This window comes from Phyllostomus discolor, chromosome 2, assembly GCF_004126475.2.
Source record: "Phyllostomus discolor isolate MPI-MPIP mPhyDis1 chromosome 2, mPhyDis1.pri.v3, whole genome shotgun sequence".
NCBI lineage: Eukaryota > Metazoa > Chordata > Mammalia > Chiroptera > Phyllostomidae > Phyllostomus > Phyllostomus discolor.
The window spans coordinates 5,412,388-5,698,441 of NC_040904.2; the positions used below are offsets into that span (position 1 = coordinate 5,412,388).

General features: G+C 55.0%; 1 protein-coding gene across 5 annotated transcripts; it reads right to left on the reverse strand.

The window, feature by feature from the left end:
* Positions 1-1,539: 1,539 nt before the first annotated feature.
* ERG (ETS transcription factor ERG) lies at positions 1,540-224,753 on the reverse strand. 5 transcript variants are annotated; one of them, XM_028504517.2, is made up of 11 exons: positions 160,116-160,215; positions 156,395-156,482; positions 53,857-54,074; positions 42,177-42,328; positions 21,964-22,167; positions 21,070-21,150; positions 19,014-19,085; positions 11,924-11,992; positions 10,693-10,749; positions 9,974-10,021; positions 1,540-3,198 (listed from the first exon to the last, which is right to left on the reverse strand). In XM_028504517.2, the coding sequence occupies exons 2-11, from the start codon at positions 156,431-156,433 to the stop codon at positions 2,678-2,680; spliced, it is 1,461 nt and encodes a 486-aa protein (XP_028360318.1). In that variant the 5' UTR covers positions 156,434-156,482; positions 160,116-160,215; the 3' UTR covers positions 1,540-2,677. The 5 variants fall into 5 exon arrangements, with proteins under 5 accessions (XP_028360318.1, XP_035873332.1, XP_035873331.1 ...); XM_036017436.1 differs by lacking the exon at positions 160,116-160,215 and adding an exon at positions 223,696-224,753 and having other exon boundaries at positions 2,404-3,198; XM_036017438.1 differs by lacking the exon at positions 19,014-19,085 and having other exon boundaries at positions 2,403-3,198; positions 160,116-160,214.
* Between the last annotated feature and the right edge of the window lie 61,301 nt (positions 224,754-286,054).

A 286,054-nucleotide genomic window follows, 5' to 3' on the forward strand; every position in this document is an offset into this window, starting at 1 on the left:
CATCTGGCGCGGCCGAACGCGGTCGTCACGTCTTGTTTCCATTATTCCCCTCGTGGCACAACCTGGGGAGAGTGGAACTGAGTGACGAGCCGAGTGCATTTGTGTTTCTGCGTGGCACGGAGGCGTGCCTCAACTTCGCATCCCCGAATAAAAATGACTGATCTTTTCCATTCGAGCAGCGTGGCTCGCCCCAGCTGCCCGCTTTGATGCTCTTATTTATCTATCTTTCCCCCAAGACACAGGAGCACATTGGGGGCCTTTCCCCAGCTGCTGGGAAATGATTGATGGGAGGGCTCCTCTGGCCCAAGTAACGCAGTGTCTGAAGCTTTGGGCGCTGGACGGCGCCGCCGCGAAAGGCCACTGACACAGAGCCATCATGCCGGGGTCTGGCAGCTTCCCCGAATCACAGCAAGAGGATGACACAGTGCAAAACAAGCCCCTCACTGGCTGTGAAATGGGCCCACTCAGAAACTGCCCCGGGCTGGTGGGGTTTGCTCTGTCTCGCTGGGGTTTGTGTTCTCTCTGCCTCTCAGACTGCCGTCGCCTTGGCCGAGGTTGGCGGCATGGGTGACGCGCACGAGGGAAAAGGCGTCGAGAGAAAAGTGACTTGAGAACAGAGAGACACCCAGCGTCTGGTAACATGTCAGCCCCGGGGCTGGCGACTCCCATGCCGCGGCAGCCAGAGGAGCCTGGGGCGGGGCGAGATCCTCGGAGAGAGGAGGCAAGTGGAACATTTTGAGGCTGCCGCTGGGTTCTTTAAGGGGAGGAGTCACGGCTATCATGACGCTTTATTTATCGACGGTCATACAGTTTGCACGGAGAGCTATGGCCTGTTCATTCCGCAGATGTTTTGTGATCACAGGAGCAAGGGTGCTCAGCATCCCAGGGCTAATCCCGAATGTCTCCATGACAACCTCGGCGTTAGAGGCCTCTTCTCATTCCAGGCATAAAAAGGAGGCCTCAGTGGGAGATGTTTGGTCCCTCTGCTCCAGAAGGGACTAGGAATAAAAGACAGGGGACAAGGGCGACCCTAGAGAGGCCAGTGATGCTGTCTGGGTGCCAGACCCCCTATCTGCTTGCTTCTCGCTTCCAGGAGCTCCGGGACCTAATAACATCGTAACAAAACCCACCACTTCCATCACAGGGCTCTCTTACGCAACTTCAGTCGCAGGAAAAAAAAGTGCAAATGCAGACTCCTGTGTCAATCGGATTTGCCGTGCTAGGCCAAGCTTATTTTATTACATACATTCTGCATCCTAAGAACTAATAACTTCATATTGTAAACATTAAGCATACAGAGTTAAATTTCAAGGCCACATTATAGCGTCGATTGTCTCTCTTGTCATGTATCTTTGGCTGGCCGAGATCAACTCGTAGTGTATAAATGCATAAGTTATATAATTATTATATAAAAAGGAGGGAAAAAAACACGTTGACTTGTATACTTCACTCTGACAAACGCACAGCGTTCGCGACTCAAAAGGAGCATTGGAGCCCGCCTCCCCCCATTGGGTGCCCCGGGGGGGTGGGGGGTGTCGGGTGCCCAGGGGGGGATGTCGGCGCACGGGGGCCGAGATGGCTTCTCTCACCTGACCCCGTGGAGAACGCGGCCCCCACGGGAGCCTGCTGTCCTGAATGATCATTGTAAATAGCAGTCAATTCCAGTTACAATTTTCTTTTGACAAACAAACAAAAACAAAAAAAAAAGAGATGCACGTTTCTGTGTCTGAATTCCACCACTTCGCCTCCCTCCCTCCACTGCGCCCTCCCTGCGACACCGGGTTTGGTGCCACCCAACCCCGAGTCCCCGAGTCACCGCCTCCACAGTCCCCGCACGGCCCCAAGTCCAGCCCGCACGGCTGGGGGAGCTCCTGCCCCTGGCCCGCCGCCTCCTGCTCAGCTGCCTCCTCCGCTGCCTCCTCTTCCTCTTGCACGTCCTCCAGCCCTCTGCCTCCGGCCACATGCCCTCCCTGCACGTCCTCCGTCCGTCCGTCCGCCCGCCGCTCGGCCCCTCGCCCCTGCAACACTGGAAAGGGGTTGGAGACCCCTGGGTCGTCTTCACAGTTTGGGAGAGCTGCCCGCCCTCCACCGCGTGGGATGAACCCGATTTCACCAGAAACAGCAAACGCCGATGAGTTCCGTATCGACGTCTGTCGCACAGCCTCTCTCTCTCTCTCTCTTTTTTTTCTTTTCTTCCCTTTTCTTCTTTTGATATGTTTCTATTTTTAAATACAGGTAGTTTTCCTTTAAATGGCGTTGTGAACGGTAGGCTGGGTCAAGACGGTGCTATCTGTATTGCTTCGGTTCAGCCCCGGTCGGCACCGTGAGCCGGACCCCGGACTCCACTCTAACGTGTGTTCACCCCCCAGCACCGCTCCCTTCCGCGCTCTGTCCTGGGACGTCGTGCGCCTACGTACAATGTCCTTTACCAGGTCGGGCCACAGATCGTCGGTCCATACGCGTGTCGTAGCTAGCATCCCCTCTACTCCTGTAGTAATACTTTGGCAGTCCCCTCCCGCTCAGAGTCCCTGGGTCTCGTCCACGGTGGCTTCCTTCCCCAGCTCCGCCAAGCCCCCCCGGTCCCCTCGAGGCCCGTGTCGACTCCTCTCCTCCAACCGGGTTTGTGGCTTTTGCTGGTGACCACGTCGTGGTGTCGGGAAGGGCCTCGCCCGGGTCTTTAGTAGTAAGTGCCCAGGTGGGAAGGCATGTGGCCGGCCGGAAGCCTCGTGTTCGGGTACAGGCCCCCCGTGGGCGAATTCCAGTAGGGGTTCGGGGCGGCGAAGAAGCTGGACGACGTCACGGGCAGGGCCGGAGGGTGGGGCGCCACGAAGTTCATCTTCTGCGGGTGGGCGTGGTAGGAGCCCATGTACGGCAGGTCCGAGGGGTACTTGTACAGGGCCGACTCCGGCGGGTGGGGCTGGAGGGCCTGGGCGATCCCGTGGAAGTCGAACTTGTAGGCGTAGCGCTTCCCGTGCACTTTGGTCATGATGTTCTTGTCGTAGTAGTAGCGGAGGGCGCGGCTGAGCTTGTCGTAGTTCATGTTGGGCTTGCTCTTGCGCTCCCCCCAGCGCCGGGCCACCTCGTCGGGGTCCGTCATCTTGAACTCCCCGTTGGTGCCCTCCCAGGTGATGCAGTTGGAGTTGGAGCTGTCGGACAGGAGCTCCAGGAGAAACTGCCACAGCTGGATCTGTCCGCTCCCTAAAGAGGACGGGCGGGAAACACAAGACCAGTGAGGACAGGTTCCACAGAAAGGCGTTCCTTCTTCGGTCACGGAGGTGGGCGCTGCAGGCACGCCCAGGCCCCTTGCCCAGGCCTGGGACCCTGTCCCTCAAGTGCAGGGGCCTCCCTTGTTCTCCAGGTCACTGCCCGTGGCTGGCCAGGGCCTGCCACCCCCACCCCAGCAGCCCATGGCCGGAGGCACACACAAGGGGTACTAGGGACGGGGCCCCCTTGCCTCTGGGAGGGACCAAGTGTGTGACACTGCTCATGCTCCAGAGGGTCCCTGCGGTCAGACTGAAGCAGGGGCCCTGCTACAGCCCCAGCGTCCTCAGCTTTCCCTGCCCTGCCCTGCTTCCTCAGGCCCTCCTTCCCTTCATTGGTCATACGCACAATATCCTTACCCCACACTCTGCACCCAGGGGACCTGACCTAGGGTGATGGCCCTTGGTAAGTGACCCTCAGGCAGGTCGATGGACCCAAGTCCTTTAGCAGAAGCAGAGACCTCCCATGGGGCCAGGCCTAGTGGGTGCCAAACCATGTCTGCCTGCCCAAGAGGAACAGCCGGGTCAACATGTTTTGGGGGATGGGAGGGCCTATTTTTCCTCTTTTTGTGAAGCAGAATGTGTCGTTATGTCGGTGGCAATAATGACTTCACACCATTTACACCGGCCAGGTCAAGTGAAATAATAAAAGTCAGGTTTAGGAAATGAACTTCTAAAAAGTTTATGGAAAAGAAGAGAGAATGGAAGTAAACACCCGTTATTTCTAACATAACATTGTGCTGGCTGGCACTCGGAAAGCCATTCTGTGAAAACTTTCCCCGGCACAGAATCCGCCCACTCAGAGCGAGGAAGTGCAGAAAAAAGTTGGCTCTCGGTCAGACCAGATCGCCCGTTTCCGGTCTCCGGGCAAATGCACCCTGACGGAAACCCACGCGCCGGGCCCCCCGCGCGGCAACACCCACTGCGCTTGGAAGCGTCCCCGATGGGACGAGGACGCCAGCGGGGGGCCGTGGGTCCAGGGGACCTGGTTTGACTGCGTGGGCACCGCCAGGGAGTCCCTGGTCCCCCTGGGGGCACGCGGAGGCAGCTTCTACGTCCCGAAAGATTCAGAGACAGATCTGGACAAGTCCTTTAGCCACGGAGGCCCGGGACTTCAGGATGACGCGTGGCCCCCTGAAGCAGGGACGTGCGTGAATCCTGACGGTGATCCTGAGTCCCAAGGGAGAGGCAGGGGCGCTTTGAGAATGGGTAAGAAGCCGTTCCTGCCTCCTAAACTCCAGTGACAGCGCTGCCCCGGGCTCATGGCCAAAACGTGACCGCTGATTGTAGTGTCCGTAAGAATCAGTGGACGTGACCAGGTGATTCAAGCCGCTGGCACTGGCCGCCGCTCCGGGCACAGACGTGATGTAGGAACCGATCATACATGTGTGCTCACTCCGCCTGTGTCTAACTTTGGCCTGGAGTGTGTGTTGTCCGCCTCATAAACCCCCACGCCCACGCCGGCTCCGTGGACATGGATGTGAGTCCGTCCACACGGCAGCGTCGTGAGAAAGGTCAGCCCTTCCCGCCTGCGTTCTGGAAGGTTATCGTTTTCAGTCGAGCAGCAGCACATTTGAAAGGTATTAGCAGCTTGCAGTCCGTCCCAATGGGAGCCTCGGCTGCTCCGGGACGACGTGTTCGAACTGGTCTCAATCAGGCGTCCTCGCCCCCCACGTCGCATTAATATGCATCAACAGCACAAAGAGCGGGATGAGAATGGCATATGGTTTTACTATACGCATTGTAACCCAAGGATTAATATTTGAAAAAAAAGATTCCATCGATGACCTGGGAATAGGAGAAAACATGGATTTTTTTTTTTTTTTTGATTTATGGGTCTACCATCTGCTTCCCTATACACAGGGAATGGTCTGGAAATCAATATTCGCCGTCAGCCTCCTCCCACGAAGAGAGCAGTCCCACACATTTCGCATAAGCACACAGATGTCCCCCCACAGCCGGAATGCTTGGTGTCTGTGCGCGCTCTGGCGCTGCCCCTCGGGAGTCTGTCCTTCACGAACGTGGAAGACGGGGGGACCCGTGGGCTGAGGTGGCCCCCGCCCCCGCTGCTCCTAAAGCACCGGGACGACGTCGGGGACCCAGGTCCCCCCGCTGGAAACGCAAAGTTCACGGGGACGGAGGAGCGAGGTTTACTCCCTGCTTTACCCCAAACGAGCCTTTAAGACGTGGGGCCGGGCCCCTGGGCATTTCCAGGGCCGTCGGCAGTGAGAGGTCTGCAGACAAAACCCACCAGCTTCCCCACCTGAGACGCGACCGTCAGCAACGCGGCGATGGGTGTTCGTGAGAGGGGGCACCACGTCCAGGTCACGAGCCGTTCAATCGAACACGCATCGCAAAACCAAGGGCACTCGAAGTGCACGCCAGACTTCATCCCAGGGTGGGGATTCTCCAGGACGCGCCGTGGGTGCCGAGAAATCACAGTCAGTGGTGAATTAAAAACCACTCACGGCCGGCCTGAGGGGACATGGAGGAGCCGTCTATTCTAGTCTTTTACTGTCAAAACAGTAACGCATCCTGTGCAATACAAATGCACGTGAGAGTGCTGGACGGGGTTCCGACACAGGAATGCCTACGGTTTGGGGGGCCAAAGACTGGCTAGGGGCTCACTGGCCAAACCCGCCAGTGGCAGGAGAAGCTCTTGTAAGACCCGGCCCTCCACCCCCACCAGCACCCCACCCACCTGCACCTCGTGCATCAAACACCTGTCGCACCTGTCTTCCCCCTCTCCCGTGACAACATCCTCCTGAACCCCGGGGAGGAGCAGGCACTTGAGTCCTGCTTTTGTCCAGGGCAGGACTGGGCGGCGGGGTGATGACCATGCGGGCGGCCCACCCACAGGAGAGGGAGCCCGGCGGGATGACCGCACCGGGCTCAGGAGAGGACGGAAGGCGACTCTTGCGGTTTTCAGAAGCAAGCGGCCTCCTCACGTGATGGAAAGAAGAGAAACTCGGTGGGAGGGAGGTACAGACGGAGCACAAAGAGGCGGGACGTCTGAGCAGAGCAGAGAGCGAGGCAGCAGCTGTGGGCACGCGGGACTGTCCCTGAGCAGGACACTGCGGGGACAGCTGACGGAGAAGCCCAGCAGGCGCCGGGTGGTGGCCGTGTGGGGCCACTTTCTACCACGGCTGGGGCACCACGGAAGAACCCTGGGAGCATGGAGGCGGCGGGCACGGCCCAGGGAAGGCACGGCCCAGGGAAGGCGCGGCCCAGGCCCGGCGGGGCTCAGCAAGGACTTCTTGGAGGGGCCACGGTGGTGTCGGCACTGCCCGGCCGAATCCCGGCTCTGCCGCACGGGGACCTCGGGCAGCTCACCCAGCTCTCTGCGCCTCGGTGGCGTCATCTGCAAAACCGGGTGACCATCACAGGACTATCTCCCAGGGTCACTGTGAGGAGGAACTCGGCAGGCAAACGTCCTCATCAGGATGGCTTCGGGCTGAAAACCCCCGTTTAAAGACAGACGCGCCCCTTGCCTGGAGCCTGGAGACGCCCACGTGAAGCCTGCAGCGCGCCAGGCTCTGTTCTGGACACTCTCTGTGAGTGTGTGTGTGGCAGACCCCTCGAGGGTCACGTGACCAGAGCCCAGAGAGGCGGGGGCGGGGGAGGGGGCAGTGCAAGGCTGGCTCAGGGCAGCAAGCATTGGAAGCCTGCCCCAGGCTGTGGCCCCGAATCACGGCACAGACTTGCCCGCGGGCCTGGCTTCAGGCTGTCCCCTCCCTGGGCCTGGGGCTTGTGAGTGTCCAGTGGTGGACCGGACTCCCCCACCTCCTAACAGACGTGGGAGCACCCCTGAACCGGGTCTCTGGTTTTGCACGGAGCCGGAGGCAGGTTCCCGCCCACTGTGAGAAACCACCTGGCTGTCATCGAGGCCGCTGAGCCTAACAGGACAAAGCCCTCTGGTGGAAAGGTGGTCTCCGTCCACTCAAGGGGCCACCTGAAATGCTCGGCCGGCCAGAGGGGACCTGGAGGAGCTGTGTGACCCACGACACAGCAGCACAGGGACAGGCGCGCTCGGCAGGAGAGACACAGCCGAAGCGCACACCAAGCGCGTATCTGGGATGGAGACGCCGCTGTCACCTGCGCATTCCCGCCAGGTGACACCATCTCTCTACTGAAAGTGCCGAAAGAGTTTGTGCCGCGTGGAGAGCCCGGGCAGCCGTGCGAGTGAGGAAGGAGTTATCTGCAGGGAACAGAACGACAGACCCAAACAGGAAGCAGCGTGAACAGGAAGATGAAAGAGACGCCGTGGCGTCGGGGGGAAGGCCACAGGTGCACAACTGAGATGGTTTGAGTGCGGGGGGAGGGGGGGCCGGTTCACGACAAGCTGAGTGACAGACGCCCTTCCATTCAGATCGGAAGCTGGAGGCCACCACCATCCATCCCCAGACCCACTGAGGAAGGTTTCCAGGGTAGAAGGGCGGCCCCTTGGTCTGGACACAAGAGGCTGCTGACATACTAGGTGCCCAGCTAGGAGCACCTACTAGGCGCTTCTACTAGGGGACGGGCGGCAGTCTCCTCCTGGCTCTGCCCTGGCGGGGACCCCACCTACAGTGGGCACCCCAGCAGCTGGGCACGGCTTGCCTCCGTGAGAGCTGACGCTCCGCGGAGGGGCCAGCCTCTCTCTGTGGCCCCCCGCCCACCCTCCCCAGCCACACCTTGGAGCTGCGACAGCACGGGCGTGAACATCGACTTCCTTTAGCCAGCTTGTGTGAGCCGAGAAGCCGGGGGGTGGCCTTCTTTGGCACCCGAGACCCGCCCCTCCCCTTCACCCCTGACCTTGGACCCCGCCTGTGCACCTCAACAGCTGTCCAACCGTGCGGCAACCCTTCCCCTGCCTTCCCTTGCCCCCCATTCGCCAAGCCCTCCCCTCTCCCCCGGGCTTGCACAGGGCAGCTTAGGGGAGGCACAGAGGAACAGGCTTTGCAGGCAGAGAGGGCCAGTTCAAGGCTGGCCTCGCTTCTCATTGGCTGCGTGACCCGGGGAAAGTCGCCTGACTTCTCTGGGCCTTGAGACCCTCTTATGTAGGGTGCAGATGATGCCCTCCCAGGGCTGCGAGGAGATGGGGCCACAGTCATAGGCACTGGCTTGAGCACATGGAGGGTGGAGCTACTAGAAAGTTCTCTCACATGATCACAGGAACATTCATTCCCAGAGCGCTCTGGCTTCCGTCTCTTCCACCTCGTTCTGACCTCTCCCGGACGCTGCTGCCCAATCGGTCTTCCCGAAGCACGGCTGATCATAATCATCTCAAACTATGGCCACCCTTCTTACCCAAAGGGCTACGGAGGCCGTCGAGAACAGAGAGTAGACCCCAGGCAGGAGGAGGGACCAGGGACCCAGGAGGCGTGGCCCCCACGTGGATGCTCATGTTTGAGGAACGAGCCCGGCACCCCCCCGCCCCCCCGGCTTGGACGTTGTTGGAGCTACCCGCGCCCACTTCTGCATTAGAGTGTACGCTCTCCTCGGGGCCAGGAGGAGAAGACCTTGTTGCCCTCCCCCTTCTTTATTCCACAAGTAATCACTGCGCACCTGCTCTCGGCCCGGGGTCACGGAGAGCAGTAAACAGGACCGTCCCTTCTAACCGGTCAGCTGCTTAATGAGTCTCTGTGGAATGAGTTAACCTGGACTAAAGTAAAACGCCAACCAGGGCAGACTCTCCACGGTGGTGTTTCCTGTTCCCAAAGCGTCCGTCCCCTTGAGAGGGCGTCTGCCGGCCGCACCTGACTTCCCCATCTCCGGCCCCCTGCTGGCCCCGTGTTGAGGGGACACACACTCAGGCATGTGCATGCAGGACGCCCGAGACATCTCGGCGCTGGAACCTGCCGTGGAGGAGGCGCGGCCTGCGCGGTGACTCTCCGAGCACAGCTGGCCCCGCTCTGAACGCGAGCGACGGAACTACGTGGTCGGCACTCGAACGGGATGCCAGGGGACAGTCCTTGGCAAGGTTACCAACAGGTTACCAATGAGCCAACTGTGAGTCTGTGCTTCCTTCTAGCATCTAAGCCGAGAAACAGACCATTCCCGGAAGAGAACCCTCAACTGGAAAACGTGTGGTTGTGATTAGCGGTCTCCTTTCTTCAACTACAATGTAACTGCTGGTGTAACAGGCTGGCTTGTGCCCCTCCCCAAATCCACACGCTGGAGTCCTCCGCACCCACCCTACCCCCTCCACAGAACCTCAGACTGTGACCTTATTTGGACGCGAGGTCTTTGCAGAGGCGACTGAGTTAAAGTGAGGCCATCGGAGACCCGAATCCGACAGCCCCAGTGCTGTTAGGACAAGGTGACTTCAGACAGAGAGACACACAGGGAGGGGAGACAGGGAAAGGGACACAGCAGAAGGCGGCCGTCTGCAAGCCAAGGACCGAGGTCTGGGGAGGACCCTCCCTTCATGGCCCTCAGAAGGAGCCACCCACTAACACCTTGACTTTGGACTTCACACTCCACACTGTGACCTGAGACCCGTCTGCTGTGCGAGCCTCCCCCACCCACCTGTGTTGCTCTGTTCTTGCGACCCCAGGAAACCCTGTCGTTTGGAAAAGGTAAGGGCGCTCTTCGCTGAGCCCCAAATCTTAATGTATCACCTGACCCATTTTTCCCCACTTGGGCCAATGACCCAGTGCCAGCGAACCCCAAAATCTGCCCGCTGCCACCCAGGTACCCCTGCCGGAGGAAAGCCACCGGCAGCACCTCACCTGGATTCGCGAGGCGGCTGCTCGTTGGCCCCAGGATCTGGTACGGATCTGCGGCACAAAGAGAAGAGGTCAGGCCCCAGGGACACGGCCGTGACCCGGGGAGACGCACCTGCAGGCCCTGGGCGGCCCCTCCTGTGCTTCCAGGTGTCAGGGCTGAGAGTGGCCCCCCCGCCGGCATCACCGAGCCCCACTTCCTGTCTCAGGTGTCGGGTGGGATCTGGGAGGAGTTTCCCACTCAGGGCCTCCTCGTTCGTCAGAGCTGAGAGTTGGCCTGGGACTCCCAACGCCCAGCCCCCTGTGCCCTCCGCCCCGGGCCGTAAACAGGGCATGTGGGTGGTAAGTCCCTAGTCGGCCCCCACTGACAGTGTCAACCTCCCACTGAGGCTCCGCGTGGGGTGTCACGCCGCTGATGGCTCTGCAGCACCTGGCCTGTCAGGTGAAACTAAAAGAATCCGAGGGTCAGAGGGCGGCAGCAGCAGCAGCCCGTGTGCACGCGGGATGTGTCCTTCCACATGTACTCTGCGGGTGCTGGGCACGATTTATCAGAGTCTCCAGCCACCCTGGCTGCGTAGGCTGATCACGGGTCCCCGTTTCGTGTGCAGAGTAGTTGTAAAGGAGACAGAGGGACGTGTTTTGTTTGGAAAAGGACACATTTTAGAAGTGCGCTAGGAAGCCTGCTTCTCCTCCGAGGGCCCCTGACAGGTCCCCCCGAACCATACCCAGCTGAGGCCGCGGGTCCTCGGTCTTGGGCGCCGTGGACGGCGACAGCTGAGCAGCTGGAAGACACAAACGCAGGGCGGTTAGCTGTGAGTAGCTGTGAGCTGTGGCTGGCCGCTGGGCGTGGACACCGCCGCGTCATCCTCCCAGCCGCTGTCTTAGGGACGTGCTACGGGCTTCCCTCTATAGTAAGGAACACCTGGCCAAGTGTACCCTTAAATCACTTAACACATGTATTTGTACCCCACTAGAGAAACAGAATTTGAAATGGCTCACAAAACAGATGCAAATGGATCACAGTTTAAAATGAATAAAAGGGAAACAGTCAGGGAAATGAAATAAAGCAAGGGATACTTTAAGCGTGGCCAAGATTAGGAAATCACTCAGTGTCGAATCTGTGCCCACACGTGCCATGACTCACATGTGTGTGTGTGCGTCTGTGTCCATGTGCATGTATGTGTGTGTGCATGTGTGTGTTGAAATCTGGGTGGGCCAAAAAGTTTGTTTGTTTTTTTCCGTACGACGGCTCTAGCAGCGCACAGCTGTCTTTAACTTCATCTGAAACAATTCTGTCAGGCTGTATTGTGACAGCTGTCATACCAACATGCACTTAAAAAAAACATCAGAATTGGTGAATTTTTGTGCAGCCATTTTAATACGGACGATGGGAGAAAATACACACCATTTCTGGCATCTGAAATGCAAAAAAAAAAAAAAGACTTGGGCAGTGTATGGAGAAGGTGCTCTGTGACCGACAAACGTGTCAGAAGTGGTCGTGAAGTTTCGTGCCGGAGATCTCTTTCTGGACGGTGCTCCGCCGTCACGGTCAAGAAGACCGGATGGAAACGACAGTGGTCACATCGGGACGTTACCCGAGAGCAATCAACGCTCCACCTCGCGGGAGACAACCGACACACCCAAAGTATCCAAATCAATGAAGGTACTGGTGGACATGAAAAATGTGTCTTTTATTTTACAGAAGACACTAAACAGGCTTTTGGGCCAACCCCATCCACGGCACCAGTCATCTTTCCTCTGACGGAAGTGGGCACATCCCCAGAGGAGGAAGGATCGTTGCACTTAAAGACCAGTTGTGCTTTTGTGGCCAATGGGCCAGCCACGTGCCGTGTCGAGAGGGCACAGGTGAGCTACAGGAAGCATTGTTTACCCCACCAAGAGTCACCCGCTCTCTTGTGACAGGCAGGTGCAAGGCCACGGGAGCCAACACTGTACCTTTTGACGGGGGGGTGGGGTGGCCATGACCGGTCCAGGCTGATCTCCTGGGTGGTTCATAAGGTAAATCTGTAAAGACAAGTACATTGACTAAAAGATCAATAATGCAATTTTATAGTACTTTTTTTGATTTGTGTTTCTTTGAATAAATATTGGGCAAGAAAATCCCGGAACCCAAAGAAATTTTCAACCTGGATTCCACTAGGTCTGGGTTTGGTTTACGAGTCATAATTTTGTGTGTTTTATCAATCTAACGCTTTCGCTCGTTTTCCTGAAAACTCCCATGGACAGGCTCTCTCAGAGCTTGCTGACTCTTCCAAGGTGACCTCCAGCAACCACAAGGCATGGCCGTGCTGGAAGGTTCTTCCAGTCTAACGTGTCCTGCATCCAAATGGGACCGACCTAGCTCCACCCCTCTTTGATCTGCACAGCCCAACCAGACCAGAGCCTGCCCTCTGACCAATCTCATCTGAGGGCTGCACCTCAATCCCCCAGACGATGGTCACGTTCCCTTCTCTTCCTTACAGACACGCACCCTCTTCTTACCCCTATTTTCCAGCCGCCGCTCTCAGCGACCCCTCCTTCTCTCTCCATCACCTCATCCATTCACGTTAAGTCCATCTTAACTGTCTTCTTACTGTTCTGTGGACACGTCTACTCTTTCTTCTACTCTAAATGAACTTAGAGTTTCTCTAAAATATAGCACATGAAATAAGTTGTGAGGCCGAGATCGTAGTGTGCCCACAACATGGCAGCAATGAGCGTGAGGGCTTAAGTGGAGGCCATTAGTTTCTCTGTATTGGTCACACGTTATCTCGTGTCCCGTGAATCTTGATGCACTTTGCATATGCAAATTTAGTAACTGCTTCTGCATCCTCAGTGCAAGTTCCGTTCATGGTTATGAAGGCCCTGAGTCATTTTAGGTTTCTTCCAAAAAGATAATATATTCCAGGAACATTATCACACATGCTCGAACCGTGTGGGCACAAAGCTGTTTCGACCTGCTGAACCATTTCAAAACCACATCTTCTTGGATCGAGGGGCCTCCGTTCAACGCTGTGTGTCATCCTGGACCAACTGAAAGAGCCACGGCCAGATATTCCGGCGCGTATCCGCTGCCAGACGCCTGCAGACGGCTACCAAATCGCACTTGGAGGGGGCAGCTCACCGTGCTTTGTTTTGAGCCTGTCTTTATGCAGATCATTTAGACCTCATTTAAACTTGCAAATTGGGTGGAGCAACCTTCAAAACGCTGCGCTCTGCTGCAGGAGAGGCGTCTCTTACGATTTTCACATCCCAAAGAGAAGAGCGGCGAAATGCAACGTGAAACGCAGCACAGAGTTGCTGTAATGTATTCGGTCTGCTTGGCTACACGTGCCTCCGCTGGCATGTGTGGCTGGTGAACCCTCCCCTCCGCAGCCCTGGTTGAGCTGGATGTTTCTCCTCTTTGAACTCTGCCGTGGCTCACCACAACCCGTCGGCTGGGGCTCTTGCGCCCTCAGACCTCCAGCCGTTCCCACCCAGCTCCTCCAAGTCTCACACTTTTTGGTGTTGGGGCTGCACGCGGGCATTTAAATTGGCGGCCGCTATCAATGTTCAAGGCCATTTCAACTGAAGTCTCCGGGAGCACTTTGTGTACAGATTCTCACCCAGCTCGCATCTTGTCTAAGGAACGGTTAGCCAGGGTTTCAGTCTGAGGATTGTCTCAGAACTAAAACAATCTACCAGCAAGGCGATCGCAGCAGCATCTAGCCCAATCCCGGAGCAGACACCCACACCAGCCAGGGGCTTCTGCCGACCACATGAGACAGCGGGACCACACAGAAAACACGTCCCAGCCCTTTGCTTCCCGAAGCGTGGTCCACAGACCAGCAACGCCGGCAGTGTCTGGGCGCTCGTCGGAGATGCGGACTCTCGCGTTCTCATGAGACCCCAGGTGGCCCGGGTACGCGCTGACATTGGAGAAAGCCTGTTCCAGACATTCCCGTCCCTCTCGTCTAGCACGCTGTGTTCCCACAGACAGTGATTTCAGAACACTGCCCGAGTGTGTTGATGCCAATAAATAAATGTGTGGGAGGAGTTCCAGACTGAGCGGTTTTACCCGAGATCTAAGAATTCCACACGAGTGGAATTGACAGCAAGTGTCAGCAGGTGAGCCGGCTACTATTTTAAACATATAAAAAAAAAACAGTAGTGCTCATGAAATGTGACTGGAAAAAATGAAACTCCCAACTGCTAATAGAAAGACATTTTGAAACTTTCCTTTTTTCGTGAAACCCTCTGTAGGGTGCACAACCGAGCCCTTCCTCCCTTGAACGTAAGTCACCCCGAACAGCAGTTCGGGTGAGCGTCAGCCAAGAATCCGAGATGTTTCCGTGAGCGATGACCGGCGTGCCCCTAAACACGCTGCCATGGGAGACACGCGGGCTCCTCTCTGGCTTCATGAGAGTCCGGGCCGGTGCTTCCTTCTCGGCTGCCGACCCCATGCCGTGGGCCCTGAGCCCCCTCCCGTGGGACGTGACATGCGAGGCGCTGAACTTGGCGTTGGGGAGATGAGACGCGGCCGGCGCTGGCCTCATCAGCAGCTTCACCCCTCAAAGCGGAGGCGCATTCTGCTCCAAACGCTCCTACTCCGGGTCCATCTGCGACGTGCCCCTTACTGGTAGCCGATCAGAGGACTCCTGATAAGGACGTATTTGACACTTCATTCTCAGTGGCCATTTCAATACACTCTCCACTTCTCGTCAACCTTGATCTTCAAGGTCATTAATGCAAACCCTTGGCAGAAGGTCCTGCTTTGGGGAAGGTAGATTTCTGGCATTGATCCAGCTGGTTTGTTTTTTTTTTTCTTTATAAAAATCATTTCATAGGCAACTCAGGGTCACATGGAAGTAAGCACATGGCATGATCCGAACCCATAACCACGAGGCTACATGTAGGCGGGGTTGATCCGTGTTGGTTCTTCCACATCCGCGCCTCTGTCGATTTACTGGGGACTGGATCAATCCGCTCCTGGTTCTGAAGGGGCTTCCTCCCCACACCCACCTCTCCCCGGATATCAGGTAATCAACACGACGCCCTCCCGGCCCTTCCTGCAGAGTTCATCTCGCCAAGTTTCCTGTTCTCTGCCCTCGAGCCTACTGAAGAACGGCTCCCTTGCCCTCTTGCTGGCCACCCGCCCACTTTATTTGCGAAAGGGCCGGAAGCTGGCTCGTGGGGGGCACGCTCGCTCCTTCTGCAGGACCTGCCCCACATCGCAAAGCTCCTCCGAGGTCCAGAGCGGGGCCGGACTGTAGAGAATGAGGCTGGCTGGCCCTCGGTGAACTTGGATGCCAGCGGCAAAGACAGAAGGACCGAGTGCTGCTGCCCAGGACCGATCTGTAAACACCAGTTTGATGGGAGGAAGATGAAGAGTCAACCCTAATGGTGTGGCTCAGTGGACTGAGTGCTGGCCTGGGAACCAAAGGGTCACCGGTTCAATTCCCAGTCAGGGCACAAGCCTGGATTTCGGCCTAGGTCCCCAGTAGGGGGATGTGTGAGAGGCAACCACACATTGATGTTTCTCTCCCTCGCTTTCTCCCTGCTCTTCCCTCTCTCTAAAAGTAAATAAATAAAACTTTTAAAAATAAAAAAGTCATTTGTGACTTAAAAAAAAAAGAGCCAACCCTAAGACAAGTTAGGTGTTCTCTCATTTTCCTCCATATCTTCCAAAATCCTCCATCAAAGGCTGGCGATCCGGGGGCATTTCACATGCCCCTCACATCGAGGTTTGCCGACCTCTGGTTACGTCACAGGTACAGAAACGGAGAGAACGGGTGCTCAGCCTCTGCTGAGATGCAGCTGCGCAGCCACCTGACGGCGGGGAAAGTGCGCAGCCGCCACACTGTCCGGCTCTGGCTGGTGCTGCCGAGCACCCTCGGCCGTGAGCCGAGACGGAGGAGCGATCCAGAATTCCCAGAAAGCCCTGACGAGCAGCAGCTGAGAGTGGAAGTCAAGGCTGCCCTTGCAGGCTCACCTCTCTGTTCTCTCCCGATAACTACCCAGACGGGTATCCCGATGCGTGGGTTGCCATGGTGACTGAGGAGGGGAGGCTGCAGTTACAGAACATCCTCCTAGGCACACACCAGAGCTGTCACATACACCGCTCCTAAGAGGCCAGGCGGGGTGGGGGGCGGCAGGACGGGCACATCCTGGGATCAGAACCCAGCCTGCAAGTGTCTGGGAGTCACAACTGTCTCCCAGACACTGTGCTTGTGCCACCCGAGACCCTCGAGGGGCCGTGACTCCCAAAGCACGTGTTCCGCTGAGGAAGAGGAGGGTCCTTACGAGGGAGGTGGGGAAAGGTTTCTGGCAGCAGCAACTGACAACCTGAGAAACACACGAAACACCTTAAAATACCGATCACAGAAACAGAGTGTAAAGTGATACGCCCGTGAGCTGACGCCGTGGGAGAGGAGAGGAGAGGAGAGGAGAGGAGAGGAGAGGAGAGGAGAGGAGAGGAGAGGAGAGGGTGCTCTGAATGCTAATCTACAACAAAGGGATCGGGGTGCATTCTGAATCAGGAACATTTGGGGAAAGTTCACAGAACAAGCACCGGGAGGGGATGGATGAGCGTGAACAAAGGGGTGACGTGTCCACATGTGGTTGTGTGCAGGGTCTCTGTGGCAGCCTCGGCCAATGACGGGGTGAAACTGAAATGACACAGCGACTTGCCAGGGTAAGCAGCAAGGGGGTTCCGGAGCCCAAGCAGCAAGGGATCCATCTGGGAGGTCCGACCGCAGCAAGGCGGACGGCGGGAGCAACCAGCCCGGGGATGGGCTGCTCGGGGCAGAGAGGAACGGAGGGGGGCTGGGAAGCAGGACTCGGATGGATGACACAGCGGGGTGAAGGGGTGCTCTGTGTGCATGGGGGTGGGAGTGGGGAACAAGGGTGGACCCAGAGATCACGGCACAGCCAGCTGAGCATGCAAGGGGACAGGAACTCAAGTGACTACCCCCAGGGTTCAAGGACCCCTCCCAGAGAGTCAGCTTTTCTGAGAGCAGAAAGACGCCCAGTGACCACAGGGGTGCAGCCGCACTCCCAGTGACTCCCTCTCCCCGCCCCCCCCCCCGGTGGCTTGTTAGGCCTCGGGCGTCAGCTGGGCAGCGCCCACACCCCCCGAGCCGCCGCGATGCTCTCCACGGACACTGCCGCCGGCTGCCCCACTCACGAGACCCCTCCTGTGACCCGACGCCTACACGTAACCCTCTTCCCTGAGGTCCAGCCCCTGCATCTGGCGCACCACGAAGTGTTCTCTGCCTGTTCAGTCTGGTCGCAACTCTTTCCAGCTCAGGTGCCACGGCTCGTCCCTCCTTTCAAAGCTGTAGGAGCTGCCATCGAAATGGCCTTTTTTTGACACAAACCGAGAGTCTCAGAAACATACTTTGCTGGTGACGGGAATAAGGGGGTGTGATCTCAAAGGACGGGCACCAGGAAGAGCACCTTCGGCGCTGCCGCCGGGGGGGGGGGGGGGGTGGGGGAATCTGCCGCCCCGGTCCTTCCCTCAGCTGCAGCCCAGGGAGGGTGGCCCGGCCGTCACCCTCCTGGCCGCTCCTCCGACCTGGCCAGGCTGTGTCTTCCAAACCCACCAGCCCCTCAAACAGGAAAAACACTAGCGCCAGGATCCACTGTCCTGTCTGTGTAGCGACCAGCAGCCACCAGGCTGCTCGGACCTCGGGGCTGTACCAGCCCACCTGGCCGGCGCCGTGGTCTCCTGATACAGCGCAACACCAGCTCACCATCCCTGGCTCTCGTAGCTCTGCCCGAGGCCTCCGTGAGATCGCTTCACACCAACCAACCAACCAACCAACCAACTTTGGCCAACTGTTTTACAGAGAGCGTTGACTTGTTTTTTTTTTTAAAGTAAGGAGGGAAGTGTTTTTAAATGCTCACAAAATCGCTGCAATGTTCCCACTCTCCCTAAGAGTTCCCAAGGACGCACTGGCCAGTAGTAAAGTCCGAACTCTCCGGGACCAGAGGGACACGGGCCTCCGTGCTTCCGTGCGCAGCGCATGGGGCGGTGTCCGGAACGCCACTCTGCTTTTCTCCGGACCCCGGGTCTAGCCCAGGAGTAAGTGGCCTGCACAACCCCTCCCACGACGGAGCTAAGGGAGCCCTCTGGCCAAGCCCGAGCCTTCCCACCACGCTCCTCGGGGAGAGGGGAGCACGTGTCTTCTCGGATGTTAAGGAGAAGACCGCCAGCCCGAACCCCTGGGGCCGTCCGGGCCAGCGCCCGGCGAGAGCAATGCCAAGGAGCTTCCTGACTCGCTTGTTCTCCTTAGCCTGCGCACCCCCGCAGCCTTTCTCACCGGAAGGAGACAGTGGCTGCAAACTTCGTGCCTCCCACCAGCTCCAGCTAAGGCGTGTGGAGCCGGACAGGAGACCAAGGGCCCAGGGCAACAACAGCCCGAGCCTGAGTGTGTGAATGTGGGAAAACCATCCTGGCGCCCTGAACCCCGATCTGCTCAGCTGTGCAGCCGGCACGACAGCAGCTAGTGCGTGTGGCACTACCATAAGCCTGGTAAGGGGACAGGTGCCTCAGGCAGGCCGCCCCTCACCTGGAGAGCCCCCTCCTTCCTCTGATGGAGAGGGGAACTCCCCCCACCCCTCGCCCCCCACGCTGACGGCTCTGCAGTCAGTCGGCCCTATTGGCTACATGTCACCGGTTTCCTGGGAGTGCCTCTCGCTCTGCCCCGTTCCCCTGAGGAGCAACGTTCACACTCCTGTCCTTCAGTGAACTCAAAAGCGGGCGGGCTCCCGATCGCCAGGCGCCCAGGACGCCGTCTCTGCCCGTCCGACTGCCCCGCATGCGGCCAGTCGAGGGGCTGACCCGCTGTGAACGCCGCCACGGGGGCTCCACGGGGGCTCCACGGGGCTGTGAGCGCGCGCTGTGAATGAACCGGCCGCCCTGCCCGGGCTCTGGACCACAGGGGCTGTTTGGGATGCACTCCCCCCCCCATCGCTCTCGGCCCTGTGTGACATAGGTCACGGACCCCGCGGGCCCTCCCGGGATGTCTCTCGCTGCACAGAGCGCGCGGGGGCGTGTCCGTACCTGGCCTAGTTGTGATTCTTTGCGTGGCTTCAGGATAGACTGGAGTATTGGGGAAGATAAAAGCTGCGCCCCCTGCGGACAAAAGGAGAGACAGAGCAGGTGAAGGTCTTCTGCAGTGGTCGCCTGGGTCCCTCTCAGCAGCAGCGCCCACCTGCCCTGCCCTGTGACCATGAGAAGGGAGGGGCCTGCGGGAACCTGGGGGCCGGGGACCGAGGGCAGCACCCGTGTCGGCGGCAGGTTCCAAAGAGGGAAGCAGACACGAGACTCCCCCCCAAGCCCCTCTGCTCAGCAGGCGTCCTGCCTGGGTTGGGACCGCACAGCCTCTTGCAGGAGCTTGTTCCGGTGTCCCCACCACACGCCCAGCCGTCTCCGTTGACGACAAAAGTCTGCGGTGCGTGTTTTCATTTCGACATTGCCCGCTCCCCTCCCCAAATCAACACCCTGTAGACCATTTCACGGAGCCCTTGGGACGTAGCACCAAAGAATTACAGGTACTTTGTGGAAGAATACATAGATCTTATTAAACATGAATCCGCATCTGCATTCCAGTGAATGGTCTCCCTTTCTGTCTCTCGACCAACAACACCATGCACGCATTAGCAGGAAATGATCCTTTTTTTTTTAGCTCAGTCCTTTTGGGGGTGGTTGTCCTGGTGGTGGACTGCTTCTGTGCTTAACAATAACAAAAATAATGAAATCAGAGATTTCTAGAAACTTTCACTCACTGTGTTTTTTTTTTTAAATGACCGTGAAATCACCAGACAATACATATAGCACAAAGGTGTTTCCTAAGAGGGGGAAATTACTTTATCTAAGTTGCTTGTTATTTCTGGCCACAAGGCCATTACTAGGCTAATGAGTATAACGGACATTGAAAAAGTATCCTACCCACTCAAAGCACTTTTTTTTTTACTTTAGATTAAAAGCACGATGTTTTTTTCGGAATGCTGAGGACCAAGATCAAGTAGCAATCTCATTGCAGTACTCAAACCTGGGCTCACGTGATACATTTTAAAACAAAACGGCAAATATCCAGCTGTGGGAGGGCTGACCCGGAGCTGGCTCACTGGCTCGCTGGCTCACGGCGGGTAACCTAAGGCTCGCTGGGCCCTGATGGCTGTGTCCCCAGCCCCATGGGTGGGGGCAGAGGGTCTGTGCAGGATGAGAAGTGGGGGAGCGGCCTGGGGCCACGCGTGTGTAGGTGTGCGGCTGCCCGCCGCAGGAGGGAGGAAGCAGAGGCCAGCCTCGGGCACACGCGGCCGTGGGAAGCTCAGCCTCCACTGTGACCCTCCGCTGGGAGAGGGGGCGGAGGTTGGCCTGGATGAAGCACTACCTTACACTCTGCTAGGCTCAGGCGAAAACTAAACAGTCAAGTAAAAGGTAGACTCTGTGGTTAGAGAGAGAGGAGCGGGTATCCGGTTAGTAACTCGGTGCACATCCTCCAAAACAGTAACACCGCTTCCCCCTCCGCACACGCTCCCAGAAAGTCCCGGCGTCCCCGCCGCCTGCCTTTCGCCAACGTGCAAAGTCTGTGCCCGAAGATTAAAGTCAAGACAAGTGGCCTAAAACTCGACCCACGAGGGAAAAAATAGAAGTTCTGCTGGTCCTAGTCAACACTCCTTGAAGGGTAAAAACGAAGGAGGAGGAGGAGGAAGGAGAAAAAGAAGAAGGTGGCTAAGGGCCCCTTTCTATCGAACAGGCTCTTAGCGTCTGCGGTCAGCATGGTGCGCACCTGGGGGCCAACGGGAGCAGGCTGGAACCCAGCCAATGAGAGCTCAGGCTGCGGCGGAGGGCCACTCCTGCACAACCTCCCGGTTAAAAGCTCTCGGTGGTCAAGGAAAGTGGGGAGTGCGCAGGAACCAAAGGGCGCCCCCTGCCGCTCGGCCGTGGTACCTCCAGCACCGAGCCTCCTACCTGTCACAACCCCTCAAGCGCCCACCCGAGCCGTCTGCCTTCCCGCTGCACTGACCGTCCCACGCGCCACCTCGACAGCAGCACGCAACTTGTGGGCGGGGCCCTACACTGGTCCTGGGGGGAGGGGCAGGGCCAGCATTACCTGTGTTTCTGGCATGCATTAGCCGTGGAGAGTTTTGTAAGGCTTTATCAACATCGTCTGAAGTCAAATGTGGAAGAGGAGCTACAAAACAAAACAGCAACATCAAAATGAAAAAAAAAAAGAGAAAGAATTACCTTCCTTAAAAAAAAAAGAAAGAAGAAAGAAAAACACGCCCCCAACCCCCGCTAACATCATGGGCTGCATGGAAATCTCTCCGTGGCCCTGCCACCTGTTAGCGTGTTAAAACCTCGAGGGGCACCCACGGGCGACTCAGGGAGCGCGTGGTGGGGACGCCAGGCAAAGCATTGACGCCGGAGCTTCCGCCACCCCACGCTCGCCCCGCGCCCACCTCTCCCGGACCCTGCTTGACGTCTGGCACACCACAGCGTGCGGCAGCCTCGGGGGGTCCATGCCTCTAGGTGCCACTGTGCCGTGCCCATCCGGCGAGGCTTGGCCGCGTCTCGTGTGACCAGGTGGAGACGCCCCTCATTGCGTGTTCACGTGGGGCCCCGGTTTAGCTTTAGGGAAGGTGGACCCCTACTCCCCATCCTGTGGGAGCCTTTCCATACGTCTCTAGTGCCTCTGGGGCGCCGGGGAGACTAAATAACAGGTGACCGGGTAAAGCCTCCTTTCCCTCTGACCTGCTCGTCCAGGGGGCCCTGGGGGAGAAAGCAGGAGGCTAAGGCGGCTTTCTGGCCCCTTGTGCTGCTGCTGCTGCTGCCCACTCTGCAGCGTGCGTTCACTAGGTTCTCGCCTGCTAAGCAACCGGCTCTCTCAGACCCAGGGTGGGGGTTGGGGTAGGGAGGGTAGGGTGGAAAGGCGCCGCCGCCGGACGGTGGGACGGAGCCCCGCGGCGGCAGTGACCTCGGCCCTGAGGGGGGGGGGCCGCCTTACTCTCTCTGAGGTAGTGGAGGTGGGAGAGGAGGATGTCGGCGTTGTAGCTGGGCGTGAGCCTCTGGAAGTCGTCTTTGGTCATCTTGCACAGCTCCTTGCCGTCGATGTTCTGGAAGAGCACGACGTCCACGTCCGGGAGCCCGTACTCTTTCACCGCCCACTCCAGCCACTGCCGCACGTGGTCCGTGCTCCACAGCGTGGGATCTGCAAGGGGAGGGGCACGGACCGGGTCAGCTCCGGGAGGCCAGTGTCCAGGGCAGGGGCAGGTCTCCACTGGGTGTCCCGCCGGCCACAGCCCCCCGCGGCTGTGCCCAGGGCGGGTCCTGGAGCCAGGCTCCGGGAAGCCACAGTGGGGGTGGCGGGGGTGGGGGGGGAGCCCCAGAGCAGGTCTGTCCTTGGAGGAACTGCTCCGCGGGCTTCAGCTCATTCACCCGACCTGCCCCTCTGCGGCTCATACACTCTCAGGTTTTCTGTAGAGATGGGGGTCGGGTATTCTTTTTTTTTCCCGTTTATTTTCATTTTAATTCATTCACTTAAAATCAATACCTACAAATCGAAAACTCCCTTAGAAAACCACCGGCATCTTTCTATGAGATCATGAGCTAGCAACACGTATCAGGCAGATGCTAATGACAGATTCCAAAAAAACCCTAACCGGTATTTATACCAAACACTGAAAAACACTGACCACGGAACTGGGAAGAAAGTGTCGGTTTAGTCACACCCAAACCCCAGCACCGGCCGGGGTTTACGTTTCTGAAAGGGAGCTGTCAGTTACCCGCCCGTCCCGCAGAGAACTCGTCCCGCCGCCGCCAGCTCACACCTGCAGGGGCGGGGCTGGCCGGGACTCCCATTCCACAGCTGTGCGCCCGGGCGCCCACAGGATGCAGGCCGCGTCTCATCACGCTCCGCTGCCGGGGCAGGGAGGGGGCCCCGGGAGGGTCTCGAGGCAGGGCCCTGGGGAGAAGGAGCCGGCGGTGCCCAACAGAATCGCCAACGGCCTGGGGGCTGGGCACGCAGGGCGCTCCCTGGCAGGTGGGCTCCTCCCTCGGGCCCCTGAGCTCTGAGACACTGGGCGGGCGCAGGAGCCCAGCGCTGGGAGCCCGGCGTCTGCCAGCTGGCGGCGGCCTCCCGAGGCTGCTTCTGTTTATCCTGTGTGTTCCACATGGAAAGTGAGAGCCCCAGCCTCGGCCCGCAGGGGTCATGCAGGCCAGGGCATTCCGGCCGCAGGGAGTGAAAGATCCTGGTGTGGGAATCAATCATCCCTTTAAACCACGTTTTAGCTCATCGAACCCGCTTGGAGTTGCTCACGTGCCAGGCTCCCGAGTGGGACGTGTCGTGTGCGGTGGATTTTACGTTCCCCGAAGGGAGCAGCGGCAGCGATGGGAAACCGGCAGTCACAGCACCGCGGTCCTCTCCCTTCCCTCCCTTCTGTCACTCACTCCTTCCCTTTCACACCTTTCCCTAAATTAAATGCATGGGGCCGGGTTGGTTGAGAACATTATTTAAGTTTCACATGCACGATTGTATGACGCATCGCCTGTGTGTTCTACTGAGCCCCCCACCCCCCAGACCCGACGCCCAGTCTCCTCCCGTCACTGCGCACTTGACCCCCTGGGCCCGCCTCCCCCTCCCCGTCCATCCCCTCTGGCAACCGCCACGCCGTTGTCTGCGTCTGAGAGTCTGCTTGTTTGTCTTGTCTGCTGCTTCTGTCTGATAGTCCGCATGCGTGAAATCACATGGCTCTTGTTCCTTATCTTTTTTTTTCCTAAGATTTATTTATTTATTTATTTTTAAAGAGGGAAGGGAGGGAGAAAGAGAGAGAGACATCAATGTGCAGTTGCTGGGGGCCGTGGCCTGCAACCCAGGCATGTGCCCTGACTGGGAATCGAACCTGCGATGCTTTGGTTCGCAGCCCTCACTCAATCCACTGAGCTACGCCAGCCAGGGCTTTGTTCCTTATCTTTTTTAAGAGAAAGAAACCATTCGAATCCAGAACCACCTGCCGCATCGCACGCCATCCCACGCGCCGCAGAGCGACCGCCGCAGTGGGGGCTGGCGTCGCGCCCACACGGGCTTGCGCATGTTTACCGAATCAGCTGGATACTCTGTTTTGTGTCCTCACAGCGAACACGAGTGCTGTCTGACTGGCTGTGGCTCTCAGCACTGTGCTTTCACGATGTGTCCCCATTCATGCACAGAGGTACAGCCGGCCATTTAAGCAGCTCTTGGGCACTCCCCATAGGAACGCGTCCGATTGGCTGATTGGCGGACACCCCCAGGTCTACCCCCAGTGCACACGTGGAGGAACCCCCACGGGGCCGCAGCCTGGGGTCCACGCTGGAGGAGTCACGGGGAGATGGGAAACCTGCTGCCGCCACCGGGCTCACCTGCGGATGTGAGCAGCCCGGACATGAGGGCTGCGGAACGCTCCCGGCCATTCTGACGCACAGCCCAGGTTCACACCCCCTCCTCCAGGGCCTCACCACTCAGAGGCTCAGGGGCATCGCCATAGCCTGGGAGCTAACTGGAAATGCAGAGTCCCGGGTGCCACCCCAAACCTGCAGAATCAGGGCCTGCATCTTCACACACCCCTCAGATGACCCATGTGCACACCATGCTCTGGAAGCTCTGGCCCGGGGCGTGTACCTGGGTGTGCAACTGCCGGCTCCCAGGGCACATGCATCGTCAGCTTTACCAGTTGTACTGGATTTCAGCCTCCATTCTAGCATGCACGCCCTGGCCAGCAACCAGTGCACGGCGTCTGGAGGCCGAGGGGGACCTGGCTCCCTGCACAGACAACAGCATGGGCAGAAACTCCAGGGGCCGTGCAGATGGGAAGGTGTGCCTGCCCTCCTGTGACTGCCTGTGACTCCCCAACGTGGGGACACTTGGTCAGTCTGAAAACCAACGTGGGCATGGAAGTGCGGCTTTCTCCTGCCCGGTGGAGTTCCGGTGGTGCCGGGTCCCTGGATCAAGGCTCTGCTTCCCGGGACAACATGTTCGAAACCCCAGACTCTTCTCATGGGTCTTTTTTCTACTTTTTTCCTCACGACAATCACGAGTCCTCCGAGAGAAACGCGTGGCACGGTGGCCTCGGACGCCCTCTCCTCAGGCCGCCCCCGCCCTCGGCTCTGGGCAGAGGGGGCAGCTGCAACCTCTCGGACGGAGCCTCCCGCTGGCCGGCCGGCCCCAAGGCGCCCCCTCTGGACTCCACCACGAGGCCCCAGCCCAGCTCTGCTTCTCTCTGCCCTGTGCTGCTTTGCCCTTACCCGCCCAGGAGGGCCAGGTCCTGGGGGGCTGCGGCCTAGAAATCCGTCCTTCCCGGGAACCCATTCTCTCCTCTCAGTGGCAGAACCGGGTGCTGTAAGAACGATACACATAAGCCCCGGCTGGTGTAGCTCAGTGGATTGAGTGTGGGCTGTGAACCAAAGTGTCGCAGGTTTAATTCCCAGTCAGGGTACATGCCTGGGTTGCAGGCCATGGCCCCCAGCAACCGCACACTGATGTTTCTCTCTCTCTCTCTCTCTTTCTCCCTCCCTTCCCTCTCTAAAAATAAATAAACAAAATCTTTAAAAAACACACGATACACAAACAGCCCCCTGACAGTCACCGGGTTCGAGTTAGAATGGTAAAGGGACATCGCTCCCCTCTGTCGATGTGCCTGTTCCTTGCTGCCCCTCCCCAAGCCAGGCTGTCCTGGCTCGTTCCATTTTCCTTTAAGAAAGTCACGTGCAGGACCCTGGGGACCGGTTCCTCAATCGGTTTTGCTGGTGTCTCTGCAACTCTCACGTGGAGCCGCCGGCGAGTTCGCCGGAGCTGCCGGAGGGAGAAGCATTGGGCCACACATCTCCAATGGCTTCTTTAAAAAAAAAAAAAATAGGCGCATAGAGCCTGAACCAAAAACCCCTCTTCTAGAAGTTTATCCTAAGGAAATAATAAAGGATGTGGGAAATGATTTATTTTCGAGGATGTGGACAACACTGGAAACACCCGAAAAGTCCAGCAGAAACAGAACTGGCTGGGTCGTGGTGCCTTCAGGAATGTTCCGGGGACATTCAGGAACTAACGCTCCCGCTGCTGAGTGGACTTCCTGACCCGCACGAATGTCCGAAGTAGAGTAAACTTAAAAAGTCTGAGAACCCGGCGGCAGAATCATGACGTTTTGCAAAGACACATACGGACACCCAGGGAAAGCCTGTGTGTGTCGGAGGGGGTGGGGGGCGGGTGGGCAAGGGGCGATGGGTGTTTCTGCGGAAAAGGTGATGGAGATTTTCAGGGGTTTTTTTCCTTTTTCACTAAACGATATCTTCTACTTTTTTTCCAAACAAAAAGCAGATAACACTTAGGTTAAAATTTATTTACAAAAAGAGTATTCTTCTCTGCGTTTCCAAGTCAAAATCAGGTCTCACAGAGGATTAAGTACACATTTATGGGTGTACTTACGAGTCACAGTGTTTTTATGTGAAACTTCCTTCTCGGAATAGAACTGCAGTCTCGCTTTCCTACACAGTTCGGTGATGGGAAGGGCTTCCCTGGGGAAGGAGAAGGTCGCACAAAGCCGGGCTGTTTCCGGGTCCGCCCGGGCTCTGGTCCCCATGCCCCTGCCCTGCAGGTTCACGATCCACGACCGAAGAGGAGACAGGGCCGCTCCAGGGGGTGAATGAGGACGCTTGTTTCCCACCCGCCCACAGGCCCCTTGTCCCAGGGCTGCTCTCTGCAGACGCCGTAACCGAGAACAGTTTGCAAGGGGCAGGCCCACGCTCCTCAGCGTGGAGCACCTGGCCCTGAGTTCCATGGTCCCTACTGTCCTCCTAGTCCCTCCCCAACCCCGCTGTCCACAGCCACACGCCATCGGCTGCCACCCTGAGCCGACACCCCACGCCTACGCCCACGGCACCCACTGCTCCTTCCTCCTCCTCCCTTCACCTAGACTCGCCCTCTCCTTTGGGGGTCTGTCCCTCTTGGCTCTTGAGCTGGAAGCAGCACCTACAGTGAACCTCTGGGTGGGGGAGCAGTAGCAAGACCGGAGGCCCAGGCATCGCCCCGTGACAGCCCCCGCTGAGTTCCGCCCCCTCCCTGGGCCAGGCACGGGTGCCGCGGCTGTGCACAGAGGGTTTTTTAGGGCTCGGGTCAATGTGCTGGGGATCAGCTCACCCTTCAGCTCCACGGAGAGCCCAGCAGAGTCTCTGGGTCTCCTCCAAGACCCCTGGTGCGTCAGCCACGCTTGCCTCTGTCCCCCTGCCCTCACAGGGGGGAGCTCCCGAGGCCCCCCGAGATCCCACAGGCCTGGCTTCCTTCCCTGACCCACCCTCTGCAGGTGAACAAGGGCGGGCAGGAGGCAGCAGCAGGAGCCCCAGCGACGCAGCACCCTCGCCCAGGCTCAGACGTGCCAACCACACTGGCTGCCGCCTGGCGGCAGTGACACGGGGAACACGTCACCTCACCTCACGACCTACGGCTGAGCCCAGCCTCCCTTCGCACGGAGAACTCGATACTCTGATAGGAAAAGGACCGAGCTGAACTGAACTCGGGTGAGAGCCACCGGGCACCTCCCTCCCACGGGCACAAGCACTCCAGGGATTCAGAGGCGGCCGAGGAGAGGACACGCTGGGAACCTGCCCGGGGAGGTGGCTGTGGCGAGCACCACCCTCGGAGCAGAGCGAGGTCTGTGTCTCCGAGCGAGCGGTGTGTGCGGAGAGGGCGGGCCCCGCAGCCCCCAGCCAGGGGGACAGGAGGAGGTTTCGCCAGGGGTGTGTGGCGCAAGGCTGCACCAACGAAAAGGACTGTGGCCGGGAGCAGGACAGAGAAGCCTGTCAGTTTAGGGGAGCAGCCGGAGCCCAGCTTCACCCCCACAGAGGCGTGGGGGGTACCTGATGTGCTGAGGGAGATGTGAGGAAGTGGGCCTGGCTGCAGGGGGGGGTGCGGATTTACAAGGGCTCCCCGCCACAGATATGGGGATGGAGATAGAAGTTGGGGTCCGACCAAGGGGAGCCTTCAGTGTCTTGCTAATAAGGCTGGACTTCATGGTCTAGGAATTTCAGAGTCACTGAAAAATACGTGAGGAATCAAAGAACGCTTTACATGGCATCAGGCACCACAAACGGGGTGAGCAAATGAATGGCTTCACCGGGAGCCGGAACACCGGGATTTGGGTCTGACTGGCCCATTCACCAGGTGTCAACGAGCACCTCTCCGGATCGCGTTTTCTTTGCCGGCGGGTAACGAGGCGGTGCACTGCTAGGGAAATGGAAACGTGACCGGGAGAGATACCGCGTGTGAAAGCACTCTGCCAACAAGACGTATTGCAGGGAAACGGCGCACCCTCACGCCGGGCTCCACAGTGCAGACTCGGCTAAAAGGAAACAATCTATTACCACGGGGCAGCCTCTGCCGTCTACACACAAACATCTGATTTATCCTCGCTTTATTTTGGGACGCGTTTGGAGGTGCCTCTGTCAGGTGCATCATGAGCCCCTGCAGGGGAGTCGGACTGTTCTCAGCCCCGCGGTCCGATTGTTCTGAGAACCTGTGTGTCATCATCACCCCACGCTCGTGGGCGTCCCCGTGGCGAACCCCCGGGTACCGGGGGCGGGGAAGGAATCCATCTCTCCCTGAAGCCTCTGAGTTGTGTCTTAGGTTACATGGTGAACAGCCCAGCGTTGTAGGAAGGCCATGCCAGTGAGCGGGAATTGAAAAAACAAACAAGAGTGCAGCACAGAGTTTCTGGAGTTGCGCTATTCCGTGTACGAGGGGCTACGGAGGGGGCAGGGATTCCCGGCCGCTGGACTCTGACCTCATAGAGTGCTGCTGTTGCCGGGAGGATCTGAAGTAGGTATTTAAATTAGCTGAAGGACACTGCGTGGCTGAAGGCGCGGTAAACCTTCACGGAACAAAAGCCCTCACACAGACCGTCGCCTGGTTTCAGAGACTCCCCGGGGGAAGGGACGGCAGGGAGCATGAGCAACAGCTGGGCTGGTGATGATGAGGGCCCTGGGTGTCCTTTTCCCTGAACACCGTCATTGCAAAGTACTGGCTTCCAGACAGAGAAATCACCCTTGATCCTGAAAAAACAAACACCTTAAAATAAAACGTGTCTCTAAGACGCACCACCACCCTGCGAGGTCCTTGTTTGTAAAACCGGGCGCCTGACGAGCCTGCCAACCTGCTGTCCCAGACGCTCAGGAGTCTGCAAAACGTTCCCATTTCGCCTCCGCCTGGGGACGGACGGACTGCACGTCTGGAAGGCGGGTCCTGCAGAGAGAACCGGCTTGGGTTTGAGCGTCAGCCCACCCGAGAGCGAAACGTGGTCTCTGCACAGCCCACCCTCAAGGCTGCTTCTGCAAGTCTCGGCTTCCACACGTACGGGGGGTGGGGAATGTTACCATTCCAATCACTATCGATTTCTAGTTTCATCACACTTCGGCCAGTGAAGGCGGTCACAAAACTCTGCTTATTGTTCACATCGGTGGTTTCTTTGTGAGGTTTCTGGAAATGCATCTCGAGTGTTTAAGAAACTGCAGGGTCTCTAACGGTTGGGTGCAGGTTTCTCTAAATAACCACTGCACCGAAATTGGTAACGTATATATGATGTTTGTGTGATCGACTTAGCAATGACCGAGAGAGGCGAATGAAAACCTCTCACTCATGTGGACTTGCCCACCTCTCTTTCCAGTTCTCTGTGTGTTGGGAGGCTGTGTGACTAGCCACATGCAAGTCCCTCACCGTTACGCATTTTTGTGAATGTGATCTTTTTTCATCATGTGATTATCCTCACTTATCTCCAGGAATGCTTTCTATTTCCACGACTGTCAGCTCTGTTTTGATTAGAATTTGACGAGTGTGTCTCACGCCGTCCGCTTGCCGTTACACGTTTTTGTGAATGGCACGTGACAGACTTGAGGGTGTTTTTAGGAAATCCTTCACTTTCTGTCTCTAGTAGCAAGTTTGCTCTACTTGAGTTTGTTGTTACTGGTTTATCTGGTTTCTATGCTTTATTTTGTGCTTTCCATTTACCTGGCTTTGTCTGCTCTTTATTTCGCCTTTCCAAACGTCTGAATAGATTGGTCTACTTTTTTTCATTTCTTTTTTTTCTTTCTCCACTGCCTGGGCTGTTTAACATTCTGGCTCTATTTCTTTACTTGTTAATCTTGAAGCAAAATACCTGTAATCATCAAATACACCCTGTTCCACCCCAAAATGCAAGGAATGTAGAAATCTCGAACCCCTGCCATCCATCCCTAATCATGCATGATAATGGTGTCCAGGGTTTTCATCCACATTCTTGCTGTGCTCCCCAGCGAGGAGCTCAGGGTGGTCCTGTTACTGCCATTTCTCTTTAATTTGCCCGAGGATTAGCCAATTCCATCACTCTCACTTCCTTCTTCTTCCTCACCCCTTTCCTCTAGGACCCCTTTTCTTTCCCTGCTTATTAATTCTTTTCTCATTTCCTGAACTGGGAGTAAGTTAGCAACAGACTCTTTGTCTTTGAAAGAATCTTTACTTCACCCTCGATTTACACAGTGGATGAGACTGCACGCTGATAAACTTGCTTCCTTGGTATTCTCGTGAAGTTTATTTGACTCACCTAGAGGCGAGTTTTCTGCTGTATCCTACAGAGCCCACTGGCTTCACGCAGCTACTAAACGGGTCTCTGGCAGGCAATAAAAAGGTCAGGAGCCCAGGAGAGAGCTAGAATTATGTCCGTCTCTCCCAGGTCACCGGGGATTTCCTTCCGCCGCCCTCTGGGCCCTGCGTTGTGGTTGGGGAGGGCGCTGCCCCGAGAACCGTCACTGTTTTCAGAAAGTCCGTCTTTTCTCTTTCGTCGGCCTGAGCGCCCTGGGTCTCTGCTCTTCTGCGGCCTCACCAGAGGGTGAGCGCTGTGGACTGATTCTTATTCCTCCTCCCCTGGCTGGTGCTTCCCCACGTGGAAAATGGTCTTGCTCGTCAATTCTGGAAAAGTCGGCTTTCATCTCGTCAAATGTTTCATCTCTCTCATTATCGATTTCCTCCTTTCTGGAACTTCTATCAGGTCAGCGCAGGACACGGTCATGAGTCCTTCCTACTCTTGACATTTTCTTGTATTTTCCATCCCTTTTGTCACTGAGCCGTTCTCTGAGGACAGTGTCAACTCTTTAATTCCCTCGTCAGCTTTTTCAGATCCACTGTTTAACTCATCCGAGTTTCTGATAATCTGTGAATCTTTTTGTGTTTCTAGGAGTCCTGTTTCTCCTTCGAAATTATTTGCTTGTTTCCATATTGCCTTGTTTCTCTCCTTTTTTGCTTCCTTTTTCTATGTATCTCATCATTTTAAAATCTACTTGCTTAAGCCCTGGCTGGCGTAGCTCAGTGGATTGAGCGCGGGCTGCGAACCAAAGCATTGCAGGTTCGATTCCCAGTCAGGGCACATGCCTGGGTTGCAGGCCATGGCCCCCAGCAACCACACATTGATGTTTCTCTCTCTCTCTCTTTCTCCCTCCCTTCCCTCTCTAAAAATAAATAAATAGAATCTTAAAAAAAAAGAAACTAAAGTGTTAAAAAATCTACTTGCTTAATAGTCTCTATCCTATACTTCAATTATCCAACGTTCCTGAGAGTTTAATCACGTCAAGTGTTGTTTTTGCTGAATCTTGGTCTGGGTAGACCATTCCCCCCTATTTTTGTATCTGGGGTTACAGAGGCGTCCTCCAGTCTTTATCTGCAGGAAACGTGTGAGGCTCGGAGAGAAGACACGTCTCTCCAGGAAGATTCTGTACGTCCTTCCGTCAGGTGTCCAAGGTCATCATGAGCCATGGCCACTTTGCCCTGGTTCATCTCTCAGCCCCGGGGGTGGCTCGAACTCACTCTGGGTGCACATTGTGTCTGAGGGCTGGGGAGGGACTTGGGCTCAACTCCTTGCTGTGTGCGAGGCCAAGGCCTTGTCTCCTGCCCTTAGCTGACCTTTAAACCCCAATCTCGGTGTGCCACAGGCACGGGCTCCCCGCCCCCACGCACGCCACCAAAGATGCCCCGGCACCAGCGTGAGAATGGGCCGCTCTGTTCTCAGCACCCTCCTTGTCTTCTGTCTCTAAGGAATTCATTTCTTCCCAGTTTGGCTTTGCATGAACGGGACGTTCGATTCTACGTAGCACTTCCAGGTGCTCTGCACAGAGAATGTCTCTGGTTCCTTCTAAGTTCAGTATTCCACTAGAGGCAAGAGCCTTTTCTGCCCATTTTTTCTACCTATTACTGTAGAACTTTTCTACTTTTGAAGCAGTCACCAACCTAGGTCAAGTTATACTCTGTTTTGTTCATTTGTTAATTAATCGATTACCAGTGACAAAGTACACATGTGAACGTGTGTAAGACCCTACAAGAGAGTCACCAGCTCCGAGGAGGCGTGCCTGCCCTCCACGGGCTTGAGGAACCACCGTTCCGTTGTGCGTTTTCTTCAGAAAGGACACGACCAGGTGGCACTCGGTGGGCCCCGCACAGGTCCTGGCCATTCCGAGGCGCCACCGTGTCTTCCCGGAGGGGGCCGCCCTCCACTCTTGCTGCGCGCTCCTCTGGGTTCCGGGTTTTATGTTTCTTCGTCCGTTTCCCCTGCTGCCTGCCCTCCGGTGCTCGTGGACAGCCCTGCACGTGCGCACCCTGTTTTCCATGCGGAGGGACCTGTTCCACGTCAAAGCTTCTCCCTGCGGGGTCTTCTTTCTCTGTCCCTGAAATGGTGGCGTCCCCGGAGTTCTGTCCTCGGTCCCTCCCCTCCCCTGACTCCGGAGGTGACCCTGGGCATTCTGTCACCTGCCCACGTGCGTGCCCCATCCATCGTCCTGAGTCTGCCGGAACTGAGCTCCGTGGCTTAAAGCAACAGACAGGTCAATACCTGTCTCACAGTTCGGGGGGCTGGACGCCTGAGACCCCGGTGCTGGCAGGGCCACGCTCTCTCCGAGACTCTGGGTAGGGTCCCTCCCGCCTCTCCTGGCTGCTGCCGGTGGTGACAACCATCCTCGGCACCCCTGGTCCTGCAGCCCCGTTCCCCCCTCCCCACCCCAGATCTCTGCCTCTGCTGTTCCATGGCCGTCTCCCTGTGTGTTCTCCTCATTTTGCCCCTGTGTGTCTGTGTCCAAATTTCCCTTTGGAAATGGACACTCGTCACTTTATGGAACCCACCCTAAGGACCTCATCTTGACTTGATTAACGCTGAATATACTCTAGTTCCAAGTAAGGGCGTGTTCAGAGGCACTGGGCGGGGGGTAAGGCTGCACATGTCTTTTTGTGGGGGCACCCTTCCACGTGTGCCGCGTGCCTGTGCCTGTTGATCCCGCTCTGGCACCCAGGGCTCTGCCCCTCTGTCCCCAGCGCCTAAGCAAACGGGAAGGAAGAGCAGCGACTGTCTGAGGAATCCCCACCCCCCAGGCACTGTTAGTGACCCTCCCGTGTATTGTCTTACTGAATCCATTCAGCACTGTATATAGTAGGCGTCACCGCCACCCTTATTGTGGTGCCAAGAAAACAAAGAACAGTGTGACTGAGTGACTGCCCAGATCCCAGAGCCAGAAACCAGCAGCGTCTGGAGCTCACGGGTATGACTCCTGATAAAGGGCGCTCACCCTGAGCTCCCAGCGGGCTGCTGGGCTGGGCTGTGGGTCTCTCGGGTTTCTTAAACACACAGGGAACCAAACCAAAATCACCAACCTCAAACTTTCTTTTCTGCATCCATCAACATCCCCCTGGCCAGCCATGCCCAATCTAAGCTCCTTTCAGTTCCCCTCTTCCCTTTGGGTTTTAAGCAGAACAGGTCAACCACGGCCATCACAGAGACGTAAAGGCGCTGAGCAACACGGAGACGATTCTGAACTTCTCATCTACCCCCTCCTTGTTCCCTTCGGCGTCCCTGGAAAAGGCCACTCCGGCATCTCTGTGACACCACCGCCACACTCTCGTTCCACCGCCCCACCGCCCTGCGGCCATCCCTAGGTGCTTCCGAGAGTCCAGACGGGGACTCGAACTCGGACTCTGGGGGCGGACAGACCGGGCCAGACCCTGGCTCGCCAACGGCTGGGACGTCCTGCCCTCAGTGTCCCGGGGTTTGGTCTCTCCACCTGCAGAGAGAACGAGCAGCACCTGAGAGACGGGGGCCGTGGGGGTTAATGAGGTGACACCTGCTTCACACACACAGGCGGCCAGAGGCTGATGGCAGCGCACACTCACGACAGACGGGAGCTGCCGCCGTCTCGGTCTGTGGGACTTGGGTCACATGTGAGTCCCCAAGGAGTCCCCTCGGGCGCTATTCAGCTGATAGTTTAAAACTACAACTGACCCTGATGTTAGGGTTTAAGTTTTAGCTGCTTTGCTTGTGTAGTTACTTGAGTTACGTGGAAGGGATTTAACCAGAAGCTTCCAGAATCACGAACTATGATGCAGAGAGAGCAGGACAGACCCTCAGGAGTGTTCAGTGGCACAACAAAGGACAAGAGAGAAATGTGTAGTTTTTGACGTCAGAGTCTTCCAGCACGAACACACAAGGCCCGGGAGTGGCTCTGCCCTCACCCGCCTGCTCGCGTGTCCCTGGGAAACCCGTGCCTCCTCCGGAGGGCTCGGCTCCTCGAGTGTAAAGGCAGAGGCCCCTGAAGTAGCTGTCCACCTGACTGGGTCGGGAAGCCAGACATTCAGTGAACATCATCCTTAGCATTTACACTGGTAGCCTGAGAAAGCAGCGGGCCTGCCCCTCAGTGGGGGGAGTCCCGGGGTTCCCTGGGACCCCCCTGCAAGAGATCAAAAAGGTGGGGGAAGAGAGGACCGGAGCTGTCTGCCATCTGTCCATCCTCTGCCGGCTCTCCTGCCTCGGGGCTCGGCGGAGCATCACACGGTCGGTGCTCCCGGCTCGGGTTCGCAGACAGCAGACGGTGGGCTGCCAGACTCCTCGGCCGCCCTAACCGCACGGGCCATGCCCCGAGATAGATAGACAGACAGATAGATAGATAGATGATAGATATTGTGTGTGTGTGTGTGTGTGTGTGTGTGCGCTCTCGTATATATAGACAGTGGGCGGGGGAGACTGGCTTTGTTTCTGTGAAGAACGCTGACTAACGGACAAAGTTGAGCAAAGACCATCCAGAATCTTGCGACTCCAGCTCCCGTGATTCCGGGATTCCCAGTAACTAAGTCTGGATTAGCATCAGTAAATGCCCATTCACCGAACTCCGCTTGCCGCTTTGCCTGGTGACTAAGGAAGCAAAGGACGCGATCACCAGCCCATGAAGCTTATCATGGTCTAAGGGAACAGACAGGCTTATAGGTCACCAACTCTACCAGGATGAAAACACGAGGTGCTGGCCGCCTGGGCGTGGTCAGGGGGGTGGGGTGGTACTCTTCTATGATTCGCCAGTTGTCGTGTTCACACCACAGCTGGAGGTGCCACATGCGGGCAGGGTCCGGGGAAAGCGACTCGGGCCCTCTACCTGGGTGGGGACTCGAGACCCTGACCGCACAACCGCCAGACGGCAAAGGCTCGCGCTGGGCACCAGGTGTCTGTCCGCGCCGGGCGCTTCTCCACTGCAACCCACTCTCTTTGTGGAGGGCGTGACGGGCGGCAGGCTGGTGAAATGCGGTGTCGCAACGGCGGCAGGAAGACACATGTGGCAGGAAGGCCCTGTCCCCAGCCTCGGCGGGACCTGAGGGTCAAGTCCAGGGATTCTTCTCGGAGAAGACCATGGCCTTCCCCGTGGCACTTCTATATGCAAACAGGAATTGCTGCCCCGATGACTCTTTCTAGCGCGGCTGCCAGGAAACCCAAAGCCGCGCTGGAGGCTTAGCGGCAGCACCGTGGCCAAGCTGTGGTCAGAGCGGCTGCGTCCTCCCTTCCCGTGACCTTGGCTTTCCACTGACCTTTAACTGCCTTAACGCTGACCCCTCATTTCTTTCTTTCTTTTTTTTTTAAAGATTATTTATTTATTTATTTTTAAAGAGGGAAGGGAGGGAGAAAGAGAGAGAAACATCAATGTGCGGTTGCTGGGGGTCATGGCCTGCAACCCAGGCATGTACCCTGGCTGGGAATCAAACCTGCGACACTTTGGTTCGCAGCCCGAGCTCAATCCACTGAGCTATGCCAGCCAAGCGCTGACCCCTAATTTCTACTTGAACGGTCATCTGGTTCATGTGTTTACCACTAGTCTAGTTCACAGGGCTTCTCCCCTCCTTCGTGGTCTTAGATGGGGCACCCGATTTAAATAAGGAGACAGACGCAGTATAGAATATAATTCTACAGTCTACAATTTAGAAACAAAATAAAGTGCTGTCATAAAAGACTTGGTACGATGTAAAAGAAGCGATTAAGTTCCCAAGAGATCAGGGACGGCTTCCCAGACAGGGTGGATTTCAGAGCCGCCCTGAAGGATGTGAGAAGGATTTGTGGGCGCAGAAAGGAGGAGGGGCGTCCGCTCGGTGGCGGGGACAGTGCGCACGCAGGAAGACACTGGGCTGCGGCCACGCCCCGCAGCAGCGCTGGAACCCAGCGACGTGCCCGGAGGGCAGGGTGTGGCGCCGGAAAGCGGGGAGGTGCAGAGGGGTTTAGGGGTCAGATCAGGAGGGGCGCAGAGGAAGCCCTCCTGGACTAGTCACGGTTGCACTCATCTCGCCCCCCAGCTGTCTTGAGTCACCGGCCTGAATCATGCGCCGGAGCTCAATCACACACCCCCCAGTCGTGAGCCGCATTGTGTGGACGGGTCTTATCTGCCTCGGACAGCCGTGGGTCATTTCCTCTGTGACGGGCGTGAGCGACAAGTGCTCGCTGAGCACTTCTTGATTTGAGCAGAAGTTCCCCAGCGTGGAGGGTCTGAGGAAGACACCGCACGCATGGCTTCGCCCATGTGTGTCTGGGGGCCAAGAAGAGGGCGTTTGCAGTTGCATAAAAGTTTTAATTCATGGCGACTGGAACACGGAAAGCGCTCGGTGCATGAGTGAGTGAATGAATGAATGAATGAATGGAGTAAACCAATGAGGACATGTTCGCGGCAACTCTATCTCCTCCATCTCCGAGATTTCAGATTACCACAAGGGCTTGTGCTCAAGGTGGATATTTAGAAAACAAGTAGAATCTTTGAAAAGCTCAATGCTTTACCACCCATCGGAGGGAATAAAAGCAGAGAAAAAGAAAAATCTTTCCAAATAATGTCAGCTGCTAAAACCAGAGGCCCCATTGCCTTTGGGGCAGCGTTTTGCAACTTCGGAGAAGACCGTGCCTTCCTCTTTGGGAGCGCCACCAGTTAGCACATCACCGAGCACGCCGTCCGTGCCGGGGAGCCGACAGCGGCTGCCCGAGGCCCGCCCGGCACATGCAGGGGCGGCACCGCTGATGGCAGACGCTCCACGAGACACGAGACTTACGTCCCTGAGAACATACTGGTGCTGTCGTGTAACACAGGGACCCGCCGTTTCTAAACACGGACCCATTCCGCAGCCTTGGCGAGGCAGGACTGGACACACCCGGATGTCAGATTCCAGCCCTGCACCCATGTCGTCTCGGCCGTGCATGAGGACACAGCCAAATGCGCTCGGGCCCGGTCGTGTGCTCGCCCCCAGGGGCCTGAAGGGAGCTCAGCGTCGGTGCCGAGGGACGCGGTGGAGGTGCTTCCTAGGCTCTTGTACTGCGTTCACCCCGTGTCTCCGACGGTCCCGGATGCCCCCGTGCACCCCTTGACCCACGGCCTCCACCAGATTTACTGTGCCAGCCAAGGACAAGCCCCAAAACACATCTTCAGGGAGGAGCTTTAGGAAGACAAAGCTCCTTCCTACCAAATGGCTGATGATGATGGTGATGATGATGATGATGATGATGATTCTTCTCATTCTTCTTCAAACATCGATGGGAAGCTGTTATTTCCTATTCTTCCTTTTGCCATTCCCTCTTCTAAAAGGGACATAGCCTACCTTTATTCAGAATAAGGAACATATGTTAAGTAGAATTTATTTAGCGTCTTCTTGCCACATTAGAGCTTCTCCCACCTTATGATGCACGAGAACTACCAAAGAGAATGCCAACGACACAGAGCCCTCCCCTTCACACCGAGTGCAGCCAGTCTGGGGGTGTGTGTGTTTAAATCATGGGTCCCCCGGGTGCTCCTGACAGCAACAGGCCTGATCGTACCGGAGAAACGTGTCCCAGTCAGGCTGTACATTAACCTGAGCCAACAAAGAGCCGCTTAACGAGGTCATAGGTCCCGGGTCCCTATGATTAAGGCTGATGTCACTGAATGACACTGATGTACAGCTGTGTAAGAAAGAGCCAACCCCGAGAGATGCAGACCTAGACATACGGACGTGCACACCAGAGAGGTGACAAATGGACAGGATGGATGGACAGATAGACAGACAGTAGACGGTATAGATCAGGGTGTCAAACTCACTTTCACCGGGGGCCACACCAGCCTCACGGTTGCCTTCAAAGGACTGAATGTAATTTGAACTCCTTAACAGTTAAGGAGGACGTACATTGATACAGTCCTAAAATTATTTTGGCCCTCTGAAGGCAACCACAAAGCTGATGTGGCCCCTGGTGAAAATGAGTTTGACACCCCTGATCTAGATAGATAGATAGATAAGACAAAGGCAGATTAAAAGTACAGACGTGATTTGTTGTCTAACCAGCACACTTTGAGAGAGAGAGGCACCATCCAACAATTTTGCCAAGACAACGGGCATAAGCCAGAGCCTCCCAGCATGCCCGGTGGCCCCACCGATAAGCGCTTTTCTCATGACCTCCCTGTAATCTCACTACAGCAACTCAAGGAACATGTTTCTCTTGACTCAGGGTCCAGAGCCGGGCTACCTTCCCTGCATGAGTGTTCTTTTGTCCTGTGGGACACCGAGTCATGGGTCCCCTTCACACTGCCCACTGACACCTTGGAGCCAAATAACACCTACTTTCTGCAATCATGCAAGATTTAAAAGTTTGCATTTATACATATGTAAAAAACCTCCCTCCTGACTCCGCTGTCTCTGTTCTTACTTTAGTCCACGGTCCCCATCCATTTCTGTTTTAAGTTGGCTCTGGCTTGCTCTTTTGTGTATATTTGTGTGAACTTTCTAAAATCCGTTCTGCAATAAGGAGGCAGAGTAAATATATTAGATTCTGGAATATATATTTATTCATGAGAGATACTTTATGAGTTTCTTTGTAGCTCTGGAGTTAAAGATAGTGTCAACACTAGAGACTTTGAGAAGTGAGGAGTCCAAGTTCAAGAGCCCCATCTGAGCACAGACAATGCCCCAGGTCCTGCCTTCTCACCTCTCACCTCTCACCCTAACCACCGACTCTCTGGCCAGTGTGCATTGGAGCTGCTTTTAGGTCTAGAATATGAATACCGGTGGGTAGTTGATTGCTGGTACAAATACTTAGAAATAATGACTTTTTCAGCTGTCTTTATGATGAGCACTCCTGAGCATTATCCAAGGCCTCTAACTAGTAGAAGCTACATGAACCGTTTGGAACCAGGTCTGCAGAACCCTCTCTCTGTATACAGAGCACCCTGTGCCCAAAACGTGCCCGAGGGAGGCCTGGGTCCTGGAGCGAGGGCGCGGGTGCAGCAGCTGAGGCGGCTGCCCCAGGTCCTGCAGCCTCTTGGCCATGCTGGGGGACGATCGGATTGTGCAATGCGGCCATGTGTGGGCATGCACATGTATTCATCTGTGTGTCTATGTATGAGCACACACACATGAAGCTTGACCAATAACTGAAAGACACAACTTGCAAAATCAGCCACAGTGGACTCTTACAAACGCTACCAACTGAATAACTGCCTGCGTTCGTGTGAGGCAACCCGAGGCGGGAGCCGCCGAAGGAGGGCTTTCTGCAGGAGCTGAAACCCGGCTTTGCACAAACGCGGCCGTGAGCCAATCTGCGCGGCCAACCCGCCCCCGCCCGCAGGCGCCGCACGAGAGCACCTCCCGTGGACCCGAAATGCTGGCGGCTCGGACTCGGCTGACTTGGCCCTTTGCTATTTCCCCGTGTGAATCTCTCTCCTGTTTTCCAAACATTTGACTTAGCACAGAGAGCCTCAAGCCTGGCCCTATTGGAAAGGACATCGGTGACAGCGAAACATACTGATGGCGTGACGGAATTATGATCTCACTGGTTGAAGGATATAAGTGGCACCAGGCATTACCTCGTGGGTCCGCGATTCCCTTAGGAACCGACACAAGAATTTCCAATGCAGGCCTCTCGGCAGACCGATTCTCTCATCTTAGAAAACCAAACACGTTGCTTTGCCTAAACTGAGGAAATGACGTAATCCTTCAGGGGGACGGCAAAGGGTGAGTGGGCTTGGGTGGGCGTCTTCTGGGTTCTACCGCATCCTGTTTACACCTGGCCAGTCTCCCCTCGCGTGTCCCCAAGCACATCCCTGATCTCAAGCCTCATTGAGGTGCCACGCACCCAGGATAGGCATCTCGGACCTTTCATTTCTGCACCTTCCCCCATCCGACAGGAAATGCCTCTTGCTCTCAGCACAGTGACAAGGGACACATCTTGGGTATGTATCCTGGTTGCCACCATCAAACCAAATAGACATATGGCTCCTGGAAAAGTGTTGAACACCAAAACCGGTTTTGTCCCTCACACGAGTCACACGTGAGACTCTATCCCCGTGGTGTCCTACAAAAGCCCTACAAGGTGCTCCAAGGTCAGGGGTGGCCGCAGAGGCTGAGCCTCCCCATGCCCAGCTGTGTCGAACCAGCGTCACACAGTTTGCTGAAAGCCGCACTGTGACGGCCCCGCAGAGAAACCCAGGCCGAGAATCCGGGTCAGGCGCTCTGCCCAGGGCACTGCCCTCTCAGCCCTCCTGTTCGGAAGGTGACAGAATCCTGCTGGATGGGAGCTGATGGCAGCATAAGAGGGAGGAGTCACGCTGCAGAGAGAGGATTTGAAACTGCCTGCCATCACTCTCCCCGGGGGAAGGGACCATCAAGTTCACACACATGTCGCCCATACGTGCCTTTTATGACCACCGCCACGAGGGATGACCTATGCATGCAGCCCAGTGGCTAGGCTTCACCCCATCGCCCCTCCCTCCCTCAGTGCTCACGGGGCACCCACTCCCTGCCAGGCGAGGCACTTAGCCTTGAGCCACAGGTGAGGCCTTCATGGGGTGCACCCCCCCATGGAGGCAGGGAGATGATCGGCGAGCGTTCACATGAAGGTGCACTGCACTGACAGACGGGAGGGGTGCAGTAAAGAAAGATGGGGTGGGGGGGGGAGTCACTGGGTGCAGTGGGGAGCGACCCTAGACAGGGGTGGTCGGGAAGGGCTGCTCTGCAGAGGTGTTCGCACAGAGCCTAGAGCAGGACAGGACCACCTGGGATGGAGGCGTGCAGGCCCCTGGGTGGAACGGCAGGGTGACCAGATGGCCGGAACGAGCAATGGGAGGGACCCATGGGGGCTCCTGTCGGGAGCTGAGGTGTAATCCACCACCCCAAGAGAGAGCATGAAGGGTTCGGGGAGATCTTTTCAAACTCTAACTTGGCCTCTAATCAGCTGTCTGTCTCTGGAAAAGTGAGTTGACCTCGAGGATCTCCCTTTCCCTCCTGGGAGCACCGCGGGGATGAGCCCACCTGTGTCTCAGGACTGCGTGAGATTATGTCTCAGGACCGCAGCCTGAGACACCCGATTCCGAGCCAGGCTCACCGTGGTGGTGTTTCAGATTCACGCCGTGCATCTCCTCTCAGGAGCTCTAAGCTCGAGTTTTGCCAAGTGAATACGGACCTGCTATTTCCCTCTGAGCCCCTGCTCCGGGCTGGGTTTAGGATTAATTCTGGGGTGAACCACAGCTCTGGTTCTCGGAATCGGCGCTCCAGGCCAGGGACGGCTGGAATGCTGGAGTCTAAGGACAAGCAGTGGGCGGTTCCCAACTTGTTATTTTCCCAGATAAGGAAAAAAAAATTTTAGGAAAAACCAACAAGGCCATCGTCTATTATGAATAGCATTTCATAAAAGAAAAGATACTTGGCACCAAATGATCTCAGAGGAAGGGTACTTCCTGCCTCTAGGGCATTTTCGTGGGCATCCTCTCTCTCTCTCTCACACACACATGCACACGCGCGCACACACCAGTGAACACCTCCCCACACGTGCACCCGCTCCTGCTGGCTCCCACGCACAACCACCGCTCTGGACCACGGAGGGGGGCGGAAGCCACAGGCGGGACGGGACCGCCCGGGGACGCCTCCCACAGGCACCTGACCTGCCGGGACGATGACTCGGCGCTCGTTCGTGGTCATGTTGGGGGGCGGCAGGTGCTTCTCCTCCATGTAGCTGCCGTAGCTCATCCCGACCGAGTCCGGGCTGCCCACCATCTTCCCGCCTTTGGCCACGCTGCACTCATCGGGGGAGTTTCTGGTGGAGGAAAAGACACAGTCCCCTATTACTGTGGCAACTGGAAAGCATGCCTCCCTGGTCTTGCGGTGATCCAGAGAGAGGGGCAAGGAAGGCGAGAGGAAGGCAAGGCGGAGGAGACGGAGGGAGGAGGCAGGAGAGGGAAGCGAGATGAGGCATCGAGGTGTCTGTTAGGGACTGAGCACGTGTCCCCCCAAAGCCCGTGCGTGGGAGTCCTCATCCCCGACGTGATGGCGTTTGCAAAGGGGGCTCTTTGGAGGTAAAAGTCTAGATGAAGTCGGGAGGGTGAGGCCAACATACTGGATTCGCATGGCCTGGTAAGAAGGGGAAGCGACCCAAGAGCGACCCGAGAGCTCTCTCCAGCCGCCCTGCGAGAACACAGCGAGAACTAGCCCCCCGAAACTCAAGGAGAGGGCCCTGGCCCGACGCCACCCCAGCCGGCACCTTGGCCTTGCACGCCCGGTCTCCGGAACTGTGAGAACCAAATGCCTGCTGTGTGAGCCCCTCGGTCTATGGGATTTTGTTACTGGCTGCCCGAGCTGACGATGACAGTGGCCAGGCTCGGTCCCAGCGCAGAGCAGGCACGTGGGGAGCAAAGCCGCCACCTGGCTTCCATTTCCTCAGCCGGCTCCTCCTGAGACTGTCGTGTCAAAGCTCCATCTGCGACAACTGATTGGAAACATGTGCAGAGAGCGGCGAACTGCCGTTTGTTCTCCCCGCGTGACAGTCAACAGGCCACGCACCCAGATGCCGGGAGGCGACCCCGGGCGCGCCCAGCGAGGCTTATCCTGCGACGGGGTTCCTCTTTTTCAGAACCTTAGGGCGAAATCCTCGTGTGGGATTTCCCATCCCAGTTCCAAGCCCGTCTGCCGTTGGGGGACTTGGAGACTCACGAGGTCCCAAGCTTGGGTGCCAGCAGGTGGGCGGGGGGGCGGGGCGGCGCAGGGGGCATCCTGGGAGGTGGCTGAGAGCGCACTCCCGCGCCCTGGGCGGGGGTGTGCAGTGCCCGGGGGCCCCCCGGAAGGGCTCAGCCACCGGGTCCCTGGGGCACAGTTGGCAGGGCCGCTATTAACAAGGCAGCCGCAGCTGTCAGGAGAAAGGCAAACCTGCCTTTCTGCAAAAAGGAAGAAGGGAATATTTTGTTTTTGAAAAATTTGTTTGAGACTGGGAAGTTATAGGACATGGTAACATCCTGTCTAATGAGAAAACTCCCAATAGAAAGTCCGGCTTACTGAGGAAACAGAAAAATACGTCAAAACCTTCTTCGATGGTTCACCCAGGCTTACCGTAGCAGAGGGGCCTTGATCTGGGCCACATCTCCTAAGGCGGATTTCTAGGTATTGCCTCTCAAACTCTACCCACACGTGACTGTTCATTTTCCAGGGAACCACGAGTCTCCACCGGATTTTGGATTTCCATCCCCAAGTCCAAGGCCTGAGCATGGGGGGGATCTCCTCCACACTTTGTTAGTGGGAGCTCTGCAGCCTCCTCACAGAATCATGGGACGATAGCCCTGGCGTGGACGGACTTGACCTTCAAGCCTGAGAAGGCCACGGCCACCCAGGGCAGCGGGGCGCTCTGTGGGCGGCACGGAGCTGAGGCGCGACGAAGGTCATTCCAGACCCGAAGGCCAGGGCAGGGGTGTGGGCAGGAGGGGCCGCCCGGGGCCGCACAGCTCCAGAGGGGATTCCTTCGGCACCTGGGACCTTGACAAACACAGGTGTGTCCTCAGCATCACTTGTGCTCAGGCGCCCGGGGCTGCGGGCTGACCACGGGGGAGGGGCAGTTGTTAGCTCCGTCTGTGGACGGTGGGTGACCGCCGGGGCTGCCCAGGACCAAGGCCTGACTGGGGGCCTGGAAACACACCGCCCTGCCCCGCGGCGTGCTCACAGCTGCACCAACATGACGGAAACCTAAACATAACCACCGCCCGAGTTCCCATGGTGCGGGCCCGCCACATTTCCAGCGCTGCCCACACAGGCGCTGCTTCCCCCTGATGCAGTTTTTCCTGGCTGCGAACGTTGATCTCTCAGAGACCCATCCTGGTATCAAAACACTGAGTGTCTTTGCTCGAGCCTTAGTTTCCTGGCCTTTGGAAAATTCCGTCCGGGGAGTGGAGTGTGTGTGTGTTGGTCTATTCGTCTCAAGGAGGGGAGTTACCAGGGCAGAGGGCAAAAGGGATCTGGTTCTTTAGGAAAGAGACGAGACACAGCCGGTGATGGGCGTAACTCACGTTAACGGCTCTCACGTCCGGGGTGAGCCCTGCTCAGGGTCACTCACTCACGCGCCCAGGTGGGCCATTGTTGTCGCGTGCCTGCTGTGTGCCAGGCGGCCTCTATTCTTCCTTCTGCAGCACGACAGGTAACCATCGAACACGTGACAGGTCGAAGAGACGTAGAGAATGGATGCCCAGAAATAGGGGGATCTGGGAACTGTGGACCCTTCAGACCGTTTCGTGCATTTTCTTCATTTGCCACGGCTTAATTTCCGTATCTGTGGCCACGCACTGCAGACACGGGTCACCACGGTTTTCCTGTGGTGTTAGGGCCAGACCCCCATCTGACCCGGGGAGGGGGAGAGGGCGGGGTGCTTACCTGTGCTGCCAAGAGCTTCCCAAAGCTGTGTGTCAGCACGCGCTCAGAGTGGGGCCCTTTTCGGGGGGGGGGGCTGCTTTGTTTTCAGGTTGTAACCACCAGACCTAACCCAGCGCATCCAGCTTCCCCACCCCTGCATCCACCATAACAGCAGACCATCAGACCTGAATTTCACAAGTTGCGCCTTTGGGATGATAAAAAAAATAATCTTTTTCCCATTGTGCTTTGTTTTAGCTTCTGAGGGAGACAGAACGGAACCGTGCTGTGGGGATCATTTCAAATAGTTGCTATAACAGATCTAAGGGGACTCCAGCCCAGGGGCAGGGAGAGGGCCGCCCACGGGTCCGCGCACACTGGACTCGAGGTCAGCTGTCGACAAGTATCGGACGAAGGGGCCCGAGGCGCTCCACTCTCACTTTCCGGTCATTTCCCTGGTCATTTCCCCAGTCATTTCACTCTTGGACATCTCAACAGAGAAAGAGGGCATCCTTGTGGGTCCCCGTTCTGGGAGCTAATCAGTCCGCCTGGTGGGGCAGGCGGGAGACACAATCAGGATGTGTATAGAAAAACCTAAGAAACGGAGGCAATTCCTGGAGAAGAAGATTTCTCAGGGCCGTCTACTGGGCACCGCTTTAAGAAAACGAAACCTTAACGTGACTCAGGGAGCCGGACGAACGTGTGTAAAAGTCTCACCACAAGCCCGCTCTCCGCCCGGGACTGGCGAGAAAGGACGCAGGCTGCGGAGTCTGCCCCCTCGCCGAGGGCGCTGTGCTGCGCCGTCACGGTGCACCCCGAGACTCGCCATGTCATTGGGGGACTTCCCCCAGATGGCGTGGGGCGCCCCCTGCACGGAGCCCGGCCTGGTGGGGACAGTCACGTGCTCTCAGCTCCGCCAGCCAGCACGTGAGGACTTGGACACTCAGTGCATTGCCTCTGAAGTGCACCCACACGGCGAAGGGCACTCCTTTAAATGCTGCACGCTCGGATGCTCCTACAGGTGTCTTCCAGCGGTTTCCGTGGAAACCCTACAGCGACTCGTCAGATGCTTGCTAAGCGGACAGTCATTTGGCAAATAGGAAGGGCCTCTGTCTTCCTGTTTGGGACATGAATTTCTTTTTGCCAATAAGCATGGTTCCACATATTTCCCTCAGACCCTCTTAAGAGCGTAGGGAAGTTATTATGCAAATCGCACCACGGGGAGCTGTCACCTCACACCTGTCAGGGAGGCCACCCCAACCAAACAAACAGCAGCAGGCACCAGCGAGGAAGGAGGCGGAGCCCCCGGAGCCCCCGGAACCCCCGCAGCACCAGGGGTGGGAGTGCGAAACGGCGCAGCTGCGAGGCCAGCAGTCTGAGCGGCCCGAGAAAAGCTTTAAGAAACGAGTGACCACGCGACCCAGCCGCCCCCCTTACACACATTCATCTGAAACTGGGATCGGGGTCTCGGAGAGACATGGGTCCTCCTTTGCTCATCCAGCACTTACTTCTCACAAGGGTCGAGGTGCGGACCAGCCCATGGGTCCACTGATGGACGAGCGGATCGGGAACACGGGGTGTGTGGGCACAGAGAATGCTGTTCTACCTCCAAAGGAGGGGGGAGCTCTCCAACACATGACAACATGGGTTCGCCCTGAGGACACTGTGCTGAGTGCAATGAGCCAGTCGCAGAAAGACGAATATTAGGCAATTCCATTCATGAGAGCTACCTAAGTCACATTCAGAGATTCAAGCTGTGAAATGGTGGTTGTGGGGTGGGGGAGGGGGAGAGACAAAGGAGGGAGGCTGGGCACAGAGCGGGTGCCCCCGGCACACAGCTCTCGGCTGCGTCAGCAACAGACCTCGAGAGACAGCATGTCCCCCGCCAGCCCTCCAAAGGGGCCGCTGCTTGCTTTTGAGAAGAACTGGCCCACCAGAGAGAGGTGGGCAGGAACAGAAAAAAAATAAATAAGTAAATGATTTAAAAAAAATGAAAAGATCTTAAGAGATGCAACGCTATATAGTCCAGTGTCCACAATCTTCTGATTCCTATGTTTTAATATCGAATTTGCCTCTGAGAGCACCCGAGGACTGAAACATGGAGTCACAGACCTCATTGGGTTGCCCTTCTGTCCAGGATCGGACTTGTGCTAGGGGCAGCTCCAAACTCTTTCCATGGATTAACGCTGTAACCCATGTGTGGCTAAAGCATTTCAAATGCCGTCCCGCACATGATAAGTGCTATGGGTCAGCTGTTACTATTCTTTCCATCAGCACAGCCCCATGAGGTCAATACCTGTAGGAGGGATGTTACAGGGGACGCACAGAGAAGCTGATACAGGTTGGGCCCGAGGTCCCTGGGGTCCTGAGTCCAAATACTTGACCGCCACACCCCAGGCCCCTGCTCGGGGAGGGGGGTATTTTCCACAGATGCACAGCATATAGCTGGCACGAAACTGACCTCAGTAGACTGGGTGCCGGCATCCCGATGGGGTGTTTCCAACGAGTGACCTGGGAGTGGCCCTGAGGACAGTCACGGGGAAGGTGCAGGGGTGAGCTCAACCGGGCATCCCTGTGCAGGCAAGGGCAGAGCCTCCTGGGAGACGCAATGTTATCTGGATATACAGGGGGATTTGGATGTCTGACCGCCTCAGGGTACAGTTGGATGTCACGTGCTCCTCCCCGAGACTTCCTCGAGGGGCTCAGCGTGGTACACACCCTGTACAGGATGGGCCGACATCCGTGAGTGTAGGAGGAAACGGGAGAAGGGCCTGTGCTGAGAGGGCAGAGCAGGGACGAGTCTGAGTTAGATCGTGGGCCCCAGGAGAGAGAGAGTCGAGGGCCAGGACAGAAGCTGGCCCACCGGGGGGAGCAGCCCACCTGATTCTGTAAGATTAGTGGGGGCCCAGCCCACCACAAAAGCTGCCTTTAATTGTATCCATATATAATACCTTTCCTCTTTTTAAAAAAATATTTATTTTTAGAGAGAGGGGAAGGGAGGGAGGAAGAGAGGGAGAGAATCATCGCTGTGTGGTTGCCTCTTGCGCTCCCCCTACTGGGGACCTGGCCTACAACCCAGGCATGTGCCCTGACTGCGAACTGAACCAGTGACCCTTTGGTTTGCAGGCCGGCACTCAATCCACTGAGCCACACCAGCCAGGGCACCTTTTTTTTTCCCCTTGTAAAAGAGTAATGTGCCTATAAAAATGTACCGAGACATGAAAGCTTTGATTTTTGGAAAAGGAAAATAAACTTGGTGTCTCACACTGGTTTTTCCCACATCAGAGTCTACCTAGAGCAGCAGGGCAGAGTCCACTACAGAAAACACCCACGGGGACAAGGCACCGACGTGGCCGCGGCTCGACAAGGGGGGAGCCTCGGCCCCGTGCTGTCATCCGGGCCGAGTGTGACCAGCCCTCATTTATCCAGGAGTGTCACGGAAGGCAGCCCCGAGCGACGGCCCCACACTCGCTAGTGCATCGCATCTGCGGCCCACCCCCCAGGGGAGAAGTCAGCACAGGCTCTCTGGCCTTGCAAAAAGTCCCAGGTGAGTTGACATTGAATTTAGGAAATCGATGTAACTCCTTCTGGTGGACAGAGGCACACCCGGGAATCCTCTAGAAAAGCTACCCTTCCTTCAAGACCCACCCTCCTTCCTACTTCTGAAGTCCCCTTCCACTTGCAGACAGAACTCTGCTGCCTTGGTCTCCATCACGCGCTGGTGGCGGAGTTCTGGGCTTCAGGCCCACGGCGACCTTCCCCAAACACAAACGCCCGCTGGCCACGTGCCACCCAGCTCTTCCTGCACCCAGAGTGCCTTTGGGTGAATCCTCATTCCCTGGGAGGCTCCTCGACCACCTGGCCCTGGACCATCGCAATTCATTTCTCATTTAACGAGTATTTACAGAGCAAGTCCCTATGCCGGGCACTGTCCCAGCTGCCGGGGGTACACGGGTGCCCCTGTTGTCCCAGCGCCTGTGGTTGTGTGGCTAAAGCCCCTCCCCCTGACTCCCCACACTCCGCCCCTCCCCGAATTCCCCAGTCCATGTTCCATACCCCCCCACCCCCACCCCCAACTCTCTCAAGGGCAGATGAGCTTCCTGCCAACTCCCATGCAGTCTCCAGCCCCTCGCTGTTGACTGGAATGCCACCGTCTTTGCGAATGCTCACTAGTTTATTAGGTGATTTCATGGGATGGAGCTACAGGGGAGCAGCAATACAAAGGTTTTCTTTGGCCCCTCTCCCCGGAGAGCCCCAGGGGGTCAGTTCTGCCCGAGGGAGGGCCGGCTCCCCAGGAGGCCGGCAGGCAGAACCCAGCACCAAGCGTTCCTTCCGCACGTGGCTTTCTCCCCGAGGACCCCGAAAGCACGTGCTCCGCCCTCATCGGCCGGACAAGCCCCTCATCGAGTTTTATGGCGTGAATTGAGGTGAGTCACCACAGAAGGTATTTTTAGGGCCTGAGCCCGAGACAAGGAGGGGATTGTCTGCAGAGCTCTGGGGTGATTGGCGGGTCTGTTTCACTTCTGAATCCGAGGTGATGGAAAAGCTGCTTCAGGCCCCCGTGGCCCGAGCAGTGGGTGGAGCTGGGCAGCGATTCCTGGGGAACTCCCAGCTTGGCCCAAAACTGTAGACGTCTGTCCTCCCAGCCGAGTGCGACTTTTGCCCTTACCAAATATCCTCCCTCACACCTGGGCTTGCAGTCTCTTCCCACCAGCCCCGCCCCTCCCCCTTCCCCGCCCCCGTCCTCCAAAGCAGCTGAAGACTAAATTAATTAAAAAGTCACCACCGACGTACCCACAGTGAGCTCTTTGTCCCTGGGAGGGATTGGAAGTTTCCCTGGGAAAGTCTCATTATTTGAGTGCATATTTAGAAAGTTCTCGCCCTGGCTGGCGTAGCTCAGTGGATTGAGCGCGGGCTGCGAACCAAAAGTGTTGCAGGTTCGATTCCCAGTTAGGGCACATGCCTGGGTTGCAGGCCATGACCCCCGGCAACCGCACATTGATGCTTGTCTCTCTCTCTTTCTCCCTCCCTTCCCTCTCTAAAAATAAATAAATAAAATCTTAAAAAATATATTAAAAAAAAGAAAGTTCCCTTCGCAGCAGAAAACGGGTATTGGCGAGCCCACCGGACGTGCACCTCTCGAAGGCACCCTTCTGGGTTTCATCATCTGGAAATAAAATGTTCTATAAATTGAGGCCTCTACAAATCGTTACACGACCTCTTTTCTGCCCTGTGAGGGTTCTTGTTCTCTCTTTTTTTTTGTTTTGGTTTTGTTCTGTTCTCTCTCTTTTTTTTTTTCTTTTGCTTGCTATACTTTCATTTCTCAGGGAGGGAAGACTTAAGCCCAATAGCCATTTCAGGTGCCTCGGGCTTTTTATTTTCCTAATAGGCTATGTAACTTCTGGTTAACCGAAATGACTTCCCCTCTGAGACAAAAAAAAACGCCAGAGCCGGCCCCCACCTGCCGCCTGCCCTCAGAGACTGCAGCGACCCCGCCCGTGGAGCTCGCCGGCATCCTGGTGCAGCGCTCGGCCCCCGGCTCTCTTCTCCGACCAAATGGGGGCTGTCGTTTCCCGTGGGAGGGGGCAGCCAGGATGGGCGGACGGACGGACAGACGGGGAGCCTCGGCCCCCCTGCCTCCCTTTCCCCTGACGGAGGTCTCTCCACCCACGTCTCAGCTCTGCAGCCCAGCAAGCCGACATCCGCAAAGACACAAGGCCCCTCACAAGTGGGACGCGCCAACTCACTGACCTCACCACCACGGCTTGGAAAAACCAGCCGGGTGCCAGTCCCCAGCCCTGCGGCCCCCACGGCCTGGACGGCGGCCGAGCTCAACCAGGAAGCTGTTCATGCCGGTCCCCTTCGGGACCCTGCGGCGGAGAGGAGCAGGCACGGCCGGAGCTGCGCACTTCGCGGCCCTGCAGTGATACGGAGAGTCGTATAGAAAAGTCGAGGCTCGGGGAGTCAGAGCAGGAAGGCGTGGACAGAGGCTGGCCCCCCGGTGGAGGGAGGCCGGTCCCCAGGCCATGCACACAGTGAGAGCCACCTGACCGGAAACGACCTCCAGCCACGACCCTCTTCTGTAGGCGGTGGTCGGGCAAAGCCTCTTCCCACACAGCGCTGGAGAGGGCACGTGAATGGCTGTCATCCTGGACTCGGGGGTTTCTGTCTTTCACTCCAGCCCGGCGAGGGTTTAAGGGGCCACTGGGGCGCGCAGACCGCGGGGCTCCGCTTCACACCTGCTGTTTTCCAGAGGCGGCTGGGTCCGCGGACGCCTCGGGAAGGCAGTGCGAGGGGAGAGCAGGTGGATCGGCCTGCGGCAGTGAAATAACGTTTGCTTTCAGAACGAAGCCTTCCTACGTGGAACCACGCACACACTGCACACATTCGGTGAAATGCAGCGTTCGCAGGCGACGCCTCTCGGAAGACAGAACGCAGAGCTTGTCTGTCGCCCGGAGAGACCCGCTGCGCGGCTGTCTCGGGCGGCACAGACACGGTGCCCAGCCTCAGGGGGGGCCCCCCCGAGGGAGTGGGGAGGGGCACGGGCCTGTGGTCGAATGGCCTACGTACGACAGGTGCTCTTGAGCAAAGGAACCGAAACTTTTGGAAACTCAATGGTCTTCATCTGGAAAATGGGGATGGTCCCAACGCCATCTTGCAGATTTGAGGAGGAAATGGAATGATACATTGCATCTAATAAATCACAGAGGTGTTGTAGAAATAACGTTTAGGATGACTCCTCATGATTCTCGTTCCTGCCCAGGTGGTGGGAGTCACACCTCCCTCCAGGGATGACTGGGCCCTCTGTCCTTGTACTTGTCAATCTATTGCATAGAATCTTGCTCACCGCTGCTGGACCGTGAGCTTCTCTCAACCCGTCCTCCCCGCAGCCAACCCCGTACATGACGCAGAGGCAACACCAGGCGCGAGCCAGCTCTGCGCAGGGCTTCTCACCTTGGACAGCCCTGGCATTCGGGGCCAGGTCATTCCCTGGGAGGGGGATGCTACCCGGTGTTTAGGACATGGAGCATCATCTCTGGCCTCCACCCACTGGATGCCGGGAATGTCCCCTCCCCTGAGTTGTGACAATAAAAACATCTGCAGAAGCCCTGGCTGGCATAGCTCAGTGGATTGAGCGTGGGCTGCGAACCAAAGCATCGCAGGTTCGATTCCCAGTCAGGGCACATGCCTGGGTTGCAGACCATGGCCCCCAGCAACTGCACATTGATGTTTCTCTCTTTCTCCCTCCCTTCCCTCTCTAAAAAAATAAATAAGTAAAATCTTTAAAAAAAAAAAGTCCGCAGACATCACCAGCTGTCCCCTGGAGGCACAGTCACTGCGGAGGAGAACCACTGATCTAATGAATGGAGACCCTCTGAACTCAGGCGAGGAGGCCAGAGGGGTCTGCCCAACCCCTCCCACTCGCTCTGCGGTTATCCAAGTGAAGCGCCTGTGCCCAGGGTCCGAGCCAGGCGCACAGGGGCCTGGGCTCCAGGCTCAGAAGGATCCCCAGTTGTGGTCCATCCAAACCTCCCCTGGGGGACGGCAGCATGCCCCCCAAACCAGGGGGGTTCATCCTCGCTTCCCTCTTCCTCATTCCACAGAGCCAACCCACCAGCAAGCCACACAATTCTGCCTTTAAAACAGCCACAACAGCCCCTGGCTGGGTAGCTCGGGTAGCTCAGTTGGTTAGAGCATCATCCTGATGTGCCAAGGTTGCAGGTTCCATGCCTGGTCAGGGCACATAAAGAATCAACGGGAGCCCTGGCTGGCATAGCTCAGTGGATTGGGCACGGGCTGGGAACCAAAGTGTCCCAGGTTCGATTCCCAGCCAGGGTACATTCCTGGGTTGCAGGCCAGAACCGCCAGCAACCACACATTGATGTTTCTCCCTCTCTCTCTATCTCCCTCCCTTCCCTCTCTAAAAACAAAACAAAACAAAAACACAAAATCTTAAAAAAAAAAAAACACCACAAACCAGAAAGGGCCTACGACAGCGGTGACAGAGAGGAAAAGGCCCTGGGTTTGAATCCAGATTTGGAGTCCGTCCCCCTGGCAGCCTGGAGTCAGCCGGGGAAAGCCTGAGCCTCCGTCTCTTCCTCCACCAGGCAGGGACGAGCGCCCCTCACCGGGCTGCTTGGGGGAGGGCCGGGACACGGGGGTAAAAGGGCTCTGTACACAGGGAAGTGCTAGAGAGCTTGGGCTGTTCTTACGGCTCCGGCCGTGCGACATGTTTAAAAATCACCCTTTCTTTGCCCTGAGGATTTTATCTTCTTCTCCCTGAATGTATACAGGGTACGACACCATAATTGAAACCCACTTGACTGTTCAGAACGGCATCCGATGAAATGCTCTCGAGGGCCAGGGGTCACTCTGCACTCGGTCAGACGCCCCGCCTGGCAGCACAGAGAAGTTCATGATCACGGGCGAAAGGAGGGCTCGGCTTTCAGGGTAGCGGAGATGAGCAGAGGCAGCAGGCGTGAAGAGAGGGGGACGGAGGAGAGAGGAGGGGTGGGGGGTCGGGGGAAGGACACATGACTAGGAAGACCCAGCAGCCGTGGCGTGCGGCTTGGACACGGGCGGTGCCGCCTGGCCACTAGCTGCCACTCGCCCTCCATAAAAACATAACGTGGCATTATTTTCCGGACAATAAAACCTCAGAGATGAGCTCCGCCACATGTGTTCACACCCCCCACCGCCCCCCCAGAGCCCTCACGCCTGGAAAATGGAATGGAACACCACATCGTCAAAGCGCACTCTCGGTACACACACCACCGGTTTTACCGCCTCTGTCCTCAATGCTAAACTGCGGGAGAACGCCCTTTCTCAGTGTTGGCCAAGGCGGCCGCTCGGCGGCCTTGCTCCGGAAAGGATGCTTGGAGAAGCGCCCCTGACCTCCACTTGGCCTTGACGAGGGGGCAGGGGACCCAGGAGGACGAGAGCCGGCGGTCTCCTTACCTCGAGCCGTTCACCTGGTTAGGGTTACACTCCATCTTGATGGTGACCCTGGCCGAGGGTGGCGACAGCCAGTCCTGCTGGGGGACGCGCGGGCTCATCTTGGACGTCTGCCCATAGTCGCTGGAGGAGGACGCGGTCATGTCCGTCTTCGCCAGGTGCGGCGTCCCGTAGGCGCACTCGAACAACGACTGGTCCTCGCTCACCACTGACAATGCCTCCTGCGGGCCCAGAGAAACGCAGAGTCAGGACGCGCGGGACGACAGGCAGGGCTCAGGGGGTTGCCGACTCTACCCTCGTGTCTCACTGGGACCACCTTGGAGCTGGTTTTATGGGCTCCCTTTCAGGAGGAAGAAAAAAGGAGCTGGTTTCCTTCCTTTGCGGCCCCTGGGAGCGGGAGCCGGAGCGGGAGCGGCCCGGCCCCGGGGGAAACTTGCACACCGGTCTCCCACACAGCCCGGGACTGCGTGCGGCAGTGTGGAGAGGACCCACTTTAATCTCAACTCAAGGAAGTTGAATTTCAAAGATCTTAGAAGACATCCAATTGCATGTGTCATTATTTGACAAATGCAATCTGTAATTCAAGCAGACGGGAGACAGGATGGCCGCGGAGATTAAAAAAAGAAAAGTGACGGCTCACACCTAAGCATCTGGCAAAATCGCCGCGTTCCCAGGGGAGCTGAAGGAAGAGGTCCTTAGGAGGAGAGTGAGAGAAAACAGAGCACCAAAGGACAAGCACACACAGATATGAATTTTTCCACTTCGGAGTTATTAGCTGCAATAGGCTTGCAAGTGGTGCGTCCATGATGGCGAACATCTGGATGGTAAATGAACCAAAAAAAAAAAAAAAGCTGTGAATTATCCAGATGCCTTCAAATACCAGGATGTTCAAAATATCTGGATCACCAATGGACTCTTTTTGATTTCCTTCCTCCCTATTGACATCTTTGCCCTTTTGCATGATTTGGTGAGAAGAAATAGACACTTGTGGGTGCCAGATCATTCCTGCGTGGTTTTAAGGCAAACAGGTGTCCGGCCTGTGGCTGGGCAGACAGTCCACCTACCGGCAGGTCAGCAGAGGGAGACCTGGTGTGGGAAGTTCACCCGCGCCAACGATACACGGAGCAGCAGCAGCTACGCGGAGTAACCGGGAGACCATCCAGTGTCCGGTTCCGTCACACACACACAGAGACCCACGTGGCAGCTCACTGTTATTCCAGCCTGCGCTGGCAAACGCCATACTGCCCCCAACGAGGGAGGTGGGAATGCTGTTGGGTCCCCCCTTCTTTAAAAGTGGCAGCTCTGGAGCCGGGGCGGAGGGTGGGAGGGGGCACTGAGGAGACTGTCGTGTCCAAACTTCTCCTCCCCACATGAGGAAATCTGAGCTCTAGGAAGATCCGGCCCTGGATGTGAACTGTCTAAGGTCAACAGGGCACTGGTGATGAAGTCGCCTTGTGATGGGTCATCTGCATCTCCCGCCCCATAGCCCACGGTGCCCCCCTTTTTATGTTTCCCGGTTTGGGGGGTGTGTTTATACTGCACTCCCTTCTTATTCTCTGGGTTGGTGCTAAAATGCCCAAGGGTGCTCCCCGCTAGTAGCCGAGCCTTACGAAGCAGCCCCGCTGAGATACATGCCTCCCTCTCCACCCAGAAGCCTCAGAACCTTTATGGAGCACCTGCCATTTCACAAGCCCAGCCCAGCATGCGCTCTGCCACTCTGGACCAACCTCGCTCACAGCTTCCCACGTGCATGGGCTTCGTGCTGTGGACCAGTGAGGAGGGAAGAAGGGCGAAAAGCAAGTTCGGTGCTTTGGGTCTCCCACGGGTGGCCGGGTGCCTGCGCGTAGGCACCACCAGCCACCTCCGACTCCTTTAAGTGTCCTGGAACCACAGCCCTGTGACCCTTTGGGAAAGGGTGAGCTAAGGGTTTGAACAGGAACACAAAACGAACAGGAGGACAGGTTGTGCCGGCCAGAGAGCCAGACTCAGGCCCAAGAAAGGAAGAAGAAAAAAGGGCAGGCATGTCAGACACATTGCAGCAGCGTCCAAGACACCAACAGACAGAGAGAAGCAGAACGAGGCAGCAGCCCGGCTCGGGGCGCAGAAACGGGCAGGTCGATGGCGGGGCCCCTGGGTGGCAGGTCTCTCTCTTCCGGCCCCACACGGAGTGAATGGAGTTAAGGAATCTGAACTCACAGATGTGGGTCAAAGTCACATTGGCACCATGGAGTTGGGCACTTGTGCTCAGGAGGCAAGACAAAAACGATAGCTTCTTAAATAATTTCTGCAAAGTAGACTCCCTTCCCACAGCAGCACTAAGAGAGCGGTTCATACGCTCAGAACGGGAACAAGGCCGGAGCTGCCCCTTCTCCTACCCGGCCCCGCAGACCCCGCCACGGCTCAGAGTGGAGAAACGTACCGCGGAACCTCGGCCTTGGCTCACCGGCGAAGAGAAACACGAACAGATGTGTGGTTCGTATCAGAAACTGGCAGACGCAGGTTAGATACAAGAAACAGGTTCATTGCAAAACTACAAGCAAAAAAGTGGCTTTCACAACAAAGAGTGACGATGTTACAATACTAGCATGACCTCCCGAGAGAAATTAGGAAGTTCCTGCAAACGCATCTAATGACCAAATCCACGTAGTGTGAGATTTTGGGAAAAGGGACCAAAACATCAGAGCTCAGACAAGGCTGCAGCGTGCGCTCAGAGCGGGAGGAGTCTGCTCCCACATCTGGCAGAGCATTACTTCAGCACATGGTTTTTGAAAGAAAGGAATCAAAGTTCATTGAGATCGATTTAGGAAAAAAAAAAAAACACTTAGGAGAGCCAGAGATAAGGGAGACGCACGTTTTCCCTCTGCATCTCCGAGGTCTCCTCCAAGTCCATCTCGCGTAAAGATGAGAATGGCGATGAGACTCGGAATATCAAAAGGTGTGTTGGCTCACGGCAGGAGAAACAGTCCAAAAAAAAAAAAAAACCATGTAGCTGCAGGGTAAACATTTCAGAAGGAGCGCAACCCAGTCCACATCCTGCAAAGACGGAGCAGTCAGAGAGAGAGAGAGAGAGCCGCCCCAGGGCGATTCGAACGGAACCAGGACGGCCAGACACTTGGATTCAAGTCCAGGTCAGGAGAGGAAACACACGGATGCACAGAATCACACACACTTGCACACACATGTGGCCGCATGCCCGTGCAGCCCATTTTAACAGCGGGCAGCAGGGAGGAGCTGCGGGGGCATCTTCAGAGACCCCCTCCGGCAGGGGCATCCACCGCCAGCACACACACATGCTGCGCTCCCACGGCCTCTCCCTGCTCGCCCCCTCGACTGCGCCCCATTCCGAACCGGCTTCGCCATCCCTTTGCGCACAGCCTGGGTGACGAGAGCTGACGCAGAGGATCCTCCCGCTGGCTCGGCAGCCCTGGGACTTCAAAGCTGGGACAGGCTCTCGCCCCGCCCCACAGGATTAAAACCAGAACGAAGGGCGCTCTGAGCTCAGGCTGGTAACCAGGAGCACGTGAGTGAGTCCCTGCACCCCGGCTCTGCGAGGGGCCGTCCGGGGCCTCGACAGCCACACGCTGCCCCTGTCTCCCTGCCTGCCTGCCGCCTGCCTGGCTTCGCTCCTCTGCAGCGCCAGCTCACCTACCTGCCTGCCCACCCACCAGAGGGGTAGCCTTAGCGAACATGCGTCGGGTATTTCTCCCAGGACGTCCGGCCGGCCGGCCGCAGGACGCGGGCACTGCTGTGGTTGCTTTACAACACAGGAGTCAGCAGAGCCAAAACCTGGCAGAAACGCGGCATAACGACTTCATGCGCCTGCCTCTGCGTTACTATAAAAAGACCTGAACTTTAGATTGGTGTGTGCGCGAGAGTGCGTGGGGGTGTCTCCCGGCCGCTCCAGGAAAGTTGGGATAGTCTGATGTGGCCGGTGGCAGGCGACCAAGGCCGTTTCTTATGAACTCGGGAGAAACACATGAACTCTCGGCAAACCGCCCCCAGACAAAAGGGCCCGCTGTGTTAGTGCACGGTGTTTACAGTTTCATTTGGACGCTGAGTGCGCACAACATGCGAAAACCATTCCTCTGGGGTTCCGTCACGGGGTAGCCGTTGACCTCGGGTCCCAGAACGTGGAGAGGACTCAACCACATTGCACTTGCTCGATACAGTAGGACTGAAATATGTTTTTATTTTTAAATAACTAGATTGGGGTCTGACAAAGGATCTAACATGCTTAGATTAAAAACTAAAAAAAAAAAAAGGAGGAGGTCAGATGCACTTGACACGCAAGAGGCCCCGATGCCGTTCTGCCACAGATGGGTACTTTGAGAGGCTCCTTTCATGCAAGTAAAAGAATTTGGAAATAAGCCCCGGCTGGCGTAGCTCAGTGGATTGAGTGCGGGCTGCGAACCTAAGTGTCGCAGGTTCAATTCCCAGCCAGGGTACATGCTTGGGTTGCAGGCCATGGCCCCCAGCAACTGCACATTGATGTTTCTCTCTCTCTCTTTCTCTCTCTCTGTCTCCCTCCCTTCCCTCTCTAAAAGTGAATAAATACAAAATCTTTTAAAAAAAAAGAATTGGGAAATAAGGGTCTGGGCTCACATTTGCTTCCAACGCGAGCCCCACGGCTCATAGAAACACTGTGATGTTGTTAACCCACAGGACGCAGCATGCTTCAGGTCTCAGGACGGGCCAGGCGCGGCCGAGTGCTGAAAGCGAGAACATCCGAGAGAGTGATGAGCCCTCCTCCCCGGCCGGACCACGTGACGCACACAGAGGGAGGCGACCCCTCCGTGCTGTTCAGAAACTCGGAAGACGGCCAGGCCCCGCTGTGCAAGGAGGGCACTGGACTCCCCAGTGGCCCTCCGGTCTCCTCGAGCCTGCGTGCCTCAGAGGCTTACGGAAAACGGACGGGAACACGGAGAGCGACAGGCACGCTGAGTTTGCGGTCACGCTTCCGAAACCAACGCCGTTCAGGGTCCTTGCTGTCACGACACCGTGTCCACTTCGGGACGCCAGGGGCATCTTACGCCAACGGCCCACCTCTCCTGACACGCCCGTGCAAAACTCCTTCTGCACTTATTCTTGCACTCGACCAGGAGGAATCTGGAGTGTCACACAGCTCCATGCACTGCATGCTGAGATCCTGTAGCCACGTTCTGTCAACTCCTAAACAGCGGACCCACCACACAATAAACCAGGTCCCCTCGGTAAGTGCTTGGCACGCAACGCCTTTCTAACGTCTGCTTGGCCGGCCCCGTCTCCCAGGTTTGCGCAGCTCTGCAACCTGGGTGCCTCTTGCGGCCAGGGGCGGGCCACCGGTTAGCGGCAGCTTTCCTTCCTCCCTCCTGGCAGACAAAGGGATCAATTCATTTTATCACCAGCAGCACCTCACGTTTTATGAACCGCCACAGTCACTCAGTCCTGACCACAGCCCTGTGAGCTCAGTGGTCACTCCTGCCCATGGATGAGGACGCAGGACTGGGGGGCAGATCGGCAGCGAGGAGGAGGAGGAGGCAGAAGCAGGGGCTGTGGCTCTGAGGGGGTCACTTCCCGAGCTCCGCCCCCGCACTGTCTGGGTGTTTGTGAGGAGAAAGAAGAGCCTGGCTAATGGCGGTCACAGGGAGACTGAGTGTCCACCCTGTCCCTCGATGGCTGTGGGAAGAGCGGAGTTGTTATCGCAGATGACAAATGGGACCACCTAGAAAGGTAGAGAGGTTGGCAGCCGGAAGAGGTGGGGGAAGGTAAGGGGATGAAGGCCCAGATTCCCAGGGTTTCCGATAGGACTGAAGGAACAGGAGGGGAAAGGGAAGTCCTCTGGGGACCAGCAGGTGACCTTCTAAGCATGACCCGTGCTCCTATGAGCCTAAAAGCATGACAGCAACGGGTCCCAGATATAACCCATGATCTCTCACTCAGTGGTTGAAGTCAACAAACCTGTTCTTTTCTTTGGTTAGTTGGATCATTCAGACCCAAATCGGTAGCCCCATATTGGGGTGCATTCACTGTGGGTGATGCCCGACCTCCCTTAGCAGATAACACACGGGGAAAGTAGGGCAGGTAGGACTGCCGTGTATAAACAGGCCACAGCCCCTGCCGCTGGGCGGCCTTAAGTGGATGTCTGCAGACCGCATGACACCGGAGAGCTGTCTACGCGGCTGTCTCAAGCCCGGGTGTGTACAGCTCCTCTTCAAGGCAGGGCGCATGCCGGAGATGCTTCTGGAAGGTCTACTCCTGATCACATTCGGAGGAGAGAGAAACAGCGCAAACACAACAGACAACACACCCAGGGAAGCCCCTGTCACCGTTCACCTAATAGCCATCCGCCAATCAGCCTCTTGGGAGTTTCCATCCTAAATAACCAGGCACGGCCAGCATCTCCCGTGACGGGAAGCCTCATCTGACCGGTGTGCCTTTTCACTGTGACACCAAACAGCCAAACACTGCGCGTTGCAGATGCCTTGTCCAACTGGATGGGAAGCATTCCGCCCCACGGACATTATTTTCTTCTCTTCGGCGGAGGAGACATTAAAACCATACACTACAGGCAGCATCTAGCCGCGGGCTCACGTTTTTCTCATTTAACACGCTGCTATTTTCGTCCCTCGAAAATATAAAAAACCTTGGATGGACCTCAAAGGAAAAATGTACATAGGCAAATGATGTCTGTCTAAGGAGCGTATTTCTCCAATGTGGTATCACTTCGGCATCAAACAAGTTTACAACTCGCCATCGGGGCCAGGCGCTAGGAGGAGGAGACCCAGGGCTGGTGGGAAGGTACGTACGTGCATGACATGCACGCACACACACACGCACTCGCACACGTGTATATATGCACATATATGTAGACGTGCATGCACCTATACATGCACATATATACATGCACACACACCTACCTCTCTACCCATCCTTACCATCCGTACTAATACAGCGCCTTAGAGGACCTTCCCACAAGCCTGTCTTCCAGCGTCTCCCCTAGGGCAGCTGTTGCCTAAATGATGGCGAGAACCCGAATTCTTCCCTTTTCGCCCTTACTTGTCCCTTCCCCTCCTGTCCTAGATGGTGCCTTCCCTCCCCTCAGCACACCCCTTCAGAAGAGAACAAGCTGGAGGCGGCCCCCTGGTGACCCTGAGCCGAGGTGCCCTGCTCTGACCTCCCCGGGTCTCTGCTGGGCCCCGGGCAGGTGCGTAGACACCCCTGGAGTTCTCTTTCGCAGGTGCGTCTCCCCCACCCCCGCCTTTATCCACATAGAAGCATTTGGGGGGGCCGGACCCTTTGCGTACGTGTTCCTAGCATCCGAATAGAGTATTGACATCACACGGGTGTTGATGCTCACATTAACCACGAACTAAGTCAAGGGGGCTATGTGCTTGGGAGACACTCGGGGTGCACAGCCGGTGACTGGGATAGGTGGCTCGTTGCTGCTGGCTCGGTGTCCACAGCCCTAGCACCACGGAGCGAGGTCCTGCAGGCTGCCCCTGAGACCCACAGAGGCTGGGACTAGGGCCTCTACGTAGCTAGGGGGCACACATAAAAGAAATAAGGCTTATGTCCCACACAAGGCAAACCAGGTCTAAATGAGCCCTGAGGAATCAGAAGCCCAACAAACCTAACTTTCAAACGACCCTGGTTTACTTTCTCAACACCACGCAGGATGCTCTTTGGAGCATCTGGAAGGAGGATGAGCGGGGACTGTGGAGCCTGGCGTCCAAGGGCCCCAGGGGCCAGATGCACAAGAGGAGCACGCCCCAGAGCCCGCCGGCTCAGCAGGGTGCTGCGGGGAACAGCACTGTATCGTGAACCCAAAAACTGGCCAAGAGGTTAAATCGTGTGCGAAGTGCCCTTATCACAAAAACAAAGTAAATACAGAGAGCGGAAGTAAACCCTCGGAGGATGTCTTTGTGGTGTCGATTGTGGTGACGGTGTCGCGGGTGAGGGCTTATCTCCAGACTCCCTGGGCTGTGTGCACTCGGCATGTTTAAAAGCAACGAGAACCTTGTGTAAGGGATGTGAACAGCATCTTTGTTCCCCTGCAGAGGGACGCACTCTTTCCTTCCCCACGGGCGTCTTTCCTCCTGCAGGGACGAACAGGGAGGGTGGACGTGCGCGGAAATACCCGGCTTGTAGGTGCGAAGCTGAGTGAGTGCGAAGGGTGAGCCGCTGCGCCCGTGGGTCCCTCCGCACCCTCCCGGGCTGGGGTGGGGCTGACCATCCGCACTTACTCTGGCTTTTCCCGTCATGCCCATCATGTGACACTCAGAGGACAGTCACCAAAGCCCTCAGCTTCTTTACACCCAGTTGTAAGCATGGGGGCGCCCGGGCACTCACCGTTAGTCCGTCCCAGAGCTCTCGACAGGCGCTGAAACCCTCGCGCACCGGAGGATGAAGCGTTTCCTCCCCCGGGCTGGCCACTGTGAGTCCCACGCATTCTAGCAAGCGAGGGGAGTCCCAGGCAAGCGCCGAGTGCTGAAACACCTCTCTCTCTCATCAGAATGTGACGAGGACAGGGTTTGACGAGTTCTGAAGCTACCGCGTGCCGAGGTGTGACTGTGATTCGCTCAATAGGCACAGGTCATTTTCATTTCCCTTTTTACAGCCAAACGCAGGGTAAGTGCGAAGACAGATGCACCCCCGTGCGGGGGACAGCAGGGCTGAACAGAGCAGCCCTGAACTTGGGATCAGCAAACCTGAGTGTGAAGCTCAGGTCTGCCCTTGCTCCCTGCATGCCCTGGGGAACCTTCTGGTACCCCTAAATCCGCCTTATAACCACACCCCCCCCTGGAAAGGGGGCAGGACGGTGCACACCTGTGTCTTCAAGCTGCCGCAGGGCTGCCTCATTCTTGTTTGAGGCTCAGTCTCCTTAGTGATCAAGGTGATGTTGACCACAGCTGTCCAGACCCCACTCGGGGTCGTTAGATGGACCCAATGAGCTTGTGTATAGAAGAGGCTTTTATCAACCTTCTGCATGTACTTTATTGAGGGTCACGTGACAGGAAGTTGATGCGACCACCCCCAGTTCTCCACGTGGTTGGAGGCAGCAGTCCGGACCGTCCATTTCGACTCATATTGTTCTAACACGCCAGGTGCCAGGGAAAAGCACCGTCTCTCACGGGCAGCAAGTCACTCACTCTTCGTAAGCACTGGGTGTGACAACCACGTGTCCTTATCTGGCGTGGGGAGAGGGGTGAGCAAGCATCTTTGATTGTGACGAGCGCCTCTGACACCTGAGCTTCGAGTGACATGGCCTTCTGGGCCCCTGGTCCAGTTCCACCAGAGTTTTGGGTTGGAATTCTTTATTAGCGTGTTGGATGCCAATTAAATAGGAGTTTTCTGGGGAAAGGAACCTGGATCCCCAGCTCAAAGGTGTAGCCCGAACAGCTGCTCCATTCCCCGATGCTCTTATGGGTGTTCCCATAACAGGCGAATGAATGGGGTGGGGAGGGAGGGAATGAAGGGAGGGAGGACTTCTTACAGCATGAGCCCCACTGCTGGCCCTAAGAGGGCATGGCGCACAACTGCTATTCCTCGAACTCTCCCCCAAAAGTCTCTTCCAGGATGTGGGATCCATGCAGCTTTGTATTTGGAATGTCCCCTACAATCGAATGGGGTTTCTAATAAACTCGTCCAAGGACGTCTCCCGGCGGCAGCCGCCTTCCTAAGAAGCTCACAGGACTGCTCTGCCTTCCTGGTCTTTGGCGCTCACTTGCCTCTGCCTGGCGCAGAGGATCCCCGGGACAGGGCCCCCAGGGTGACAAAGTCCCTGCTGTTCCCTCTTTAACGAGACAGTCCTTCCGTGAGGGCCGGGGCGGGGGTGGCACGCCGCCCCTCTCTCTCATCCGCAGCTCCCCGAGCGCGTGGCCTCTTCAAAACAGGGTGCGTCCATCTGCTGCGGGGACAGGGCTCTGGGCATCTGGAACGCGTCTCCCCGTGGATCTCTGCCACACGGACCCGCTGCGCTCGACACAATTCCAGGAATGTTATGCACGCGGAAACCCTGGCCCCGGGGAGACCCCTGGCGAGCAGGGGCAGGCACCCTTGCCCCGCCCACACCCCTGCCGAGCGCGGCAGGTCCCACTGGGTTTCACCGGGTGTGTATGTCGTGCCATCCGACTTTCAATGCAGAATTTCCCCTAAGCGGCGGGGGGCATTATAACAGCCTTTGTTTAAAAAAAAATACTGGAGGCAGTTCCCACCCAGCCGAACGGGCACGCCACGCCAGATTCAACCTGCGAGAGTCGGGATCCGCACACGCGAGTGTCCGAGGGCTGCGGGGACACAGCAGATTCGGGACCCGCCTGCTCGCTCAGCTGGGCCGCGCACGCCCTGGGGCCATGGCCTCCCCCCTGTGCAGGGAGGGAGGGTGTGGTCTACTGGCACTCTCTCAGGTCCCTTCTTGCACCAAACAAAACACAGTTTCCTTAGCTGTGACAATCCCTCCGGCCACGGCCACACCGCAAGCTCTGCAGTCTTTGTCTTGAAGCAGGTGTGTGGCTGAGGCAGAAAGCTATCGCCTGTGGGGTGGCCAGAAAGGTTAACGTCCCACGTCCCCTGGGTATCTTCTTCCTGGTGGGGACAAGAGGTGGCCAGGTCCCCGAGAGCTCATTCCGCGCCTTCCAGCGCAGTTGGGACTCATCTGCCGGGGGACACGGGGCTGTTCGCACAGAAAACCCACAGCAGCAGTGAAATACAGTTCGAGGGACCGAGGGCCTTACATAAACTGGGGCTCTCAGACCAGGACAGGAGCCCTGCACAGAACCCCTGCAATTCTCGGGGTGCTCCAGGGACCCCCTTCTTTTCCTTCCCATCCCCGTTGTCCCCAAGTATTTGCTGGTGCAGGCCACACACTATATGAAACAGAGGGAAACGGGGGCACTTTCTTTTTCTTGGACGCCAGCTCCCGCTGCGGGAGGAGCCAAGCGCTCACCCGCTGCGAGGGTCGCCTCCCTGCCAAGCTCTGGCCTCGGCTCCGCGAGTGACGGCGCCTCCCTCCCCCAGGCCGGGAGGCTAAGTCAGTGCGCGGCAGACTTTCCAGCCCGTAAATCTGCCGCGGTTGCACAACGGGAAGGAGGATCAGGAGCCAGGGTATCAGACCTCCATTCGCCCTCCGCGCTGAGCTCATTTCTCTCCCATGAGGCAGCGTGGGGCTCTGGGAACGCCCCCTCGCCAGAACACTCTGCCGCACCAACGAGCTGGGCGCCGGTGAGACTTGGTTGTTTGCACAATGACGGTGGGGACCGTTGATCTGAATTATTCATTGCAAATGCGTCCAGCGACTTCAGACGACACATCGGTAGAGCCTACCAGCAGCACCCCCCGGCACAGGGCTGCAGCCCCTCTGCAAATCGGTCTACTTGGGAAACCACAGTCCCCCTGGAAACCACAGTCCCCCTGGGCATCTGTGGACCCACTCATCCCCCCACCCATCCCACCTCCGGTGGGCTCGGCGGCCCGCGGGTGCTAGCGCTGCCTCCGCAGGGGCCCGCCCCTCGGTGCTTGGACTGCCTCCTTCTTCAGAACCTCTGTATTTGTCACACAGAACCCCCCCGGAGGAAGCGGGGCCGGGGGCATCCGTGTCTACACATCTTTTCCATGAGAAAGAGGCGGTTCCCAGGGCGACGGTCCATGCGCACCACTGAAGAGCCCCGTGCCGCACAAAGACACCCAAGGGACCGGCGAGGGCGGGCCCCTGCCTGCCAGGCCCTGTGGCCTGGGCAGAGCTATGTCTGTTCAGAGGGCCAGGGCTTTCTGAGTCGCACCGACCCCGCCCCCCCCCTCTCTAATTTAAATGACGGCCTTTGTGAGGATGTGCCACGAGGCTACGTCTACTTAAAGGGGCAACGTATTCAGAACAAAAGATGACTTGTCAGCCTCCCCGTCGTCCAGGCCCCCTGTCGTCACAGGCACTGACCACTGTGGTAAGCACAGGCGCACTTTAGGTTAACTTACAACGAACACGGCGCAGAGAACCGGGCAACCGGAGGCCAGGGAGCCGCGCTGCCACCGCCACCCAACCTTCAGCCGCCAGCTCCTCCTCTGGAAGCAGGCGGGCAGGGGCCCCCCAGAGTCCTGGCCAGTGGGGGTCAGACAGCTTCCCAGGGGCCCTGACAGATGAGGGGGACTTGCCCCTCAAGGTCCCCCAGGTGTGGGTGGGGCCAGTACCTTCCGAGGGCCACGAGGGAAGGACACAGGCCGCAGGCCACTCCCCCTGGCTGGCAGACGGCCGCCTTCCCCCACTGTCTGCATGCCATCTCCCTCCGCACACACGGGTGCCCCGCCCCTCTGCATCAGGATGCCGGTCATGTGGGCGTGGGGCCCGCCCTGACGACCCAGTCCTAGCCACCTCTGGAAAAGCCCCATCTCCGAAGAAGGTCCCATTCTCTGGTTTTGGGGTGAGGACTCCAACACAAGCGTGGGGGGAGAGACACTCTGAGCCCGCCACAGTCTGTGCGCTCCAGGAGAGCAGAGGGTGCGCCCGCTGTGTCCACTACTGGACCCCCGTGCCCAGCACCATGCCAGCCACCGGGCCAAGCGCAGCAGGTCAGCAGTTCCCAAAGTGTGTTCCGGGAACCCCCAGGGCCCCCAAGACCCTTCCCGGGCGTCTGCTGCTCAGGCCTGTCTCCGTGATAAACTCCTGTCTGCCTTTTCTGCTCATGTCCTCCCACAGGTGTGCAGTGAGGTTTCCCAGGGGCCGTGTGACACCCGGTAGCCTGGCCGAGCAGGCAGCAGCGGCGGGTCTGAGAGTCCAGTGGACCCTGTCCAGCCAGACCCCCAAACACGTGCGCTCAATGTGAGAGACCGGGACTCTTCCCATGCAATGTCTTTTTGGAAAATGTCGTTATTCTTCAAAACATGTATGTCACTTAAATGAATATACAATGAGTTTATTATCGTCATGCTCGAATGAACTCATAAATCAGTGTTTCAGTAACATCTCGGTTCTCATTTCTAACTCAGTGACCATCAGTCGATGAGAGCCATCTAAGCGAGGGCTCTTCTGCGTCCTCACTGACCAGTCTCTTGGAGTGTGAGGGGTCCTGAGACCGCGCGTCCACGGCCCACTGCCGTGAAGAGGTGCCTAAGGCAGTGTGGCCTCTCTGATGTAACCCTAACCCTTGCAGCGATAAGGGGTTTTATGAAGAGCATATTTTTAGTGGCGAAGTGTCACAAAAAAGGAAGCTTGTTGGCCAACTCCGTAAGTCGACAGCACAGAGTTCTCATTAAAAAAAAAAAATCTCAGCTCTCCCAAGATAGCACTTAGTGGCGTGTTAACTTTAGAACTTACATATGATGCGACCAAGGATCGGGGGACTAGAGTTTTTCTACGTCCCAACTGCGGAGGGCCGGCCCCCAACCTGCATCACTGGACCAAATCACCTAAGGGTCAGGCTGCCCACACCCTCCTCGCTACAAACTACCCACAAGTCTCCATTTCCAGCTGAGCCTTCCTGAGGGCGCTGTGTCCATGGCAACAGAGGAGGCGGTCTGCGGGAGGGACCCCAGACCAGCAGAGAATGAGGGAGGCTGCAGACCACCCACCTGCTGCCAAGCTTGGGGAACAGGCCCCAGGGCCCAGGGCTGGGGAGCCCAGGTGCAGACCCCCTGCCCATCCCCCAGCACGCCCACCTCGCGACATTTGCTGCATCTCTGCACCAACAGGTGGCACTCTCCAATGAGTGGTAGGGTCCACTCTTTGTCTTTTTTAACGACCGGGTTGTTTTCATTTTTAAACTTGTCTCCTAGACGGGGACTGGGAAGAATCTCCCCATATTTATCCTTGCTAGGAATTGCACGAAGGTGTCTCATTTTAAGGTAAGTCTCGAAGGGGGCCTGTCTCCCTTCGAGATCAAACAACAAGTAGTCGGGCACCTGCCCCACGCAAAGCGGCGACGACGGGCACTGGCGGCGGGGCTATGGAGCTGGACTGTTCTCAGGGTCCATCACTCTAGACGGACTGTCATTATTTGAACAGGGGGACGAGACACACCGGGAGTAAAGGAGCTGCCTCGGGGCCGGGAGAGTCCGCTCCGGGAGGTTTGACTGGGGCCTGGAGGAGCTGCCACGGGTGACGCGCACATGGTGAACACCTGCCGTGTGAATTCCTACTGTGCAGGTGCTCACCGAGGTGCTGAGTTTGCCCACTGCTTAGAGGGTAGAGGAGGGGGGAGGGAGGGGGACGGGAGGAGAAAAAGACCTTGGTGTACATTGACCTTGAAGAGCAAGACCAACTGGGCAAGCGCATGTGGTGAGGAGCATTTTCTGACGGAGACCCTGAGGGGAAAAGCCCCAGGGGAAGACCACCCTCGGTGAGGCAGGGGGCGGGCGGGGGGGGCGGTGCTCAGGGCAGGGTGGGCGGGCTGTGGAAGCTCAAACCGGAGGCACTGCCTGGCCCTGGTGTCGGAGGCCCACCCAGAGTCTGTCTGTCATTCCATGCAAAACTCGGGCTTGTCATTCCCATGCTTCTGTTCCTTCTCACTCCTGGCCTCCCTTGTCCCACCCTTTCCACATCCGTGATGGTAGTGTCTCATCCGGCTTGGGGTCACATCGCTCCTAGTTAAGTAAGGCCCACACCTGAGTATGACTTAGATGAACTTAAACATGGATTTGCTTTACATCAGCAGGAATGGTCTAATCTCCCACACAGTGTCCCTAAGGAGGTCTCTTGGGCCTCCCACTGCTCCTGGGAGACGCACTGGCCGGTGGGAGGGGCTGTATTTTGGAAGCAAAAGTGAAAGTCAGCGATTTGCAAGAAGTCACATTTGAGGAACCCTGCCCATGGGTGTGGCCAAGCCCAGATGATAAAACGGCGTGGGCAGCCCGAAGAGGCACAGCGTCTGTGTAGGACCGAGTCTCGTGGGTCCGGGCCGTGATCTGCACCAACCAGCCTCACAGGTAACGGACCCCATGGAGCCGGGGCACCTTCCAGGTGTGGAACAAGCTGCAGCACAGTAGGGCGTCAGGCGAGGTGATGTGCAAACAAACAGCAGGGCTTTTCTCCAGGAATGCCATCCCACCACATCACCCTTCTGCCCTCAAATAAAATCCAACCCCCCAGCGTGTTCTGGCCCCCGGAGACACTCGGGTCCTGCCGAGAGGGGTGCTGAGCTTGCACCTCTCATTACCCCCTCGTGCGGTGACTCACCGGGGACCTGAACCCTGAAGACAGCCCCTGGTCAGCCAGAAGAGGTGGGCGCCCTTGGCAGCGGCCTGCACGGCGTGGGCACTGCCGGAAGGCCCTCCCGTGGGACCGATTCTAGACACACCTGGACGTGTGGCTGGGCATCCGGGTCCCACCGTGGGAATCCGGCCACTGAGTGGAGCAGCTTGTTCTTTACCTGGATGAGGTCCCGCCTCGTCGTTCAGGGAAAGAGCCACAAAGGAAAGCAGAAACCACAAGCCACAGACACCCAAGGCAAGAGGCGCCTCGGTGTCAACTTCTCGTGCGGCCAAGGCTTCCAGGAAAACACGCCAACTCCGAAGCATGCGCTCGCCGTTGCCCCAGACGCACCTCTCCCCTCCGAGCTGGCCCTGCGCCTCCTGCACGCTCCCCGGTTCCCAAACCGGCCAGACGCCGGAGTGTGAAACCAGAAACACACATCTACACAGGACCAGGGAAACGCGGTGTCCGCCCAGTGAGGTGTGGCGGGGGCAGGCGTGTCTGTGGGGTGGGAGGGAGGGAGAGGGGGGTGGTCAGGGGGACGTGTCGGGATCTGAGACAGGAAACTAAGACACGACTTCACAGACAGACCGAGAAGGCTCTGTGAGAGTAGAGGGGCCCTCCTCCAATCGCCAGTTTCAGAGGACTTGGATCTGCGGCCAGAGAGAAGTCTAGCGATTTGCACCTTGACTTTGGGGCTGCCGAGAACGGGTCAGTTGTTTTATATATACCTCAGGGCCCACGCCGCAGAAAAACAACACGTGTTCAAGTCACGCCATCAGTGGGTGAATTCTAAGTCAAGTCTGCATACCGAAAAAACGAAGTACACTTTTCTGGCATGTGGCGTGGATATCGGCCTAATTCACGAAGTGCACAAGCCCATACTCAGCGTGTGTGTGCGCACACACACACACACACACACACACGGCATCCACCTACAGGGGCTCCTGCACACCCAAGCCGTGCCCGCTCCTGCCGCCGCCTGTCTCCCCCTCCGGGAGCTCCTCAGCCTCGGTCTCTCTCCCTCCAGCTTCCTGCCGTCTTCAAACATTGCACGGGCCACCAGCCAGCGAGCCAGAGCTGGCACAGAAAGGGAGGAGAGGGGACAGTCCTCTGAGGGCACACGGGGACTCGTCAGCACTTCGGGGGGAAAGGGTGCTGGGGGAGAGCGGGGGAAATCAGGTGTGTGGCTGGTGGTGAGCAGCACCTGCCCTGCACCCCCTCCCCCGCCCCCGCCCCAGGCTGGCTCACCAGCTGGCAGAGCCGATCTCCCGACCTAACGCACACATGCCCGCCGGACTGCTCGTCCTCTCCCGCTGGCCTGAAACCGTGCAAAGGGAGGACCTCACGCTTCTCTGCCCTTGGGGACAGGCAGGGGGGTTGGGGGTTAGCACGGACGGGATACGGTGAACTCCATCGTTTCCTAAAGGCACAAATTAAACTCGAGAGAAGCAAAGATTTTCCAAATGCCCGCAGCACCGACCTTGGTTCCTGAATAAGAATAATGGGGCGACCTGGAGGGCCTGGCCGTCCCAGCGACCACACATCACAGCAGAGGCAGGAACGGGACACGGGAAACTCCCCTTTGGCAGCGGCTACCCAAAAGGAGCCGTGGAGGGCCTTTGGGGCGCCCCACACCCCTCAACCCACCCCAGCACGCCCTCACCATGACCATGAGACTGGAAGACCAGCTCCCAAGCCCTCGTCCATCCGGCACGAGCCCCTGGTGGGACCGCAGGTGCCTTTGGCTCATGTGACCAGTGTCCGGGGCAGCAGCATTGCTAACAGAACCAGCTCTGGTCAGAGAATCCAGGCAGCCTGCGCTCAAGTTCAACGTCTTCATCAGACCTGGGGCACTCTTGTGTTTCACAGGATAGCTATGAATCCTGAACTCCTTCAATCACGTGTCAAATATTTATTGACTCATTTCTCTGCGCCGTGCACTGCAGTGCAACCCCAATACTTCTTACAAGACGACCCGGGGCCCTAGCCACCTGCCATTTGTATGCCGTGATCTTAAGAACTCTCATCCCTCTCGATGGGCATTTCATAGAAATGCAGCCACAAACGCTCCTAAGCCTCATCCCCCTGGGCTGGACTCCAGTGCTTCCAAAGATCCTGCTTCCTGAGAAAATGAATGAATAATTACACCTGCGGGTACAATTAGCTGCATAATGTTTTTTCCCTGAAATCGTTTTATGTATGGCTTTGGGCTATTCTCTTTTTTTTTCTTTTAGGAAATATCATGAAACATTTCCCGTTAGGCGAAATTAATTTGTAAGAAACACGTTTTACGACAACATAAATGAGTTTCCATTTTTATTTGCAAATAAACCGAGAGGTTAAAAACAGCACTTCAAGGCAGCCTGGAAGCGAGTCTCGCTAATTCCTGGTAAGGAAGGAAGAGTGAAGGCTTTGTCCCTGCTGGTGGCGTCCCGCGGGAGCAGGGGTCACAGCCCTGCGCGGCCCCTCGCGTGCACTCAGCAACCTCGTCTGGATCCTGTGTAATCTTTACACAGCACTGGTAGGAACACTGGTCATTTGGCCACAATGATCTCCCCACTAATCTGGCTTTTTAATTGTTTGCATCGCACATAGATGTTCACAGCTTCTGTGAGCGTTACTGCGCCCTCACGGTTTATGTGTCTGTCTCGGACCATTGTTACACTGTCGGCTCTGGGAGGGCAGGGGGCACGGGTCCCTCCGTCTGCCCGCGGGGCCGAGCGCACGGCCGGGAAGACGCTCGCAGCCTCACTCCGCAACTTCCTCCCGTGTCCTTCCTCGCCTGGTCTCTGGTTTTCACGTGTCCACTGAGCACTAATCTTTCCACGTGCAATCAGAATTCTTTTCATCGTTAACCAAGTAGATGAAGTCCCGAATCGTGTTTCCATTTTTTGGCCAAAGAATTCCCAGACTTATAATCTTCATGTTCAAGTTCAGGAAAGAGGGAAATTAAATAAAATGAAACGATGATGTTAAACTAACTTTTTTTTTTTACTTTTAGAAAGGTAATTAGGGTTTGATCTTTGAGCAATTTTATCCTTTGATTAGGATCTTTTTTTTTTAAGATTTTATTTATTTTATTTTTAGAGAGGGAAGGGAGGGAGAGAGAGACAGAGAGAGACAGACAGACAGACAGACAGACAGATAGAGAGAGACATCAATGTGCGGTTGCTGGGGGTTATGGCCTGCAACCCAGGCATGTACCCTGACTGGGAATCGAACCTGGGACACTTTGATTCCCAGCCTGCACTCAATCCACTGAGCTACGCCAGCCAGGGCAATAAGGATCTTTAATTAAATTAGGTTTGACACTCCCTAGGGGCCGTGTGACGGATTTACCTGGACACGCAGAGATGGGATAAAACATCCGTGTTTAACGCAGCTGGGTGTGTCCAGAAAGGAGGAGACTGCGGTCCCGGCTGTTCCGGCAATCCGACGTTCCTTGCAGGCATCGCCCTTCCCAACAGGAGGCACTGTTGGAATTTGGGGCAGATCCTCTTCCTCAATTATGTGGAACCAGCCCACACTGTGAAGGTGCCCTTGGCTGTGCCCGCGGATTGATGGCCAGAGCGCTCCCCCCCACCGTGACCCTGCCAACCCGCAACGCCCACGAGTTCCCAAACGCCCTCCTGCGGGAGAGACCCGAGCCGTGTGCACCCAGCTGAGAACCACGATGCTGTCCTCTCCGCTGAGAGCGCTCCTTGCCTTTCCTTATTTTAATATTCAAACCAAGCGGCAGAACCGTTTACCCGCTCTCACCACGGAACTCCATAATCTAATTTTAGTCCTCACGCAACTTGACGTTTTTGTTTAAAAATCTGATGTTTATGGATCATCCGCTGGCTCCCACTACGAGGAACACAGAAGCTATCACGAGTATGTAAACCAGAAGGCGGATGCAGCAGAGACTGCCTGGGGCAGAGGCAAGCCCAGCCACGGCGTCTGCGGGCTGCCGGAGGCACCGAGTCACCTTGACCTTCTCCAGCTCACAGTCTAGTCTCGTGAATGTACACAGATGTTAGTGATAGCATGCAGGGCTGGTGTGTATGCACGTTTGTTTGTCTGGTTATTATCTGAAGCTCTAGACAGAGCGGAAAGTGAATCCCATGAGGGCAGAGACCGTTTCCCCAGGGCATGTACAACCCTGGGCACACACGGGGGCAGGTACTGTTGTCAAATGAAGAATGAGTGAAATGATGCCCTATTACGTGCTGCCTGAAGCGCTCATGTATTTTGAGCTAGGGCTTTAAGAAATGGATGTTAGGGGCCCTGGCTGGCATAGCTCAGTGGATTGAGCTCGGGCTGTAAACCAAAGTGTTGCAGGTTCGATTCCCAGTCAGGGTACGTGCCTGGGTTGTAGGCCACATCCCCCAGCAACCGCACATTGATGTTTCTCTCTCTCTCTCTCTTTCTCCCTCCCTTCCCTCTCTAAAAAATAAGTAAATAAAATCTTTTTAAAAAAAGAACTGATGTTAGACTGCTCATTTACTATGCAGAGTCATTTACTAGACTGCATGTTGAGTATTTCACAGTTTAATAAACACCTTTCGCCACTATCTCCTGTGATCCTTCCAGCCACTCCGTGGAGACCTGGGATAAATTTTACAAACTCCAGCTCACAAAGACATGGACCGTGTTCGCAAAGTTTGCGCGTGGGCCTGTTTTTGGCGACTTCTCACGCTCTGACTCCTGCAGACACACGTTGCGTGAGTGGCGCAGGTGGTGGGCCGCCCTCAAAAAGTGCCATGTCTGTCCCCCGCCCCCACCCCGAGCTAAGCGGACTGCGCAGGGCTCCTCGGAGACCCTGCGTCCTGAGATGTGGGACACGGAGCTCCGAGAGTCAAGAGGGAAAGGAAAGAAAATGAACATTTTGAAAAAGGCATTCCTAAATCCCAGTGTTCCGGGAAAGAAAGAAGTCGCAGCAGCCCTGGCTGGCGTAGCTCAGTGAATTGAGTGCAGGCTGTGAACCAAAGTGTTGCAGGTTCGATTCCCAGTCAGGGCACATGCCTGGGCTGCAGGCCACGGCCCCCAGCAACCGCACATTGATGTCTCTCTCTCTCTCTCTCTCTCTTTCTTTCTCCCTCCCCTCTCTAAAAAATAAATAAATAAAATCTTAAAAAAAAGAAAGAAGTCGCAGCTACTAAGTTATTTCTCTTTTTCGTGACCTTAGAACAATGATTTTTCAACCAGTGTGCTTCGAGAATCTTTAAAGCACGCAGTACCTGACTGTTTAGTCAGGGACACTGACCTCTTTTCCCCTGGATTGTCAAGTTAAAAAATGGTGACAGCCAACACAGCAATAGCTGTCCGGTGTGAGCAAATCAAAACTATGCCTATTTTTTTCTGTCAGATTGGCAAAAAAATATATTTTTTGGTGTGCGACAGAAGTCTAGTCATTAGTTCCTATGTGCCATGAGGTGAAAATGGCTAAAAACCACTACCTGTGTACGTGGAAATGTCAGTGACCACACTGACAAAGTATGGCTGCCACGTCTCGGTGTTCTGGGTTCTCCGTATGGAGGAGCCCCCCAGGACCCAGGGAAAATGGGGTCTGCAGCCCCGTTGCCACCCTCGAGCTGGGCTCCTGCCGCTGACCCTCAGCTCCCCGCCTGCACGTCCAGAGTGGGGCCGGCGGTGGCAGGGCGGGGCTGCCGATGACCCGGAGACCTGCCTCTTTCCTTCTGAGCTGGGACTTCGAAGTAGAGCATGTTTTCGGAATATAAAACAGTCTGCAAAAATGTGCTCCCAAAGGCAATGGAAGAAGTGCTCAAAAAGGAAGAGGAGGCAGAGACAAGGTCAAAGGACACAGGAACCAACCCGAGAGAGAGAGAGAGCTCCCAACGGCCAACAGTGGGACCAGCTGAGCGGCAGAGTAAATACTGAGAGCCTTGGTGGTACCCAAAGAGTAAGATAAATACCCAAATGCCCATATACTGATCTAGATAAAGGATGGAATTAAAGCAATAAGCAGGGGGAGGGGTGCATGGGGAGAGAATTCTTCTTTTTTTTTAAGATTTTATTTATTTATTTTTAGAGAGGGAAGGGAGGGAGATAGAGAGAGAAAGAGAGAGAGAGAGAGAGAGAAACATCAATGTGCAGTTGCTGGGGGTTCTGGCCTGCAACCCAGGCATGTGCCCTGACTGGGAATTGAACCTGTGACACTTTGGTTCACAGCCCGCGCTCAATCCACTGAGCTACACCAGCCAGGGCAGAATTCTTCTTTACAGAAGAGTCCCCAATAGTAAGCACAGAAGGAACTCTGGGGCCCTAACTGCTGTCAGCAAGGTGCTCAAATCAGTGGGTGACACTAAGGGAGATGGTTTGAGGGAGGAAACAGACTATGTGAACACCCTCAAACTGTCTCCCTTAAAATATTGATCAATTACTGTTGGGATGTTAACCTCCGTCCACAATCTCTCAGATAACTGCCCCTCCAGGAGATGGCGTTAGTGCCCCTCCCCTTGGGCAGGGGCCGCACCTAGCGCCTCACTTCTAAGGCATACAGTGCGGAGAGGGAGACGCAGTCACTTGGGAGTGGGCAGAACGGGCAGATGCCACCTTAGCCAGGCCTTCCAGGCCACCACCACCAGCAAGAAGACAGAGTGACGGACACATCACGTCCCGGGGTCCTCTTGGAAGCACCTGTGACCTCTACTTAGACGTGACAGCACCCACACGGTGGGGGGGGGATGCCCCACCAGATCCCTGAGCAGTGCCCTTCAAAGATGTCGTGGCATGAAAGACGAGGGAAGAACACGACGCTGTCACAGTTGGAGGGGACGGATGCAAGGCAGTATCCTGGACAAAAAAAAAAAGGACACTGGGGGAATCTGAATAACGTGTGTCGTTTCCTGAAATGGAGGGGGTGGCGATTTTTTTTCTCTGTCATGAGCCAACTATTTCACGGTAAAATGTTTGGCTTGGTAAGCCACGTGGTCTCCTCTGACATGACTTACGCCGGTCCCTGCAGCTCGGACGCAAGGACAACATGTAAATGAGTGGGGGTGGCCGCATTCCCATAAAACCGTAGACACGAAAACGGGCAGCGGGCTGGCTCTGGCCTGGGAGCCGGGTTCCCTGACCCCCGGCCAACGGCAGGGGCCCGACGCCGGTCTCTTCGCGTTGATCGTCGTGCCTGGTTCTGTGAAAGGGTGACACAGGGGGAAGCGAAGGTGCCGGGGCCGGGGGACTCTCGGTGCTGCCTTTACAATTCTTTCAGGAATTGAAAATCATTTCAAAAAAAAGTTGTCCAATGAAGTAGAAATCGTTTGGGGACCGTGGGCCATTTTCGGGTGGTCTTGGCCACCCCCAGACCTCGCCCTCTTCCCCCCTATTGGAGCACATCCTGCCAGCGTGGCCAATCCGTGAACCATCGTCCGTGTCTGTTCTGCACAGAATGGGGGGTGCAGGCTCGAGACATCCCGCAAGTGTTGAAGGCAACAGTGGGGCATACTTCCTGAAAACGAGGGGGCCCTAGCCCTCAGAATGAGTCCCCAAAGGGGTGACTTGGGACATCGGTAGCCCCACTGCTCCTCTGCTCATAAAAATGGCTGGGCGGAGCCCAGCGAAACCCAGCTCACGGCGCCATGTGCAAAAGCCAGGATAGCAACGTGGGAAGTGCCCTCCGTCTTCTGCAAACTCCTCCTAATGAAGTCGACAACTGCTTCCCCACAGCGAAGGCCTAGAGCGACCGGAACCAGGACCCACACCTCGGGGCACCCAGCCTCTGATAACAAGGGCATTAAACCCGCCCACCATCACGGAACCCTTCCTCCAGGCGAGGTCCTGGGCGGGAGTTCAGTGTACGAAGCAAGCAGCCTCAGGGAGAAGGGACACTGGGGCTGGGCCTTGGACGGTAAGAGGGCTTTGCCATCACCGGAACAGAGCCCCCGCCATGTTGGGGACCCTGACTGTGGTCCCAGGGTGGCAGGTGACGGGATGCAGAGGGTCTTTGGTGTCACCCGAATGGACCCGCCTGCTGCGCTGAGCAGCTTGGTCTGCCCCATGGGAACTGGCAGAGGGTTTTGTGCAGGTGAGCAGCCCAGCCAGGTTCGTGTTTTGGAACGATGACACCAAAAGTGGCGGCAGGTCACTGGGAGGAGGCTGATGGGCCTGAGAACGAAGGGGCCAGCTGGCCGGGCCCCGTGGGCTCCGCAGCCCTGAGCCCGAGATCCCAGAAGTCTGGCCGGGGGCAGGCAGCTCTCTCTTTCTCAGCCCAGGGGACAGTGTGGGTCTTGACCCTTCTTAGTGGGAAGGACCAAGGTCTTGACCCCTGGCTTTCGCTGCAGCCATTCCATCTGGAGCTCTGCACCCCAAGTCTGACCCTCCAGGAAGCTGCGTTGTCTTCTTGATGTGCACCCCCAGCTGCTCAGGTTGAGGGAAGGCGGCACTAATTACCTCTGAAATGTAAATTTATGACTCAGTTTGTAAGTCGGAGGCATAGCCAAGTACACTCTGTGCTGACTGAGCCTCGTCGAGCCATTTACGTCGAGCCACTTCCTGAATTAGATTTCCAGTGGCCTCAGCCCCATCTCGAGGGCATGCACACTCACCCAATCTGGGCGGGGGGTTCCATGAGGTCATCTGGCCTTGGCGAAGCCCTTCCTCTCGCTTGCTCAGCTCTTTGCTTTTCTGTTGAGTCTATTTTTTAAAATATTCACATGACCCTACACTGAATTCCATCTATGAAACTGTTCTCTGTGTGTGTGCGTGTATATATGTGTGTGTGTGTGAAACAAATCCTTTTTAAATAAGACAACAATTACCTTAGCCACCAGAAAGTGACGCTGAAATAGTCATGATTCAAACTGAGTCCTATCTCGACGTATGGGGAAACTAACTCAGTCTGGGAGTGTGAAAAGTTAAGCAGCACTGACCAATGCCTAGAAGCAAAGAGCCTGCACTTTGCGGCCCAGGAAGAGCAGCCGCGGCGGGGGAAGGAAGGCAGGCAGTCTGGCGACGCTGCTGTGTTGTGAAATGAAGCTGCACTGACGTGTGCAGTGCACACGCCGTCTGAAAGCTTACGGAAGCGCCACCTGGGTAAGACGGGTGAGGTTGGAGCATACTTACACAGGCATAAATACATTTTAAAATGTTTTATATATACTAAATAGCATATAAGAACATGCAATAGATATGTAAATAACTATATAATAAATAAGCACGGATACACGACACCGAAAGAGGAAGCCGAAAGACTAGGCCTAAGCTTTGCCCCCTCCGATGGCCGGAGACCCCCAGGAGCCGGCCACGAGCAGGTCTCCCTTCGAAGGAGCACTTCCTCCCACCGGCCGCGCCGAGGCTGGGAGGGGCGTGCTCGGCCCCCTCTGAGTCACCCCTGGAGTCACTGTAAGAGGTGAGGCCCGTCCTCGGTCCTGGAACCCACTGGCAAAAGTGGTCACGCCTGAGAATTTCCTGTTCCTGTCGCTGCCCTCCCCCCGCCCTCAACCCCACCCTCCTGCCGCCACCCCAGCATCCCCCGCTGCCCCGAGGCACCTTCCTCAGAAGACCTCCAGGACGCGGGATGCAGGTGGCGGATTTCTCAGTAGGAACGCGGGGAAGTGAGAAAGCTCGTGCCGGCGGGCTCCCACTCGGCGGCGCGGCCTCCGCAGGTGTTCGGGGACGAGGCAGAGCCTGCGTGGTGGCCGGGCATCGTCTGCGGGACAGGTGGCCTCAGGCGGCAGAGCCCTGATGGGCCACCAGGGGGGCCTGTGCCCTGTCCTCGGTGTCCCAGTCTGTCAGAGGCTCCTGAGAGACCCTGCCCAGCCACACACCCCATCCTCTCTTCTCTTCCTCAGCTCTTTGCCCCGAGAACCACGCCCTTCCTGCGCGTTTAAGAATCTCTTTAAGCTGCGTGATGGCGGAGGGGCCAGAGAAAGGGCCGGGTCCTGCCTGGCTTGGGGGGGGGGGGGTCCTGAGAATACAGAATCCGGGTCAAATGAAAGACTCGGCTCTATCTCCTCTTTTCTCTTTTGGAGAAAACTCTGTGATACAACCAACAAACATGCCCCCGGGCTCTAGGATCATTTACCCGTCCTTTTCCCTCGGGGAAATCAAAGGCTGGAAGCAAGGGGAACACAGACAGCACAGGCTCCTCGTGACAACAACGGCGAGCCTTAAAGACACAATCACAGCGTGATCAATGACACAGTGACAACGTGGCGGGCTCTGCTCTAACTGCCAGGGTGAATTCACACATCTAGCCGTTGTGCCCATTTTAAAGATGCAGAAACCGAGGCTTGGCAAGTGAAACTGGGGCATAAGGCTAGCAAGCATCAGGACCCTAACCCGGATGCCTCACTGCACAGAACACACTGCTCTGAATGGCTGGGGCTGACGCGGCCGCAAGGCACGTTGACACCGAGGAAACTGGAGAATTCTGCGAACCAGCCCGGCCCAGGAAAGGAGGACACGTGAGGAGCCGGGAGGAAAGGAGGAGGGAAGATGACCTGAATCGTTCAGGTTTCCCTCCGGGTCTTCCACTCTGCGCTCCTGAAAAGGGCACCTCATTCAACCGGCCCCCACGGCCAGGTTCTTCTCCAGTCTCCAGGTCTGCCCTTGACTGCAGCAAAGGCAGACGGACCCCTTTATCAGCGTAGAACTGTTCTTCCCATGGCCTCCTCTGAGGACTCAGGCTCCCCAGAGCCATGGCGCCCACCGCCTGGGCACAGCACCCCGCCCTCCCGCTGCCCGAGTGCAGCCACTGTTCTGAGACAGCCCAGCCTGCCTCGGCCCGGGCCCTGGCCCACGGCACTGTTCCCCAGGGTAGCCAAGCCCTGTTCTCGCATTTCCTTCGGGGTGTCCTTCCCCGACCACTCAATCTACCCTGGGGCCCCTGTCCGCTGCCACCACGCTGTCATGCTGGCTGCCCGCCTCCTGCCAGAGTCTACCGTCACTGCTCCACTGTGTCCCGTTCGTCACGCCCTCCCCATTCCCACAGAACTGAAAATGCCCCGTGAGCTCCAGGCCCGTGGCCACACTGGGTGCCCAGGAGGAGATCGTAAGTGAATAAATAAGTGAGCTGATTCGCACACGCCAAATCCCAAAGGAATAAAAAGGCCCCTGGCCATGATTGTGGAATAACTTCTTGAGACAAGCCAAAGGAGTGAAGCTACCAGTTACTGAAGAGAGAAACACGTGGCCACAGTGTTTAGGCAGACACCCGATGACGGGGTCCCGGAAACCCCTGCCGTGAAAGCAGGGGCCTGACACGCGAACAGTGATTCAGTGGAGGGGTCTTGGGAGAGGGGCCCCCTGCCACCAAATTCAGTGTGGTGGCTGCCCGAAGCTCCTCACCAAGCGGGGCTGGGGGTGGGGGTGCCTTAGGAGGGAAGGGCTGATCAGAGGATCCTTGTTTTGAAACCTTCAGAAGCGAACACGGGCCAGTCTGCGTGCGCAGGCCCCGCACAGAGCAGGTGGCTGCTCGTGAGCCCCAGCCTTCGCGACACCCCGGGGCTGTGTTCCTTCTCCCGACGCTGTTCGCCGAGAGAGGACGCGGCTGCGCATTGTCTCGCTGCGCCCCAGCGCCCCTATCCCAGAGTGATCCACCCTTCTCTCAACGGCTGGTGGCAGCTCCGAGAGCTGGGCGAAAATCAGTTGAAGGAAAGGGAAGTCTTGTCGGAAATGAGATTAATCTTGTAACGAGTGTTCAGCCCTGATAACCCATCTGGGCGCACAACTGCTCAAACTGGAGGGCAATTAACCTTCACCCGACAAGCTCTGTCCAACCGTTATAAACATTAAAGAGACAGAATCCTTCCCCAACTCCTTGCAGACTAAACAACCAGATTTGAATTCCACGTCAACGGCCGCCTCTCTCTGCAGATGTGCGGAGGTGACAGAGTCCAGGGGGGAAAGGTGGGACGGGGCCCTGCAGTCACTCAGGTGGCCCGGGCCCCCGTGTGAACAAGCGGCAGCGATCGCGTGAGCAATGGCTCAGGGTGTGCTGAAATAAAATCACTAGCGTTGGGGGTGTTGCACGGAGTTGGTTTCACGGGGAGCCCATGTCTGCTGATGGGGACCCACTGGAAGGGGGTGTTTTTTTTTTCCTTTTCTTCTTCTGTTTGCCCAACAGGAGGGACATTTGCATGGAGCCAGCCCCTCCCTGGACTCAAGCCCTCTTCTTCCAAGCACGGCAGGCATTTGTAGGCGCGACGCAGCTTGTGGTCACAGAAGGGAGATGTTTTGTTTTGTTTTGTTTTATCTCTAAGGAGTTGCTCCCCTTCGTGGGGAGCAAACCTGTGCTCTCGTGTTATCTGTGGGTGCTGCGCCCGGCAGGGCAGAAAGAGCTGGCCCGTGCGAGTGCCAGAGAGGCTGGAGAGTCTGCTAGGAGCCCCAGGGCTAAAAATAGCTTTCCCAACACCGAAGAGAAATCTCTGAGGTCACTTCACTTAGCGCTCGGGCAACCGCGGGCTCTGGCACTTGTTGACCCTGAGCCACTGGGCGGCCTCTGGGGCCTCGGAGGTGGACACAAGCCGCCCGGAGCACGGAGACCGCGGGGATGTTCACGGACACACACGAAGCACCACGGTGGGGGGGGGGAGGGGGAGGAGCAGACGCTCGGGGCAGCCAGCCTATCTGCAGTGACGGCCCCCGGATTTTTAAAAACCAATAAAATGGTAAAAAGGAAAATATGGAAAGTTCATTTAGCGTATTCTAGACACATTTCTCTCTCCCAGGGTTTTAGTCCAGCCTTCGGGATGGCTCAAGACAGCTCTCAAAGCTGTCAAGACAGCCCCCCTCCACCACGCCCACCTGGATCCTCAGAGTGTGCCTTTATTGGAAAATAAGGTCTTTAGCCCTGGCTGGCGTAGCTCAGTGGGCCATCTGCACATTGGCCCTTCCGCCTCCCTGGAGCCCTGTTTCGGTTTCCCAGGGGCCGGGTCGGGAAGGTCAAGGCCTCAGGGGTGTCGGCCCACCAAAGGCTAAGTTTCCATGGCCTATCTCTCTCCCTCACGCTGGTCTCCAGACTGGCCTCTAAGAACAGTACCAGAGCGACAAGATAGAGGTTATCTTGCCACCTGGGACAAGGAGCCTGAGCCACAGGATCTCAGCTGCCTTGCTACGCCTCTCACGGCGCCCCTTCCTGCCATTAGCGGGTAGGACTGTCCCCACCCTCCAGAACAGGAGCAGTGACGAGAGAGCCAGCGGGACCGTGTCCCGCGTCGCACTGTACATACACATGCCCACACTGGCAGCCAAGTGACACACAGGCAGAGGATGCCCTGACATGGCTGCCCCAGCCACACTGGGGGCGTCCTGGTGCCTTCGCCCAGGTGAGCTGGGGATGCTCTACGGGCACCTGAGCTGGCCAACCTGCGTCCCCAAAGGACCACCAGGTGTTCTCAGAGTGGACAAGAGCCCACGCAAACGGCACGGCAAGAGCCCCGATCCGGCTGTCACGTTCAGTGCACAGGCTGACGCTCAGTCCATGAGCCACACCAGCCAGGGCTTGGCTGTCACATTTCAACGTGCATTTCTTTCCTGAGAAAACACGCGGCACCTTCGATGGCTTGGCGTCAGGTGCGTTTCACAACGCCTCACACCAGGATGTCTGGGGGCAGGTCACGTTCACGTCCCCCGTGTCTCCGCCTTCAGCAGCTGCCAGAGATGGGAGACGAAGAGGAAATCCCAGCGTCTGGACAGGAGCCCCGTGTACACCGCCTTTTCGTCAGTTCTGTCTCAGAAGCCTGTGCTCCGCTTGCAGACTTGAGGGAGGAAAGACACGGGAATAATTTTTATGAGACAGAACCCAGCACGTTGACTCGGGCAGGGAGCCTGAGGGCGGCGGGCTGCCCGAGGAGCACATCGCCCCCCGAGTGGCAGAGCGACCGAGCGGCCGAGCGGCTGGGGGCTGCCCTCACCCTGGCGCACGTCTCGCCGTTGACCAAGGGACACGATGAGATAAGAGAAACCGCAGCTTCGAACTCGGCGGCTTGTGAAACCGAGACAGTTGCAGAGTCAACACGATGTCGGGCAGTGATTTTCAGCTTGATCGCCGTGCTTGATGCAGCGACGGAGGGGGTGCACATCGGTGCCGTGAAGCCGAGTGTTCTTCTCAATGGAACGCATTCTACTTTCCCATTCCGAAGCGGCAGCTGCCCAGAGGCGACTCAGGCACAAGTCGGGAGGCAGCTGGGAGGCCCCGCCAGTGAGTGGGGTGTCCGGCTCTTCTAACAGGACAGCGCTGTCCAGGGGAGAGGCTGCCACCCCTGACACCCGCCCGGAGAGGGTTACGCAGTGCCCCCTCCACCATGTCCACCTGGATCCTCAGAGTGTGCCTTTATTGGAAAATAAGGTCTTTAGCCCTGGCTGGCGTAGCTCAGTGGATGGAGCGCGGGCTGCAAACCAAAGCATCGCAGGTTCGATTCCCAGTCAGGGCACATGCCTGGGTTGCAGGCCATGGCCCCCAGCAACTGCACATTGATGTTTCTCTCTCTCTCTCTCCCTCCCCTTCCCGCTCTAAAAATAAATAAATAAAATCTTAAAAAAAAAAGAAAGAAAATAAGGTCTTTGCAGATGTAATTCGGTTAAGGATGGAGAACAGATCACACTAGATGAGGGTGGTCCCTAAATCCAAGGAGAGCCCCCTTATGAGAGAGCCGGAAGGACAAAGACTCAGAGAAAGGGGAGGCATGAAGGCAGGCTGGAGTGATGCACCCACACTCCCAGGGGCGCCAGGGCTGTGGAGGCCACCAGAAGCCAGCTTGCTTCCCAAACACGGCTTGCGGCAGACCCCCTCGGAGCTCCGGGCAGGGCCAGCCCGCCAACCACGCCTGGATCTGGGTTTGGGCTGCCTGCCGACCTCTGGAACGGCCAGAGAGTGGACTTCTGTGGTTTGCAGCCACCCGGTCGTGGCCGTCTGTTATGGCGACCCTAGGAAAGTGATATACTGCGGTGGGTGGGGTTCTTAACAAAAATCTTGCCATTTTAGGGCAGTCTGCAGCCCACTATTTGATTTATAGAGTCAGTACAGCTTCTGAAAGGGCTTCAGACTATGCCAAGAATTAGGTAACTTCCTGGTGACAGCAGCCACCAGATAGCCTTCATTTTGCAGAATAACGGTGGTTTTGTAAAACCTCCCCAGGTAAACTCCTCTGTCAGACCGGGCCCTGGTTTCTGTGCTTAGGAAAGTCTGGCTCTGGTGCCACTGGGTGGAAAATGTCTAGTTCAAGTTCACGTGAAAGTCATGGGGGGACGTGGCTTGACAAGTATCTTTAAATCTGTCAAAGTTTTGTTTGAAAATAACACTAGAAGTTTCTGAAAATGGAAATTAAAATATAATTTCTTTAGCATGTTTTTCCAACCAACGTTTGTGGGCAAATTAGTCAAATTTAGCCCTGGCTGGTATAGCTCAGTGGATTGAACTCGGGCCTATGAACCCAAGGGTCACTGGTTTGATTCCCAGTCAGGGCACATGCCTGGGTTGCAGGCCAGGTTCCCAACATGGAGTCATGTGAAAGGCAACCACACATTGATGTTTCTCTCCCTCTCTTTCTCCCTCCTTTCTCCTCTCTCTAAAAATAAATAAATAAACTTCAAAGAAATTAGTCAAATTTAGACTGCTTCATGTATACTCCCCAGCAAAATCCTAGTTCTCTTAGTTCCTTTTATTTATCCTAAAAACAGTAAGAGCATGGTGATCCAAAGTATAATTGGGTTGGGAAACACTGGAACCCGAGATGACTGACCAATCAGGTTTCTTTCCAAACTTTTGACTTCCAAATCAAAGTCGCTTCCTTTTCTTCAACTCCTTACCAACTAGATTACAGTTTTGCTGCGAGAGGGACCAACTCAGATTTCTTTTAGTCACCTACCCCGCCTAAGACACGCCTCACTCAGGGAAAGATCTCGCTACACATTTGGTCATTTATTCACGTGTTCGTTCATTCATCTGGCGAGTATTTACGGAGAAGCACATTATATACTGAGTGCTGTGCTGGGCACTGGAGAAGCAGTGATGGGGCAGATTCTGAAATTACTAGACCGAAAATCAGTTCATTAAAAAAAATCTCACCGCGATAAGAGGTTTTACAGTTTTATGAAAGACCACATTTTCTTTGGCTTATATATATATATGGAATATATATATTATATATATAAAATACTTTGACCAGTAAGGCCCACTGAGTTAAATAATATGTTGGCTAGCCCTAAAGTTTCAGGAGGGAATTCCACTTTATCTGGCTTGGCTAAATGGACCGTTAACAGCTATTGAAGTTGATGGTTATTACGGAGCAGGTTACCTTGCAGTGAAATACGGGGAACTGAGCTACCTATGAAGATGGTCTAGCACGCCGTACCCACTGCAGATGTCACTGGTGTAATCATGACAGTGCTGCACGGGCTGCCGGGTTCACCCACGACCGTGGAAGCCCCTGTGGGTGCCACGCTGGAGGACGATGTTGAGGAGATGGAGTGACAGCCCCACTGAAATGTCAAAGCGGGGGCCACAGTAGCGGAAGAAGAAGGACACGCAGTGCCCATCGGAGCCCATGAGTACACCTGGAGGGCTGTGGAGCGGTCGCACGTTCAGCTGACCCACAGCAGGCCCCGGATGTGTGAGCGCTGTGAGGTGTGGCCGGTCAGGAGAGGCACGAAGGCTGCTGGGTGTTTTGGCCCCTCCCGACAGCTGTCACGTGATGAAACGCAGGCTTCGAGAACTGCATCCTGGCTCCCAGGCGTCAAGTGGGAAGCATCTCCAGCTTGATGCCCCGGCCCAGCACAGGCAGCGGGAGCTCCTCCGTCGCGTGCTCACGCCCGTTCGAAACCCTGTTCGATTCTGGGCGGCGGCCCCATCACCCCCGACCTTCCCAAACACAGGCAGGCTCCGAGGTCCCACACTCGCTCACGTCTTGCGCTGGTCCCCAACATGGTCCTGCTCCTCTCCTGATCAAGAGGCACAACTTCTCTCCCAATTCTCGGGGTGCAGCGTGGGGGGCAGGGACACAATGCTTTTACTATAAGACGTCAGTCACTGCTCACTGGATTAAATGAGCTAATTCTCTAGGGCAGGTTGTCAGGAACCACCGCACTAACTAATGCCCTCCCCCATGCATTTCTCATCCGGGCAAACAGACAGTCACTCCCTTCTCAGACATGTATCCACTAGACACTCTTGCCGGGCACAATACGACACAAGACTACACAACAGCAGCGTGTAACCTAAGGCACAGAGAACGGGACTTCAACGCCCAGTGTTTCGGGAATTCCCAGTATTCTCTGAGGTTCCACGGATTCTAAGTGATGGGCAGGAACCAGCACAGTGGTAGTTCAGCCCCTGCCTGCTCCCCATTTGTACAGAGCTTGCCGCTCGCTGGCACCGGACTCGGAACACGCCGAGGCACAGACAAGGGACACCTCGCAGCCCAGCGTCCCGGCCTTGCCTTGGAGCCTCCCAACTCTCGGTGTCCTGAGCTCATGAACATGCAGCTGAGCTCGGCTGCTGGGAGTCCGGCTGACACGCTGCTTGGTCCCGTAAATGGGCCCCCAATGGCAACCTGACTCCGTTCTCTCCACCATTCTCCAAGGCATGGATGGTGTGAGACGGAGACCAATCACGTAGGCGGGATTGCTCCCACCTCTCTAGGAGGAGCTACAAAGGCCCAAAGTGTACCAAGGAGTCCTTCTAAAAGACAGACATGGGAAGCGAACACGGCCACCAGTGGGTCACTTCAGGAACGGCAAGTAAGAGGGTGCGGTAAACAGCAGGGGACGAGACTGGGATTCGGCACCAAGCCCCGAACAGGGAGCTCCTTTTGCTCTCTAAAGCACAAAGCGGTTCAAAGCCCACCCACGCACCCACCTCTTCTATCCCGGCACAGCCCCTTGCAAGTGGAGTCACGATCATCACGGGGTCTGTCCTACAGACGAGGAAACCGGGGCCCGGACGAGGGGCGTCGCCCTGCCAGGGCAGCGGGACGCGGACCTGCCCCAGGCCGGCCGGCTCTGCTCCACAATGCGAACCTGGGGGGTCCGCTGGAGGATACAAGGGCCTTCACCGCCAAAGGGGTCGCATCCAGTTCAGCCCTGACTCCTCTGTTCTTCAGGCCCCTGGAGAAAGGCAAGCGAGTGGAAAAGGACTATCCAAAATGAGTTTAGAGCCTGGCTGGCGTAGCTCAGTGGATTGAGCGTGGGCTGTGAACCAAAAGTGTCGCAGGTTCGATTCCCAGTCAGGGCACATGCCTGGGTTGCAGGCCATGGCCCCCAGCAACTACACATTGATGTTTCTCTCTCTCTCTCTCTCTTTCTCCCTCCCTTCCCTCTCTAAAAACTAAATAAATAAATAAAATATTTTTTTAAAAAAACGAGTTTAGTCTCTCGTCTTCTGTCACTCACTCTGGAGAACAGGTCTGTGTGCCTGGGAAAACAGAGCCCCGCCCCCAATCTGAAGGAATACAGTCTCAAAACACTCCTGATGGTGGAATGCCAATTATTTAAATTTCCACTACTAAGCTTTTATTTTCTAATCTCCTACGACAGCTGCTTCTCAAATGGGGGAAGGGAACTCGGTCTGATTGTAGTTGTTTGACCAACATGCTTTTCAGTGGACACACTGGACCCATAGTCACTTCGGACTCAGGGAAGCAAAACAAACAAAATGACCCCAACCCCCAGGCGGACGGCGGCGATTTCCAGGGAGAAGGCCCACGGGCCGGCCACTCCCTCTGGCATCAAGGGGGAGTCTCAGCCGGACGGTCCTGCATCGCACGGCGGTGATCCCAGCGGCTCCAGCTCAGGAAGCCCCAGCAGCCGCCCTGCACAGCGGCAGGGGCGAGGGGGCACCTGGAGGCTCACGGGGGGACTTGGGGGACACTGCCCAGAGCCGCCCTGACAGCTGAGGAAGCCATGCACCCCCGAGGCACAGGGGGACCAAGACAGACGGGGGCAGGCATCTTCGCTCACGCAGGAGGACCCTGAGGTCTTACAGTCAGTGAGGACATATCACCGGAGGCGTCCCCCGAAGGGAATATTGCTTTGGGTAAGTTCACGTCGGCTCAAGCGAAACTTGAGCCTCGAGTAGGTGGAGGGAATGGGCAGGGCGCCTTCTCGAACCGGCTCCTTCCGGCGAGACAGGACTGCACCGCACCACACCGGGCGGCTGCTCGGGGTCCAGCGCAGTCTCCAGGCCTCCCCACCTGCCGGTCAGCACACCTGCGGACCACCTGCCGGATGACGAGTCCTACCGGACAGTCCTCCTGTCCGTCGTCATGTGAAGCTCACAGGCGCTCGCCCGCCATCGAAGGAGGAGTTTCACCGAGACCGGAGCCAGCCATTAAGGGGCGCTCCCTCTTCCGAGGCTTTCAGGGACCTCCGGGCCATCTGGGCGGAGCCCCGGGGTCCCTGGCCCGCCCGGAGAAGGCACACAGCAGCCTTCAGCGTTTTGCCAGTCGGTCGGTTGTGTGGCTTTCGGGTGCTATTTATTTTATTTGGTTTATTGTTCAGTGTTGCTGTTTGTTGACTTGACGTATTTTTTTTCCCCTACAAAGCGGCCAGTCAGTAAGGACACATCCTGTGGATGGATAATTGATGATTCCCTATTGTTCGGTGTTTGCGTGTGTTGTGGTTTTCTGTGCTGTGGTTCAAAGGACCTAAACAATGCATCCGCTGGAAGTTACCAGCTGGTGCAAAATCAGCACAGGGGACAATGTGTGCGCCGAGATTTGGGGGCCCAGCTCTGGTGACCCCTGCTTGGCTAAAGAGAGTGAAATCGAAAATGACCGTTACACTAAATACATGTGAAAAAAAAAACCTACCAACCCTTCACCTGAGTCTCTAAGTGGCTTATGTCCCAACGAATACGAAAGCAGACTCACGTATCCGTCTCTGGGATAACACAGAGACCGAGGGACCTGTGGGGCACCCTGTTACTCACAGGTACATCTGGTCTAGCTGCACTCATTAGAAACCTCACCTGGTTACTACCCGCTTCAAGACGGGGAATTCTGCCTGGACGTCTCCAGCAACAGGCTGCTCCCCCCGGAGAGGGGCTGACGAGGAACCAGGCCTGCGCGGGCAGAGGAAGTTTCCACCGGGGGGCCCCACCCCGCACCCCCGCATCTCTGGTTGGGCTGGCTATCTGTGTAGGAAGTGAGCGCAGGAAGTATCTGTCTACAAACCCTTTATCCTCAAGGTAATTGCTACAGCAGCATTTTGCTGTTTACCAAAGCAGTAAACATGTGATCTAAAAAAAGATGTTTTCCATCTCCGGAGAACAGGGCTTAAAAAACACGCACGTGCACTCAGTTCGGAACGGGCTCCTTATCAGAGCTGTTTGCAACCCGATGTGCTTCCCATGGCGAGGGGGTCGCTGCGGCCAGCTCTCGGGGCGGGACGGGGGTCCTCTCTCCGGTGCCTGAGAAACCATGGGCGGCTTTCTTCACCGGGATGTTACTCTAGCACAGTAAATGGTATTTCCCTTCTATGCTTAACACGGGCTCGCCGAGTTCCCGGTCTGTGGCTTCATAGATAAAATCAGTGAGCTCATCCACGTTAACTCACATGGTGGGGAGGATAATTCAGAAGTCAACGGGTTTACAGTGTCACTGGTAGTTGATCTTGGACCATATTCCTACTTTACATGTGAGCAGAAACATGCTTCTAATTCCAGGGCTCCACGCGAGATGAAGTGCAGGGATAGAACACAGAGGCGGGGGCGTGGCTGCCGCTGTGGATGACGTGGACCTCACCTCACACAGGTACAGCCTCCTGGTCAGTCTCTATTTCTTTGCTGAGATTGAAGGCTCGCCACCTAACTGCCCCGGATGTCCTGGGGCGAGACTAGTGACCCAGTAGCTGTGACAGGCAGCGTGCCATGGACCGAAGCAGGGACCTCAGGGGTCCAAGAGGGACCCCTGAGCACGCGAGATGTTGAAGAAGGCCCTCCTCATCATCATCGCTGGCCTTGACATTGCAAAACTCCCCGGTCGGCTTGTTACCCATTGCAAAGCAGGAGAGGAGGGAGGGAGCGTGAGAGTGGGGGGTGCAGAAGAAGCAGAGGGAGAGGGAGATGTGGTGGGGGGGGCCCAGGCGTTTCCTGGCACAGGTTTAAGTCACTCCCAATGCACAGGAGGGGCTCGGAGTAGCGAGCACCCCCTGTTCTGTGAGAGCTTCTGTTTTGTAATAAAGGGAAAAGAACGTGCTACAGGGAAGTTGGGTGTCTGGGAGAAAAAAAAAATTCAATCCACAAACTATTATAGGAATAGAGAGAAAGAAAAGTAAAGCTTTCTTCGATTTCCTGATTCTTATCCTGGAAGGAACATGTATTTAACTCGAATGAAGAACGACGTCAGCTAACGTGGGTTCAGGACCTCCCGTGGGCGCCAACTCGACTCATCTCCACACTCGCCCCACGAAGCGGAAACTGCGGTTACAGACGGACAGACCCGGATGCTGTGAGCTCAGGGGCCTGTCCCTGGCGGACAGCTTCCCCGTCCCCGAGAAGCAACTGAGGGAGGCCCGGTCAGGCGAATTCGCCTGCTCGGGTCCCACCGCATCGAGCTGAAGCTCCGGCCCCCAGCTCCCGGGACAGAGGTCTCTCTCCTCCCTGCACCGGCACCACTCCCCGCCACCCCTGCCCCTGCACCCACGCCTCCCTTTCCTTGTGGGCAAGATAAGCCCAAGCCCTTCCCCGCAGAGGCTATTTTAAGGATGCCCTGAAGAAAGAGGGCACCCGGGCCCCCCCTGGGCCCGAGATAAACTCCGCCGCGTGTGCTCGGTTTACCCTGCACGCTCCCGACACCCCCCGCGCGTCAGGTGGCGCACACGGACAGCAGATCCCAAGAGGACTTCGCAATATAAAACCACATAGTTTTTTTTTCCTTGCTCTTTTCACTTGGAGCAACGTCTTGGGAAATCTACCTCAGATTGAGACACAAACTAATTGTGTTGACAAATGCTGCAGTGTGGTTTCAACAGTTTCCTCTTCCCCAAAGGTGAGCCTCACGTGCACACGGGGTTAACTTGAAAAAAAAAAAAAACCCGGCAAGACCCCATGGGACCCACAGGGAGAGGCTGATGATTTGAATTCATGGCCTTGGGGGGATGGGTGCAAGTGGAGGCAGGGCGAGGGGTGGGCTCGGAGAAGCTAAATCATCAAGGTGGAACCCGTGAAAGGTGTGTCCGCCTGTGTTCCGTTCAGGAGCACAGGTCCTTGGCCTATGTCCTTAAGGTCCTCTATTCTGTTTTCCAGAGCCTGACATGCGCCGTCCTGGGCAAACGCTTTTGAAGTGGCAGCCCTGAGGTTAATGTTATGATTGGACTATGATGTGGCTTTAAAAATAAATAATTTTCCTTGGCCTCGGCTTTTTCTTTTTCTCCCGCCTCCATGCCTCCGCACTTATCTGCGCACGGCAGCAGGTGACCGTCCTGCCCGGGCCGACTTCCACGGGCGCCCCTCAAAGGCTCGGGAAGCCCCCCGGTGGAAAACTCTGAACCGTGCTTTCACACGCGCGGCCAAGTCGAGAGAGAGCGAGGAAGTTGATGCTTGGAATGAGGAAACTTAAATCAGCGGCTGACCTGGAACCGAGAGCCGCTGCCCCTTGGAAATGGCCAAATATGGAAAGAATTCTGGTCACCGGGCAAATACAGCATCTGGTGCTGGGGCTTTGGCTCTCGGACTTTCTGGCACTTTTTCTTTCTTTCTTTCTCCTTCCATGTTTCCCCATTCTCTTATTTATTGACAGTTGGTTGCTGACACTATTCCAGGTGCCCTCCACTGTCACCCCTTCGGCACGTTTTTCTTGGTTAGCCACCTAGAGTATGATCATTGTTGCCCAAGGGGTTTTTCACACAAAAGCAAGTGGCACACATAAACTGGTTATCGTATGTTTCATTATTCGATGAAATGTATCACTACATCAGTGAGTTCATCACTTTTTTCTGCACAGGAATTTGACATTTGGCACTAGGGCAGAGAGCAGGGAGACAGATCGTGGGATGATACACGGAGGGGAAACCGAGAGATTTGTGTGACTTTGGCCACAGTCCCGGCCTGCTGAACCTCCGTCTTTATTGGTACGAACGGCGGCAGCACCCCCGGGTGTGAGAGGGACGCCCGAGGTGACGTGAGCACCCAGCGGAGCCCGCCTGCCGGGCGACCAGCCGTGCTGAGGGTGCTGACACCTGGGATTAGGAATTCAGGCTACAACAGCCACTGCCTCTTGAAAACATTTCTCTGTGCTCTTTTCAACATCCGCGTACTGCTGTGTAATTCACTTTCACTCAGCTAGGGCGAATATCTCTCTAAAGAAACAGGACTTCTGCCTAATATCCCCAAGCACGATTGTGTTGCTCTGTGTTCAGAGCTTCGGAACAAAGGTCCCTCTTTGGTGTGGGGGGGGGGTCTTTTCATGCTTCTCTTTAGGACTTCAAGGGATCTTCATTAAAATTTAAGTTTTCAACAGATTTGTATTGAAGCCCCGCAGTCTGCTGGCCGCTGCGGGGGGGACGCCACAGAGACGGACCAGCTGCCCTGACGGCAGCTTCCACGGCTCACGCGGGCAGACACAGAGCCCCGGAGAGGGCTCGCAGACGCGGGGGAGCCAGGAGGGTGCGCGGCCGGGAGGGGAGATCTCACGTGGGAGAGCGTGGGCAGAAGGAGGAGTAACCCCGAATGCTGTAAAGCTCGCCTCGGCCAAGTTCAATGCAGGGAGTCAGTCTGACGGGACAAGGGACCAAAGTGAGAACAAGAAAAGGACCCGGAGGTCACAGTGGCCACCTAGCCGAAATAGGCTCCCAGACCAAAGACGCAATGAAATGCTATGATTAGAATGAGGTTCCCATCTTTTCCCGTGAGAACGGCAAAAATTCAGAGAGTGAAATATTCAGAGCTGCGAGGGGTGCAGAGAAACCAGCCTCATCAGCAGCTAAAAGAAGTGGAAACACAGGTATAACCACCCTTCTAGAGAGTGAGTGGGCCAATTTTCCTCTAACCGGCCAATATTTAAATTTGGCACAGACTTTCATACATCTACCCTTTGGTCCAATCATTACTTTCCCCGGCACCAGTAGGGATGAAGAGAATTTTAAAAATTAGACAGAGGGTGCATGGCAATGTAGTTAGTGAGAAGCTGAAGGGACCCTGGCTGGCGTGGCCCAGTGGGTGGGGTGTCGTCCTGCACAGTGACAGGGGCTGCGGGGTTCGATTCCCGGCCAGGACCCACGGCTGGGTTTCCGGTTCGGTCCCCGGTCGGGGCACACACAAGAGGCAGCGGATCGGTGTTTCTCTCTCACATGCACAGTCTCTCTCCCTCTCTCTTTCCCCCTCCCTTCCTCATCTCTAAAAATAGATAAATAAAGTATTTCTTAAAAAACGAACTGAAAGCAATAGTATTTCCTACCACAGGATTTGGTTACATACATTATAGTATTATCTTAGGTGGGATATGACGACGCACAAAAATTCCGCTTATCACACATTTTGAGTGACACGTGGACATGTGTGTGAAACAGCGCTGGCCGAGAAAGGCAAGGCAGCCAGGGAGAGAGGCGGATGGAAACACACAGGGGCAGACCCGCCAAACGTCCGTAATTTTCTCTGGCTGGCTGGGATTAGAAGCAACTTGTATGGATTTTGTCATTTTTTTTTTTTCATTTTCTCTATAGCGAGAATGTGTTATTAGCATCGTCTGTACGAGACAACAAAACACAGTTTTCACAACTGACGAGGAGACGCACGAGAAGAGTGGAGGTCTCCCCGGGGCCCCAGCCTCGGACCGCAGAGTCCACCGCCTGCCCTCGGGTCAGGGGCCTGACTTCTCACCCCGTGCAAGGTCACTGCGGGCCGCCCGCTCCGGACCTGCCCTGGCCACGGCCTCGCAGGCCCGCCTTGCCAGGTGCAGGAGCCCACAGTCCTGACGTGCACGTGGGGGCCTGTTACTCTGGAGCCTCTTCCGAAGCATTAGAAGAAACCCCAGGTGGCCCTGGACCTCACCACTCGGGCTGGGCCATGGAAAGCACAGAGGATGCAGAGCCGGGCCAGGAGCCGGGGCCCTTTCTGGGGGCAGCTGCTGGGGCCTGAGCGCCTGCCAGAGGCTCTCCCACCCTCCACTGGCACAGGACAGGAGGGCCACTGTGATCCCATTTCACAGGCGAGGCAGCGGAGGCCTGACGGCTTACAACCCCCCCCACACACACACCCCCAGGGTCATGTGACTCCTAGGAATTCAAATGCAAGTGTGCCTGTGGCCACATAAGATAAGAAATCTCACGGGCTGAAAAAAAAAAGTCTTCCATCCTGTCCTAATAAAAGGAGGGGGTGGGTCCCCTGGAGCATCCGAGGGGTCCCCTAACCCTAGAGCAAAGATCCTGCCCCGGCAGAGGGTGCCACCAGCCCCGGGAGGCCCTGGGCACTGGCACCGCGGCGCTTCTCTGAGCTCTCACACCCAGAGGAGCTCTCTCGTCCCGGTTTCCCATGCCCATGGTCCCAGGGCGCGTGCTTCCCAGTGAGTGCCCCCAACGCCAAATCAGCCCATCTGCCCAGGCCCTGGGGGGCGGGGGGGGGGCGGGGAAGCCTTCTGCTGTGGGTCTGCACGCCCGCCCGCCCGCCCAGGGGCGCTTGTCCTGAAGCTCTGAACCCAGGAGTGACGCCTGCCCGAAGGCATCAGGAATGCTTCCCGCCCTTGTGTATCTTATTTTGATGTGTGCTTTCTCAAGAGACCGATGCATGAGTGTGTTTGTGGGGGTTTTAAATAAAGGTCCGTTTTGAAAAAACAAACAAAAAAAAACAACTTTAAAGAAAACATCACTAAGGAAAGGCTCAGATGTTCAGAACATCCTCTGAGAGCCTGGCAGTTTCGTGTACGTATTTAACGGGCATTCAGTGGGAAAGAATACCTTGGGCCGTTCCCAGAGCTGCTGCAGGGTCCCTGAGTCGGGGGCCCAGGAGCAAGGCGCACACAGATGCAGAGAGCTGGGGGGCGGGAGCAGGGTGGGGGGCCACCCGGGAATGTGAGCACCAAGCCGTTGTCAGACACTGGCCCGAAATCCCACTTTCAGGCCAGGACAGAGGCCAGCGCTTCCTGTGCGCACACGGTGTTTGCAGACCGAACAGCAGCACCTCACACTTTACGCCCCTCCGCTGCCCCCGAGCCCCTCCCCGCCCCCAGGGGACGAGGGATGAAACAATTCTCACTTCACGTAAGCCGATGGGCTCACGGAAACCGTACATTAAACTCATTCACCTTGTCCATCAAAATCCAGCGGGATGAATTGTCTTCATACGACCTTTAGAGTTTTCACAAGTTTCTGTGTTCGCACAAAACAGCAAAGGCCCAGCGAGCATCTGCTGGGTGCAAGGCGTGTGTGTGTGTGTGTGTGTGTGTGTGAGAAATGAGCTCTGTGTTTTTCAATGAACACTTCACGACCACCCTCCACCCCTCCGACCCCTGTGAAATCGAAGAGAGTAACTTACTTGTTGAAACAACTACCTGAAACAGTAAGAGCTGCCTCGTTTGTTGGTAACTTTCCATATCCTGTGGGGCCCTTGGAGGCCGAGGGTGCCGGGCCTCCTCTCCCCCTCCTCCGACCTCAGACCTCTGGGATAAAGGAAAATGCCCACACACTCGTTTTTTTTTAAAAACACTCAAGACCACTGTACTCTAGCCTCAGGGGCTGCTGTTCCCCCGGGGTCCCTGGACCACCCTCAGAGCCCTGGAGGAGCCCTGGTTTTCCTAGAATTAGCTTCTCTCATCCCTCTAGGCATTGCAACAGATGCACTGGTGGCATTTGGCGCTGAGAAGCATTATTCTGAGACGGGGCTGCAGGCTCCCCTGGACTTCCCAAGTGCCCCGCTGCTTAACAAAAGGATCAAGGAAGTCTTGGGGGCTTGGGTTAAAAATCCTCACGGAAGCACAGCCACGTTCCAGGGCTGCCGGGGTCTGTAGGAAAACGGAGGTGCCGTTTTTTCTGGGGCAGCGGGGGGAGGGGTGTTGGCCGCCCCTTGGTGCCCTGCCTTGGCACAGCCCCAACACTGACCCGTGAGCTGCATACGGGACCTCACCCTCAATGCTTATGTGTTTTGTGAAAACCCATGATCTGATCTTCAAATCCAGGGGCCCTTAGAGATACGTGGGCACTCCCGTGTAAGCTGCTAAAATTCCTTTACTTCTTCCAACGGTAACATTTTGTTTCCAATTCCAAACTACCAAGGGAATATAATGGTGAGAATCACACACACACACACACACACACACACACACACACAGAGACAAACAGGATAAAAACATTGAGCTTTTCCTAGTTCCTCAGAGGGTCTTATATTAATGCAAAAAAAAAAAGCCCCACTCAGGTGTGGAATACCAACTTCACACATCAGCCCATCTGAAACTTAATTGATTAATTGGTGTCTGCTGCAAACACAAACGGAGTGTGTCTGAGACTGGAAATTGCCTGAAGGAAGGACTGACCGTCTCTCCCAGCTCCAAGGAACAGCCCCGGCTTCCCCCCGTGCTCATTTGAGCTTTGCACTCCCGTAATCGAAACCGTGGTCCGAGGTGGTTTCTATAAACAAGTCCATAAAATCATCGCATGCCTTTACCCAGGAAGGCCACCGGAAACGTGTCTTGAGGGAAGTCACCTATAAAGAGGGGCTACTTTGTTTTCACAGGGGATGCAAAATAATTCACTTGGTGTCATTTCGAAAGTTCACTTGAGGCGGAGACAGCACACAGACCGCGAGTGTGGTAAGACGTGAGCGCGAGCACGGCGTCCGAGGCAAGTGCAAACTATTTCCCAAAATTTATTCTGAAAGTCCCAAAGCATTCCAGCTTCAAGAAAGAATGTCTTCAGATCTTCAGAAATGTAAAGCGTGCATGTTTTGCAAAACACACCCCACGTTCCGAAGGATGAGCTTTTATTTTAATGTCCTTTCATAAACTGCTCTTTTTTTTTTTTGAAACAGAAGACTGTACTGGAGCTATTCAAGATTTACAAAGAATATCTGATTTAATGGCTATGAAGTATGGACTTAATTAAGGGTGAAAATAAGGATAAAAAGGATACCATTTGGGGTTCTAAAATCAAATAATTCTGCTCATGTAACTGGAACGAAGCACATCAAACTCCCAATTTCACAATCCCTGTCTCTGAGAGCTGACATTTCAGCCGACCCCATCCTGGAAGCCAAAGAAGGAAAATCTATAGAAGGCAAAAAGCCTTTGATGCCTGGATTTTTAAGCTATTATTGAACACACCTTTGCAAAGTAAAACTGAACAGAGCTTCTGAAACAGTGTATACAGTGCGTGCTAATCCCATCCTCTAATGCACACATTTCAGATTCACACGCAGACCCCACCAAGAAGGACTTCTGACAATGTCTCGGGCCCAGTTCCGGGCAAACTCCCATTTTCCCCGAGATTTCAGAGGAGCGAACACCGTCGATGAAAACACAGCCCAAGGCTTCTCCCCTCCCTGCCGCCACGCAAAAGGCACGCAGCCCCCGAAAATATCTTTCTCCTCCTTTTAGCGTTCTCGGCTGCCTTTTCTCATTTCTGCCAAGGGCACCGAGGCACGGTGGCCTTGAGAACACTGCGACAGACAGGCACACCAGCACGGCACGGACGCCATGCCGCCGGCTCGCACAGACCATCATGCCAGTTTCACTTCCAGGCGTGAGGCCACACTCGGGTCTCCCCCTTTACAGATCTGTGCCCACGTTCCTCCCTGCACACACCACGCACGAGACACACTGGTGAGAAAAGCTCAGCGGACCCCACACCACCCCCCTCTCCCAGAGCCCAGAGAACCGAAAGGCCATTCCTGCCCGGCGCCCACCGCCCCACATCACCGAGAAGAAGGCTTACTCACAGCGCACAGGAAAGTAGGCACTTTATTAAAGACAAATCCACAGCCCCACAGACCGAGTTACCGCCATCGGAGTTAGGAAAACGCTCCCCTCTCAGCACGAAGGATCCGAGAGCCAAGTCAACGTGTGCGTGTCCCGTGACCCCCAGCCACTCGCCAGGTACCTCTTCACCTCCACTGGGGGCTGGCGGGCACCCCTGACGCTAACGGGCATCCCAGAGCGTCCGAGAGAGAGAGCGCGACAGTTACAGGCCCGTCCTCGTCTTCCACCCTGCCCTCCGACCTCTCCGAGGGTGCTGCCTGCCGTCCGGCACGGACCCGTCCAGCCCGGCGGGGACGGTTCAAGAACACAAACGTGCAGACCCGCGCCGAAAAGCCTTTGCCAAAGCCGTCCACCGCACTCCACGGTGAATTTAGAAACCCCCATTTTTTTCCTGAGTTTGAAGTTTTTAAGCCTTGCGGATGGTTGGAGTAGGAAAAAGGAAATTTACTAGGCAGCACAGAGGAAATCTTGTTGTCCTCTATTGTGGCGGTGGGGGTGTTGCCCAACCCTGACTTATCTGCCTTGATAAAGGAAACCGAGAAAAGGGCCAGGGGCGCGCGAGACGCGGTCAAACGGAAAGAAAAATAAACCCCTCTCCTTACCTTGATCGTGCTGGCCATAATGCAATCAAGTGTATTGATCGTTAATAAATGTTAATAATAATTATTGCTTCTCTCTGACCAGAAAGCAGTTTTGATGAGGTTGTTTAGAGCGGATGAGATTGTGCTAAGTCTGGGAAATGAAGTCAGCCAATGGCAGGAAGAGGTTTCTATTGGTCCTGGCTGCCCAGCCCGAAGAAACAGGATATTTGGGAGTGGAGAGATAAGAGACCCTGAAAACAATGTTGTTTTTCTTGATGATATGCAGCCAGGAGATTTTTTTTTTTTAATTACAAAAAAAAAAAAAAAAAAAAAAAGCACGCACCGCCCGGGACGGGGGCCTGCTGGAGCAGGTGTGACCCGGTGTGCGCGGCGGGACGCGGCGCGAGGAGGCAGGATGCAGATGTGGCAAGGCTCTCCCGGCTTCACATGGGGCTGCCTGCGGCTGGGGACCCAAGGGTGCCCCGCCACCGGGGCTGGGGCCGGGGCCGGGCCTGCTCAGCCCCCACCCCTGGACCTGCCACACGCTGGCTCCCCCGGGGCACGGGGTCGGGGCCCAGCCTCTGCTCCCTTCTTCTCCCGAAAGGGACCTTCTCGGGGGAGAACTTAGTTGGAGACAATGTGTAGTAGCAGCCACTGGCTCGCCGGTTTTGAACGGTTTTCATTTATTCAATGTCTCCGCGGGCAGGAGGCGTCCCGGAAGGGTTTCACTGTGCTCCCTCCAGACTCGCCATTTTTATTTGCTCCCCAATAAACCCATGTGGAACACCAAGCCTCGAGAATTAACGTGTAAGCAAGGAAAGCAAACGTGTCAAATCCTTGCTCTCAAACACTGATTTAAAATCTGCATTAACTAGGCGCTGGCTGGCGTAGCTCAGTGGATTGAGTGTGGGCTGCGAACCAAAGCGTCGCAGGTTCGATTCCCAGTCAGGGCACATGCCTGGGTTGTGGGCCACGACCCCCAGCAACCGCACATTGATGTTTCTCTCTCTCTCTCTCTATCTCCCTCCCTTCCCTCTCTAAAGAAAATAATAAAAAATAAAATAAAAAATTAATTAATTAATTAAACATCTGCACTAACTAAGATTACTAGGAAGGCTTTAAAACGTTGGCGAGCTGGGCCCCCCCCCCTCCCGCCGCACCCTGTGACAGACCTCGGGCGGCGGACCCGACGGGACGGACCCCAGGGCGCAGGGACGTGCCGGGCGAAGAGGAGGCCTAATCAAGGGCCTCCAACCTGAACTGGAAGTTCATGGCCACACGTCTGTTTTCCACCCACAGGAAGTGCAGCTCGTAGGCCTGAACATTCCTCAGAGGGTTTCAGGCCTTTAATTACTCATTGTCAGGAAATTACTTGTTCTCTGGAAGAAACAACATTTTGCTTTGAATCCGGCGACATGAAAGTTGGACCAGAGAAGGGGTGTGGTCTCAACGGGGGACCCGCCGAGCACAATGGCCCGAGTCCTGAGTCACCGGGCCGCTCTGGGCCCAGAGCCGCGGCCCAGTGGGTTGATCTCCCTCCGGCTTCAGGCTGCGTGTGTCTCGGGGCCATAGAGTGGCCCGAGTCGGTATGACTTTTACTGTCCTGAGATTTCCCCACTTGAGTAGTGATGGAAGGAGGAGGGGAGGAAGAGAAAGGAAGAGAGGGGGAAGGGGAGGAAGAAGATGGAGAGCAGGAAAGAGAGAGAGGGGGAAAGAGAGGGAGAAAGAAAGAGAGAGAGAGAGAGAGAGAGAGAGAGAGAGAGAGGGAGAGAGAGAGAAAGAAAGAAAGAAAGAAAGAAAGGAAGAAAGAAAGAAAAGAAAGAAAGGGAGAAGCAAAAAGAAGAAAGGCCGAAAGGCAGAAAGACACAAAGAAAAATGAAATAAAGAGAAAATAAAAGAAATCTCGCTCTGTGTAAGAACCAGACCCCGACAAGTTCTCAGCACCCACAGTTTGCAGGGATGTTGATTTCCGCTCTTTTCATCTCCGAACAATGAAGGAGAGGGCGGCGGGCTGATTAAAAATTTGTTTCCCCTAAAATTTCAAAGTACTGAGTTGTTTTATCTCAGTGGCAGCTTCCACTGGGATTCAGGAGCACTGAGAAAAAACACTGTCCACTACCCCGAGTCCTTGTGTTCCGCTCCCCTAAGAAGCATCCACTGAAAACAGTCACTGCGGTACCCGAAGAAGCAGCAGGGCCCCACCACGGGTTTCCCAGAAGGCCGTCTTTCTCGAGTGGGATGACCCCCGACGACCCCGATGCTGACGGAGTTGGCACGGGAGGAAAGTTCCGCAGGGTCCGTGCTGACCACTGCCGGGTTCCGAGCCCTGGTCCCGCAGCTGCAGCGGCATGGCTGGCGTCCTCGGGAAGAATTACTTCTTCTCTGAGGGTCTGCCCTTCCCTCCTCGCTCCTTGCTGAACTCAAGTCAGCTGACAGGTGACGCTCTGTTCGGACATGATTTCAAACGCGCAGCAAAGCGGTGCGGTGATGCGAAGGGTTAGCGTCCTTCTCCTGGTTTCTCCCGCGCCGGTGGTCTGCGTCACGTGCTCCACGCCTCCCCTCCCTCATGTATGTGAAATGCACGTGTGCATGCATGCACGTATGTGTTTTATGCCTTGGTAATAAGAATAAAGAAGAAACGTAACACTAGACGCCGCATTCGATCTATTTCCTGAAGTCCACCAAGACACTTCGCTATGTCTGGTTTTAAAAATGTCCACAAATTTAAGCCCTGGCTGGCATAGCTCAGTGGATTGAGCGCAGGCTGCGAACCAAAGCATCGCAGGTTCGATTCCCAGTCAGGGCACATGCCTGGGTTGCAGGCCACGGCCCCCAGTAACCGCACATTGATATTTCTCTCTCTCTCTCCCTCCCTTCCCTCTCTAAAAATAAATAAATAAAATCTTTTTTTAAAAGTCTATAAATTTAAAAAGTGATCTGATAAAAAACTAATTTTGAGATAACAAATTGTAAAAAAAAAAAAAAAAAAGCAACCCTTCATGTCTAGTGACGCAGCGTCGGGTTGACACGACCGTCCTCAGAGACGACAGTTCCCGGCCGCCTAAGGGCATCCAAGCCCGGGCTCTCCGGACGTTGACCGCAAAGTTCTTGAAAACAAACAGAACTGCACTGGCCGTCGACAGAAGTCGTATCTGTTCATTCAGACACAGCCGTGTGCGTTATTCTGGGAGAAAGCCTCCTGGGGATGCAGATGCCCTGTCACTCTCCCCGCCCCCACCCCGGGCCCCTGCTGTCGGACGGCCTCGGGGCCGGCCCACTCGGCCAAGGAAGGACCCAGCTTCCCTTCCAACCCGACACCCCCGTCCTTGGAGGCCACCCTCCGGGCCACCAGGCAGACCCGGTGCATCCTGCCCTGAGTAATCTGTCAGGACCGGGCGGGCCCTCGTCCACCCTCCTCGGGACACGCAAACACCACGCCGGCCGGGGGGCCCTCCTGGCACCGGCAGGAACAAACTGCACGTTTCCACCCGGCACCTACCCACCGCGGACCCATTACCACGGATGTACCAAAGCCCTTCGTTAAGTCGGTGCACGTCTTACCCCGAATGAAAAGGAGGGAATCGTGGAGAAGAAAGAGCCCACACATTTTTACCGTCACTGCTTTGTCCTAAAACCGCGTCTTCCCCCTTTCCAAAGACTCAACACACTCTCACCCCGGCTCTCTCTGCCCTGCTCCTCGTGGGACCCACGGCGGGCGGTCAAGAGGTGGGCAGGCCGGGTCAGGGTGACAGAGTTTGGAGACAAGGTGTGAGCATGGCCAGGAGACAAGGGCCGTCAGTGCACCTGGGACACGCCAGGAGGTTCGTGCGCAATCCGCCCCCCCCCCCCCCGCCCCGGGCCCTGCACGGAGCATGCGTATGATGGACTGCTCTCATGGGTGAGGATATTGCAGCAAAGTGACGCGGTGGGTGAATACTGCGTGATTTGGACAACTGCTCCGGTATAATGCCTCATAAGTTAGAAATCAGGGTATTGCCCTGGCTGGCATAGCTAAGTGGATTGAGCGCGAGCTGCGAACCAAAGTGTCGCAGGTTCAATTCCCAGTCAGGGTATATGCCTGGGTTGCAGACCATGACCACCAGCAACCACACATTGATGTTTCTCTCTCTCTCTTTCTCCCTCCCTTTTCCCTCTCTAAAAATAAATAAATAAAACCTTAAAAAAATCAGGGTATAGAAGAGAATTACATCACAGACCCACATGTGAGGAATAATTTAAAACCAAGAAACGTCATAGGCCGTGCCCTACGACACTGACGGGAGAAAGACCCGTCTTCTCGTGTCTGTCCCTCCCACCCCATCCCCTCGGGTGCATCCACGTCAGGGGTGTGGCCCAGCACCCAGCACAGCTCTGCACGCAGCCCAGCGCAAAATCGTCAGTTTACTGAAAACATGATGAGATTTTCTTTGTGATTACATGTCACAATGTATTTAACGTGCGGGCCGAGACAACTCTTCTTCTTCCAGGGTGGCCCAGAGACGCCAAAAGGTCGGCCACCCCTGCAAACATTTACGATCAACACACATCACACTGTCATGTAAGCGCTATGCAGGTAACGTGCAATATTCTATGTCTTCTGTAAATATCTGCATCGCAGGTCACACACGATCCCTGGAGCTGTTCGACCTCGGTACGTGAGCACATCGAAATGCACACTCCTTTCTGACTGTCTGTCACAAGAACAGAGTGGCTCACTTTTACTGATTGTGTGAGGGCACCCAGGAGACACAAGCAGCCCGTGGTGGCCGTCCACCCAGCACCAACCCGGCCAGTCAATGAGGACGAGGGCCTTTTTCCACACCAGGCGCTCCGGCCGGCCACTAGGAAGCTGGGGTGACAGGGCTGGGTCCAGCCACTGGGCGTCTCAGCGTGCAGGAAGTCTGTTAGTCAGCTTCGTTCCACACACACGTAACGCCACACGGCCTGGGACCGACCCGGGAAACCCAGACTTTTTAAGGGCAACACAATGGGACAAAAGTGCTGCACATTGTTCTTAAGATGACACATGAGTCTTAAAAATGTATACTGTGCGGATTATTCATGAGATTCCTGCAAGGAGGACGACGTCCCAAGGATGCTTGCCAGGGCCACGCCTGAGGCTGCAGATAAGGATCAAGCATCTGGACCGGCCCCGGGCCCCGCAGTGGAAAACTCCACGGCTCCTGGAACTTTTCCATCCCCATCCTGGAGGGTTTGCCTGAGGACAGACGCAGCCGGGGAAGGCGCTCCCGGCCCCCAAAGCCCCCACGTCACACTGGTCACGGACACTTCTCTATTCCATGCCGACTCCAGGAGCGCAGTTTCCCGCCACTGGGTAGGACACAGGTATCCGTGTGTCAGCACAGGTATGTGTGTGTGCGTGTGTGTGCATGAGCTTGCACAGGTGCGTGTGTGGCATATCCTCCAGCACCGCGTTAAGAAATAATCCAGTTACAATTTAAAATAACTATCGTTTCAACACTTTCTCTAGGGGGTTCATGGACTCCTTCGGCGTCTAGGCTGGTTTGCACTCACCTACACCGAGGAAATTATCACACAGTGAATCCCCCGCTTCCCAACACCCCGATGCAATTTCCTTCATTGTGCAGCACGTGCCGGCCCGGCTCCAGAGGCCCCCGTGGGGCAATGGCTCCGATGGGCACAGTTTCACAAGCCTCGCCCACGCGCTCAGATGTTGCCAGCTCTGCTCTTGCCCCACTCCACATGCCTGCAAACACGCAGGCCTATTAGAGCCAGTATCAGGGATTCCGAATGTGTCAACGCGTTACTCAAGACTTAAGAGAGAAAAAAAAACCCAAGAGCAGAGTAATTACTTTGTCACAATAAATTAGTTTAAAGGAACTTATACATTTCCTGTTTCAAGTATTATGTTTTTTATATACGTGGTGCGCAAAAGCGGAGTTATACAGTTGTGAGTATGCAAAATACAGTTTATTCCCGCATGACTAATTAATTGCCGAATGCGTTTCCATGCAAACAGCTGTTTTGCCCACCCCATAGTCTACGTGAACCTTTGAATGCGCGGGCAGGGCTTCTGCCGTGCAGCTGGGCACACGGACCCGCAGAAGCAGCCATCATCATCGGAGGGCCACAGGTCACCAGCAGGCTTGCCCGGCCCCCACGCCAGGCCATTGGAGGGCGCGTGGGGGCAGGCCGCTGCCCTGCCGGGAGGTGGCCCTGCGCCTCCGTCCCCTGCTCAGGTCTGGAGTGCTGTGTCCAGGTGCGGTCCCCAGCCCCACCCTGCCACCCTGAGAAGATATCTCGGGGTGTTCAAGGTAACTCACATTTTGACCACTAGTCAGACTTTTAATGTTTTTTTTTTAGGTGTATTGATTTCATTGAAAAGATACTAGGTACTAATATTTATTTTGACTTGTTCCATAAATATTTTATAAATTAGTTTTTAAGAACACACACACAGCGTCTTAAAGGAAGATAATAAATGGCACCATGTGGTCAGCAGCGGGAGACACCGGCAGAGAAGCCGGAGGGAAAAGTCGCTCCGGCCTCACACAGGCTGCTGGCCGTCTGAGGTGGCCCCGCCCCTCCCGGTACAGCGGGCACGGTTCGTCGTTGGTGTCACAGAGGAAGTCAGAGAGGGGGACCAGGAACAAATGTCCTCAATGCATTTACATCTGCAGGAGTGTCCCCAGGCGTCTGCAGCCTCACAGGGTCAGCCCTAGAGACAGTCCCCACTGGGGGGGCTGCCACAATGAGTGCCCTGCCCTGCCCCCCCTCTGCCCTGCCCCCTCCCTGCGCTGCCCCCTCTCTCTGCCCTGCCCCCTCCCTGCCCTGCCCCCTCCCTGCTCTAACTCCTCTCTGCTCTGCACCTTCAGTGTTCTGCCCCCTTTCTGCTCTGCCCTGCCCCCTCCCTGCCCTGCACCCTCCCTGCCCTGCCCCCTCTCTGCCCTGCACCCTCCCTGCTCTAACTCCTCTCTGTCCTGCCCCCTCTCTGCCCTGTGCCCCCCTGCCCTGTGCCCCCTCTGCCCTGGGCTCCTGTGGCCTGCACCCTCTCTCGGTTGTACCCTCTCCCTCCGCACAGTGAGGCCGAGGGTCTTTCCCTCTTGGAGGGTGAGGTACAGTTCAAGCCAAGGCCGACCCAGTCTCTTCCTGCTCAGCCTCTCAAACCCGGTTCCATCCCTCGCAGAGGCACGGAGGGGCTGAAGCTCTGACGCAGAGTAACCCATGGGGCTTCCTCTAGCCCCAGTCCCGGTCTCAGCGCACACTCTGGGACACCCGCGGTCGCCGGGGCAAGAGGCCTGGGGACAAGCCAAGGTTTGCCTGGCACATACGGCTTTTCCCTTGTCTCCCTGCTACGAAGACCACCCTGCCTCTAGAGTCTGAGGGAACAACCACCTCCTGGCCACAGAAGGACGCTGCGGACGCCTCTGCCAGGGAGAAACCCGCAGTCCTGGGGCAAGGTCCCCTCTGGGCTGTGAGAACTGCTGTCACTAGAGGGTGCTCCTCGTCCCTCTAAAGGCCCTGAGAGGGACTGCGGGTGCGCTCAGGGCTTGCCTTTGGGCTTCTGCAATTCTGTCATTACCCTACAAAGGAGTCTCACTTCGATCCACTGAAATGAGCGCGCGGCATTCATAATGCGGCAGGTGACTGTGGAAAATGCCCACTGCCCGCCACCAGGGAGCACAAGGGGATACACGTGTGTAAGGGGACACCTTCAGCTCAGCCGGTGGCACGGGGGGCACTGAGGGCGCCGTGGTTCCGGGCCAGGTTTGACCGTGGAGATTGTGTGAGTGCCCACGCCACGGCCAACGATTCCAAAGCCCGAGAAATTATTCTACTCCACGATAATTCTAGATGGTTCGGTCTCTCCTCTGGACAAGTTTCCTCAAACGGACGGGTACGTTTCAAGTGTGTCTGTGTTCTCTGTAGACGACATGGGTGTCCGCGCCAGCCCTTGTCGCCTCAACCCAGCCCATTAGTGAGTGGGTGCTTCCCCGCAGTGAGCCTGGGGGGGGGGGGGACCACGGGCTACACAACACACGGTGTGCGACAGAGCCTTTGTGGTGCCTTCCGTTCTTTAAAAGAGTGTGTACTTGGGGACATGCTTATGGTGCATCGCTTACATATATACGAACTACAATGAGCTTTGAGACTAAATAGGAGGGCTTTCTCGGAAATGATTTTGCAGTCACACTGACTTGACATGGTCAGCATGTTAAAACAGAGCGAACGGCAGTGCCGTGGAAATACCTGCAAACCACAAAAAGTTACCTGACTTTGCAGCTTTCCTCTGTGCGCCCTCACCTGTACTTACAAATATCTGGAGTGTTTCCTTTGTGCTCCTTTGCACCCTGGTTCATACACTGAGGAAGAAAGGAGTTGGTGGAGGACAGCTGTCTGTCTGTGTTCTTGGCTGTCCGGCGGGACTGCAGGGGCGAGGCTCCCACCAGCTTGCAAGGAGGCTCCAGCCCCTGCTGTGGGAGGCGGATGCGTTTTCCTGCGGGGGAGGGGGGTGGTTGCAGGCAGAGCCGCAGCCAGCGGCTCAGTCTCAGTGTGCCCTCCAGTGGGGTCATTGAGACGCTGTTCCATCTGCGGGTCTGCGATTTTTAAAGGGAAACAGACTTGACTTTCCCACGTGTCCAGGGCCGAGCGAGGCGCTGTGGGTCCCACCCAGCCTGCCCCGCCCACCGCAGCTCCCGATCAGGGGTGTTGGCGGAAGGGAAGGGCCACGCCAGGCTCAGCACACCCGGCACCCACGGCAACAATCAGCTGGCTCAGGTGGAGACTGAGGATGGGGACGCAGAGCTAACTCCCGGGTCAGCAAGTGAAGGACACAGACGCCCCGGGGGGCAGGAAGCTGAATGAACGAACACGTGCATGAATGCATGAATGCATGAATGAATGAATGAATGAATGAAGAGTCTATGCCCTTTATTTTGTCTGCATCGTGATGCATTTATAGCAAACTTATCAGAATTTCAAAATAAAATAGCTCCCATTTGTGTATTCCCTAGCCCTTTACAATGTCCCAACGTAACTTCAACTAAAATGATTTCCAGCTAAACTATTTCAGCAGGCGGGTTGATTTCACATGCACTTACTGGAACCCGTCAGGATGGCAGAGTCCCTGCACTTCCACACGCTCGCCACAGCGCCCCCATCAGGATGGCAGAGTCCCTGCACTTCCAGACACTTGCCACAGAGCCCCCGTCAGGATGGCAGAGTCCCTGCACTTCCACACGCTCGCCACAGCGCCCCCATCAGGATGGCAGAGTCCCTGCACTTCCAGACACTCGCCACAGCGCCCCCGTCAGGATGGCAGAGTCCCTGCACCTCCAGACACTCGCCATAGCGCCCGTGGCGAATGCAGTTGCCAGCGTGGCCCAGTCTGACTTCCGGTCACACGTTCCCTTCTCACGAGGTGACTCGGACCCTGCTTCCACCAAAAGGTGGGGTCCCTGTCCCCGCTCCTCAGAGCCGACGGGCCTGTGGCTCCCGTAGAAATTGAGCTACGTGACTCCCAAGGCTACCTGGACAGGGGACACAGCTGCCACCTGGTGTTCTTGCAAACAGCACGCTTCCACCCCACCCGCCGCACTGGAGGGAGCACAAGACGCGGGCAGGTGCCCCAGTGTTCCAGCCGTCTGTCCAAGGCAAGGGCCGGCCGGCACCCACCGCCAGAAGGGGGGCGCAGAAACCTTCTCCCCGTGACTCAGGCTCCAACCGCCCCTGGGCTGCAACTGTCTAAGGGACCCCGAGTGAAACACGCCGAGGCAGCCTAGGCGACCCCAGAACCACGAGGGACAAGGGAAAAAAACACTGTCATCATGACTTTCGACGGGAGTGGTGTGTTATGCAGCGGAAGGCGACCGGAACGCCATCAGAGGTCTCCTTACTCAAGAGCGGACTTCTGCAGCGTGGCTGTAGCAGGAAAAAACAGTCTCCCCGTGCGAGGAGCCATCCACCCACCGGATCCTTGCTGGCCTCAAACGCGTGCACGGCTCTGTGTCGAGCGCGGAAGAGGCAGGAGAGGAGGAAGCAGCCCTGGGCCGAACAAACGCAAACCTCACGTATTCGCTGCAGAAACGAAAATACGCCCGAGTCGCCACAGCACTTGGGCTCGGGAGACAGGGCGAAAGTCACGAACGTCCACAGCTCTTCCCTCTCCGCTCACTGAACGTGTGCGTGCCCCTCCGAGGGGAAAAGCCCCCCCACTCCCACTCCTGACTCCCCTCAGCCCCCACCCAATAGCCAGTAGCCCTACCCCCAATTTCCCCCGGCATTCCTATTGCTGGTGCCCCATACCTATTTTCTAGAAACATCTCTGCCCCTCGACCCCAGATTCCGTTCCCAAGGAGGCGTGGGAAAACGCCACTTCCCCCCTCCGGGACCCCCACCGAAACGGGGGTGGTGGATGTGCAGCCGGCCGAGGGGCTTCTTTACCCCGAGTCACTAAAAAGAAAGCCCTAGTGTCTAGAAAGTGGTTTTATTATTATTTTCCCTGAAACACTAGCTCCCAGAAACCAGGGGCTCCGCCCCCAGTGTGCTCACGCGGAGGGTTCCATGATGCCAGCGGGGGCAGGGGGCGGGGGCTTCCACCGGTCAGTCCTGCCGATAATGAGAGCCATCTGGAGGGCCGCACTGGCGGTTGTGGCCGGCCCCTGGACGCGCGTGCATGGTCCCGTGGGCACAGGGACACACAGTGGGTCTCACCGTCCTGTGCGGCCCTCCCCCCACAAGAACATGCTCTGCACAGCCGTCCCCAGGGGCACTCTCCCCGAAGGTCAGCGAGGCTTCTGGAAGGAGGGCGAGGTATCTCGCTTTGCGTCTCACGTGTCGAATTCCTGCAGCAGCAGCTCCGCGGCTCTGACCCCAGAGGGCCGGAGCACCCCGGCGCACCCCCCCTGGCCGAGCTGAGGTCGGCGCTGGGTGATCCCGTCCTCCTTCAAGGGGCTTCGGGCTTTCCGCCGCGCATGGAAACCATCCGTGCGTCTCAGGGGCCACTCTCTGTTTTATGGAATGCTTGCACCAGGGAGCTCTTTTTATTTTATGATTTTCTTTTTAACAGCCAGAAAATGGGGAAGTTCACAAAGGCATTTTTCAGCTGCCTGAAGTGACCCTTGGCTGAGCAGATTTTGCCTAATCTGTAAATTGGAGTTGAGAGTTTTCCAGTTCCTTTGGAGCGGGAGCCCTTTGTCTTGAACGGGCCAGCGAGACCGCCAACAATGGGGCTACACAGGCCCTGCGCCTCTTTGTTAGCGGCGGCGGCAAACCAGAAACACATGTGCGGTGTCGGCGGCTACCTCGGCCTGACCCGTGGGAGCTGCGGCTAATCCGGATCAGCCCTAATAACGCAGAGCTGCCACCATGTAACCATCTCATTCTTTTGTTCGCTGACAAACGCACAGGGGACTCAGCAGAACACGTTCAAGTCCATTTCCCTCCGAAGGCGGACTCTTGCTGGTGGGACCCAGGCACGGAAGCTTCCTCCACCGAGCCGCGCGGCTGGCATCTGTGTTTGGTTTAGGTGGTCGTTGGCTTTAACGACCCGAGACCTGGAAGGGGAGGGGTCGCCCCCGAAAGGTGTTCCTGTTGTTACCTTGCCCCACGATGCCTATCGGCGTAGGAAAACCCAGAGGTTTAGCGTGAAGAATCTGGCATCCCAAAACACTTCCGTAACGTGGCCACCCTTTTCATTTTCCCGCATTTAAAGGAATGAATGTAAATGAAGAAAAAAAAAACTCGATAGATACGGGGATGATTCATAGCCTCCCAAATGAAGAAATCCACCATTCTGCCCCAAATCTGAACATTCCGTCAATAGTATGTCTATTTTACCAGATCTGAGAAGAACTGTTTTAACGTAAAATCAAATACAACGTTGTCTCAGACGCTGGATATTGTTTTGTATCTTAAAGCAGGCACAAGGTTGGAACGGCTGCAGAGGCAGAGCTAGGCACTGACGGATCCCGAGCTCTCGCAGACACGGTGGTCACGCCCTCGCGCTGCTGCGCGGGACTTCCTGGCCCCGCCCCGAAGTGGCTGATGTGTGCGCAGGGGGACGGGGCGGGGTGAGAACAGTCGCATCACCGCACTGCACCACCGCAAGGCTGTGCTGGGTGAGCTGTGAAGCCCACCATGACTTCGAGTAGTGCTAGGAAAGAAAAAATAGTTCTGCCAAATAGAATCAGCCGCAGCACGTGCGCACTCACTCGCCAGCCACGAGGCACGTGGAATTTCTGAAAGCAAGCAGTGGGTGGGGTCTCCCCCTTCCCCAGGAAAGAGCAGATGCAGGCAGTGCTGACCTGTCCTTGGGAACCGGCTGCAGGGTTTCTCAGCCTGGGCACTACCGACACGGTGGGCTGCCTCATTCTTTGTTGGGGGGAGGGGTCTGACCTGTGCCCTAGCATCCCTGGCTCCCGCATGCCAGTGACCCCTCCCGCACGCCCGGTATGACAATCAGAACTGTCCTTGGACGTCGTCAGAGGTCCCCGGGCGGAGAAGGAGAAGCGGCCCAGCTGAGACACACGGCGCAGCGCATTCAACGTCGCCGTGCAGTTCGTCTCTGAGTAGACGACGGACTGTCCGCCAACCGGAGACCACGTTGCCGGGCGTGACGCGCTGACCTAAAAACGCCAGGTCGGCGCAGAGCTGGTGCGCGTCCTCGCCGATCACCGGGGAATGCAAATCAAAGCCACAAGGAGCTGCTGCTCACACCTGTCAGAATGGCTGTTTGCAGAGCAGAACAAACAGTGAGTGTCGGTGAGGGTGGGGAGAAAGGGAACCCCCGTGTGCCGTCGGTGGGAGTGTGAGTCAGTGCGCCCGCCGTGGAAAGCAGTTACGGAGGCTCCTCAAACAACCAAACACAGAACCACCGTGCGATCCAGCTGCTCCACTCAGGGCATGGACCACCGTAAGGAAACACACTGAGCATCTGGAGAAGGCACCTGCACTCCCGTGTTCGCGGCAGCATTATGCACGGCGGCCGAGTCACGGAAACGACCTCAGTGTCCGTCGACAGCTGAGTAGAGAGAGGAAACGCGGTGTGTGCATACACTGGAATATTCATTAGCCGTGAAAAGAAGGAAATCCTACCATTTGTGGCAACACGGATGTACCTCGAGGGCACTGTAAGAAGTGAAATAAGTCAGACAGAGAAAGTTAAACACTGTATGATCGCACTTAGATGTGGAATCTAAAGACAAACAGCTCTGGCTGGTATGGCTCAGTTGGTTGGCGCATCGCCCTGTAACCAGAAGGCTGCAGGTTCGACTCCCTGTCAGGTCACATACCCAGGCTTCAGGTTTGGTCCTAGCTCCGGGCACACACAGTCCCGGGTCAGGGCATGTATGATACCCAGTCTGAGCACATATGGGAGGCAAGCAACCGATGCTTCTCTCTCACATCAATGTTTCTCTCTTTCCCTTCCTCTCTAAAAAGCAAAGAAAAAACCGTCCTCGAGTGAGGATAAAAAAAAAAACCCATAGACACAGAGAACAGACTGGGGGCTGCCGGAGGCGGGAGGAGAGGGGGGGGACAAAATGGGTGGGTAGGGGTGGTCAGAGGTACAAACATCCAGTCATGAGTCGGTCCGTCTGGGCTGGCAGTGCTGCACTGTCTAGCTGAAAGGTCCTGAGAGAGTAACTTGTGAAACTTCTTATCACAAGAAATAAAGTCGTCGCTGTGTGTGGTGACGGGATTTTAACTAAATGGATTGTGGTGATCATTTCATACTATAGACACGTGTCAGATCACTAGGTTGCACACCTACAACCCACGGGACATTGTACGTCAATGATAGCTCATAAAAATAAATAAATAGAAGACACTGGATGAGAGCAAGTCACTATTGTGAGATTTCACAGTTTGTAAACTATCGTGGTAAACATGAAAGATATTAAAGACAATCAAAGGAAGGAAGCTAGAATGCCATGTTTCAGGCCTCGTCATAGGGCAGCGGTGAGAAGTTTGATTTTTGTAGCACGAGCCAGAAGGTGGGGCGAAGGACTCCCACTCGTGCCGGTTAGGAACACGGATCAATGCCTCGTCGGCAATCTCTCTTAAAAATAATCTGTAACTATTAAGGACATGGAGTAATTCACCTAAATCCTCTTAAAGGAAACTCCAGAAAAGTGAAGAAGAAAAAATCCAGGCCCCGAATGATTCACCAGCAAACTCTAACATGATTAAAGAAGAATCATGCCAGCCTCATCCAAATTTTTCCAGATAACATAAAAAAAGGAGAGCCTGACATCAGAGTGACACCTGTGCGTCGTGAGAAGGGAAGGTTCTGGGCTGATCTCAAGAGTAAGCACAAGTGCAGAAACCTGAACGAAACCCCGGAAAACCAACTCTAACAGCACGCACAGCAGCGTGGTGGACACCTCATCGGCGGGCTTCATTCGAAGAACGCCAAGTTATTTCAATCGATGTAAATGATCAGTTTACACTGTAAAAACGAAAAATCGTGTGATCATCTCGCAGAAGCAAGGGAAAAGCACGTGATGAAATTCGGTGACCATTCTCGATGAACGTTCTTAGTGAATCAGAAATGAAGGGGAACTGACTTGCTCTCATCAAGGGCATCCGGTGGACCCTGCAGCCAGCTACACACCATGACGGCAGAATGCTGAGGTCCACCCTTGCCCCCTGGGAGAAAGGAGGAGGCGGCTCGCTGTCCCCACATCCGTCACACAGTGCACGGGAGGCCCTTGTCAGCACGTGAGGCAAGAAAATGAATAAAATGCCAAGGACTTGGGGGGAAATAGATAGAACCTTATTAACAGATGGCATAGGGTTTTTTAGATTAAAAAGCCAAGAAAACTTAGAAATGAACCATTAGATCAATGGGTTTAAGAAGTCTGCTAGCTACGGGTCCTTAGAGAAAAATTTCATTTTATTTCTATATGTCAGCAGCTGTAGAAAATGAAACTTTAAAGTGATACTATTCTCATTGGCATCAAAAATACCTTAAGAAATGGGAATAAATAGAATACCAAATGTGCAGGACCCACACACAGGAAGTTACAAAACACTCCTGGAGGAAGACCTAAACAGATGCACAGCCCTTCACGCACTGGAAGACTGAACACTGCAATGATGTCGATTCTCCCCAAACTGACGGACAAATCCCATGCAGCGCCTGTCAAAACCACAACGAGATGTTTGTACAACTTGACAGATGGACTCTGAAGTTCATACAGAAATGCACAGGGTCGAAGACAGGGTCAGGACGCTCTTCCAGGGGACTGCGGGAGGGCATCCGCTCTGCCAGGCACTGTCACAAAGGCACCGTGAGTAGGTCACAGCGGGCTCACGCGTGTGCAAAAAAAAACAAGGGGAAAGAAAAGAGAGCCCACACACACATGGGCTCCCATGATTTTTGGCCAAGGTCACATGTAAAGCGATGAAGAAAGAGGGGAAATCTCAGAAAAATGATGCCAGGGAAATGGGATATCCATGTGGAAAACAGAAACTTGACAACAAAGGCAATCCACCCCCAAAAATTGGGTCCAGGAAGCTACAGACATAAATGTGAGAGGCAAAGCAGTAACACTTCTGGAATGTGACACAGAAGAATAGCTTCGTGACTTGGGGGTAAAGACGAGTTTGTGAATAAGATAAAACACTATAAACAGAGAGACTGATAAATAGAACCACATTATAACTTAGAAAAAGTTTAAGAACTTCTTTTCATCCAAAGACACTATTAAGAGAATAAAAATGCAAGCCACGGAAGGGAAGGGGATATTCTTAACCCATCGAGCCTACTGCTCATATCCAGAACAGGTGAGGAACCCTTAGAAATCAGTAGGATACATGACCCAATGGACATAGAGCAGGGCAAGAAGGATAATTTTGCCTCATGTAATGTATCGAGTCCCCTTTCTCCAGCTGGGAGGAAGTAGAGAACAATAACATGAAGCATCACAAATACTCATCATGACCCTCATTACTCCTCAGTGAGGGTCACCTCCTCGGCGAGGGGGCAGGAAGTGGAGGGAGTGACCCTCAGGGACAAGTCACCCTCACCAGGGAGGGGGCATTACACAACAAATAGAATCCCCTGACAGAGGCAGGGAAGCAGCCCTCCGGGTGAGGGACCAGCTAGTGCAGTACTCCTGAGCCAGGCCTGCGCCGGGCGCACCAGAGAACCAGATAATCCCCGAGCGCCACGTGCCAGGGCTGTGTAACTTCATCCGGCGTCTGCAAGGGGGGCGAGGCCCACACCGCACTGAGGAGCTTGGACTTATTCCCGAGGCGGAAAGCCACCGGGCCAGAGACCACGAGGAGATTGTGGGGTCCGACCGACATGCTCCGAGGGCGCTCCGGCGGCTGCGTGAAGGAAAGGCTCGTCGGCACGCACAGAGGGAAGCTAGGAGAACCCGGCTAAGATGCTGCTGCACCGCTGCAGGTGAGGGGTGATGGACTGGGAGCCGCGGGAGGAAGAGCCGACAAGACCGGCTGGTGCACTGCAGAGCAGAGCAAAGAGACTCAGAGGCGGTTTGTGGTTTTGTGGTTTCTGGCTGTCGTTCGGTTTGATTGTCTGGCCTTGGATAGCATTTCTACTGCACGGAGACGGGGGAGACTGGGAGGACACAAGCGTGAGGGAATGCATCAGGATTTGTACTTAAAATAGAAGGCGCTTACAGATACCAATTCAGGGATGGTTAAAAACAGGGAGGTAAGATTGAGAATCGCTGAGATTTGCGTGGATTTTGAGCCATGCTATTTGGGGGAGAAGGGGAGGAGAGTGTGGATTAACAAAGCAAAGGTGATTAAAGCTGAGCCTTGAGCCTGCCCACCACATAGGAGCTGAGCAGAGAAGGAAGAGCCAGCCGACGGTTCAGGTGGGGCAGAAGGGTTTCCACGCAGCGCCGAGTGCCCATCGGAGGCCTGTGGTCATGAACTTGGAGGGAGACTGGCCAGCCGAGCCCTGCATGTTTTTTCAGGCAACATTCAGCTCCTCAAAGTGCAGCTGCTACCTATGGAGCTAAGCGTGCTGGGCCAATCATCATGAATCCTAGTCGGGAGGCTCGTTATTAGCCAAACTTTACAGCCGAAGGACAGAGGCACAGAGAAGCTAAGGAACTCGCCCACGGTCACAGTGAGTTGCAACATCAATCAGGAGCCAGTCGTACCCAGGGAGGTAAGGGTGGGAACTACTGACTTCGAGGCAAAGCCTTTCTTTTTTTTTATAATTTTTTAAAGATTTTATTTATTATTTTTAGAGAGGGAAGGGAGGGAGAAAGAGAGAGAAACATCAATGTGTGGTTGCTGGGGGTCATGGCCTGCAACCCAGGCATGTGCCCTGACTGGGAATCGAACCTGCGACGCTTTGGTTCGCAGCCCGAGCTCAATCCACTGAGCTATGCCAGCCAGGCCTGAGGCAAAGCCTTTCTACCTCCCTATTTCACACCCTTCCACGAGGCTGTGATGCCGCCCCCAAAGTGGCAAGACAAAGGTGCCCTGGAACAAAAGAAACTCACAAAAAGGACACTTACAAAAATAGACGATGGAACTCAAGTGAAGAACAACACCACCAGGGTTATGGGGAAGGGTGCCCTGCGTATAAACACGATATGGTTCAGCCCAGAGTGACGGGTACAAACAGACAAAAAGGTTTTAAAATTTGGAAGCTAAAACAAAGTTGTAAACAACTTAAGAAGTGTTTTAGGAATCTGCAGTCAAAATCAGACACTGCGATGACAGCGTTCCTCTGCGCAGGCAAGAGTCAGAATCTCGCAAGTCCAAGCGCGTGGACTTTGGCCATTAGGATCACAGTAAGTTTTTTTTTAAGATTTTACTTATTTACTTTTAGAGAGGGAAGGGAGGGAGAAAGAGAGAGAGAGAGAAACATCGATGTGCGGTTGCTGGGGGCCGTGGCCTGCAACCCAGGCATGTGCCCTGACTGGGAATCAAACCTGCGACACTTTGGTTCGCAGCCCACGCTCAATCCACTGAGCTACGCCAGCCAGGGCTCGATCACAGTAAGTTTGACCACACGGGCATTAAAGGGGCCCCGGGGTACACGTGCGGCTCCAGTTGCCCTTATGGGTAAAATCCTTGATCATCACTGCAGTTGGTGACCTGAATGTTAAAAATATGATGTGCAAGAAGTTCAGCTGTCTGTGGGCATGTGATCATCGGTCCCATTGGCAGTCAAAGCTCTCAGTACACAGGGTTGTAATCCGTGTGACAACAACGACTAACAGCACCAGAGGAAAATGAAGAACTTTCTATTACGGAGTTGTTTAAATATAAACCTGGAGGAGCGGTAACAATTTGTCATCATATGTGGTCCCCCTCTATAAATAACCTGCAAAAAAAGCAAGGTTTCTTTTTTAAGAAGTAGTATAAGCATGGCCTGTTTTCATATGTAAATGATGGCAAAATACAATGAAATTAAAACAGATAAAATAAGCTTTGTACTTTTTTCCCTAATGTAAGGAAAGATTTACTGGTGAAGTCATGGTTTTTACAAAATACACATTTTCAGTTTCCTTTTTCTTATGGCATCCATAAATTTGCTAATAAAAGGTTCCGTCTTGATTTACTAACATATGAAATAATGGATTATATTGGTATTGCAAGAAAGAGATATTATAAATTAAAAATCCATACGTAAACGGCATTCTCTTATTTGCAATGTGACAAATGATGGTGTAAAGTCACGATCAATAAAAGCCATTTGAAAGTGATAAAATGGATTTGGCCACAGCAGCTCGACTAGCCACGTGAAAACATTCCACCTATTTTTAATTATCAGTTTATAGCCCAGATCCGGCAGGTCCAAATATTTAATTTTCATCAAGCAATTATCTACATGTGGCTTCATATGACAATGTGAAAGTTCGATCAAATATTTCCAAGGTATTTATCAAAGCTCAATACGGGTTCTGTCTCATAAATCAGTTTTAGACTAGACAAAAGGAATAAGCCAGTTCTTGTTTATTTCAGTATTTCCCAAGCCAACCCCCGAGACAAAGCTGCTACTCTCATGTGAGTTTTCAGTGGGAGTCCGAGCAGTCCTGCTCTGACGATCTGTTTAGATACGACGGGGTGGCAACAGAACAAAGGAAAGTATACGCTCTGTTAAACCGTTTCTCCTTGGACGCGAAATACATGTTTGGGGAAGAACTGAGTTGTTCCGTATGAGCTACGGCGGTTGTTTCTCGTGCGGGGGTGACTCCGGCCCGCGGCGCGGTTTCTCAAAGGAGGCTTTGTGTCCGGGCGAGACCAGTTTTCCACTCAGACCCTCTCGCTGAATTCCACTGGATCCCACGCTTCCAGGGCCCCTCCCTGGAGCACGGCCTGCAGTTCTCAATAAACGGTCAGGGGTGGCAGAGAGGGCGCGCTAAAAATAACGTGGCTTCGTGTTTACATCCTGTCTGTGGCAGCTCCGACCTGAGTATGCGACACTTTTTTTTTGACACGCTATCAGAGAGTCGCTTGTCTATCGCAGATCAGCCAGCCACTATGGGCCCATGATTAGTATTAGTGCCTTGTCACAGGATGCAGAGGGTAGTGTGACGGTTGCTCGTAGCTTACAGTACACCGAGTGCGTATTTACAGCAAACGCTCCAGGGAGTAGCTGTCCCTGATACCACCTCCAAAAACACTCCGAAAGGAAAAATTCCCGGGGGAACACCTGCTCTGTTCTGCCACATCTAGAGAGGGGCACCGGTTCGGGCAATGACGACCGCCATCACGCACTCATCACATGCCGCGAGCCACACGAAACGCTTTCTGTGCGTGAATCAGCTGAGCTCGTTCTTGCCACCGCCCTGTGAATGGCGTGCAATTCTTCCCACTTTCCAGGTAAAGAGACGGAGGCTCAGACAGGCCCTCGGTCCCATACCCAAGATCAGAAAGGAGGAGGCGGGACCAGGGTGGCCACGAAACGGGTGGTCGTCCGGAGCGTCTCCACGGAGCTTCCGCCCCGGCTCATGTGCTGTGTCTCGTTCTCACTCCATTCGTCACCGCACTTCTCACCGAAACCCCAGCCGCCCACGTGGAATACTCATCTACGTCCAGCCTGACCTGCTACTGGGTGTCGGTGTTATTTCATATGAAAACAATCAATAACAGAGAGGGCCTGGATCGGGTTTCGAAAAACATAATTTGAAAGGAATTTCACCCTGAAAGCGGCAAACGGCCCGGCGATCTCCGGCCGGCCCCCTGGAAGGGCTCCTCGGCTCCCTCCACGCTCCTCTCCTCCGGGCGCCTCCTTCCATCTGCACACACACACGCGTGTCTGGCCGCTCCCGCTCGTAAACGGGCACAGAGAGGCCCAGTGTCCGACGGCAAGGCTGCGCTTCTAAGAGGCACTTTGTTTTTGTAGGTGTTCAAGGGCTTGGAATCAAAGCAACAGAATTATTAAAATTAATCCAATTTTCTCTCATTTATTTTGTTAGCTCATACCTCTCAAAGATATATTTTGGGAGGCACCGTTCGACCCAACCGTTTACAAATCAAAGCTTTCTTTGGAATCCCGGGGACCTAACCCGAGCTAGACCGCGACACCCTGCCAGGCCAGGCCCTCTCCCCTGGAAGGAATATGGAATGCGCTCACATTTAATTACAGTGTCAAACGTCTAACTTGAATGGCTTTAATCGACGGCCAAAACTGTGAGTCTTTCTGGCTCGGATTTCCACAAACACAGGATAAATTCAAACGTGTCACAAAGCAGCGGCAACGCGGTGACCGCTGCTGGACTGGGAGTTGTGCCGCAGCTCCTCGCTGGGACGAAACTCGGTGCCTCCGTGTGCAGGACTCTGGGGGTCGCTGCAGATGGCTGATCTATGGCACCCGCCCCGAGCTAACGCCCTCCCCGCCCTGCAGTCCCTGGCCCTCCGCCCTGCTCACGCCGCAGGGCCCGAAGCTGGCGCTGACCTCCCCGCCCTGTTTCTGAGCACTGCAGAAGCGTGACGGCGTGTTCAAAACATGCCGGGCAAGAGGGTCCCTGATGGTCGTCAGAAGCTCCGAAAGACGGGAGAGGCAGTAACAGATTAGGGTGTCTGCACCGAGGTGGAGAAGGCAGACACCGCCTGACTGTGCAAGTCCCCCAAAGCCAAGAATGAAGCGTCCTTTATTCTGGAAACATTAAAAAAAAAAAGTCTGTAAGCAGAGATGTCCCGGTTCAACCTGAGCACTTCTGAAAATAAATTCTGAAATGCTCCTTGCGAGAGAATTCTCCAGCCTCCTCTGTTTGAAATTCTTCCTCAAGAAAGTACAGAGCCAAAAAAAAATAAATAACCCCACCAAAAAAAAAAAAAAAAAACCCAAACAAACAAAATCAAAACACACCAAAAAAAACGGCATTGGACCAACAGGAGAGAAAGCAAGCACAGAGCCGGTGCAAACACAAGCGCCCACGCTCATTCCACGCCAGGAGCCCCTCGCTCGCAACTCAGAACCCAGCGGGAAGGCAGGCCCTTCGCTCCCGACACTCGCCACCCAGTAAGGACCAGAGGCTGGTGCGGAATTAGCAGCACTCACGACTACAGACAGAGGTCAGGAAATTAGTTTCAAAAACCGAAAAGGAAACTTATTTCAGATCATCCAAGAAAGGGCTGAGACGACCTTGGAAGGCTCCGAAGACCCGTCTTCTCCGGTGGGACGTGAAGGTCACAGGGACGGAGCGGACAGCTGCCAAGGAGTTAAGCACCCTTCGAAGGTTTGAGGCCAACCCGTTAAAAGATGGCTTAAAAGTTCTGAATTGAAAAAATCCTTCCAGGGCTCTTTCCCGGCTCAGTACAATTAATCACGCATCGCATGGAGGCATGACTGGGTCACAGAATCCCGCGGTGAGGGACACTCTGTTCATCGGCCGCTGCAGGCGGACTGCTGTGGGGCACTGGCCTCCATCGCCCTCGGAGTGGGGAGTCACAGGGAAATCTTCCGTCGCTCACGTGTGTACGTGTCTGTTCAGGGAGTAGGCCACTTGCAAGAAGTTACTGAGAAATTCATCATGCTTAAAATTTTTAATGAATTTTGCCCTGGCTGGCGTAGCTCAGTGGATTGAGCTCAGGCTGCAAACCAAAGCGTCACAGGTTCGATTCCCAGTCAGGGTACATGTCTGGGTTGCAGGCCACGGTCCTCAGCAACCGCACATTGATGTTTCTCTCTCTCTCTTTCTCCCTCCTTTCCTTCTCTAAAAATAAATAAATAAAATCTTAAAAAAAAGAACACACCATCTAAAAATCTTTTAAATAAATTTCTAAGTAACCTTTTATCTATTTATTTGTTTATTTTAAAAGCACTTTAAGCTCAGTCAGTTTCTTAATAATTTTTTTCATTGTTTGTTACTACTTTGTTTTTGAATCCTCACCAAGCATACGTTTATTGATTTTAGAGAGAGAGGAAGCAGGTAGAGAGAAAGAGAGAGAGAGAGAGACATCAATTGGTTGCCTCCCGCATGCACCCAGACCGGGGATTGAACCCACAACCTAGGCATGTGCCCTGACCTGGAATCCTACCCACAACTTTTTGGTGCACGGGCCAATACTCCCACCCAATGAGCCACCTGGCCAGGGCTGTTACTATTACCTTTTGAAAAAGTTTTTAAGCTTAATGAATTTCTTAGTAACCTCCTGGACACTCTGGAAGATTCTCAGCCCTTGCAGTCATGGGAAACCACACGATAGGCCAGTGAGGAAAAAAGAGTAAAAGATGCCCCTAAGGTCCCGGGTCACACATACAGCAGGGGAGCTCTCCACGCTCTTCCCTCCCTCGCTGGGGTGGCCCCCGAGGCCGTGTGTTGGCACAAGGGGGTCCCCCCTAAGACAGGGGCCCTCCCGTCAGCCCGAGGGGCTGTGGGCGGTACGTGAAGCCAACCCCTGCTGAGTTAAGCCACTGGGATTTAGAGTTAATTTGTCACCCCAGCGTGACTTCGATGACACCGTTCCTCGGAGCCCCACTAATGGGGCTGCTGGTTTCACCAGGTTTTCTCACGTTCCTGGTGGGATGGACCAAACCGGGAACCCATCTGTCCTCTTCTCACTCCTCGGGACCAGAGTGGGGCGCGTCTCCCGTGGGAGGACCACCTGTGGGTGCAGGTGTGCACATCGGGGGGAAAGAGCAGAAAGGGAAATTCCCAAACCACCGAAAGCTGCCTCAGAAGCTTAAGTGGCTCCTGCCCCTTCTCCCTGTCATTCACCAGTTGCGCTGGGAACAGACTCAGACGCCAGGCCTGTAACGCTGCCCCTGGGGAGGAGTCCAGGGAGAAACCATCACTACCTGCAGTAGTAATGTCACAGATGAAGGTATTTTGCAAAGAGTAAAAACTCCCTCGGGGTGAGAAACCGCTCCTTTTGGACAAAGTGGTCGAGGCCGGGCTCTCTGGGGTGACTCCCAGGCAGAGCGCTGGCTCCCGTGACGGAGAAAGCCGTGACGGTTTAGGGGAAGTGTTCTGGGCAGGGGGAGCAGTGAACACAGGGGCCCCAGGGGGGAAACGAGCTTGGAACATTCCAGAACCAGCCAGAGCCAGTGTGTCTGCCGCCGAGCGGGCTGGTGGCACTGGGAGGCAGGCCTCATCGGGTAGGGCCGTGGGAACAGGGGAAGAGTCTGGATTTTATACAAATCGTCTAGGCGTACGCGGTGACGGTTCGCAGGGGAGCGACATCAACTGACTTGCAGTTTGAGGAACACACCCTGCCTTCTGCGTGGACAGGAGCCCAGAGGGGCCGGGAGTGGGGGGCCCTTGTTTCACTACCCGAGAGGACGACCTGGCGACTGGAATCCAGGTGCCGCTGGTGCGGGAGGCGGGGGTGGGCACCGGGGGATAGATTTCAAAGGCAGAGCCTGCAGGACCCGTTGATGGGGTGGGCGAGACGTCCGGGGCCTAAACGCCCGGGTGAATGGTCACCCCTTCCCGAGACGGGCAACACCAGGGAGGGGGGCCAACCACGTGAGCTCAACAGAAGGTCAAACGGGAATCCACGTGTAATGCACTGGGGGGCCTCTTCGTCCCCTCCGTCAAGGCGCACTTCGCCGCATTAGGCACCGGGTCCTCGAGACAGTCTCGCTACAGACACAGGCACGCGGAGCCGGAGCACGGAGACACAGCGCGTTCTCCTTACAAGAAGTCAGGTCACCGTCAGCACTCTGGCGCCCATCCTTTCCTAACACGCTCTAAACGTAAGGAGGTGTGCACGGGTTGTGTCGCAGCTATGGGTCCTACACCACACATGAAACTGCTGTTTTCATTTTAGGCGGCGTGTGCTATCAGTCTTATTTCTGGAGGGCTGGGTCCCAGACTGGTGTTTAACTCGATTCCCTGCGTTTTTGTGAATTGTTGACACTTTTTAAGTGAGCAAATAATGATCCAGATTACCGCACACAGACAAAAGACAGAGGTTCTCCGGTAAAGCTCTTCTCATGGCGGATAAAAAAGAGATGAGTAAAATCAGACTGGGGGGCACTGGGCTCTCGTCAGACATGCACCTCAGGGAGCAATCCCTTCCCCCTCCCCACCACCCCCCCACTCCCCGCAGTATGAGAAACCTGCACCCTGTCGCTTGGATCCGATCTGAAATATCCCGTGTGCTTTTAGTGGTAGTCTGACCAGCCCAGAATGAAATGACAGCGTTTGTTTTATTTTTCAATTTTCTTCTTCTCTCCACTCCAGGACATTTTTTCTCCCATTGCTTTTAGAGAGACAGGAAGCCTAGAGACACATCGATGTGAAAGAGAAGCATCGACTGGTGGCCTCCCACAAGCGCTCACACCGGGGGCCGGACCTAGGTACGGGCCCTGAACGGGGATCAAACCTGTGACCGTCCGGTTACGGGACGACGTTCCAGCCCACAGAGGCACACGGGCCAGGAGGAAACGAGAGCACCCTAAACGGTGATGGGAGCCTTGGGATGACACCCACAGGAAGACAGCCGGCACGGCAGCGGCACCAGAAACGAAAACCCTGGGCAGACCAGCAGAGCAGGCAGAGGGGGGACAGCCTCGGACAGAAGAGAGCGAGGGTGAGGGAGGCACGAAGGGGCCGTCCCCAAACACCTGAAAGGTCCCATTTGGGAAAGGCATGTCCTTGTTGTCTGTGGTTTGAACAGTTCCGGAGGGTCTGTCTAAGACCAGAAAGGCCCAAGGCTCCTGAAGGGGAGGAAGGTGGCAAGGGAAGGCCGTGCCACCACCTGCCAGGAATCTGTGCATGGGGCTCACTAACTACCTGGGAGAGGGACCAGCAGGCAGAGCTCTCCATGCCTCTCAGCCTGCGCTCTCCGCTGTCCGGTGTCCAGGGGTAGGAGGAGACGGCTGGCAGCCCCTGAAGCTCTAACACGTGGACAATCGTGTGCCCGGCTGGTATGTGGCTGGAAACAGGGACGGCAGGCTGAAGAGCAAACCTTTTCTCAGCAGCGAACTTGACCTCCATAGGCCCATTTTATAGGTAGCAAGAGTCTAAAAGGAAAGTTGAACATGGAGAGACTCGCAAGATCGAATGACCTTCCAAGTCCCTTCAAGGTCCCTCCTCTAGGATTTTGTAGTCATGCTCATCTCAGAAAAGTCTCGTGGCATTAAGTAGATCCACAGAGGTCGCCTGGGGGAGCGGCGGAAGGACAGCCCTCGCCAAACACTCATGCCCAGAGAACCACTACCGGCCCGCTGACGTGAATATTAACATCAAACCGCCGTAAACCCAAACTCGGCGTCGCCGGGCGGTGGGCAGGGAGCGTGGGCTTCCGGCGCGGCCTCCCTTCCTCCACGACAAGCACAGGTGGCGGGATCTGAGCGCGCCCAGCTCACGGGACCGGCGGGCAGCCGGCGGCGCCTGCCTCCGCACATCTGGAGACCAGTGGTGTGGCTCCCCCATGAAAGAGATGTCAAGGCGTCATTATTCAAAGTGACCCTCCCTCGGCTGGGCTAATCAGAAACAGCTCACAGATAAATTAAGCTTCTTCGTCTTCGCTAGGTAGCCTCCCACGCCTGGTGACATCACCCGACATGTGGCGACACAATTTTTCCAGGGCTTTTTTTTTTTTTTTCCAAAATTAGAATCTGGCTGCAGGCTAAGATTACTACTTACAACAAGGATCGACCCCTCCTTGATACTTTGAAGAGGGTCCATGTGTGAACAGCCACCCTCGCCCCTCAGACTTGCGTGGCTTTGGTAAAATATGCCCGTCCTCACCTGGCAAGGACCTTTCAGACGACCTAACTGGATCAAGAAATGCAATGTTTGATTGTTGTCCAAATCTGACTTGGATGTGTTAAGTGAATCACTGGTTTATATGGAGAACAGGAGCAAACACATCTCAAGAGGTCAGAATTCGTGTTCTTAAAATTAGTTGCAAATTTGAACCCAATTAGGAGCATCACCGCACACAAAGTGAGAGCCAGCAAAGCTGGGGAAAACGTCACCGAGTTCTTGAGGGCGCAGTGCCACGGCCGTGAGGGGGTGTGGTTCCGATTACGCACCATCTCCGTGAGCTCTGGAGACATCGGTCACGGAACCGGCCCAGAGCGCGCTGCGCAGTCTTTCCATCGATGGGAACAACCGTGCGGACAAGCTGGCTCATTTCAAGGAGGAAAACCTCATGTGAGAAAGAGTATGACAGGGTATCTTTTTTGCCTCTCAGCACAAAGCCGAGTTGTGTCCGTGTAAGACGTAAGACTTTGTGTTCTCTTGGTTGCTTTCAGAGCAAGAGTGGGCCACAGAGAGAAGAGAGAGAGGAAGAAAGCTCAGGCAATCTGAAATGACAAAGGGGGAAGACCGTCTCCCCATTATTCACAGATACAGACGGAAAACCCACGATAATTGGACCCATGGAAGTTTTGACAGGATAAGCCATTAATAGTGCTCATTTCTGGCTTTGTTGGAGCTGCAGGGGAAAAAAAAACACGGATTTTCCCCCCATAATAAAGACACAATAGCTAGAGATGAAGAGTGCATTTACGTGGAAAGTGTGTGTAGGCTTCCATTTCAGCTGATGGAAAATAATTTCCCAAGTCGCTGCTGGAGGTGACTTTATAAAACCAAAAGAAGCCTCCGCACCTTGGGTCACTCCTTTATGGGGAACAGGCGACTCTTTGTGCAGGATTCTAAAAGGGACCGTCACGTGAAAGGTGGCGTCTGGAGAGAGAACTGGGGAGGGCGGCCAGCGGCAAAGACTCCCGGTGTCCGTCCCAGGCTGGGAGTGTTCCAGCTGGGGGCAGACCACCCCCCCCCCCCGGCCGGCTGAAGTGTGCAAAAGCCACACAGCTCTGAGCGCACTGCCCACAGCGCACACGCTCAGCTCCCTCCCAGCCCGAGCACCTGGCCCCCGGGCACCTCTGTGGACCCCAAGCACCAAAGCACCTCTAGAGAGAACCGCCACCCGATGTTCTCACTGGAGGGTGACGCGTGAGGCAGACTCACAAGAAATACGACGATACCAAATACTAAAATTACACCAATGGACCCAATGAGCCTCTCAGTGCTGGCTGCATCAGTTGTCAACTTTATAGAGAGTTTTGGGTAAAAATTAACTACTGAGTGAACTAACTGCAGAGTTTCCCTGAGGGCACGATCTCTTTTTCATCTCTGGCTTCCCAGAACCTGGAAGTCAGCAAAATAAATGCTTGTGGAACTAAGACGAACTGCTTTGAGGTTTCACGTTTCCAAACTAAAGGACACACACGCACAGAGAAAAGTGCTCTTTTTGAACCCAGGGCACAGTCTCACTCAAGTCAGGGCCCAGAACACCGTCTCCTAGAAACGTCTCCAGACGAGATCACCAGGACTCCGACTCGGTGATTTGAATTCAGGTCCTTGCGCGGCCAAGGCGAGAGGGGCGGACCGGCGGGGCCCCGGGCGTCCTCAGCCTGGAATTCCCGAGTGCGTCTCTGCCATCCTGCGATCAACCTGCCCTGCCCTGGCGTAAACACGAAGCGGTCGACCTGTTTAAAAAACACACCTCTTCCCCTTTTCGCTTCTTTGTGCAAATTCAAAGACGCCTCCCATAAATGATCAAAGACTTCTCGGGGGCTGTTCCAAACGCACATACCGGCCGGCAAGGGCTGCCACATGCCAGCGCTTTTCAGTGAAGCTCCTCAGAGGAAGGTTTTGAAGATGCTTGCCAGTGGAATGTCCTGCCTCACAGCTATAATATTTTTTTTAAAGGCATTCAGTTTAAATGAATATATTTGGCCAGACAACTGCATTAAAATTCTTGTTATTTTTTTTCCTGTTATGAGGGTAGCCTGTGGTATGACTAGTCTTCTTCAAAAAATCTGCAGAGTTATTGCTTCTCTCGCGCCCGGGGTCCCTCATGTGTTTCTCATTTGCCTGCGCTGCCCTGCACCAGCTCATTAAAGCAAACAGGCTCAACGAAAAGTCCTCACATCCAGCCACAAAGGGCGTAAACTCACTTAGAGAGTTTCAGAGCCTCATAACTCACGGCAAAGCGCTCTTGCCCCAGCTGCTCGGTGATACTTAACCCTGCCGGGTGATGTCACAGCGCCCCAGCTCCGAAACAACATGCCTGCCTTCCGCCAGGGTACGAGGGCACTTTTTCTCAAGCGGGAAGCAAGGGGAGTTCCAGCAGGAAACAGAGCCATTTTTTTTCCCTCCGTGAGACGCATGACCCCACCGCACACACAGGCACACGCACCAAACACTTCACTCCTGCTTGTGCTGCAACGGAGAGTCCTGGTGCACGATGTGCAAATGAACCCCTGGTAACTTGCCTCTCTCCTGCTGGACAGCTCCGCGCAAGCGCAACGTTCCCCAGGACGGATGAGCCCGCCTGCGTGCCCCGGATCCTCATTCTCTGCACACGGTCTTTGGATGGCCCCCCTGCCAGTCTCAACCTCTGCGCAGGCCTCTCCGTCACGGTGGACAGAAGACCAATTTGTAATTTTTTTAATGACAATTTGGACTATTTTTCTTTTCAGGTTTAGGAGAGGAGGTGGTTTGGGGGTGTCTCGTCCAAGGTGCTATTTTCAAGACGGATTCAGAGAGTTCTCCAGAGTCACACCTGGGAAGCCTTCGACATCAAAATATAGTCTGTGTCCAAGAATGAGTTCTTGAAAGTCGCCGACCGGCTGAGGACAAGCCAGTGGCACGCAAGAGCTTTGTTCATTCATCTTGGAGAGGGTTTGGCGCCTCACAGCCGCACGGATGGCTGCCACGAAAACAAAACACAGGCAGAAAGAAGTGCCCAGCCCTGGTGAGGACGTGGAGAAGCGACCCCTTGTGCGCTGTTGGAGAGAAAGCAGAAGGGCGCGGTTGCTGTGCAAAAACAGTTCCTCAAAAAAAATTAAAACTAGAATTAGCCTCTAACCCAGCAGTTCCACTTCTGGGCACACAACACCCTCAACGGAAAGCTAGGTTCTTGAAGAGACCTTTGCACACCCATGCACCACTGTTCACAACCGCCGAGAGATGGGAGCTTCCCAAGAGTCCATCAGCCGGTGCATGGATGCACAAAACGTGGTCTGCATGGACCACGGAGTATCGTTCCGCCTGGAAAAAGGAAGGCGAGTCTGCTGCAGCACGGACAAACCTCGAGGACATTAGGCTGAGCAAAGTAAGCCAGGCACAGAAAAGACAAATGCAGCTCTGGTCCCACTTACACGAGGCACCTGGAACAGCCGAGGTCACGGAGACAGAAAGGAGAAAGGTGGTTGCTAGGGGCTGGGGGAGGAGGGAATGTAACGGTATCGACTGGTGGGCAGAGTCTCACTTTTATAAGATGGACAAGCGACGGAGGGTGAGGGTGCAACAATGCACAGCTATTTTAACATTACTGATGTGTGCACTTACAAATGGTGAAGACGATCCATGTTATATGATGTGTATTTTACCACAATTAAAAGTAGAGATTAGCCCTGCCTGGCGTAGCTCAGTGGATTGAGTGCGGGCTACAAACCAAAGCATCGCAGGTTCGATTCCCAGCCAGGGCACATGCCTGGGTTGCAGGCCACGGCCCCCAGCAACCGCACATTGATGTTTCTCTCTCTCTCTCTCTCTCTCTCTCTCTTTCTCCCTCCCTTCCCTCTCTAAAAATAAATAAATAAAATCTTAAAAACAAAAGTAGAGATTAAAGTTTGTTAGCACCTATGACAGACAAACAACACTTGATATCTCACACTGGTGACTATTTCATGACTTTCAAAGCGCCTTTTCCTCACTCCCTCATTCACTCCTTCAGGCAGCAGGCATTCACAGACAACCCACAACGCGTAAACCTATGAGCCGGGCAACGGGGAAGGTCGAAACGAAGGTGAACCATGTAGAGACCCTGCAGCGACGTAACTACTGGGAATAAAAGCAGGAGGCGTTCCCTGCTGAAAGCTGCTATGTTTCCTCGACTTTTCAATTCCATCACAGTTTCGGATCTTCCGCTGCGTTGGCCGCATAAATTCACTTGTGTTTATAAGTTCCAGTGCCTGATTTTGGGGTCAGCCTCAGTTTTCGTAGGCGAGAGACACACAGACAAATGGCCATGGAATTCCAGGGCTGGAAGGGACATCCTGTTAGACCCCCATCTTTAACCACTAGCAAAATGCAATTTTTTAGATCTACATTATCTCCCTGGTGCACGTTCCCCTCTCACCCCCTCTGCTTCTCCGCCCTGCCCAAGCAAGCTGTCTCTGGACGCAGCCCCAGGTTCTCACGCGTGATGACAGGCATTACTCAGCCGTGATGGATGGAGCTCACAGGGGGACCTCCATCAGCCTGGGACTGGATACGTGGCCGCTGTGTCAGCTCTGAAAGTGCACTCTCCAGGGAGAGAGCGGGGCTGTCTCCAACCAGAGCTGACCTCCACACACTGGGGCTCTGGGGGCCGCCCGAGCCGCCCCGCAGCAGTGCCGTCCACGGCCCCAGCTGGAAAGCTGGTCCGTAGCACCCAGGGTGAGCCCTTCGGAGCAGCAGCCCGTGTGACAATGACTGTGGCTTCCAGAACAGTCCTTCCCTCCCAGGCCTGAGCGCTCCCCTTTCTTCTTACCTTCCTTGAGACCTCCTCCCCATCCTTCCAGACCAGATCATGCCTTACCTCCTCAGGGAAGCCTTCCCCTGGCCTGTCACCCTTCTTCTATGTCCCCTGGCCTGTCACCTTGTCTTCTGTGTCCCCTAGTGTCACCCCTTCTTCTGCGTCCCCTAGCATTCTGTGCGTCTGTTTGTGCAGCTGTGTCCAGTATTTGCGCAGCTGTGTCCAGTATTACACGCAGAGGCAAGGGGCCACAGTTTTGAATGTTCAGAACCGAACCCGGAGCCTGGGGGACTGTGTGCCATGGGTGGAAGAACCCACGGCAGACCAGACGATGGGGGTCTCCTTTCAAAATGCTTGAGAAAAATTGCCTGGCTGGTGTAGCTCACTGGATTGAGCTCGGGCTATGAGCCAAAGGGTCGCCGGTTTGAATCCCAGTCAGGGCACATGCCTGGGTTGCGGGCCAGGTCCCCAGTATGGGGTGCGTGGGAAGCAACCACACACTGATATTTCTCTCCCTTTCTTTCTCCTTCTCCTCCCCTCCCTTTAAAAAAATGAATAAAATCTTTAAACAAAAAAATGCTTGAAAAAAATTGTGCGATGAGCCGTGACCAATCTATACTCACAAATGCCAGATTGATTTGGTTGAAATGATCTCAATCTTGAGATTTCCTTTTGAAAGTTCCATCTTCGCTGAACAGTAACAAGAACAAGATGCATTGATAAATTTAACATGTGCACTTTTTGGGGGTCAATAAAAATCTATTCAGTGCTATAGGAAGAAAACAGAAGTAAAGAATTCAAAGCACACTCGAGTAGTCCTGGGACTAGTCGGTCCTCTTCCTTCCTTGGACTGTGGAGACAGAGTCTGTGCCCCCAGTGGCTAGTGAGCACAGGGGACATGGGCCCCGCCCTGTCGCCACTCCCCTTCTGCCCGAGCTGCAGCGGGACGGGCACCGCTGGGGCAGCTCCAGGGGTCTGGAACTGGGGTCTGGCCAGGGCTCGCCCCAGGACTCACTGGCTAAGGACGTGACCCGGTCTGTCTGCTTCCATGGTTTCCACGTTGTCACACAAATTCACCACATGCCACGTGGCCACGTACCGGCCTGGAGACAGGGGGACGGGAGGTGTCCTGGGTGCGAGGTGGAGACCGGGAAGTCGAAGACGCTCCCGGGCGTCTCCTGTATGAGCCCCGCTGTGGACTGTCAGGTGCCCGCCGGGACAGCGGCTGTAGCTCCCCCAGATTCATTTTCTGTGCTGGAAGATGGGACCGGACTCCTCTCAGCTGCCTGAACCCTTTCCCCCGGGAACAGAGACCGGCCAGTCCACCCGGGACAGCGGGGAAGCCAGGCAGCAGTGCGCCCTCTGAGGCAGGAGGGAGTGAGCTCACCTGCGCCCTGGGAATCTCAGCCTCCCACTCAGGACTGGGACAGGGATGCGCCCCTCCCACTCACCCCCAGGGCTGCTCGGCCAGAAGCGGCCCTGGGTGTTACTTGTGCGGGCAGTTCAATGGCACTGAGGCCGAGCCTCTTTCCTAACATGCTGATGAGGATTCCTGGTCTCCACCCACATGTCAGCTCACTGAGCATCCCCAGGGCCCACGGGGGACTCAGCGGAAACAGGAGCACCCCGACCTGCGCTGCCCCTACGGCGGCCACGGGCCTCACGGGGCTGCCGACCCCAGGAGAGGTGGCTGCTCCAAGCCGGGGCGCGGTACATGTGAAACGCACGCTGGATTGAAGGCGGTACAAAAAAAGAGAAAGTAAAATGTCTCACTAGTCATTTTCCTACTGATTACGTACGGAAGAGATTCTATTTGGGATGCCATGGACCTTCCAGGCAGAAACTGAGGTGGTATCCAAAGGACATAATTAGAGAAAAATATGTGATTAAAATTAATTTCATCTAGTTTTTTTTTTTACTTTCACTTTTTTTCATGTGGCTACTAGAAAATGTAAACTTGCTTATGTGGCTGACACGCTATTTCCACTGGATAATGCTGCTTCTGGAAATAACTTCTGAGTGATTTTTACGGGGGGAGAACAGAAAGAAGAGGTCAATGAACCAAGACAACAAGTTAAACATTAGAGATGTCTAGACATCGTTACCGAGTTTTCTGGTGAGTTTGATGGCGAGATACCCTGGAGACCTATTCCTGACCCTCGGGCACTCCCTGCCCAACCCCCGCTAATCCTCCCGTCTCCTTTCCACTGCCGCGCTGCCCCTGGTCACCATCAGGCCGGGGCGGCCCAGGCAGGCTGCCCACACGGTGCGCGTGCCCGGACACCTGGGAGCGTGGGCACCTCCCCTGATCCCAGGAGAGCATCCGAGGAAGCGATGGTCCCCAGCTCTCCTCAGGCCCTAAGCCTAACATGCAGTAAGACCACCTGCGTCACCTGGTTTTTATACATTGTTCGGAAACACTTAGTTTTGAAATTCGCGTCACACAGCCTGAACCGTTTTCGAGGGAACAGCCCAGAGGCACGCAGCACGTTCAGAGCACTGCGCGACCACGCCTCGGTCTGGTTCCCAAACTTGCTCATCCCCCCGAGAGGAGCCCCGAACCCCTTCCCCTGACCGCCAGCCCTGCCTTTGGTGCATAGCTGAGCCGCCCTTAGCAGTCAGTTACACTTTAAATAAAGTTATCTGTAAACTCTGAGCCCAAGGTGGGTGCATTATTGGATCTCTCTCAATGCCCCGACACAGAGAATGCAAAGGTGGACACTGGCGAGACCACCGCCCCCCGCTTCCCCACTTTCAGGGCGGGAGACGCCCTGCACGGGGCGCGGCCCGGCCAGGCTGGATGCAGGTCCCATGAGCGTCACTTCGGCTCCGCTGCCCTGACACCCCGACACACTAGCAGACCCCGCCTTCCAGAGCTTTCCAGCGGCCCCCGTCATCTCGATCTGACCCTTCTAGGGACCAGGCACTGCTCCTGGGTGTGGGACTCCTCAGTCGGCCCCCACAAAGTGGGTGCCACACGTCCGCTGCCGGACCGACCTCCAAGCTGTAGGTGCGAAGACGTTTTGGTGAGGACAGAGGTGGGTGGCTCCCTGGCGAGGAGGAAGGGGGCGGCCAAAGAGGGCGGGGCCGGGGGGCCATGGCGTAGGCCCATGTCGCCGATGCAGCGGGCTTCCCACGGGAGCAGCCGGCCACCCGGGCTCCGTGCTGCAGCACCTTCCCCGAGCTCCCCCTCCAGCACCTCCGGGGTGGGGAGAGGGCCGGGGGGTGGGGGGGGGCAGGGCAGGGGCCTTGCACACTCCGCATCGCACTTACCCGGACGCAACTGCGCATGGAGAGCGCACGGCAGGTCCGCCTGCCGGCCCACTGGGCGAGGCTCCTGAAGGCCACGGAGCCCATCTGGATGAAAGATGCCATCCAATTAGAAAGCCTTATTACTGTTTTTTATTGCCTCGTAAGAGTTCTGATGCTGGCTTTTACACGCCCATCTGTTTCTGTTTAAGGTGCTTCATTCAAATCAAATTTGAAGAAAGGTCCAGATCGCCCAACCACAGGGACCCGCAGGAAAGCCCCCCTCCGTCGTGCCGGTGATCCACATGAATGAACGCGGGGCACAAAGGGGGGCTGCCCGGCTGGCCCTGCGGGAACAGTGCCCGGCCACCCGTGTCCCCTCACAACGCGGTCACGCACGCCACCGCCCTGCGAGTGACCACGGGGAGGCCCGGGGCAGGCCACGGGCTGCCCCCGGCTGTGCTCTAAAGCACGCCCAGCGTGGCTTGCATCTCCCGGATGTGATCTGAGAGAGACCAATCGTGACGTGGGTTTCCAGGCCTTAAGTCGGGCTGAAACACAACCATGAACGATTTAAAAGGTTTTTGGGTGAATCGCTGAAATGAAAACACCATCTGACTTACTCCCCAAGAAAAGTTTTACTTCAAACTGTTTTAAAGTCTATGCTGAAGAAAATATGTCACCTGTGGCATACTTAGAATCAAAAAAATTTTAGCAACTCAAGTAGAACTCATGTCACACTTGCTGCTTAAAGATGCATGATCCGAAAACAGGGAGAGCTTCGAAGTGCAAACACTGCACACTCCGGGCTCTGCCTCCCCCGTCCTGAGCCATCGAGGCGCCCTGGGATCCTTCAGCACACGGCACTCACGTGGCCGGCTTTCCTCTGTAGGTATTTCCTAACGGCCTGTTTACGGATTCTACCGCCGGGGCTGCTGCGCGTCTCCAAAGGCTCCACGATGTTTACGGGACAGATGACATCATCACCGTGACTGACGGACTGTGTTTATACCAATGGGGTTTAGAGGGTCTTCAAAACACGGCTTTAAAATCTTAGTGATTATGTAGCTTAATGCGTTCCTGATGTCTCTGGAGGAACGCATGGCTAAAAATAGAGAAGTCACTCTGTTAAGAGAAAATGAACTACTTGTCTGATCTATATCACACGTGTTCCCATTCCTCCCTGACAGAGTGACACCTGGACGGTGAGCACCGGGGGAGTGATAAAAACAGGAAAAAAAAAGAAAACACGGAGTGGGTAGTCCACACAAGTCATTACTACATAAGAAATAAAAGAATATTTTATAGAAAGGAAAGAATAGCCACAGCAGTAGAAGAAATTTCTTTCCTATTGTAGCAAATCTACTGTTCTCCCTCTAAAACTGGTCAAAGTTGTTTACATGTGTGTTTGCCACCTGAGGTTCTTCTCGTGAGGGTCCTCAAGGAGAACCCACCCGGCTGGTGGCTGGAGAGACTCCACCAGAACGCACGGTGGCGCAAACTCTGTCCTAAAACCTTGGTCTCCCCAAGGTGGGGAGACCACCTCTTCTCCCACCTGGGTGGGTGCCCAGCCAGGGAGAAGAGATTTTCCAAGGAGCTGAAATCGCCCTTCCTGTAGCCCACCGCCCCCTATTACTGCGGGCTCCGCCCCAGGCTGGATTCATGTAGAACAAGGATAGTGTGTCTCAGACACCAGGATCGCTGAGCTGTTTCCCATGCTACCTGAACCTCCTAGTCCCCAGACCCAACACCCCTCCAAACGTCCTTCGGGCGGCGTGACTTCAGACCCTCGCCCCGGGTCATGTGCCTGCAATCACCTCCCATTCACCCACGCCCGCTCTGGATAGCCAGACACTTCACTATGCACTCATTCATCAGGAATGCAGCACCCGCCCTGTGCCGGGACCTGCGGGGTGAAGCGGGAGACGCTGCAGCCACGGACCAGGGAGAGGAAAGCCCCGCCCCCGTGAACCTCCCTTCCTGTTGGAGGAGACGTGGGGGTCGGGGGGAGAGTCCACTCAGTGGCACGTGAGAAGGGGACATAAGACTGAGGAGGGCAGTGAACAGGGGTGCAGCGCTGGGCAGCAGTGCTCATTAGAGGGGACGGGGAAGGCCTCACTACGAATGGGGTAAAGACCCAAAGGGAGCGAGGTTACAGCCATGTCACTATTGAGCAGAACATTCCAGGCGAAGGAACAGCACCTGCAAAGGCCCCGCAGCAGGAACACGCCTGGGATGCGTAAGACATGCAAAGAAAGCCTGTGTGTGTGTGGGGGGGGGGGGAGGACCAAGGGCTAGGCTGTAGGAGATGAGGTCAAAGAAGCCACAGGGTCAGATGGTGCAGGGCCCCACGGGCCACTGGGAGGCCTTGAGCCTTTGCTCTCCATGAGGCGGAAGGCGCTGGAAGGCACGCAGCCGCCGAGTGGCATGGTCTAACGGTGTTTGAATCGGTCACTGCAGGAGCCTGTGGAGAGCAGACCCACGAGAGGTCAGAGCTGGAGACAGCAGACTGGTAGGAACAGAGTCACAGTCCATGCACGGGACGATGGTGGCCCCGGGCCCGCTGCAGCGGAGGGCCACATGCTGGGTTTCCAGGGCTCGGCCAACGGGGTTTACGGAGAAAGCGTCGTTAAAAAAAAAAAAAAAAAAAACATGCCTGGAGCTACACGCAGGGCTCCGAATGTGGTCTCAGCCAAGGCCGGAGAGCGACCCGTTTTCACACTTCCTTTCCCAGGGTATCCTGTTCTAACAGACGCAGAAGCCTCCAGACGAGCCAAACAAACACGCTGAGAACGACTCGAGGAGGTACATGGCCCCCGCGGGAGGCGACCTGACCAGGGGCAGAAAACCGCTCCCCGACATTCCTCCCACTAACCGCAGCCTTCTCTCCTTCCAGCCCGCCCTGCCCTCGCTCCTGCCGCGACTCCCTGCACCCTAGTGAAGGCCCCTCTCCCGCCACTAGGCTCTCTTTCCCCAGGTCCTTTGTCGGCTCACAGCTTCCCTCACCTCCCGCGGTCAGCTCCTCACCCGCCTTCTCCACCCTGAAGTCTCCCTCTCCCTACTAGCCAGAAGGCTGGGCAACCCCCCCCCACACACACACACACACACTGCCTGTCCTTGCCCCAATCCCAGAGACGAAGCGTCGCTGGGAAAATCACACAACCATATTAGTTGGGTCTACCACGCACCCCGTGATTTTTAAAACTCATTCAGAAGGGATCACGCTAAAGAACATGTATGTATAACCCGCAGACACGGGCAGGCGGTGAAAGCTGGAGGGAATGGGGAGCGGGGGGGCTGGAGGGATGGGGGAGAAGTCCAGAGGGGGGAGTGGGGACATCTGCAATAGTGTCAACAATAAAAATAAAATGAAATGAAATGAAATAATAGAATAAAACTCATTTGGAATATACTTCCACTCGTTGACTTTCTTTGGTTCTAATTCACGTTCTATGTATGTGTTTTCTGAAACATGTATGTAATAACCAACACGGCTATGGGAAATCTGGTTTCCTGCTTCTTAACCCACACCTACTCTCAGAAGAGGGATGGTATTATTTTTTATTTTGTCCAGGAGAGTCAAGCCGCAGAACTTATGTTCTTTCCAACGTGAATGTTTCACTTTCGAGAATTCTCAACAGCTTCACCACGCCCTCCCCTTTTCTCTTGACTCAGAGGTGCGTCTTTCCAAATTCAACCCCCCACTGGCACCCTTGAACCAGACCCTGCCACGCTTCCCAGCCCGCTGCCCCGCCCACCGTCCTCTCCCCGTCAGCACCTCGCGTGGTTCTTTCCGCAGTGGGTGTTCCTCTGGGCTAGAGAAACCCCTTTTGTCCTAGAACGAATAATCCAAAACATCCCTTAACCCCACTTATGCCAGCGGTCAATCACTCACTTTCCCTTGTGCCGCCAAAAGCCGACTGAGCCGGGAAGGCAGGACAGTTCTTGACACAAAGACACAGAACACTCCTGCCCTTCACCACCGTGTTTCTCCAGGGAACAGTCAACACATCTTATCACCTGCCCGCTTTCTCTTCAGTCACTGTATTTTCAGGACTATAAGATGCACCAGACCATAAGACGCACCTAGGTTTTAGAGGAGGCAAATGGGAAAAAAAAATTTGAAGCAAAAAAATGTGGTACAATATTTAATAACTTGTGGCCCTGCTCCACCACCACCCCCCTCCCCACAGTGAGCCAGGTAAGCTACATTCGGACTGTAAGACGCACCTCCCCTTTTCCTCCCAAATTTGGGGGGGAGTGGGTCTTATAGTCCGAAAAATACGGTACTTGCAAGCTGACTTCCGGCGAAGCCCACTGGGGGAGCTTTCCTGGTGTGACCACAGCCACACCGGAGTGAAAGTCTCCCTTTGATGGGTGATCTTCCCACCCCCAGCTCCCCACGGCCTCCTTTGCTCCAGCCCACTTCCTGTCCGACATCTCCGCTCAACCCTTCAAAGCCGGATTCCCCAACCTGCTCCTCCTTTCTCTTTCCATCCAACTCCATCCTTCTCTCCCAGATCCTTCTTAGTCCTAGAAGTGGCTCCCCGGTCTTCCAGGCCTCCAGGTCCTCCCTTTCCCTGGCCCCCTAGACCCAAGGCAGATTCAACGGCATCTTCTCTGCATGTAGCTCCTTACTGCCACCGCCCGGCTCCGCCTTCCATGCCCAGGCCTTGTCCCTTTGCAAAGGGATCTTACCCCAGATGTGAGTGGCCACCCCTTCCTCAGAATCCCATCAATGTTTTGATTTTTTTCTCCTGTTGGCACACTTACAGGAGAGCTTTCTGTGCGGTGGCCGGCCTGCCCCTCCTCACGCAGAGGGGCTCCGGTGACAGGGCCCCTGCCCCGCTCCTTTCTCCGTCTGCCGCAGAGCCGCACACACCACGCAGTAAGGGCCGTCCCACGCTCCCTTCGGTCCCGTCACGGACGAGAATGGCGTCCTAGTCCAAACACCCCCAGTGCCTGGCAGAAGGAATCGATGATGGCCTACTTCTTGTTTGTGGGTGGCCCTGCGAAGGGGTTCTCAACCCAGCTGACAACCATTAAGAATAATGTTCCTCTTTTCGGCCCAGAGGTGATTTCGCCTGTCTGCAGGCGTTCTGCCTGTCTGTAGAATTGCTTCTCGGAATTTTCCTTTGAGTTCCTAGGGTACCGGAGGAAGAAGGAGTCTAAGGAGTGGCGCATAGGGACTGGGACTGTCCCGCCGCCATCGGCCTAGGCTGCCCTGGCTACCTTCTGAGCCGATCCCCAGGGTGGAATGAAGGTCACGGATCTTCTGCCGTCTCTGGACCGCAAACGTCCTGATTTGGCATTCCCGCCCAGCTTCCCGAGCACGCGGCCAGGGGCTTGTTCTTGCCAAAATATCTGAAATTGCGTTAGCGATGGAAGAGGCCGCATTTGTGCCGCACAATAATATCTGTTTGGATACCAATCAACACATTTGTGTGTGATATTTCCAACCACCCACCAATTCACCCGATTGAAGAGGGCAGCAAATTTATCCCCGCAAGACAGCAGGGAATGCTGCTGCCTCCACGGGGGAAAGACGCCACACCCAGGGCACCTGGGAGAGACTCCCAAACAGAAACCAAAAGAAAAGCAAGGGTGAGCTTTTCGCCGTCACCGAGGGCAGCCGGAGCCTCGCCACGTCCACCAGGAGCGCCAAAATTCCGTTCCAAACGTGGCCGCCTCGTGGATGCTCTTCGTTGCATTGTTTTCTGTTGTGCCGTTTACTTTGTGGAAACTCATTCGCCTTCCGTAGGCGAAAGAGAAGGAAAACGAAGCCCTCGGCCCATTCAGCCGCACCCTGGCCACCGAAACACTTCCCTGAATCTGACAGGCCGAGAATGCGCCAGCTCCAGCACCAGACCCTCGGTTACTGCAGCCAGAAGTCGTCAGATGGTGCCGTTGCTCATTTGAGGCCACTTTTGATGTATAAGGTGTTAATACGTGTATCAAAGGCACGAAATGAGCACAACATTACATAACCCTTTACTTCCTGTCTACTTAAATAAAAATACACAGACACTGAGCAGGACCACAGCTGAAATTATGGAGTCACAATCGTTCTACATCAGAAGCGCTGTGGCGAGAGGTCCGATACTATTTTTCCCCCGTCCCTTCCCCAGTCCTGCCCCCAGGCCTTGGTCTAGGAAAGGGGGCCACCACAGGGGGGTACACGCAGCCCTGGGCAGGCCGGTGCCAGTAAGGACCTGCAGGACACCCCACTCCACGCCACCCGGAGACCCACAACAGCTTTTCCTGTTTTAATTGTCACACCGTATACAGGTTAACAGTAACTCATTATTGGTTTAATTTTTTCAATTACATTCCAAAAATAATGCTCCTTACACTAACAGAGGCAACCATTCCAAGATGCTTCAACTTTGCTTCCCTCCGAGAGAAGCCATTCTCATGACTGTTAAAAGAACCAAAAGGTACTTTTTGGAAGCTCGACAATGCATGACTTTGGAGCAATCATTTGTTTATCTTTTATATGTATTTTTTATAGTTGATAGACAAGCTCCTATTGGTTGTATCGGTTTCAGGTGTGCAATACACTGGCTTGACATTCTTCCAACCTCACTATGTGATCACCCCACTAGTTCTAGCCACCATCTGCCATCATGTAAACTCATCACAGTGTCACTGACTATATTCCTCGTCCCTTTCCGCCCATCCGCACAGCTCCTCCCTTCCAGTGACCATCGCTCGGCCTCTGGTGCTGTGAGTCTGCTTTTGCTTCAGATCCCCCCAGTAAGTGAAACCATACAGAATTTGTCTTTCGCTGACTTATTTCACTTAGCATACTACCCTCTCAATCCACTGATGTTGTCACAAATGGCAAGATTTTGCTTTTATTGCTGCGTAATAGTCCATTGTTTGAGGTCTGTCCAGAAAAAGTCCAGCCATTGTTAATATAACAAGAATGGTTGGGCGACATGGATGTAACCTGGCAGCCAAGGAGAGTGGACTGGAATGCGCATGCGTGAACTGTGACGACTTCACTGTGCCAGTCAGTGGGGGCGGTAGACACTGTTGAGTGAGCATGTGCACTGTGTGACCGTCTCATTCAAAGTGACTGAGTGAATACAGCAATGAATCTATGTCAAAATCTGTGTTAAGCTTGAACATTCCTCCAGGGAAACTATTGGGATGATTCAGGAGGCCTCAGCTCTGGGCAACTGGTGACTGGCAGCTTCATCACGACAATATGCTCACTCATGTGTCACATCTCGTGCAGAGGTTTTTGGTGAATCATCAAATCACCCAGGTGACTCAGCCCCCCTACAGCCCAGCTTTGGTGCCCTGTGACTTCCGGATTTTCCCTAAACTAAAATCACCTTTGAAAGGGAAGAGATTTCAGACCATTGATGAGATTCAGGAAAATAGGACAGGACAGCTGATGGCGACTGGGAGAACTGTGTGAGGTCCCAAGGTGCCTACTTTGAAGGGGACTGAGGTGTCACTGTCCTGGGTACAATGTTTCTTGTATCTCATATCTTCTTCAGTAAGCATCTCTGTTTTTCATAGTACGTGGCTGGATACCTTCTGGACAGACCTCATATATCTACACCACATCTTCCTTACTCCTTCATCTATTGATGGACACCTACGTTGCTTCCATTTTTTAGACTGTTGTTCAGAACAGTGGTGTGTAAACCCTAGGCAGCACATCAGAATCTAAACTACAGCCACGCCCAAGCCTGCCCCTGACCAATATTTAAATTAGAACCTCTGGGGGTGGGGCCAGGCATAGGTATTTTTTTAATGCTCCGAGGATGATCCCCATGCACCTGGGACAGTAACCCAGGCTGTTAAAAGTGTTATCTGGGGCTCCTCACAGTATCAGAGAACTTCCGACCTGGGGTCCTGCTCCATCGCACATCCTGACACCCACCAGCTGTGCACCCGAGACAGGGACCTATCTAAGCAGCAGCTTGAGCTGCTTCACAGAATCTGCTACTGAACACGTCTTTCCATCTATCATCGCAGCTTCGCTCCCCCCGCCTAGACAGTCAGCGTGCATTTCTGTGGTCTGCTGTCGAGAACGTCACACACATACACACACACACACACACACACGGCAGTGCCCAGTGCGCCGACTGTGGAGGTTACTCCTTTTGCATTTATGACGTCTTTAGCTGTGGAACAGGACAACGCCCTGGGAGGCGAGTCTTTGAATACGGATGCTTGTCTGCGTGCACATGCTCATTTGCACGAGAAAGGGAAAGCACAGAGGACAAATGCCCACAGTAACATGGAAGGGAGCACCTTCGTTCATGGAAAGAGTTTCAGCCCTGGCTTCTCGGTCTTCGGAGGGAAGCAAGGCCGAGTGCCCTGCTCCCACCCGGGGGCGGTGCACGTGGGGTGGTGAGAGGGAGGGAGCAGGGGCGAGCAGGGGACCCAAGGGGTGACGTGAGGTCATGCGTCCCTGCTGGCTCCAGGACCAGCCCTTGAAACTGGGAAACACTGAGAAACGTGGGACTGTCTCTATCTTTAGTTGTTAACATATGTGGTCCTTAAAACGTCATTTAAAGCCAAAAACACATTTCCATGTTGAATTTCAGCAGTGCAGCACGCTGTTGTAGAAGAAAACGCAAGCATCCAGTGCCCAAAGCCCTCCCGAGTTACCCCATCGGGGTACACCGGCTTCACTCACACGGTGCGCCCCCAGGTTCCCAGCCTTCAGTGGGTTAGAACGGCTTCGTACAGGGTGCTGCCAGGAGAGCCCCCCCAGCCAGGTGGTGGGGGTCCCTGAAGATCAGTGACTGAAGACACATGGGACTAAAAAAGAAGCTAATGTGTCTAAATAAAATGGTTCGACATTCCACAACTCAGAAGTCCTGGGACTTTGACCAGAGGACAACAGAGCGCTCGTGTAGATGTGAACGCTCTTAAGAGTGCAGATTAATGCCCTGGCTGGCGTAGCTCAGTGGATTGAGCGCAGGCTGTGAACCAAAGCATCTCAGGTTCGATTCCCAGTCAGGGCACATGCCTAGGTTGCAGGCCACGGCCCCCAGCAACCACACATTGATGTTTCTGTCTCTCTCTCTCTTTCTCCCTCCCTTCCCTCTCTACAAATAAATAAATAAATAAATAAATAAAATCTTTTTAAGAAGTGCAGATTAAATCCTAACCATGTGGGGGAACCAAGGTGTTTCAGGGGCCATCGCCCCGGGCCCCTCAGAAGACCCCCAGGACGCTCCGAGTCTGCCTTTGGGGGGGCCGGTCCGTGAAGCCGAGTGTCCCCCCACCGCCACGCACACATCTCTCCTCTCTGCTCCTGCAGACGGGTGCGACCTGGGGCTGGGGAGAGGGACACAGTCACCGCCTGGGTGACCACAGAACTGTCACAAGTTAGGTGTCGTTCGGAACCGGTTATCATTTGACGCGGGCTCTCGGCGACCGGCACCCCGTACTTCCTTTCACCACTTTGTCTATTTGAGCTGAGGGAGGGCATTAAGCTTCAGAGTGTTGGTGGCAGACTCTCGGCAGAAGCCCTCATTCTGAGAGAGGCACCAGGCTGCCGGGGCAGGAGAGGCGGGGGGTGGCCCCAAACCTGGCCTGGGGGACTCAGCCCGCACTGACTCCCCGGGTCCAGGGGCAGGGAGGGGCTGGCACCGGAGGGGTGAGCGAGTAAGGTGGGGAAAGGGGGGGCACTCCATGCCCAACAGACCACACCCTTCCTCCCCACGGAGCCTCCCCAGCCCGACACAGGTCGGAACCCAGAGAGGCGCAAAGCCTCACATTGAACAGGAGGCTGAAGTCTGTGTGAAGAATTAACTGGACTTCTCGATACCTGGAAGTAAACTGTGAGTGACCGCACGAACAACGGTAAGTGAGCACCGTGCTGAGATACCGCTCGAGTGGCAGGCTGTTCTCCCGGGAGCAGCGGGGAAGGAGCGGAAGGGAGAAAATGACGAAGGTTTCATATGCACGTGGCTGAGTCCAGCTCAGTCCATAAAATGGTTACACGCACACGTGCCGAGCAGATCATTTGTAAAAATCACGCTGGTAGCAGTTTTAAATTTCATTCTTCAGGAAGGAGTGAACCATAATGCCTTCCAGCCAGGCCCTGTTAGGCATTCTATTTTTGGAAAGGCATTCCGAAGCGACCAGTCTGAAGGCCAAGGTTACGGTGGGCATGCCTCCGAGAAGGAACGGTTTTCTGTGTCCCGCTCAGTGCCCCGACCGTACAAGGTGAGCGTGCGGAGACAGGGCAGCATCTGACGCTTGCACAGGTCTGGGAGGGGTCATCCCTGGGAACGGCTTTATGCCCCATCACACGTCTGTGAGGACGGTGGCTTCATGTGAGCCAGCAGGAAGCAGAGGAGAAACCTCCGGGATTACCTTGACCGCAGGCAGAGGGGACAAAAGTGACGCCACGCAACGCGGGGAAGGTGAGCGGTTCCAGCCTCCGCACCCGGAGCACGGAGGCACCTGTGGAAGAAATGACGTCACGATGGTGACGTTTGTAAACCGTTCAACCATCGACACGGAGAAAGGCGTGACACGTGTGAGGCCTGCCGTGGGGATGAAGGGAAACACGACAACAGCGTCAGAACGACTGACTGCACGGGCGGAACACAAAGAGAGCACCGAGGAGCTAAGGGAGGGCACAGCGTGCGAGGTCCGGCTTCCTGCGGGTCCCCCTGGCAGCCCGAGCAGGGGCCGCAGCACGAGGGACGTGTGGGTGAGTGCCCCGCCCGGCACGGGGGCCACACACCCGGCCCCCAGAAGCCCCGGAGGTGGCCTCTGGCGAGAGCATCAGGAGCAGCACCAGGAACCCACGTGCGTGTCCTCCCTCAGTTTCTTCCGGCCCCCAAATTCCAAAACCTGGTAGAAGCCCAAGGGCCTGAGCAGGAGCACGGGGGGATGTGGGCAAGGCGGGCTCCTGGCAGCCGACACAGGAGGGGACCTGTCTGCTTCCGGCACAGTACGCAGTGGGAAATGGGTTCTTCTGCCCGGATCCCGTCCCCTACAAGCGCTGAAGGTCACCGTGGCGGGACCCAGGCCTGGCCTGGGTGGCATAGGAGGAGAGCCCAGACGCGGGACTCAAGTGCTGGGAGGGCGAGGGCGGATGGACGATGAACGTGACCGGAGCGCTCAGACCCGGGGTCTGACTAATCAATAACAGACCTCACCCACAGGCCTACGAGAAATCTAATGTCGACCTTCAAGACCACGAGAATTAGACGATGTAATGAATAGAGTAAAACAATTATGTATCCACAGGCCTAACTATAAGAAACGTTCCAACAATGGAATGAGTAGGGTTTTTGAAAGAGTCACCTGTTTCTTGCCTGAGGGTGCCAGGTTTCCACGGTGGCGCCCGCTAGTGGTGGGCCTGGGGCAGCGACGTGCCTGGTCCCCACACCACCGGTAAGAGGCTGCAAAGGGCACATGCACTTCACGCACAACAGCATTAACTGCCAAGGAGGACAGTCCTTCAAATGGCCATGTTGCCCCACCGAAGGATGGACGACAATGCCAAGCAAGTAGTGACCCTGCCGGACTTTTCAAAGGCGCCAGCAACATCCCGTCCTTGCTTCTGCAGATGCCCACGGCGGCCGGGAGGGGCGCCCCTCCGATCTCCCTTCAGAAGGAACCCAGGACTCACCTGAACAGCCTCCAGGGGCTCGGGGCTCAGGCCCTGCCTGTCCTCCCGGACAGCGGGAGCCAACAACTGAGCTCAGTGGGGAAGAGGGGGGAACCTCAGAGGAGCCCGGGCATCGCCCCCAGTGCTGGACCCTTGGACAGCCCGCTCCGCTCCAGAGCGCCCTGGGGGCTGCTCCAACTGTCCAATCGGTACCCACTGGGGCTCTCCCTGCCCACTCACTCCTGCTTCACCCCCACCTGAACCTCGGTCACGGGCGCACCCCCAGCCCCTCCAGTAAACGTCATGCGTCCCGAGTTCTGCCCGAGCATCTGCTTCCCGGGGAACCCAACCGACACAACGCTCCCAAACCCGGCGCCGGAGGAAAGGGACGCCCCACGCCCGATGGGAAGACTGACTTTCTGGGAAATAAAGTTCCCCTGAAGTCCAATCACACGCCACGTCACTGGCCATTATGAAGGAAAGGAGCAGGCAGCGTAAGACTCACTCTCTCGTTAGTCGGGGACGAAAATGCCATTTTTTGTCCTGACGACACAGGGCAGGGTTGTACGTGACATGTCAGTTTCACATTTTCAGGTTAGTCTAAAACATACTTGACGTAAAAATAATAGGAGACAATAAATCCTTCAACTGATTTATATCATAAATCCACATGGATCGAGAGGTTTTCTAAAACATGTTTAATACTGTAAAGGGGATTTAAAAAGGGGAAAGCCTGTGGGACATAGAGCCGAGTGGCACAAGTCAGGCACACACTGTGCAGTCTCACTGATATGTGGACTCTAGAACAACAGATCCGTGAAAACAGGGAGTGCAACAGAGGAGGTGCAGGGAACGGGGAGAGTCTGGCCCGAGGGCATGGACTTCAGGGATGGGACGAGCCCTGGCCGGACGGCTGGACTAGAGCATCGTCCCATGTGCCGAAAGGCTGAAGGTTCGGTTCCCTGTCAGGGCACACACGCACACAGGCCGTGGGTTCAGTCCCCGGTTGGGGCACGTCCCAGGAGGCGATCGATGGATGTGTCTCTCTCACATCTCTCCCCCCACCCTCTCTCTCTAAAATCAGTTAAACAATATGAAAGTAAGGTAAGTTCTGGGACATGACGTACAGCATGGTGACTACGGTTAACAGTTTACCGTATTGTGACAGTGGCACTGCTAAAAGAGTCAATGTTTTCACTGCCAAAAAACACTGAAAGTTAATGCAAAGTGGTGGAGGTGTTAACTCACCCTGCTGGGGTAATCATTTCCCAAAACACGTGTGTCAAGTCACGCGCACCGTGCACGTTCACAGCGTTCAGTATCAATGATGTCTCAATAAACCCGGGCGGGGAAGCAAACAAAAACCCCGCGTGTGATTTTTTCTAATTCGTAGCCCCATTTCCTCGCCACGTAAATCTTACGTCACGTAAGATTTGTTTTTGTTTCTTTGTTTTTAATTTCGGTTTTGGGGAGTCAAGTAACGGGTCTTTTAAAATCTTTGTATTGGATGTATGTGAATTTTCCAGTCCTAAAGACTAAGAAATAAGAACAGGAGTATATCGTTTAAATGATTCATGAGATAAAAAAAGTATCTTCTCCCTTTGGGTCTGCTTCCTTTCCTGATGTCTTTGTGCACTGCTAGGACCGCCTATCTTATGAACAATTCCTCCAGGACGACCTCCCCTGACGGCCACAGAGGAAACCTGCCGTGACCTCCAGGAGTCCCACCTGTCGTGACCTCCAGCTCCCTCCCGCCTCGGGCGAGGAAACAGGTGAGTTTCCACAACCTCTTCTTCAAGCGATCATGAAACGCTGGGACTGGGGGCTTTTCCAAACAGCGTACGTCATGAAAAATCTGATTTTGACTTTTACACCAGGCACGGACTTTTGGTTGGCGACAATTAATCTTAACCACGAGGATTTCAAACACGACCCATTTTAAACCTGGGCTTGACCACAAAGGACAGGCGCATCACGTGGCCACAGCTGCCTGCTGTGCCAGCCTCGAGCTCGACCCGCTCCACGCCCCCGCCGCTGTGGAACTTTACGGGACTAATTCGGGGGTCCATGTAAATCAGTGGCATTGTTTATTTTTGGGTATCGATAATAGCAGCCTATTGGCAGTAAATGTATAATGCAAACAAATAGCACTTTTCAGAAAATCCACAAAGAATCCCTCAAAAAAATTAACAGCCACGCTTCGGTTAAATCTGTTGACTTTTTTTTTAGAAGTACATGTACTCAGAAGTAACATGTACTCTCAGTTGAGCAGAACGCAACTGGGATTTTCATTTAACCCTGGAATTCGATCTTTAAAATTAGCCAAAGAAAGAAAGAAAGAACTTTCTCTGCTATTTACAGTTCCCGCTTTGGACACCTCCCACCATCTGGATACCAGAGTCGGCGAAGCAAAACCCGCGGAGACACATGTGGGATTCTGTGCTGCGCGCCCACCGTTCCTTAGGGTGAAACCACCGCGGTGCCCTCCCCGCCGTCCCTGCCTCCACAGAAGTCACAAGCCGTGTTTGCTCAGTGTGTCCGGAGCCAGAAATAGTGCATGGTGTATCCAACCCGGTGTACACACACACACACACACACGCACAGGCACAGGCACAACTAGAACGAGTTTTCCGAAGTCGGACTCTCCCGTCCCGCATATAGATGCACGCACTTCATCCCACCTCCTTTGGTTCACATCAGCCTTGCCTCCCTTCTTCCACAAGTGGGGCGTGGCCTCCGGTTCGAAAACCGTGGCTTTAAAGTCTCGGGGCAAAAGGATGGGTCTTCAGGCCAGATGTGCATGGGCCTCTCGACCGCAGTGCGGACTCTGAAGGCCCCCCGGCCCCCGGGGACGCGGTGCACACCGACAGTGGAGGGGAGTGCTCTCGGCGACAAGCCTGCAGAGAGAGTGCCTGTCACCCCAACTGAACTGAGATCAAGAATGCGCCTCTGTTCAAAGGAGCTCTGTCCACCGACCTCGGGAGGCCACGCGCTCTCTGGCAGGAGAGCTGGTGCAAGTTTTCTTTCCGGTCTCACCAGCTGCGTCCAACGGGGCGCCTGTCACCGGCACAGGGTTCCACCCGGGGACCCCTGGGCCTGGGCGGGCAAGGAAGGGGAGTCCGTGGGGGCGGGGGGTGCTGAGTCGGCTGCAGTAGATCTGTGAGCATGTAAGAGAGTGGGGGTTGCTTATTCTGGGGGGGAAATATGTGACATTCATCCGACTTTTTAAAAGTCCCATGATCTGAAAAAGTCAAGAGGAGCTACCAAGCTATGAGAAGACGCAGCGGAAGCTCGCCTGCACAGGACTGGGCGGAAGAGGCCACTCCGAAAAGGCTGCCCGCCGCGTGATTCCAAGTCCTCGACCTTCTGCAGAAGGCAGAACGGGGGAGGGAGGCAAGAAAGAGACCAGCGGCTGCCAGGGGCTGGGGAGGGGAGGGGGGACGCACGGTGGGAGCACAGAGGGTGCCCGGGGAGGTGCGGCTGCTCCACATGATGCTTTGGTGAGAGATGCAGGCCACTGCTCATCAGCCTAAACCCACAGCGCACACGGCTCAGAGAGTGAGCTTGCTATGAGCTGTCGGCTCTGGGCGATGACCGTGGGCCAGTGCGGACTCACCGGTGGTTCACAAATGCACCGTCCTGGGCGGGGGTGTGGGCAGTGGGGGAGGCTGTGGGTGAGCGGGGACGGCGGGAGTGTGGGAGCTCTATGATCTTCTGTTCAGCTGTGCTGTGAACTTAAGGCTGCTCCAGAAAAATAATAAAACCACACATATGCACGCACATGCATGTACACACACATACACACATATAGACACACATATACACATATACACACATGCACACACATATATACGCACATACATGTACACACATATATACGCGCACACACGCACACACACACACACACACATAAATTAGGACTCAGTGCCCCCAAGAACTCATGCTCTGTTGCCAGTCGGCCGTGCGGTCACCAGCACGTCCACACGGGAGGGGAGGAACGAACATGTGAAGAGCCCGGGAAGAGGGAAAGGGGTCATCCGCCCCGGAACAGAGCCAAGGCCCTGGGTCCCTGCCACCTCACTGGGGCCACCGCTTATTTAGTTCAATCGGTGCCGCTACGCTGAACACCCACCAGGCCCGGGGTACAGTAAGAGAAACAGAAATGACTGTGTGGTCGCGTTTAGTAACGTATCGTCCAACAAGCGGAGAAAACGCGCACAGAGAGCACCACGCTACGGTGAGCGCCCGCTCCCCTGTCCACACGGCAAGGACCCAAGTGCCGCGGTGCGGAGGGCGGCAAACCCAAGCAAGGGGCCAGCGGGCAGGGAGCAAGGGTCCCGGCGCCCCAGCAAGTGAGCAGTGGGAGGGAACACACGAGCACTCGGTCGGGGGGGCGGCCGTGCCTGCGTGTGACCTCCTCCGGCTGCTCTGTGCCCCGCGTGGGCTGGTGTGCTGTGCTCACCGTCACACACTCTGGCTGTCCAACCTCTGGGCGGGGGGGGGGGGGGGGGGGGGGCGCACATGCAGGAGACGCCCTGCCACGTTGTGCTGGGTTCGTTCTGCACAGAAGGCAGAACTCCGGGGGAAAACCTGGGCCGTGTGCTCTACGCAATTCTGCACGTCTTCTGGGCACACTGGTGACGTTGTCGGTGGTTTCCAGTGTGAAACATATTTTCTCCTACTTCTGTTAACGAAGTCATAGAGTTAAAAAAAAAACACAGAAAAATAGTTAAGAACCTTCTAAGCTTAACAGCTCAGAAAGATCACAAAGGAAAGCATAGGTGCAAACAAGTAAAAACACTTATCTTGTGGGGTAACAGTAAAAATTAAAAAGGCCGAACCAACGCCAAAAGCAATCCATATGATTGCCCTGGCTGGTGGCTTAAATGACCGGAGCATCGTCCTGTAGACCAGAAGTTGCAGGTTCAACCCCCCATCGGGGCACATACTGGAGGCAACCAATTGAGGTCTCTCTCTCTAAAAATCAACAAACGTGTCCTCAGGTGAAGATTAAAAAAAACCGTATGACAAACACGACAGCTCGGGCTTAACACCATTAAAGCACAACCGGCACCAGCGGCTGGGAAAAGCAGCCGACCTTTAAACCCGGCGGTGACGAGGGCCACCTGCACGCGCACTGTCTCCATGTCTCCTCCCCTCACGTTCGAAGCCGCTGCCACGTGCCAGGTCTCTGCTCCACGCACAGCACTCTTCCCGAGGCCACCACGACCTCCACGCTGCCCAGCTGACAGCGCTCACCTCTGCCCGCCCTCCCGGCACCCTCCAGCTCCTTCTCCCCCCACCGGCTCCTCCTCTCAGCCCCCTGTGGGCTCCCCCTGCTCTTCCCAACCCCCACGTGCTGCAAGGACTCAACGCTCAGCCTCACAGCCGCTCAGTATCTCATCTCCCCCCACCCCACCCCGGCCTCGAATCAACGCCTGTGACTCCCAGCGGTAAATGGCACGACCAATAGTATAAATACGCTTCCGTGGCACCGCTGGAAAGTTTCAGTCAGGCCACGTCACCCATTCTGCTTAAAACTCAATGGCTTCCCAACACGCAGGATGAAATGTAAGTCCTTGTCCCTGCGCATCGGAACCTCCCCCGTGACCTCAGGATTTCCCCTCCGACCCCACATCCTGCAGCTTCGCCCTCACCCCGCGCCTTTCCCTAAACGTGCCCAGCGAGCTCCCGCCTCACAGCCTCGGCACCCGCTGCCCCCTCCCCCGTCCCGCCGGGCACACTTCCCCCGGTAGACCACACAGCCCTCGCACCCACTGCCTGCCCGCCTGTCTGATCTTCACATCCCCCCAATGACCCTCCCCAGCCTCCTCCCTCCCTTCGCTCCAGGTCACCTCTTGCTTCCCTTGTGTTTTGTTCTAGACAATACCAGCCCGCATTAATGTATGCATACACACACACATATCGGTTGCAATGCTGACTTTATCTATTCAAACATATCCTGTTTCAGCCCCTAGAAGGTAAGCTTCGTGTAAGCAGGGACCTTTTCTGTTTGGCTCATGCTACCCCCCCATCCCCGGTGACATTGAATGATTTCACGGGAAGGAGCAGGAAAGGGAGCTGTACAAGACCCAGAACTTGCTGGTCAGTGTATGAGGAGACAGACGATCACCCGCTCAAGGTTCCGAATGAAATGACACCTGTAACCCTCCGTTTCCCACCCTTCAGATCAGCAAAGGCTAAAACTCGCAATAGGATGTGATGAGAGGGTGGTTTCATGCACTCCTTGGAGAAGCGCAGACAGCACAACCGGGTGGGTGACACTGGTGTCCAAAGCCTCTTCAAAGCGTCCGTGTTCCTTGAACGAACCAAGGTTTCTGATCAGAGGAGCGCTGGCGCAAGCTGTCTCCCGGGCGGGCTAGCCTGGCCTGGCCGTGCGTGAGAACGTAAGGACCGGGGTGGGGACAGCGGCCACAGGAGAACAGAGACCCCTGTCCCGGGTCAAGAGGGAGACGACATAGACCCACATTTGTGCCACAAAGAGAGGGCTCGATGAACAAGACAGGAGGGGAAGGGTCAAAGAGAGACAAGAGTTAAAGATGCGTCTTCAGTGCTAAGCCTGAGCCTCCGGGAGAAGTGGCCGGAAGTCTGGCTTCACAGCCTGCCTGCTCCCATCTCCTCCACAGCCGCCGTGTCCCGGAGGGGAGCGGTGCTAAAAATGAGGCAGCTCAGTAGAGTGCATGAACCTGGGCTCTCGGTGAGCTGCACAAACGACGTACGCCCTGGGTTAAGCGCACCAGAGTATGGGAAGCAGCTCTGAGGACTGGAAGCGTCGCACAAACGGATGTGTGGTTCCTCCGGCTGGCTGCTGAGGTGAGGGCGCCTGCCCCCACGTCCAGGCGGGGCATCTAGCAGGCACCTGGTGCTGTGAGGCTGCAGCTCAGAGCCAGGTAAGAAGACACGGGGGTCTGAGATTGGAGGTGAAGAAGGTGCAAAAGGACGAGGAGGAGGTGGGGACCAAACCACAGAGAACCCGTGAGGAGGACGTGCACCACGCATTAGTAAGAATAGGAAGAAGCTGAGCATTCTCCTCGGAAAACCCACACGCAGCGCCCCGAACCCGGAGCACCCTGAGCTGGCCCCCAGCTTGCGCCTGCCCCACATCCGAGGCCCCGACGCCGAGTCTGGCAGCAGGACATCGACGCGCGAACCCCAGCTGCACGCAGGGCGCGGTGCACGCCACAGGGGTCAGGCACGTGGACATCTCCCACGCACCCGGCCGCTGGGCTGACCTGAGGAACTCCTGAGTCAATTCCCCTAATAAGAAGCGAGGGACCCTTCTCTCCTGGACTCTGTCACACTCGGTCGTGCGCCCAAGGCACAGGCTGACGTTCTGAAACCCAAGTCCAAACGGCGTTCCCCAGACCCTTCCGGGTGCGACTGGGAGGTCCTGCCATCCGGAGCAGCGCAGCCTCCATGGTAGACGGGGAGAAAACATCAGTAGCCCTGATACACATCTACCATCTGATGACCTCAGGCCAGCTTAATCATTAATAATGTTATTCATTATCTGAGTAAGGGCCACAGAAACGCCTCGGCACTCGTTAAGATGCAATCCCTCCGGTCAGGTTCGGCCCAAGCTTCCTGAAGCAGCCGCTTTGGGGGGAACCCGTGACTCTGCACTGGGAGCAGCTCTCTGGGACACCATCGGAGAACCGCCCCTGGAGGAAAGCTGCCCCCAAGGGTCCTGGGCCAGCCACGTGCAACTCACCGCCATGCCCCTGGGCGGTGGGGTCTGACTCTCCTCCAACCCCGGCCCACACCTCCTGTTTACACCAGCACCCTCCCTGAACGAGTCAGCACCACTGAGTCTCGATGAGGAGGCCCCGGTTTGGGGGACTGTGGGCATGCCTGGGCGAGCACACCACTGAACCCCATTGCAGGCACCCTGAGAGCGGCCCCGAGGGACAGAAGGCACAGCCCAGTTCCAGCAAACTCCATGTAACATATGAGCGGGGCCCACAAAATGGAATTACTACCTGGAGGGCAGGCCCCTAGTAGCACAGGCTTCCCCTGCTAGGTGCGTGTCCCAGGAACCCATCTGGATCAGTGCACCAGCTGGGGTTGTTGTGAGAGGCTGCGTTTGGCTGCAGTGAATTTTCTTTTTGAGGATTCTTTCACCACGTTTGCCCATTTCACCATGGGTGATCTACGAGCACTCCTGTCCCCCCACCCCCCGCACTGAGTGTTCCACAGTCTCTGACCACAAACGGCATGACCCCCGTGCCCCACCCTCCCTAGTCACCCGATCTCACCCCGAGTGACATGTTTTTGTTTCCCTGGGTGAAAAAAAGTCCTCAAAGGGAAGTGTTTTGCCGATGTGGAGGAGGTGAAGCAAACAACAGCAGGAGCACGAAAACACACCGAAACCCACAAGTTCAGAAACTGCTTTGAGCAGGGGAGCAGTGTCCCGACAGGGGCAGTGCACTCTGCACAGGGAGAGCACTCTGAAGGCGACTGAAGCTTCCACGTGCAAGAATAAATACACAATTTTCCATAAATAAATTCCGGGTTTGGGGCGTCCCCCTCGTATCTGTAGGCAGGGCCGTCCGATGTTAGAAGTCTCCACTACGGTGCTGTCATCAAATATCTTGCCGCTTCTAGACGACGTCACTTTTCTGACCATAAAAGTGATACGCACTCGTTGCAGGAACGTTAGCAAGTTTGCGCTTCTCTGTCTCACCAGGTGCCCCCGTCCTTCCTGCAGAGGCGCGGACACGCCGCCGTCCACAGCCGCCGATCTGCCCGGCGGGCCGAGACGCGCGAACCCCGCTGGAGTCCGATCAAAGCCCGAGTTATTCGGGAAAAATTAGGCAGCGTATCAAAGGCTTACATCATCTTCACGGCGCACAGACTTTGGGGGGTGGGGGAAACTCCGGCCTCTGGTCTCTGTTGAGTGTATCCTCAAAGGATACACTTTCTAATTTCCTGTGAAGCAAAGTGACTATAAATCAGGTTTGCAAACACGTGTGAAGTGCACACGAGTTAATGGGTCTTTTGTCAGCCAGGTAGAGCTGGGGAGTGAGGCCCACCCTTCTCCAACAAGTCAAGATGGGCCCAGAGAATAGGTCCGACCCCTTTCTCGGGTGCAGGGATGCAGGGATGCAGGGATGCAAGGATGCAGATCAGGGCATCCACTCCGTGTTACTTTCAGAGTCCGGCTCATGGCTGGATCCTCAGGCCCCCCAGTGGACTTGCGGTCACTGCTGGCTGCTTCCAGTACCTTTTCAAACCCTTCCCTCTATGGACCGCAAACAGCACTTAAGTTCAACAGCTTTTAGAGTCAGAAACACGAAGCGTTACTTCCAGAGCAGCAGCTACAGAATCACATGGGAAAGAAGCTCAGCAGTTGACTGCTTGCTACCGTATTTTTTGGACTATAAGGCACACCCCCAAGTTTGGAAGGAAAATGGGGGTGCATCTTATAGTCTGAATGTAGCTCACCTGGTTCGCTGTGGTGGGGGGGCAACAGCCTATGTTATTTATGTTACTAAATATTTTACATTTTTTGTTTCTAAATTTTTTTTCCTATTTTCCTCCTCTAAAACCTAGGTGTGTCTCATGGTCCGGTGCATCTCATAGTCCTAAAAATATAGTAAGTAACTATCCAGTTCCTTCCAGAATATTCCTTCTTCTTCCTTTGCCCCTTCTACTGATATCACATAAGTGCATGCTAATGACTTATATTAATACTCTAACCATATATGATGCATTTGCTACAACATTTAATATTTGTTTTGGCAGCAAAGCGCTACAGTAAATTATGTAGAATAAATTCCTCTAACACAAAATGCTTCTTTCCCCGGATCGGCCTGTGGACTGGAGTGTGAAGGACACACAGTCTCCGTGGCTCACCTGTGTGGCTCACCTGTGTGGCTCACCTGCAGCGTCAGGTCACCTCTGAGGAGAACTGAAGTCCTTTCGGCAGCAGTGAGCCAAAGACAAAGTCGTCCACTATTTACATCAATGCATCGCGGGGAGCCATTCGCGTGCCCTTTGCCAGAGCCCCCCTCCCGGAAGTGCAGGCCGGCCACCTGCCGCACCCCGGAGCCAAGCCAGGAACCGCTCCGCACGGAACAGCCTGCCCAACCGGGTCCCCACATCAGGTGTGTTAAGGAAATACAGAAACTCGATCAACCTTCCTAACTTTGTTGTTGAGGACACTGACTTCATGCACCAAAAGAAGGAAGTCCAGGAATAAGTATTTAAGTTCTAACAGGTAGAATCTGATACATTCACCCAGGAAACAAATGTCTTTAATATAATTCTTGCCACCTCGGGGACAACACCAGCTCTTAGTAACGTGGTGCTCACTGGCCAGTTCATCTTCAAAACACACAGGAGCGATCTGAGTTGAAATTCACTTAAACAAAATTCTCAGGGTTTCCATTTTTCAAAATTATCCTTGGCTTATATTTGTGCTAACGAATATGATGATAATATGATAAATCAGAATTGAAAACACGGTTGTGAAATCAAATCCAGGACAGTTCCCCTAAACACACTTCCGGAGGTCATCGTCCTTCGATTTGTCTAAAACTGTGTGCGCTTCATGAATCCCCTTTTTTAAATTCGGCAATAACTTCTTGCTGACTTCCTCCTTTCCTTCTGGTTGGTTGGGAACAAAATGCCAATCAAAATGGATTTCGGTCGTTAGCCCGCCTACTCTGAACCGTAACAAGTATTTCTTGCATCATCTTCCCCAAGACCTTTCATCTGCACCTTGTAGCTTCATGGTCAACAGAGTCCAAAAAAAAAAAAAGGTTCCACCCCCACCATCCGCACGTAGCATGAACACACTTACCGGATATGTTCCAGGTACCTCTGAAGAAAATGTACACCCACGAGAGGTTTCCCACTGCACCTCTGTAGACATTAACCGCCATGCCCCCATAAAATACCACACAGAAATCAAACCACAGCGTCCCCAGTAGGGACCCACTCCTCTCCCCCGCTGCATCAAATTCAGCATCCTCAACACGCCTGGGATACTCCTTATTTCTGAAATTTCACGAGCACCCGCAAAGCTAAAGAATGCACTGGAGCGCCTGTTACTTCCAACCCCATTTCCCAAGACACGGATGCAAACTGCACGAGGTCCAGGTCCATGACCCTCCCGGATGCGTTACTTTTGAGATGTGTGCGCGTGTGACACTTTGGAGGGCACCGTGTGTGGTAAGCCGAAAAAGGTCAATTTTTCAGTACCATGAACTTTCCTTTCAATGATAATCCACTTTCCGTCTTTAATAACTGTTTCAGGCAAAGGACGTACATTAGTCGAGTATACTAGGCCGCTCGGGGGAAGGGAGGAATGTGGGGAACATGGAGAACTGGCAGACGGTGAGTGATCTGGCCCAGTGTAGACAGTGGAACTGAACAGCCCAGGAGTGGACAGCCTATCTGGGTAATGCAGCTCTGGCCCCAGTCTTTTCTGCAACGTTATCGGGTCAAGTCTATTGAAACCATCGCTTCATTTCCGCCCTGTGGCTCTACCCACATGTCCCTGTGGTATGGAAATGAACCGGCCGGATTCCTCCCCAGGACTTGCCTTGCTCTCTCACCTCCAGAGCGGCAGGGAAGGGCTGCCAGTGAGCAGCAGGGACGGGCGTGGCCTGACAGTCCACCAAAGTGTCCGCATGCCCAGGGAAAACGATGTCCAAGCACTAGAGACCCAAGCGGTGACCCTCTAGTCTTTGCCTAGGTGACCCCAGGCAGTGTAAAGGAGGAGAAATTAAACAGAAGTCAGGAGGACTCAGATGTGTTGTCCTACGTTCGCTCAGAGCTCTGCAGCCTTCGTCTGCAAAGGGTCGGACAGTGAGCACGTCCGGCGTGCAGGCCGTGTGGTCTTGTGGTAGCTACTCAATGCCGCCCTGGACGGAATGGACACGCCCGACCATGCCCGAGTCCCAGAAAACTGCCGTGACACTCAATGAAATCTATGCTTCATGTAATTCACGCGTGTTGTGAGATATTCTTCTCTCCATTTTTCCCAATCGCATTTCAAAATGTGAAACCCAGGCGCTCAGCTCGCAAGCTGTAGGAGATTGGCTGTGAAGTGGGCGGGGCCTGCAGGCCTGGTGGGCGGGCCCGGTGTGGCCGGTGCAGGGGCAGGCACCCACTGCGCCAACCCAGCCGGGGAGGAAGCCCGCAGCTTCCCAGCCCACGAGGAACCTACCTTGATGTGAGCTGCTGGGTCCGGGACAGTCTGAATCATGTCCTTCAGCAGGCCAGCTCGTTCAGCGTCCAGGTAGAACCGGGGACAGCTAGGGGACAAAAGGGGACGGTGCGAACCATGATCAGTGACCAGGTTTCAGTGTTCCGTTATCCCAAAGGACTGAACAAAAGCAATAAAGCAAGGCTTAAAAAAACAATGCCCAGCTTGGCAGGAAATGTGTCGGCCCAAAAGCGTCCCGAAAGCTGGGTCCTACGGGGACCCCTCCCCTCCTCGGACCCTCCTCCAGGGCTCCAGGCCCCAGCCTTTGGGTGGCTGTAGATTTCAGCCATCAGTCGGCACTGAAAATACCTTTTCTAATATATAATTTTAGGTAGCATCAGTTTGTTTTCGTCAACTGTCATTTTTTTTGTTGTTTTTCTTCTCCTTCATAAATCGGGCCCATGACTCTAAGTAGCAGTTAACCCCAAAATGAAAAGGAACAGCTCACGACGCCAGGACCTCAGACACAGAGCTGCCCTCGAGGTTCGCTGGTGAGCACACGACACCAGAGATGTGCCCAAGATGCACTGCAGCCCCAGTGACGTCTCTGCTCCTCCCTTTGGGACCCCTCTGGGGCACAGCATCCACTTCCAACGTGGTCGGGCTGCTCACGGGCAGCCCTCGCCCTCACGTCTGCATGTGCTGGGCCTGTCCCCCAGAAGGGCTCCACGGGGGTCCTGCAAGCCCCTGGCACGCTCAGAAATCCAGGCACTGTTTTTACTATAGCCAGTTTTCTTGATCTTGGAAAGTATGTAACTTTTTCCCCTTACATCTGTAGAGAGTAACACCTTCTTTAAGAATGCACAAGGAGGGGCACGCTGTCTGGAGATTGGACTGGGTAGCCGTTGAAGGTCACCGGGCTCCTGGCGCACCGAGGAGAGTGAGGCTGGGGTGGGGGGGTGGACACCTGGCCCAAGGCCTCTCGGCTCAGGGATTCTTTGACTCCCCCAAGGAGGCCTCTGCAGGAAAGCAGCAGACGCCCCAGGGAAACGGAAGACGCCCCCCAGCTCCTAGGGTCGCGCAGCTCAGCGGTCCTCACAGGGGACGGGCTCCCTCTGCACCCCCCCCCCACCCACCGCACTCAGGAACAGACTGTCCTTCCTACACAGCTCAGCATCTCTCTGGGCAGCTCGCCCCACACGACCCCTCCCTCCCGCACACATGCTGGTGCTCACACCACCAGCAGAGCTGGTCCCCGCCCCTCCGCTCCCGGCTGATTTACAGCCGCCTTTGATCCGGAGAACACGGTGGAAGGGATGTTTCGGGGTCTCTGAGGCCAGGCCTGCAAAGAACCAGAAGCTCCCTCCGCTTCCTGCCTCTGGGAACTCAGGCTCCACGCCTGCTGGCAGCGCAGTGGCGGGGCCGCAGCCCGAGGCGGGTACCCGGCGGACAGCCAGCACCACATGCCGGGCCTGCGAGGAAGCCCACCTGGACTTTCGGAATGGCCACCTTGCAGATGACCACAGTCCCTGCAGGGGTCGGGGGAGCAGGGTTCCGGCTGAGCCCCGTCGGCCCACAGAACCGTGAGGAAAAGCACCTGGGACAATGTTTTCAGCTGCTAGGTTGGGACAGTTCATGACACGACGTGACGGCCCCTGAGCCGCCCTGGGAGTGTGTTACACCGAGGGGACAGGGATGCACCAGCCTGTATCCCAGCGATGGGTACCACTCTCGGCTCCTCCCCGCGCCCCCGCCTTTGGCCAGGTACTGCGGTTGCTCTCCCTACAGAGGCGGAGAGTGTTTGCCCAGCCCTCATCTCTGGGGGTGGGGGGGGGTTGTCCACATGACCTGCTTCACCCCACAGGACGCAGCCCAAGGACAGTGCGCCCGCTCCCAGGCCAGGTCTCAAGAGACGTGAAGTCCTTCCACCTGCGGCTTCGCTCTGTCGTGGGTACATGCCCAGGCCGGAACACCACTCCCTCTCAGCCTCGTGATGTGCCTCTTCGGGATGTTGATTTCATGTTAAACTGACATTTTTTTTTTTTACAGAATGAGCCATTTTATTTATTTATTTATTTAATATTTTATTTTTTATGTATTTTCAGACAGAGGGGAAGGGAGAGAGAAAGGGGGAAAGAAACATCGATGTGTGGTTGTGTCTCATGCACCCCCCCCCCATTGGGGACCAGGCCTGCAACCCAGGCACGTGCCCTGGCTGGGAACTGAACCTGTGACCCTTTGGTTCTCAGGCCAGTGCTCAATCCACTGGGCCACACCGGCCAGGGCAAACTGCTTATTTTTAAGACACAAGAGACTCGGGAAGAACTTTTGATCTTCCCCCTTACCTGTCTAAAGGAATTCAGATTAAAAAAAAAAATGCTTAAAGGAAGGGGGCGTCACCTGGGCACCAGGTGTGGCAGACGGGGGCGGCCCGCAGAGTCTTCTGGGCACACTCCGCCCGCCCTGTGTCCCGTTACCGCCGGGGGGCGCCCGGCAGGGGCTTGGTTCTCGGTTGTTCGCTCCCTCCCCTCCCCCTGCGGATCGCCCACCTCCCCTTGAGGGTCCGAACCACGCCCCACGCTGCCCCTTCACTGACGTGGCCCGAGGGCCCCAAACGCCCACATTGTCCTCGGCCCTACGGGCTCACAGAGTACATATGTGTGGACACACGTGATCAGTGTGCTTATTCTCTCCTGCTCGTCTGTTTCACGTCCGTGGGGAAAGAGGGGAAGCATTTCCCTCTCCTCGACCTCAGGCCTCTGTTCTCTGCAGCCAGGGCAGGGGTCTCCCAGAACACGCGTCACCGAACCCCGCCCCCACCCAAGTCTGCGGCGCTTCGTCACAGCAGCCCAGGCTAACTAACACGCACTCACCCAGGGATGCGCCGGGATGTGCTAACTAGCAAAGAGTAACCAACGGCCCTGGTGGGAAAGGGCCCTGGGAAAGGCGTCTGATTCGCCGCGCCGTTTCCCTGGACACCGCCTCTGCCCAAGGGATGTCCCCGGCCCTGTGCACTGTTGCCCCGTCTACTCCTGATGACTCCTGGCTCAGTTCTGGCCAAGGGCAGACTCTCTTCCATCCGACGGCCTAAGCAAGCGTGCCAGGGGCCCACCCACACCTCTCCCACCCGCCGCGGTGCTCTTCTGAGGGCAGTCCCGGCGTGCCAGGGGGCGTGGTGTGTGCACAAAGCGCTGAAATCTTCCACCTCATTTCTTTCATAGTTAACGAATGCAGAGACTCAGTCTGTGTGTGTGTGGGGGGGGGGGGGGGGGTGCGCCTCTTGGAATGAGGCTTCAGTGGAATGCAGGTAAAATAACTACAAAAATAACCACAGGTCCAATTCAGCAGCCTGGCAGAGATGACAAACGTCATTGAAGCCCAGGGCTGCAGACACTGTCCTTGGCCTTCGGTCCTTCTGGACGGAGCAGTGGAGAGCAGGAGGAGGCGGAGACGGGAGGAGCCGTGAGGACGACGACACTCACAGCGCCGGGACTTACAACCTCGGCGGTGCAGTGCCGGGCAGGAGCGGCAGGGGGCGCTGGGCGCGAGGCGGCGAGTTTGGGAGAGAGAACCAGCGGGGGCCGGCGGGGCCCGGCCAGGGACACCCCACGGTCCGGGGAAGGGGGTTTGCAAGTGTGCGGCCACAAATACCAACTATGGATGACACGGAATATCTACATAATCACATATTTTTTTAAAACCCTAACTGGGAAGGGGAGGATCGCCCAGCTCTCTGCTTTACCTCCAGGTGCCTTTGGCGCCGCCATCTTTTTTCTCTGCGAGTCATTTGTTTCGAGTCGGTCAACACGGCTTTCAGACCTCGGGCCTTCAGGGGTCTTGGGACGACCTGAAACAGAACGTAAATACAGTCAACCCTGGTTTTGTTTTTTCCCCAGATATTAATACCGAGGACCAACTAGATGTGTCGTGACCAGCCCTATTCCTTACACGTGATTTTTCAATATCCTTTGAAAAAGGGGGGGTACAGAGTGAAAATGCTCCCCTTAAAAGGGGAGGTGGTGGTGGTGGTAGTGGGGAAGGGCGGGGACATTCCTCGGAGGGGAGCTCAGCCTCAGGAAGCAGACATCAGGAGTGAGAAAGAGGCCAGGCCCCGGGCTGGCGGGCTGGAGCCCACGCACACGTTTGCAAAGGAAATATTTCGAAAATGTTTTCCTTCCCCCACAGCCCCCGGCTCCGGTAATAATGGTTTTCCCAGATCATCCTTTCAGCGCTTGTCTCTGCCCAGAGCAAAGAGTAATGGGGTTTATTAAACGTCCCGGAGCCTGCAATTAAACAATTGTTTTCGTCCCGGCAAAGAAACCATCCTTTTAATGTGTGGATGCTGGGAGGAACCCATATTTTTTTAAAAGGTTAGAACAGCACCAGACGAAGAAAGAAAAAAAAAAGAGAAAGAAAATAAATCTTTCCTAGAATAGGCCTGTCGGCGCAGCTCTCAAACCCGATCTGTTTTCTGGGAGATAGGAGAATTTCCGTGCCCGTGCGGCTTTCCAAGGAAAATATCCAACCCCAGAATATTGCCCTTAATAGAACCCTCACAACGCGACAAATTGCAAGTGACAACGGTTCCAGCTGAAAATATTTTCACATTAGAAAACGTCTTGAGCGTTGCATCAAAATCAATATTTGCCGTGGGCAGTGTTTCAGCCTTTACAAACGGACCACAGCCGGCTGACCCTCCCACGCCGCCTCAAGGCTGTGAGCCGTGAATAGAGACATTTCATCCAAACGGCCCAACGGCCACCGCGAAGCATCTATTATGACATGGAAAACACAAATTCTTGGGAACTACATGTTAGGATACAGAACCGTATATGTAGCATGATTCCAGCCTTGTAAAAAACAAACAAACAAAAAAACACAAAACGGATGGCAGACAAAAGCGGAGGCAGAAAGAGAAGGAGGGTGACCAAAGGAAGAACATGGAGTCGCCAACAGAAACGACCTTTGTGTTTCCAAGGTGAATTACAGGGGTGTCTTGTTTTTTCCTTTATAGGTTTGGCTCCTTTCCAAGTTTTAAGACCCAAGAATACTCATCTTGATCGTCAGGAAAAAAAAATGAAGCAATAGCCAACACATGGAAACAAACCCCTATCCACAGATGAATGGATAAAGAGGATACACACACATACAGACACAAGAGAATAGTATGCAGCCGTAAAAAAGAAGGACATCTTGCTGCCTGCAAGAACATGGATGGACCCTGAGGGCATTATGCTGAGTGAATAAGTCAGACAAAGGTAAATACCCTCTGATCTCACTTGGGTATGGAATCCAAAAAATAAAATAAAGTGAAAACCCTTAGAGATGCAGAGAACAGATCTGTGGCAGCCAGAGATGGGGGTGGGGTGGCGGGGGAGTGAAATTTCCGCTTGCAAATAAACAGGCCGTGGGGAGTAACGGCCGGCACGGTGGCTCCAGGTAATGGCACTGCGCCGTGCATCTCAAGGCTGTTAAAGAGAATAGATGTCAAGAGTTCTCGGCCCTAGCTGGCCTAGCTCAGTGGATTGGGTGCGGGCTGAGAACCAAAGTGTTGCAGGTTCGATTCCCAGTCAGGGTACATGCATGGTTGCAGGCCACGGCCCCCAGCAACCGCACATTGATGTTTCTCTCTCTCTCTCTTTCTCCCTCCCTTCCCTCTCTAAAAAATAAATAAATAAAATCTTTAAAAACAAAAGAGTTCTCATCACGGGAAAAAAATAAAGTCTGTAACTCTCTGTGTGGTGATGGGTGTTAACTAGACTCGCGGTGATCATCGAGCAATATTCGCCATATCGGATCGTGACGTTGTACAGCTGCAACTAATATACAACAGTCCCCCTTACCCGTGGTTCCCCTTCCCAAGGTTTCAGTTACCCACGGTCAACCACAGCCCAAAATTGTTAAGTGGAAAATTCCAGAAAGGAAAAAGGAACAACTCATGAGTTTTAAATTGCTCCCCATTCTGTGTGTGGTGGTGATCTCCCCCGCCATCCAGCTCCGGTGCCCCTCCCCGGGCTGCGAAGCACCCCTTTGTGGAGCTGCGTGTGCGCCCCCCTCCCCGCCGCCAGCGCTGGCTCCGGACCCGGGATACCTGGGTTATCAGATCGGTTATCAGAGAGAGAGACCATGTTCACACCACTTCTGTGACAGTACCTTGTTGTCGCTGCTCTACTTTATTATGAGCTATTGTTGCTAATCACTTCCTGCACCTAACTTAGAAATGAAGCTTTGTCATTGGTGGCTGTGACAGGAAAACACACAGTCGGTCCAGGCTTCGGTCCTACCTGTGGTTTCAGGCATCAGCTGGGGGCAGCCCAGGGGATGATGCTATATGTCAATCATACCTCAATAAGAACAGGAGAAAACTACGCAATAACCACTGAGTCCCCTACACACATTTTCCTGACAGCCACGGTGCCTTGTCCTGTCCGGCCTCTGGGGCAGCGCTGTCCCGTACCCAGTGACGGGGCGCAGCGGGGAAGGGAAGGGCCACGGTGGGTTAGATCATGCTCTGCGCGGCTGCTCAGGTGCTGAGCTAACGACGTGCTCCCCAACTTCTTCCCCTCTAAGTCAGAGGCCATGCCGATCGCCACTTAGCCACGTGCTCTCCATGAACAAGTGGTTTAAATGCTTCTGAGTCTCCAACTGCTGCAAAAGGAGTCAGAGTTCCCAAAGCCTGGGCTCAGATTTCCCATCCGATGTCATTCCAAGGTATATTTTTGTGCCAAAACCTCCACTAGGCCAAACGAATAATCTGATATATGACTGCATTGTTGGACTTGACTTAAAGACAGGAGTAAAGCCCAGAGAAGATTTTATTAAATAGGTGCAAGGGGTATTTTTAAATGAGCATTAGAGCATTATTAATATTTTATTTGTCCAGAGGGCATTTATCTGACAACATAAATTATCCGTAACACAGCCAAGGAGCCACAAAGGTCCAAAACGATGTCACAAAGTCCAGGGGGGAAGCTTTGCCAGACACAGGCACGCCACCGGCCCACAAGGTACCCGCTGGCCCAATCAGAGCAAATGGTCAGAACACGATGCAAACCAGAGTCAACAACTCAGAAAAACTCAAGCATCTGAAAATTTTGGTATGAGAGCAAACTGCCCAGCCCAGCCCCAAAGCCCCTGCTCCCCCAAAAAGCAGAGGTCAAAAAGCCAAGTGACCCGTGAGAGACCCCAGCCCTGTCCCAGCTGAGGGCCGCAAACCCCCCACCCCGGGACCCCAAGAGCCTCCGTGTTCTGCACGGTGAGAGGCAGAAGGGCCATGTGATCATCGGAACGCTGTCGGGGGAAACGGCAAGACGCGCCTGAGGGGCGAGCGTGACGTGCCGCAGTGGCCGTGGTGCGGCAGACAGGCCCTGGGCTCGCAGCCACATCCAGGTGGCCCAGCAGTAGCCCGCTGTGCTCCCTGCCCGGCTTCGGTGTGCTCCCCCATGGGCTGTGGGTGACAGATGGGCAACGCCGGCCCTGTGAGATGCTGTGGTGACCGTTCCCAGGGCACACAGGGAGAGATGCGAGGCATCACCATGTGCAGGGCCTGAGGACCTCCTTGTCCCCCAAACACACTGGCCGGGGCGCTGCTCCTGGCACACAGGTGCTCCTGACCACCTTCGTGGGCAACGGCGGTGACCCCGTCAGTGAGGTCGGCTCCTGGAAGTTGGATGGGTAGGTGCCTTGAAGAGCTGCCTCCATGATGGGGACCAGCCCGGGTCTCGGATGAACAAGAGCAGCCTGTGGTGAGAGGCTCCCTTCCCACCAGACATGGACGGAGGGGGCGCCAGGGGCAGAGGGGCGGCAGCCGTCCCCAGGGTCATGGTCAACACGGTCACAAAGGAACGAACCGGTTTGTCCTTTCATAGCCCCCCATAGCTGGCAACGCCAACAGACAGAACCGGCTGGCCCCTTCTACCTTACAGAGCGAACCCCAATTTTGTTCCAGGGTGCAGCCCCCCCACCCCAAAGTGCCCGGGGGAAATCTGACCCTGCCCTGACCTCAGGGGTAAATTCTACCATGGGGCACCCTTTCTTCTTGCCACCAGTTGGGTTAGGGATGGGCATGCGAAGAATCCTGGCCCATCCAACCCTGGGGGAGTGAGCAGGAGGGCTTTCTGGGAGAGGTCTCTGGGCCGACAAGGAACGGTCCTGTGACACCGTCCCGGGCGGCACGTGGGACTGTGCCCGCCGTCTCCGGTCCGTGGGCGGGGGCAGCCCGAGGACGGAGCCCACGTCCTGTGGGAGTCTGGGAATGCACGGAGGAAGCCCTCCGCCCGGGGTGGGGGAGGGCATGCGCACATCCAGTCTCTATGGTGAAAAGAGTCACTCCCGGCTCTTGGCCACCTGCAGCCCAACTCCGGCAGCCGTGCTGACGATGCTCTTCAGGTCTAAATATAAAATAACATGATCTGCCGGAAATTAGTCCAGCCCATAAATCCTCCTGCTTATGACACTGTATCGGAGACTTAGGAAACAAACAACTATTATCGAGATGTGTGACCTGCCTCAATCTGGACAGGTATTCAGTGGAGCATCCCGCACTCACGGGGACATCGGATCTGCCACCGATAAACAAAGGGCTTGACAGGGGATCCCACTTCTAGTTCAATAGCTGACTGGGGGCAGAATTCGGGGGAAGGGGGGTAGTAAGAGAGGCACGGGAGAGGCAGCAGTTGCACCCAGCACCAGGGAACAGCCAAGCCCCCCCTCCCCCCACCGGGGGCATTAGCAGGTGATGGGCACTTCATACTCAGTAGGTGGCAGTGGGGAGGGACATGAGTGAGCCACGGTGTGAGGGTGAGAGAGTGCACTCGGAAAGGGCGCGCTGTAGGGAGAGTGGCTTTCGTCCTTATGGCCGCACAGGGCCCAGAGTGCGAGCTCAGAGTTGGGAAGTGACTCATCTCTATCATTAAGAAGGGGTTCCGCTGGTACTGGGCTCCTTCGATCTCCTTCGGTGATCGAAACCCAAACTGTCCTTCGACCCCATTTGTTTCCTTCCATGACCTACACCTAACTAACTTGTCCTTCAAATCCAACCAGCCAGCCACCCTCCATTCATCCGTCCATCCATCCATCCATCCATCCATCACCCACCCATTCACCCATCCTCCATCCATCCCATCCATTACCCATCCATCCATCCTCCATCCATCCATCATCCATCCATCCATCCTCCATCCACCCTCCATCCTCAATCCATCTGTCATCCATCCATGTTTCCATCATCTGCCCATCCAACACCTATCCATCCATCCACCCTCCATCCATCCTCCATCCATCCATCCACCATCCATCACCCACCCATCCTCCATCCATCCATCCACCATCCATCCATCCATCCATCCTCAATCCATCCATCCATCCTCCATCTATCCATCCATCCATCACCCACCCATTCACCTATCCTCCATCCATCCCATCCATCCACCCTCCATCCATGCATCCATCAATCCCCCATCCACTCTCCATCCATGCATCCATCACCCATATATCATCCACCCATCCATCCTCAATCCATCCATCCTCAATCCATCCACCCATCATCCATCCATCCATCACCCATCCATCATCCATCCATATATCCATCATCCATCCACCACCCACCCATCCACCCACCCATCCATCCATCCATCCACCCTCCTTACATCCTCCATCCATCCATCCATCCATCCTCAATCCATCCATCCATCACCCATCCATCCATCTGTCCAGCTGACTGGGGACCTTCCATGTGCCAATTACTAAGTTAAGCACTAACTAGGGGTGGGCTTTGCTCATGATTTCAGAGCTGAGTGGGAGAGACAGAGTTAAAGAACTAATCACAAATACCAACCCAACGCCACCTCGTTTGCCCACCAGCTGCTGCAGAACAATTCCCATGAGGGAGCCATGCGGGCAGAAGGCAACTGAGGACAGCGCCTGCACTCTTCAGGAGGCTGAAGGAGAAAACAGGACAGCCCTGGACCTGAGGAAGAGCAGTAAGAGAGTTAGGAAGGGCTAGGAAAGGTCCAAGTCCCGGACGCCCGGCAAGGACAGGACATGCGGGGGGACAGAAATGGTTCACAGAACCTGATCTGCAGAGAGACGAACGCGCCTGAGAGCTGCACCCAGTAACCGCACACACTGAGAACCGGCACCGGATCTGGCAAGTCACCACTTCTTGGTGGCCTCCAACAACGTGGCCGCACCATGGCCAGAGTAGGCCAGTTTCCAAGGGGCTCAGCAGTCCATGGCTGGGAGGCTGTGTGACCGACCGTCGGTGCAGGCAGGCCACGTGTGCAAGGAGCTAAGCAGCAAAGAGCGGGGAGGGGAGCGTCGTTCAAGGGAAAAGCACCGACGCGTTCTCCCGCCCACCGCCTGTTGTATGTCTGCTGCTCTCCGACAGTGCTGGCAGCTGGGGGTGCTGCAGGGCCCTCGCTGCCCCCCAACCGTCTGCCGTCCAGTTAGAACGAGGCTCGCCTTACTTGTTTGTTACGGACGGGAAGAGCAGGTGTGTTTACAGGTCGGCGAGAGGGCACCGGCACAGCGGAAGACGTACAGATTCTAGAGACAGAGGAAGCGGAACAGTCCCGTCTGGAGGAGACGGAGGGAAGGGCATGATGACAGCCCGTTGGCGGGGCTGGTGCTGGCGCTGGCACGTGGGAGGGACCCCCGTGCCACAAGCAGAGGGGGGGTGCTGATGGATGTTCAACAACCAGCTCTCCGCAGAGAAACCGACTGCAAGCACTCAGCAATTTCTGCGGAGTCACAGTTCCCATCACGGCCAATTTCCAGGAACCAGCTGCAGCCCCTGAAGGCACAACGGGATGGAGATGCTCGGAGGGGGCTGACACGTCGCAGAGGGAAGGCGTGTGACGGCAGAGGACCTGGGGAGACCGGCCGGAGGAGCAGCTGCTCCCCTGGGAGCTGGGTCCCTGTGACGAGTCTCTTCTGGGAGAGGCGAGAACTAGAAAAGAGGGGAGGCCCGGGTGCTCTTAAATCACTTCCACAGAAGCCGTCCGCTCCCTGAACCTGGTCGGCAGCCCAGAACGGGGGTTGTTTATCGCTATCTCCCTTCCATCTGACACCGCGGTGTGCTCGCAGGTATGTTTCCACTTGTAAATCACCGCGCCACCGCCTCCTCCTCCGCCGTAACTCAGGAAACTCGGCGAGGCGGCCCCTGGAACCTTGCAGGACTTCCCAGAGGGTCTGGTTTTGCTCTTGGCCATAGAGAAACGTTGCAAAAAAATAAACGAGAGCCGTTTTTTGCTGGAGGAAAACGGCAAGCGTCTCCGTGAATCATGTCCGAGCCACGTGCTGGCTGTTTGACGGGGGGGTGGGGGGGGCTTCCTGTCCGTTTTGTTGTGTTGTTGTTTGCTGTCATTTCTTTTTTTAAATGAAATTCATTTGGGGTGACATTAGATAATAAGATCACACAGGTTTCAAAGTGCACATTCCCGTGAGACATCATCTGCATGTGGCACTGTGCACCCACCTCCCAAGGTCAAATCATCTTCCATCACCATATACTTGACCGGCTGTACCCTTTACCACCCCCTCCCCCTTCCCCTCTGGTAGCCGCCATACTGTTGTCTGTGTCTCTGTGTTTTTGTTTGTTTTTCTGGTTTGTTCATTTATTACTTTCAGTTTTATGTCCCGCAGAAGCAAAATCATATGGTTCTTGACTTTTTCTGACTTATTTTGCTTAGCAAGATATTCTCAACATCCACTGCACAGCCAAAGAAACCACCGACAACAAAAAAAATGGCCACCCACCCAGTGGGAGAAGATGCTGGTCAACGACAGCTCTGATGAGGGGTTACTATTGAAAATACATAACGAAGTCACACAACTCAATACCAAACAAAGACACTGCTGTCCATTTTTTAAAACAATTTTTTAAATAATTTTAAAAATGGGCAGAGGACCTGGACAGACACCTCTCCCAAGAAGACATACAAATGGCCATCAGATACATGAAAAGATGCTCAGCTTCACTAGCTATTAGGACAACACAAGTCAAAACTACAATGCAATACTGCCCTGGTCAGTGTGGCTCACTGGATTGAGTTCCAGCCTGCAATCCAAAAGGTTGCTGGTTCGAATCCCAGTCAAGGCACATGCCTGGGTTGTGGGCCAGGTACCCAGCAGGCGGCATGCAAGAGTCAAGCACACATTGATGTTTCTCTTCCTCTCTTTCTCCTTCCTTTCCCCTCTCTAAAAATAAATAAACTCTTTTTTTAAGAGCTTTAAAAAAAACAACGAGATACCATTTCATCTTGTTTTTGAGGGTCAATCTCTTTGCCTTCAACACACGAAGTCAACCTCCATCCACAACGCCTCTTCCTGCTCCTTCTCCCCTGGCACGAGGGCCGACACTCATTCACCTCCTCCGGGCACCAGCGTAGGGAGGCCACGATGCTGGTGCGGGACCATCACCCCGGGTCCCTCTCCCATCCCGGCTCGGGGTCTGCAGGTGGAAGCACTCGGGCTCGGCCCTGAGTGCCAAGGCGGGGGGGGGCCCACTTCTACCAGGACAGAACACACGGCAGCCAGCGGCTCCGCGGCCCCTCGGCCGGGCCCACGGTCGGCCTGGCGGTCCCCGGCGGAAACGGAAACGAGACATCAGAAGGAAAACAGGCTGCGTCTGAAAGGCTGGTGACATCGAGAAAGAGAAAAACAACTATAAATACCCCTTGACACTGCGCCTTCTGTTACAAGAAACACATCAGCCAGAGGGCTTTTTTTCCCCCAAGTTGAACTGGAAAAACATAAATATTTAGTCGTTTCATAACTGCAGAAGACTGACAAGCCGGCCGCAGGTTAAAGGGACATTGTGCATTTCTAAGAACGTCTATCAAACAAATACCGTATTTTGCCACGTATAGTGCACACCCATGGTTCTGGCCCAGGCTTTCAGGAAAAAAATCCTTCGTTTTAATTTTTTAATTCAATTACTTATTTACTTATAACAAGATATTTGCTTTTGGTATTATTTTGCCTGCAAATATCATGATTGTTTTCTAGAGTTATGCTTTCGATGCATACACATACGTAAAAGAATTGAAAACATTTATATAGATACGGAATTAGTACTGCTCGTGTATAATGCACATCCTTATTCTCCCCTCAAAAAATTTGGGCAAAAAAAGTGTGCATTACACATGGCAAAATATGGTCTATCTTTAAAGACAGAATACTGAAGTCTGTTCTGGAAACAAATTTGACCTTCCCACCCACTCTGCCTCGACGTGATCCTGTGATCAAATCTGCAAGACAGCAAATGCATCAACAACCATCCTGGCAAACACGGAGGTCCGTTTGACATTTTTAAATTGACAGCGCCAGTCAGGAAAAAATTAAGTCATTGTTAATAAGACATCGTTGCTTTTGAGGTTGTCAATTAAAATAGCTGATTGTCAAGCCCTGGCTGGCATAGCTCAGTGGATTGAGCACGGGCTGCGAACCAAAGTGTCACGGGTTTGATTCCCAGTCAGGGTACATTCCTGGGATGCAGGCCACGGCCCCCAGCAACCACACATTGATGTTTCTCTCTCTCTCTACTTCTCCCTTCCTTCCCTCTCTAAAAAAATAATAAATAAAATCTTTTAAAAAATACTAAATTAGTAATTAAAGATCTAAATAGATATTTGGATATAAAAAATTAAAAATAAAATAAAATAGCTGATTGTCAGTGAAGCTCATCACTAGCGTATTAATACCTTAATATCATAAACGAGAAACTCGAAATTCCTGAGTGGCAACATGATCCACAACATGACGAAAATGACAACCTACGTGGATGGCAAGACCACGGGTGGGGGCTCGGTGACCAGAGATCATCATTTTCAGGAGAACTTCCTTCTCTCAACCTCACTCTGCTGCTTGTAGGAGGCAGATGTCTTTACTTTTCTAATACAGTGTGCAGAGGCAGCTGGGGAGAGTTAGAAGGTTTCCTAGGGGAAGAAAATCTACCAGCGTAAAGGCAGAAAGAAAAAAATACTTGAGACTCTCTAATAATGCAGATACATCTCAACATTATCTGCCATTAATGCTGTTGTTCAAAAAAAAAAACCTGCAAAAAAGATTTATAGAACACCAGCCAGGAAAGGTTTCCCTATGCTCTTGGGCGAGAAATTTCAGAGGACCTTGAACTCGTCAGGAGGGTCATTCTCTGCCCGCCAGCTTTCCATCTCCATGGACGTTTGACTACGCAGAGACCTGCGCAGGGCGCGCCTCATGGTCACGGGACACACTTCCGACATGGAGACCCAGTCTCGCTCCTCTGCACTGTCAGTAAAGGCCATGAGCCTCGCCACAGCGGCCCTCTGCCGACACTCAGGACGCAAGCATTAAAGCACGCCCCTGGCTGCCCGGCTCTGCATCCCGTCCGTCCAGAATTCTCTATCCACCCCGTCTTGGCTGAGTATCAACTGGTCGACCCCTGCAGAGAGCTGTGTCCAGGGGTGGTGGACGACGAAGAAGTTCGAGCCTGTGGCTCTGGCTCCCAAAGAGCCTGCAGGGCCTGCAGGAAAGTACGCCTGTGGCCCGGGGTTTTCCGATCTCGAATAAGGGACACGTGGCAGCTCCAACGTGAGGAAGCAAGGGGGTTGGTCCGGGGGACGGGAAAAGGCAGCGCTGGCCCTCGTAAAAAGCAGGGAGAACACAAGCGCACACGGGAGAGGGGGCGGGAAGAGGGGCGTTGCTACAGGCAGAAGACGTGCCGACCAACCAGCACAGGGCCGTCCCCTCCGCGTGGGAGGCTGCCACGAACGAGACAGTAGGGTGAGACCCCGGTCTGCATCGGCATGGCCACCTCCCCGCCCCGGGGGGAGCCTCTGTCCATTCCATGAACCACACCGTCCCCTGGGGCAGCAAACGTCGCACGCTGGCCCAGTGGCAGGGGACACAACCAGGAGGCCAGCTCCCCTGAGCCCTTCCACGGGTCCCTCCCACTGGGGGCCTCTCCCGAGGTCCACAATTCTCTTCGGTTGAAACCCACGGAAAGGGACATGAAGCGGTTTACGGAGACGTCAACAAGTTTGGGGGCATTGTTTGCGAATTTTAAATACTTTGTCCGCTGGAGGCGCACTAATAATGACCCGTTAGAAGTCCCTGAGAGGGGAGGGGCTCCCGTGGGCATGAGTGACGCCCCCGGGGTGTCGTGAACACAGGGCGAGAGGTGACAGCCCACCAGTCTAGGTACCGTCGGCGTGGTGTTCTCGGAGGTGTGGCTGGCACCTGCCATCAGGGAACTGTAAGTAAAGCAGGTTACCCTCCCCCCCAACACACCGGGATCTTGCTGAATCACTTGAAGAGTGTAACAGAAAAAAATACAAAAGCCTGAGACTGCGGGGGGGAGAATGAATCCCGCCTCCAGACCGTGACGCAGAAACCCCGTCCGAAGCCCAGGCTGCCTGCCCTGGGCCCCACGCACTTGGGAATCAAGACCGCAGCAGCACCTCTTGCCTGAGTGTCCGACCTGCTGGCCAGGCCCCAGCAATTGCATGGACCGAACCCTTGAAATAAAATCATTACAACAGACACGGAGATGAGTGATTAGATCAGAGAAGGAGGTGAGGGTAGATGTCTACACACACATGCCTGTACCCTCCCCCCGGACCTGCCTCTCGGGAGAACCTGACTGGTCCCCTGCCTGGATGGGTCACTGGCAGCCCAGGGGAGGAGCACGACCTTGGCAGGACAGCTGGCCCCCCGCAACCAGGGCTGACGGCTGAGGCGTCTCCCAGCCACGCTCTCGGAGCCCAAGAGAGTGCGTCCCCTGCTCCTGAGGGGGCATGGGTGGCACATCCCAGAGTCCACGCCAACTGGGCAAGCTGAGTGGACACAGATCATGTCACCAGAGCGATGAAGGAAAACCCAGGATAATCAAATCATGTGGTCGGGCAAGAACTTAGACCACATGAAGTCTTGGAGGCCCCGGAGAGCAGGCGACCCAGGACCTCCACACGCAGTCGGACATGGGTGGGAGCCGACCCTTCCCTATCTCGGGACAGAGCTGGCTGGCAGGCTCTGCTGCTGACTTCTGGGTGGTACCTGCCTCCCCCACCTCCACCTACAGCTGGGGGAATTCGGGGGCGAGGCTCCAGGGCACCCACAGCTCTCGCGGCCCCAACTCTGAAAGGGGACCCCGACAGGCAGGTCAGGGAGACTGGCCTTCCCTCAGGGGGAGTGTTGTTGCTGGGCGCTGACCGGGTGGTGGCTCTCCCCACCCCAAGGCGGGAGGGAAAGGGACTTAAATGGAGAAGCTGCATGAGGGCTCGCTCACGCGCACACTGAGGTCACAGTGGGCGGCGGGGGCTGCAGGAGAAGCATCTGGGGAGCTTCCCGGGGTCCCCCAGAGCTCTAAGCCACCAGGGCACAGAGACTGGTGCCTGACTCCCAGGCGAAGAATCCCAGGGGCAGCCCAGAGCCACCTGAGAGCAGGTGAGCAGGAAGGGCCCTGGGGTGGGAGGAAGCTGGGCTGCCTTCAATGACCTGAGCATCGTCGAGTGCCATGATGGACGGTGGCCAGACCCCCCTGGGGGCAAGTCAACCCTGAGAGAAAGGGGCTGGAGGTAAACCAGGGTGCAGATGCTGGGAGAGGGTGTCTCAAGCGGATCAACAGGGCAGGAACCCTGTTGGGCCAACATGGGACACCGCCGTGCCAAGGACAGCCAGAGTGGGGCACCCCTCCGAGAGCCTCCAGGAACCCTGGGGCAGGCACCCCGTGAGGGAGAGCCAATGCCGGAAGCTCAGCCCCACAAATCACAGCGCGGGGGCCAGGAGCCTGTCAGGGGCCCCTGCCGTCCTCTCCCGTCCTGCTCTGGCCCTGGAGGGCGGGGGACAACAGTCAGTGAGGACGGAGGAGGGGAAGGGTGAGGCGAGGACACAGGGAGCCAGCCCTGGACCCAGAGGAGCTTGCAATTCTGAGAAAGGCTCACAAAGCAAAGGATCTTTTTTTTTTAAAAAGATTTTATTTATTTTTAGAGAGAGAAGGGAGGGAGAAAGAAAGAGACAGAGAGAAACATCAATGTGCAGTTGCTGGGGGCCGTGACCTGCAACCCATGCATGTGCCCTGACTGGGAATCGAACCTGCGATGCTTTGGTTCACAGGCTGGCGTTCAATCCACTGAGCTACGCCAGCCAGGCTAAAGCAAAGGATCTTCACACAGCCTGGTGAACAACAGACTTCCATGCATTGGACTTACCTGGACGTCTCAACAACACTCGAAAATCCGACTGTGACTTAGTGTCTGGCAGTGACAGGGAGCGTCTGGCACCCGACGGGGCTCGGAACGGAGGCGGGGAAGGGCTCGGGCTTGAGCAGTGAGCTGGGGAAACGAAGCTACACCGCGCGCTGCTCCCCACCGCGTCCAGCTCGCTCCAAAAACAGACACCCGGTGTCTCTCGTGCCCAGATGCCACGGCGGGAAAACCGGGAGCTGAGCCAGGTGGGAGTAGGTGGGGGTGTCAGGAGCCATCGGGCCAAGAGTCAGCCTCAGCCCCCCTGGTCTCCGCCAGGTGTGGGGAAACGAGGGAGGCAAGGCGGTAAGCGGGGGGCGGGGGCCAAGGCCAGGGTCAGAGCCAGGAAGGCTGCAGGAGTGAGAAGCACCTGGCAGACCAGCACCGAGAGTCCTGGCTTCCGTTCGCCGGCGACTGCAGAAATGGTGCGTGGGAACGCCTCGCTGGCAGCGCGGCTGGGCGTGAAGGCAGTCCCAGCAACCTCAGCACCAGGGGCCGGAAGGAATGTCCCTCTGTATAGGGAGTTTAAGTTCACACCGGGGCTCCCACCGCCCCTCAGGAGAGGGCCAGTGAGACAGAAAACGTCCCCTGTTGGGCAGGACGCAGCACAGCTCAAGTGCAGTCTCACGGGGTCCCCACCTGCCCCACGGGAGGCAGCCCCCCAGTGCAAAGAAGGGGCGCACAGGGGCCCCGGGAGGACCCCACCCCGTGCTGCCGCCTGTCTCGGGCCAGCGCTGCAGGACCTCTTCAGTCCCACTGGCCACCCTGCCCGCTCCTGGGAGGAACCCCCACATGTGCCGTGAGGACATCGCTGGGGAAGAGACCGCAGCACCGACTCGGAGGACCCGGCCCACAACAACGTAGCAGCCGTGTCAGGCAGGAATCTGGCTCGGCATTGAGGCGGCGGCACCCCTGAGGGAACCCTGACCGCAGGGTCAGCGGGAAAGGGGTCGCAGCCCCAAAGTAGTGCAAAGTCTTGGAAAGCCTAAAGGACACCTAGGTGAACCTCTTCGGGGACAAGGACAAGGTACTAAGCTAACTTGTGAAGAAGCACTCCAACACCAAATGATTAAATGTGACAGACACGCTCAGCAGAAAACAATCAGAAGGACAGAGGATGGATGGACAGACGGATGGATGGATGCAGGAGAGAGAGAGAGAGGGTCAGACTGATTTTACTGAGTTTTCGCTGCCAAAGGCTCCGCAGAGAAGCAGGACAGATACAGAGGGGTGAGAATCAGAACTAAGGCTGTCCCCGCCCACGTGTCAAGCTCCCCCGTTCGGACCCCTAGATCGCTGATCCCCGAGCTCCCCACTCCCTGGACAGACGTGGTCTGTGAGCGTCTCCCGTCCCCCCAGCCTCACGCCGGCCGCCGCACTGACCCCTCCTTGCCCGCCCTCCCCTTTCCTCGCACAGCGCTTCAGACACCACGATGAGGAGGAGACTGGAGGAGTTTTCTCCTCGAGCCGTAACAGAAACCACCCTGAAATCACTTCACAGGCATTTGAAAACTCAACATGAGCGGAAGTCGGAGCTGAACAAGCCCTTTTTCGAAAGGACGTGCTCATACGGGGGACGTTTGGAGCCGGCGAGGACTTTGAAGGCCCCCCCCCACCCCCGGGGGGCTGTTTCTGGTGTCTCTCCGGGCGCTTTTCATCCCGCTCCTTGGCGCTGGGCACAAACCTCCCGCTTCTTGATTTCATTTGGTTTTAACTTTTGACACTTGCATTACAAATATAGGAGCTTTTAAAAAATAAACCAAAACAGCTGTACAAATACCAGACATTCAAAATCAAATGATTTTAATAAATATTGACTTTAAGTGTGTGTGGGGGGGGGGGGCGTGAGGCATGGAAGAGCAAATCGGTGGTATTTGCGGCAATGGGAGCCCACCCTTCACAAGAAAAACGCTTCTCCACTTCCTAAGTATCGACACGGAGCAAGAGCATTGTGGGGGTAACACCTAATAAACGCAGTGATGTGGGGGCTCTGTGAGTTCTTCTTCCTTCTCTCGGGCCCTTTTGAAGAGTATCTTTGAACCCCCTCCCGGCGACCTGATGCTTAACGTGTAACTCCTTCACGCAGCTGGAGGTTTCCTGCGCGGAACACATGAGCCTTTCATTCCCAGCACTCCGAAATCTGCCGAAAGCCCTCAAAAAAATTACGATTCCAGTTGGAATGAATTTCCTCCTGAGAAGTGAAAGATAAACCACATCAAAAAAGTGATTGAAGAGCTTTCTGCCCCCACGGAGCAGGGGTTCATCTCGCCGCGGCCGGGGCCGGGGCACAACTGTGCCATTGAGGCAGGGTGCATGCAGACAGATCTGGGGGGGTCGCTCAGGGCGGGGGGGGGGGGTGCACGCCGGGAAGGGGCCATTCGAAACCCTGCCCAGCCCACAGCAGCTCCGCGAACACTCGCGGATGGAGAACTGAGCCAGCTCGAAATGTTCACCCTCTAACTCGTGCCATTGTCCCCGAGATCACTTCGCTTTGCACAGACTCTGCCACGTGGAGAGGCCTGAAATGCGTCCCCATCAGATCCTTTCCCACGCAGACGCCGGCGGGGAAAGGCGTCCAGGTCCCCGGCCGCGGGCCTCATCTGAGCATCTTCCAGGACTTTCGGGCAGCATTTCATTGAGACACACAGATGACCTCGGAGCCACCCTCTGAGGTCCCTCCCACTGGGACTGTGTGGTGGTGGGGGGGGCTCCCCCTGTGTGGAGAAGTGGTGTTGGGGGGGCCGCCGCCATCGGAACCCCCAGCTTTCTCTCTGGCACTAGTGGATTCATCGGCCGCTGTGCCGGCCCGGTCACACACCCAGAGAGCAGGGGGTCCCCACGGGCAGCGCCGGTTCGGGGCTCGCGGCCTGCTCTCCGATCATGCGAGGCCCTGGGGCCGGCTTCCAATCATCCGTGCAGAAATATGGCAGGAGTGGCAGAACAGTCATTTTATTCATAAAAATAATTCAAGTCACTGAAGACATGTTCCTTTTTTTTTTGAGGTGACATCCTTCTTTTTCTTTTTTTTTTTTTTGTAGAGGCGTTGGGTGCGAAAATGTCCTTCATTCGTTGACGTGCTATGAAATTTCAGAATAGGGACTGTTTTTGTTTTTCACGTCCTTACTGGACACAGCAGGGTGGGCAATCCCAATGTCCTCCCTTCTTTATTTTATCGGTTTCGTGTCTTAACAGTGGACCCCCACCCTGAAGTGTCTGCAAAATTATGAGAACCGGATCAGATACAGGAAAACACGTATTATAAAATAAATAGAAAATGCAAAATATTATATACAGCCACAGGACCAGGAAAGCTAACACACGAGTGTGAAATGAAACGCAAAGTGAGGTCAGTTGCATAAGGAGGGTATAATTCGAACAATGTGTAATCTGTTTAAAGTTCTTTCAGATATTCCTACAGAATTATCTTCTAGATTAAAAGAAGCATCTTTTACATTCAATTAAAATGAAAAGAACAAGAAAGTAGGATATCAAAAGCCAAAAAATAAATAAAAGTTCCCTATCCAAGCACACACATTTCTCTCCAGAGCCAATGGAATGTGTTTTTCCAAAAATGCTCACATAAATGTCGGCTCTTCCATCACTTTTATCATTTATACATCAGTATTCTTTATTGTATCCGATCTCAGCACCAACCCAACCCAAGTGTCCGTGTAGGGTTCTGAAGGACAGTCCCCACCACCTTCAAAGACTCCCCACCCCCCTCCGACCCCTGCCCCGGGCAGCTGGACCAGCAGCACCTCGGAACTCCCCGGGCCATTTCCGTCAGCCTCGGGCTACTGCCACGGTCACCGGCCATTTGCTCTCGCACTGGGGCCCTGACACAGCAACTAGAGAGCGTTCTTATGAGAGAAGCTACCTCACCTCTTCCCGCACCGAGTCTAACTGCAGACACTGCCTGGGCTCCCCTGGAAACGGCGCTGGCGTGGCTCTCACGGTGCGTGGGTGCAGCAGTGCACAGCACCGCGCAGACTCTGGGCCAGTGGCTGGGAGGGCAGGGCTCCTGGGCGGTGTCCTCCAATGGTGGCAGCAGCAGCAGCGGCAGTGACAATAATGCTACCGTCTCCAGTGCTGAGCGGAGGAAATCATGTTCTCCCTCTGTGCGCCCCTCCAGCTTGCCCCCTCCCACAGTGGGTGGGAGGGCTGCTCTCTCGCTGGATCCTCAGTGTTCCCACCAGATGGAAGGCCTGATTTTATTTCCTTCCTCCCTGCTTCTGCCCGCTTCTTAAACTATCGCAAAGCTGTCTACCCGATCCCAATGCTTGCAACAGCAATAGTACACAATTATAGAAAGAAAATCCTCTTCCAGTGGGAGAGTCCCCGTTGTCATCCAATGAGCTTTAAGTGACTTCTCGTATCGAGTATCCATGCTGCTAGAAGCACAAACAATATTCTTCCCAGAAAAGCGACCCCAGGTCACCACGTGGCAGACTCACCTGGGACGCTCCATCAGGCCTTGCTCCCATTACAAACGCAAGGACGCACTATAGCAAATATAGCCACCCACACCCACCACCCAGAAAAGGGACTTGTACAGTAGCCAAGAGCAAAAGAAAGAAAAAGGAATCACCAAGGCCCAGGATCCGAGTGAGACGTTCAAGCAACAGTGGTCCGCTGAAATCCCAGGAGCCGACAAGAACATGGGTCCCCAACACAGGCCCGGAGGACAGTGGCTGGGGTTCTGAGGCCCCAGCAGGGACCAGAGGCCTGGCTGTGTGTGGCCCGGGGAAGCAGGAGTGGTGGAACTGGACCCTCCACTGGAGAAAACCTTGCCACATGCCTGAGGCCGTGTGAGGATTAAAAAGCCACCTGTGAGCCATCCACACCACGTCTCTATTATCTATTATCTATAGTTTGTACCAGGATAGATCCGGATAAATTACCCCCACTAGACGTGAGCTCATAAGCAAATGTTACAAAGTACATGAAGAAAAAACTAAGACAAATACATTTTAGTAGATGCCAAGAGAAGGTGGATTGGCACCCCCAACATCCTGAATTAAAACAAACCAAAAAAAAAAGATCAAACCCAAAAAGTCTATGAAATGAACTTAACATGACTTTTTCAAGAAGTAATGAAAACCATCGCAAAAGCAGGACGGTGTACACCAGTCACAGGCAGAGCTGAAATAACTGAGGACAACTTCCGGAAGAGAAACATGTATCAGACAAGCTGAAAAACAAATGGCGTATAAATGCCAGGAAGAAGCCGTGAGCCACCTGGAAAGAAAAATGGTCCTGGGGGCAGGGCGGATCTGTTAGGAAGCATGAAGGCCAGGATGCGCTCTCTGGAGCTTATCATGGTTTTTCCTGAGTGAACAGTGAACACAGAAGATAAAAAATATTCCAGGTACATGGGGAAAAAAATAACAAGCAATTTGACGACATCGATGAGACTTCAGGATAAAAAAAAAATAAAAAGAAACCCTGTGCAAAATAAATGTAATTAAATCCACATCTAGTCATATCACAATGAAACATCAAAGACAACGAGAAAGTATTAAAAGCAACCAGAGGACAAAAGAGATTATCTACAAAGGAGCCCGTGTGATGGATACAAGATTTCTCAGCAGCAGCAGCAGATGCCAGGAGGCAATAAAATAACCTCTTCAAAGTGCGCAGGGGAGCACTGGCAACCTCCAGAGCTGCCTGGCCAAGCGAGCACCGGCGGGGGAGGGTCAACTCAAGAAATGCTGAGGGCAAGACAGTAAGAGTTTACTACTCATAGACATTTAATTAAAGAACGACAAGGAAATTAAGCCCAGAAGGGGCAAAAAATTAAATTCAAGAAGCAAAGGCACATGAGTTTGTAAGCAGCTGATAAATCTGGATAAACGTTGACACAATTAAAGATGATAATAAGGATGAATTTTAGAAGGATTTTTAAAGCACAGGAAAACTAAGCAACCACCCCCTAAGAGACGGGACAGCTTAGTAATGTGTGGGAAGAGGGCATCTTCCCCCATGTTCCTGCGTGGAAAGCAGAGGTACCACTCAACTTTCCACGTGGCACGGTGAAGAGTGACCGTCAAATCGTAGGCGGAGCCCGAGCTGGCTAAAATTAGAATGTGCCCACGCCCCAGACCGCAGGTACGGGAGGAGGAGTCAGTAATTGGATACGGGCAGAAAAGCAATGAAAACGGGAAGCGCAAACTGAGTTAAACAGGAACAGATACAAACGTCTATGGTAGCTGCATTATAGATGTGCGTGAGGCAGATGAAGCGCACGTGTCACACACTCTCACTGTGGGTGGTTGTTAAAACCCAAGGTACCCTCTGCTGATGAGAGACGTACCCGAAACACAGATGCACAGGGAAGTGTCACAGAAACGTGGCAGAAAAGGCATCCCTGACGCACCACCCGAGCTGCTCCACCCCTAACAAACAGAAAGCTGCAGGAGTGATATTTTTAATATCAGGAAAAAAAACAGGTATTAAGACAAAATTCGTTATGAGGGTGGGTAATGCTTAATGACAAAAAGGAATACTTCACCAAGAAAAACATAAGAATCCAGACGCCGTATGTACCAAACAACAGGCCTCAAATTAACATAAGCCCAAATTAGCAGCATTATGAAGAGAAACAGAAAGGTATATGTCATATGTTACAGAAAGAAATTGCCACTTTCTCCAAATGGCTAGATCCAGTGCGGGGGGGGGGGGGGGGGGGGGGGCGGGGCTGGGGGGAGTGTGAATGGTCCTCAGAGGATGCTCGGAGGGACTCCTGAGATTCGGTGCTGAGGACACAAAGCCAGGACTGTGGAGAAGTCTGGTGCCCACATTCTGAAGAGAGACGTGAGTCAGTGGGGGTCTGCGCACGTTAACGGGAGACTGCGGTGGCCCCCGCCAGTTTACACAGGGGACAGGGGCCACCAGGTCAAGGACCTGTCTCCCACGCATGCCATGGCGTCCCGAAACCTCTCGCTGACGCAGAGTGGGCCTGGGAATCAGTGAGGGCTGCCTCTCCGCGGCGGGGGCGGGGAGCTGAGGGGGGCCACGGGGCCTCCACTCCTGGGAACCTCGCACGCAGGTCTCCCGCAGGCGCTCACACGTGGGCTGCCGTCCGGAGGGCCGTGGTGGGATAGACAAGGGCAGCCAAGCTCCTGCCGGTGCAGCCTGCCAATACGGGTCACCCTCAGTAGACCCGCCCACACGCTGGGGAGCCGGAACCGGGTGTGGGGGGAGGGACGGATAATGGAACAGGCGTGCCCCCCTCCATGTCCCCATGGCCCGTCCCTCAGGCCCCGGAGGGCAGTTCAGGGAGAAAGGAGGAGTAAAAGAGTGGAAGCGTCTTTTCTTAGACGAGCCCCGACTGCTCAACGTCGGATAGGGAGAGACCGCAAAGCTCTGCCCTCGACCCGAGAGAGCAGTCAGGGATGGGAGAGGCAGGCTCGTCTGCTCCGGGATGCAGGCGGGGTGGAAAAATGTGAATTCGCCAGTTACACGGAGATTTGAAAACAGGCTGACCCAGCCAGCCCCAGCAGGTGTTGTTAAGGGATTCCTGCGACTAACGGAAAAGAACTCCTTCCACGCCCGAGGGGAAGGTGTGTAAAAACGGACTGGGCAGCAAGTCCCTAAGACACAATCCACCGGCCACACAACCCATCACACCACCACGGCACAGGACCAGAAGTCACAAAACACCTCTCACACACACAAAAAAAAATTCAAAATAATTATGAGTCCAATAAAATTATGAAATCATTAGGGCGGAGCCACCACGAAGTTCGGCACGTGGACTCGATCTGCTCGCCCTGACACCGATCAATCTTAAAGCAGGATGCTGAGTGCACACGGACACTGCAGGCGGACATGCACGAACCAACGCTACTCGTGTAGCATGTCAGTGCGTTTACAGAATACGCATGCATGCACGTGCACGTGTGTGTGATGTGTGGCACACGCACGCACGCAAAGAGAGACCCGTGAGCAGGAAGGATTCACACCCCTCTCTGGGCCTGAGTGGAGAAGGGGAGGGGGGACTGGAAGGCATGAAAGCGAACCCCCGAAGCAACACAGATACTTGTTTATGTTTGCCTCGTCACGGGGGGGGGGGGGGGCTGTGTCTGTGCCAACTGTGCAGACTCGGACACAAGAAAAGCCACGGGACGGCTCGCAGCTTCTGCCCCTCTGAGCAGGGGCTCTGGCGGCCCTTCTGGGTGCGGACAGACTGGAGGCCACCACCAAGGGACGGGGGATTATGCAAGTCCATTGTCACCAGGGCTCAAACACACAGTACCTGACTGCAGCTAATCACTGGGTTCCTCCCAGCCCCCCAAGGAAAGCGCCCCAGAAAGAAAGAACCAGTGTGCCTTCCTAAAGCCCTGCTGGATTCCTGCGTGTCAGACCCCAGCTCAGGTCACGAAGGGGAAAGGGCACATCCACAGAGCCCCCCGCCAGCTCCCCGCCCCGCCTGCTTCTGTGCTCCAGCAGCAGCCCTGACCCCGAAGGGGGTCTGTCGCCTCAGCCCCCCTCCCGCACAGACGGGCTTGGCCCACGTCCACCCCCTGCCTCTCTGCCTCCCAGCACCGCCACAGCACCGGCAGCCCTGCTCTGAGCCCCGCAGCGGTGGGGTTGGATTCCTCGAAGTTTCAGTGAAAACCAGGAGTGCAGACCAACCGGGCGATATCGAATTACAATTGTACCAGCGCTTAAGGACAATGAACTTCTGATCCCAGCGATCGCCCTGCTCTGCGGTGTGAGAAGGGAAACCTCAGGAATGGCACCCCCGACCTGGCTGTGACCACACAGGAACGTGTGTGCTGGCCAGCTCCAGCCCACACTGCGCCTCTTCCATCCGGGGCCCTCTGCACAGAGCAGGGACCCGCTGCCCGCGCTGGCCGCCGGCCACGGGGGGGGGGGGGGGGGGGGGGGGGGGGAGCGGCCAGGGAGAACCTGGAAAAGGGAAGGACAAGGGCTCACTGTGAAGGAGGACAGGCACTTTAGCGTCCTCATCACTGTCCCCAACACTGCCCCCGGGCCTCTCACCCAGAAGCCACCAGGGCGGGCAGGTGGACAGCGGGACACTGACGTCCATCCCTGCCAGCGGCTCTGACCCAGCGCAGGCATCACCCTCCCTGGATTCCTCCCTTCCGGTCAGGCCACCCGTCCCAACCACAGCCAGAGCCTGCCATGCCCACCCCCATTGGCCACGCCCCGGTCCACGCCCACGGGCGTTTCTCATCTGGATTACTCCAAGCTCCCTGTGTTCCCTGCTTCAAACCTCCAAACTGCGGTCTACAAGGCAGCCAGCCTGACCTCAAGAAAACGTACGTGGTACCACGTCGCTCCCGCTGCCCACACCCTCCAGCACTGGGCCCCCCGCCTCGGAGACTACAACCCGAGGACCCAGCCCTTCCAGGCCCGTTGTGATCACACCACTCCCCAGTCTCCCTGACCTCATCCCCAGTCCCCACCCCCGCCCTCTGCCCCGCTGCACTGGCCTCCCTGCTGTGCCTCAGACTCAGAAGGCACTGGCTGTCCCCTCCGTCTGGAATGTTCTTTCCCCAAATAGCTGATGCGTCCCCCCTGCAGGCCAGCCTTCCCTGAAGTGTCCCTCGGCCCGTGCCTAGCCACTCTGTAAATCCTAACCCCCACGACCCCTACTCACAGGCCCCAGCTTTTATTCTTCCTTCCTCCTCACCACCAGCCAATCCTTGCAGCTCCTTGTTGATTGTGCATCTCCTTCCTGTGCATCTCCTCGTTGACTGTGTCCGGGAGAGTGGAAGCCCCTGAAGGCAGGGACCGTGGTCTGCTTTGCTCGCTGCCTTACCCTCAGTGACCCCCCCTGCCGCTCCGCACAGGGCCTGGCGCACAGTGGGCAAGCCAAACATGGCTGCTCTCGGAGCTAGAGCGTCTGGGACAGAATGGCAGCAGCAGGAGGGAGGGCACACTTCCCTGCTCTGGTTTGGGGGATGAGAGCCACAAAGAAAGGGGGTCGTGGGACCCCTCTTTCCTGAGTCAAAAGGCTCATCGCTTTGATGTTTAAATACACTGAGTATAGCTGGAAACATTTTAAACCCTCCTCCCCAAGTTAAGTCATACGAGCCCGAGCTCACACACTGGGGGAAGAATGTGGGTGGCGTTCCAAGGCAGCAGCAGTGGCCCGGGCCAGCCAGCCAGAAACCGTGCCCCGTGCCCCGTGCCCCGAAGGTCTCGCCACGCGCACGGAGAACTCCGCTCTCCGAAACCAGAGTCACAGAACATTCCGGAAAGTGTCACGTGCTCTTTAACACCTAAAAGCCTTCTCAAAAACAGCTTCCTGAGAACGTAACTCACTTGGACTAATTTTTCCTTTTTTTTTTTTTTTTTTTGAGAAATAAAATACCGGTAGCTTTTTTTGATTAAAGCATGTTCATTAGACTTGGACAGTTTATTTGGCTTTAAAATACTTGCCAATTTCTGTCATTGCACACGGGGGCTCCTCCCTAGCATGTTTGGTTTTTCAAAAGGCGAGAATCACGCGTGACAGGCCGATCGCACTGACATCAAGGTGTCTGCACATCAAAGTCCTGTACGTCGCCTTGCCTTTCTCCACCTCCCAGTTTCTCTGAAGAACTACATCGATCTTCGTGAATACACAGATAAAGAAAGGAAGCCCAGCAGCTAGAGGCCACGATGGTCATTCTCTCTGAGACGTCCCAGCAGCAGACTCACCCACGCTCACTGTCTGCGGCAGAACAAGTCCAAGTGCACGCCGAAAGGGCACCTCGAGGTCCTAGCTCGTCCTAGCCTGTGTGCTGGGCCTTGTCGGGGTAAACGGCTGCTCACCTCGGGGATCGAGTTGCAGGCACTCGGTCAGACTGGTGGAGCGGGGCCCCTCCCTGGACGTGTCCATCCAGGGAGCCCTGGACACCGAGCACCAGACAGAAGACTGTTTAGTAAACTCACAAATGACACCACCACGCCGTTTAACGGCAGTCGGCGCAATAAAGAAATCACTGGCCTTTACTCAGACTGAGATTCCAAGATAAAATCAGCACGAGCGGCTGCTTCCTAGTCTATCGTCCACGCATGTTCGCTAGCAAGTGACTAGAATGCGAACTCCCACGCCGCTCACCCATGCACACACGTGCCCACGTTTCAGCGCACACGGAAAGCGGCCCTCATGGAGAGCACGCATCCTCTTCCTCCCCTGTGGCCTCGCGCTGTCCCCCGTTGTCCTGGGAACGTGAGGATCCGCTCCCAAAGAGCACTGTCCCCACGGCGCCCACGGCGGCGCACAGCAGGCGCGCACCGGCGGGCGGGCGTTCTCCGCGGCTCCCTGTGGACACGAGCGAGGGACAGCCCCCCTCTGTCTTCCCTCCTCCTCCCTGACCATTCCCACCCACACCCACATCGCTGCTAAACGGCTGTCCTGGTGAAGCACTGAAGTGACCGCTGGCCCCGGGCTTGTCATCGGGACTGGCGAAGGGCAGCAGATGGCTCCCAAGAGGAGGGGAGCGTCCTCCCTACAAGGGGTCCCCCTCCCACACCCAACGACAGGCTTAGGTTCGCCTCCACAACCAGCCCTGCTCGGCCCTCGGACCCAGCTCCCTCGGGATGCCAGGTCCGCTCGGGACGCCAGTGTCTTTGTCACTTGCCTCCTGCCGTCTGAGTTCAGGGGCCTTAGAAACAGAGAACCGTGGGCATCAGGGCATCAGAGAGCATCCCCCTCCACTCGACGGACCCCTGAGGACGCCAGGCTCCGGGGCCAGAGGAGATGTTCCCTGCGGGTTTCATGAGCAGCGGAAGAACACCAGCTGGGAGGAGCCCACAGCCCAACACTCTCCCCAGCAGCTCCCCCCCCAGAGCAGTGATAATGCGCGAGCGATGCCGAGGAAGGCCCGTGTCCCCCACTCCCGGGGTCCACGGAAGGAACGGGATGAACGGGGGAATGGGGCTACCACAGACGCCTAGTCGATGTCCATCCTTCCCCGCCCCCATCCTGATGACAGAACGCAAGGTTGTGTGGGGCAGCAGTACCCTCAGGTGGAATGCCCGCACCCAGGGTTCCTTGCAAGTAGGTGTGGCCATGTGAGGGGGCGTGGGCCAAGGAGATATGTCCTCTACTGAGGATTCCAGACCTGAGCCCTGCCCTTCCTCTTCGAGACATTCTCCTCCTTCTTCTCGATCTTTTTTTTTTAACTGGAACATTTTTTTAAAGATTTTATTTATTTTTTTTTTTAGATAGGGAAGGAGGGAGAAAGAGAGAGAGAGAAACATCAATGTGCGGTTGCTGGGGGCCGGGGCCTGCAACCCAGGCATGTACCCTGACTGGGAATCGAACCTGCGACACTTTGGTTCGCAGCCCGTGCTCAATCCACTGAGCTACGCCAGCCAGGGGCCATGCTCCTCCTTCTTTTATCAAAAACAGGGGCCAGGTGGCAGGTGGGGCAGCATCTTGGGACCGCCCGGATGTAACCGCCTGTGCACGCCGTGGCAGGGCAGCAGCGAGACAGGACTGGGTCCGTGATGAATGACGTCCGTGAACGCTGGACCAGTTCGGGACAGCTTGTGTCCGGGCTGCTCCTTGAACAAGATGGATACGCTGGGAGGGGAAGGCCGACGCAGGTGACCGCTGAGTTGCAGAGAAAACCCAGGGCGTGCTCCGCCTGTCCCCCAGCAGGGAGCCTCTGGTTTGGGGGAACCGGCCTATCCGTGGGCATTATTCTGGTAAGATTCCCGAGACAGGCTCTCCCCCGGGGGTGTGGCCTGGGGTTGGCCAGTTCTGCCTGTGACTAATGGTAAGTATGTACCAGAGGTGACCCACCAGCACGCTTACTTGTTTATTATTAGTTCAGGGATTCCATCAGGGCCCAGCGAGTGGTTTTCAGAGAGGAGATTGCCCAGTACGACACGAAGCAGAGAGGCAGCGAACCGTTGCGCCTGTCCGGTTAGTTACGCACTTGACCAGTGCAGGAAAAGAGTGCGTGTAGAATTTGTCGATACCGGCGCTGCCCACACAACCCGATAAAATGCCTCACCAAATGGCTGGATGAAAGGCCAGGGGACGCAAATTAAATCGAGAGGAGCTCAATTATCTAGCCAGGCAGTATGACTATCTGCACAAAACATTCTTCAAATGGACTTGTCACAGGGCCTCTGAGCCCCCAAGTGCCTGTCCCGGTAGAGGATGCCTTTGTGCATGGGGAAGGCACATGTTCAAATCACAGGTGTGGTGCTTGGAAAGGTCTCCGGCAGGAGGCAGTAGAGCACAGCGGGTGGACTCGTGGGCTTTCAGGTCAAGGTCAAGTCCAGTTCTGGCTCTGACGTCCACTGTTTATGAGTTTAGGTAGGTTCCTATCTTCCCTGAGCCTCATCAGTCAAACCTGTCTCAGAGGCCCTTGTAAAGATATTGACACAAGTTATGTACCATCAGAGAAATAAGTGGCTTATGTTACATAAATCGAAGCGTACCAAATGATGACACTACTCATAATAAACGACAGCAGATTATGAGACTGTAAGGCTGGAGCCATGGGGTGCTGGCAAAAGCACTGGTTGTTTCTTGGACACAAAGCCCCAATCTGGAGCAACCGCCAAATGCCGTGGTGTAAACACTCCTGCTGTGGCCAGCCTGTGGCCACCCACATGGCGTCACTGAACGCAGGGCTGGGAAGAGGTGCACACACTCAGCTCTTCGGAGCTGGTGAGAGTGAGCAAGAGTCCCCAGCAGCACAGCCACTGTAGTCACGCCTGTGCAGCCACTGCGGCTTCTCTCGAGTGTGGAGGAACTCCTGGCGCACAGACAGCACTGAGAAATATTCAGTGAATGAACGAACAAATCGTTAAGGCGCTGAGCTATTTTCATCTCTGAATAACTTGGCGTTAATGTGAGCTGGGACTCAGACAAAACGTTCTGTCGAAAATAGTGGAACAGGGAAGAGAGACGTCGGGGGGCGTGGCTTGTGGCCCGCCGTCAGCTGCGAGCCCACGGAGAGCAGGGACAGTGCATCACGGCCACAGCACGACCCGTGTCAGGGACACGGGGCACCGTCAGGAAAAGTCTGCAGAGTTGGAATGAGCTGAAGGAGTTTCCAGAAAGGAAGTCAACCCAAGTCCTCCCCGCAAACACCCAAACTACATGAGCCGTACTGGTCAGGTGTCTCCAGAGACAGACCAACAGAACCAACAGAGAGAGCGTGTGTGTGAGAAAAGCTTTGTTATAAAGAACGGGCTCACACGGTCACAGAAGCTGAGACGTTCCAAGACCAGGAGTCAGCAGGCTGGAGACCCGGGGGAGCCAATGAGGACAGCTCCAGCCCCGGAGCTGGCCAGCTCACAAATGACGAGGAGCCAATGTCACAGTTCAAGTTCAAAGGCGAGAAAAAACTGATGTCTGAGCTCAGTGGGGTCAGACAGAAGTTCCCTCTTACTCAGGACAGAATCAGGCTTCTTGTTCCTCTCGGGCCTTCGGCTGGTCCGATGAGACCCGCCCACACATTGGGAGGGCAGCCTGCTTTACTTGGGGAGCAGCTCACCCACACACACCCCCCAAAGCCCGCCCAGAGGAACGGCTGACCGAACACCCACCCCCGCCCCGGCCCCGTCAAGTGGACACAGAAAACCAGCCATCCATCACAAGGGGGAAGGGAGTCTGTCCTGCCCCCCTCCTTTCTCCTGTCAGCCCTGCCAGGAGGAAATGACCCCCGAGTTCCAGGTCGAAACACAGCCTAGGATGCCGGTCAGTGGATGCAAGTGGCTCTTCATTTAAATCAGTTCTGATTTCGGAAATGTTCCAGGAGCCAAAGGATTATAACAATGCCACGACTCTATTAGGGAAATTATGTGGTTTTTGTCTCTCTCTGCCTGGCTTATTTCACTTAGCATCATACCTCCAGGTCTACCCGTGCTGTCCCAGAGGGTAAAACGGCCTTCTTTCTCGCAGCTGAACAGTATTCTGTCGTGTGAATGTCTCATCACTATTTCATCCTCTGATCTACTGACGGGCATGCAGGCTGCTTCCGAATTCTGGCAACTATAAATAATGCTACAAGGAACACCAGGGTGCCTTTATTCTTCTGAAACAGCGTCTCGGGTTTCTTCGGATAAATCCCCAGAGGTGGAATCACATAAGGCAGCTCTATTTTCAGCGTGTAGAGGTGACTCCAAACTGTCTCCCGCAGCGGCTGCCCCACCAACGGTGCAGTCCCACCAACGGTGCCCGAGGGCCCCCTTTCTCCATGTCCTCGCCGGCACCTATTGTCTGTTGGTTTACTGATGACGGCCATTCTGTCAAGGCGCTATCTCATGACAGTTTTAATTGCATTTCTCTGATGGCGAGTGACGTTGAGCGTGTCTGCCTATGTCTATTGGTCCTCTGCATGTCCTCTTTCGGAGAAGTGTCCGTTCGAGTTCTTTGCCCATTTTTTAATTGGCCTGTGTGGTTTTTTGGTGCTGAGTTTTCTCACAGAGAGCAGGCTGACAGTCTGGGGGGGGGGGGTACGGGAGGGTTTGGGGTAGAGAAATCAAACAAAAAAGAAAAAGATGGCCTGGCTGGCGTGGCTCAGTGGGTTGAGTGCCGGCCTGCAAACCAAAGGGTCACTGGTTCAATTCCCAGTCAGGGCACATGCCTGGGTTGTGGGCCAGGTCCCCAGTAGGGGGCATGTGAGAGGCAACCGCACACTGATGTTTCTCTCTCTTTCTCCTTCCCTTCCCATCTTTCTAAAAATAAATAAAATCTTTTTTAAAAAATATAAAAAGAGCCCATGAGCATGGACAACAGTGTGGTGACTGCAGGGGGTGGGGGCGTGGGTGGAGGGAAAGTGGGTATATAAGGGGGATAAAGGACACTGGAAAAAATACAATAAAAAAACAAACTGTTAAAAGTAATAAAATAAATAAATAAAAATGCCACCACTCAGAATACCGAGAAATTCCCTGAGGTCGACCTCAGCGTCCGAGCACGTGGGGAGAGAGAGCCTCTCGTAACACAGCCTGCCTGAGGTGGCAGCCCAGAGACCCGAGGGTCACACCACGCTCTGCTTCTCCAAGCCCAGCTCCCGAGGGCCCCTCACCTGGAGACAACGCGGCTGCCCTTGCTAACACTGCGGTCTGCTGGCAAGCATCACTTCTTCCTCGTGAATTTTGGAAGAGAGGATGTCCAAGCTCTTCCAACTCTCATACTTGATGGCATCATACATATGACTTACATAAAAACACTTAATAAAAAAAATTCCTCCGGAAAGAGCGGTCCACGGGAAAACACGGAGCCAGCGCGCCTCGGCACGGAGCACACGTCCCTCTCCAGCCGGACGTGCGGGGTCCCCGCGGACAGGCCCCGCCGGCCGGTCCCGGAACCTCACGGGAAGGGCAGGCACGCAGCCCGCCAGCACTGGGCACTCCCGCACGCTATCGTCTGCGTAGGGCGTTGGGAGAAACGTTCGGGTTGATCAATCTAGAGTTTTCTTTAAAAATATACCCATGCCTTCGTCTCAGTGGTCCCGCTGGAACTTTGGAAGAAGAACCGGATGGAGCAGATCACACTGTTTCTCTAGCTTCCTTCCTCACCTCTTTGCCTCGGGATATCAGGTTGGCCAACAAGTCTGTTACGTTTCTTCCGTAAAATACCGGACACGTTTTTCACTTTCACCAGTAACTTGATTGATTTGGATATGTTGAGTAGGGCGGCTGTCTCCTGCTATTGGCTTCTGCTGGGGAGAGGCCAGGGGTGCTGCTAAACACCTTCCAGTGCATGAGACAGCCCCACAGCAAGGAATTACTTGGCCAAAATGTCAACAGTACCAAAAAACTTCATGAGCCACTTCTGACACATTTGATCCATCACAGCACCTTCTCCATTCAGTGCACAAGTCTTTTTTTGGTTTTGCATTTCAGTTGCATTTTTACCTTTCTTGAAATAATAAAGCACAGTACGCCGAAAATGTTGCCTATCTTCTTCCACTTTCAATGTGAAAATAGCTGCAGAAAAATTCACCCATTTTGGTAAGTTTTTTTAAACGTGTGCCAATACAACAGCTGTCACAATACAATCTAACAACACTGTTTCGGATGAAGTTACAAACAACTACCAGAGCCGTCGTACAGGAAAGACATGGCGGACTTTGGGGCCCTCCCGGGACCATATACACACACACACACAGGAGACACCGCACCCCTTGAATGCATTTCGATTCCAACTACTGATGCCAGTCACTGGAAAGGCTCCTGCCGCATTGGTGGCAGGGAGAGCTCCTTCAGGTTCTAAATTAGTCCCCTCCCACTGGAAGTGTCTGCTGGGACGTGTGTGCAGGCGGAAACTGGGTGCCATGTGTCGTCTTGGTCACCTGAACGGTTTGGTTCGAGTCCACTGCTGAGGAAGTACAGGGAGACACCCGTCTGCAGCGCAGAGTGACGATGAAGGAGGACCCTCGTTTACTCGTGCAGGTGGCGGCAAGCAGAGGGGAGGACGACCTGGCGGCACTGGGTCAGCCCGGAGCAGCCCCTGGGAGGGCAGGGCCAGGCAGGCGCAGCCAGCAAGAGCGTGAGTGAGGGTCGGGCGTGAGGGGCATGCACGTGGGCCACGTGCAGCGCCTGCTCACTTGCCAACCTGTGAGGATAAGGGGGCGGAGGCTTCCGGACCACTAGTGGCCAGACCAGGAAAGGCAGGGGTGTGGCTGGACCGGGCCCAGCAGCCCAGCCCCCACCGGAGGCTGAGAGCGGAGCGGGGAGTAAGACCCTGTCATGTGAGATGCTTCAAACGGCGACAGTGACCTTGGCGCCTGTGCAAACGTGGGGCCAAAAAGACCATCTGAGAGCAAACAGATTCACTCGGGAAAGAGGCAAGGGTGCAAACGGCAAGCTTCAGGACCGTAAATCGGCAGAACGAGGCAGGTCCCTTAGAACCACAGCTGACCATGAGGAAGGAGCACCGCCTAGCAGTCGTAAAGCACTTGGATCGGTTGCCCCTAACAGACACTCTTTGGCCCAACAGTAGGAGGCCCAGTCAGTGACATTTTAAATCATCGTAGCTATAAGGTGGGTGAGAATGAGCAAGCTCCCTTGTTGCGGGGAAAAGAAGAAAAACTTTAAAAAAAAACAAAACAATTAAACAGATCATCGTGAGCCCTTCAGAAGATTCTTCTAGAGAAAGCCGCTGGTCTGTGGGCAGGGTAGCCGTCCTGTCCCTAGAACACAGTGAGGGCACGGTCTCCTCACATGAGACGGCAGACGGAGGGCAGAGTGGGAGGCTCCAGCCTGCCCAGCTGGGCTCTGCTGTGACACTGGCTGAGTGACAGCTCTGTGCCTCGGGCTCAGCAGCGCTCAGACGGGAATAAAATTACGTTCACCCCCGGCAGAGCTGAAACAACGCTGACACCCCGTGTCAAATCGCTGTCGGGGCCTGAGAAAGACACTGGAGGGGACTCTCGAATGCGAAAGAGACGGCGTTGGGTCCGGGTCCTGCACAGCCCGGTGAGGTGGGAAGACGGCCGGTCCACCAGGTGCTTCAGGTCCCACCGACGCCCTCGCCACCTGCTGCCGCCTTCTGTGCCCCTGACTGCTCCACCTGGAGACCCCGTCCCTTCCTCGCTCCCCAGGCAGGCCAGGTGCTCAGCCGGGAGCCTGGGAAAGACTCCGGCTTGGTAAGACCGCAGGGTCTGGAATCGGGGCCCCCACACCCGGTACCCAGAGGCCGGAGAAGAGGCTCGGGCACTCATGTCCACTGCAGATGAGGCAGTTCCTCACCGCCCCCTCCCTCCCTCCCTCCCTGCTCCTCCCTCTCCCTCTCCCACCCAACCTCCCGCAGTCCCAGCCCACCTCACTCCCTGGCCTCACGGTGGCTCAGAACTGTGGCCCTTACTCCTCCGTGCACAGAGACAAAACCAGGTGTGCGACCTGCCAGCAGCACACCTAAGAGCACAGCCTTCCTGGGGTCCTAGCTACCGGGGACCCTCGGGGGCCCTGCACAACGCGAGAGCTGAGTCCATTTATTCCCACCTGCACGGCCTGACACAGGCTCTGAGGCCGGAACCGACAGCCAGCCTCGCGCCTTCATGAATTGGCTCATCGAGCTACAGTCCCACGTCTGTGTGCCGCCGTGTCCGTGGACGCACGGTGTCCCGGCTCAGAGCAGCACCGCGGCCGTCCACGCTCCAGTGCAGTACCGCGAGCGTGGGTTTCGTCCCGGGACACAATCCGTCACGGCCGTTATGCGCATAGGGACGGACACACACAAAAGGGGGGGAAACACGTGTAGGCCACGGCCTACCTGCTGGGGTCGGTCCCCGGGAGGAAGGCCGTGCTTGGTACGGCTTGCGGGCTGCGGGTGAGCCCCGAACGTGCCCACGGGGTTATTGCAACCCCAAGAGCCTCGCACACGTGAATGGGAAAACACGTGGTGGGAAAAAAGCCCACTGAACATCTGCGGGGCGCTGGCCAAGCAACAGGTCTGCGGGATGTCAGAGGCTCTGGGTGGAGGTGCCCCTGGGAGGCTGCCCTGTGGGTGCTGGGTGAGGAGGACCCACAGATCAGCATCACGTTCCTCCAGCGCGAGCCGGTGTCCCCAGCGAGGGTCTTCTGCTCTGCGGCTGCTGGGCTGGCTCTGGTGCGAGGTGGTCAGTTGTGCGTTTGCCCCGATCTGGGGGAGGGAAGGGGGCAGAGGAGCCGTGCTGCGCAAAAACCGTGACTTGTTCTTTTGTTCTTGCTCGTGACTCCAAGGACGACACACAAGGCGAGCTCAACCCTCCTGCCCTGAGTGACAGCCAGGCGGCCGTCTGGCCTCCAGCTCCAACCCCCCGGCATGTTCCACAGTCCGCCGCCAGCCCGGCTGCTCGGGGAGGTGCCCCGTCCTCATGCCCAAGTGACCGAGGCAGGAGGCCACTGGTCTTATTCACTTTAAAGTACAGGTTACATGGTCTTGCGGGTGACGAACTGGTTTCTTTCTAATCAATGGAAAAACAGAGATTCTGGCCCAGTAAAATGCCCCGCCACTGAGACTTCAGGGATGCCATGGCAGCTGGCATCATCGCTGGCGTCTGTGCTGTGAAACACGCATGGGTGCCCGAGGCAGAAAGACACGGGTTCACAGGGGACTCCACTGTTTACTGTTATCGACGGGCAGGCCTGTCTGCCCACGAGTCCAGGGCTATTGCAGGGGGGTGGGGGGGTGCAGGGGGTACACAGTAGGCCGGCAGGTCTGGTCCTGAGATGACAGGCCCGGAGAGCTTGGAAAGAGGGGCCTGTTTGGAAACCAGGTACATGCATTTGCCCGAGCACGGGCTGGCTAGGGGACAAGGACCCTGGACGTCCTCCGGCATACCTGACCCCGCTCTCCCCGCACGGAGCTGAGGGTAAGACTATCGCGGGAAGGACTTCAGCGCTGCCCGCCCATTACGCGTCCAAGTAAGAGGTCGGCACACGGGAGTCTGAGTGTGCGGGGATGGCCAGGGGTGAAGATACTGGGGAGTCATCGGTACACGGCAGTACGGCAAGCCACCCCCGTCATCCCCTCAACCCCCTGCAGTAGCCCTGGATTCATGGGCAGAAAGGCCTGCCCTTTGACTGCAGTAAACGGTGGGGTCCACCTGTGAACCCGTGTCTTTCTGCCTCAGGACCGGACGAGGCCACTTGAGGAGGAGAAGGTGAACCCTGTTCTGTGGTGAATGAATCTGGCGGGTTCCTGGGGACCGTGCTCCAGCGCCGTCCCTCCTGCACCGGGACAATGCAGCGCCACTCAGTGTCCCGGGACCTGCCCTTGCCGTCCAGCAGGCAGAGCGTGCCGGCCTCCCCATTAACTTCAGGCTTGGCCATGCGCCTTGCTTGGACCAACAAACGGGCGAAAGTGGAAGTGTGCCAGGCCCAGGTGGCACCCGGGAGAGGGGTCCCAGGCTGCCGCTGCCCTTGCACTTCTGCCAGGAAAAGAGCGCGCCCCCCAGGGCAGCTGCCCGCCCTGCGCTGGGGTCCAGGACAGAGCCCAGTCAAGTTCATCCGACCCACACTCCTCAGAGTAAAAGTAAGTATTTGTCACGAGACGCCGCCACGATGCCGAGGGCCACTTGTTACTGCGTCAAACGCTGACTGATGCACGCGTGAGACTATGGGCCCCGGGTGGCGGTTCCCGCAGAGCCGGGCAGGCCAGACCTCCAAGGCTGGGAGAGTTCCAGAGAGCAAGTTCCTGTGCAAGGCCGGCCTCGGGCAAAGCTGCAGAGTGGCCCAGTTCACCACTGGAACTCACAGACTGGGTGCAGGTGCTCGCCACCCCGCTCCCACTAGTGTCTTTGCCACCGTGAACCCAGCCCCAAAGAAGGGAGCTGACAGGGGCCGTCGCGGGAGCTCAGTTCAGCGTCTCCGGGACTGACGACCCAGGAGAGCTGCTGACACACGAAGGTGAACTCGGGACAAGCTGGGCCTTCGGTGGCCTGACACATCCTGTCCAGTCACTGGGTAGGTAAGGCCAGGGAGCGATGGCCTTCGGCCCCCAGGTAAACACGTGAGAGGCGGAGCTGTCAGGCAGCCCAGCACAAGGGCCTGTAGGACTCTGGGTTGTGCCCAACACTCAGGTACCTACCGCCCCACCACTCAGGTACCGCCCCAGGGGTGCCAGGCCACAGGAAGGACAGGTGGGCATGTCCTGGCAGGTGCCACTGCAAGGGCCGCTGCCCACTGCAGCAGGGCACACCCGTCCCAGGCCTTCAGTTCAGGAGGGGTGCTGCCCACACCCACATCTTAACCAAAATCTGGCTTCTCACCTTCCGCAGGTCAGCTCCGCTCCCCCAGTCAGAGTCCCCTGCGCAGCCCGAGGCCGGGTCGATGGGGGAGAGTGAGGCCAGCTGCCCTCTGGGAGAACCGGCCTCCGAGAGGCGGTGCCCGGGGCCTCTTTCTGTGCCAAACAGCCGGTGCACACACTCTGACACACTCACACACCCACGCATTTATGCACACACATGCTCACACGCACACACTCACATGCACACTCACAAATACATAAACACACTCAGACACATACCCACACACACACTCACATACACATTCACACTCTCACAAATACACATACACACTCACACCCCCACACATTTATGCACACACACACACTCACGCACACTCACATACTCGCACTCTCACAAATACACATACACACTCATGCACACTCTCACACACCCACAAATTTATGCACACACATGCTCACACATACTCACATACACTCTCACAAATACATAAACACACTCCCACACACACACTCAGACACACTTACATACACAGTCACATGTGTACACACTCACACTCACACACAGAGTTTGCAAGAAGTCACAGAAGAGACATAAAAGCAAAGCTTCGTCTCTCTTGCAGGCTGACCGGGCTAGAAAGCAGAGAAGAGGGGCCAAACCGGAGACCTGTGCGCATGATCTCCTAAACATCCACCGCGTGCAGAACAGGACCTCCCTGGTCCCCTCGCCTATGTGAGTGCTCGGGGTGGCTGTCACCTGCACAATAATGGCACGTTTTGCCATGCTGCGGGGCACGGGGCCCTGACACCGGTCAGCTTGTCTTATACGAGGCCGTGGCAGAGAACATGGGTCCCAGACTCAGAGGCGCCCCACTCCCTGCCCTGCAGAAATGAAACACACGTGCTGCTCCGCACCGACAGCAAACACACGACTCAGGCTCTGTCCCCACCTGCCTGGGAGGCCCTGAGCTTGAAATGCACCTGCATTCGGGCCCCTTGCCGTGGACACGCGAGAAGCATCCCCCGTAAGTAAATGATGCAAGGTGTGCATTAGGGTATTACATCCCCTAAAGGACTTCTCCACTGTACCCGTGCTTTCACACACACACACACACACACACACACACACTTCAAGTGAGTCATTTCCCCAAAGCAAATTTTTTACAATATTTTTTAAATTCCCAGAGTTGTAGTAATCACATAGCAAATAAAAGCATTCCTGAGATGGTTTTGCACTTTGAATAGGAAAACTATGTATTAAAGCCTCTTGGCTTTCTTCATCCTTCAGGCGATATTGGAAGCCTCGAGAAAAGAAAGCTCTGAGTGAAGCCAGCCGTGTGACTGAGAGGCCCTCAGTCCCCCCTCCCTTCGGGCTCCTTTCTGGCCCAGGAACGCCGCGACCCCACGGCCCAGCCTCAGTGAGCCACTGGCTGTCTCCCGGACGCACCAAGCACTCTGGCTGCTTGCTTTGGCTTCTGCTTCTTCGAAAGCTCTGCCCACACACCTCGGCTCACTTGGGGTTGCCCTGGGACCCAGTGCGTGTCTCACCAGCTTCCCCCTGACCCCAGGCACCAGGCGGCCTTGGTGACACACCCTCCCTACGGGTCCTCCTAGCCACCCCCCACCCACCATCTACCTCCACCCCGAGAGGGCCGTCAGAGCAGAGCTCTGCGGTGTGACCGGGTGCGACTCTCGGCTCCGCCTCGCGCCAGCCCTGTGCCATCAGCACGATCCCTCACAGACGGAATCCAGCTCTGCAGCCCTGAATGATGGGCAGGCACCAGGAACACCGCGTGTCCTCTGAAAAGACGCACTGGCAAAAGCTGGGAAATGCAGTCTTTGTTGGGACACCCATCCGCAGAGCTACCGTTCGGGAGTTCTGCTACTAAGGCAGAAGGGAAGAATGGGCACCGAGAAATAAGCCACCTGTGCACAAGGTGAAAATCACCTTGCAAATGGTCTTTGGCACAAAGCTGCAAATCTTGAAGGTTTCCTCCGGTCACGTGCAGGAAGGGCCCGGCGGAGTGGGGGTCGGTGTGGGGGGGGGGGGGTTAAGAAACAACTGTGACCACATGAGCACTCACTTCTACTTCGACAAGTTCACTTTGCAACACACGAGGGACCCAGGCCCCTGCAGGGGTGCGAGGCACACAGACAGGCCTTCCCCACGCACTCCGAGATGAAGTGCCGCTAAACTGAGAAGCACGGCGAAGACCGAAAAAGAAGGAGAAAAACAAAAAGAGAGGAAGACAGAGAAAGGGCCCCTTTCTTAATGCCCTTTTGTAGACTCTGAAAAGCCCGGAATAACCGAATGCAAAAAGGCCCCTCAACCTGAGCCCCGCCCCGCTTTGGTGGAGACCTGGAAGGGCCCACTGGCACATTCCGGACATTTGGGGGTGACGGCAGACACCTGCCTTACCAAAGGCATCGACCCCCCTCACCTGCAAGCGCACCCCGCCCTCCCGGAAAAAGGCTCCGCACCTGCAAAGCGCACCACCAGTCCCCACACCCGGTTGCCCTGGCTGAAAATTCCGCAGGCCGAGTACAGGGTTTCACGCGCTCGCACAGTCGGGAGAGTGTGAGTTCTTCTGAGTCACAGAAAACTTGGTTGTTTTTTTTTTTTTAAAAAAAATGGCATCAGGAAGAACCAGTAACACTGAACGCCCACACGTCTCGTCTCTTTAACGCACACTGGAGGAGAGTTTGCTTTCAGGGGCAATTCAACATTCTGGTGCTGCTATATATGTCATCTTCGGCAGGGGCAAAGTCACCGACAGCCTGGAAAGGCTTTTATAGCCTTCCCATCCTTTTAAGGGAAGGCGTGGTCCCAGTGTTGACCGCCACTCCCCCCCACCCCCTCGCCTTTCACTAACTTTCCCTTCTTTTGGACAAAATCTGTGTAACCCTCAGTAACGTGAGAACAGCGCCGTGTTGCCGCACGTGCGCACCTGACTCCCCGGCCTTTTCCTCCCCGTGCTTCGGCGGAGCTCTGCGGTTAGAGAAGCCCAGAGCCTCCACACCCTTCTTCTGGCCTCCTGGCAGCGGGGCCCTCACCCCAGCGCGGCCGCCCTGGCATCCCCTGTCTCCTGCCGGGGAGCCAGGAAGGACTTCAGACCCGAGCCTGCCCATGAGTGACATCCTGCAGTCAGCTCTGGGGGGCGCGCTCGGCTCGGCTCGGGACACGCCGCACGCACGGCTTCTGCCCGAACCGCCACGGCAGCGCCCGCGCCGCAGAAAGACAGCTCCCACGTCCTGAGACCCGCTAAACCCTCACGTGTCTTCAGCGTTTGTGCGTTCCATCCTGAAGCACGGCTCTCCACAGGCCCCGACTGGGAGGGGGTCACAACGCTCCAGTCTGCCGGCTTTGGCCTGTCGTCGGCATTAGCATTAACTGGGTCTTCTTTCGCGCCACGGTTCAGAAGCACAGTTATGGCGCCCAGCTAATCTCTCCCGCGTGTCCGTAACTTCCTCGGTAAGAGGACAGACTCTGTCCTGGTCCCCCTTCCGCTCTCCAGGGGCCCTCACAGAGCACCTGACCCCGGCAGGTAGGCAGTAGGTGTCTGTTTAAAAAAGGGGGGATGAGCTGTGGAGAAGACACGGAAGACCGCGAGTGCACACCACTAAGTGAAGGAGCCCGTTTTAAAGGACTGTGCGCTGCACGAGCCCAACCGCGTGACACTCTGGAAGAGGCAAAACTGGGGCGACAGTGAGAAGGTCAGTGTCGGCCAGAGGCCGGGGGCAGGGGGGGCAGGAGGGATGACGTGATGGGGCACAGGGGGTTAGGGCAGTGACACTATTCAGCATGACACTGTAACGGTGGACACTAGTCCTTACACATTTGCACAAGCCCACAGAACGTGCAGCACGGAGAGTGAGCACTAGCGTAGACAGTGGACTTCGGTTCCCAGTATGCATCAGCACTGGCCCATCGGTTATAAGGAGTGCACCACACTTTTTAAAACATCAGACAAAAATCCTGCCCTGAGATAGCGAAAGGAAGGAAGGAAGGAAGGAAGGAAGAATGAGCAACTACATACGTGAAAACAATCATAAGGAAACTTCACAGGCACATGTTCCTTTGCAGGGGAAAAAAGTTTACTTTCTAAAACTCCAAAAACTGTTATAAAAGGATTCAGTGTGGTATTTTTTTAAAGCACGATTATTGGGTATAAAATACCATGTTATGGCACACAACTTTGCAATAACCTTCCTGTGTTTAGGTAAGGTCAGCTAGATACTAGAGAGCCTATGGGCACACAGTAGGGCCACAGTGGCAAAGGCCCCCTCTGGCTATGGCCACTTACATGCAACGTGACTGACCCCAGGGTGAGTGAGGTCAGCATGAGCCGCAGGAAGCACGACACTGGGCCGGGGCCCCAGCTTGGCCATTCACCAGCTCTGCGACATTGCCGCTGACAAGTGTACATGCTCTCCGAGGGGAACGCACAGGGCAGACTGGCTGTCAGCTTTCCCACTGGTCCCCCGGGGAAGAGAAGGTCGGGGCACAGCCGGGGAGGTGGGGCAGGGGAGGGCGAGAGGGGACCGGCTTCCTCCCAGAGAGTTCCACTCTTCTCGGGTGGACTTACTCACTGGGCTTTTATGTACAGTTTTATTCAAACAAAGGGATCCTCAGCCAAAATAATTGAAGAAAAGAAAACCAGAAGTCGTGTCCCTTTTCCCTGAAGGTATTCGCTCCAGCCAAGGCACGAAGCGCCTGGGGGTGAGCAGCAGATGAAAGCTGGAAATATGGAAGCTCAAGGGGAGCTGTTTTCATTTGGAAGGGGATTATCGAGAGGGGAGTCTGCGTCGGCTCCTGAAAACCATCCGTACCTCCTCTCCCGTCGGGGCCACTGCCGCAGAGCCGCAGGACGCCACCCAGAGCGTCCCGCTCCCATGGCAACGGCCCAAAAGGGCCCAAAAGGGAAGAGACTTCCACCTGGACCACGGGAGCCCCATGTTTGCAGGGTTGGGGACCACTGTCTGGGAAATCGCCCTAGATAGTGGAGGCAGCGAATGTTTACTCAAAATTATTTATTAGGTGGTAACACAAACTATCAAAAAGGAGAGAGGCCAAAACTGGTGGTCGTTTACATAAGAGTCACAGACCCTTAGGGTATAAAAGCCTTCAAATGTGGAGGGAAATAAAGCCACGGGTGGGGAGCGGGGAAGGAGGGTCTCCCCCCCTGGGTTGTTGTGAGGATTACATGAGCTGATACAGGTGGCGCCTATCATGGTCAGAACTCTCTAGAAGCTGGCTTCGCTGGAATCACGGCATCGTCCCGCACGGACTCTGCCCTCCCCCTGCCGGCTGTTATCATCCATGGATAATGCGCAGCCCTTACCCATGAGGACTTGCAACTCACTTCCTCCCTAAAACATAACAGGTCCCATTTGCAAATGACAGGTTGAACCCACGAGCTCACCTCTAGAACAATACGAAACAATGCAGAAATCCAGGAGAAGAGAGGAGAGAGAGGAGACAGCGGCCCACAGGAGACGCCCACGGAGTTGGGAAGGGGAGCAGCAGGCGGGTGAGTGAGGGCGGAGCCTGGAAGGGAAGGACCATTCCCATCGCAGGACCCGGAGAGGTCCAGACCCCTGCAGGCCCGGCCTCCGGGGCAGAGAGGGGCAGGGAGGGCACGGATAGGTGAGCGTATATACAAACTGAAATAAGCAGCGATTCCAGGGGCCCCACTCCTGTCACCTTCCTGACACCCTGCAGCCAGGTAACTGCTGGCCCCCTCCCTGGCAGGTAACAGGCAGCCCCCTCTCCTGAGGTACTGGGGACCCCAGGCCTTACAGACTGTGGGGTGGAGACTGTACCCTGAAAAGGAGAATTAAATGAGGGGTGAGACGCCCTCTCCCAGGGTCTCCGCTCTACTCCCCTCTCAGAACACTCGCGGCAGCCCGCCCCGGCAGCCCACCCGCACCCCACCGCCCTCCCCGCGGCCAAGGACTGCAGGGTCTTCTCAGGAGACACTGACCAGCCCCCCGGGCGCTGCAGAGATGGCCACTGGCTGCTCCCCAACGCCATGGTCAGGCGCCCGCCCCGTCACAGCACACGCTGCAGCCAGCAGCGACACCTGGGCACACGGTCAGGACCTGGTGACTCATTCTGAGTGTGCACAAACATGCGAGGAACGCGGGAAGTGAGGAAAACGTCCAACCTGAAATGCAGTGACCGAAAAACAACAGAAACGAAGAACAAAAACCAGAACACGTAAAACCAAAAGAGACATCAGGAAGCAAAAAAAAGTTTTTAACTTAAAAAAACTATCATTAAGGTCCTAGAGATAAGAACAGACACTGTATCTACTGGTGGGGGGGAAGACGCTAAGAAAGTCAGAGATTCAACTTCTGATTCATATGAGTTCCAAGAACAGAGCACATTTTTTTTAGAAAAGGGAAGGGGGAATTATCAAAGGGAGAATACAGGCAAACCTCCCACAGCTGGCTGACGAGCGTGAATTCCAGGCAGGAGGGCCCAGTGAGCGCCCCACGCGTGACAGAAGGAAGGAGGCACGCACCAGGGCGCACTACTGTGGGTTTTCGGGATAAAGAGAAAAACCCAGAAGAAGGGAAGAAGCAGGGGGCACGGAGTGTCCCCACCACAAAAATGAGAGTGAGACGTCAACGAAGCATCGCTTTCCAAATCGTGATGGAAATTCTTTTAAAGGTGGATTGAGTGCCCCAGCGAACCACCAACCTGAGGCCGACGATGAGGCTGATGGGACACAGCCAGGGAAGGGAGTGCGACACAGGAGACCCCGGGGACCAGCGGGCTAGGACACTGGGGACACCACCAAGGAAGGGAGGGCGACACAGGAGACCCCTGGGGGCCAGCGGGCTAGGACACTGGGACCACCACATGCCCGTGAGCAGCCGGTTCAGAAAGCACAAGCCTCCCTCCCAGGGCTCTTCCTCCCCCCAACCCCCACCCCCACCCCTCCAAACCCTGAGAGAGACGTTCCTGAGAACACTCCGCCACCCGAGGGGAGACGCCCCTCCTGCTGAGCTCAGGGAGCCTCACTGACTCCCTAGGAGGAACACCAAGGCCTCACTCAGGGCCCGGACCGAGTCTGGGGGAAGACAAACCGCACCCGTAGCACGGCACACACCGTGCGTGCGGCTCGCCCCTGCGTAACAGACTCGGTGACCTAGGTTGGCAGTGAACGTGCATTTCACAGGCCTGCATGCAGGGACGCTGGAGTGGGGGGGAGGGACAGGAGACTGGGGGTGCGGGGGTTGGGGGGGGGCTTGGGCCACATTCTCAGCTTCCTTAAGAGAAGACGGAAGGCTCACGCAGGAGCAGCCGGAGCCCGGGACGCACAGGACAGAAGGACGGCCACGAGGAGAGGGCTTCCTCCAGGAAGGTGTTTTCCATTATGAGCCCAGAAATGCGATTTGACTTTTTCAAAGTTCCGTCTCTGCATTGCTTTGAGAAAAATCAACAATTGGATTAACGACGGAATGAAATGTGGAGGGGACTTCGAGAGTGAACCGAGAATGGGTGGAGGTGCAGCGGCCCCTGAGGACGGGCCGGGGGCCCAGACGAGGCGTCGGGCTGGGTCCCACAGGTCGGGCGGGGCCTCGGCGTCCACCCCGTGGTCGGGCCCAAGCACCACCACCTTTGGGGAGAAAGAGGCCCTGAACCAACTCCCCTCCATTATTTAGTGACACGCTGAGCTGTTTATTTCGGTCGTGTCACAATATAACACAACTAAGCAAAAGCCAAAACGCTCCATGTGGTTCTCAGGTGCTGTGCACACATGCGCATTTTTTCAACTTTCACCGCAAGTTAAAGACAAACAGAACTACTCTGAATGGTAACTTGGTGGTATGTATTTCCAAAGACTAAAGACAGCTGCCCTTGACCCCACAGTTCCACTTCCGAGAATGGACCCTACTCTTTGGTAAAGGCTGCAGTGCAGCATGCGACAGTGACCTTCAACCGTAAAAGTGTGTGAGAATGCTGATGCCTGGGCCTCGCCCCCAAGACCCTCTGATGTCATTGGTCTTTGATGGGGCCTGTGAATCTGCATTATGCAGCCAAGAGGGAGAACTCCTGGTTTATAACAAAGGAAACTGGGACCAGCCTAAACACTCAACACAGAGGAGTAACTAAATCTCTCATGATAGGGCCGATGGAATCCTAGACACTCTTAAAATGGTGTGGCAGAAAAAAAGGCATTTCATCAAGCATATTTATTGATATAAACAGACACTTACAATGCGCTGTTAAGGTAAAAAAACAGATTATCAAAACGTATACGTAATATCATCAACCGTGGGGGGGACGTACACATAAAAGAATTCCCACCATTCTGGAATTAAACGCATCACTGGCAACAGCCAAAACGTCTTTGGGTGTGGAAAGATTTGATTTAAATACTTTTGTTTACCTGTGTGTTCTAACATTTCTGCAATGAGCAAAGTATGGCAGACACTACCTTCTAAAGTTCAAAAAGGCTTCAGCCCGTCGCTTGTGGGTTGTAAGCATTTTAACGCTGTGCGTATAGACTTCAGCTCACACCCCGCCCACGCTCCGACCCATAAATCCGCACACACGGACACACCCAGACACTCACCGGCAGCTTTCCAGGGCCCGCGCTGCCCGCCAAGTCTCTTCAGGGTGACCGGCTTTCCCAGGAGTTTCGTCTTTCCTTCGAAGGTAGCGAAGTTGCAAACCCAGGCTGTCCTTCCAACTCTGGCACACCCACTGGCCCTGGGAACGCCCCCTCACAAATGTCTGCAGGACGGGGTGCGGGCGGGGTGGTTACTGGAACCATATCAGAAAACCAGAGACTGGCTCTGCGGCCACGAGAATGTCCCCAGCACTGTGCCCAGCCCCTGTGCCGTGCAGCACCACCGGTGGGCGCTCGTGGGGGGAGACAGAGGGAGAACGGACGCGAACGGACATGCAGGACAAGGATGTGTTTTCCCAGCGGGAGGAAGGGGCTGAGTTCCAGCGGACCCTGGAGCAGGAAACACCCGGAGGGCGTGGCCCCTGTGTTCCCAGCACAGACGGCAGAAGCGCCATCGGCTTCCTCCACGGTCCCCACCCTGATGCCCGCTCCTCACCCAGTGCCCCCTTCCCCTAGGTTTTGTCTCAAAGCCATCCACCAGAAAGGACCGAGTAAGCTGCAAACTTCTAAATGGTTATCTTCAGAAGGATTTGAAACTTAACATGAGGGAGGGGATTGAGACCAACCCCAAATCCGTGAGCACGGGGCTTTCGCACGCAGCACAGCCCAATGGCATCTGCTTCCCCGGGCCCAGCCTCTCCCCAGCTAGTGGCCACCGGGACACTGGAGCGAGCAGGAAATCTAAAATTAGGCGCTGCTCCCTGCCACGGAGGATTCACGGGACGGTTTAATTGGTAGTCTCAGGACTAAAACCTGCAGCCAGGAAATGAAAACATCTTCTAGACATCTGAGGGGGCCTGCATGCACTCAGTGAACCTGCCCTGCAGCCCGTGGGGACGAGAGCATGCCAGGGACAGAGCGAGGACCCAGCTCTTCCACCTTCTAGCCTCGACACGTGCCAGAGCCATGCAGACCCTGGTCTCTCTCTTTTTTTTTTTTTTAGAGAGGGAAGGGAGGGAGAAAGAGAGAGAGAGAGAGAGAAACATCAATGTGCAGTTGCTGGGGGCCGTGGCCTGCAACCTAGGCATGTACCCTGACTGGGAATCGAACCTGTGACGCTTTGGTTCTCAGCCCGAGCTCAATCCACTGAGCTACGCCAGCCAGGGCTGACCCCGGTCTTCTTATTCAAGAGGCAAAGTGGTTTCCTCCGCCAGAAGGGGTCTTCAGAGGACCCACGGAAAGTCATGTGTTCTGGAGAACAAAAGCACCCCTTCCGCACAGTCACCTCCGACACCCCAAACCACGAGGACAACACTCAAAGGTCGGAGGGACATTCGACTCAGCCATGACGTGTTGACTCTGATACGGAATATATACCTGCCAAAAAGGACTCCTCACTGATACCTGGCCCCAAATTTACAGCCAGAGGCTAGCAGTCTCTGTTTAGGGGTGGCCCCTCACATAGGCTGCATTTCAGGGAGAACCCGCAGATGGAGCTGCCCGCCTCCCACACTGAGTCTCCGCATCTGAGCCGGCCCTTGTCAGTAAGTTTCTGGAATGGTAGTTAGACCAGTGGGCTGCCGCCTGCCCCATCTAATTTGAACTCTACAGTTATAGCCTCGTTTACATCTTTACTGGCCAATCAGAGCAGCTCCACAATGACCAATCAGAGCACGCAATTCTGACCAATCGGGACAGTGCTATTTGGACCAATCAAACTGTGCATTTGGATTCAACATGTGCCTAAAAACAAGGCAAGTAGGAGAGCCACCCCTTTGTCCCTGGGGAGCTCTCCCAGACAAATGGATCAGTATGCACCTGCGTGTTGCGATTTTCAGGGCTGGCAAGATCATCTGAAATGTTTTCCAGTACCATTTTTGGTCAATGCACAGAGTAATTAAATTATGGTTTTACGTGGCCTCCAGGTGTTTAGAGAGATTTCAAGTAAACATGAGAAAAGAAAGAGCAAAGGGCTTGAGGGGTATGTCCACTGGTGACGTGGGTCAGGGTGACAAACTCTCCATCCTCTGCAGGGGGTGACTCACAGCTGCGTGTCCACAGAAACTGCTGATCTCCTACCAGAGCCGTGGAGAGCCAGGGTCCCAAGGGACCTGTCCCTTCCACGCACCCACGTCCCTTTCCCTCCCACCCTCCCAACCAATGTTAGTGGAGCTGGTCTTCTTCCCTGGAAGGGTCTTTCCAGCCACCCTCTCTCCCGTCTGAGGGGGCACCCCCGGATCCACTACGGAGATGACGCCCGCCTGAACGGAGGCCATGCCAGCAAATTGGGGACAGTGTCTGGTGTCTGGCGTCTGACTCCAGCCAAAAATGTGGCTACTGACCAGAGTGGCATTCTGTCTGCCAACTGACCCGACAGTATTCTAAGTAGAAAACCCCTACAAAAGAAGCCTGCATGTATTATAACAAGATGGGGAGACACCTTTCTCTTGAAGACATGTTCTCAGAGAAGATTTCAACTTTCCTAAGATGAGCACTTTTGCTGGGCCCCTCTTGTCTGGGAAGGCGTCTGCGTAGGTGTGGCTTTGGGGCGCCCTGCAGCCTTCCCGCAGGTGGACTGCAGGTGCACGGTCTATACGAGGGGTCAGCATATAACTCGCGGCAGTCCATACGAGGGGATCAGCCTATAACATGGTCTTCTTCTACCTGCCTCGTCAGCCGAGGGTGAAGTTCAGAAGGACGGGGGTTCTACCTGGGCGTCTTTGACTGTGTAAGTTATCTGAGGAAGAGACACTGATCCTAAATTCCAGGTTCTAGTGATGAGGTGATCATAACTATTTCCAGCAGTATTATAAATACTGTAATCTTGCCCTGGCTGGTATAGCTCTGTGGATTGAGCGCGGGCTGCAAACCAAAGCATCACAGGCTCGATTCCCAGTCAGGGCACATGCCTGGGTTGCAGGCCACAGCCCCCAGCAACCGCACATTGATGTTTCTCTCTCTCTCTCTCTTTCTCCCTCCCTTCCCTCTCTAAAAATAAATAAATATAATCTTTAAAATAAATAAATAAAAAATAAATACTGTAATCTGTGTAATAGATTATATATACAGAGCCGAGACAAATGTAGGTTTATAGCTGTGAAAATGTGAAACAGTTTATTCTGGTACTATTTATTAATTATTGTACTATTTTCATTACAAACAACTGTAAACCTGTTTTTGCCCCTCCCTGCATAATATATGCAATAGCTCACCTATATTAAAAAATTTGGGGGGAAATGACACTCAAAAATCATAACCAGTAAAACTGAGCGAAGCAGTGAAACAACTCGGAAGTAGCCAAAACAGTATGTGCTTTTGCTGGGGACAGGCATGGACTCCTTGACAACATTGCCCCCGGTTGGTCAAGATCGTTAACGTTTCCTAGATTCCCAGACTGTTTTCGGTCAACAGTCCGAATTATGAAGTTCAACAGAAATTCCCAGAAAAGGAAGAGCAACATAAGTACCAACTCTTGCAGAAGTACAGAGCTTGTAACACACGTAAACTTAGTGCAAGTAAGTGTTAAAGCAGACGCCGTGGTGTGTGACCCAATCTGACCCCGATGACCAGAACAGGAAGGTAACCACGTGGAGTCGCTGCTATGGCACCCACTGCGAGAGCAGCCGTGGTCTGAAGAGCTGTCGTTGGAGATTTTGTAGGGCAAGCGCTCACAGACGTCCGGCTCTGTGCTCCACGTGATGGTGACACAGCACTCGGTCAGTCCCCCTGCCTGGCGTTCAAAGTGCTGACCGTGGGTCACCTGACTCCACCCAACGTGCATCCCGAAGAGATCACCCAGAGGCAACTTGCAGAGAGGAAGGGAAAAGTTTGAAGAGAGAGCTCTCCTAACTACACGTTATTTGCTTAAAGTGCCTCTTAAAATGCCAACAACTGAAAAAAGCAATGAAAATGTGCCTTTCTGCCAAATTAGAAAGGAAGAAGTACTTGAACAACAATTAAAACAAAAATTTTTTTTAAAAAATCAAAAAAAAAGAAAGGAAGAAGGAAAACTGTCATTATTGGTAGATGATATGACACTAATACTGTAAATAGAGATCCCTAAAGATTACACCAAAAAAAATCACTGGAACTGATAAATGAATTCAGTAATGTAGCAAGGCACGAAATAAATATCCAGAAAGCAGTTGCATTTTTATGTACCGATAATAAACTATCACAAGAAAAAACTAAGAAAAACAATCCTATTTAAAAATTGTATAAAAACATCTAACTCAAAAAATTATAAGACACTGAAGAAAGAAACTGAGGAAGATACAAATAAATCGAAGCATATACCATGTTCACGGACTAGAAGAATTAACATCGTCGAAATGTTCGTACTTCCCAAAGCAATCTATAGATTCAATGCAATACCTATTAAAATGCTAATGACATATTTCACAGATTTAGAACAAATATTTCAAAAGTTTATATGGAGCCAAAAACAACTCCAAATATCCACAGCAATCTTGAGAAGAAAGAACAAAGTTGGAGATATCACACTACCTAACATCAAACTATATTGCAACACCATAATAATCAAAACAGCCTGGTACTGGTATAAAGACAGAATTCCATAGATCAATGGAATAGAATAGAGGCCTCAGAAATAAATCCATGCCTTTATGGTCAATTAATATTTGACAAAAGAAGCAAGAACATATAAAAGGGTAGAGATACCATATTCAATAACTGGTACTGGGAAAATCGGACAGATACATGCAAAAAAAATGAAACTAGATCACCTTCACACACCATACACAAGAATGAACTCAAAACCATAAAAAAACTAGAAGAAAACATAGGCAGTAAAATTTCAGACATTTCTCATAGCAGTATTTCTTTCTGAAATGTTGCCTTGGGCAAGGAAAACAAAAAAATAAACAAATGGGACTACATCAAACTAAAAGGTTTTGCACAGCAAAGGAAACCATCCACAAACCGAAAAGACAATGGCACTGAATGGAAGAACATATTCTTTGATGATATAGATGGTAAGGGGCTGATTCCCAAAATTTATAAAGGACTTATATAACTCAACACCACAAAAAACCCAAACAATTGAATTTAAAAATGGACGAAGGACCCAAGCAGACACTTCTCCAAAGAGGACACACAGATGGCCAATAGACATACAAAAAGATGCTTAACCTCACTAATCATCAGAGAAATGCAAATTAAAGCCACATGGCTACCCCAAATAAATCAACAAATAACAAGCATTGGCAAAGATGTGGATGGAGAAAGGGGAACCCTTGTGCACTGTTGGTGGGAATGCAGGCTGGTGCAGCCACTGTGGAAAACAGTACAGAGATACCTAAAAAAATTAAAAATGGAACTGCCTTATGACCCAGCCATTCCACTTCTGGAAATTTATCCAAAGAAACCCAAAACACTAATTCAAAAGAATACATGCACCCCTACATTCACCGCAGCGTTATTTACAATAGTCACAATTTGGAAGTGGCCCAAGTGCCCATCGGCAGTTGAGTGGATAAAAAAGCTGTGGTACATCCGCACAATGGAACACTACTGGGCTGTGAAAAAGGAAATCTCGTTGCAAATGGGCCTATTAAGTGAAATGAGTCAGCCAGAGAAAGATAAATACCATACGACTTCACCTACATGTGGAATCTAATGAACACACTGAACTAACAGGCAAAAGAGAGGCACACTCACAGATACACAAAACAGGCTGACGGCTGTCAGAGGGGAGGGGGTCTGGGGGCACTGTGGAAAAGGTGGAGGGAAGAAGCAAAAACAAGAGAACCACTCAGACACAGACAACAGTGTGGTGAGTACCGGAGGGATGGGGGCGGCGGGAGGCAGAACACGGCAAAGAGGGTGACGGAAGGAGACTTGACTTGGGGTGGTAAACACACAGTACAATCTACAGATGATATAATATAGAACTGTACCCCTGAAACCTACGTAATTTCATTGACCCATGTCACTCCGATACATTCACTGAAATCTACAATGTTTTAAAGGCGCCTTCTACCTGCCAAACACTGGGCACGTGCAGTGGCGGGGGAGGGCTCTGCGGCCGGGGCTCAGAGATGCTCAGGGCCAGGTCACCCCTCGGACCGGCCACCTCAGAGCGAAGTCAACGCCCTTGTGACGGTCCAGAAAGAAGCTGCGAAGGACACCCATCTGGCCGCCCCAAAGCATGCCTTTTGGGGTACTGATGGTGTACGCTGGTTTTTAAGAAACAAACGACTCCTAAAGCACCTTCGACCCTCCCCCTTTACCTGCCTGAAAGAGTTCAGACAGAGGAACCTGCTCCAAGGGAGGGGGCGTCAGCTGAGCACCGCCACATAAACGAAACGTGGCAGACGCGAGACATCCGGCAGGGCTGTTGGCTGGCCCCCACCTCGGTCCCCACCACTTCTGGGCGGGGCACGAGAATGTGTTGACTTCGGGTTTGTCCCTTCTTGTCTACCAGTAAGTCAGTCACCTGCTTTCCCTTCGAAATCCCAGGCTCGCGCCTCCCTCGCCTTCATCCAAAACTGTCCAGGGCATCTCTGGGCCTCCTATTCCTGGGGCACCCCCACGTGTGCCTCCCTCCTAAGTGTCAGAGGTTTCCTCCTGCTAACTCTTCCCCACGCTACTTTGATTGTTACCCAGCCAGAAGTACTGAGAAAGGCGGGAGGGAAACTGGGGTCTCCATCCCCCTCCACACTACCGTACCACCTCCCACAGCATCAGCCAGAGGGGAAGCCTTTAAAGTAAAACGTCACCTTCTGTCTTTGGCACTCACAGCAGCGCGATTTGTCATTTGACTCTCTTTCTGGATGTCAGGCCATCCCGTCCGGCACGTGGAGCACTGGAGGATCTGGTGGGGCTGCTGACGACGAGGGGAGACCCCCACCCAGGGTCGGATCCCCTCCACCCACGTGGCTCCAGTGTCACGGCCCACCTCGCTCCCTCCCCGTCTCAGAGCCTGGCGTGCTTTTCCCCTGTTCCCAGTCTCACTGGGTCACTTCTAGTAACGAGTGCAAGGCAGCTGCCGCCGCGGCCAGGGCGTGGGCGGGCGGCCCAGACTCTGCCTCACAGACGCTCACCCCCGGGCTGTGAGTCAGTTGCCTTTTCATGGAAATACTACTCAATGGCCATTTTCATAAAGCGTGGTGCTGGCGCCGCTGTGTTTCTCTTGACGCCGGCCCAAGTGTTTTTCTCTCCTGGCTGATTTCGGGTTGAAGCTCGGCGTGTCTTTCTGGGGTTGTTTATTTTTTTCCTGTATTTCCATTTTTACTGGAGGGGGAAACATGAGCCTCGATGGGGTCCAGCTGCGGCTAAAGCAGCCACGGGACGGGCCCGCGTACACCCAGGACCAGGGGTAGACGCCGCCTTTCCAGCTGCGCCCACGCCAGGGGCACGCTGCCCCTTGCGTGGGGATGCATGTTTTCTGCTGGGGTCTTCCCACAGACCACCTGAGCTTCATGTGCACACGAAGCCTGAGAAGTTCCCCGGCACCGTCCGTCCAGCGAAGAGTGTGCGGTCAGCCCTTCCACACATGCGTGGTGTCCCCCGAGAGACGCACAGGCGGCCCGGTGGCCTATCCCTTTTGTCACTGTCAGAGCCCAGGCCACGCTCTGCACGACGGTCAGCACGCAGGGCCCTGGCCTTCACACCTAGAGTTCACCTGGACTTCCTCCTCCCCTCCTCCGAGCCTTCCTGACATCCGGTCCTGGCACCTGCCGTCTTCTCTCTGAAACACAGCCTTCCCCAAGGTCAGCGCTGGCATGGCGCATGGAAGTGGTGCGTTCCCAAGGAGGCTGACTCACTTCTTGGAGGACGAGAAAAAGTCTCTTTTTCTTCCGGGTAAAGCCCAGGCTTACCTAAATGTCGGTATACATACGTGTGTGTATAATGTGAAATACCTGAACAGATACACACTCTCCTGTGGTATTAAAGGTTCACGTGCGGGGAGGTGGAACCAGGAAAAAACTCTCTGAAAAGACTCCTTAGGGGCGTGGCCACGGAAAGGGGTGTAAAACACACTCATTTAAGCCGAGAGTCACTGCATCACCAAATACCGTGATCGCTCGTTGGGTTTGTCACCAACGCCTCGGGGACGGGTGAGTCACAAAGTCTGAATCTGCCCTGGTCTCTTTCGGATGGCCCCATGATCGTTTCTGTGAGCTGAGAATTCAAAGAACCACACTACACTAGTTACTCCTTAACCAACAATTCACATACACGCCACCGCTTGTTTTAAAAGCCAACGGGTGTTGAGCACAAGAAACAAACAAACAAACAAAAAAAACCTTAAAAAAGGAAAGAAACAAAGAGCTCATACTCCGACGCAGATGAAGCAGATAGGTGACTGCACTGAACTGGAAAACAGCTGGGTTTTACACGTCTCCCAGGGAAAGAGTTCTCTCGGGACAGCTCTCCATCCCACAGTAAGTATCCAAAGTGGCAAACCATCCTTGCCTCTCACTAGTCTATTTCGAAGCTCACTTATTCCAAAAAGGAGGCTTATTCCCCGAAGAAGGCCATACAGTCTTACACAGAGGATCTGCAACTCTCATTTTCACGGGCGTGTTGCAGAGACTGAAACACAGCGTGTATGTAACCTTGCTTCCTCCGCCAGTGCAGACGCCAGTCCTCCTGGGCCTCCCCTGCACTCCTTTAGTCTGGGTTGAGCCCCAATCAATTCCCAACCTTGCGGAGAGGAAGCCTGTGTTCCCAACAGGGCCACCGTGCTGCGCCCTTGCAGGATAAAGGGGACCATTTAACCCACAACCCCAGAGGCTGCACACGCCAGCACCAGAGAATACAGCAGCCACTTTGCCACAACTTCAAAGGGTGGACGCAGAGAGCAGGAACAGTAAGCAGAGCCTGCTTTCTGTCCTCAAAATCCCAGGCTGGGGCAGACGTATGAATAACTTTCAAACCCCAGGAAGTCAGAGAAGATCCCCACTGCTTTATAAAGATTGCATGGTGCGCGCCGAACCTCCTAAGGCGCCCCTGGACCTCACTCCCGACGGCCAGCGCCAGAGAACGCAGGCACCTGCCTGCAGCAAATCCACTCCGATTCCCCTCATTCCCAGACACAAATTTCCATGAAAACCAGACACAGGAGAGAAAGCGAGGGCGGGGCTCCTCCAGCATCGCTTCAGACCTGCAGCCTGATTTCATTAGACGCGCGGGCTTGTTTCTTCGAGCCCCTCGTGGGCCTTACCGCGGGTGGAACTTCTCTGCCACCGACATCTGAAAGCCCTGCGTGGGAGCAAGTGAGCCCAGGGAAGCAGGGGGAAGGGACTCAGTGGCAGCAAGCGAGGCGGGGGAATTCGGGCATCGGGAGGAGAGAGAAACACGCAGCAACGCTCAGATTCCTCTGGGCGAGGACACTTCCCACCGGCTGTGTGTGGCTTGTCCTGGGGCTCAGTCCACCCATCCATCCCCGAAGCACGACAGTTGTTTAGCCCGAAGGGGAAAGGCCTCTACCAGCCTGGCGAAGCAGAGCAGCTTCCAGAAGCACACTTTGGCCCTTTCACGCTTGCCAACGCCAGACGGAGAAGCTGGTGGGGAATGCATGGGGCGGCTGAGGCGGGCAGCCCCCCCTGGGTTCCTGTCCCCTCCGCTGTCCCAGCACCGTGCCCACCGGCTGACCGCTCCACACTGGCAGTTTGTCTCCAAGGTCCTCCTCAACCACGCTGCACATCGTAAGGACCCCGTGCAGAAGCAGCTGGACCCTGACCTCCCCCGACGAGCCGCGGGGCCAGCCTCGGGCCCCGCCGGCTGCTGCCAGCAATGAATGGCTCGGCCTCCCCTCCCGGAGTGCAGGCACACGTGGCTCCCATCAGCGTGGTCTCGGATTCACTCTGCGTGTAGACCGCTTGCCCGTCACGTTCTCATATTTACACATGTTCACCGCACGTAACCCCAAGTGAATTATTTAAGGGGTCTTAATGTGCTTCAGATTTCTCAAACACAATTTAGACTTTAAATTAAATTTGTTCTCCCGTGAGAGAGGAGGGGAGCGGGACGCAGCAGGCCTCGGAGCAGACCCTCGGGTACCCCGGCAAGGGCCACACCTGGTGACCCGCACTCCGGGGAGGACGGAAAGGGGCTGGCCTGCAAAACGCAGCCTCAGTGCGGCAGAACCCGCCACGCGCAAGATAAACATTCTCGCTTTTCTGCTCGTCCCCGAGGGCCTACAACCAGACACGTGGACGGGTAGAGCCTGAACACACAGCCCCTTCCGTCAGTTCTGAGGTTTGGGGGGTTTAAAAAAATAAATAAATGACAGTATTCTTTGTCCTTCCATGTTTGGTTACCAATAACTGCGCCGAATTAGCTGTTAAATTTGATACGGCCATTAGAGTTGAGGAAAGCCACGCATATTTTGTTTAGCACAGTTTTATTTTGTTTAAGTTTTCTTTTTTCTTTTTTTTTACAGTAAGCACTGCCCACGGGGCAAAATGAACGAGAACAGAGAGAGTGGAACCCCCTCACGATGCACCAGTGACAGTGAGCACAAACCATCCATGAGGAAGCGCAGAGAGGCGCTGGCTGCAGAGCAGGCACTGGACTGAAAACAAATTTCTCGCTCAGGGAACTGTGAATGTTTCACCCTTTTTAAAAGCAAGAGGTGAGTCAACAGGAAATGGTATATACACATATGCCCTCCCTCCAACAGGAAAACTGCCGTTTCAGGACTGGACATACGGTGCTGGCTCCTACTTTTTAATGCTACCGCATCTGGTCCCAAAATGATATCGGAGCGACGTGGCCCCTGGAGCTATAGAGCAGACACAGTGCTTACTAACTCTACTCAATCTGAACTCTTCTGAGAAACGGTCTGAAGCTGACTGTACAGGCTGCTACTGAGCACTCGAAATGTGCTGTCAGTGGGAAGCACACCTGGATCTCAAAGCTTCCATACAGAAAAAAAATCATGTAAAATATTTCATCAATGTTTTATGTTAATTGCATTTGAAGTGATAATGTTTTGGACATGCGTTACAATGGAATAGATTATTAAAATTAACTTCACCTGTTTCCTTCTCTAATGCGGCTACTAGAAAATTTTAAGCTATGCATGTGACTTGTCATTCCATTTCCTTTGCTGAGCCTCTGTGTCACCCTGCTTCCTCCTTGTCACCTGTCGCATCCGTGAAGTGGACCCTCCGCTCTGACTGAGACGACTCCAGGCAGCAGAGCCGAGGCAGGGATTTCCGAGTCGGCGGCCCGGGGTGTCAGTGCTACTCTGGCTCTCACTCTCCGTGGGACCCTGGCCTCGTGCTCTGAGCCTCACGTTGCTCTTCTGGACAATGGGGGCAATTGGGGCACCGTCTTTGAAGAGCTGCGGTGAGGCTGACCCCTGGTGACGCCGACCCTTGCCTGCGCCACCTGGTGAGGTCAAGGTCAGTTTCCGCCCTCCGAACATTACACTCTCCCGTCCCCTTTGCAAGATTACGTTGAACTTCACACTTGGGTTATGGAAACTGGCATCTAGATCAGTCCCTCGGAAACCCGGGGAGGCTGGGCAGGCCCTGCAGCCCGGGGCGCAGGCCCCAAGGAGCACCTCCCGCCCTCCTGCCCGCAGCCTGCCCACGCCTGCCCGACACACACACACACACACACACACACACACAACGGCGCAGCTCCCGCGCCTCCCTGCCCTTTGGGAAGCACTTCCTGCTCCGCCTGCAGTCCGGCTCCTGTCGCTTTTTGATTCTACGATTCTTGTGAGATGGACGATTTTATCTCTACTCTGCCTTGTTCCAAAACAGGATGCGAAGAGATTGACAGGGATATATGCCGTGTAACAAGCATTTTTTAAAAAATTCAGGAGTAGATGCACAATAAATAAGAAAGGACGGGGGAGGGAGAAACAAGGGCAAGAACATAAACTGGAACTGAGCACGCAGAGGCCCCGGTGGTGCCGGCCACCCAAACGCTCCACGGCTGCTGATGCTGAGAGTGAAAGCAAAGTCCTCCCACGAGTCACTGAGACTGGAGGGCCGGTGTGGTGGGATGACGCGCTCACCCAGCAGCGGCCCCGCAGCGAGCCCCGTGCATGGCGTGGCCGGGGCCCCGCCACGGGCCTCCACGCACGCAGCACACGGAGCACTCGGTGTGGGCGCACTGCCTCCATCACTGGACAGTGCTGGGCCCTGGCTCGCCGGCACACTGGCCTGGCCCAAGCCGGTGGCCCTGCTGAATGTGCCACTTGGGTTAGAATATGCACTCACCCACTTTCTTAATTTCATGGAACATGCCTTCACCCCTCTTTACAGAGCATGGCCCATGCACGCCCCGCCGTTCTGTGTTCCGGGACACAAGCGTCCGTCCCCTTTCTAGGTCCCCGGGCACGTGCACGCGCTCCCTTCCTATAGTTCCACCCCCTGAAGGCATGGCCGGAGTCCTCCCCGTGCCCACGGCGCCCTGCACAGTGTCTGGCACGGACTGTAAGACAGGGACATGGGCTGAAAGGGCAGCTTGTCCCTCCCCACACCGTTCGCACTCTCCGGTCTCTCTTCCTCGCACCTGCCTTTCCATGACCCTGAACGGCCCCCTCGGCTGGAGTCCGGAACTTGCACAGCCCGGGTTAAATCTGCCCGGAGACCAGCCTTGGCCCCTTAGGGACTCCCAGAAGTCCCAGACATGCCCCTCGTTCTGCACGAACCACCACCTGTGGGTATTTGTATCCCAAAGACGCTATGTTCAGAGAACATGCTTTTGGTTCTTTGGAGGGAAAAAGGGCTGTGGCTTTGTTCACAGGTTGTCACTAAATGAATACCTCAGGCGGGTGGATAGGCAAGAACACACTGAAATGTTCTGGCTTTTTCCCACTAAATTTGCAGTTGTTTTACTAATTTCTAGATAGGGCCAGCACCCAAGGGGGTGTCCAACCTTTTGGCACCTCTGGGCCACACTAGAAGAATTGTCTTGGGCCACACATTAAATACATTGTAATATGTAATCACAGAAAAAAATCTCGTGTTTTAAGAAAACTTACAATTTTTCTTGTGTTGGGCCGCGTGTGGCCCTTGGGGTGCAGGCTGGACACCCCTGGAACAGTCTCTGATTCACCCATGCCCCCCATCTCTCCTTTAGGACAGTGCCCTGATTTAATAGGCGATCAATACATTTTGACTGAGAAGTGTGTTTCCAGGTTGCTTAAAATGAATAAAGAAAATCGAACATGACTGAATGCTTAATTTTTGCAAAGAAAACATTATGCTGATGCTAAATGTAGTTGTAAATGGGATCGTAATACGCACATAAATGAACCCCCTTCTTTGCCTCCTGGAAGTTAGTTTACCGTGGGGGTCAATGTACTTATGGGGTCATTTTATAGACCGTTTTGCAGCCTGGGGATGAAGAACTTAGGAGAAATTGCTCTTGGGGGACATTCTGGTTAATCACCTATATTTCCAAGTCTTAGGAAACTGCAAAGACGAATCAAATTTCCTCAGGACGTATGATGACAAGGCACTGCAGGACGGACACAAGGCCTGCTGCAAAGTCCTCTCGCTGTGACGAAAGCAGGCATCAGAGATCTCTTCTCCTGCTTCCACAGTAGTGGCTTCGGAGGGCGGCCGGGGGGTGCAGAAACGGGAATAAGTGCTGGTAATATGCGGACCCAAACGCCTTCTGCAGAAAAGACCTGCCCGGTTCCCGGGATTTTGATCCATGTTGTCGTTCCTTCTGTTTAGGACTCGGTCATGAAGTGCGGCCAGGGTCACACCCACCAGAAAGTACTTTCTGATACTGAAGCAGCAAATAGTCCCCCTCCTCCTGCGTACTCTGTCACCTCGCTGCTGTGTGGGCACAGCTGAGAGAGCCAGCCCTGCACCGGACGAGCTGCGGTTCTGAGGAGTGAGGGCCCCCCCCAGCCGCCCCGGGCACGGGCTGCAGTGTCAGCGAGCCCCCTTTCCACACGAGAGATTCGTCAGAGTGTTCCTACGCCAGCCATCGGCCCCTTTGCTACACGACTTCACCGCGTTTCCCAGCAGAAGAAACTTCAGGTTTCTAATGCCTTTAACGTCAAAGGTTTATGTTGAGGTTGTGGGTGTGAGTGGTTAGCATTTCCTAACATTTCCTTTTCCTCCTGCGGTTATCATTTGCGTTCTGCTCAGATGCATGCGTGTCCACGTAAGCATCCTGAAAGGCACCTTCGTCGCTCCTGGGTCGAAGCTTTACCTTCCTGACTCTGTGATGCAGGGGGAGCCTCTCTCCCTTCCCCACCAGGCTCCTCAGAGCCGCTTCCTGCCATCCCTTCTGAGAGGCCTGAGGTCCCCATTCACTCCAGCGTCGGGCAGAGTCCAAGCATCTGAGACACAGGGAGGGTGGAAGGAAGAGCACTTTTCCCACGGCCAATCCCAATCAACTGTTAGACAGAGGCGATGGGCAGTAAACAGACAGAGTAAAGGCCCAGATTCCTCCTGCTGCAGCGAACAGTCCCAAGCCTGGTGTCCTCATTAGCTCCCCCAGAAAAGCAAGCAGCGCCCACTAATCCATTTCCACCAGGTCAGCGATGAACGCACGCCCCCCAGCATGTCCTCAGTGCGGCCACACGCACCTCCCCACCCAGTGCGAAGGGGCATGATCCGATTCAGACTTTTCCTTTGCAACTTGAACCTGGTTACTAAGCCCCGAGAATCCATAACCCACATGTCTACTCCGCCGCAGAGAAAATGAACTTCCCCGCCCAGAATGGCGAATCACTTAACGCAGGGATTTTCAACCGGTGTGCCACAGCAGGCCCGCTGGCGTGCCGCAAGAATTTCTAAAACATGCAGCGCCCGACTACAGAATCTGGGGCCCCTTCCCCTTAGATTGTCGGATGACCAAAGCCAGCGGCCAACACCACAGCAGTCACCCCGTGTAAGTGCATCAAAGTCACACCTTTTTTTTTTTTTGTCAGATCAGCAAAGATACGTTTTGTGGCCTGCCGCAGAATTTGAGCAACCAGTTTAGGTGTGCTGCCACGAGACGGAAAAGGGTGAAAATCACTGGCTTAATGGAATGAGACAACGGCAGTACATCACCCTACAGGGCTCGGCCCCCACCCCGGCCCCCCTGCGGTCAGACCGAGGCGCAAACACACTTCTCCACCTTTAAATGAAGACTTGGGAACCGCTGCCACACCAGCCCCTCGTCAAGAGAAAAAAAACGGTTTCCAGTTTGTACGGCTTCTTAGTCACCGCAGATGGCCCCGTGTTCTCCCCTGCTCATTGGACGGAGGTTTTTCTCCCCCTGGGGTGTGTTCTCCAGAGGGGGTGGGGGCACGGCTATCGGAACAACATCAGTATCACTCGTAAAAGGGATCTCATGTAAGAATCAGCCTGTGTGAGGGTCTCGCTCCCACCAAACCCATTCCAGTCACAGGCCGGGACTCAAACAGAGGCAGCTGCAGGCCTACGTTTTAAAAACCTTTAGACAGGCTAAGGGCTTGTCCTAGACCAGGTCTCGCATCTGGTTCTCCAGAGCTACGAATTAAACGTGACACATTCATTCAGAAGGCCTATTTTTACATATGGTAAGAATAGTTCGGCCTTCATACGTAGTCGTTTTCAAGCAGGAAGAAGTCCCACAACCGAAGTCCCTTGGCACACACGTCTGAACAAGCACCGAGTCCAGGTGAGTGGGCCCCTCGCTCACGCTGTTACATCACTACTGTGTCCCATGCACGGTCGGGGTCTTCCAGACCCTGACGCGCCACTGTAAAAACAGAAGGCCTGGGAAGTGAGCTGAAACCCGGGACTCAGGCGCAGCGCTGCCTTCTGAGCACACCCTTTAGTTCCTCGCCGCTGTCTGCGTTTCACTTACACTTAAATTTAGCGAAGTAATTTTAGATCACCCGCCGTCGCCACCTCCCCTAGATCTGCGCCGTCGCAAACACGAAGCATCAAATCCTCTGTCTCTTAAATACCAAAATGTGTAACATAAAAGGTAACGTTAAAAGGGGGGAGATTTTTACCCCTGGCTATTTGGAAAAAACGGGTTCAGATGCTAGTCTCACCCCTAGAAATTCCTGCTGCCCTGCAGAATGACTGCTTTGAATCACTAAGAGTGAGAAGATGTAGCGTGACCATGCATTACGTACAGCTCATTAACTAACTGCTAATAAGCCCCCTGAGGGGGCAAAGAAGGGCCAACAAGAATGCCATCATGACCATCAACAACACAGACCTCCTGCATCAACACCCATCACTGCCACGACTTTCAAAGTTTCCCTGCACCTCCAGCTCACGCTGTCACAGACAGGAAGATCAAATTTATCTGAAATTGTGTCCAAAATATTTAAACATCTCCGTTGTGCCAGCTTGTCTCTTTGTCAAAAGCTACTCCAAAGGGTTTCAGACTTTCAAGGTCAAGGTGTAGATCATAAGCAAGGCTGTGTTGGAAGGACTGCATCGCCCGGGAATGCCTGCCCAAAGTGTCCTCGCACACGGGGAGAAGAAAGTCAGACCCCTCGGCAGTCCCCGCTCACTGTGACAGCCTGCCTGGGAAGCAGAGGGTGATGCAGCCGGGAGGTGACCAAAGAGACGTGCCTTTAGAACGATCAACCCCCAAGTTAAACCGAGAACTGCCTCTCGGCCTCAAAAAGCTGGGATTCTGCTCACAATGACTTATTTCTGATGTCAGCTACTTGACCGCATCTGGCTTCACAGGCTCCCTGAGTCGCATTCGAGACGGGTGGGTGTCTCTGTGCCAGCGCCTCCTGAGTGGGGGTCCCCGAAACAGCTGGCGGCACTGAGATTCATTCAACACGACAGCGTCTCCTCACCACCCGGATCCGGTGACCGACCAACCTGCTATCGGTTTCCACTGGGAAACCGGAAAAGACTTTAGCAGCATTCACTCCTCTGTCTGGTGAAGAAATAAATCCCCTTTTATCGTTTTGTTGTTGTTGTTTAAGGAGAGGTAACAAGAAAAAAAACAGAGCTAATACTAAATTTAGGGAAAATGTTTAAAGTTCTTTATTACCTATCCATATAGGCACGATACGTAACATTTTAGAATAGTAAGTTAAAAATCAATGCTGACATCTTTCAGAGATGCTTACATCTTACTTACATAGTTGGCATTCTGCTGGGACCTGAGCCCTTGCCATAAATAAAATATCTGATTTTATGAGGTTAAAAGTTCCACAAGATTTTTCTTTAATACCTACCAAAACAAAACATCAGAAGTGGGATGGGTGGGGGGCAGATATTTAGATACTCACGTACAAGCAGCCCCACTGCAAAACCCATTCAATGTTAAACACTAATTTTCAAAAGTTTACCTAGAGAAGGCAAATTGGATTAAATAGCCAAGAACTCATCGTGAAATCACAAGTATATGTAAAATGATGTACCACAATTCTACCCCAGATTTTTACAAATAAAATGAAGTAACAATAGAGTGTTAGAAAGGAGAAGAAACTGAAACTTGAAGTGCAATTGGAACTGTACTTTCTTAAACAAATAACTCAAAAGACATAATACCCATTCGCCAGTTTGCTGTAATTTCCCAAAGTCATTGACTCAAATTGGAGCTCGGATTACCAAACCGCAAGCAGCATTTGCGATGTTTTGTGGCGCTCGTAAAAACCTTTCTTTAGAAATTATAAAGCTTTAGTTATTAACCACTAGTTTGCATAGCTCATCCTGTTTTCGCCAGAACTGTGATTTCAACCGTAGGGATTCCTGCATCCGCTCCCTGACACGCAGTGGTTAATTCATCTGGTGGCGTTTTCTGTAACTGCCCTTGCCCGGTCCCCCGCTGAGGAAGGAGTCTGCTGAGGCCGCCGCCGGCAGCGCAGGGGTTAAGCCCAGGAATGTGACAGTTCTCCTGGTGATAAGGTGACGGAGAGCTGAGGCCGGTTCAGGGCTCTAAACTACTTGGAGAGAACCGAAAATACTCAAAAATAGTCCCCGTGGTGCATACACTCTGTGCCTTACGTTCTGTCACCCTGGGAAGAATAAAAAGCACTTTTCTTTTTAACTCACACTCAAAGTTTTCTGAACCACAGAAGCTACAGAAACAGGACGAGTGTGAAATCTGCGGCGCAGATGAGTATGTTCTTTGAAAGGACCAAGGAAATTGTTACATCACGGACAAGTGGTACTAAAGCCGCATTTGCATTAAAATGGTCTACCCATTTTACTGGGCGGTTTGGTCTGCTAGTAACAATAGGACCTAAGTCTCATGCTTAAAAATATTAACCATAACTCCATGCAGTACCTTTGGTAAAAAAAACCTCCATACGACAGACAACAGCGATACGTGGAAGATGGATTTCTGAGAGAAACCAAAAAGACTAGCTGATTTTTAAAAAAGTGACATTCTACATTTTAAACATGCCAGGTTTCCAATTAAAGGGGAACGCGGGAAGCCCGTGAGCACAACAGCTGCAGGTTGCGGTGTCAGAAGGTGAAAAGACAGGCTGAGAGTCTGGCCAGGAAAGAGATGTAGTGGGTTCAGGAGCGCGCGGCCGGGGCGCCGTCGGAGGGCGATTCCACGCGCCGTTGGACCAACCGGGCAGTAACAGCCAAGCCCACATCTGGTCTCTACTTTCAGCCAAGCGTGGGCTTTAATTCAACCCTGATTTCCACTCCAGACAAGAACAAATAACCTCTTGCTGAGGCTCCGGCGATTTGCTCTCCCGGCCCGGGCCGATTTCAGCGCGGCTGCTCCTCTCCGAGGGTCTCCTACGGCGCGCGTTTTCCAGGGACCCTCCCGGGTTTCGCACGCCCCACCTGACCGGCGCCGTCGGAAGAGCCAGCCCCCCGCCGCCACCGGCCCCGCAGCCGCCAGCGCGGCACCGGCGCCGGGGGCACTGGACTTACCGGGAAGCGAGCTCCGCCGTCGGGGGGAAGGCGTGTCCGCACGTGTGCGTCCGCGCGTGTCCGCTCCCGCATGTGCCCGCGCGCGTGCCTGGCCGTGCGCGCCCAGCCGGCCGCACTGACTCCGGGGCGCCGACGGGTTCAGCCCATGGTGTGGGCGCCGGCTCGGGGAGGCTCCGGCTCCCGCCAATCGCCGCGCAGGGCGGCCACCCCGACGCGCGACTCACGATCGGAGAGTGCGCGCCGGGGGCGGGGCGGGGGCGCGCGTGTCCAGGGGCGCGTGGGGGTGCGCGCGCGTCCAGGTGCGCGTGGGTGCGCGTGGGCGCGCGTGTCCCTGAGCGCGCCCTCGGGCGGCGCGGGCGGATCTGGACGCCTGCTCTGGTTGAGCACGGAGTTGGCGGTTCCCAGGAGGAGCAGGAGGAGGAGCGGAGCCTGGGGCGACGTGAGCGCCGACCCAGTGCAGGCCCCGGCAGGAGGGCACCCCGGGACTCGGCTCCAGGAGGGGGAAGGAGCCAGGACCGCAGACGAAGGGAGAGCAGGGACGGGGACAGTGAGGTGGAGAAGTGCGGAGTGGGCTGGCTCCTCGTCCCTCGGCGTGGCTTTTAGTAAGAAGTAATTTTTCCCCCGCCTCAGCCGCTACAGACGTTCAAATAAAAGTTAAAACTGATTGCTGCAGAAGTTTAAAATGACCACCGACTGCCTGGGAAGCTACTCAGAATGAAGACGACATCGCTCGCAGACTATTGGAGGGAAGCACCTCCCAGGCGCCGCCGCGGTAGTGATCCTGGAGTCACTACCTGCGCGTGCCCTACCCGGCGTTGGGACGGGACCGCGGGGGCTCGGGAGGAGCTGGATGTGGTCGCGAGGACGTCAGGATGCGGAGGAGACACCCCGGGCTGACGGATGCAGTGACAGCAGCCCTGTGACAATAGGGCTTGTCCCCAGCCTCAAAAGGGGGAGCCTCCAGGTTTGGCTCATCGGCCTTGGGGGCACCGTGCTAAGGCTCTGCGGACGCTCTAGTTTAAACGCGAATTCTGACATCAAAATCGCTTACCTGAGTGCCGCTGCTTCTCTTCACTTCGGTCCCCCGGGGACCGTCACCACCGTCCGGGCGCGGATTGCAGGGAACCCCTTCCAGAGCGTCCTCTTGCACGCTCTGCCCTTTCCGACCAAGTGAAAACTACTCATGTCCCTCCCTCTCCAAACTTTAACAGCCAAGAATTTCAGCAAACAGCCAGAAAAGAAAGCTAAGTCCCCCCCACCCCAAGGGAAGGGAGGGAATAAGCACTCCTTTAATTTGAAAAATAATAATTAAAACTCCCTCAACTTTTAAGGCCGGGCAACACAATCTATTAATTGGTCGCTATTAACATGCAGTTTTATTGACCATAGCACACAGAAGTCTGATTGTGAAGGAGGAGTGTTTTCAATGAGAGTGGAGTTATTTTAGCTGCAGACGTGTTTACATTTCTGTGGTTTAGTCTATAACTTTCTCTTTTTCTTGCTTCAGAATTCTGCTCCATGAAGCAAAGCCCTTAGCTCCCAGACATTCCAAAAAGTCTGCCAAAATAATAGAAAAAAAAAAGAGAGGGAAGAAAAAACACACAGAGACCCCCAAGTCTGGGTCAGGCTGAGGGTTGTAAGTGGGCATCCTAGGTATGCCCCCTTCCCACACACTTTCCAGTTTAGAAAAAAAAAAAAAAAAAGGCCTTCAGGGCTCCATTTCCTGTTTGCTGGGGAAAAAATAAAATGGGGCTAAGCAGCTGAGTCTAGAAATTGCCTTTTCCAGGACGTATAGATTCTGAGAGGGCCTTTAACCCTGGAGATGCCAAAAAACGGATCATTCATTTGAGAAGCTCCCCGTACAAACTCTCCGAAGGAGTGCTTCTGTTTTAAATGGACAACATTCGTGAAACTACAGATGCGTTCCTAGGAAGTGTCCTGAGCAAACAGGTGCACCGTGGTGGATCAGTTACCAGCCCACCCCTTCCCAGGAAACCAAGAGATGACACCAATAAAAGTAAATATTGAAAACAGTGCAGGCCTCGGACAAGCTGCATCCTTTTCTTTCCGAGGCTACAGGATGAAAAGCAGAATGCACGATAAAAGGCACATGTTTCGTCACGGGGCCATGCCATCTTATACAGTCCGTGCTTGATTCATTGTTTGCAAAATTGATTGATTCCTTAGCATTGCTACCTAGGAACACCGAAGTCACAATGTCCACGTGTTTCTTCAGAAACACATTCAACCTGTCTTTCCCCTCAACTACCAGCTGCATATTTGGGTTCCTTTTCTCTCTAAACTATTCTCCAAATAGTCCAGATCCAGGAAAGCTCTCTGGATTTTGAAATTTTCCCCTTCGCCACTAATTTTCAAACCACACCACAGGGAGCCCTCACCATTTCAGGGAGTGCTTTAAAGTAAACAGACAGATTCTCAACCTGCCCAGTGATCTCGGCAGTCCGCTCTATAACACCACATTACCCTGGCAACATTTCTCGATTACTGTTACTAGTACCTAACATTATAATACTATAGAGCAGGACTGAAAATAATAGTGTGTGCTAACTGACAAAGAGCATGTTTTATGCATAAAAACTGCACTTCAAGAGTGTAAGGAACATGCTTTTGACAATCCAAGTTACCACTGTTAAGAGCAGAAAAAAATAAGTTCAGAAAAAACACAATATTTGAAACAACATTATTTGTGGCTCCCCCTTGCTACCTCTTCCCTGAAAGACACCACGGAGAAATAGGTGATGGAGATAGATGAGAGAGAGAGAAAATGTCCTTGTTGTTATTATTAGTATGTTTATTATTTTAGAGGGGGGGGAGAGGGAGAGTGAGAAAGAGAGAAACATTGATTAGTTGCCTCCTGTACACACTCCAACCTGGGATCAAACCCGCCATGGAGATATGTGCCCTGACTGGGAATCAAACCCGGTAACTTTTGGTGCCCGGAACAACAATCCGACAAACTGAGCCACGTGGCCCAAGGCCAGAGACTGTCTTAAAAGGCACACGCTGAGCCCACTCACAAAGCTGGTGTCATTAACTTTGAAAAATCCCAGAGTTTTGCAGAGTGTGGTCATCATCTCCTCCAGCTGATTATATCTCATAGTTGAAGTTAGGAAGTTGTTTCCATTGTCCAAACTAATCCCTGCCTCCTACCACAGCATTCTCTCAGTCTGGCCCATAATCAAGGTCAAATACAGGAAAGCAGTTTCAACGAGTTAAACCGACTAAATTTATCTGGGAGGCTGACAGGACACGGGTCGTGGAGCCACATTCACAATCCGTTCTGCCGGACGTATACGAGATACGGGAATTCTAAGTTAATAAAAATATCACTTAAAAGGAAGGGTTTTTATATAAACACCTCTTGACACACTTACTTCTTATACGAATTAGTATTTTTAAGTATTTCATACCTGAGATGATCTTTCTATATAAGGTTTTGTGGTCAACTTAATTCCTTTTGAAATCCCTTTTATCCAAAAGATGTTTTGGATTAATTTAAGTATTTGTTACTGGATAATGTCAAGTTCTCGTTCAATGAAATGTCCTGCATTGGGTTGTCACACCTGTTAAATATAAGCCCCCTTTTCTTTTGATATTCTGAGAAGGGCCTTAAAAGGTTTACATCCTTCAATATGGAGATTTAATTGCTCTACCTATAATAAAAATAATCCCTATAAACTTCAGATTGTGGAGATTTCAAAGCCGAAAGAACGATTGGATCGGGATGTAAAGGTTGCAGTTCAAAAAGCCTTCCACTTTTAATATAACGTGCATGGAGTTATGAGTTATAAACTCCTGGTTATCATTTTGTAAGGTCTGGTCTTTGTTGTCCTCGCGCGGAGCGTCTGCGAGCTCTCTTTACAGCCGTCCGGGCAGCTAGTCCTCGTTGGGCGCGTTAACGCTGGAAAGGGGAGCCTCTGCCTCCGCAGTAAATGCTCTCGGGGAGGAAGTCTCGGGTTCTGTTTCCAACGCGGTCCTGGAGCCAGGCCCCGCGCTGACACTTTCACGTCCTTGGCGAGTTCAAATGAAGCCCGAGGCCGCTCTGGAAGGGCAGCCCTGGCCTGGAAAAGGCTTCCGTCGCCGGCCATTTTTCAGCTTTGCATGCCAGGGGCGCCCTTCAGCATGCCTCTGGGCTCCCTGAGCCCTTGGGGGCACAGCCTGGCTCCATGCAAGCACGCGCGCATGCACGGGGACCTTCTTTCCACCGCGGAGGTGGTGGGGACACGAGCTTCCGCTCCGAGGCCCACCTTCCTTCCGGGCAATCCCAGACAGAGGAGGGAGGGGAGTAGGTGTCCCGGCTCTGGCCTTGGGGTTCCAAACGTAGCATCCCGACATCCCCCTCCCGGTACCGCCAGCCTTGTCCCACTCCCTCCCGGACTTCCGTCCTGGATTGTTAGTGAATGCAGAAGGGCAGGGGGTGGGGGGCACGTTCCCTGGGAAGAGGTCCTGAGCCTGCTCCAAATGCACGACTGTCAGACTGTTATCTTTCACTCTCGGCCGCTAAGGAGTCTGCTTCCTGCGTTCTCTGCCCTGCAGACTAATTCCGTGCGCCGCCCGCCCGCCCGCACGCTCTGCAGCCCTTTTCGGTTCACGTCAGACGCAGTTTGCCTCCAGCGCGCGCAGCAGGTCCTAATAACACGTGCTGACCACAAACTGCTCCGTAAAATTGCATAATGCATAATTCCTATCAACTTGCATAATCCGCAGCAGAAGTTGATAAGAAACACATTGTTCTCCTGTCAGTGAGCTCCGGTGACAAAGGTTATACAAATGAACCAGGAGACCGTGTTTGTGTTTTTTAAATGGAATTACATGCAGCACGTTGCGAGATTTACTCCAGCCCTCCGGTGATTCTATTTAGGCAATGTGCTCTTGAGCTTCATGTTCTATGACACAATCTATCAATGAACAACTTTGTCATGCACGTTTTCATCGGCGCGGTTACTCGTGAGTGCAAAACCACTTGCCTCTTTCGAAAACGGAGACAATTTCTTCTCTGGGGGGTTTGTATCGATAAAGGCTTCGGCCCCTCGGTGCGTCCGTGCAAACAAAGTCAATCTCTTAATGACTTCCTTTTAAATAGTAAAGCGTTATCTTACGATTACGGATGACTCGATGTACTTTTCGTGAGTGGAAAGTCTATTTCAGACGGCGCACACACACTGTGGGTGGGGACTGCCTGAGAACAGGAGTTCAGCACCAACCAACCAGCCCTGCAGCCTTGGCCAAGGCACGACCTCCATGTCGATGCCTCCGTTTTCTTCTCCGTTAACTGAGGCTGTTGGAGTGGATGACCCAACAGTAAACACAGGGTCTCCTAGAGAAGAGCTTGGAGATTCATCTTTCTATCCCTACTTTTCAGCACTGGGAGCAGCCTATTAGAAATTACACTCCTAAACCCTGGCTGGCGTACCTCAGTGGATTGAGCTCGGGTTGCAAACCAAAGTGTCACAGGTTCGATTCCCAGCAAGGGTACATGCCTGGGTTGCAGGCCATGACCCCCAGCAACCGCCCATTGATGTTTCTCTCTCTCTCTCTTTCTCCCTCCCTTCCCTCTCTAAAAATAAATAAATAAAATCTTAAAAAAAAATTATACTCCTCTTGGGTCAGCCCTGACGCCCACGCCCCTTACTGACCCCGGGGCACGCATGCAACAAGAGCGATGCCCGCCGGGATCGGCCATCTTAACCTTTGGGCCCCTGCCCACCTGGTGGTGGTGAGGACTGCCGTCTGCACCCCAGCGACCGGAGCCCTGCCTCCGTATTGAATCACCTTGGCACCTTCAAAAGGAAGGCCACAGTCTTGGCCCCACCTCAGACTGAGAGAATCAGGGACTCAGGGGTCAGTGGGACGAGGCACCAATACGGGTATTTGCAACCCCCCGGGTGGCCGGAACGGACAACCAGGGCTGAGGATCAGGACTGTTGAAATTATAGCCAGTAAATGCATGATGATGATGGAAGTCTGGAATCTTCTTCTAATCAGATAATTCTAGGAAACAAATGCACTTTAAAGATAAACTCCAGCACCCAAAACGTCACCTGGCCTACCTATGGGTAGTGTCACTTTCTGCTCGGTCACAAAGCCCTGGAATCTTGGAATTTCCTTCTCATCTTTGCCTCCTTTTCCTGAGACGTCCTTCCCACCTTCGTGTGGTTTACCGTTGAAGACACACTTACACACGCGTTTATCACACAGGTGCCCTTCAGTCCCCTCGCACAGTGGTGACGTGCCCGAGATGCTCCAAGCTCAAAGGGCTCCAAAGGGAGTTGAGACTCAAACCCAGACCTTGGGTGCTTCCACGGCATGGCCCCCTGGCCACGCTTCCTTATTCAACGTCTCCCTCTGCCCCCTCCCGGCCAGGCGTGAGCCTCACCTCGTTCCTGCCCACCGGCAAGCCTCCCCTCTTCGCAGACGCCACGGTGTCTCAGAACCTCCTCGCTCCCGCAGCGGCACTGCGACCGTGCTGAGCTTCCGCTGCAGACCGTGAGCTCCGTGAGGCTGCCTCGGTTTCCCGCAGCTTTGTTTACAGCAGTTACTCACCAAGAACCGGTCTTGGAACCCTGCCCCTAACCCCCCACCCCCATAGCCAAATAATCACCATGGGCCACGCCGATTGACCACAGCACCCACGGACACCCCCTCTGTCTATCCCCACAGCTCAGGCCTCCCGTTCAGGGTTTATAGCCTCAGGCCTGGCCACTGGGGCCTCTCCCCACGGCCCACCCGCCACCTGGGCGCCACACCAAGCACCGTCCTGCCAAAGAGCCCTCACCTCATCACACCACAGCAACCTTGGGGAGTGCCACCTGCCCACTGGGGAGACTCCAGACACGTGGCTGCATGTCACCAGGTGACACTTTGACAGTCACAACCAGGCCTTGCAGAGGGCAAGCTCTTCACCCCCAGACAGACAGTCTTCCCTGCCTGCCTGCCTGGAGCAGGAGGGACATTAGGATTTGTTCAAGAACCTCCGGGAGGAAGATTCGGACATGCAGGCAGCACCGGGCTATGGAGCGGGACAAGATCCTCTTTCTCTAAGACCCTGGAACCCACCTGGCACTGAGCAAGCCTGGAGCAGCCCAGCTAGGGCGCCCTCCCGTGGCGTCAAGACCAGCGTCCTGTGCGCCATCGAGGCTGAGCTGGGGAGTGAGGGTTCAGGAAGGAGAGAGCGTACTATAGGGAAGCCCACCCCTCCGGAGGCCCAAGGACTGGTGGGAGAGACCGAGGGAGAGGTTGCAAATAAGGAAGTCCAAGTCCCTACGGCCTTCTCCAGCTTCTGTCCACAGCGGGGCAGGGGGCTTCTTACACCCAGGCCCTAAGGAGGGACCTGGAAGCTCCCTCACATGAACCAGACAGAGCCTATGGTGACAGAGGGGGACCCCAGAGTCCCCCTGTAGTGCAGATTCTGAGTGAAGATCCCAGGAGCCTGCTGTGGTGAGTGAGTAAGGTCACTGTCAGCGTTGGAAGTCAACCTCTGGGCTTGCACGCTGGGCGGAAGGTGTGGCCAGGTTTGACAGCCAAACCCGCCACAGGGTGCCCAGCCCAGCTCTGGACCAGGAGCTCCAGCAGCCACCAGCTTCGGCCAGGAATGCCAGCATGCTGAGTGGCAACCAGGAGGATAAGGCACCTTCCCTGCCCCTGAGGATGTTGATCTGAGAACCCCATCTCTTCCAGGAGACAATGCTACTACTCCAAGTGTGGTCCCCGGTTGGGGTCCAGTCTGTGTAATCTGTTACCAGACATTGGGAGTGAGCACGTAAAAACGTCCATAGCAATCTGTCAGGGTAATTTTATTATGTCTGCTCGATCTAATAATAAAAATTTGAGCTTGGATTTTGTATATCTTTTTTTCATGTTTCCTAGTAACTTATCTTTCTTATATTTCATAAAATATCCATTAAAAACATATTGGAAGTATTTTTTAAAATAAAATTAAAAGAGCTCTGGCTCGTATGGCTCCGTTGGTTGGAGCATCATCTCATAGACCAAAAGGTCATGGGTTCGATTCCCAGTCAGGGCACATACCAAGGTTGAAGGTTTGATCTCTGGTCAGGGGGCATACTAGAAGGCAATCAATCGGTGTTTCTCACATCGATGTCTGTCTGTCTGTCTGTGTCTTTCTCTCTCTCCCTCTCTCTCTAAAAAAAAACAATAAAAAAAGTCCTCAGGTAAAGATAAAAAAAATAAAATTAAACTAAAAAGGTGTTTCGGCACAGAGACTTTGGGAGGCACCGCCGTGGACTGCACCAGCCCCACATACCCGGACGCTGTCTGGGGAGACGTGAAATGCGTGACCCAGCCCTGCCTGAGGAACTGATTCATTCACCGCATCGGACTCAAAGTTCCAAACCAGACCCGCTCGTAAAGCGACAATCTTTCCCCCTCGTCAGCAGACGGGGCGAAGGAGGAAGCCCGTAGTCACCGAAGAAACCCCTACTCTCTGGGCATGCGCACTACGGGGTGAATCCAGGTTTGCGGCTGCTTTACCGCGTGTCGGGGCCTCCCACGCTCCGGGTGCGGGTTTTCTTTTAACCTAACACCATGCCTCCCTTCCCTGAACTCCCATCGCCCAGGTTCCCTGCCACCCCTTTCTGACTGTGCTCAGCCAGCCGTTCTCATTTTCGTAGCACCCATCCTAGTGCTGGGAAGACAATCCATCTTGACAAATGCCCTTTGATTCCTCGGCCTTTGGTGCCACGTGCTCAACCTCCGGTAGCGCTAGTCATGGCCCAACGCACCTCATTGGACCGAAATATAATCAATTCAGTTGACAGCTGCCCTGGCTCCCGCTGGCTCACCTGAGTTCACCGCCAGGTGCGGGGGACTATTCCCTCATATACCGACACCTTCTACCTTGAGTGTCAACCCGTCCAAAACAGCCCAGAAGTGCCAGGGATTGTGAGGAGGAGGCACCACCTCAACCAATGAAGGATAGTTGTGGGTGGGCCCATACCCCAGCTCAACCAATGAGGGACAGTTTGTGGACAGCCCATGCCCCAGCTCCCCACCCCTCAGTGGCACAACTCTGAAGCCTGTGCTAAAAGGTCACTCAGCGGGTGTCCGTGAACTTGAGTCCAAATGCCCTGCAGCGGTAACCAGCTCCCTGAGATCTCTTTGTCGTCCGGCCCCCTCCCTCGTCTCTTTTCCCCCTCCCCCACTCAGTCTCCGAGGCTCACTTTCCAGATCAATACTGCACCCAAACCCTGTCTCAAGTCTGCTCCTGATGGGAGCCAAACACAGGTGCCATCACAGCGGGTCACTTACTGTCCATGTACTCCCCGACCCTGGTTCCGCACAGGCGCAGAGCTGGTCTGTGGGCCTGATCCGAGAGTGGACCAAAAGCCGGAGGGCGTGGCTGACATTAGACTTAGAACTAGAATGAGCTTGAAGGTCACCTCCATGGGGAATCGGGCATTGAGAAATTTGGGGGCCTCACCCTCTTGCAACCTGACTGATGAGGCAGCTGGTGTCAATCAGGTGGCAGCTCTGTCACTTGTCCAAACGTGCCCAGAGCTGCTGTTCTCCAAGAGACCCTCATCCTTCCCCCCACCCCCACAAGGCCAGCAGGACAGCCCTCTCTCCTCACGCACAGATTTCATTTTTCTCTGCAGCTCTTTAAAGCCACTGGAACCAAGGAGGGCGGGAAATAAGGGGTACAAAGAAGTGATGGGAAGTCCGGGGAAGATGCACATGGTGTCACTCTGCATCACCCATGGGGGACCCGAGCCGGAGTCACAGGGCAGTGTGAACCCTTGAGGACTAAGAAGCCAGGGCAGGGGAGTGCTTCTGTCTGTCTGTGCAAGTCAGAGAGAAGGACAGACAGCACCTCCCAGAACAGCTGGTATTTCTCGCACCAGCTCAGCCCTCTCCCCTGGAGCAGGGACGGGCGTCCGGCTCCAGTTCACACGCCCTCCCATCGCGGAATTCAGCACGTGGGGTGACTGCGTCTCCGTCCCCTGCCAGCCCTGCGAATCTTGGCACTTAGTTTCGTCCTATTTATCTTAGTACTCCCAGAGCCTGGCACGTGGAAGATATGGAATAAATGGTTTTCAAATTGAGTTGAAATGAATTAAATTTGGTCTGCTTTGTCTTGGATTAAAATACACTGGAGCAAGCCCTGGCTGGCGTAGCTCAGTGGATTGAGGGCGGGCTGTGAACCAAAGCATTGCAGGTTCGATTCCCAGTCAGGGCACATGCCTGGGTTGCAGGCCACAGCCCCCAGCAACTGCACATTGATGTTTCTCTCTCTCTCTCTTTCTCCCTCCCTTCCCTCTCTAAAAAGAAATAAATAAAATCTTTAAAAAAAAATACACTGGAGCTAAAAGTGAAACATGATGTAGCGTGTGTGGATACAGAGATAGACAGACAGATAGATAGAATATAAATATAACGAGTAAATATACACTGTATTTATATTCTATCTTTGCACACTCACTCTGTCTTCCAAACGGGTCTGAATTGAGTTAGAACAGTGTGTGTTCACTCATTCCATGAATCCGTCGGTCCCAGAGTTCCGTTTGATTGTAACAATATTCAACCAAGGATTTCAGATCATCGTCATGGAAAGATACCCCCAGAACCCAGGGCCTTGCAGCCCAGTTCCAAAGAAAAGAAAACACGAGCTTTTTCTCCAAAGCGTTCTATCGCAGGGAGTGGTTTTCCCTGTGCGTATTAGTTCCTGGCCCGCAATTGAGTGTCAAATTGCTAATGAATAGGCAGGCCGAGCCGTCCGTTTTCCCCGGGCGATCACGATTAAAGTCACGTACTGTTTTCGATATCCTCCCCCTGAGGAGCCATTGCAGCTTTGCCTCCCCCCACCCCGCAGGCCCCCCCCTCCGGTTTCCCACTGGCCCTGTGGCTGCTCCGGGGACCAAGCTCCCTTTCATAATTCGCACAGCAGACCCGCCAGCCCCCAATTCCCTCTGCGGGCCACATCGCCCAGACCAGACCACTCCTGTGGAGCAAAGCTGTCTGCTTCTATGGGGTCTATCACCGAAGGACTTAAATTCTTTCACTACCAAAGTCACTGGGCTTTTTTTTTTTTTTTTAACAATCCTTGGAAAGGATCCCGGCTTAAGAAAGAACGAAACTCAACCTTCAGCCAAATACAACTTTTGAATAATTTAAAGGAGCGCTACTTAAGTCTTCTGAAAACAGCGCCAACCCTGTGTCCTCTGATGTGAACAGACCAAAAAAAAATAATTATGCATCAATGTGCAGAATTTGAGCCCGTGCAGATGGCATGTTTGCGCCGCGGACGGCGTTCCCGTTCTGGCAGGGGCGTTCCTGCGACGGGCTCAGCACAGGGTTTCCGTGGCCGTGCGCCCTGGCCAGTCGGGGCTTTGGGGTTTGGCTTGTGGGTAGATCTCTAAGTCCTATTACAGCTACATCCATCATCAGATTTTCCTGGGTTTGTGTTGCTCCTCATTTTACGCAGATACACCAGAGGCTGAGCTACAGCCAGCAGCCAGCTTTCTCCGTCTCTGGTTGGCCCAAGTGTCTTCTGGCTTCCAGAAGAGTCTCGGATGGTCACTTGACACATCAAGACAGAATACAGCATTAAGATATTTTCTAAAGAAAAGCAAAGCCAACAGCAGCGCAGTAAGAAGGGACATGGGACCGATGACTTGCTTTCGCACCCCTGTGCAACGTTGGAGGACATATCTGAGGGTTTAGCCCTCGGCACCTATGACATACACTGTCCGGGCCTGGAGCCATGACGTTGGCAGGGTACAAATATGCAGGTTTTCCTTGAGTTCACTTCCTTATAAGGAAGTGAAGCCACCTGCACGAGACTCTACAGAAAGCCCGTGTGAGAGAAGAGCTGTAGAACAGAGCAGAACACTATTACAGATTGAGCTACTACATCCCAAACCAAGGTGGGCTTCCTGGAGGTGGTTCAAACTTATGTGCCCTCGTATTATGTTCTTCCCACTGGATGCAGATCAGGCACCGACTGGAGAAGCACAGGTTCGTTTATGCATTTGATACACACCTTGAGCGCCTAGTGCATGCATCAGGCCAGGCACTGAGGGTGAGAAGGTGGCGTGACTTGCTCCCTCCAGGAACTCAGGATCTGCCGGGGGCCAGGGGAGAGGGAGGGTAGGCAAGGGTAGCCTCCCCAGCTCCGGGATAGGTGTGATGAGAGAAACTGTCTCAAGATTCACCCCCGGGGTAGCCAGATGCAATACAGATGGAGATAAGACCTCATCTGTTGGGCAGAGCCATTTAATTTCAAGTAGACTCAAACCATACCTGTCTAGAAAGCTACATGGAGATGCCCAAGCCAAAAATCTCAGCAAAGCAGATGAATCTCATCGACACAAACATTGTAAGTAAGGTCACCATGAGAACGAGCAGGGGGAAACTCTGATAAATCACGTAATACCAATTTCATGAAGTCGAACCCCACCTTATAGAACGACTATGCTAATCAGATAAAATCCAAACGTGGATTAAAATGGGGAGTCAAAAAAATGTAGTCAACACCATTCATTGAGCCCATATGTGGATTCTTTCTCGCGTGGACTCGGGAGTTGAGAATGTTCCCCGAATTCTGTACCAGAAGCATGACTTGGCATATCTTTAGTGCAGCCTCGCCATGCTTCCAAAAGAGTTTATGATGTTTTTAGCGAGAAAGTAAGAGCTGGGGCCTGGCTGACCCTGCAAAGAAAACTGAGTATAAATTCGAGACTGAAATGACGCCATGAGGCTCCCAGACCACCTTGGCCCATGAAAATCTCCTTTTTTCTGTGTGTGTGATTACTTCAAGGCACCAGAAATGTCCTCCTCCTCATGGAGTTTGTCCCTTTCTGCCTCTCGTGACCAGCCTCTCCCTCTCTCTCCATGGAAGTCATTTCTCAGCCGTCGGGCCCTCTCGTCTGTCCCCCTGAGCGTGGGGACTTCTCCCACTGATGAGTCCGTTCCGCCTCTTCTCTCTCTGCTGCTTCTTGGGCTCCCAACACCAGTGGGTGCAGACACTCAGAGATCGCTGCTGGACCACTGGCTTCAGGGATGGTGTTGCTAAATCGCCCTTGAAACAACCACAACACAGTTGATTTTGCTACACTTCCTATAATGCCAATGCCTAAAGTAGGTGCTCCAAAAAAAAAACCTTGCAGGTGGCTTAACAGCTTCTGAAGAATTGGGAATTTCACCCAGGTTCTGTAAGATAATTTTGCACATTTTTAGGAAAGGGCTAACAGTGTAGCCTATAAAGAGCTCATCATACACATTCCAACAATGGGGCACCCATGGGCCCATTAACCAGAGGCACCCCATCGTGGGACATATTTTAAACTAGAATTGAGAGGGAGATAGAAAAAGTCAGCGTCCAGAAGAATTAGAATTTTTTATCATTTACTTATTTGAAGCTTATTTTCCTGTCGCGTATTCACTGCTTCTGTTTTGCTTTGTGTCAGTGGTAACTGGAACCCACCTTCCCCTTTCTGAGAAACGATCATTTTACTTACGATATTCCATAAGCAGCACGGTTGTACCCTTCCTTGTCTTTAAGAATCGTTTCTATATTATTATTACCTGTATTTGCTAATCCCAGAGGGAAGCAGCTCATTCAACAGGAGCAAGCGGCTTCGTCTCCACAGAAACTTCAGGTCTCTGGGACGAGATGGGCAGCTTTAGGCGACCCAAACGTGGCCCTCGCCCAGCCCGCGCTGGGCCATCACTCAGCCCTTCAGCTGCCTGCCTCGTCTTTCCAGCATCTCGTCTTATTAAATAAATCCACCTGTAATAACGTCGCTTAAGTCTAGTCAGGAAAGAAAAGGACTCTGCCCCCCCATACCCCCCCCCAGGATGGGATATGTGAGAATTCTTACAATGCATAAAGAAAGGGCATTCATGCCGTCAGAACTGCCCCGTCTTCTTTGGTGAGGCGACCAGAGTTTCCCTGGAATTATCAGCACACTCAACACGATATGCCCCTGGCAATAGGATGACGATTTTTTTTTACTCCCCAAAAGCCCGTTTTATAGGACGATGCAGATTTCAGCAGCGACATAAATAACAGTGTTGTTGGAAAACTCATGAGGCAGCTTTCCGTCGGTTCCTCTGCCTCCTCCCCCACCCCCCTCCCCACCCGGCCCTCCCGCCTCCTCCCGAACCACACCTCTCTAGAAATACTCGCTTTCTTAATGAAAACCATATTTAAAAAAAAGAGAGAGAGAGAGAGAGGGTTTGCATGACCCGCTGAAACGCCTGGACAATCTTCACTGTCAGCTTCAGACGACACGTGTCTCGGCAGCGTCTGGGCCCCTGCTCGTCTGGCGCAGAGAGCGGCGGTGTCCCACGTCTTTACGAGAAAGAGGGACACAACTTCTGTTTTTGGCATTTTTATATTGGAGCCTGCTTTAAGTGGGGAGGAAAAAAAAATAGCAACGTAGAGTCTAGACAGAAGGGATGGGGGTGAAATCTGGAAGCCATTCCCCCGGCGAGGGCAGCGGCTGCCGTCGGCGGGGATCGCCTTACACGGCCTAATTACACATGAAAAATGTGCACATCACGTCTCCCGGCGGCTCGGGGAAAAGAGGTGCCCCGGGTGGTGTGCGGGGACCGTGGCAGCCGCACCAAACATACATTCTGGCCTTAGGACCTCTTGCTCCCTGCCTTGGGCGATGTGCTGTGTTTTGGTGGGGGTTTCTTTCCCCCCCCCAAGAGAAGTCGCTACTCCTCTCACCCCTCCAGATATTTTTAGTGCATTTTAAATCAGGCGCCTGGACACATTCTAGGAAGAATCGTTACACGTGAACATAGGTTATCTATGGGATGACGTCAGACACGTTGCTAAGGGGAAGACTCTGTAAACACTTGGCTCCCTGTTCAGATCAAGACGCTGGAGGTCCGCGGGGCTCCCGGGGTCTGATTTACGGGGAGCTGATCTGTTGCTGCAATCACCTCTAAATCACGGGCCTGGCCGGCTCGTGCAGTCGCGGCGCTCTCACTGGGCATGGCTCTGCGGTGGAGGCGGGGTGATGATTTCTTTTAAAGCGTCCTTTAAGGCAGTGTCTTTTTTTCCAAGACCTCAAAGCATGTTTCAGATATTCACATTCTGTCACGTGGCATTCCCTGGGGCGTGAGGAGGGGGCGAGGTTGGGACCAGGAACCGAATCGGCAGAGGGTGCTGCTGTGTGCGGGTGTTGAGGCTGCGGTGTCTCTTCACCTGGAAAAATGGAAGAAGGGAAGAAATTCAGAACCTATCCTAACATGACAGAGCAGAGCTAGCTAGTGTGTGTCTGTGTGTGTGTGAGAAAGAGACAGAGAGAGAGAGAGAGACAGAGAGAAAGAGGCAGACAGAGACAGCGAGAGAGAGAGAGAGAGAAGAGAAAGAGAGAAGCCTGGCTGGTGTAGCTCAGTGGCTTGAGCACGGGCTGCAAACCAAAGTGTCGCAGGTTCGATTCCCAGCCAGGGCACATGCCTGGGTTGCAGGCCACGGCCCACAGCAACTGCACGTTGATGTTTCTCTCTCTATCTCCCTTCCCTCTCCAAAAATAAATAAAATCTTAACAAAAATAAAAGAGAGAGAGAGACAGAGAGAGAGAGACCGAAACATGGAAAGAGAAGAAGAGATGTCCAGGGAGACAGGGACAGAGAGACAGGCAGGCAGAGAGGAACAGGGACAGACAGAGACTATGGCTCTTCAATGAGAAGTATAATAGGCCCTAGTGACTGGTCCGCGTCCTCACAGTGGTGTTTACGGCTGACGTGAAAACAGAGGCATTTCTATCCTCTGCTTCGCACTCTCCACCTTCACGAAGAAAGACGAGCAGAAGAAAGTATTTCCACAAGAGTCACAGCACACAGGACCCGCCAGCACATACAGCCTGTTTTCACGCTTTCTGCATTTTTTCCCTGCTGACCACCGTCCTTGCTCCAAACCTTCACTTTGAGCTTAGAGACTCACTCAACTCCATCATTCGACGCTCTGTTTGCACTTGACAGGGACACCTGACCATCGGCCTTCATGCACTTGGAGTTTGTCTGCAACAGGGAGACCCTGTCTGGATTAGGGACTCGGGTGCCGAAGAGCCGCGGCCGGTTCTGTGAGGGCTCCTGTACAGGGGTCTCCACCTTCACAGCCAGGTAAGGCGAGGCAAAGGCGCCTCCCTTTACGGCAGCAGCGAGCCCCGGAAGGATGAGGGGGACATCATCATGGTTCAGAGAAGACAGTGGTGGCTGGAAAGAAGGAGAGCTGGAAGGAGGAGTAGAAGAGTTCAAAGAAAAGCCGGGGTGGTTTAAAAGCCTTGGCAGTTCCCCCCTGCCAAGGCCCGAGGTTGCCCTGGGCCCAGATCCCAGGCCTCACCTGCAGCAAAGGGCCGAGGCTCCTGGCTTATGCAGGGCCTCCCCACCCCACACAAGGTCCCCTCTTCCTTCCTCAGTGGGACCCTCAGCGCCCTTCCATGGGTGCCCTAGACCCCCTAGCTCTGTGGGGGCGCCTGTGCACTGCTTCTCAGGAAATGTTCCCAAACCCAGGAAAGCAACCGAGTGACACTGACATCAAGTATCAAAACATAACAATAATCGCATGACATATATGCTTCTTTATGAACTCATTGGATACAATGAACAATGGGTGCGTCTGATCGTTATAATACGGAAGTCACCACGAGCAAAATCCGTATGTCAAAACCCATGTATCTGCAACTGCAGCATGCCATGAAGATACGTGGGAATTGTGTTGGCGACAAAAATCGCATGTACTGCTAATCATAATGGAGAGAGTTTACCTCGTAAATACCGGCAAGGCGAGAGTGAAAATTGGACTTTTCCCTCTCATCCAAGTTCACCAACACCAGGTTACACACCCAGGCCTTTGGAGAGCTCTTTTCAAAATTCTTGGAACCAGAGCTGCACTCTTATCCCCCACCTGGAGGGGGCAGCAGAGAGCCACACACCCACAGCCTCTCCCCCCCCACCCCACCCCCCCGCCGGGGGGATGCTAAGAGCACACACACCCTGCCTTTCAGCCGGAATCACAGAAGCATTCTCACCGCCTTTGGCCCCCCTCTCGGGACTGGAAAGTGTCCCCTGGAGTCCTCAGCTAGTCCCCAGCCTCTAAACACGATCTCCTTCAAACTCCCCACCACCCATTCATTCATTCACTCACGCACTCACGTGCTCCCTCAGCTAATGTGTATTCGGCGCTGACCTCGTGTGTGCACACAAGCAGAGGTCTTGAGACAGCACCACCGGAGAAGACAAACCCTGGCTGTCACGGAGAAGGCCTGCAAGGTTGGGCAGACGGGGAGACGGACCACCACCGAACACACACACAGGTGAGGAGCACTGAGGTGAGGCCCCCGCACGGGGCTGGGGGGAGGGGGTAGAGAGTCCCCGGAAGCCGGCGGTCAGGGAGGGCCTGGGGGACAGTGGACAGAAGCTGAAGGGAGGGAGGGGGGTGTAACAGGGAGATACTGGGGGAGGGGCCACATGTGGCAGTTTGGGGGAACAGCGGGGACCAAGGAAGGCTGGAGCCTCGTGGGCAGTGGTTAACGAGCCAGGTCTTGGGGGCCACAAGGCCTGGGTCACCTTGTGGGAGGCTCTCCGGCGACCACAGGGAGCAGAGACGGCAGGGTGACGAGCGGGAACCCAGGGAGAGGCTGCTGCGATGGTGCTGGCAGACACGGGGAGGTGGGACCCGACAGAGGACACCACAAACATGCCCCTGACTCTGGCTCAGGGCGGCATCTGCCACCCCGCCAAGCCCCGCGGGGCAACCGCGGTGGGGACAGGAAAAAACGCCGGAGACGAGGAACCTGTTCTGACGTTTGACCCCATGCGCCCCTCAGCAAGGGCTGAGGCACACATAAAGTGGGGCGACCCCCTCCACAGTCAGCTCACCGCAGCCACGAGACTCCACCCCATCCGTGGAGGGGAACCACACAGGTGCGCGCCCCGGTGCAAATTCACCGCACCACGCACACTCACCATAGCCGACCTTTTCATTCTACAGGGATCGTGTTCCACTGATGAGCAGCAGCAAACGAGTTCATTCTCTTCTCAATGTGAAGTCCAGTCCACACCTTGCACCGCCCTCTGAATGCCCCTGGCCCTCCGCCTCTGAGTTCACAAGGGCGGTAGCTGTCACTTGCACGGCGTGTGGTCCCCCTGGGACCAGCCCTGGGCAGAACCCTGAGCACAGATTATTTCAGTTAACCATCACCAACGCTAACAGACAGATGCCATTATTGCAGAAAGGTAGCGGGACTTGACCAGTGTCTGGTAAGACATGGCAAAGCCACGCCCACCCTCTTCTGCTCAGGGCCGATGTCCAGAACCACACTTGAGGCACATCCCAAAGGCCTCAGGAGGTGCCACGGGCCTAGGCCGCCATGCGGTGACCACGTGTGGCCGGAATGCCCCCTACAGAGGCTCAGGGCCCGTTTCTCCACGCAGTTAGGAACCGCCCGTGAGTGGTAAGAATCTGACCAAGATTCTAATGACCGATGCCACCCCCCCGTTTCCCTTGGGAGAGGGATAACTGCCTTCCGTACCCTGGGCTGAGGCCCCTGCATCCCATCCTCATAACCATTACTTTGCCCTTTTCTGAATTCTATCTAACTTTCCTGCACCCCTCTAATTTTTTTGAACACTACTGACCTTTGAAGAAAGTTCAACAGCTCACTATAAAGAACATAAGACCACAATACACAGCCCAGGTCATCAGAGGACGTTGCTATTTGGGAGCTACATGTGGATTGTGGAAACCTCAGCTTGGAGGTCAAACGCAGACCCCGAGTGACCAATGAAGAAATGTTTCTGCTACCAAACCAGCAGGCCAGCAGGCTGGGCAGTGGGGCTGTGACATGAAGATTGCCCTCCAGGATGGCTATTGGAGGTCACGGCCCGTGAAGTTTCCAGAAAGGCCTTCCAGCCCCCTGCTCCACCCAGAGGCTCCTCTGTCCAAGTGACAGCTGGCGCTGGCCTTAGGGCCCCACGGCATGATTCCAGAGTCCACCACCTCCTTCACCGGGCTGTCACGGTACGGGGTCAAGAGTACAGGGAGATCCCCCAGGGGAACCCCACCCCTCCCATGAAGCTGTGCAACTCGGCACAAATTCCTTCAGCGCCCTGCGCTTTATTGTCCGTGTGTATAAAATGGAGACAGTAATAGCTTCCCCGCTGGGTTTGGGGAAATCAGAGCGGGCAGGAGGTAGTACACCTACTGTGTGGAAGGCGCTCCTTCAGGCCCAGCCTTCATGACGATGGTGGAAATTGCCCGTGCAGGGTCTGTCTCGTCCTGCGCTACCCAAGGGCAGAACCAGGGTCTCCGTGGCCGCCACTCTCAGCAGACACGGCGGAGCGAGCGCATGGCGTGCCAGGCCTTCCCCGCAGGCGGAGTTCCACCGCTGGGCGTCAGAAATGCGCCCCCCCCGCCCCGGGCTGTGGGGAGGAGCAGGCAGGGCACTGCGGGGAGCTGGGGGCCGTGGGGACGCCTTGGCTGCGTGGGGCCTCTGCCTGGGACAGAACGGTGGTGGTCTCCAGAGGGAGCTTCTCAGGGGGTGCTCTCCCAGCGCTCGCTGGCAAGCTCAGGCCAGCCCGGGGGCAGGGGGGGCAAGGGGTTCAGCCATAGATAACCCCAGGCTCCCCTTTGGAACCGCAGCCAAACCTTAGTAAATCTCAACGGCGCTGAGTCTCTGGACCAGCGCCTTTTTCTCCTGGGCCGTGTTGGATCCCAGTGCACATCCCGTTAAATTTTTTTATGCAAACGAAATAGTTGTCCAGCACTGACGAGGCCACACGTGTCCACTGTGTGTCACGAGGCGGCACATAAGACGTGAGCGTGTTGCACATGGCATGCATTACCTATGTTCACATGTAACACGTTTCACATGTTCACCTAGGCAGATGTTTAACGTGGAAGAGTGGGCAGATGGATCCCAAATCTCAAACTGTGGTCCTACCCCCGGGGATGGAATTAGAGATGGTACTTCTCTCTCTTCCCTATACACGTCCAGTTTACGGACTATTTCTACACGCTGAATTTCCTAGTTTAAAAAAAAATTAATGAGCCCTGGCTGGCGTAGCTCAGTGGATTGAGCTCGGGCTGCGAACCAAAGCGTCGCAGGTTCGATTCCCAGTCAGGGCACATGCCTGGGTTGCAGGCCATGACCCCCAGCAACCGCACATTCATGTTTCTCTCTCTCTCTCTCACTCCCTCCCTTCCCTCTCTAAAAATAAATAAATAAAATATTTTTAAAAAATTTAATGACAGCTGCTGGGAGTTCTGGTGTTTCGGGTGTGATCACAGAACCAGAGGTGGTTAGCTCTGGAGGAGCCCCCGGCGCCCGTGGTCCTGCAGCCTTCACCGTCTGCCCTGGCTGGAGGGGGCCCAGCTCACTGTGGGGCAGCCTGGCTTTCCGTGGGCACGGGCGCAGGGCGGCCCTCTCCCGGGGGGGGGGCACTCAGCTGTGTGAACCCTTCCAGGCGGGGGGGGGGGGGGGGGGGGGGGAACCTCACGTCTGAGGCTCCTGTGCTCCGGGGGAAGAGCCTCTGGCGCACCATCCTGGGGAAGCGGCAGCCTGAAGCGCCCTCGGTCCTTCCGTCCCCCTTTACCCTAACCTGGCCCCCCCGGAGGGCGCCCCTTCCCACCGGCCTGAACCCCTCCCTTCCAGTTGCCACTTGGGCTTGCTTGCGGATGAAGGACCACTGGAAAGTCCCAAATGCGGGGCGACTAGTCAGTCTACATTTTAAATAGCGCACGTGTAATGGGGTGGGGGGGCAAGCCTGTGATAAGAGTGACCTACGAACCCTGCAGAACGTCCTGGGCTTTTAGCTCCGTCCTTGTCCCCACCCCCCACCCCTGCTCCTCTGACTTACCCATTAGTCCTGCCGCCTTTTTCTGTCCCAACCTTCTTGCCTGTGCGTTTGCCCCGTTTCCCACATCCTCTGCCTGTATGTCCTCCCCCCGCACAGCTTCCTTTTCCCTTAGATCTTCCCTCCCGAAAGACTTTACTGCCAGAATGTGCAATGAAGACACAGGCTTTAGCGTACAGGATTAAGAACAGTCCTTTTTTTTAACTTACTAAGATTATTTTTCTAAAACACCCTAGGTGTTTTTTTTTTCCAGTGTCCTAATGGTTCTTGATGGATTTCTTCTAAGTGTTGTGGTTTGATTGCTCATTCCATCTGTTTCTTTATTTGTAATCTGCCTTGTTCCAGACCTCAGCGGGTGCCCTGCCGGGCGTGGCTCAGCTGACGGGCATCACCCTGGAAAGTGTGAGGTCGCCAGTTTGACCCCCCAGTCAGGGCATGTGCCTGGGGCACGGGTTTGATCTCCGGGCAGGGGGGTACAAGAAGCAACTAATCGATATTACTCTCTCACACCAATGTTTCTCTCTCTTGCTGTTTCTCCCTCCCTTCCCCTCTCTCTCAAAATAAAAATAAAAAAATTTAAAATTAAAAAACACACACAAAATCTTCAGCAGGTGATTCTTGAGAATCATTACTTGTGCATTTAAAAAAAACTACTCCTCTCTGAAGGCTTGTGAATTTAGGGGGGCAGTGGTGGGCGGCCCCCTGCTCGGGAGTGGGAATAAGAAGGGTGAGCCGGAGGCTTCCGGGGGCCCGGACCAACCAAGCAGGAGCCTTCCGGCCTGCAGGCCACCCACCTCCAGCATCCCGGTTAGAATCATGTTTCCCCACTTCTCAGGCTGGGGGGCCCTAGGAAGACCCACAGTCAGCTCTCGGGGCCTCTGAACCCTGTTCCACCCCCCAGATTTGGAAGTGAGTGAGGGCACCGAAGGCCCCCCAGCAGGGGTGAAAATTAACACAGCCATGTTGGAGAAAACTCAACCTGTGAGACCCCAGACAAGGCCCAAGGGCGTCATAAGTATCCTCAACCGGGCAGAGCGTCCCCTAAGAGGAGCAAACAGTCTGGGGCCAAGGCCAGGTAAACCGGTTCGGGCCACTCTGAAGGGGCTGTTGAAACCGGACAGAAGCCGACCGAGGACCACCGATTGGAACCTCCACCGCCACCGCCAGCCCCCGTCATGTCCCCAAAAGCAGAGGGGAGAGGGTCTCTGTGGCACTCAGAGTCCATTCTGTCCACAGCGTGGTGTGACGGTCAGAGTGAGGAACCAGGTTTGCGGAGGGACCCTCAGCAGGACCCCAGACCGCAAAGGTGTGCGGTCTCGGCGGCAAGCAGAAACACACCCTGGGCAGGTCTGTGGAGCTCTGTCCCGGAGCCACGGGCCGGTCTGCTGAGCTCCGTCACAGAGCCACAGGTTGGCAGCGCTGGAAGAGCCCGTGGCGATGGCAGTCAGTCACTGGCAGAAACAGGTCTCAGGAGATGATGCCAGACCCTCAGTGTCCCAACGTCACTCTGCCCTTGAGGATGGTCAGCGCCTCTCCTGTCCAGTGTGGTCATCAGCCCACCTGGTTGAACAGGCCCGGCCTAGCAGTGACCTCCCCCAGCTGCTCCCGGGACCCCCTTCTCTGACCTCCACCTCTCGGGCAGAGTGCTAGGTGTCGGACCAGCTGACCGGAGGAAATGAATCACTTCCTACGGTCCTTCCTCTGCCCACAGCTGTGCTAATTTTAACAATCTGTATAAAAATCACAAATCCAGCCCTGGGCGTGGATAGTGTTTGTTCAACAAGTGCCCAAAAAAATGAGGCGGAGATGGAGGCGGAGGCCAAAAACGGGCAGAACGGGGCCGGTGGGGAGGAGACCGCTGACACACCGCCCTGACAAAGACAATCTTTTTGTAACTCCTTCTGGAAAGCTTGTCACAAAGAACAAGACTAACCTTTTCTGAAGAATCACTTCTCCGAGTCACTTCCCACGGCCTGCGGAGGAAATGACCGTCAAGAGCAAAACTGCGGCCCACCTCCCGCAGAGCCGTAGCAAACGACAGAGGACTCCAGCGACCAGCCGAGGGGACGTCTGAAAAACCTTCCTGTCCTTTATATCAGTGCGACTCTTCAGGTCAAATATGCTGTCACCACTTATACAAAGTCTGTGAGCCACGGGACCAGAAATGTGAAATGGTTCACCAGGAAATCTTTGCCCGGTCAGCACGCCTTCACTCCAGCACTCACGAAACACTGGATCGGTTCGCTCCGGCTGCCGTGGTACTCGCCATAGCACCGTAGTACTAATGCTACTTGCCATTAGTTCACAAGCACCACAGGCTGGGTGCCTTAAAGCAGCAGGAACTCCTGTCTCGTCGCAGCTCTGGAGGCCCGAGGCCCCCGATCGAGGTGTGGGTGGGGTCAGTTCTTTCTGAGTCTGCGAGGGAGACTCCGTTCCAGGCCTCCCTCCTTAGCTTGTAGGTGGTCATCTTCTCCGTGTCCTCATGTGGTCCTCTGTGTGTGTGCGTGCCTGCGTCTGTGTCCTCCTCTCCCCTTCTAATAAGGTCACCAGGTCTATTGGACTAGAGCCGCCTAATGACCTCATCATAACGGAAACACCTCTGCAAAGACCCACCTGCACAGAAGGTCCCATTCTGAGGTCCTGGAGGTCAGGGCTTCCACACAGGAATCGAGGGGACACCTTTCAGCCTGTAACAGGTAGAAAGTCAAAGGACGAGCTAAACGTCTCTGAGATGTTGTAATTGCATCCATACCAGGCTCTTAGTCATTAAATATCTGCCTAACGCCCCCGGGCTGCCTTCTTCCCCTTTTACCCCGAGGTGGGTGTAGCCTACTCAGCAAGGGGGATCCCAGCCCTAATTCTCCGGGGCTGCTGCTCTCTGGTCCTGCCTCCACAGACCCCATGATTCAGGGACCTCTGACCAGCGCTCTTCCTGAGAGCCCCCCAGGCGCTCCCAGCCCCGGGCTGTTTACCACTCAGCACCCATGACACAGACGGAAGCGCTGCCGTGGACCGGGGGCGTCCGCCGCTCCCTCCCGGGGTGTTCCGGAAGGGGAGTCGGCAAGCTTCTGGAAAGGCGCCGGGAGAAGATATTTTAGGCTTTGTGGGCCGTTCGGCCTCTTCCCAGCTTTGATGCAGAAACAGCCGCCAGTACATGGATGAGTGGGCTGTGTTTCAGTTAAAAAAAAAAACTGTTTTTGTAAACACTGAAATGTGGCTTTTATATATTTGGCGCTTGTCACACAATATTCTTCATCTGATTCTCTCCCAGCCAGCTGACAATATCGAGCCGTCCTTAGCTCACACGCCACTCGGACACGCAGCAGGGCACCGACCCGCCCTTCCCTGCTCCTGGGGAGCCGCAGCCAGCCTCACCCTCTGCCCTGTTCTTCCTTTAAGGTCCCAATCTGTCCCTCTTGGTCCCTATTGGCCGGCTTGTCACAACCCCAGCCCAAGTCCCTTCCCACTGATTCCCCTAAAGGGGTTGATTTGAACAGGTTCTGCAAGGTGGCAGCTGTGGGGTGTGCCCCGTGGGGAGCCCCCACCACCATCTTCCAGGTCGTTGCTCCCCTTGATCTCTGTCCCTGCTAGGACCAGGGTCTTCCCTTGCTCTGGCCATGGGGCGGTGGCGAGAGTTGGCGCCTCTGATGGCAGGCAGGGCTGTTTGTTACTCTGAGAGGAGCGGAGAGCAGTGCTCCCATTGGGCCAAAGCATGAGCACCTTGAGATTCCTACTGAACAGCCTCTCGGCCCCTCCCCTCCCCCTGCCGCCCCTTCAAGCAGCAGCCGTCTCCTTCCTGTGGAGCCATTGTAGCTGAATCTCAGGTCCCCAACTTGCCGGCTGAGTCAGGCACTGGGCAGAGCCCCGGGAACCCTCCCCGAACACTGGCTGGGTGGAGCGGGGAGCCCCCAGGGTGTGAAAACATCTCCTTGAACAACGGGTCCCCCTACGCTGTGCTGAAGGCAAATCCAATCCTTTGTGTGAAGAACAACAGTCACCAAAATTTGTTAAGGGGCGGAATGGCGCCCCGGATTTGCAGGCTACAAACTCGGAGACGGGCAGTGTTGTTTTTCATCCCGGTAATTCATTAATTAACCAGTGCACCCCCCAGTACGTGCACATCGGAGGGTGTTCGCCTTTCGGAAGAAGGGTAATCGTGGAACCTAGGTCACAGCGCTTCGATACAAATTATACTTTGACGTGTACCGTGAGGAGGAACTTCCAAACAGCGTTAGAAAATCTGACTTGGACACTAACACTTGCGTTGTCCCGCTCACCTTCAATCATGGTACTAATTACCTCTTATTCACGTTCATGGGCTGCCCGTATTTCAAAAATGAGGACATATCACAGGGTATATGCCCCGAGGCCCAGGCCCCGTGGTGTGTGGTGTGGAGCTGGCCTGCTCACGCTCTAATCCAGCCTTCACAGGTCAGCACCGAGGCGCCATCCTGGACCGTCAAACCTTTGAGGAAGGGCTGTTGGATAAAGAGGTGGTGCCCTTGGTGCAGACAGTAATCACGTGGAATGACAGCTCTGCTTGCACCAGAACGAAGTTTGGTGACTCCTCTGGGCAGGCATCTGCCAGCCCCGGGGGGACCTCTCCCAGCCCCGAGGCTTCAGCAAACCTCGGTTTTGCTTCATGGAGCCCTTGTGCCTCCTCCGTTTGCTCTCTTGAACCCCCTGTGTGACTGTGCCATTGGAGAGTGACTCTCTTGGCTGGGTCACCGGTTCAAGAGCAGCCCGGGCCCTCTGGGTGTGGTCCGAGAGTGCTGCTCTGTTCTCCTGCATCCCTTGCATGCCCGGCCTCGTGCAAGGGCCCAGGGCCTGCCCGTCCTGTCCTCTCAGCCACTTTCCCACAGCTCAGCCCACCTCAGAGCAGCTTCGACGCAGTGGGTCTCTGCGGAGCTCCATGGCGAGAGGCCAGGCACCGTGGGAATCCAGACCGCAGAGGCAGGAGCCGGACCCAGGGGTGGCAGGGAGCTGACGTGACCTGTGGGGACACAACACTCCCAGGTGGCACACGTGGGGCACCCCTGCCAACAGCACCCCCAAATGAGAACAGCCCTGGCGAGTCAGCGTGGGTCACAGAGCCCCTCCACCAGGGAGACAGGCCGGAGGGGCTTCTTACAACACAAGCCAGACAGACCGGCAACACAAGTGCGAATTCACCAGAGGGGCCGATGTTTCTGTTCTGAGAACAGGATCACTGTTCCCATCACCGTGGTAACAACGCAGCCGCCACCCTCACCTCTGACTTCCGTAGACTACGTTTTAAAATATTAATAATAGTCAGTCTTGCTGCCTCCAGGGTATCAGGGTGTGAACTTACAGCACAGCCCCCCAAAAGGCCTGGAGGAGATGGCATTGCCCCGATGCCAAGGACTGGAAGGACGCTTCCGCTTTGGCGAGCTACTGGGCAGCTTCTAAGCTTGACCTCATCTGAGGGACGGGCACTGACCCCGAGGCTCCGGCCCGCTGCCCGGGGCACCAGAGCTGTGCTTAGGAGAGGAATGTCTCACAGCATACAGGTAAAATGAACCGGATTATCTGACCATTCTCACCACGGGCGAACCAACCCCCTGGTCGGGGCCAGGGACAGCCGCGTCTGGAGTCCACCTGCCGAGTGAGTGCCAGGGTGTGTGCACTGGTCTGTTCAGGCTGCCACAGCGACCACCCCAGGCGGGGTGGCTGAGATGATGGGAATGAGTTTCCTCCCATTTCTGAGGGCTGGCAAGTCCTAGGTCAAAGTGGGGGCAGGGTGGGCAGGGTGGGCTTCCTGGTGAGGGCTCCTGTTCCGGCTTGCAGATGGCCGGCCAACGTCTCGCTGTGCCCCCGCATGGCCTCTCCCTGCTGTGCACCCAGGGAGACGCAGGGAGCCAGCTCTCTGGTGCGTCTTCCTCTAAGGACCCCCACCCTATCACATCACGGCCCACCCTTTTGACCTCACTTAACCTTAACGACTTCCTTTAAGGCCCCATGGCCCAGTAGACGGAAAAGGGACTCTCTTAGGCCACTTGCGTGCTTTGCTCATTCACGCCCCTTATTTAATACCCGTTCACTGAGGTTTCCATGTACCCGGCGCGGGGATCACAGCCGGGAGCAAGGAGCCACCTCCCGGGCAGCTGCTATCCTGGGGTGGGGGGAGCAGGACTCTGACCAGTGAACCTGAAAGAAGCGAGAAAGCTGCCCTGGCTGGTGTAGCTCAGTGGATTGAGTGCGGGCTGCAAACCAAAGCATCGCAGGTTCGATTCCCAGTCAGGGCACATGCCTGGGTTGCAGGCCACGGCCCCCAGCAACTGCACATTGATGTTTCTCTCTCTCTTTCTCCCTTCCTTCCCTCTCTAAAAATAAATAAATAAAATATTTTTTAAAACCTTTAAAAAAAAGAAGTGAGAAAACCTCGTAGGACACATCTCACTATGAGAACAAGTGATTTGGGCCCCACTTTTTATTGGTTTCCTAAAAATCTGGATCATTGTCTCTGATAGGAAAACCCATGTCCACCCCTTCTTTCAACTTTGCCGAACAGGATGAGTGTCTTTCCATGTTCAGAAAAGGGGCGTCCTCAGACATTTCAGACCATGTCTCTTCTCTGCAGAATTTAAACAAGATTCCCGCTGCTCCCTGTTGTTCCCCGTGGAGTAAACCCTGACTGACGGCCACAGCCACGGGGGCTGGCACTGAGCAACAGGGTGGGTGGGTGTGTTTTTTAAAAGGAAAGGCTACGGAGATATTTCTCCCCCGAATAAGTGCAAAGCATCACAAAGGAGCCATTGTTCCCCTCTTGGCTAATATCATTTTAATATGTGACCTCGACTTTTTTCCGCCTCCAGATTTGTTGCTCTGGAAAAAAAAAAAAAGAAAGCGCCGTCAGGAGGAGGCAGCACGGGTGGGTGTAGCCATTACAAACCTGACGTTTCTAAACTGGGCTGACAGTGGAGCTTTGAAAATATTTATCTATCAGAAAATAGTTTCAGCCGTGGGCAATTTGGTGAAAAGGTTGAGTTGATGGAGAAACCATAACTCAGCGTGACTGGCTTTAATGTGAGATGGTCTTGAAGGCCACGGGATAACCAGCATTTCCAACCACCTGGAAAATTTAGACCAGCTTGGAAAAATAACAGGGGGGCGGGGGCGGGTTAGGCAGAGGGCTGGCTGTGCAGGATCAGATAAATTTATGTGCTTTGGAGATTTGGATTTTAACGTTAGATTATAAATGGATGCATTACTCGGGCTAAGCATTTAAGCAGGTCTCTCCGGCGATGCCCATTCCTCCCTCCCCTTCACAGGATCGGGACAGTTTTCCAAAATAAGTGTTCTGCTGCATTTCTAGGTTGTTCTTTCCCATCAGCATTTCTGGACAAGACGGTGTATTTCTATGTCTCATTTGCGCAGTGCGTCAGAACTCTGCCATGGGAGTGCTGCCCAGCGTCTTGGTAGGTGTGTGTGGCTCGCCATCCGGGCCGTGCTCGGAACATCGGCCACCTGCCACTGCTGGTGGCTGGACAGGCTGCCCTGGCTGCCCCACACAGCTGCTCTGAGAGGCCGCACGGCCCGGCTGCGCCCCTCCCCCTGGTTGCGCCCCTCCCCCCAGCCCACCGGGGCTGGTCTGCACAGGTGACGGCTGCGGGCTCACTTGAAGCCCCGAGGCCGTTTCTTCTGCCTTTTCACCCGAAACTGCCCTGCACCAGTTCTCTTCTTGAACTGTCTCGTGAGCACGATACGATCGTCTCCGTCTTTTTTCTGCTTTCACCCCGAAATTAAAGAAAGCAACTCCCCCAAAGACGAACAAGCAGCGGAACAAAAGGAAAGTGCGCCCAGGTCTTCACCCGCCTGGTCCTCCCGGGCACGCCTCCCGCCGTCCTTGGGTCCCTCAAACAGTGTGCGGAGTGGCGCTAGGCAGGCCTCAGTGCCAGAGCCCTCCCCCCCCCTGCTGCTGCTGCTGCTGCTGCTGCCCGTGGAAGAGTTTCCAAAACCACAGCTTGGCTTGCAAGCCCCATGCAACCTCACAGCCTGCAGCTCCCCAAGCTCCCACGCGCCCTCCATTCCCACCGTAGCCGGGTGTGTCCTGTTCCTCTCCACCAGGCCTTGGCACATTCTGAAACGGGTGCTGTTCTTTTCACTCCTGTTCCCCGTTCAGTGGGCCGGCTCCTGGTCCCCCTGCCAGGGTCACCAGTTTCCCTAATGGTCACCCCACCATGGCTGCCAGGGGCACCCTGTCACAAGGCCACTTTTGCCTGTCTCCTGTCATTACCTGTTCGTACCCTGCTGGAGGCTTGGAGGGCAGGGCTGCATCTCATTCCCTATCTTGCCCTCACACACGCGACCACTGCGTCAGGCACATGGTAACTGTGGGACACATATTTGATGCACGGATGCATACGATCACAAGAACCAACGTCTAGGTTAAGCCACGTGCCATTGCTGACATCGGAGGATTTTTGAGATACAAAAATGGCACTTGTGTGACTCTATCTAACAAAAAAAACTGCCTTTGGAATACTGTCCGCTGGCCGCGGCTCTGCAAAGTGCCAGAGTTGTCTCCAAAGACAGGGGTCTGGACCCCACGAAGAGAAGCTTCGGATACCACAGAACAGGATGGAGGTGGAAGTGGGGGAGACCTAACAGGCATCTCCCATCTATTATGTGCTGGGAATTGTTCCTGGTCTCCCGCTGTTGTGCCCTCGGACTTCCAAACCATCTGGAAAATCCTTCCTCCTAGACGAAGTGTAATCATGCCAACTGAGAACGCCCCTCGGACATTCGCAAGGAAGCCTGTCAAACCGGGTAGCACTACAGGGGGAAAAATCTCTGAGTCAGAAAATGGTTCAACCTCGTTCGGTCTTCAGAGGGCTTGACAGCAATAGGATCAACATGTCAGACGTAGAGCGTATCGTGGATTGATAAAAGCTGATGCACAGAAAACCTGGATTCCGGGAGAAAAATGAGCTCAAAACGAGAAAACACGAGATGGTCTGACCTGGGTGGAGGTTGAGAACGTGTCACGAGTAACTGAGCGTTTGATGGTTAGAAAGGAAAAGGGCCTGGCAGGCTCCTCGCCCGGGTAGGAAGGGCCGTCGGGGGCACCCACCCCACCTCTGACTGCGATCCAGGGGACGCCAAGGGCACCCGAGCAGCGATTACGGCTCTTCACGGCGGAAGGTCTTCTGTGAATCCAAGGAGACGACGTTCGCAAACACAAAGAGGAAGCCAGCCCCGAAGCCGAACTGGCGTGTTTGCGCGGCGCGGTGCGTGGGACTTCGGAGAGTTGTGCGCATTCCGGTCGTGCGGACTCTGTTCTGGAAAGAGGCTTGTAAGAGGCGGTGTGTGCTCCACAGCGTCATCTGCAACCCAGACACCCAGGGAACGGCACTCAGCATCCAAGCAGGAAAACCGCAATAACCACGCGCCCAGCATCCATCAGGAGCTCGGTTGTGGCGTCCAGGGCCACACAGATGGAGGAGCAGCGCCTCTGGGCCCCCAGGAGTTGGCCTTCTCGTGCTCCTAGGAGCTGAGCTGACAGCCGGCCCTGGTGCCGAATGGAGCGGACGGGCACTGAGCGAGGAGACGGGCCATGGCTAACGTCCTGGTGTGCGGCCTGGACCGGAGTAGTGCTGAGGGTCAGAGCGGGGTTGCCGGTGGTAAGGATGCCGGGAAGACGTCGGGCAGGAGGCAGGCGTGGGTCGGTGTTTGAAGATAGGGGCGGGACCGTTTCTCGGCTCCACCCCCAGAAGGGAAAAGGGGTTGGGGGTGTTCTGTGCTTGGGGCCTGATCAGGGATGAGACTCTCACCGGCTTGCAGTCTGACATCCTCAGGGGTGGCAGGAAGTCCCTGGGGAAGTGCAGCTTGCTCTGACGTGTGCACAGTCATCTGTTGTGTGTGTGTGTGTGTGTGTGTGTGTGTGTGTAAGAGTGTCTTCCATTTGTGGATAAATTTGTCTCATTTACTGTTATTAGTATGTTTAGAATTAGTTCTAGTATTTATTGTTTTATACTTTCTGGGTTTTTTAGCCTCTAATTGAAGTGTATGGGAAAAAATGAACAAACCAAAAATGCACATTAAAAGGATTTTCATAGAGGTAATGCACCGGAGGAACAGGACCCCCATCAAGAAATGAAACGTAACCATCCTTCCAGAAGCTCCCCTTGTGGCCCTTCCCGCCATCAACTCTCCCCACGGGTAATCGCTAGCCTGACTTCTAATGCCGTAGGTTCATTTGGCCTACTTATACACTTCACACAAATGGAATCACATGGATGAACTTTGCCCGGTATCATGCTTAAGAGATTCCATCACATGGTTGCCTATGGTTGCATTTTATTCATTCTTACTGCCATATAACATTCCATTCTTTGCATGTACCACAACCACCTTACCTGTTCCACTGTTGAAAGCATTTGGGTGGGCTCCTGCTCGGGGCCAGTGTGGCTAGTGCCTCGACACACGGTCCTGCCCTTGTCTTTCTGTGAACACGTGCACGGGTTCCTGTGTGCCACACGCCCGGGAACGGAACCCCCAGGTCACAGGGTTCGAGAGTTGTCAGGTCTTGTGGGCTCTGCCAGAGTGGTGTGTGGATTTACGTTTCCACCAGCAGTCAGAGAGCCAGTCAGGTTTGCTAAAGAAAAAACAGCCCTGGCTGGTGTGGCTCAGTGGATTGAGCTTGGGCTGCGAACCAAAGTGTCGCAGGTTCGATTCCCAGTCAGGGCACATGCCTGGGTTGCAGGCCACGGCCCCCAGCAACCACACATTGATGTTTCTCTCTCTCTCTCTCCTTCTCTTCCTCCCTTCACTCTCTAAAAATAAATAAAATATTTTTTTAAAAAAGAAAAGACTCAAATGCCCCCTCGGGCAACAAATCTCTACACTGAAGAAACCCCCTCTCCACCGAGTCGGCACAGGCCTGAGAGCTCAAGTATGAAATGTTTTTGTTGCTTTTTTAGAACACAAGGAAGAGCACGCTCTAGGGTTCCGACAAGGAAGGAGACCAGAGAGAAGTGTGTTCTGAGAAGCATTCAGGACTCCTTTCCAAGGTGAAGGAATAATGTAACATAAATAAAAGCTGATAAAGTGGCACAAAAACAACAGTGAGGGCGTACCGAGACCGTGCCAGAGGGTGGTTAGAGAACCAGATGTTTCCAGGAAACGATGGTGCTTGTTTTAAACTCGGCTGGCCCGAGTGTGGGTAAAATTGTCCATGTCAGACTCTTGGGGCAACCTGACAGCGGCGCTGGGCCCGTTTTGCAGAGCAGGATTGATTTCCTTGGACGCGTCAGGGGGAAAATGCTGATGAGAACGTTCGAGCTCATAGGATACATTTTCTTTTGGAGTTTTCCCATTTTTTTTATTGGTCTCAGTAAGCAAATTCAGAGAAACCAAAGTTACAGAAAGTGTAACTATAGTAGGCATAGAAATACGTGGTTTCTTCCTAAGATCAAGCAGAACCTAAGATTTTTATCAGGCAACTGATATTTTTTAATTTAAATAAAAATAAGACTTCACATGTTCCCCTCTGAAAAAGTTCCCACTTTTTTTAGCCTGAGTAAAAAGGAGAGCATTCCAACCAGAGTTCAGTGGAAGCAAACATAAAATGTCTATGTAGACCAAAAACATACAATTTAACCAACGCATTGGCTCAGTTACGCTTTGCTTCTTTACAGGATACACAAACACCTCCCAGGAAAACATGCACTCACTACACTTGTGCAGAAATGATTCACTCATTCACTCACATGACTTAACACGACTGTACCTGTCGGCCACTGTTAATGAGCAGGATGGAGAGGGAAGGACCGATGCTGGCCTGTGGGGGCCGCGGGGACAGAACAGACGGGACGGGCTGCCTACCGTGGGGTACATCTTTAATCGTTTTCCCACTTCCGCATTTCTGCATCGTTTTCTAGCATCATTTGCTCAAAAGAAAAAAAAAGGGCTGAAGGAAATTGAAAGTGAACGTCCAAGGTGCCTGAAGACTGGGAAGGGGGAGCCCCCTCCTCCGTGGCGGGCCAGGGCAGGGAGACCGCGGGTGAGGAGACACAGGCTGGCCCCACACGTCAGCGGCGACAGGGGTGCAGGCACACAATCCTGCACGCGAGGCATGAAACAGCTCCAGGCCGAGACGGAAATCCCGCCCCAGTTACTCTCTTCTTCCAGTTCCCACGGTGGCTGCTTCCCACGGCCTCCGATCCCAGCGCTTGGACACGGGTTCAAGGTCCTCGCTGAGCCAGCTGGCCGTCGCCTCCCCCCGGCCTCCACCGTCTCCACGGCCTCTCCCTGTCTCCCCGTCGCACCACGTTCCAGCAAGAGCCCGTGGTCTGCGGTTCTTGCCGCTGGTTCTGCCGTCGGTGCTTCTCCGTGGAGCCCCCTCGGACCAGGCTTTGGTCCCCCCACCCCACCCCCCCAACCCGCTCAGAATGTTCTCACGGGGTCGCCCGTAACCTCCCTTCCACCCAGGTGGTGGGCCGTTCTCAGCCCCCTCTTTCTCGGCCACCCGCCTTCCAGGGACATGTTCCCCACGTGGTGAGGAACGTCTTACTGTCCCAACCCCTCCTGCCTCAGCGGCCTCTCCACAGCAGCCTCCTTGTCCTTGGTGGGCTCTTCTTCCTCTTCCCAGCCCCCACCACCGAGGGCCATGGTCATCCTGCTCACCCACGTTGCCTCCAACTGATTCTCGGCCACCCTCCCACACACACCGCCGATCTCCCAGGCTTCGCACTCCCAGCCCGGCTGCCCTCCCGAGCCCCGCCCCCTCCTGTTCTTCCTTTCTGCTCGGTGGTCTAACAGACATCGAACTACCCCTCTCCGGCCAGCGCGTCCCTCACCCAGGGGCTGCTGGCTGCCGATCACTCCCAGCTGGACCTTTTCGGAGGCGTTGCCTCAGCGGAGTGAGATGCCCCGGCTGACGAAGACACCTCACCCAGAGGTACTGGGAAGCTCACACATGCCCTTGAAGGGGTAAGCAGGCGCCCTAGCCCATGACTGGCTGTTAGGACTGTCTGATACAAAAGCCCAGCCCCTGTGCCTCAAGCGGGGATGACTCCACAGTGACATTCATGCCCCAGACTTGCCTCGCGGCTCAGGCTCAGATGGGGCTCTGGCTGCAGCCAGCCCCCTGCCCAGCTTAGCCCCCTGCCCTGGTCAGCACCCACATCACTTTCTCCTGAGAGACCCCCCCCCCCCCACCGCGCTACACTCACCTGTGCGGACCCCCCTCGCAGGCTCTGCTTCTAGGAAACCCAACCTAAGAGAGGCATTTCCCACCCACCCGCCACACCGAGCAATTGACGGACCCCTCCCCCGACTTCCTGTGACCTCTCCACCCTCCTCCTCACGATGGATGGCACCAGGGATGGTGGAGACCGAGACCTTGTCCCTTTGCTTCTCCCCGCCCCCATGTTCCGGAGCCCGTCTGTCAGCACATCCTGCAACCTCGCCTGTAAAACACCCTGCCCCCCGTACCCCCACCTCCCACCTGCACCACAGGAGGAGACCCCTTCCCGGCCCCGCCTCCCATTCCTCTCCAACCGCCACTAGGGACAAGACCCTGCTCTGCTCAGAACCCTGACGGCGATGGCTCCCCGCTCCCAGGACTGGCTTTCCCCCAGGACCCACCCGGACCCTCCCCCCACCCGGGGACGACTTCCGTGCGATGACGGCTTTGAAACCCCGTCAAAGGGGCGGCTGTGCGTGTGGCTTCCGTGTGCTTTATAAAGACGCGTCCTTCCTTTGGGCATCCTGACGGCTCAGTATTCATCCTTCAAAAATTCGAAGTGAAACAATGAAAAGGAGAAAATAAAACAGTACCTGTCCTGCCTAGAAAGTATGAATTGACGAGTGCGACCTACTTGGTCTCTCCAGGAAGGCAGAGCGGTCTCAGGCGAGCGTCAGGAGCTGAAGACCAGTCCTGGCCACCCGCACAGGGCGTGGGGAGTGGACGGGGCACGCTCTCCCATGTCGTGCTCTCCGCTGCACGCGGGAGAATACCGAGCTCACGTGTTGAGAAGACTCTCACTCAGGAAACTCTCGGAGAGGCTGGGTGGGGTGTTTCTGCAGCAAGCGACCCTCAGCCCTACATCAGGTGCTGCTGCTGCACCTCGCTGCCTCCTTCGAGACCCAGTGCAAAAGTCACCTCCTCTAGGAAGCCTTTCCGGCTTTCAACAGAACCCATCCTGGTGCCTCTGGGATCCCAATTGATTTTTTTTTAATTTATTGATTAGAAATAGCGATTTTTTTTGTTGTTCCCTTATGTATACATTCATTGGTTGACTCCTACATGTGCCCTTACCGGGAATCGAACCAGCATCCCTGGCGTCTTGGGACAACACTCTAACCAACCGAGCTACCCAGCCAGGGTCCCATTGGATTTTGCTCTATTCTTCCTTTTCTTAGCAGCAAGCCCTGTGCATAGGAGGTGTTTGGCTAATGCGTGAGAGGATTGCTCACCTACGAAGAGTGACGAGTGGGCTGCCCCACTGGGGACATCGCCCCACTTCCCTATGAGGCGATGAGGTATCAAAAATCCAGGAAGCTTCAAATCTGTTCGCATTAAACCATCATCGATGAGCATGAAAGGATGCTTCTCTTTCTGCGTGATTTAAAAAATACATCTAGGGCAACAGTCTGCTGCTGGAAGTCTAAGAAAGAAAAAAATGGCCTCTCTACATCCAATACGCTATTGCTTGCCTAGAAAGTAATTCAGGACACCTGAGGCGATTCTGAGCTGCATAAAAACACCTTTCCGGAAGGGCTGCTTGTCTGTCTGCTCCCGTTTGCAGCACCAAATGACCATCACGTGTCACTGAGGGTGAATAATACATGATTTGGCCCTGGCTGGTGTGACTGGATTGAGTGCTGGCCTACGAACTGAAAGGTCGCCGGTTCAATTCCCAGTCGGGGAACATGCTTGCGTGGTGGGCCAGGTCCCTAGCTAAGGGCAAGAGGCAACAACTGATCAATGCAGCTCTCACACATTGGTGATTCTCTCCCTCTCTTTCTCCCTCCTTTCCCCTCTCTCTAAAAATAAATAAATAAAATATTTTTTAAAATAAACCACACTTCACCCATCCAGACGCTCCTCTGGGCTGGACCCCGTGGCTGGCTCGCTGAGAGAGCCCGCTCTCGGGGTGAACAGGACCCGCCGGCCCGCTCACCAGGTTCCCACACCCAGACAAATGGGAACGAGGGAGGAATCCCGCCCCCCCCCACCCAGTTCTGGGAGGAGACTCTGGGCAGGCAAGCCAGTTGGCAGAGGTGAGCCCTAAACACTTGGAAAGCCAAGTTTTGAGAGAGTCAGACGGACAGCGTTCCCCTGCACGCCTCGTCATTTCAAACGAGGAGTTACCCTGCACTGCTCAGATCAGACAAGGCCTTGCCGTCTCGTGGGAATACCAGAGAAAGGCACTTACAAAGTCCTTTTTTTTCTTTCTTTGCAAAATAGACCCTTATAGATGCCAGTGCTCTTGGCACACGCACTTTAACCAGCAGGAGGTCCCCCGCGTAGGACGGTGCCTGAGCCCCAGAGAGCCCTGGTGCCCCGCCGCATGCCAGCCGGCGTCGTCACAGAGCCTGGCACTCAGGGGTAGCTGCACTGCAGCTCTGGCGACCCCTCGGTTCCAAGAACTGAACAGTGAGAGAGGAGATTTCTCTCCAGTGTCCCCCACAGGAAGAGGGGGCCCTGCCCTGCCCCCCACGCACTCCCCGGAGTGGGAGCACCGGTCGGCCCTCCCCAGGCAGCCACTCCCCCCTCTGTCTCAGCGCGGCGGGCTCCGAGCCTGTGGAGGGGCACCGCGCAGGGGCTTGGTCCACCTCGGGAACCTGGAGACGCTGACGGTCAACGTCCAGACCCCCTGTGCAGGGCTCTGGCCTAACTGACATATGCACCTTCATCCATTCTGACTCCCTGGGGCACCTTGGGGTCCTCCAGCCGCTGGCAGACCCTGAGAGAGCCAGAGAAGCTGGCCTGGCCCCAAAGCCACGGGAGGGAGATGTTCAGGGCCAAGTGCCGCGCCAGGGGTGAGGGACGACGCTTGTTTCCCTTAGTTACCGTGAATCATGCCTCCTCTGCGCCTTTCCACAGCTTGATAGCTCGCTCGGGGCCCTGTCTAGGATTCGGGCGGAGAGACTGCACACACAGCCAGGGAGGGCGGGCGGAGGGAGACAGAAGGGCCTCAGACAAACAGTGCCGTCCCTAAGTCCCTAAGGTGGTTCCCGGTTGCAGCCGGTGCCGCGAGAGACCAAAGAAGCACACAACGGAGAGCAAAAGCAGGGGAGGCGGCTGCGGGAGGTGTGGGGAGGCCTCTCCCCGAGGAGGTAATTCTGAGGCTGGGAGGGCAGTGGCCAGCGGGGAAGAGGAGGGAAGGGGGCGCCCCGCGGAAGAAACGGCAGGCGCCAAGGTCCTCAGGAGGGAAGCAGGTGGCTGTGCTCGAGGACAGGCGGACCCAGGGGTTGGGGTGAGGGGGCCCGACCTTGTCTGGGCCGCTCCAGCTTTGAGACACTGGTGACACATCGGAATGGGAACGCCAGCCAGACGTCACATCCCGTGTCTGTGGCTCAGGGGGCAGCTGGGGCTGCAGGTATAATGTGGTGGGATGGCCAGCACTGGGTAGCAGTTAGGGTCACCCCAGTTTGCTTGGGACTTTTCTGATTTCAGCAAAACCCCACATCCCAGGAAAGCTCTCGGTCCCGAGCAAACCCCGACAGTTGGGGACCCGGATGACATTTAAAGGCATGGGAAAGAATGCTATCACCTGGGGAAAGAGCGCTGGCGGGAAGGATACTATCACCTGGGGGCTGGCGGGAAGACAAGAGGCCTCTGAACGTGGTCCCAGGCACGCTGATGCTTAGAGGTCAAAGGCAGGAGGGGGCCTCCAGCCCCCTTTCAGCGCTGGCGGTGGCTCTGAACTTCAGACCAGAGACCCCACACACAGAAGTGAGGGCAGATGCAGAACGGACATTAACTTATTACATCGGGGGGTGGGGACTTGGGGAGTTGGGGTGCAGGGCGGCAGCCCCCAACATCACCCCATGGAGATCACGGAAGTGGCACTCACCCTGAGACCTGGAGGATGATGAGGCCATGCCTCGGTGGGGGGGGGGGGGCGGTGGGGGGGGAGAGGAGGTGTGTTCCAGGCAAAGGCAGCAGAGTGCGAGGTCTGGGGAGAAGCCCAGAGCGGCCGCAGCTGACACGTGGGGTCCCAGAGGAGAGAGTCAGGGTTGCAGGGGAGGCAGGGCCGTGACTTTGAATTTCACCTATGGCCAAGGGGCACAACAGGAGGATTTGGCAGCCCAGGAATGGGATGAGGTTTGTCTGTTAAAGGGGTCAGTGGCTTCAGCGCAGGGCAGGAACTGGAGGAACTAGGGATGGAGGCAAGGAGGGCGGCTGGGCCTCTGGCACAGTCCTGGCACGTGCGGTGGCAGCCTGAACAGACGGTGGCAGAGCTGAACATGAAGAGGGACAGAGGTGGAGGAGGTGGTGTGGACGGGACGGGCCACTGGTCAGCACCGGGCAGCACTGGGCAGCACCGGGCCGGGGGCTGCTCGAGGGTAGCCAGCCCGTGGGAATCATAGGCATCATGGGAATCCAAGTCTCAGAAAAGTAGGCCCGTGTTCAGCAAAGTAGTAACAGAAAAAGAACAAAGAGTTACCTATTGAACCCGGGGCGGAGAGGCAGCGAGCAGACAGAAGGTTAACACAGACGTGACTTTGAGATTTTCACCTCCACTTGCCTGTGCCTTCCCAAATTGCCCCCATGAACGTAACTTATTTTTGAGAAAAGAAAAAAATCAATGAAATGCTGTTTTTAAGGGGGATATAATAAGTAGTCATTGGTGAAAAGGGGGAGTGGGATTGAGAGACCAACATGATGCGGTGGGTGTGGGAGGCGCCGGGGGTGCAGCGACCCCCGGAGCAGTTGCCCGGTCACTCCCGCCAAGGCCATGCCACGTCCACCCAGGCCGCCCGGGGGGACACACACACACAGCGGGACTCTCAGCTGATGCTCGTTTTCTGGAACGTTCAGCTCCACGCCATGCTGGCAGCACCCGTGACCTCAAAGCACGCCCCTCCCACCCTGATTCGTTTATCGCTTCATCCTTTGCCGACAGAAACTGGAGAGTCTCTGTTTGGGGGGAGGGGGCGGGGGGAGAGGAAGGAGAGGCGCCTCTTCTACCCGCCAGCCCTCGACGTCCCCCCTCCCTTCTGACCTTCACAGCCAACGACACATTGTGCTCGTGCTCAGTGTGGAACCAGACTCGCCCCCGTCACAGAGCGGTGCGCAGCAGCAGCACCAGGACTGGACGTGCTGCCTCTCTCCCAGTGACAGGACATACGCACAGCCCACCTCCCAGCTGACAGACGGACGCGCGGCTGCTGCGGCTTAACCGACCCCTTCTCCGCTTCCCCGGTTGAGCCAGGCGACAAACACACTCTTTAGCCTCCTCCGCTCTCTTCCATCCGGAATGCAAGTCTTTGATTTAATTCGGCAGCTCCCTGCAGACGACACATTTTACCCTAGGGACGGTAGGAGTGGGTGTTTCCCTGCCACGCCCGTTAGTTCAAGCCAGATCGGCCGATGGACTGAAGAGCTCCCCCAGGCCTGACGGAGGACGTCTGGAGGGGTGCCGGGGGGCCGGGACCTCTGCCGGGAGGTGGCATCGCATGCAGACACACGCCTCACCCGGCCAGGCGCTCCGGGGCCGCCCGCCGCCTGCCAAGCCCGGCCGTTACACTTAGCAGTTTCCCGGATTAAAAAGTGTTTAAACATCTGCTACTTAACGGATACGTAAAAAGTAATAAATTAAGAACCGGGGCGGGGGTGGGGGCGCAGGGGCAGGAACTCCGATGGGAAGCGTGAGCAGACAACCCAAAGGCCTACAGAAACAGAGACGCCATATATTTTCGTTTCTGAAATGACCCCTTGACGACTTAGAAATAAGCACTGATTCAGGTGCCCGGGGTGTGAAATAAATCTGAATGAGCTTTAGTGGAAATCGGGCAGCCGTCCACGAAGAAATGTGATAGGCTCACCCTCTTACTCCTAATCCGTCTGGGGCGGCTTTGCACGGGCTGCCCCCCCGGGCGAGAGTGGGGTCCAGGAGCCCGGGCCCGTCCCCGCCCGGCTGGGCTGGGCAGTGCGTGAAGTGGGCTGTGGCACACCGAGCCCCTGGCACGCAGGGCGTCCTTTGGTTGCACCAGTCGCTTTCAGAAGGAATCTGTCGGCTCCTGGGAAGCACAGCTCGGGTGAAGAGCATCCTGTTAACTGTGGCGCATCATCAGCGATGACTGTATTGTTCCTGCTCTGCATTGTAGCACCGGTTCTCACTTCCCCTAGAAACCGGGTAACATTGTGTCGTTACCGAGGACAGTTTAACCATCTCTCTCCTGTCCGAGCTGTTTGAGAAGACTCTGACCCACAGCCGTGCCCATCTCTCAGGGACGTCGGTGTCCAGGATTAAAAGTGTGACCTCGGCACCGTAGATACGTGGAGAGGGTAGAAGCAGACGTGAACACAGCCACCTGACTCACCTGTGTTCACCATTCACACAAACGCGGTCCTGCACGCCGCCCGCATCACACACAGCTTTGGTTCCCAGACTCTTGGAAACCCTCTCCCTCACAGAGACCTGGACACCTTAGTGTCTGTGTTGTTAGTTATCAACAGAGATGCTTTGGCACTTAGCTCCACAATAGATGTTCTGGTCTGCACATGGGTTCCGTTGCAGATGCGGGTGGATGGCGGGTCCCGGGGTTTGTGTAAACAGGCAGCAGAATGTGTATGATTGATGCAGCTCGTCCTTGACTCCCCCCACGCCACACCACCCCACCCCACCCCACCCCCGCCGCCCTCCTGTCTGGACATAAAGCCAGCTTCTCCCCTCGGTCTCTTTCCCACGACAGGGATCTGACGGGGAAGTCACTCCACTAGGTGTGTGTTTCAGCTGCACATGAGTGCTGGAGTTGAGGTAGGAGCTCAGGGCTGAGGATCAGAGCCCCCAGGCCCGGACTCCGCCGCTCCCAGGCACCGACCTTCCCGAAGACACTCGGTTCCTTCCCTTCTCTTTCCTGACAGTAACATGGGGACAGTCACACCCTCGAGTATCTTGCAGACATGTCGTCAGGTTGAGTAGAACAGGACATGCCACTGTGTGCAGAGTTTCACCTGGTGGCTCTGCTGGGGGGCGAACTCCATCTCTCGGTACCAAATGAAAAAATAAATTCATGAGAGCCCTGGCTGGCATAGCTCAGTGGATTGAGCGCGGGCTGCTAACCGAAGTGTCGCAGGTTCAATTCCCAGTCAGAGCACATGCCTGGGTTGCAGGCCACAGACCCCAGCAATCACACATTGATGTTTCTCTCTCTCTCTCTCTCTCTCTCTCTCCCTCCCTTCCCTCTCTAAAAATAAATAAATAAAATCTTTTAAAAAATACAAATAAATAAATACGTGCAAGGCGGACCTGTAACCAGAGACCGTGAGGATGCTTCACTCTCGTTTCCACAAAAGCAGTAGATCCCCAGGACAGAGACTTTGGCATTCAGCGGTTAGTATTCTTTCACGAGGCTTTTGTAACTTTTCCCTAATTTACAAGTGAATAGAGGATCTTTTTAAAGAATTTGAAAAAGGAAACACAAAGTGTCACTCCAAACAGGAGAGAACATTCCTTAGTATTTTTGCATTATTTCCTAGCCACTTACATCTATGAAGATACACTTTTTTTTACAGTGTTTGGTTCACCACACGTGGAAATCTATATTCCTGTTGCCATTTCCTTTAGCTAGGTTCCCAAGAGGGAAATTAGTTGGCCAAGGGGGGTGAGTCTTCGAAGCTCTCACACATTCGCCCACGTCCTTGAGGAAGTCGGTGCTGGGTTGTAGTGCCCCGGGGCGGGGGGGGGGGGGGGGGGGGCAGGGGGGCTAATGCCAGCTCCCTCGCCGCAGCCCCCAAGCACTGAGTGGGGTCACTGTTTCAAAATCTTTGCCACATTTTATTCCTTTGATTATTATGAAAGCTGAATTTTTTTTCATATCCCACTAGACATTTCTGTGTCTTGTTTTGCACATTGTATTAGTCAGGAATGCTTTGAGCTGCAAGCAAGCAAAAGAATCTGACTTACGAGGCTGGAAACAAAGAGAGTTTTTTAAGAAGCCTACAGAACTTGATGTTAAGTGTCCGTTCCGCAGCTCAATAGTGTCCGTGACAAGTGTTTCTGCAAATCTCGTGGCCTCGCACTCCTGGTGGCAAGGTGGCTGCCTCAGACCCACCATCACATCCTTATTCACGGCAGGGAGGAAAGGAGTACAAGGCGATTATATCTGTCCCCTCCAAGAACCCCACAATGATTTCAGCTTCTGTGTCAGCAGCCAGAACTGGGACCCACATGGCCACCCTGGCCACAAATGAGGCCACAAAGATCATTTCTCCCGCCTGTATAATGGGGGTGGGTGGGAATGAAGGGGCTTGAAATGGTCGTGGATTACCTGACAGCTGTGCTCTTGCCTTTTGTGCGTCTCCACTACAAGCTCTGCCCAGTGGTAATGTGCCAGCCTGCCGTCTGGTAGCCATCGGAAGAATGAGAACTACCACTACATAAATAGAATGCCTGGTCATCACCTGAGCCCACGCTGCCAAGGTGGACCGCACACGAGGGGCAGCGGGGTCACAGACCAACGGCTGGCCTTCGAGGCAGCCTCCCCAGGACCCTGTGACTCACTGAAACCACGGCTCCTTCGGCAATCCGGGATAGCACAGAGCCTTTGGCAGGTGTCTCCCATGAAACACGCTTCTTACAAGCTGGCTGCTGTGCCCCGGTTCTCATGACCTCCATCCAGCTGGAGAAAGAGAAAAGCGTAACCAGGCGACTCAGGGGGCCCACCCATCCTGAGACCAGCAGGCACCTCTCCAGGCCCTGCGCTCCGCCTGCCCGTGGCTTCCTCCGCGGCCGGGGACCCTGGGGGACTCCTCTCTCCAGCTGGGCGTGGAAGGTCCTGTTAGTGAGAAGGAGAGCCGGCCACGTGGACACTGGCTGGACCGCGGGCGCTGGCTGCTACCAACCTAGGCAGCTCCTCCGCCCGAAATCTCCGTATTGGGACACGGAATGGTTAGTCTCCACTTTCGGTTCGTTTACTGCAGGGGGTGGAAGAAATACAAACACCTAGGGCTGACTGACCTGTCACCCACCCTCCCCAGAGTTCACCCCTGCCTTTCGACCTCAGGCTGTCCCTTCCGTGGCCCCTGAGGATTCCCCGCGCCTCTCGCTGAGGCAAGACGGCGGAGGCGGAGTCCCGGGGCTGGGGGGCTCACCACTCAGCCCCTCGGTAGTGGTGGGAATAACCCCTTCCCACCACTCTTCCCCGCGCCCCTACCAGGGGAAGCAATTCGTGTCTGCAAAGACCGTTCTCAACCTCTCCTTGGATGAGCCCTGCCGCCCTGCACTGTTCGGGGGAGGGGGTGTGTGTGTGCGTGCACACACCTCGTGACTCCTTAAAGAAGTCCCAAAATGCAGGCACAGGGCCACCCGTCTCGTCCCCGTGATTCTGGCTCACGGAGCAGGATCTCTCCCGATTTCGAAACAGCCCCTCCCTTGCACCGTGAACTCTGCCAAGTCGTTCTTCCACCGTTCCAGCTTCCTTCCTTCCTTCCCCGAACGTCGTCACAGCATAAAAACCACGCAAAATATGTGTGTGAGCTTTAAATAAACGAAGCAAAGCCTGCTTGAGAAAAGCATCACCCTTCCCAAATGCGCGTTCCTTCCCTGCTTCCTCTTCGGTGACGCGGGGCACAGACGGAGGCGAGAAAAGCATTAGTCATTGATCGATACCTGTGTGCCCAGGTGCCGGTGACTCCATTTCTCAGCGGTGGCCAAGTTCACGGACGGGTGCAGTCAGAGATTGGGATGTGACACTGAACACAGAGGGCAGTGTCTGTCCCCGCTCACAGTGCTGGCCGCTCCCACGTGCCGGGCGCCCCTCACTCGCCTGGCTGTCCCCCGAGTGAGGAAGGAGGAGAGTCTGAGAACCGTGGAGGAGGGGTCCCTGCCAGAGAATGCTAAAACGCTGAAACTGAAAACTGGTCCGAGGGATCCCCTGGTCATTTTTTTTTCATTTTAAAAACTGAAACTCCACAGCCCGACACGCTCCCAGTCCCCAGACCCCTCCTCCCAAAGTTCGCTGTGGCATTGTGTTCAACGACACAGCTCTTCCCGCCTGGGCTGCGTGAGAATTGGCCAAGAAATAACCCCCCCCAAAAAAAGACAATGCCGCACTTACGTGTCCTATGCACAACCAACCTAAAGATCGAAACACAGAAAGCAAATGAGAGCCACACGACCTACCCTCCCACTTTGCCACCTGCTCCCCCCCACCCCCCAGGTGGAGCCCAAAGACAGTGCCTACCTCTGCAAGCCCTCCCTCTTCCAGCTCCGAGAGCAGAGCCCTTTCCGCCCCGAAGTGGTGTTTGTTGGGAGCAAGGGGCGTGGTAAAAAGTGCACGTGCCCATCAATAGACTAGGGGATTTTAAAAATAGGTGGTGGCACATATATGCAGGGGAATATTACTCGGCCATAAAAAAGGATGAACTCTTACCATTTGCAACAGCATGGATGGACCTACAGGGTATTACGTTAAGTGAAGGAAATTAGTCAGAGAAAGACAAACACCACACAATTTCACAGGTATGTGGAATCTAAAGAACAATATAACTGAACAAAAAGACCCAGAAACAGACTCGTAGATACAGAGAACAGACTGAGGGTTGCTGGGGGGGAAGGGTGGGGGAGGGGCAGAAAAGGTGAAGGGCCTGAGAAGCACCCATCAGCAGCTGCTGAGCAGACACAGGGATGGGAAGTACAGCACACGGCACGTGGTCAACAGCATCGTCATAACTGTGTGTGGGGCCAGGTGGGTGCTGGAAATATCGGGGGGCACTGCGGGAAGCAGCTGATCGCCTAGCTGCCACACTGTGCACCTGAAACCAGTACAAAATAGTATCGAGTGCCAACTGTAACTGGAAAAATTTTTTTTTAAAAAAGCAAAGTCTGTAGAAACTTTAAGTCCTTACTGGTAACTGTTCCATGGGCATTCACACAGTCAACCAAAAGTGCGTGCACCAACACACGCACCCCTTGTACACCCCTCCCCGGGGCCCTCGGGCTATTGAGAGGCTAGGCGAAAAGCCATTTCTGATTTGTTTTGTTTTGTTTTGTTTTTTCAAAGAAGGCAGCTCGAGAAAGCAACTGGCTCAACCTCTCACCTAAAATGCAGATGGGGAAACACCACGAGGGACCTAAAGGCGCTAATGGGGGAGTGGGGACCCCGGAAAACACTCCGGAGCCGAGCATGGCCCCCTTCTCCAGAGGGGGACGCGGCTAGGAGAAATGAAGCCCAAGAAATGCCGCGTGGGTGTGCAGCTGACCCGACTGAGGCATTTCAGAGGGAGGAGTAACTGGACGCCCACGGCCACACCCGGCGAATCTGAGACGCACACTATCATCACCCGTGCCAGGAGGGACCCGGGGGACCCCCGTTTCCGGGTGTTTGTTTATGCCTGGGGAAGCACGTGAGCCTCTACGGGTTCCCCGGGGGTTGACGAGTCTCCGCATCAACATCGGACGTTCTGCCATTGCCGACCTCGTGACATTTCTCTTGCGGAAGTCCCTCACTGTGAGTCACCACCCTCCTCACCATCGCCGGCACAAGGAAAGCGACTTGTCGTGAGTGCGCTCTGCGTTAAGGCGGATGAGGTCTCGCTGGGGCCACGCGCTCCTGGGCCAAGACCGTGGGGCTGGGGACCGGGCACGCTCCCCAGCGGAACTCCGAGGACCTGGCTTGCAATGACGAGCACCCATGCCTTCTTAGCTTGTCTCAAGGGAGGGCGAGTTTGGAAACTGCTTCTGCAGCATCCATCACACAGGACGCTACGTTCGTGAAGTACAATAGCCACCGTGCCCCCTTGCACCCCTGTCAATGGACGTCACATGGACTGGCACGGGGCCACGTTGCCCCGACCGAGGGTGAGGGGCTGGAGGACTCACCACCACCCACAGTCACCAGGGGACACCCGCAGCCCTCCCAGCCGCCGGGGGGGGGTCTGAGGGCCACACGCCCGCAGGCGGAAGGTCTCGGGTGTGCACAGGACGCAGCCTTCTGTGTCACAGGGGGCGGCCAAGGACCTCCAGCCGCATGGGCGACAAGCAACTTTCAGAGGTAAGTGGTGCGGAGGGGTGGGCATTAGTTGTCAGAATGCTTGGGGGCTGGGGCCACGCTGGGGACGGTTCTGAATGACTACGGATTGTCTCCCCCAGCGTGCCCAGGGGCCCCTGAAGAAATTCTGTGACCAGGCAGGGTCTACTCCAGGCCATCCTGTCAGCCTCGCCCCCAACTGCTCCCTCCCTGCTTGAGGTCCTTTGCAAAGACTTTGCCCTCAACCCAGCCCATTGCCCCTCGAGGGGCTCACACAGATGACAGAGACGTATAGAAAGATCTAAGTGTTGCTTTTTGTAAGAACGTCCAACAATCGCTTTCTGAAGGAAAGAGCGAACGAGCCGGTAATTCACAACAGCTGGGACCCGGTTCGAATCCATTCTTCACGCCTTCTCTGCACAGTGTTGAAAGGGGCATAAAACCAGCCCGGCCCCGCCAGAACATTCTGTCATGAAGCAACAGAGACACGTCCTGAGGGGAAGGAAAAGGGATCGCCACGTGCCCCCTGCCCACCCCCCCCTCCCCGAAGGCACAGATGCCACGACCCAGTGACTGTTCCAGGATCCAAACGAGAGCCGGACGTACTTGCTTCCTACGGTCTGTCAAACACACCTGGGAACAAGTCACGTGCAGGTAGCGAGCAGGACCGCGAGGAAAATTTAGGAAGGGAGAGAGAGAGGGAAAGAGGAAGGAAGGGAAGGAAGGAAATAAATATTTTCTTCCTTTTCTTTCTTTGAAATACCCTGTGACGTTTTTCCATCACACTTGGCCTGGACCGCCTTCCATCCGCACTCTGGAATGGAGGAAGCCGCATTATTGACACTTGTTTCAGACATGGCTGGTTCTGGAAAAGAGGGGTAGGGAGATGTTTCTGGAAGTCGAGGGGCAAGCCTCAGTTCTTTCAGACAGCCACCTGTGTGAGCTTTTCACGGAACCTCCTGTCTCCGTTTCCCGGGGCTGCCGTAACAAGTCACCATGAACTTGGGGGCTTATAACAACAGAAACGTATCCCCCCCAGGTCTGAGATGGAGGTGTCTGCAGGGCCCTGCTCCCTCCGAAGGCTCTGGAGGGTCAGCGGGGGGGGGGGGGGTCCTTCCTGCCTCTTCCAGCTTCCGGTGGTGGCCGGCAGCCCTTGATGTCCCTCGGTGTGTAGACCCCTCACTCCCATCGCTGCCTCTCGGGTCACGTGGCACCTCCTGCGTGTCTGTGTCTCTGTGTCCCACTCTCCCTCTTCTCGTAAGGACACGAGGTGCTGGGTTAGGGCTCACCGTGAGCCAGCAGCACAGCCTCACGTCAGCACGGCTGTAACTGCAGAAACCCCGTTTCCACGTAAGATCACACTCACGGGTAAAGGAATCTCCCTGCGGCGGCCCTTTCCCCAGGTTGGGGGCCTGCCTTTTGCATCGGGCGGTGATGCCTGGATGTGACTTCTAAGTCCCCCGCCTCCGAGTGGCCCCTCGGCCGGCCAGCGAGCGCCTGCTCCTCTCCCCTCCCTCCTCCACCCCGTCGTCCCCCAGCTCTGCAGCCGGGCGCCCCTGTCAGCGCGCTCCAGCTGGGGTGGCTGGGGAGACGCTGGCAGGAGACTGGTGGGGGAGCGTTAGGCTAACCCTATGACATCGCCAACATTTGGCTATTTCGTGCCTGCAAAGCCCATTCCATACCGGCTTTGGGGATTTTCCTTTTTGCTGATGGACTCCCATTGACATATTGATTAAGCTTAGCTGCCTGTAATCAGCCTGGCCGGAGAGGTGAGCCAGAGCCAGCAAAGCCGTAAGTCACTCCCCCAGTCTGACGAAGCATCCTTTCTTAGTTCGGCGTGGGCGCGTCTGTTGATCGTATCCTCTCGTTCCTTCCCTCCGGGCGGGCCGGCCCGTCTCCTCTGAGACAGCGTGCTGTTCAGAAGTGGAGGAGGCATCACTCCGAGCTAGAGAAATGCCCAGTAATCATTTCTAATCGATAGTATCTGTGAATAAACCTACAACAGGGGTCTTAGGCTTGCGGGAACCTGGGCCAGTATTATCGTATTTTAAACACCAGGGTTTAACCTCTAAAGGACCCAAAAGGTCTAAAGGACTGGGTCCCCTCCGGGTCCCCTCCAACCATCTCTTTGAAAGGCTGTGACCTTTTCCCGGGGTTGGCATCCAGGGAGCGACGCTTCTCTCAGGAACCCCTGGACGTGGCTTTGTGGATCCACCTGCTTAGTGATTTACTGGAGTGATTCCTGTCCACCTGCACAGCTCACTTTACTCACCAACAAGTAAGCACACTCTGGTTGTTCGGAAACACGCAGCGCCTCCTTCCGCCGGGTGAGTCGCCACAATTTCTCTTATTCCACAGGAAGTGGAGAGAGGCGTTGGGGCTTGCTTTATGGTTGGCCGTGAACAACCGTGTAAATCCACCCACTAGCATTTGGGCAGAGAAGCGTGAGAGGGGGCACACTCCTGGTCCAGCCCAGTGAGGGAGGAACCGGAAGCCACTTCCCCCTCAGGTACGAGGCCACCCCTGCCCTCCTCGTGGCTCTCCGGTGCCTGTCGCAGGGCCCGGCATGCGCGATGAGAGTGACTGCTCCAGGCTGTCACTGCATCCAGGGGTCCTGCTGGAACGAATGAACGGACGAATGAATGAATGAATGAATGCAGCAGGATAAAATGAGCCAGGAACCTTCAGGAATCTCCTGCCTTGTATTATCCTGGTTGAACAAACTGTAGGACACAGGGAGCAAGCGCCTATTCAAGGGACAGGGGACGAGGACCTTTCGGGAAAGGCAGAAACCTTAAAGGGTTGGGTATTGAGCTACTGGGCAGTGAAGAGGCAGAATAAGGCCCCGGGGACACGGCTGAGTTGTGGTAAAGGAGGAGGCCGGATAATGCAGCTCTGGGACCGGCCCGGGGAGGTGGGGCTCAAGGAGGGGAGCGAGGCCACCACAGGTGCTGTGGGAGGGACTTTCCTTATAGGAGTCACCCAGGGGCACTGTTCACATGGCGTGGCTTTCATTCCAGACTTTTCTTCATGCAAATGTGTGTCTCAGCTATTCGACGTGAAATTAGTATCACGCAGTTCAACATTCTGTCTTACTTTTTACAGTCTTAATAATACATCATGAACATGTGTTGTGCTAATATTCTTTGAAAACATAATCTGTAACATCTACACAATATTCCATTAAACCAATGGCCTTGATTTATTTAGCAATGCCCTTACCCTTTTAGACATTTAGCTTGTCAAAAAAAAATTTCAGAGTAAATGAGCATGCACCTAAATCCGTCTCCATCGCTGGACCAGTTTGCAGGGCAGGACTGTGGGGTCCGAGAGCATGCATGTGGCTAATAAGGCCAGTGACTCATGCCTCCAAATGGTGCTCCCGACAGAGCTTTGGCTACCATTCACCCCCCAGGGGAGATGGGGCCCCAGAGTTCAGTCCTGCTGCCCTCCCGGTGCACCCAAACTCTGATTTTACAGGTGAGGGGGAAAAAAAGGCCCAGATCTGCTGGGTCTTGGTCCAAGATTCATGACAAACCAGGTGGAAATAACAAATAGCATTTCCTCAGAAATAGAAGATAGACCAAGAACCAGGTGACACCCCCCTAGCAGAGATCCCCCAGCCTGGGACACCCCTTCTCCACCCCCCACCCCGTCCCGGCCACCCACAGACTCCGTTTCAGAGCCAAGACTATCTGCCATGTCTTCAGGGATTCCAGAAGCTGCACCCCTTGGAACCTGCCAGAACATCTCCAAATCACGGTCAAATTATGATTTTTCTCACCCACGCAGCCACCACACGACCATGCGATGAGGAATTTGCCATTCACCACAGACACGATCCCACACCAGTGAAAAATGTTCTGGCCTCCAGCTGTTCAAAGGAAAACCTCTGTGTTTAAGCCTAAAATAAAAACAATGACCTTGACAGCTGTCAGCGAGTCCTGGGTAAACCAGAAGCACCAGCCTTTGTCTTTCGCCTTGCTCTTAAAGCCAGGCGAGATTTCTGTCCTCCGCAGTGACTCGGGTCACATCAGTGGGACGGTGCCTGGGTTTAGGTTTCAGTCAAAGCTGTCACTTGGCCCTGGCTGGCGTAGCTCAGTGGATTGAGCTCGGGGTGCGAACCAAAGCATCGCAGGTTCGATTCCCAGTCAGGGCACATGCCTGGGTTGCAGGCCATGGCCCCCAGCAACTGCACATTGATGTTTCTCTCTCTCTCTTTCTCCTTCCCTTCCCTCTCTAAAACTAAATAAATAAAATCTTTTTTTAAAAAAGCTGTCACTTGAATAGCAATTTACATCACTATTCTTAAGCCAGGGCTGCATTTCAAATATTCCCCCTCACCCCTTTTTTAGAACTTGGAGCTTTTAGTTTCTTTGTCTAAAGACATATCAAAATGGTCTTTAAAAAATAGCAATTTAGCCCTTGAATGATTGTGTGTTCTCCATCCACTTTGGAAAAAGATATATTCAAAGAGATACAATGCCAATTTATGACACAAGTTCCTAACATTTTAATTGATAAGGATCATCTATTGAAAGGGCAAGCGAAGGCAGGGTCTTCAAGAGAATCAGGGGTCTCTTTTAGGTATTTGAAATCTTTCCCTTTTAATCTCGTTCCTTGTTTATTTTGAGCCGTCCTATAATCTCTCGGAGCAAATGAAAGCTACACTTGACTGTGAACTCCGTGAGGGGAGCTCACGCTGCTGTTTGCCTATTACCCTCCACGTGCCCAGCCCACCTGGTGTCCGACACTCAGCTGACGCTCTTTCTGCGTTTGTTCAGAAACAGAGAGCCTCCCCAATGTGAAACTATTGTCCCAGGTTGCAGCCCACAGCCCTTTCTGAGCCTAACCCCAGTCTGGTCTCCCACCTGGCACAGAGGCTGGCTAAGCCCGGGCTCCCTGTCACCAGGCCTTGCCCTGGCAGCTGGGACCGTGTTGAGAGGAGCCTGGGTTTCCTGGACCTTTAGACATGGGAGTTTCGGTCACAAACTTCTATCAGCCGAACACATCTTACTAGCTTTTGAAGTGCCGGTTTGTAGATGATACACAACTGCTGTAACACGTTTCTTGTGCATTATAAAAATATAAATGTTGGTTAAAACTAACTAGAAATAGAATGCCAATATTTTCTGGGCATTCAGTACCTGGGAGCTGTTAGCTCACAGAGCCCGTGCACGCACAGCCCCACGCAGGAGCCCTGAGGTGGACGCACACTTTTCAGAACCTCCCAGACCAGTCCGACGGGAGCCTGGGTCTACGGAATCAGTCCAGCGAATCCACTGGCAGGTGGGTCAGGGAGCAGTGGGAGGGCTCAGCCATTCCCACTGCAGACCAACTCCACCATAGACAGGATGCTGAGAAAATAAGAAAAGAATATTTCCTGCCTGGCTGTTACTCTATTTTTCTGTCACCAAAGCACATCCTATCCAGCTCGTTTATAAAGAAGACAATTTATGTGATTTTTAGTGGAGAGTACAGAATGGTTCTCACGTCACTATCTCTAAACCCAAATTAGTGCAAGACAAATGTGTAGTTACTCAGAGGAAAGCTACCTGCACTAAGGAGCGAAAACACTCTTCCCAGGAAATGGATAAGCGTGGGGATTGTACAAGATCCAGAAATTTCGCCTCCGCCGTTTTCAAGACAATCCTCAGCGACGGGCGTAGGTGTTCCCGTTCCGACCAGGTGGTGGCGCTCGAGGCAAATGGTGCCGCTACCTTGTCCCGGCAAGCGCGGACCCTGAGCTCCCACAGCACCGTCCGTCGGAGGGGGGACACGAGCAAAAGCCTGGGCAGCAGACGGAGACCCGCGCCTCTCGCAGCCTCGGGCGGGCTGCAGAGAGAGAAACTGCGCGTGAGGAAAGAACTGTGTCTCCACGGCAGGCGCCAAGGCCAGCCCGGCGCTGGGAGCCGCAGAGGGCCCTTGGCGGGTCCACGTGCACGCGGCGCATCCCGGCCCAGCCAGCAGCCCGCGGCGTTGGTGGCCTAAACGCCTGGAAGGGAGCCGCGTCCACAGGAACAAACAAATCCTAATCTTATTAAGACTCAACATTTTAAGCTTTACCCTCATTTCTGCTGATGAGATTTAGTGGGAGTCCTTTCCAAGTTACACTCGGTCTCCATTCGTATGTAAATGAATCGAAGGTGATTGTTTTCCCCGGAGTCTTTATTACTTTACAAAACCGGGATTGCCTTTTGCAAGTAAAAAGATCTCCTGTCCTTCGGATCACAGTTTAAATCCAGGTACTTATCGCCTCTGTTTAAATAGACCTGAAAAAATAAAATAGGGCAATGTAGGCAAAAGTTTAATTTACGGAAGGAAGTTCTAAAAGCCAGGCTCTGGGCATTTTGCTTGAGTCTGCGTATTTTTCAGGCGAAGACTGTTAAAACAGAATGTTCCTGAGACCTGGAAACTTAAAGACAAATACCTAGGCTTTTCAACAAAACAAAGCATATTCGGCACCCTTGCCTGTCATAAGAATTAAATAGACCATCTCAGGTTGTTCACGTGTGGGTATTCATTTCCAACTTGTAAGTGACCTCTAACTGGAGTCATCATCATAAAAACCTCACTCAGTTCCTTGAAAATTTGGGGAAGGAAAGGACTGGGACTCGATATGGTGCTACAAGGAAGAACGAAAGAGGAAAGGCCAGTTCTCCAGGGCAAGATCCACTTTTCAGGGGGCTGAGCCCCGAAACTCGGGGAGCAGAATCGGGCCTCCCTCTGCCTGCAACGCTCAAGCTCAAGACAGGCTCTGAGGAAGGAGAGAGCCTGGTCCTCCCACGCGCCGCGTCATACCAGCACCCGGGAAATTCTGTGTCTTTGTTTTCTGACACTCCAGGGATTTCTAGTCTGGGAGGAGCCAAGTTCTGTAAATGAAAAACTGAGGCTCTTTCCCCCGCCAGGAAAACTCCCTTTCCATGTCTGCGCAGGGGATTCTCTTGCCTCAAGCACCTCTCCTACAGCCCCCCGGGAGGGTGTTGGGGATGCTGGGTGGACATCCATTCCTGGCGTGATTTGGAGAAGGGCAGGAACACGGGAAGTGTGATTGATGCTCGAATGTGTCCTCGAGTAGTGGATTGGGGAAACACCTACTCAGAAAAAACAGCCGAAGCTCCATTTTTTTCCAGCTGTGGGCATTCTTCACAACAGATGTAAACTATGAAACAGTCCTGGCCTATAAAGTCAAAAAAAAAAAAAAAAAAAAAAAGAAGCCTATTTGAAAAACAATGTAGTCATTCTCTCCAAAGTTACACCACAATCCCAGCTTTAAAAAGGTAGGAACCCAGCCCCGGCTGGCGTAGCTTAGTGGATTGAGCACGGGCTGCGAACCAAAGTGTCGCAGGTTCGATTCCCAGTCAGGGTACATGCCTGGGTTGCAGGTCATAACCCCCAGCAACCGCACATTGATGTTTCTCTCCCTCTCTCTCTCTCTCTCTCCCTCCCTCCCTTCCCTCTCTAAAAGTGAATAAATAAAAAAATATTTTAAAAAAAAAGGTAGGAACCCACTGATATGCTGGCCCAGTTCAAAGCTGGAGTGCAGGCACCCGATGCCCACATGGTTCCGTACGTGCAAGCCCGTCTCAGGGGTGGCCATCATATTCAGAAAAAAGGTATCAGTTTACCAAAATGGACTTGTTCTGTTGTCTTCCTGATGAAGAATAAGGGGAGGAAAGCAGTGATAGAACATTCGCGATTGCACACCCAGCACAAACACCCTGCGTGACAGCACAGTGTAAATGCAGTGGCTGACAACACCGTTACTGGAGGTAGTTCTCCTGTGTTCCGATCCCGTCCCTGCAAACTACAAGGGCGGCGACTGTGGGGAATGGAAAAGCCATTAACCTTCCTGAGCTCAGTGTTCTCATCTGTTAAACGGAGACGATACTAGAACTACCTTTTGAGTTGGTGTGAAGTCTGAGTTAAAGTCATTGAGGTTCGCCCTAAGAACATGTAAATGCTGAATGTATTCTATCACTGTTATTATTTCTCATACCTTATCGCTTTTTTTCCCAACACGCAGACAAAAAAAACTTCATTCCCATCATGTTTTAAACGTCCTGTATCTAATTTGTCGTGTTCTAGAAGCTTTCCCAAAATGCATGTTACTTTACTAGCAGAGAGGGCAAAATAGCTCTATGGTCCAAAGAGAGCTCCATATAATTAGGATAGAACAAAGTGTTCTTTTTTTAAGATTTTATTTATTTATTTTTAGAGAGGGAAGGGAGGGAGAAAGAGAGAGAGAGAAAGAAACATCAATGTGCAGTTGCTGGGGGTCATGGCCTGCAACCCAGGCATGTGCCCTGACTGGGAATCGAACCTGCGACACTTTGGTTTGCAGCCCGCGCTCAATCCACTGAGCTACGCCAGCCAGGGCTCGAAGTGGTCTTTAAAAGTGTGTTGATGTTACCCTCGCTCGGGTGTCCTCTTGAAAACCGAAAGGTCACAGGTTCTGTTCCCAGTCAGGGCACGTACCTAGGTTTGTCCCCAGTTGGGGCATATATGAGAGGCAACCAATCGATGTTTCTCTCATCAATGTTTCTCTCACATCAATGTTTCTCTCCTTCCCGTCCCCCTCTCTAAAATCAATAAGCATGTCTTTGGGTGAGAATTAAAAAATTAGTTAAATAAATGTCTTTTGACGTTTTTGGAAACCACCTAAGCATCCAACAACAGGGAAACAGTTAAAATTAGGGAAGGGTCGTAGAACATTTACAAATAATTTAAACAGCATTTTTATAAATAGTACACCCTCAAACACATTGTATAACAGATAGAGAAAGACTGAAAATAAAATGCTAAAACCCTCTGAGCGGTTTCTGTGAGAGGTGGAAATGAGAGGCTTTTCCTTTCTCTTTCTTGCCTTTCCAACTTGCCAAACGTCCACAGAGTTCATCGGGCACTTACTTTGTGCAAAGCACAGCTCCAAGTGTTTAATGTGTATGAATTCATCTGCTCCTCACAACAGCCATTTTACTTAGATGGCAAGTGTTCCCATTTTACGGATGGGAAGAACAAGGGAGAGTGAGAATAAGCAACCCACTCGTGGCTCCACCGCTGTCAGTGGGGGGTCCAGGGATCTGAGGGAGATTTCTGACCCCGGAGCGCCCCTACCCATCAGACCACACTGCCTCTTCGTGCATACATCACATTGAAATCGGAAAAATCATCATTTTCTTAAAATTTAATTTTGTCAACTAATTTGACAAAGTATGGTGCTTACATCAGAATACATTCTTCATATGTACTGTAGTTTTAGACTTTATACAACCCAAAATAGTACCTGTAAAATACTACATTTATAGGATTTGCTTTGTTTCAACAAACAAAGCAAATCCTATTGTTTCTACAGTATTGTTTCTTTCAACTATTTTCTTGGAAGTGACTTTTAGTAATACAAATCCGGATTTCCCTTCTAAACAGACAGAAGACATAATGACTATATTAGGAAAAGAAATGTACTTTTAAAGGCATCACTAAGTTGGGGATATTTGGGGATATTTTTCTGCAACTTCGATCTGGAAATGATCACTCGGGGAACAAAATGACCCCCTGAGCGGGGAAGGGGCCCAACTTCCTCTTACTTAAGAACCAGAGAGCTCCATAAAATTCCAAAATTGCCTTCATTTTGTATCTTCTCTGAGAATCAGGGTTAAGAATTCAAGCATGAAAATGGAAAGAAAGACATGTCTTCTGCATTTAAAAATACATTCAACTTAATGTCTTAAGTGAAGTACCCCTACATCTTAAAAAAAAAAAAAAAGGCGGGAAAAGGCTGGGCCAAGGTCGCAGCACAGGGCAGGTCACAGAGGCCAAGGTCACGGCACACAGCAGGTCCTTTCAGAGGCTGAGAGGGCTCACCTCCATTAAATGATGTTCCAGTGTTATCATTCAACAACTATTTCCTGGCTTTGCGTTAGCCACAATGCTAACATTTAAAAGCCTTTGGCAAACCCTTTCGAAATGTCTGCTCAGGCCAAGAGTCTGGGGTTTTAAAAAGAGTCTGCAGACGTTGGGACCCCAGAAAACAGGCCGTCGGGATACGTTGGACCATCCAGCGTCCGCCCCGGGCAGAGCCTCCTTTCAGAGGGGCGGAGGGGAGTTCCGGCGGTGAACTCGGGAGGGTGAGCACGCGAGCACACCTGAAGGCAGGCTGTGGCCTCGGTGGCTCTGACAGGCCCTGTCGTGGTCGCAGCCTCCCCGGCTCTCCTCGTCCCCTGTGCCTGTGCGCTGACCCCAGTTACCGGGCCCGACCCGCACCCTGCAGAATACAGTGATTTCTGAAATGAAATCATTGGAGTCCATTCCACTTGCATCAACCAGAGACGCTTTCTTTCCCTCGAAATTGACTTCCTTGTAGCCTTTAAAACTACACCCCAGGGTGGCTTTTGTCTCCCAGCCTTACGGGAAGTGTAAAAATAGAACCACTTCCTTCTCTCGGTCAGCGGTCCGCGTACAGGCGTCCGCCCGTGAGGCCGCAGATGTGTTGTGAGGTATCCCTGCCCTGCAGCTCGAAGGGGCTGTGGTGAGATGCAAGGGGACCTTTCTTTTTCTTTTAGGGGGCAACGGTAAATGATGCAATGCTTGTGAGCACGGCTGGTTCCAGGGAAGGGCACTTAGGAGATGTCTCTAGACGCCGAGCAATGAAGGGGGTCTTGTGGGCTGCCCAGACGTGGATGTCAGGGCTGGGGGGTGTCCTTGGTCCTGTCCAAGTGGTGAGGAGGAAGGCCCTTCACCTCTCAGGCCTCGAATTAATTCCCTGTCTGAAGGAGATGGATTGAACCAAAGTGCCTGCCCACGGCGCCTGGCTCTCACGCTGTGGTGCTAGAACAACAGGATGTCGGGAGCCTGGAGAGGCTGCCTGACCCACCGAGTCTCCTTTCCAGATTGTTCCAGTCTCCCCAGACGCCTCCGCTCAGGGCTTCCCTCGAGCCCCCTCCAGCCCGCCCACCGCATCTCCCCTGAGAGACCGGGCTCTGAGTCACAGGCCGCCAGCAGCCCTGACCCTCCTCTGGGTTTTCAGCATCTCCTTGGAGCCCCTGGCGACAGAGGGGGGCACCTAACATGAGCCCACAAGTAATGGAGATCTGGGAACGAAGGGACAGGTATTCCATAATCACCTATTCTGTCCCAACCACTTAAGCCTCCTGGCAGCCCAGTGCGAGCCAACCAACCGCTCCTTCGCCCAGCCGGTGTTTCACTGCCTGTTTGTCGCCAGGCCGGCACCGCAGAGCCCGACTCTCCAAAGGGGACAGAACAGAACTCAGCCCCGCCCCCCAGGCGGCGGAGCAGGGAGCAGGCAGGAGACGAGAGTGCCAGCACACTCCGACGGCTCCAAGGAGGGAAGGGCAGTGTCCTGAGCGTCAGTGACCGGGCGGTGCCTCGAGGGAGGGGACAGGAAAGGGGCGACCTGGGGTGAGTTGAAGAAGGAGCAGACACTGGGCCAAGTGGGTGTGGCCGCCGCCCCAGGGAGCCCGGCGGGTCCCAGACTAGAAAGGCAAGTGTGGCCGGAGCCTAGTGGGACAGAACCCAAGATGACACCCAAGGTTAGGCAGACCCACCCCTGCGGGGCCCAGGCCGCCAGGCGGCGAGTGTGGGCTTTGTTCTGAGTGCAGACAGCAGCCCCGTGCGTGCGAGGGGGCGCCGTGCTGCGATGCGGGCATTCCCTGCGATATCCAGGCCCCTCCTCCTTTTCCCTACACGCGACCCCTCTCCGCGTCACTTGGTCACTTGTCGTCTTTCACTGGCACCTCCTGTGGGTCCCAGTCTGGCTCCCAGCTTCATCCGCCCCTCATTCTCCAAGTCCGACCTTTCGCTGCAGCTGGCACAGGAGGGTGTGACCTCTGCCGTGTAAATTCAACGTACCAACCACATGAGGATGAAAGGGGAAGGAAGGGGAAATGGGGAGTTTTCCCAGCGGCCCTGCCTCATGTATGCAAAAGACCAATGTGCTCCCAAACCCCCCCCCCATGACTAGGGCTTCCTGGCAATAGCGTTAGGGAAGCTGATGGTCAACCTTGACCGCGCTGTCGGGTTGGCTAAAGGGCAGTGTTTCGCCAAGTGCGGACTGGGGCTGCTTGGCAAGATGTCAGAACGTGTTGCATGGAAAGGTTTGGCAATGTGGGACGGAGAGAGGTTAAGCCAATCTCTTGACCACAGGATGTCTCAGAGCCCTTGCTCTGTCACTGCAGAGGGTGGCGGTCCGCGTGTCACTGTGGTGCCCACAGTGGCCCCGCCTCTGTGTGCTCTGCTTTCCCGTCTACACCGAGAGCACAACACGCCAGGAAGGCAAAGACCGTGTCTTCTTAACCATCCCGTGTCTTGAGCGTTGTCTCAAACGTGGTCGAGTCTCAATGTTTATTACATAAACAAACAAAGGATTCACTGACAGATGGCCATTTCCCAAACTCGTCTAACCCTGAAATAATTCTTTTCCCGGAATACACCCTGAGACTATTGTTCTAAACGACAGGCTGTTTAGGAACGCTTCTAAAGAACATTGCTGTAGCCCTGGCCGGGTGGCCCAGTCGGTTAGAGCGTCATCCCATGCACCAAAACATGGCGGGTTCGATCCCCCGTCTAGACACATGCCTAGGTTGTGGGCTCTATCCCTGTCGGGGTGAGCATGGGAAGCAACTGACTGATGTCTGTCTGTGTCTGTCTCTCTGGCTCTCTCTCTCAAATCAACAAACACATCCTTAGGTGAGGGTCAAAAATAATAATAATAAAAAATAAAGAACCGTGCTTTAGGAAAACGAACACTGGAACTATGATGTGGAAGACCACCTGCTGTGGAAGAGCCCGGAGCCCATCATTGCATCTTGGACTTTTTTCTCCTGGGGAACTTGTCTCTCTCTTTGTCTCTCTCTCTCTCTCTCTCTCTCTCTCTCTCTCTCTCTCACACACACACACACACACACACACGCACACATGCATGCACACACACAATGATGCATGTCCATCATCGTTAAACATTATTTTAGATTTAGAAAATGCAGAAAAGAAAAAATTGGTAATCCCCCTACAGCTAAGGTTGTTTTGGTGTGTTTCTTTCTTCTGGTCTTCTTTCTTGGCTATTTATTTTCCACGTCAAGCGTTCCGATACACCCTGGAAGAGCCATGAGGGGGACCCACCCATCAGCTATTTCCTGCCCCTCCAAGGAGCCCAGCGTGCCCGAGATGCCCACAGACTTCTTCCCGGGCCAGCCCTACATGACTCCGATGCATGAGTACCCCGGGCTACCACAGGGCACAGAGGGGTCACTGCCTGTGGGGAACACTCGGGTGGGGGTTGGAGGGACACTAAATCAGGCTGGCATGAGCTGCCTACCTACCTGGGCCCTGGACAGCCTTACGCAATGCCCGCTGTCCCCTGGAGAGTTTGAATGGATCGGCAAAGTGCAGTAGAGACCCCTGGTCACAGGGCAGGGAGCCAGGTGTGAACAGGAGTCAGTGAGGCAGCAGCAGAAGCTGAGGGGAGGGCAGCTGAGCCCTCGGTGGGGGAGGGAGACAGGAACCTCCAGGGTGTACCCAGGATGGCGTCCAGCTGTCCCTAGAGCTAACACGCTCAATATCCACCACGCTAGTTGGTTGGTAAGGGTCCCACCCCTGCTGCTGAGCCACCCCAGCCCCTCCCCCGGGACATCCCAGCCCCATCTGGCCTTCAGAACCCCACTTCCAGGACATCGCAGCATCCGTTCCGACTGGTGGCAGTGTGGGCGCTGACGGAAGACGGGGGCTGCAGGGGGGCACTGCTCTCCACGGAGCAGCGCTGTGGGTCAGTCTGTCTCTCTGGCACAGGCTGGGCCGGGCTCCCCGTGCTCTCCACACACACGCCCTGCCTCCTTCCAAGGAGCCCAGGCACCGCGGCGGCCTGGCCGTGCCCCACCCCCTTGCAGCATGAAGCCACCTCCCTGGCACAATGACACGTCCCGGATACACAGCTGGGTCTGGAGGGCTGCAGGCAAGTCAGACTAAAAATACATCTAAAAAAACAACACCATTACTAAGGAAGTGAGGAGGCAGGACCCTATACCAAGATTTTGTGCCACTGGAAAGATAATTCAGCTCTGCAGAAGTAGCTAAATTGTCAGTAATCTCCCCTATGAAACCAAGCCCTCTGCCTCCCTGAAAGTGCCCTGGGGGTCCCTGAGTCACAGGCGTGGGAAGAGGCTGAAGGGTAATTTTAAAATATCCATGCCCAGTAAACAAACCCTCTTGATTTTCCTTCTTGGAGATTTGATGACTAAATTGTACTGCCTAGAAAAACAAAATGTACATTGTCGGTTTCTTTTTTCTTCATTCCATGACACCAAAAGTCATAGAATGACTTTTATTCTATTCACAGAATAGAACTTATTTAAATAAATGCAATTGATACATTTTATTACTGGACTTGATACTTAATCAGGATGTGTCCCATCAGCACCTTCTCGCCTCGGGCTGTGCAGAAAGCCCTGCACGACCCTTGCTCCTACTCCAGCTCACGTCGTGTGCGTTAAAGGTGGCCCTCCCTGCGCGTCCCCAGGCACTGGCCGCAGATCCCCACGGGGACCCCCATGCTGCTCCCCAGCACCCCGGCGCGAGACGTTGTGTCTGAAGTGCTCAGGGTCATGCCTGCCCCAGTGGATGTTCAATGGATGCTAGTTCCCGTCTATTTTATATTTCCTTTAATTTTATGTCAGTGCAGGAACACGTTGGTTTAAGTTCTTCACAAACGCTAGCTTGTTTAAGACGCGTGCCGTCCCTTGGGGCAGGTCCCTCGAGAGCCCATCCTCCAGCTCAGGAGCGGGGAGCGCCGGTTGCTGGGTCACCTTCAGAGCGAGGTGGGGCTGCCCCCTCCCCCCCTCCGAGGTGCTGTGGACACCTCAGCCTACGGCACCGTGCTGGTCTGCTTGGGCGGCGGGGACCAGATGCCACCCGCCCCCCGCCCAGACGGGGGCTTAAACTGCAGACCTTTATTCTCTCACAGTCCTGGAGGCTGGAGTCCAAGATCCAGGTGCCAGCAAACTCCTCCCGCAGCCTTCCCTGTGTGGGCGCAGGGAGAGAGCTCTCCGATCCCTTCTTTCCGTAAGGACACCGGCCCTGTTGGACGAGGGCCCCACCCTTAGGACTTCATTTGACCTGCGTGACCCCCTTCAAGGCCCCATCCCAAACATGGCTGCCCCGGGGTGTGGGGCCTCGACCCAGAAACTCGGGGGAAGACAAGAAAGACTCAGCCCGTGAGAGTCTCCATCCATGGCCCGGTGGAGCGCGGGCTTGGGGCTCAGAACTCGGTTCGAATCAGCGCTCGGCTCCATCCTGGGCTCAGCTCCGAGGGCCTCCATCGCCCCGCTAAGCACTGTGACCCGCTCGCTACGCTTACGGATGAGCCTTCCTTCTTTCCCTCCCCACGGCATCACCGACGTTTTACCAAGAAAACAGAAAAGGCTCCGGAGTGCGTGGCTCCAGCTGCCACTCCTCCGGCCCAAGCCCCCGGGGCTGTGGAGGCAGAACCTGTAAGGGGCCTAGTGTCTGTCCCCCTGCGCAAGCCTCCCGCTGCTCCCCGTCCCCGGCGTTGCCCCAGGTGCCACCCCTGACACCTGGGAAGCACCTGCTCTGATGCCTCAGGTGGGTCTGGACCCTTGAACTACTCTGAGCAGCTTCAGCGCTTGTTTCAAGCTTGCCATCAATGGGTAAGGAGGTCGGTCGCCTCTGGACCCCGCTGCCCTGGCGCAGAGACGAAGCTGGGCAGGGACAGACATGCACACACAGGGCCAAGGTGGCCTCTCCGGGGCTGGCGGTCTCAGCCTCAGAGGGAGAGAGGCTCCTGCTGCTGAAACCCTGCTGCCCTGAAGAGACCCCTCCCCCCTCGCAGGCAAAAATGTGCTTCCCAGTCCTCCGGCCACTCCCTTTCCTTGGCGGGTGGCACAACGTCCTTCAGAGCTGTTCCAAAAGGGACCGTTGGGCCTGTCACGCCGGGACGCCCACCGTCCGGGGGAACACACATGCCCCGAACCCACTGCTGGGTTCCTGGCCCACAGCTTTGCTGCCTCTCCAGGCAAAGCGAATGGGTTTGGAAGAGAAGTCATTTCCTGCCGGTGGATGATGGGTCCCAAGCTTCACGGGGCTTCAGCTCCCTCTGGGCCCGTCCCAGGACAGGAGACAGGACCGGGGTCCCGCTCAGCTCCTCCCATTCCACGCCCCCAAAGACCCGACTGACCCAGGTACGCATTCGGGCGTTTTCCTGCTCACTCCCGAGAAAGTGAAAGAACATGCCCCCCGCCCCCACGCATCTGAACCCAGCCTTCCTACCGGGCGGGCAGGCTTCTCACAGAAAGAACATTACAATCTTATAATTAAATTAGGTTCTTGCGGGAAACAGCACAATTAAAACCAGAAAATAATTTAGAGAGAGCAAGCCCAATAGGGTAGGGCATTTCTTTTTCAGTGGAGAGGAAATACAATTAGGCGAACTTATTAAAAACACCTACACACATATCTGACGATCTCCCCAATGCACTGAAGCGCCTGGCTCCGCACGAAGCAGGCACCCCACTTCCTCTCCTTCCAAATCGAATTAGAAACCCGAGCCCCGCGATCCGCCAGGAGGCACGGCTACACCTCAGCCGAGGGAAAGAAATTCAATCTGAGGCCGCCGGAAATTATTACAGCGCTCCGTAATTTCCATCCTGGGGAGGTGGTGCGCGGACGATTTCGTGATAAGTACGTCTGTTCTAGCGCCTGCCTTTGTACGCACCGTAAAGGGCTGGCCACAGGGTGGGAGTCTGCAGGGCGGGGACAGAGCGGTTCTGGTGACTGCGGCAATGACACACGGACAAGGATGGGTGTGGCCGGACACGTGGTACAACAAACAGTTTAGGCACAATGTCGACCTGATGCGTGCTCATCGGTAGGCACGGAAAAGACATCCTCGGAATTTGGTCGTTAGAGAAACACCACAAAGTGATTAAAAGCTTCGCTTTGGGAGTCAGACAGACGCGAGCCCAGTGCAGCCAAGGGAGCGTGAACTATCCACACCTCGGTCTCCTCATCTGTAAAATGGGGATCATAGAGCCATCTTCGAAGACCGTTGTGGGGACCAGATAAGGCGACGCCGGCAGTTTGCTCAGCACGGCCCAGCACCCGGGAAATGTCCCTCGTTCGCCGTCTCAGAGAATAAAAACAGAAGTCCGCACGACCGCGGCTCCTGCTCTGGGCCCGACTCCGGTGTCAGCGCTTTATGTACATGGCCTTATCTCACCCTCGTGAGTGCCGGGTGAGGAGGCATTCCGAGTTCACCCTCCCTGGTACAGGAAAGGAGATTGAGGCACCACGGGTTTGGAGAGCACGCCAGAATCACCCGGCCAGCGGGTGGCCAGGCCCGCACCCGAAGCCCTCACTCC

Coding starts and splice junctions, on each gene's coding strand:
- ERG (XM_028504517.2), bottom strand. CDS start 156,433: ATGATTCAGACTGTCCCGGACCCAGCAGCTCACATCAAG. Junction 19,086..21,069: donor AATGCATGCCAGAAACACAG/GTAATGCTGGCC, acceptor TTTTGTCCGCAG/GGGGCGCAGCTTTTATCTTC. Junction 10,022..10,692: donor GGACCCGCGGCCTCAGCTGG/GTATGGTTCGGG, acceptor TTTGTGCCGCAG/ATCCGTACCAGATCCTGGGG.